The 288,358-nt window shown below is 42.3% G+C and overlaps 6 protein-coding genes, 3 long non-coding RNA genes and 1 pseudogene across 17 annotated transcripts; 3 read left to right on the forward strand and 7 right to left on the reverse strand.

The window, feature by feature from the left end:
* Window positions 1-27,465: 27,465 nt before the first annotated feature.
* LOC137465525 (uncharacterized) lies at window positions 27,466-34,904 on the reverse strand. 8 transcript variants are annotated; one of them, XR_010994676.1, is made up of 5 exons: window positions 34,828-34,904; window positions 34,626-34,723; window positions 33,528-33,725; window positions 29,655-29,760; window positions 27,466-29,204 (listed from the first exon to the last, which is right to left on the reverse strand). It is a non-coding gene; the product is annotated as an uncharacterized lncRNA (long non-coding RNA). The 8 variants fall into 8 exon arrangements; XR_010994679.1 differs by lacking the exons at window positions 27,466-29,204; window positions 29,655-29,760 and adding exons at window positions 30,406-30,522; window positions 31,597-31,741; XR_010994675.1 differs by lacking the exon at window positions 27,466-29,204 and having other exon boundaries at window positions 29,348-29,760; window positions 33,528-33,606.
* Window positions 34,905-36,240: 1,336 nt separating this feature from the next.
* On the forward strand, window positions 36,241-43,271 carry XPA (XPA, DNA damage recognition and repair factor). Its single transcript, XM_068176908.1, has 6 exons — window positions 36,241-36,521; window positions 36,864-36,995; window positions 39,086-39,191; window positions 40,763-40,928; window positions 41,565-41,682; window positions 43,045-43,271. The coding sequence occupies exons 1-6, from the start codon at window positions 36,338-36,340 to the stop codon at window positions 43,191-43,193; spliced, it is 855 nt and encodes a 284-aa protein (XP_068033009.1). The 5' UTR covers window positions 36,241-36,337; the 3' UTR covers window positions 43,194-43,271.
* On the reverse strand, window positions 37,291-38,278 carry LOC137465128 (uncharacterized). Its single transcript, XR_010994564.1, has 2 exons — window positions 37,873-38,278; window positions 37,291-37,779 (listed from the first exon to the last, which is right to left on the reverse strand). It is a non-coding gene; the product is annotated as an uncharacterized lncRNA (long non-coding RNA).
* A 5,042-nt stretch (window positions 43,272-48,313) lies between the features above and the next one.
* On the reverse strand, window positions 48,314-122,471 carry NCBP1 (nuclear cap binding protein subunit 1). Of its 2 annotated transcripts, XM_068176491.1 has the most exons (23): window positions 77,453-77,612; window positions 77,252-77,337; window positions 76,433-76,533; window positions 75,213-75,369; window positions 74,064-74,171; window positions 73,416-73,537; window positions 72,853-72,922; window positions 71,980-72,195; window positions 71,317-71,414; window positions 70,037-70,100; window positions 67,756-67,866; window positions 67,277-67,341; window positions 66,474-66,536; window positions 65,088-65,162; window positions 64,369-64,472; window positions 63,409-63,531; window positions 62,140-62,242; window positions 60,710-60,803; window positions 58,101-58,204; window positions 57,326-57,440; window positions 52,149-52,292; window positions 51,620-51,733; window positions 48,314-50,743 (listed from the first exon to the last, which is right to left on the reverse strand). In XM_068176491.1, the coding sequence occupies exons 1-23, from the start codon at window positions 77,484-77,486 to the stop codon at window positions 50,630-50,632; spliced, it is 2,385 nt and encodes a 794-aa protein (XP_068032592.1). In that variant the 5' UTR covers window positions 77,487-77,612; the 3' UTR covers window positions 48,314-50,629. The 2 variants fall into 2 exon arrangements, with proteins under 2 accessions (XP_068032592.1, XP_068032593.1); XM_068176492.1 differs by lacking the exons at window positions 77,252-77,337; window positions 77,453-77,612 and adding an exon at window positions 122,432-122,471 and having other exon boundaries at window positions 76,433-76,535.
* Window positions 77,695-92,044, forward strand: TSTD2 (thiosulfate sulfurtransferase like domain containing 2). The gene is made up of 9 exons (XM_068176494.1): window positions 77,695-77,855; window positions 77,941-78,263; window positions 79,128-79,236; window positions 80,886-81,011; window positions 82,912-83,017; window positions 84,301-84,419; window positions 85,035-85,193; window positions 86,116-86,254; window positions 87,589-92,044. The coding sequence occupies exons 1-9, from the start codon at window positions 77,754-77,756 to the stop codon at window positions 87,846-87,848; spliced, it is 1,443 nt and encodes a 480-aa protein (XP_068032595.1). The 5' UTR covers window positions 77,695-77,753; the 3' UTR covers window positions 87,849-92,044.
* TMOD1 (tropomodulin 1) lies at window positions 91,494-107,460 on the reverse strand. Its single transcript, XM_068176496.1, has 9 exons — window positions 107,297-107,460; window positions 105,310-105,466; window positions 101,823-101,942; window positions 98,847-98,936; window positions 98,272-98,402; window positions 96,589-96,696; window positions 94,921-95,064; window positions 94,334-94,478; window positions 91,494-92,453 (listed from the first exon to the last, which is right to left on the reverse strand). The coding sequence occupies exons 1-9, from the start codon at window positions 107,414-107,416 to the stop codon at window positions 92,389-92,391; spliced, it is 1,080 nt and encodes a 359-aa protein (XP_068032597.1). The 5' UTR covers window positions 107,417-107,460; the 3' UTR covers window positions 91,494-92,388.
* A 789-nt stretch (window positions 122,472-123,260) lies between the features above and the next one.
* On the reverse strand, window positions 123,261-165,575 carry TDRD7 (tudor domain containing 7). Its single transcript, XM_068176503.1, has 16 exons — window positions 165,360-165,575; window positions 157,952-158,093; window positions 156,654-156,867; window positions 151,610-151,695; window positions 150,233-150,450; window positions 135,910-136,490; window positions 133,358-133,544; window positions 131,713-131,824; window positions 130,715-130,917; window positions 130,438-130,572; window positions 128,989-129,072; window positions 128,692-128,826; window positions 128,261-128,371; window positions 126,336-126,826; window positions 125,859-126,019; window positions 123,261-123,732 (listed from the first exon to the last, which is right to left on the reverse strand). Exons 1-16 carry the CDS (start codon window positions 165,564-165,566, stop codon window positions 123,512-123,514), a joined length of 3,288 nt encoding a protein of 1,095 aa, XP_068032604.1. The 5' UTR covers window positions 165,567-165,575; the 3' UTR covers window positions 123,261-123,511.
* An 18,150-nt stretch (window positions 165,576-183,725) lies between these two features.
* Window positions 183,726-271,252, reverse strand: DGKQ (diacylglycerol kinase theta). Its single transcript, XM_068175978.1, has 24 exons — window positions 271,160-271,252; window positions 270,964-271,123; window positions 248,433-248,512; window positions 239,722-239,821; window positions 234,980-235,065; window positions 234,161-234,286; window positions 232,535-232,688; window positions 228,034-228,102; window positions 220,385-220,485; window positions 218,690-218,913; window positions 217,756-217,846; window positions 215,601-215,655; window positions 214,404-214,465; window positions 213,990-214,140; window positions 213,110-213,148; window positions 211,349-211,464; window positions 203,510-203,661; window positions 202,021-202,169; window positions 201,281-201,462; window positions 199,705-199,805; window positions 195,372-195,518; window positions 194,091-194,202; window positions 192,676-192,828; window positions 183,726-191,678 (listed from the first exon to the last, which is right to left on the reverse strand). The coding sequence occupies exons 1-24, from the start codon at window positions 271,226-271,228 to the stop codon at window positions 191,508-191,510; spliced, it is 2,850 nt and encodes a 949-aa protein (XP_068032079.1). The 5' UTR covers window positions 271,229-271,252; the 3' UTR covers window positions 183,726-191,507.
* A 6,330-nt stretch (window positions 271,253-277,582) lies between these two features.
* LOC137464544 (uncharacterized) lies at window positions 277,583-280,031 on the forward strand. Its single transcript, XR_010994278.1, has 2 exons — window positions 277,583-277,781; window positions 279,506-280,031. It is a non-coding gene; the product is annotated as an uncharacterized lncRNA (long non-coding RNA).
* Window positions 280,032-282,114: 2,083 nt separating this feature from the next.
* On the reverse strand, window positions 282,115-283,340 carry LOC137465365 (Golgi to ER traffic protein 4 homolog; annotated as a pseudogene).
* Between the last annotated feature and the right edge of the window lie 5,018 nt (window positions 283,341-288,358).

Below are 288,358 nucleotides of genomic sequence, written 5' to 3' on the forward strand. Positions count from 1 at the left end.
CCGTGGGTGCAAACTCCCTAAATTTAAAAACCTGAAAAAGTGAAACCATCTGTTTGATACAGATTTTGTAGCAGCAAGGATTACTCTGTGTGTGTGTGTCACTATGCTGGGAGAGCTGACAAAAAGAAACTGGCAGCAAATCTGCGGTGACCAGCCAGAGCAGCAGCCTGGGATAAGACAACATCCATCCCTGAGGACTCTGGGCAAACAGGTGAGGAGACCTTGGAGTTACTACACTTCAGGAGACGACTTGTTACTCATTGTGTCCTGTCTCTCTGTTGTTCACTTCCTTTGTCTCTTGTGGGACATGGTGCCATAAAAACTTTTGAGTTTAATATCCCTGAGACTGATGCCAGCATGACATTGATAGTCCTAAAGTCTGATTTTTGTTGGTGTTGTTGTGAGCAAGAGATGCCAGCTGCTGGGTGCTCCAGACACCCTAGCAAGGCACTGGGCTAGGACAGACTCTGCTGCAAGAGAGCATGTTGTGGGCCTCCTTGGAACTTCTTCAGATGCCCATTCTCCTCCAGTGTTGTATCACCCATGTCTACTGCCCCCAGGAAACCACAAAATGATCCTCAAACTCCTTCTCTCCAGTTTCTGTCTCATGGGGCTGAGATTACAACATGTTTCAACTTAACATCCTGCAACTTTGCTGGCTTCCCTCCCAAGGAAAAGGTGTGGAACAGACATTTAGAGAGGTCTAGGAAAGGCTCAGGCAGAGGGGGAGCAATCCATCTCTTTGTTGAGAGGGAAGTTCCTCTCAAAAACGGTAAATCCTTTGTTAAAAGATTATAAGCTTCAGGTGTGGGTTTTTTGTTAAAAATAGTTGAAGTTTTGTGCAGAATTTGTTAAAGACCATTTATAGTTGGAAAACAAATGTTTAAAGACTAATTAAAATAAAAAAGAGGTCTTCCACTGAAGCTCAAATTCAGCTTTCCACACTCATGGGGAGCCACTTCCCAGTGGACTGGGCTAGCTGCAACTAGGTACTGCCAGATGACATCCCAATGGTGCTGTGCTCTGCAGTTTCACTGGGATGGCTCACACACAATTCTGCGTGGGGGGATCCTTGCCTGAGCTGTTCCTCCAGCTTGCTGATGACTCACAGACATGAAAGACAAAATTGAGAAATATGCTGCCAGTGACAGCCCTTGTTACCTCCAGACCATGTCTCTAAGGCTCCAGAGCCTACCTTGATTATCCCAGCCATGCCTGATCTCTCACTTGTCTGTTCACTTCCATCCTTCCAAAGATGTACAGCAATGCCATCACTGGCTAAAGCCTTATCTTTTTCCCATCTGGGTTTCTCTTCCAGGAAAAAGGATTGTACCCAGTTCCTTCTTGAGGTGGCAAGGAAAGCCAGGCCCCTCTGCTAGTGCCTCACACACCACATAAGCCCAGGAGGAGGCCATCTCTGCTCTGAAGCAGTCTTTGGGCTCAAGGCCTTATTAAATAGTAGAGGAACAGAAGCACACACCTACCACAATCTTTCATATTCAGCCAGTTAGCTTCGACAATAGCTTCTACCTGTGCTCTCTACAGCAGAGAAAACCTGCCTAGGTCTCCTGATTTTTATTCCATATGCAGCCTGTAGTGCAGCATCCTGCTGCAAGCTCAGTGGATCATTTCCAAGTCAATGGAAACTTCCAGCTGAGCTACTTTCAGCTACTTCGCTGCTGCCTTTCCTGCTCTCCAGAAGCCCTTATTTCTCTGTGTTCTTCATGCCTCTTCTCACCTGCACAGAGCATGGTGAAATCACCAGCAGCTGAGAACTAAGGCTGTTTTGGCTGCTGTGTAACGGCTGTTCCTCCAAAGATCAGTGATGTGACAGGCTTTGCTATATAGAAATCAAACACCACTAACATACATGACATAATTTTTTAACATATGGCCATGAGACACCGGTGGTGAAAGGTTTAGCTTTGCTTTCTGAGGCCTTTGTAACAGTCATCAGGGGATGACAGGAAGGACAGCAAAGGAGGAGTGTGTGGCACTTCCCCTCTCAACAGGAGGCATGTACATACCTACATCCCTACATCTCCCCAAGGTCCAGCCTCTATCTTCTTACAGGACCCTGTGTCACATATTGTTGCTGCTCATAGGATGGAGAGATGCGTCAGAAGGATTGCTTTGGGGTTCCTTGAAGAATTGCAGGAAAGTTTACATCTGGTGGTCTTAAGCCCAAAGCAGTGCTGACGAAAGCTAGGTCATGTTGCCCAGGGCCTGTCTGGGGAATCTCCGAGGACAGAGATCTCACAACCTCTATGGTGCCTATCCCAGACCTGCATTACTCTCATAAAAAGAGTTTTTTTTCCATATATTAAACGAGACTTTTCCCTGTTGCAACCTGTGCCTATTGTCTTCTGTTTTTTCCCTGTGGACCTTAAAAATAGTTCATGTCTCTCTCTCCCGTGTAACCCTGTGGGACAATGGACTGGATGACAGCAGCTTAGTACCCGCTTGACCTTGTCCTCTCCAGGCTGAACAAGCCCAGCACCCTTCTCTTCCATCATGAGTCACTCAAGTGCAAAAAGAATTGCGTATGACCACTTTCAACAAGAAAGTGAACTACCCTAAGTAGCCCAGACACCCAGCCAACATCCCACCATCAAGATCAATGGAAATATGCTGCAGAGAAGTGGTAATCTCCTGAAAAAGCCCACTTAAACTCCCTGTAGATCTTTTTGGTCTTTTATTTCTGTACTTCTCAAACTGCTCTTGCTGGTGCTTAGCTCTGAAGAGACACACTGCTCTCAGGGCAACAGGCTGCATTACCATCCTAAGAACACTGTCTCCAGCAGATCCTCTTTCCACTCTCCACTTGTGTGAGCTGTTGAGTGGTTAAGTGTGGATTCAAGCCTCCTTGTCATAGCTGGCTAAGCAGGCATTTCACTGACGACACCGGGTGCATCGTGCTGGAGAGGTGAAGGCCCTTGAGTCGACTGGCGTGGGGGAGCACACAGACCTCGGGGACTTCTCTTTTCCACTGTGCTTGACTACAAAATGTGCTGTGGCCTTAATCACACACAGCTTTTGTCTGTGACACAGTAGATATAATGTGAGACACAGCCTTTTCTGAAACACAGAAGGTCTGTTAAGACTGTTTATCTGCAGCTACTTCTCCAGGATGAGCCACGAAGTATACCCTAGTTAGTGAATAGGAGGATTTAGCTGGTTTCGGTGCTTGAGAGTAACTAATTTCTGCTGAAATCACTGGAAACCCTCCTGCTACATAGATCAGGCCTCCAAAGGCCATGGTTCTCCATGCTAACATGCTATAACCAATTATCCTGATGCATCCTAGCAGCCTAGATAGCAGGCTGCAAAAGACTGCATGCCAAAAAATTCCAAGTAGCTACTGATGCCAGTTTCATGTCCAAAAGCTGCCAGACAAATCAGTGGAAAACCTGAGAAAGACTTTTTCATGTAAAAATCTTGCCTCTCTTAACACTTTTATATGCAGGCCATATTTTGTCTTGCTTGATTGTCCAAGGAAAGAAAAGCACTGAACATTCAGTGAGTAGATGTGAAAAATGGGATTTGGGGGGTGCTTGAATAAAACTGAATAGGGAGGCAGACATGCTCTGCAGTGTGTTGTGGATGCCAGAGGCAGTTGCTGCAGGTTTCTTACATATGCTGCAGAGAAGGTAATGCAGGACTGCAATGCATTACAGAGGGACAAAGCTCTTCTGGCATCTCTTTCCCAGGCTCTGTCCTCTTTTTTTTTTTTTTTTTTTTTTTTTCATTTTGTGACTGCAGGAAAGAAACTTTCTTTGAGAAGGTCTTGAAAACTCAGAAACATGGATCTTTCTTAACTTTCCTGTTAAATATTTACTGTCCCAGACAGAAAATGCTTCATTCATCATCTGAATGCCCCCATCTGGAAAAGAGTTACAGAACCTCAGAGACCTTTCAGCAAACAAACTCCTTCTCATTACTGGCTCTGTGGGCATGACTGCTCTCAGAAAACCTGAAAGTCGAGCTGCTCCAGAGTGCTGCCCATACATGTTTACCTTGTACTCCAGCTTCCCTCTTCAGACTAAATCAGGTACTTTTTGTCTGGTCTGCCTAAACAAGTACAGCCAAGGAACAAATGCTGGAGCATTCCTGGGGGTTCAGCCAGGCTAGCCCCGGGTTTCTGACATTCATTTCTGTATGATTCCTGTAAAGTCCAGGTTAACCAGAAACACCTGCATGCTCCTCAGCACCACACAGAGATATCAGAAATGCTTGTATATATGTCTTTTTTATGTGTATTTGACCTTATTCCTACACCTTGCTTCAGGCTTGTTCTCTCACATGAAGTACAGCTGACATCTGCAAAAAACTACTTTTTAACCCAAGGTCGGACTGTGGGCTACCCTGCCTAGGGAAGCAGACATTTTAGGCCTTGAACTTGAGCTGCCAGTTTCTGAGAGGCCATGGGGCTAAGCTGGAAATTGCAAAGGTGACCACGAAGGGCATGCCATTTCCACTGCAGCCTGGACTGGTCCTGTCAGAGCTTCACAGGAAGGAGCACAACCCCACAGTGTTCCTCAGGTCACCATCCCCTGAGCATAACAGGCTGAAAGATGCTGCATTCAGCAGGAATAAATAACTTTGCGTTGTGCTGGGTGGAGGACATGACTACAGTGTGATGAGAATATTTAAAATATTGAATGCACTTGAAATCAGTGCAATGGGCTAAAACCACCCGCACCACAACTCATGAATTTGTGAGCAGTGAGTGTGCTGTGTGTTAACAGTTTCAGTGACTTTTCAAAAACTGAAATCCAACTGTTTTTCTCTCTCACCAATTCAGTGTATTTCATTCCTCAGATATTAAGTTGTACTGACATATTTCAGAGAATCACAGAGAGAGCCTGTGTATACTTCTCAAATGATAATGTGAATTCATACCTGATATGATTACTGTGGTGTTGGCTGGCTGGAGTAATCTTTGGGAAAGATCTGGCCTACAGATTTTGGAGCACTGCTCAACAGATTTTGCAGCATTGCTCAACAGTTAACATCTGGAGCTTGTACCTATACTGGAAAGCAAATGGCATTACTGCAAGCAAATAATCATTTGCCTAAGCCAGACAGGTTTCTGTGCAGCTGATCAGTACTTGGAGCCACAGCATCATGACTTCCATGGTCAATGCCTATTAGAAGAAATACATGCAAGAGCATTTTGTAAGTAAAAAGAAAAAAGAGGATGGGGGTGGGGGGATGGGGTGGGGGGATGGGGGTGGAGAGTGATGAAGCCAAACTAATAAAGGAGAGAGTGGGACATGTAACAGAGAAGTAGCATGCTTTATTTACACATTTGTTCAGTACTGACAGGGCTGGGGTCAGACAAAGGTACTGCAAAAGTGCCAGGATGAAATCCTGCCTCTAAGTATCATTCTTTAACCTGTCCAGAGGTCCATCACTAGTTGACCACAAGGTTCTGCCCTGCCCACACTCCTGCTGCTTAATGTCTTGCATGGCAAAGAGCACCTCCTTCCCATGTGGGCTCCTGCTGTTCCCTCTTTCATATGAGAGAGGACATGAGCCATCACTGCAGGGACCAATTCTAGTCTGTATGAACAGACTGGTGCATACACCCATAGAAGCATTAGAGTATCATCAGAAAAACCTTTGTGTTCTCAGGGTGGCCACAATTCCTGAATACACATCAGGGGTGGAAGCAGACATCATCTGTTGGCAGACTGAAGAGAGATCAGTGCAAGGCCACAGAAATGGTGGGTGGGTCTGGTGCGCCTGATGCAAAGAGGAAGGATGGAAGGAATCAGGCTTTGTTGGCATGGAGAAGGAATGTCTCAGGGAAGCCCTAATTGTAGATGTTCACTGACTTACAGACAGTTACCAACCTTCTCTCAGAAGTTCACAGCGATGTCTTGTTTTAAAAAGTCTTGTTTTGACCCTTGTCATAAAGGACAAAAGGCACACATTGTGGCATGGGAAATTCTGTTTGCACATAAGGAATAAAACAACAGTGGTGCAGCCCTGGGACAGGGCCAAAAGTTGGGATCCAGCAGTGGGATGTCCACTGCCGGACATGTTCAAAATTTAGTTGGTCAAGGTGCTGACCAAGCTGACTTTTTTTTTGAAGGCAGTTGAGCTTGGAAAGGGCAATGGGAGCAAAGATCTTTAGATGTGCCTCCCCACCTGAATGTTTCCATGATTCTATGTGCACAGCCTGCAGCTCCCAGTCATGTGTTAATCATGCCTTAAAAAATAATTTCTGAGTAATCCTGAGGATTATTTATGTGACCCTGGGGCTCACTCATGTGAGCACCAAGTGTAGGACTTGCTCTTAATTGAAGATCTAAATATACATCAGCAGACCAACAGGATTACTCAGTCTGGAGCAATGTCTGTCAAATTGGTATGTGTGCTTTCAATTCATTCATTTCAGATGTTGCTCTGATGTAGCATTTTCTGCAACATTGTGTAGCCACATAGAAGAGTTTTCCTTGTCTTCCTGGTAGGAAGGAAGGTCAGGTCTACTTTCAATGTGTGTTTCAGGTTTGTTTCATGTCAGGTTAGAGAAGTGCTACAAATCAAGTTTTACATCATTGACTCCCTGTTGATCTGTATTATCAAAATGTCTGCATGGATAAAGAGGAATCCCTAGGTCACCTTTATTGGTGCTTAGTGATTTCTTGGGAGTGGGTCTTCTCAGCACCTCTGCAACCAGTTTATCTGCCTTAGCTTTTACGGACCAGGAAAGACATTTTAATTTTAAGCAAGCTAGTTTTCTCACTCTTATGCATTCACAGATTTTCCCTTACCCACTCTCACACAGGTGTTCACAGGCACAGAGAGCTCTACACCCAAGCAATCTGGTCAGGATCACTTGGGATGGCACAATGCATGAGGGACATGAGTCTCCTGCAGCCCTTGTTGGGGAACCTCTTGGTAACTTGTTTTTTGGGCAGGTCTTGTGTACTCTCTAGGGTACAGGTGTTGTTACAGGGAGACAGTCTTGCTTCAGCACTCTGTTTTCCTTCAGCATCATTTCTTCTTGGTTTGGGTTTTGTAATGAACAAAGTTCCTGATACTCCTGGGCAGGACCTTCCTAGTTCCCATGGCAACACTGAAACAACTATGAACTCTAGCTGAGTACCAATACTGAAATGTTAATTAGCTAATTGCTCTGTTTGTTTTCTCTAAACTACCTGGAGATCACCTGCCTCCCCCCACCATGCCGACATTCTGGGAATAAAATGCAAATAAGAAAACCCCCTGGGATCATGAGAGTATTTTTAGGGGATAGAGACACCCCTAAATAAAGAACTAAACACATTAGAGGGGGATAGACAAATGCCCTAGCTGAGGAAGAGGGAAACACAACCCCTGATGGACTTTTGTCACCTAAAAGCGACTAGACTAGAGTAGGCTGTGGCAAGTGGAAGTGGAAGAGACAGAGAGCCCTGGTGCTGCCACCAGGGAAGGAGTGGGGACAGCTGTTGTTCAGGACTTCAGCAACAGACTCTGCACGCCATTCCTCCTCACCCTTTGGCCACCGGTTGTGCCACAGGGAAGAAGAAAGGACAGTTGCTGCTCTGGACTTGAGCGACAGACTCTGCACGCCTCCTTCCTTTTGGCCACCTGGGAAAGCTACAACAGCGGGGGCGAGCTCCGTTCGGGCCCCCTGCCCAGCTGATCTTTTTAATAAAGAGCTGAACGTTAATAAAGGCATCAGCCCTGTTCATTTCAGGTCTCATGAGGTATCAGAAAGAGGCAAGGCAGAAGTGTGTTCTGGGCCCTGGCTGCCATCCTAGTGTTGTTGGGGCATACAGTCTCTTGTTTGTAAGTCACCACCTCATCTCAGCACAGGCCTCCTGGGCATGGCATAAGAAACTGCACTCAGTCAAAACAAATTCTCCATTTCAACTTTACCCTGCTACAAGAGTCCTGTGAAATGCAATTAAAGGAGCTCAGAAAAATTCAGATTGGAAGCCATCTTTGGAGGTCCCAGTTCTAACAATCTGCACCAAGCATGGCTGACCACAAAGCTTGATCAGGTTATCTCCAACGATGGAGATCCCACCATCAATTTGGACCACATCCAAGAACGATGGAGATCCCACCATCAATTTGGACCACATCCAAGAACTGGACTGTGCTTGCATGATGATTTAATCTCTGTTTTCTCAAAAATTCTCTTGGATTGAATCCAATTTGGGATGCTGCCTGATCAGAGCCATCAAGCAGTGGAGAGGCACTTTTCTCAACTGGCTTTCAAGGACCACCCAGGCCCTGGTCGGCCACCAAGTTCACAGCTGACATGCCTTGCTCTCCACCAGGATTGCAGCCCTTCTGTCCAGACTGAGGACCTCATTCACTGCTGGGCTTCTCACAGCCATGGGCAGGACACCTCCTTTGCTCAGACTGTGCTCCAGGAGGTTCATGGGTTCATGGCACCCCATTTTTGTAGCCTGTTGAGGCCCCTCTGAAGGGCTGTGTTCCACTCCAGCTGCTCCCCCAGTGTGAAACAATCCCCAGTGCCTTACATCCCCTCTTCTATGTTGTTGCTAAAGATGTTAAAAAATATTGGCCTGGTATTAACCCCTGAGAAATGGCACATGTAGCTGTATGCCAGCTACTTTTTCTGATGGACCCCTGATTTTGAACCCCTGAAAGCCCATCCAGTTTTCCACTCATTTAACAGTTCACCTATGAATTCCATAATTTAATCTGTTTAGCTTCAAAACTAATGATCAAAAACTCCAAAATCACTTTTGTCAGAAGATTTCCCTACCTAAAAAGTTTCTGTGCAGACAGAAACTTTGTTTTTGTCAGTTTGGTGCTGGCCCAGCCTAGGGATCAGCGGTTGGTTTTGTGCCTGCCATCTGAATACCCTATTATTGTGATAAACTACACCCATTCATCATTTAATACTGGCACCAGCAAAATATGTGATTTTTTTCATATATGAAAACTAGAAGGATAATACACCTTTTGTAAACTCCTAGAGTTAGAAAGTTCATGGATTATTGATCAGACAATACAATAGATATTGTGAAGGAAAGAGACTGACAGTGCCCTGTAAACATAATTTTACTAATTAGGAAAAAAAGTAGCATTGATGCTTTTATTATCTTGAGATAAAAAGTGAGTTACTGGAAGGAGTTACAGGCAACAAAGAAACATGGTTTTATCTGCAGGTTGGGTGTGCTTTAATCTGACATCTTGACAATGCTGTATGGTGAGTAATACCTAGAGTATGTCTGCCAAAGCTCTAGAGCCAAAGCATGGAGTCTACCTGTCACTCAAAAAAGGCCCAAATGAATAGCAGGACACTAATCCTTCAGGCACCACATCGCCTGATGCATCTGTTTGCTACAGTAGGGAGGAGATGATGCTTCCTTTCAGATTACCACAGGTGTGGAGCTCCCACACACAGAGAAAAACACACCGCTGCTAAAGCTTTCTGACAATGGAAAGTAACATGCTTAAACTCTCAGAACACATGTAATTCACTGTTTCAGAACTAGAACTTACCTTTCTCAGGATGACCCCATACCTCCATGCATTTCGAAGTTTGCTTTGCTGTGATGAAGTATTAAGTGAAAAGCTTAGACATTGTTTCTCTGCATACTTCCCTAAACCTTACCTGTTTTTATAGAGAAAATGCATTTAACTGACAAATCCTATGAATACTGTGATTAGCTTATGTAACTAGTGTACATTATTATTAGACCTGAACCAATAAACCCCTTTTCCAAACCATATATATGAAAACATTTATTTTTACTTTCCAGGAAATGTATCTGGAATTGTTTTTACACCACAATAAAAGTTAAGAGGAGATGCTACCTCTGTATTTGGCCTTTTCTGTAAGTCATTATTGTGGTCATACTGAGCAGGAAGTAATACTTACCCTCTCAATCAGTATTTAAAAAAATCCTTTACAGAAGTTCATGACAACACCCAGCATCACCTTCCTCCTGAAGGGGTCGTTCAGCTGGGCTTTTTCTATCAGCTTCTCACTTCAATCACCTTTATTTCCTTAACTAGCTCTGAGCACTCTGTGAGCTACGTGAATAGCTTGGAATCTCTGCTAGTAGATAAAGGCTGTGGATTTCAACTATTTTAAAAAGACAAATACATCTAATTGTATCTAGAATTACACCATTGCAAACTAAACAACGAAAACAAGCACTGTCTTTGAGAACTTTCTTAGTTATGTCACTTTAGACACAATCTATCAGTTTTGCAGCTGAGAAAAGAAGCAGATTTTTGAAGAAGTGTTTACAGGTGAGTAAAATGAAACAATTGGCTCAGTCACTGCATGGGTACAATAGATTTCAAACCCATTAGATAGCAAAAGGGAAGTTTTTTGCTACAATTGTTCTTAGAGGAAAAAAAAAGAAAAAAAGGTAATTTTAGTGCAGGATCAACTTTTGAACTCTGCTTTTTCCGTTGCTTGGGATGGCAGGACCTGGATATGTTTCGGTCATTTACTTGTTGTTTTGTGTAGGAGAGATGGAAAGAGGTGCCTTTCCAGAGTGTTCAGGCCCATATTTTAAATTGAGTCCTTTTTCCTACCAAATCAATTAAGTGTATATGCTATCACAGTGCAAAACATTTCAGTGAAAAAGACGAGGCAGGAACATTGCACCTGCCATCAGGAGGAGCCTCCCTGATTTGCTTTCCTCCCTAGTGAACCCACATTTCAGGAGTACAAAAAGTTGGAATTCTGCTTTTGGGGTCATTTACCTCCTGCTGGTTCAGCTGCAGGAGGTATGAGAGGTGCAAAGCTGAGGGTCATCGGCAGACACAGACCTTGAGTGGCTTACCCCTACTAAACCAAAAGACCTCTCTGTTGAATACTTATTTAGTAGATCAGTGACAACAGGGTACAGAGGCTTTACTGGTTAGAAGCCACCTTTGGAACCCCACCCTGAAACCAGAAGCGTGCCATATGCAAGCAGAAAATACCCAGCTTACCCAGCTTAGCACGAAGCTGCCATATCCTGCTTTAGCTTTCAGAGTGATTTAAGGTGGAGCTCATGCGGAGTGACTGTGATGTTGCATCTCCAGGTGATAGCTGCCCTGCTGATGAAATGCAGCATCAGCACCTAAAAGCTGTGGCAGCAGTCTGTTGGGCAGTAGAAAGAAAAAATAATCCCTGCTACTCAGTGCTACTCAGCCTTCAGGAACAAGAAACACAGCATTGCCTGGAGAGAGCTGCAGCTGCAAATGCATCTCTCAGCTGCAAAGCAGATAGGCTTTATGCCTGCCTTCCAGGAACCAACCAACATCCTGTGTATCATGTCTGGATGAAGCTTTTACTTGTTTCTCTGTTCTGGCCTCCAAGCTCATCCCTGTGCCTGTGTTTGGCAACTGCAGCAGAGCTTGGTACTGTGGGCAGCACCTGGAGACAGTGCTGAGCCATGCATAGGGAGAAGTGGGAGGGTAAGGGGGGAGAGGCAGTGGCTCCCTGCAAGCTCCCTCTAACAGGGACACCATCAGCTCTCCTGTCCAAGACGGGATGTAAAAACTCGCTCAATTATTGCCTCTTGCAGATTGGTGTCTGCACGTGGACTGTGATAACTTTTGGGTTTACATTAAATTTATCACACGCAACAGGTTTAATTGTTGCACTTGGAATATGTCTTCTGCTTATCTCTGGAAGCATTCCTCCTCTCCTCGCCCCACCCTCCCCTTCATTTTGAAGACCTAAGTTTCAAGTTCACACCTATCAGTATTAAAAAAATAGCAGGACATGTCCTATCATGTCCTGGACACTCTAAGCCAAAAAATGAGGGAGCTGCACCCTTTTCCCCTCATTTAGATTCTTTTATGTGCACTTAAAATGTTCACATAAAGTTTTATCACACCCAAACCATTTCCGAAGCAATGAGCAGTCACATTTACTATTAGAATTTTGAAGGCCTATAATTCCAGGGTAATTTTACCACTCCCTCTGACAGTCCTTTGTATTTCTGATACTATATGTGTCTCATAAACAGAACAGTTCAGAACATATCAATCACATTATCAGCACAGAGAGGATTACTTAGAAAGGCACTTAGAATTTGCCCTGCACTCCTGGCAAGTCTAACATAGCAGGTAGCCAGCCCATCTCACTGTGTGATAGGATCAACAATGGAAAAAGTGTTAGTACATTTCTGGTGTTCATATAACGCAATCCTCCTATAAAGAAATGCATAAAATAGATACTTAAGTTGGATATGTATTTTAAAAAACTCACAACATTACCTCAGAGTACTTAAACCCACCCATTCTTTCTGTAAACTTCAAAGTTCAAGCTGAAATAGTATTTTCCCTTGAGCATCTTCAGGACAGTATGCTAGTCTGGTTTGTGAGCCCAGAAGTTTTACTAGTCCATGTTTATTTTCTGCCAGAGTAATGTTTTATTTTGGCATATTGTGGACCATTACTTACAATGGCTTCATAGCTTTGAGGCTCAGCACTTCTGGAAAGCCTGTTTTCAGTGTGTACATACACACTGAGGATCTCAAGCACCAGGGAATTCAATCCTTTCTCAATTTTGTAACCACAGTGCAAAACAGCCAGTTGAGCTTTAACTCCAGGAGATAGAGTTGTAACCAAACACATGGAATTTGGGTTTTGCCTGCCTAGTTATCTCCTCAGACATGTAAATGTGAGCACTTTCACAACAATGAAATAGGCTGAGACACAAAAAAGTCATAAAGACCAGTGTGATAATGGGATAGTTAAAGTCAGGAGAAAAGCATTACATTCCTCTCTATATACATGCAAATTTTAATTCAAAACTTATGGGGAGTATTTTCTTAGAACATGCCTACAATATTGCTAGACACAAGTCATACCCCAGAGACAGAGGCATGTTCCTGGATTGGGAAGTCATCTTCAGGTCCTGAAGAGCCTACAAGGTTCATCTAATTATCATCAGGTTATTATCATCAGAGAACTATGGCAAAAAGGCATGAGAAAATATATTTCTTGTCTGTGTAGCCTACATAATCTTCAGGAAAAAGCCTTAAAGATTTTTGATGTTGATCTGGAAAGTCCATCCAAATAGCAGCAAGGTCTTCCTTGATGTGCAGAATCCAATATGCAAAAGTCAGAGCAAGAAGTACCAAAGGACAGTTCATGATTCCCTTTCACCTTTCGCAGTAAGAGATCAGGGTTGCAGGTCAGCCCATTTCTGCTGAACATTTGTGAACCTTTTGCACTGGGTCATCATCAGTGCTTTTCCACTCCCTCCCAGTGGGATTTCTGCACCTCAGGAAGGATAGGGATGACCTTGATGGTTACACCTGGAGTCTGACTGCAGTCAGGATCACTTGCAAATCATGCCTTCCCACATGCCCCCCTGCATGCTGCTGGTGCATCTCATGAGCTGAGTAAGTCTCAGTGAGGCTTAGTCCAATTAAGCAGCCATCAACCAAGATGTGTTCCAGCACTGGGGACGTGCAGGGTGTGCTGCCATGAGCTCTTGGAATCTTATAGTCTTTCTTCTTAATCCTGTACTTTTCTAAAAGACATACTTCCATGGACATAGGAGTACATAAGGATTTCAGCTTTCAACTAGTGGTAGGGAAAATATGACATTTGAACCCAAAGATTTATAGGAAAATTAATTTAAACTTCAGGTCCTGTCTTGAACACCTAGTGGCATTCCATGATAGAGTGACTCCATTGATTCCATCAGTGGACAAGGGAAGAGCTATAAAAAACATTAATCAGGACTTCTATAAAACCTTTGACACGGTTCCCCACAACATCCTTATCTTTAAATTGGAGAGAGATGGATTTAATGGGTGGACTGCTAGATACTTGAGAAAGTGGTTGGACTGTCATATTGAGAGAGTAGTGGCCAAAACCTCAGAGTCCCAGTGGACATCAGTGACAGGTGGTGTCCTTCACAGGTCTGTACTGGGACTAGTGTTATTTAATACCTTCATTAATGACATAGACAAAGGGGTTGAGTGCACCCTCATCAAGTTTGCAGATGACACCAAGCTTAGTGGTGTAACTGACATTCCTGAAGGACAGGATGCCATCCAGAGGCATCTGGACAAGCTCGAGAAGAGGCTTATAGAAATCTCATGAGGTTTAACATGGCCAAGTTCAGGGTGCTGCACCTGGGTCAGGACAACCCCCAGCAGCAGCACAGGCTGGGGATGAACAGGGGGAGAGCAGCCCTGTGAGAAGGCCTTGGGGGTGCTGGTGGGTGAGAGGCTGGACATGACCCAGCCATGGGCACTCCCAGCCCAGAAAGCCAAACGTGTCCTGGGCTGCATCCAAAGCAGCGTGGGCAGCAGAGGAGGGAGGGGATTCTGTCCCTCTGCTCTGCTCTGGTGAGAGCCCACCTGGAACCCTGCATCCAGCTCTGGGGTCCCAGCACAGGAAGGGCAAGGAATTGCTGGGGTGAGTCTAGAGGAGGGACATCAAGTCAATCAGCTGAAGCACCTCTCTTATGAGCAATAACTGAGAGAATAGTTTATTCAGTCTAGAAAAGAAAAGACTTTGCAGTGACCTAATTGCAGCTTTCCAGCACCTAAAGAGCCTACATGAGAGCTGGAGAGGGACTTTTTACAAGGACATCTAGTGACAGGACAAGGGATAATGGCTTCAAACTGAGAGAGAGATTTAGATTAGTTTTTAGGAAGAAATCTTTGCTATGATGGTGGTGAGGAAACAGGTTACCCAGAGAAGTTATGGGTGCCTCATCTCTAGAAGTGTTCAAGACCACTTTGGATGAAGCTCTGAGCAACTTGGTTTAGTGGAAGGTGTTCTTGACCATGATAGGGGGATTAGAACTAGATGATCTTTGAAGTCCCTTCCAACCCAAACCTTTCTATGATTCTGTGATTATTTATTAAAAATTCACTGTTACAGGATAATACCTTGCCTTTCAATTTGCTACTGCTTCACAGAAGGAAATATGGGGCATAATGTCACAGTCAGATATGGCTGTGCATGTATTACATTACAAAGCAAAGACACCCATCTAATTTAACAAGTGATTACATGTAAGTACTCACTCTTCTGGGAAACTGCATTTTTGTGGAGTTCATCCTAGATGCCTTTGCTTTATTTGTGAAGCCTGCTTATACATGAATGAACTACCCCAAACACACAAACACAGCTTGACATGACCATCTTCAGGGCATCTGATGTGTTCCTGGCATTCAGAGATATAAGGCACTGCCAAAGAACAAGGAAGCAAAAGAATCAGCTTGTTACATATCCTCAATAGATAAGGTCCTGGGATTTCAGCCATTCCTGAAAATCATTTAATGAGAATGGGTGAGTGATCTGCTATTCTGACTACTCAAAAGCTTGAAAATAACCAAGAAGTCATTGATTTCCAAAAGATTAAAATAAAGCAGCTCCTAAACTCTGTCTCCTTTGTGCAATCCTGAAAAAACTTGGATGCAAGAAAATATGCATCAACTTTAATACTAAAGAATTCAGCAAGATCACTTCTAATCACCTCTGGGGAAATGCAAACTTGCTTTGCTGTATACAGAATTTAGTCAGCTAGCAGCTTACAGGAGCACCTTCTGGTTTTAGAGTGATGAGTCAAATCTCTTTGTTATTTCTGTTAGAATAGAAATTATTTTCTGCATTTAAAAAAAATCTTATGGTAGATGGAGAGAAGCAAGGGACTTGATCCTTTATTTGGTTTATTTTTTATTTTATTCATGGTAAGATCTCACTTCTCAGAGACTGATGAATCTTCTGGGACCCTGTCTCTTCCTTGCCTGATACCACTGTAAAAACAGGCAACAGGTGAATTGAAAGCTGTATATATATGTGTATATATATATATATATATATATGTATATATGTATATATTTTTTTTCCAGGTAAACTGAAAGCTGTATAAGAAGGCAAGTCTCCCATTTGAAGGTTTTAACCTCCTACAACAACCTGGCTGTCACAATGGAATGAAGCAGAAAGACCATCTTTGCTCATAGATTGAAGAGGCACCTATGCTAGTGTAAAACCTATGCTGTAAACAAAGTCCCTGACTCTGGTACAGCATCTGCTGTTTTAAAAGAGGGCTGACTACACCACTGCTCCTGCTGCTCCTCATGCAGCCTCAAGCTGTATTTCTCTGAGGAAAACCAACTGAAAGCTTGGAGCAGACTTCAGTGTGCTACTGTGCCTTTTAAGAGTCAGTCAAATTTAACTGCAAATAAAACCAGTGGGGAACAGAAAAAGTAGGTACAGCTATTTGTTCCCCACAAGCTTTCCTAAACAAGTCTAAAATTGTCTGTAAGGCAAGCCTTGCCCCATCTTTCTGAAACCAGTCACTAAATATGCTTGTCAAAATTACTTGCATCCTGTTCTGTAAATAAATGCCAGTTAGCAAATGCAAAAACATAGAGTGAAACAATGTAAATATCAAATAATACAAAGTCTTTAAGAAACGTTTCTAACCACAGGGAGAATGGCAATATGTCAGGCATATCGTACTTTCACAGAGGATTTCTAAAAAACAGTATTAGTTCATGAGTGTAAGACAGAATATATGAACAGGGCATGAAATATAGCCCTTTGCAGATAGAGGCTCATAGAGAGCACTCAAAATTCATACAGCAAACAGCAAGAGCTCTGAGCCAGTGTCCTGTCATGGTATAGGAACATACTCCAGCGTTCCTGCGTGCCCTGCTAGATTTCAGCAGCAGAAGGCACACACTGTGAACATGTGCCATCACCTCCCGCACAGCTCCCGGACCCAGCAGCAAAAGATGACATCAGCACACATCTTAAAGACTGCCTAGCACAAAGTATACCCAAACCCTGCAGAGAGGGGCTCAGCACATCTGGAATTTCAAAGAAAAGTTCTGGGTTCCCCAAGAAATGGGAGATACTGATAAACTGAGGAGTTCAAACAGAGGATCACAAAGATATCCCAGGGATGGGAGTGCACGACATTATGGGAAGAAGTGGAGGAAACTGATCTTCAGCCTGATGTAAAGGCTACAGTAGGATCAATTTTTAGTCAGCCATTGCTCACTTGAGCAAGAGGTATCTCTTCTCTAAAGCAACATGAGGAGATGGTGAGACAACAGGCATGAGCTGCAATGGGCAAAATTCTAGCTGTATATAAGAAAAGAATTCTTTCCATCACTGATGCAGACAAGGCCCAGAGAAGAGGTGATGGGACCTCTGTCCTGGGAGATATTCTAGAGTTGACAGGACAAGGCAACCTGACCTAGCTTTAGTAAGGTCATGCTTTGATCAGGGGGTGGGACTAGGGACCTCATTATGATCCTCTTCTAATCTAAATTTTTCCGCTCTTTTTATGACCCTCAGGTGTGGATTTTACAGTTGTTTGATTTGGGGACAAAGCATTTCTGAACTTCATAGCCTTTGGAGTAATTGAAAGAGGGCCTATTTTGCATGTCTGTGAACTCGGCAGGGGTCTGCTGTGAGGCTTTTAGAGCCAGAACTTAATGAAATTTTGGACATGAGATACAAGTTTAAAAGACCCCACTTTTTCTACTGACAGCACTAAAAAAACTAAGTTTTTTGCCCTCTGCTTTTCTTTTGCTAGCTCCAGTCCCTATTTTCTGTGGTGGCCCTTTGCATCTTGATCTGCCACCACACACAGAAGAGCCTGTCCTGATCCTCCCTGGCAGCAGGCTCAGCCAAGACACAGATGCAGACCCTGGCGCTGCCTCCCACCCCAGTGTTCCCTGTCCCAGATGTTCTGTAGTGGGACAGGACTGAGGTGCACCACAGTGGTGTGGGGCAATGCCATTCTCCCCTGGCCCCTCTACAGTCTCCTCACTGCGAGGGGGGCATTAATGAACCTGGCCTTTGGAGCCACTGGGCTGCCTAGGGAGTAACAGTGTCCGGGAAAGTTGCAGAGACCTTATCTCTGCCTTATCTCTTGGTCCACACCTCCACCCAGGCCTTACCCTTTCCCTTCCCTCAACCCCACTCACTCACATTTCTGAGCCCTGTTGCAGCTGAGGCACCTGCCTGTGCTCTTTTCAAAAAGAAGAGGCCACTTATCTTTTGGTTTGTTACATGTGTTAACCCACTTAACAGCACTGCTGAAAGGGGACCAAAAATGAAAGGTTGGAAGGGAAATATCTCTTGCACTAATTTGTAACTAAATTATTTCAACTAAAACATCAGGCACTTGCTAGTCTCACTCTTCATTGTTTAACGTGAAGCAAAGAGTAGGAATAAGCTGGTAGGACCCAGTGCAGAAAGCTTATGGGCAGAGCCACTGGCCAGAATGATTTGGTTTCATAGGTGTGTTTCTTTGACTTGAAATATTATTATTATTATACTCTAAATGGGTTGACAATGCAAACATGCACAATTGCTTCACAGGCAGCCAGTATGGATGCTGAAAGCAAAGTCCCTTTGCCCATCCCTTCTACAGACAGCTACTGCCTTCCCACAATACTCCCAGTACAGAGCCTGTCTAACATGTTATTTCGCATGAAGAGTCCAGCCAAATGAACTATGAAACAATGAGACAGGCAAAAATGAAGCAAGTACAAACCATGCCCACAGCAGCAATCAGACAGGTTGGGAACTGTTTGCTCCTCCTTCACAGATGCTGTGATGAAGACCTGGCTGCACCACTGTGGCAGAAGGACTCTCATGAATGTTTTTCTCACCAGGAGCAAAGAGCAGAATATCAAAGAAATAAACAGCCTCCCTTGCCCTTTTTCTTCCTTGCTGACCCAAAGTCCCTTTCTCTTTAGTTTCCAGCTCCATTCTCTTTGCTGGACACTGCTAAAGAGGATCTGTGCCTTCCCAAGCAGCCCACCATAGGCCTGTCCTGCACCGTGCCATTCCTTAAATCTAAAGGGTTGTTGGGGTTGCCCACAGACTGGCCTGTTTTCACTATCAATAACTTATTCTTAGATTTCCTGCATATTCCCAAGAGCTGGGCTACATGGCAGAAGAGCCGAAGCTGTCTGGGAGCTGGATTGTTTGTGTGGCAAGTCTTACATCTACAGAAGGCACCACAGCTGTCTTTACCTGGGCAAGGGCATGAAGCCTGCAGACTTCTTTCCCTTTGGTGGCTAAAGCCCCTGTGATGCAAAGCAGATTGGGAGGTAGCAGGGATAGAGACTCTCAGCCAACTCCAAGGGTATAGCCCTAGAAGATGCACCCCAGCAGGTCGTGCTGTTGCAGTGTTAGCAACACACTGGTGTAGGTCTGCTTCCCACAGCCTGGCAGGAACCTGTCTTAGTTGCTGGCTTCAGGGTACCCCTCCTAACAACCTCTCACCTAAATATGTATAGACACTCACACCACATGTTTTGACAGGGTTGCTGCTTAGGGGCAGGTTCAGTCACTGGAAGGAAGGGCAGTGCCCAAGGGCTAGGAATTCAGGTAGTCTGGTGGGACACCTGTGTGATTGGGACCTTATGTGTGATTGAAATGGGTCTGACTTTGAAGGGATATAGGTGAGGATTGTTCTGATCCAAAGGCGCTCCCAGGCATGGGTATTGTCTGGGAGTGTCTGAGCCAAAGCAGTGGCAAACACGGGGAGTGGACACTGCACAGAAGCAATGGTGGTGGTATAGTAAGGCCAGAACCCAGGTCCTGCACTGCCCCACACTACAGTGTAAAACACCCGTACCCTGCAAAGTCAGTCTGATTGTCCCTTCCTCCACCCCAGCAATCTTCACAGACTGAAAACCTGGCAGAACTGCTACTACACATGGTCAGATACATACACAGCTGCAGAGGTGGCATGAATACTATCTCCTTGCGCCAGTCAGCTTTCCTCCAGCTCTGAGAGTCTGGGCGCCATCTACCCCAGTGTTTCATCTCGCAGCATGTGTTTCAATTGTTGAAAGGAGAAGCAGCTTTGTCCTGCCACGACTTTGAGAGAAGGTTAATCTCCAACGATTCAGTGATTAAGAAAACAACTTGATTCCCCCAGTGGGCATGCATTTGCTACAAGGAATAACAAGGGAGCACAAAACCTCTGTCCATCCTTTGTGTTTGTTAAAACACTTCCTTTGATATGCAGCCACTGGAAGAAGCTCTCATATGTAGAGAATCCCCTGCAGGATTGGGGGAAAGTTAAAGGAAAGCACAGAGCTTGTATTTAAGAGAAGTTTTGGGTCAGGAAGAAAAACTGGGGGATGGGCAGGGACAGGTATTGGGGATTTAAGGCCAAAGCAGCATACCTGCAAGTCTTCTCTTATCACAGGTGATGCATATCTATTCCACTACAGAATTGCCCTATTGTTGTGTGTGTACCTAAAGTGTCACCATAATGGCTGTACCTTGAATTGTGGGGGTAACTCCTGGGAAAAGACACCAGAGAAAATGGTTTGAGAAAACGATTTACATAAAAATTTGCCCTTTGCTGCTTTCTGGGCTATTTTTAAAGCAGAGTTTTTCCTTGCCAGCAGTAGTTTGAAGGAGAAATTATTCTAACAAAAAGAGAGGATAATTCTGTAAAAAGTACAGGACATCTTACTAGCATAACATTCCTAGTAGAAAATAAAAGACTACTGCATCTGTTCTCCTTCTGCCCCCCTAAGTGCCCATGGCTTACTTTAGGACAGACAGGTCTGCACAAAGAGCAGCTCTTGCCTTGAGTGCCACAAGCCTCACACAATAAGCTTCTGAATTCTGGGCTGTGCCAGGAAAAATGGGGGCTGACTCCTAGTCAAGTCCAAAACAATGTATTTACAAATATTTAAGAAATGCTGAAAGCAGATAGAAAATCCTGTCAGCCTTCACCCGTCTAAAAGCTGAGTGCTTTTCAGCCTGAGCTGAATTTTAACACTCTTCACCAAACATTGTGTCCCCCCTCAGTGATTTCCTTTGCAGAAGGCAACTCAGAAAATAAAATAGCTCCATTTCTTTCAGGGATGTCTGAGAAGCCATTTTCTAACAGTAAAACTGAAAGATTCAGCTGTTTTAATAGCTGTGGTATTACCTTAACCTGAATTGCTTTCAGGGCTTGAGAATTCTGCTGTGACCCTCACACATGAAACTGCTTGCACAGGGAATGACTCCAGTGTTTGTTACCTGCTGTGGGGCCTCCAGGGTCCATTGCAAGCTGCTGCAAGAACTCTCTTCTCCTGCCAGATGTTTCTGTAGCAGCCTTCACTTCATGGGTCACATCACTTCTAAAGGGCCTCTTCTACTTTCCAGTCTTCCTAGTCCCACTGTAGAGTAGCTCTCATAGGTGCCCCTGCCTTAGGGGCCACCACTGAAATGCCCTGAATTGTCTCCCCTCCCAATGGCAAATGAGTGAGTTTTCAGAAGCCACCTTCAGCAGTACCTCTTGACCATTTTAAGCAAGAAAGAAAAGAGGGAAATTAAAGAAAAGGTGCGTTTTTTTTGTCAAAAGTGCTCTCATAGTACAATTTCTCCTCCTTGGGGCAGGGGGAGGGTATCTGTTTCCAAGTGCACCTCGGCAGGCAGAAAATCAGGCAACATGTAAATGGTCACAACACCACTGGGACCTTCACTGAAGATGCCTAAAGGACCATGGCCTGGACAAAGGATAAGCTGACAGTGGTGCTGGTAAAGTCTTTTCCAGGTCATCATTTTTCTCTACATCACTGAGAAGTCTTCAGACAACAAGAGAAAACATTACATAAATAATCAGCATGCAGTTCTCTCCTCCTTGCTAAACGTATCTAAACACACTTTTAAATCTCTTCTTTCACATGCCTCTCACAATGCCAATGGAGTAATATTTAACCTTTATCTCCCTGACTCAGAAAGGAGATGGAAGAACCAGAAAAGGACAGAAATATATTGGGAGGATAATGAGAAGTAAGAAACAGCCAACTGTATCAAGACATGCTTGTCTAGAAGAGATGACTAGCATGAAAGCAGATCCCCTCAGCACTGAGAGGCAAGGAGAAGGTCAACAGCCAGTAAGTACTCGTGTGTCTCTCAGTACAAGAATAAAGAGGCAACAAATGAAACCAGCAGACGGCAGCTTCACATCCAGCCAAAGGATTAATTTTTTCTTACCACACACAATCCAGCTGTGTGACCCATTATTGCTAATTATTGTAGACCCAATGGTCTTGCCTGGATTTAAAACCCACAAGATAAAATCACAGAAAGAGATGGACAAAGTAATAGGAAAAGACAAAATCCACCAAAGCAAATATTGCTGTGATAAGGAGGATCCAGAAAACAGTAAGGAAGAACATGAGAACCTCTCCTGGGGCAGCCAGCCACGGTGAACCATTCACTGAGAATTACACTCAGCTGGATTGTGTATCTAGCTAGCCTGCTGGTTTAATTTGTTTCCTCTTTATTCTTGTTTCCCCACTTTATCCCTGTGCATTATTAATTATTGCCGTGGCAATGGTAACTTCCAATCAGCACAATGCCTTGTGCCTTCTAAGGAAAATGTGCCCTGCCTTCATATCACCTGCTGACAGCTCCTGACTGGAGGCTAACTTACTCTTGATTGTGTTAAAGAGATGTTCTTGGCTCAGTCAATTCTGCAAAACATATTTTGATTAGCATGGAAAGGAGACATCTGAGGAGGGGCCTAGTTACATCCTCCCACTGCCTGTAGGGCATTACAGGGAAGGTAAATCCAGACTCTTTTCAGACGTGACCAGTCACAGCATAGAAGGCCCTGCAGAAGGGACACAACTTGCAAAAGGGTTTGGATGTGAGGAGAAAACTTTCCTTGAGAGAAGTACAGCCCTGGGACAAGCTGCAGAAAGGTGGTGGGAATCTCTGTCCTTGAAAGGACCAAGCACTCATGCAGATGAGGGCCTGAGCTCCCTGACCTAGTGTAAGCCTTGTAACGAGCCCTGCTGGGCACTTAGGCTTGTATTTGAACACTTCCAAAAGATGTCTCCTGACACAAATCTCTGTCAGATTTTGGGAACCATATTCCATACAGCATCACCAGCCTTGCAAGACAGAATTGATCATCCAAGCTTAATTAAAAACATAGGTGCTATTGACAGGGCAACAACATTCTCCATGTGTGATCGTGACAGCAATTCACAGACTTCATGGGTGGTTCAGTGCTTGGCCATCACCTCCATGACTCACACAGAACCTCTTCACTGCTGTCTGCCCTGCAGTACGGGAAAGGATCTGCACAAGGGAGGAGCTGTACCTGGCACATATGCTGAAGTACCATCACAGACAGTTTTCTGACTGCCTCATTGAAGAATTGTGTGTAGTAGTGATTCTCACAAATGTCACAGGGGTTGCCTTGTCCATGGTAAGGGCAGGAAGCCATCAAAAATCATCCGTGTGTTACTGCATGTAGCAGCCTTCATGTGTTGGCCTCTGGGGAATACTTTAAAGTTTTAAAGAAAACAGAAGCCATCTCTCTTGTGTCTAATTAAACAAAAGCATCACTACCAGTTCTCCCCAAGCTCAGTGACATATTATGCCAGGTACAGGTACACCAGACTGTACAGCACCATTTCCGCTGCCCGGAGGAACTGTGGCCCAGACAACAGGCCTGTTGTCCTACATGGAATCAGGTGGACAGTGGACAGAAAATCGTTCACTTTACCCCTAAGGGAGAGAAACAGGCAATGCCTGTGATTCAGCCCTTCCTAAGACACAAATCCAAATAATTTGTAGCAGACTCCCATGGACTCTGTGTAACAATCCCATGGACAGTTTAAAAGACCAGCTTTGATGAGAAGCCTGGATTTTTGCATGGCTGCAAGAAGTGAGCAAATTCATCACTTTAGAGAGATGCTTGTTGGAGCTAACAAAAGAGGTATGGTATTCTCATAAGACTCAGATCTGCAGCTTAGCTGAATCTCTTCATAAAATCTCCTCTACCTTCTCAGTAATAACAACAATATTACTTTTCCACCTCTCTTTCTCCCCCTTCTGTCTGTAATTTGCTCTTCCTGGTGGAAGGGAAAAGAAGTGTAAATTATTGCAACACTGACAAGTCCTGAACAGCGTCTTCTGTCACTACCAGTAAACCTTAGGAAGTAGAACAGACCTCTGACAGGACTTAGAGGAATGTGGAGATGCCATCCATGTGCTTCTTTACCAACTGAAAACTGTAAGCATGAAAGCAATTCAAAGCATGTCTGTCTTTTTCTGTCTTTCTTTTTTCCCCAGTTTCTGGCACATCTCAGGTATTTACTAAACAAATTCACAATTCTTTAACAATGAATGTACTGAGATGGGCCAAATCTAACTACTCAAGCATGCACACGAAGGTACATTTGCTGTGTCCTTTTGCAATAAAGCAACTCAAATCACATGCTCTTCCTGTGCAGCTGGAGGGCCCAGAAGTAATTCAAACTGATCTAGCAATGTGTAGATTGCAGCCTCACAATGGTGGTCAAATGTTGTTATCTTGTGAAAGATTCTTTACATGGTTGTGGCTGGAGACAAAATGCCTCAAGCAGAAATCTGACACAGGATTTTTTCACCCTCAATCAGACTATTGGTTGGGAATAATAACATAATAATCACTAACACTTTTTTATATGGCTCCTGTATTTCTACCAGATGATGTCTCAACGCATTCATGTTGCGCAGCAGTTCCACAGTGAGCACTATATACACACCCTGGGTTTACTGAGCACATACAGGAAGATTTTACATGTGTGCCAAGAACACACAGGACTGTCTGAGCAGAAGCAGCTGACCCACAGGAATCATGAACCAAGGTTTTGCAGCTTCTAGGTAATTTTAGATTCACTGGTTGTACAAGAAAAAATAGGTCTGCATATGTCATGGTTGCCTTTCAGGGTGCATGCATATTGACTGTGCCTTCAGAGATTATTGCTGCATTACACAGCACTACTCTTCCAACAGTCTACCAGACACTCACAAATCCTGGGAAAAAAAACAGCCCAGAATCTGGTTTTTGGCCCGCACAAAATTTTTGCATGGGAAAAGGAGACTTGATCAGGGATCCTGGTTCCACAGACACTCTCCATATACTGAGGTCTCCAAAAAGGCTACACTTTAAATTCATATTAAACTCATCCTGGGTGGTTGTCTGTGTCTCCTCATAAGCTGGACTACATACTGCCAATCAACTGAGCTGCTGTATGAAGAGAGACAAATGACACATGACAATCTACCATGGAGCCACTTTCCCTAGAAGATCATAGAAGGTTGTGGTGTCTCCCTCACTGGAGATACTCAAGAACTGTGCAGATGCAATCCTGTGCCATGTGTTCTGGGATGATCCTGCCTGAGCAGGGACCAGACAAGGTTGCTCCCTTGCAACTTGACCCATTCTGTGGTTCTGTGATTTTAATGTAAGGATTTCAAGTGCTTTAGGGTCCTGTGAGCCAGCAGGAGGATACCCAGTTAAGGCTCTGTTTAACTGATTGGTTCTTTGCTTCTGACAGGTATCCAGAGATTTTTACTACAACAGTGCCCCTAATCTTTTATGTGGTCTTGTACCATCTTGCCAGCAGCTGTCTTCACTGGTGGTGTCAGATACTCCCAACACAGAGGTCACTGAAGAGATATCACTGGCAGCTGGAGAACACTGAATTATGTGCCCATGACTTCTACAAGTCTTCTGTGCTGACAAAGTTACAGAAGGATACACCTTACAAAGTTTTTTTTTTACATAAAGGTTACACTGTTTTCCCTGTGGTACGCACAGAAAGGATGCATTTTGATCATCTGTTTGCCTACCTTTTTAAATGTCAGTAGGAAGGTCTGGGAAACATGCTTCAACAAACAAGAGCAAAACTAGACATAAAGTACTGATCTGGATGAATGAATGGACATTTTGGGTAGCATCAGGTCAGCAGAGCCATCTCTAATGTGGCAGAGTGACTCTGCGCTGACTATCCCTAACCCAGCCATGGCCATAGGCACAGAACAGCTCCCAGGCCAGGTACCCTGACGCTGCTGGAAGCCCCCTGGTAAGGATGGGACAGAGCCTGCACTGCATTGCCATGCTGGGTGGCAGTTCTAAAGCACAGAGAAGCCATGGACTTCTGACTCCAGAGTGACATAGCTATGGTTTGGGTTAATTCAGCAGTGCAGCAGCTTTCACCTCAGTTGCTGTTCTCTCAGGGCTGACTCCTTTCAGTTTTATAGAAATAGAGGAAAGAACTAGCCAGAAGCTGGCTGTCTCATTCAAAACTGCACAGTGTGACTTACAGCAGGAGTAAGCCTCATCAGTTTCAACTTCTACAGAGGCAAAAATCTCTTCTTTTAGTCTTGATCTTTTGTCAGCAGCATGAACACACAGAAAACTCAACATTGCTGCCATGATTTGAATCTATTGTTCTATGAAGGCAGATTCAGAGGAACAGGTTTTAAAAAGAAAAAGAAAGAAAGAAAAGAAAAAAAAAAAGAGAGAAAGGAAACAACCCAAAGGTCTGTCAATTGTGCAAAACGCACGCCTGCACTGCAAGGTGGGTGGTCTGCTTGGAAGTTGTTAGAGTTTCAGCACAAACTGCCACAAAAAGATTAGTGATGTGTGCGTAAATACAGCAATCTGATGGCCGCATTTGAAACGCAGTGGCTTACCTGTGTGTTGAATGATGTTTAATACAAGTACTCCACTAACTGGCCGTCAAGTGGGAAGTGCCATTTCATCGAAAGTGGCACTCTAACATCGCATCCACTCTCTGTCAGAAATTTAAGTGGCATTTTAAAACAGAGATGAATACGCTCTTATTTCCCACACACAGAAACAGATGCATAAAGCTCACAAAAAGTTATATATTCTGGGAGTGGAAAACGAGGTGTCTTTCAAGACCGAGCAGCAAGTTAATTGTCCACCTTTAATGACTGAATTACTAACAAGATGTAAAACAAATCAAGCCCATTTTCAGTAGGTCGTTCAGTGCACAAACCTGGCTGAAGTATTTGCAGTACCAAACATGGAAATTCCTTTTCTTTTTTGGAAAACAACTGGACATCACGAAAATGTCTTTTCGCTTGGAAATTGACTTTTGTATCAAACACAAAACGTTTTACTATATACTTTGTAGGTGTGAGAGTTGTAACTAAAGTAAACAAAAATTCTCGCTGTTCTTACAGCTGTGTTAATGAAAAAAACACACATGAAAGGGAAGCTTAAGATCCTGTCTGGTTTAGCTAAAAGTTAGAGGAAAGTGTATTTAGGTGGGGTTTATATGAACAAGCATTATGGCTGGTTTCAAATAACTTAGGTAGATTCCACTTATGACTTATTCACTTGATTTTTTTTTGTTTTGTTTTGTTTTGTTTTGTTTTGTTTTTTTTTTTGGTTAAAATTAGTCGTCCCATTGGCTCTGAGAATTGAAGTCCAACAGCATTCACGGAACAATAATTAAGAGCACCCTCTTGTGGTCATTATTATGGATGTTAGTTAAACCTTTTATGGTAAGCTGTTAATGTATCTGCCCTCTCATGCCAACACGGTACCCAGAAAGTTTATTAAAATATGCACATGAATGTGCTGTACATTATTTTTTCTATATCCGCCCAAGAGATGCAGCTGCAAGGTTTTATCTTGCTTATTCACCAAAAGTTGTATGCTTTTTAATAAAAATATTTTAACATTTCAGCAGCTTAGAGCACAGTAATTCCTTTATTTGTAATTTTCAAAACTGGCAAGGAAACCCTCAGAAAGGATACAAAAAATTATAGAGCAGTAACTTTGGTCTCCATTCCAGAGAACTTAGCAAAAACTATAACAGAGGATGGAATTAACATACAGCTGCATGAAGACAATCTGTTGAGAAGGAAGCAATGTGGCTACTGTAAAAGTGAATCATGATTGACTGATCTTTACAGAACTCTTGAAGTTCTCTGAAGCAATCATGGAACATGTAGACTTTCCATTTAATCATAATTTTTCTCAAGATGCCTAAGTATGAAATTTACTCGAATACATAAATTAATGTCTGATAACCATTAAACATAAAACACAGTCAGAATGAAAGTACTAGGTGGGAATATTTGAGCATATTATGGCAGCTCCAGTCAAGTTAGCTTTGGTTAGACTATATGAGAACTATGGCATATGAAACTGTCAAAGGTAAGGGACAGATGGAAATAGTCTTTACGGAAGCAGATTAGGAAGAGTATTTTGAATCTCAAGTAGCCAGCAATCATGCTTCGTCTGCATTTAATTTCCAAGCACACCCCCTAGACATGGACTACACCTCAAGAATTTGCCGTATAATATTAGTATCATACTGGTCTTCATTTAATCATTATGTTGTATGATTAAATTAGTAACAAAAGTTCTTGCTACCTGCTACCATGACAGCATACTATTTACTGAGTGAGTCCTCTGGAATTTGCCACATAAACATATGAGTCAAGAGAACTGATGTACCATATGAGGAAATTTGCAACCAGGGCTCTGCCTCAGTTAAGACAATTTTATGTTGTAATAGGAGATTACTGCAATGTGCAGTTCTGAGCAATCACTTTGGGGAAAGTAAGAAAGAGCAAGGAAGCAAGTTTCACGGTATGAAGTCAATTAACAGAATGATGAAACAAACAAAGAAAGTATTCAAATTATCAGTGTATTAGAGAAGAAACAGAGGTTGTGCTACACAGCACTAAAATGTTCCATTTTCTTCCAAGAAGATCATTTCTATGGACACCAGGAGGCACACACTCAGAAAATAAAGGCATTGGGATTGTGCATCCTAATACTTTTGAATGTATCATGAGAAATTGCATTGCTCAGAGAAGAGACAGGGTGGCTAGTACAGACAAACAGTCCAAGACCATGGATGTTTGGGGTGATTTGTACAGGCACTTTCAGATTTTGGTAGACACCAAGGTAAAAGTTAATGAATCTGTGAAATGTTCCTGAGACTTCATCAACTCTGCTTTTCTTGCTTTCTCAGAAAAGTGAAGGAACAAAAAAAAAAGTTGAAACTCATAAAAATATCTCAAACATAAACTAGAAAAATGTGCAACATTCAGAAGAAAAAATGCACCCCCAAAACCAGAAAAAGAAGAAGTTAAAAATGGGACTTGAGGAAGATCCAAACCGTGACAGAGGAAAATCCAAGCTGGTTGAGTTTAACCATGTTGACACACCACAGTGAGACCTAGAGCAGCTGCAGACTCATGAACAAGTAACATATCCCTCCTGGCATGGGCCTGTTCCAGTGGTACATCAGTTGCAGTGGCTGGCAGCTGAGTGTGTCAGGTCTTCAGTCAGGGAATTGTCAGGTGCTAGACAGGATGCTTTCCTAGACATGTGAGGATGCCTCCACTCAGCAGTGAAGAATTTCATTGCCTCCACATTCAAAGAGGATGCTGAAAACTGGAAACTGTGACCACTGCTGTAAAGAAAATTTATAGCAATTTCAATTTACAAAAAGCAATTTACAAAAATTTCAATTTACAGCAAATACAGAAAATTTGCTCTCTGAGCAAAAATCAAGAAGGTGCAGTCTCTGGTGCACCAGAAGTGACATGCAACAGAAGTGTCATGTCACTAGGTCATTAACTACATTCCAAAATCACTTAACTAGATTCCAGATCTAGTCAGGAAGAGAAAAATCTCTTTTTATCCCCCCTCTCTCTCTTATTTTTCATCACAAACGACTTCCCATGCTCTAGGCATATCATGGTCTTTCAAGGAAAACAAAAAAGAGGGTTACAGTAAATGGCAAAGCTCAGTGTACCTATGCTACAAAGAGAACAAATTCTAAAAAAGTTTAATTTGCACAGCTTAGCCAGAAACATTTGGATAAAGTGGAAGTAACATAGGAAGGTAGTATATGCTAAACCTGTAAGAAATGAGTGAGTGGCATAATGAATGCTTTTTATATTCTTTCACTCATAAACAGTTTCAATTTAATCAGAGGTACTAAAACCTTTGGAATCCTTTCTTCCCTGTAGCAAGAGAGAAATCAGTTAACATCACATGTTAAATTGCTATGGTCACTGCTCCTCTTTCTCACAAGACAAAGCCAAGTTTTCACACTGAGAGGGGAAAAAAGCAATAAAAACTTAGACAACAAAATCAACCCGCTGAATTAATCCAGGTAGCAAGACCCTGATCAGAAACTATTTTCTGATCATGTTGAGAAGATACATTCAGATTATGTTCAGGATTCAAATTCTGCAGATGGCACAGTCCCTCAGAAGCACCTCTCACTGGTCATGCACTCCTAGGGGGCTCAAGCCATGTGTTGGCTCCATATTTTTCTCACAGGTAGGTTGGTGTGAACCTAGAATGCACAGTCACTAAGATCAATTCCACATTATCCTTCTCTCATGCTTCAATGAGCTGAAATGGTCACAGCTCCTGGTAGTGTCTGTCCTGAAAAGCAAGACTGGGGCCTGGAGGCACATACGGACAGCACAGTGAGATGAATTTATCATGTGTTTGCAGCTAACATTGGGAAAACACACTGGAGAGAGAGATCTGATCAAACCTGTGGACAATGGCATCAAAATATTTTGCAGAGATTTGCAAGGATCAGAAAAGACACATCTTGGTTAAACCCAAGTCATGTCCCATGGGACCCATGTCCCAACTGGGACATGATTTTCTTGCTACAGCAGAATTTGTTAGCTGTTTTATGGTCTTCCATTCCAGGCACTCTGCACACAGGAACAAGTCAATCTGACTTGGAGAAATAGTAAAAAAATCTCTTTATATTATGGCTTGGGAAAAAAAAAGGTATAATACACTGCACAATATAAAGTGGAAATTTTTAAGAATTTTAAGCACTTACATTCCCCATCTCCTTAAATACTTCAGCAAGGCCTGAATTTTGAACTTCTCTCCTGAAAACTCAGTCTTTCGTCATCAGTACCACTAAAGCTCATGTCTTTGAGACCATTATAGTAGATGATGTACCTATTTTCTGTCTCAGAAATGCCCAAGATGCTCTTAATAGAACAAAAAAAGTGACTAAAGCATTCAGCAAAGTCTCTTGATGTTTCTGAGTTGCAACAGGAAAGGTTCTTGCATGGATTAAATAACTATCCATATAGAAATACTAGGAGGGAGAATAAATCTGTAAATACAGAGATCCCTTTTACATCATATGTGGCTATTCCTTGCACACTTGGGAAAAAGGCCCCAAAACCTGAATAGCTCAACTTTATGACAGCTCAGACAGGTCCTCAAACCCATTTCTATAAAATCTTCTCTGCCAGCCACTGGTGGAGCAAGAAAAATATCCTAATATCTTAGTTTCAGAAAAAAATACATGTTTTCCTACAGTATTTTTGTCCTTTGTATTGAAGATATCAAATCACCAAAGACTGCCATACCACAGTTACAGAATTTGTTTGCTGTTTTTCTACAGTTTCCCACTCTTTATGTGCATGGAAGAGAAAGATGGCTTTTTCTGGTAAGATACTGGAAGAGGATTTCTCTTTCTGGATTGCCAATCAATAGCAAAAGTGTGCAATCAGCTTTGTAGCAATCTCTGAGATAGGAAACAGCATTTTTTCATCATGTGGTGATCAACACTTTCCTATTCACAGATATGAAATGAACATTTTCTATTGCTATTAAAAGCCAACATATTAAAGTCCTATTCAGGAATAGAACAGAAAATTCTTGTACAATGCTAGCAAATAAAAGATATTTACTTTGTAATTTCAAATTCTGTCATCTCCTGTAATGAGAAAATCATAACAAACTTGCATTAAGATCTCCTGTCAGAGAACAATGCCAATTTTTGTCTCTAAAGCACTTTGATTCTTGCCTACCTGTTTGTTTCAGATGTGTTGCTTAGGCATTCAACACGTTATATGTTTACTCCACTACCTTTCTCTTCAACCAAGATTGCATACATCAATTGGAGTATGATAAATGGAGCGTGAAGACAGGCCACATTACTATGAAAATCCTCTCCTACGGGTAGTGAGCAAAGGAGAAAATCTCAGAGAGATGCCAAACCTAATTTACTCTGCATGTCCCATTCTGTCCAACAGGATGATTCAGTGTGTATCCCTGATCCATGAGCTATGGCATAGGTGAATTCAGAAAGAAAACATACAAATCCAAGCAGGTACACTATCTGGTTTTAACAAGTTCACTTTACTTTTCACCAAGAAGCCAACAATATATCTCTATTTATTTATTAAACATAAGAAAGAGGTGTATCAATCTAAAACACAATGGAAAAAATCACAAAAGGCATAGTTTTTTTTTTGCCCTACGTTCCTGAGGATGCAATTGAACTGTTCTCTCCCATTCAAAAAGCATCTGAATTCACTGGACAAAATCCAAAGCCTTAGTCATGCTCAGAGGCAGCAGCCCAACAATATGTGTGTATTGGCCAGTCAGCTTCTGGCTACTGAATTCGAATGTGTCTAAAATTGATGCTACCACATGAACCGTCAAACAGAGGGAGAGGGATAGGTGGGAGGGGAGCAAAGAGATTTTTGTCCACAGCTGCTCCTTCAAAAGACAAACTCCTTGAAAAAGTAAGACTTAGGTCTGTTTCTCATGGAACTAGTATTTTCTGCTAAGGAAGGACAAAAGGATGGTTTAGTTGTAGGTATGCAACTGCAATGCAGTTGTCCTCAAAGATTTTGAGGACACGGAGAAAGAAGTATATCATGAGGCAAAATAGAAATACATGCCCAGCAGCTGTTTCATAATACATAAATAGAAATACATGCCCATAGCTGCTTCCTGGTCTAGATGAAGAGCGAATTTGGTTAGAAAGACGCCATTGCACAGGCTTATTGCCATCATGTGGCTCAGTGTGATCCTCCACGAATACAGAGGAAGAGGTATACTGGCTCGGATGAAGAACTCTTTCAGTCCAACATCCTGTTTCCACCACAGGCCACAGGCAAACGTCAAAGGAAGAGGAAAAGCAAGGCAAATATATGATATCTCCTCTGCAACACTCCCACAGCTACCAACTGCTTTCAGCTCAGGGAATTTCCTGAGCGTGAGGGGGTGTTCGTTCATTAACTCTCAGCACAGTCCTTTTCCAAATACTTGGTCCATCTTCCCTGCACCCTAGAGAAACAGCCTGTATTCAGCATGCCATTCAGAAAGGCACTGAACGAAGAACCATCTCCTCTTGCTTATTTAGACTTGGGCTCCTGCTACTGCAAATCTGATGGTTTGTACTCAGAAAGTCAGCAGGCATCCACCCTCTACAAGTTACATAGGATGTGATGGGCCTCATGCATCCTTCCTCTTTGGTGAGAACTCCAAACCTCTATTGCCCCTTTCAAGGGACACAAAGTCAGACAGCCGATCATCCTTGTTATTCTTTTCTAGTTCCAGCATTTTCTTTCTAAGAAGCAGGAAACAAAACAGGGAACAGTACTCATGGTGCAAACTCACCACAGATTTCTGGAGTGCCATAAATGTGTTCCTGGTTTTGTTCTCTGTTTCTTTTCTTGAAATGTGCCTTTCTTTTCCAAACACAAAGATGGCATTCATGCAGGGCATACATACTTAAATCTCACTACTAAGTGGCAGCAACTAACTCAGGTATTCCTACCTTTTATGTAAAGATATGACTAGTTATGACATGACCTTGCATTTATCTACTCTGCATTTAATCTACTTTTTCACTGCCTAATCACCCACAATTCCTTACAGATGACCCTCACCCCCTGCTAACTTAAAAAGGTTTTGCACAATCACCAAACATTCTTGTCTTGCTGCTCACTGTTTCCTCCATGGGAGTGATGAATTGTGAAACACTTCAAGCTGCCTCCTTGCACTCAAATCCTCACTGATGATGGTCTCTGTGGCTATGAAATAATGCACATCTGTGCTTGACAATTAATGACAGCCTACCTTCTAATACATGGTTACCTGCAGCCAAGGAATACTTGATACTACTTGGCATACAGAACCTGAAAATCTGTTTAAAACACAGATACCGTTATAATTATTATCTCATGTGCACGCATTAAGCCACATGCGTTTAATATTAAGCACAAATATTACTGCATGACCAGAGCAATGCATATGGGATAGTTTTTAGCTCCTTGCTGATATACAACTATTACAACAATTACAACTATACAACTATTAGTTTTATTACCTTCTCTTGGCGATGAAAATTAGGAGTATTGTATTTGAATCATTCTGGTCAGAAGCAGAACTGGGAAGAATATTCTGCTTTGATTGCCCTGTCAGACTGCCTCTGAGAAAAAGAAAAAGCCAAACATCTCTGGTACATACTTCTAAAACAGTTTTACTTCATAATTAACACTTGCATAGATAGTTGTGGACCACAGCCAATTTTATTTGAACGCCTGAATTTGCTTTTGTTTATGTATTCTGATTTCCTTTTAATCCTAATTCCAGTTTGGTTGCATAACAATAATGTCCTTTTGCCCTTAAAACCCTTACACAGGGTCTCAAATTTGACTTTGCTTTAAGGCAGCTTTGGTTTATGAATGAAACAGAACTATTGCTACCCCACAAGCACAACTCAGTTCACTCCTCCCTAAATGTCTGCTCCTACAAAATAAGGAAGAAGAGACACCAGAATAGCATAAGGAATCCAAACATAGGTGTGTTTGCTTTTCCAGCAAACATTTCCATTTCCAAGGCATCTAGTAAACACTTTTCCTCTATATTTTTTAATTTCACTTGTTTCTGCTGTGTTTATTACTCTGTTTGGAACTCGACTGTCAGTAAGTCAGTCCAAACAAGGGAGTAATGAGGTTGGAGAAACGTATGTTCATACTGTATAACTGCATAAACTGCTTCCTGTACGCTGGGATTAAGATTTGCATTTTCATCTATTAAATACCTTGCGTTCTAGATCCTTCTCTCTGACTGTAAAACGTATTTGGACATCTCCACTGTGGCACTTTTCCAACTTTATACAAACACTGGAAAGCAATCTTGCTGAAAGCAGACGGTTTAGTATGACTTGGTTATTAATTTTTAAGGAAGAGGTTCTGTGATCTGCGACAAGAGAAGTATTTTAATTGACAGGAGGAGCTACCTACCACTCATGCAAGTATTAGAACCACTTAAAATGTCTTAATCTGCATTTCTGTACCTATGTGTATATGTATATATATATGGAGATTTTATTTATATGTATATATATATATATATATATATATATATGGAGATACATATAAATTTCCCAGAAGCAGGATGTTCTTTTCTCAGCGTTCATAGCACACTCTGCTGGCTGTTGTCGAAAGTTAATGCCAAGCGAGGACGACAAGCTAAAAAGAAATAAAATGTTTTAGGACATAGGAGAAACACAATCCATGCAGGTAATTACCGCGGGCATTTGAACGGAGAGGCACAAGGGACGACGTATTCTGGGATCAGCAAGGAAAGGTTGGCAGGAAACTAGTTTAGTTTCACGGAAGAGAGCAAGCTTTTTTTTTTTTTTTTTTTTTTTTTTCTTTTTTTGGTGGGGGGTGTATAAGGGGGAGGGAAGGAAGGCTTCTCCCTGTGTTGAGGTCATCCCGTTTCAGCATGGAGGCAGGGAGCACGCATCTGTGCCAGTGCCTCCATTTCCGTTCCTTCAAGGACAGGGCAGGCGCTGCCTGACGGGCGGGCGAGGATCACTGGCTGCTCGGCATTAAGTGGCTTTATATGAAAGTGGCTTAGAGCCACATTTGCATGACAAAGCCATTTGCGCGTCCCTCGTCAGTAAGGGAGGCTGCAGCCTCCATTTCTCCTCCCTTGCGTGGAACACGCGAAACCATTAAGGGCAGGACGGGGATATTGTTAGGAAAGCGCACGCTGCCCGTGCCGAGCGCGGCTGGCACCGCGGCGGGCTGCGCACAGCAGGAGCAGGGCGTGGGGCGAGTGCTCCAGCCGTTTTCAGAGCAGAAAACGTGGCCGCGGCCGTTTCCGGCCGGGAACTAGCCTCGCGCCGAGTTGTGGCGGGGCCGGGCCGGGCGGACAAAAGGGGCATTGCTGGGTGACGCTGCTGAGGAATTCCTGCCGGGCGGGGCGGGATTTATGGCTTTTTTTTTTTTTTTTTTTCCACGGGGCCGCTCGGGCCCTAGGCGGGGGACGGTGCGGAAAGCGCAGGGTCATCGTCGGCTCCCCTCCCCCAGTCCGTCCCCTCCCCGGTCCCGCGGTCCCGGTCCCGGTCCCGGTCCCGGCACAGCCGCCCCCCCCCCCCCCCCCAGCCGACACCGGCCCCCACCCCGGCCCGCGCGCGCCCCCCGCCCCCCACCGCCGCTCGCCACGCGGGCCGCGGGCCCCGCCCCGCCGCAGCCGCGCGCGCCCCCCCTTCCCCTCCCCCCCTCGCGCGCCCTCCCGGCGCGCCCCGCGCGGCGGCGGCGGGGCGGGGCCCCCGCCCTGGCGGCCCGCGAGGAGGGGCGGGGCGGCAGCTGCGCGCCTGCGCGGGCGGCCTCGCCCCTTCTGTGGCCACCCCCGCCCCCCGTCCTGCGCAGGCGCAGTGCGGCGGCGGCTCGGCGAGGGGAAGGGCGAGAGCGGCTGCCGGAGCGGGGGGGACCACGGGGCTCCGTCGCTCCCGCCGCCGCCATGGCGGGCGCGGCCCCGGCCCCGGCCCCGGCCCACGAGCAAGACCACGAGCAGGGGGTTTCGGCAGCGGCGGGCGAGCGGCCGCACCTCTCAGCGGCGGCGCTGGCGAAGATCGAACGGAACCGGCAGCGGGCGCTGGCACTGCGGCAGGCGCGGCTGGCGGCCCGGCCCTACCCTGCCGCAGGTCGGATGGCGGCGGCGGCGGAACGGGCGAGTCCCCGCGCCCTTTTTTTCTCTTTCTTAGGGGGGAGGTTTCGAGAGGGGAAAGACGTGGGGAAAGAGGGGCGCCGCCGGCCGTGAGGCGGCGGGGGCGGCGGGGGGGGTGCGGGGGGGGGTGCGGTAGGGTGGCTGGAACGGGGTGGGGGTGGGGGGGAGAATCCGCCGCGGCGCGCGAGGGGCCCCCCTCCCCCCACATGTGTGGGGGAGGGGGGGCTCTCGCACGCGCGGCGCGGTGGGGGCGGCCGCGCGCGCCCCCTGCCGCCGGCGGCGCTTTAACGCAGCGCCCGCCTCGTTTGTGCTCCCGCAGGCGGCGGCGCGCGGGCGCGGGCCCGGGCCCTCCCCAAGGTCGTGGACACGGGAGGGGGATTCTTCCTGGAGGAGGAGGAGGAGAACGAGAAGGAAGAGCGCGGCGCCGGCGAGAAGATCGTGCACCCACCCGGTAATTGAGAAAAAAAAAAAAAAAAAAATGTAGAGAGCAGCGGGGGTTCGGCGGGGAGGCGGCGGGAGGAGGCGGCGCCGCGTGCGCGGGGCTGGCGGGGGAGGGCAGGAAGGCGCGGGGGCGACAGTGAGCCGGCTTCGGCCGCGCCAGCGGGGCGGGATGGATGGGCGCCTTTTTTTTTTTCCCGGGCTTTTTTACTCTCCTTTCTTACCCTCTTTTTCTTTCTTTTTTTTCCTTTTTTTTTCCTTTTTTTTTTCCTTTTTTTTTTTTTTTTTTTTTTTTTTTACGTTGCCACCCCTTTTCCTCCTTCACACGTTTTTCTGGATGTGCTCGATTAGTGGCGCGTCCGATTCTTTTCAGCATTAAATCGGCTATAGCAAATGCGCGGTAATTAAAAATGAAGAATTTTAAGCCGCGGAAGTGGGACACAGCCAGTGCCCTTGGGTATAGCACATTTTAATTTTTTTTTTCTCCCCATAACCATTATTTTCATTATTTCTTTCGGGGAATTTAAATTTTAAGACCGACATGACGGTAAATTTTCGCGGCTTCGTCGGTTGTGGAAATTTTGGGATATATGTGGTTTGTGCCAAGACCGGAGCACTGCTGCAGTGCCGGCTTTTATCGTTATAAAACGTGCTGGCGCCAAGTTACTGATCGTTCGGTGGAGGATTTCAGCACATTGCCTTGCGATATTCTCCCCCCCAAAAAAAGCAAATGGAGAAGTAAGGGTCCCAGAATAGATCGACTTTCTTCTCTGGGATTGTCTTTGTCTTGCTTTGTTCTGCGTGAATCAGCTGCGGGGCTGTTGGTGCAGTGTATCTCTTTGTTAGAAATCAGCACCAGATTTCATTAACAGTGTAAACAATTAGCAGACCCGCTTCTTTTGATGGGCTAATGTTTTAACAATAAATTAATGGAGATCTGGGATGCCTTTACACTGGGCGTATTTTTTGCTGTGTAATTCATAACGTCATTGTCTTAATAAAATGTCTTCGTGTTCGGGAGCACTGCCTTAAATGATGGAATGTGATGTAAGAGTATGAAATGACTGTGAAGTACTGAGCATCCGGCTGTCGCTAGTAGGACTGAATTTACATAAAATGTCGCCTTTGCTGGATCGGATCTGCTATAAATGCAAACGCAATTAAAATATATGGTGCTGCATGTTAACCATTAATCTTCTGCTTCAGGTGTTCATGAAATTTTACAGCACTGCCTTGCTTTCAGATTTCAAAACTGTATGGAAATGTTAATTTTCTGATAGAATTCCAATGTTACCGTTCAAGCAATGTTCCTTATAGCTGTTGTTCCCCGAATCGGTGTTTCTTGGTGTCCTGTGGAACATAAAAGCAGATGATGATGACGCTGGAGGTGATCCACCCGTTGAGGATGCGGCCAGAAGCAGTGGCTGGCGCTGAGATGAGTCTGGGCTTGGAGCAGTGCTGAGAGGGCTTGGGGAGAGGATTGTAGTGGAGCTCCATCCCCATTCCACTCCTAGCAGCTCTCTGGCCATCCACCTCCGTTTCTGCCAGCTGGAACGGACAAGAACCTTGCCAACTGCCCCAGGCTTCCACTGAGCTCGTTTAGGGAGAGGCAGGTGTGGCTGAGCTAGGGAGAAAACTGGAGCAGAGCTGAGAGAACTATGATGCCAGCCCAGCTCCTGTAGTTTCCTGCTCTAGTCACCCTCTTCAAACTGAATCCCTTCTTTGCTTCCTCCTGTTTCTGCCCGCCTGTCCTGTATAAATCAGGGCATATTTTGGGAGGGTCAGAACAGAGAAAGTGGAAGAAGATTTGAAGCTCTTTGTGGGAGGAATGTGGAGAATTTTTTTTAACAATGGCTAAGTTAAATATACATTTAAATGTTAAAGTACTTAATGATGAACTTACAGTGAGAAAATATTACAACAGACATGGAATTGTATGGTAATGGATTTGAATTTGTACTGTATTGTTCTGAAAAGCTTTGATAGAGTGAAACTAGTTTGTAATGTCCTTATGTGAATTCTAGTAAAATTGCCTGTAATACCAAATTCTAGATGCTTGTTTTTATCATTGTAGTCCCTTTAAAAAATATTTCTTTCCATTAGCACCCGTACTAGAATTTGACTATCTCATCTGTGGAGACTGTGGCAAAGAATTCATGGACTCCTACCTTATGCAGCACTTTGATTGGGCAACATGTGATAATTGCAGGTATTATAAATAATCAGGAGGGAGAAACACTATTTTACATAAAGATTGCTGTCTGTAGTTCAGTGAGTTACAGTCGTTTAAAGAGACTGTGAGCAGAGAGACATATTTCAGTAACTTTTAAAAAATGTAAATGAAAGTTGACTGATACCCTGTGCAAGTTCCTTTATGGATTGAATCACAGATTGTCTCATAAGCCTGCCTTAGGATAGGGGACATCAGTGGATTTTCATACAACATTATGGAAATAAGATGTCATGAGAGCAGTTGGTGTGTTTGTCAGTGTGAAAATTTATGTCTGGCTGCAGACTAGAGCCATTTGAAAACATGATGCAACACAAATACCCACTCTCTAAAATGGAGCAGGGGTTAGGAGAGTGTTTGTGGTCCCGGTGTTTTAACTCAAGTGAAGTTGGTACTTTGGTCAGCATGGGCGTGCTGGAAGCACAGCAGCCAAAGGGCAGAGCCCCCATGGGAGGTTACTGGTTGGCCTGCAAGGTAAGCAGGAGTTTGACCTTGAGAAGAGAGCAAGCTCTTATCTTTTAATGCAGAAAATGCTCCAAAAGCCATCAAGATAACAAGGGAAATGAAACTGCTGCAGCAGCCGGCTGCCCGTGTAAGAATGAATTGGGTGAATGAAAACCAGTTTGTTCTGGGAGCCTACCCATTTACAGCAGGGAGTGGTTAGGGGTGTGCACGTGGTGTAGGCAATTTGCAGTCATATTGGAAGCAAAGTTCTGTTTCAGAAGTTACAGTGGGCAGAAAAGGATGTTAAGGACAGGACTTGGAGCCTGTGGAGTCTTAGGTCTAAGCTCTTGTAGCTGATAGCTGGAGTGTCCTTGGTGCATTAGCTGTAACTGAACTTTGAATTTTAGTAAAGCTACATTTACAACAGTACTTCCTTGATGGCCGTTAGCATTTAGTATTTGGCAGATAGTTTGGCTCAAGAGATTCAAGTTGTACTTCAGTCAGGATTGCGTAAATGTAATTTTTTCCATTAACTCATAAATGCTGCTGTGGTTACAGAGTTTTTCATCTATCTGGTAAAGGCTGCAGAGCCTTTATTTTATGGTTTTTCTGCCTACTATCTTGCATTATAGAAAGAAGTGGTCTGTGTTGCTAATCAGATTCTGAGATCTAGAAGCATATGAAATGTGTTCTCAGGTGGTCTGACCTGTCTCACATTACACATTCTTTCTGCCTTGACCATGTGAGGCTCATACTTCTGTCCTCTTGGATTGCATCTGAGTTAGGTGAATACCTGAAATTATTCTTATCAATTTTAAGTTTCAGGTAGTTCCTCTTGTAAGAAAATAGAAGAAAAGCCTTTCTAGAAGAGCTGGCTTCTCAGTCTGTGTTGGCTGAAATGGGGGGAATTTTTAAACACTCAATTTCAGTAAATCTTCTCTGGAGTTTAGCTAGGTTGTTGGAATCCATAGTTATTTGCATGCATAAAAAACTGAGGGTATTAGGGCTACCTGTATTTCAGGAATGTTAGAAGGGATGGGGACTTAGATGTTAATAACTTGTGGTTTTAGGGTGTAGCTTTCTCATCATTATTTTACATCTTGCAGAGATGTTGAAGATAAACATAAGCTTATTACAAGGACAGAAGCAAAAGAAGAGTATCTGCTTAAAGACTGTGACTTAGACAAGAGGGAACCAGTGCTCAGATTCATTGTGAAGAAAAACCCTCATAATTCACGATGGGGTGAAATGAAACTTTATTTAAAACTACAGGTATAGAAACTTATTCTGTTTCAGACCTTTTTTTACCTTCATACAGCTTTGGTTGTCACTTGGTACCTGAATGGTTTTGTCAAAGCTAAGTATGTTATGTGTAGCTTGTTATAGTTAAATGGTTGCAGTTGAAGTTGTGAAAATGTCTGGTTTTGAGTGCATTTTAAAGATGTTAATTGAGCAGAACTTTAGTGGGTTGCACAATTGCAAGTCACAAAGCACATGGCCCTTCAGTTTTACTCTGAAGTGCATGGGGCAGCTGCAGCTGTGTGTGGCTCTCTGTAGCTGTGTTCACAGCTTTGCCTGCAGAGGCAGGAGGAAAGGCAAGTGGATTTCCCAGGGCTCTTGTCATTTCTTGTTTGGTACTTCATGGGAATCGTACTGCTGTAGTAAAATATGGGCAAAATTAGAGTTTGGTTTAAGTTTTCCTAAGTTACACCCAGCTGATATTAATAACCAGTGTTGCCTCTTCTTGTGGAAGAAGTGTAGTCTTTTGAGTCAAGAGCAGAGACAGGTGGGAAGTAGTGGAAGATTGGTTAGTTTGTGCATGTAGAGAAAAATTAAAATTGTAAGTTAGAATAGTTCACTTTTATCGTTTCAGGAAAAAAAAAAAAGGCATTTATGTCCATCCTGTAGGTAATCAAGCGTTCACTTGAAGTCTGGGGTAGCGAAGAAGCATTGCAAGAAGCAAAAGCGCTCCGGCGTGATAGTAGAGAGAAGATGAAACAGAAGAAGTTTGACAAGAAAGTTAAAGGTAAAACATTAAAATTACACACTTCAGTACCTAAAAGGAAAGTACAGTTCTGTTTAAACCTCTGTATACATCTGAATAAATTACTAAGAAAATATTCAGTGTGGTAAAACTGAGGTTTTCAAGACTGAGGGTGAGCCTGGAGCAGTCTAGTGTGATCTCATAGCTGTCTATTTTGGGCAGTGTTCAACTGTAGGACTTGAGGTCCCTTCCAGCTTGAATTCCCCTGTTGTTCTGTGGACATGATGTGACAGAAATCAATTAGAATGGTTCATTATAGTGTTTTTCAAATTTTGGGGTATGACCCAGAATGTGCCATGGGTTGCTTTTGATACTTTTGACTTGTGGAAGACAGGGAATTTTGTGGCAGTGGGTTATCCTTTTGTGATAGCCTTCAGGTGGAATGACTGTAATGAAAATGGGTTTTCCTGTTGTTCACAGTATTCCTAGGGGCTGTCTTTACTGCAAATTGCTCTATGGGTTTCTTCTCTGATAAATTAGTATTTAGAGGAGTATTTGATGGGTGGGAACCTTTTGTACCACCTATAGCATCCATGCTTTGCTTGGGGGTAGTGTTTAGAAGGGCAGAAAGCTCAAGTTGGCTGTACTAGGGTTGTCTGAAGGAGGCAGAACTTGGGACTGCACAAATAACCCCTGTCTGGGCCATTGATGTTGTGCACACAGAAGGACTGGCAGCAGACTGTAGCCAAGGTGCCAGAGTTCAGTGCAAGTACAGGCCTTAATGTGACAAAGTTTGCAGCCTGAATGGCTTGGCTCAAAATGTGACCACATTTTGCTGTTCAGTATTCTTGCCATCTGCTTGCAACATCCGGATAATACCTTGGGCCCTTGCTGCCAGCTTGTGCGCTCTAGAGAACCCGCAGATTTCACTGCGGATGCTGCAGAGGCAACTCGTATTATTGGGCATAAAGCTTAAAGAATGCCAAGTCATTTGGGAGGCTTACTGTGACCTGAATGAAAAAGACTCTTTCTTGGCCATATAAAATAAATGAGGTGTTCTATAAAAACATTTCCTTTATGTTCCACCGACCCCTTTTGGATACCTTTGAATGGCTTTGTGTCAAAAGGCAGCAAGCAATACATCCTTAGTCCAGATGGAAAATCTTTGCCTATGAGTTCCTGTGACAGTCTAGTTCTTGGCCTTTAAAATATGCAAACAAGGTGAGGATTGCAAGGCAAGTCAGAGCTTGCTCTTGCAAGAGCAGATTCTTTCCCAGGCCTTGTGGAAGACAGGCAGCAAGCATATTGTCATCTGTAGGCCTCAGGAAGCTGGTTAGCTTGAGTTTTATTGAACACTATTTAAGATTATTAAAATCTTAAAATTTTCTTGTATTTTTTTACCAGAACTCCGCCGTGCCGTGAGGAGTAGCTTGTGGAAGAAAGAATCCAGTATCCATGAACATGAATATGGACCAGAAGAAAATATTGATGAAGATACCTATAAAAAGACATGCACTGTATGTGGCCATGAATTAACTTACGAGAAGATGTAGTGTTAACCTATTTTTAAATTTTACTTTGTTTTTAACTGTATTTTGTATTAAAGTCAAATAAATGCTAATTATGAACAAGCTGTTGCCAATTCTATGAAGCATTGTATTTTTCAGTTGCAAGAAGCTCTGTGAAGAACACTATGCTTTGACCTTTAAGCTAGATCTGAGGATAGAATATAGCAACAGTTCAACAATTTGTATCTTCTTGGTCAAAAGATAAGTTTGTATCATTGTACTTGATACACTGATAAAATCAAGGTGAACTTCCCAGAGCTTTTCTGCATCCATCAGGAGGAAGGCTCCTTATCTTTTCTAACTGTTGTCTGGTTTTCAGTTACTGGTTATGGGCAGGCAGAGGGCTGATAGAGCACCACTTCTGGTGGTGAGAGGCCATATAATGAGGCAGGTTCTCCTTTCACTCAGATACACAACTCCCTAAAGGAGAATTCTCTTTTAAAAGGAAAGCTGCCTGCTTCTTTGGGAGGTTCTGACATATCTCTACTGTATTTTGCAGGATAGATCCTTAGGTGTATTCTATACATCTTTTTTTTTCTTTTTTTTTCTTGCCAATTTTTGAAGCAGAGACCAAGAAAAGGGTCAAGACCTGTCCTTGGGGCAAGAGTGAAGTAGCATTCCATGGTAGAGATCTTTTTAATGCACTTGAATGATGTTTGCTTTCAGTAGAGTGAATTTACTTAAAAGTTAAAATTTTAAATTCTCATTCTTGCAGCTGTTGGGGGATGCATGTGGCAAATACTGAAGTGAAGGAACATGTTCTGAAGTAAAGGCTCATGTGTGGCTCTACATTTATTTACCATTGTAAATATGGCAGATTCCAGGGAAGTTTCTGGAGACTTCCTTTGTGAACCTTGGACACTGTAGCTGTGCAGAACTGAAATTTTTGAGTAGGAAAACCATGACATATTTGCCAGTATGGAAATGTGGTGGGCTGACTTCCATGGCTGGAGAGGTACAATGATGGTCATAAACTCTTCAGATGGGACAGGCGGGCAGTGAGGTGGCTCTGTACATTAGGGAGAGTTTTGACTGTACAGAGCTCAAGAGCAGTGATGATAAGGTTGAGTGCCAGTGGGTAAAGATCAGGGAAAGGCCAATGTAGCAGACATCCCAGCGGGAGTTACAGGGTATTACAAACCACCCAGACAGGATAAAGGGGCAAATGAAATGTTCTATAAGAAGCTGGCTGGTGTTTCACAACCACTAGCCCTTGCTATTGTGGGAGATTTTAATTTGTGGGATGTCTGCTGAAAACATTAGCAGGGGAGAGGCGGCAGTCTTAAGAGGTTCCTGGAGTGTTCAAAGACAAAGGACAGCTGGCAAGTGAGCTGTTGAAGTAGCCAGGAGGGGCGTAACCCAGACTGGGAAGTTACACCATACACAGGGGTGGGTGGGCAAGAAGGGGGTCCTTTCCAGTCACGGTAACATCAGGTTTCATGGGGTGGACATTTGCATGTGAATTGATCATCTTTCCTGTGCACCATGTTAATATCAATATTGATACTGTTCGTTTCTTACCTCACTGCTGTTTCCAGTAAATTGTTCTTATATCAATCCTTGACCTTTTGTGCCTCTAATTCTCATCTATTTCCTACTGGGAGGAGTTGAGCAAGTTGTGCATGGTTTGGAGAGTTTCAGTAGAAATGCTAAATTGGGGAACACCATTCCTAAACTACAACATGAGCATATCAGGGGCAGTGGCCTCATAGACCTGCTGTTTATGAACAGAGAAGGGCTGGTGGAAGATGTGGTTGGAGGCTGTCTTGGGCACAGTGACCGTGAAATTATATAGAGTTTTCACCCCTTGGTAAGTAAGGAACAGGGTCAACAAAACCTCTGCCTTGGCTTTCTGGAGAGTGAGCCTATTCAGAACACTGGTTTGTTCAGAGAGTCCCTTGGAAAACAATCCTTAATAACAAAGGTGTCCCATGGAGACTGGCCATGCTCTAAAGAGGAAATCTTGAAAGGCAGAGGAGCAGACTGTCCCTATGTGCCGGATGATGAGCCATCGTGGACGAAGACCAGCCTGGTCTTCCTGTTCCTCCTGGCTGAACAAGATGCTCTAACTTGAGGAAAAGAGGTTATGACCCTTGAAAGAAGGGACAGACAAGTCAAGAAGGGTACAAGGATGATGGTAGGACATGTAGTGAGAAAATTATAAAGGTGAAAGCTCAGCTGGAACTCAATCTGGCCACCACTGTGAAATATAAAGTGTTTTTATAAATACTTTAACAAAAGGAGGGTCCGGGAGAATCTCCAGTGGTTATTGGATGTGTGGGAGGACATTGCCATTAAGGACAAGGAAAAGGTTGAGGTACTTGGGTTCTTTGCCTCAGCCTTTAACAGAAAGACCAGTTATCCTCAGAGCAGCCAGACCCTGAGCTGGTCTGGTTCAGGGATAGGGAGCAGCACTGACCTCCTGTAATCCAAAAGGAAGTAGTTAGTGACCTGTTAGTGAACCATTAGACCCAAGTCCATGGGCCCAGATGGGATTCACCCAAGGGCACTGAGAGAGCTGGCAGGAGAGCTCCCTAAGCTACTCTGCATTGTCCTGGATAACCAGAGAGGTCTGGGTTGACTGGGTTAGCCATTGTGATGCTCATCTAACAAGAAGGGATGGAAGGAGGATCCAGGGAACTACAGGCCTGTCAGCCTCTGTAGTAGGATGGAATAGATCATCATGAGCGTGATCACACAGCATATGCAGGAAAACCAGGGGATTGGGCCCAGCTAACAGTTTTGGAAAAGGCAAAGGTTGGTCTCACCTGACCAACGTGATGTCCTTTTATGACCAGGTGATCTCCCCAGAGGGTGAGGGAAAGGCTGTGGATGTTGTCTGCCTAGAGCTGAGCAAGGCCTTTGACACCATCTCCCACAGCACACGCCTGGAAAAGCTGGCAGCCCACGGCTTGGACAGGAGCACTCTTTGCTGGGTTAGAAACTGGCTGTACAGTCAGGCCCGGAGAATGGAGGTGAATGGTGTCACATCCAACCAGGGGCTGGTCACTAGTGGTGTTCCTCAGGAATTAGTATTTGGCCCAATCCTGTTAAAAATCTTTATTGATGATCTGTATGAGATCGACTGTACTCAGCATAATTCACTGATGACAGCAACCTGTGTGGGAATGTTGACCTGCTGGAGGGCAGGAAGGCTCTGCAGAGGGATCTGGACAGGCTGGATCAATGGGCCAAGGGCAAAGGTGTGAGGTTCAATAAGGCCAAGTGTCAGGTCCTGCCCTTGGGTTGCAATAACCCTGTGCAGGCTGTAAAGAGGCCCAGTGGAAAAGAGCCTACAGCATCCGTCTGGGAGTGTGCCCAGGTGTCCAAGAAGGTCAATGGCATCCTGGCCTGTATCAGCAATAGTGTGACCGACCAGCCTGGCACTGGTGATGCCACACCTTGAGATTTGTGTCCTGTTCAGGGCCCCAATTCAGGAAGAACATTGAGGTGCTGGAGTATTCCCAGAGATGATAGAGCTGGTGAAGAGCCCAGGAGCAGCTGAGGGAACAGGGCTTGTTCAGCCTGGAGAAAAGGAGGCTCAGGGGAGACCTTACCCTCTCTGCAACTCTCTGAAAGGGGGCTGTAGCCAGTTGAGGGTCACTCTCTCCTCCCAGGCAGCCAGTGACAGGACAAGAGTGTAGCGAGTGCGGGTCTCCAGGACGGTTTGGATGGATGAGAGATCTCTGAAGTCAGGTCTTAGAAAATGTGGTTTATTAAAAGGGGGAAAGGCCCTGCTTGGAGTTGCCAGGCGCAACTCGTGGCAGGCCCAGGGAGAGAGGGAGGGTTCCAGGTGAGGGTCCCAGGGGAATATCCAAGAGAGCGTCCGGTCCCTCGGGCACACCTTATCAGGGGGCTTCAAGGTGGGCTGGAACAGGACTTGGGCCAATGGGGTCACAGATACCTGATACTTCAGGGGAGGGTCACAGGTGTGGGATGAACCATACATTGGGGGTGAGACAGAGCATTCTATGTGACCTTTGGACCTATCTGCAGGTAAAGGGCATTGTTTAATCAGAAAGGGGGGATTGCTTTCAGCCTGGCTATACTATTGTTTTCTAGTTATTCAGTAGTCAAGGTTTGTTATTTCAAATCTAGTTCTCATCTCAATGTCTGTATTTTCCAAATCTTTTGCCAGGCAATCATATTTATAAGGTTTTCCTATTTCATCTTCCCCAACACAAGAGGATATGTGGCCTCAAGCTGCACCAGGGGAGGCTTAGGTCAGACATCAGGAACATTTCTTTACAGAAGGGGTGACTGGATATTGGAATAGGCTTCCCAGGGAGGTGGTGGAGTCACCATGCCTGGAAGTGTTCAAAGAAAGACTGGATACTGCCGTGCCATGGTCTAGCTGACATGGTGATGTTGGATAAGTTAGATTTGATGACCTCAGAGGTCTTTTCCAACTTATTTACTCTGTGGTTTTGTTAGAGGAGACAAGGTGCCTTGGAAGGGCACATGATGCTTCCAAAAATAGGTTGTCACTTTTTCAATGTTCTCCTCTGCAGCTATGCAGTAACCTGCCTGCCCACCAAGCAGAGGATTTAAGGCCTTGCAAGACTTAAGAACGTGGCATGGGGACTTGGCTAGAGGAAGGAGGGCGGTCCCAGCAGTGCTTTTGGAGGTAGTCCTCCTGGTCATGGTTTCACAACTCAATGCTGTCTTGGGTTCCTGAACTCCTCTCCAGGGCAGATGGGGGTGGGGGGGGTCACTGACTACTACCCTTCTGTGGGCATGCTGCAGCATCCGCCTCACCCCACACCCTCCTGACCCCCTGCAGCAGCACTTCCCCTTCCCAGAGGACAAGAGGTGGCAATGGAGAGGGAAAATTTCTACATCAGCAGCTCCTTGCACCTAGCAGCACATATGCTTGCCTTTCATGGCTGCAGGTAGGGGAGCATGTTAGACCAGCTGTAGTTCAAGGAAGTGAAGGCTTGTGTGTTAAGTTGAGGTACCAGCACTGCAAAACCAAACTGCCAGGGTACCAGTGCTGGGAAACAAAACTACTTCACACCCCTCTGCATTTAACACCAGCATAACCCAGCATGACTACTTTGCTTCAGTAACCCCCAAAGAGATTGGACAAACACTCTCAGCAGCAACCTGCTTCACCTTAATTTATTTTTGTCTTTATCTGTGCATTTTTTTCCAACCACACCACATTTCTACAGCATCTTTACACTATCCACCACTTCATATTTCAGCAGCTCCAAGTTTCTCCAGTTAGCTGCTGGTATCACTACATAAGCGTTTCACTCTTTCCTACAGATCCAGCCAATTTCCTAGTCAAGTCAGGTGTACACCATTAGACCTAAAAGAAGGTGAAGGTGTTCAACAGACTCAAGAAATGCAATGAAATACCATGCTCAGAGCTTGGCATGATTAGACGTTCAATCAATTTTTAAAAAAACATTCCTATTTGGTTTTAAAACACAGGATTACACTCAAGCATTTGCAACTGTATCCCCAGCATTAGTATTTGTCAAGGCTCAAAGAAAGTTACAGGTTTGCAAGTTCTAACTGCATTACCAGTTCTACAGAAGTCACATTTATAGTCAGAACCTTCACCATTAGTTAGTATCAGAACTTACACTGACCCAAGCCAGTGAAAAAACTATTAAACTCCAATTAAAACCTTTAAAGTATTAAATGTTTCCTAAAAATAAAAAAACTACAGGAAACCCTATTTGATTACCAAGAACATTAACATAGATCTGAAGCATAAGTCCGTGCATGACTGAAAATCCTTGCATAAAGCAAATTTACAACAAATAACAATACACCCTGAAAGAATGGTGGAGGTGGGAAATCAGTCAAGTCAGAAAGGGCAAGCAGAAAAAGAAGTAACAGATCTAAGTCTATGAGGATATACAGGGTTGCTACAGGCCATACACAAAAATCAGATGAACAGTCAAAGCAAAATGTTCAATTTTTTACCCTCCTTGCTTAGGAGGTCACTGGTCAATTTACAGATAAAATGTATTTCTAGGTATAATACCCAAAAAAATAATTTGTACAGGAACAAAATTACTCAAAGCATGTAATTTCCCAAGCTAAAACTAAACAGCACTGGGCATGAAATTCTTTAAAACATTCACCTGCAAAATGAAGAGACCAACTTGGAAGCCCCCTGCACACTGACAGACCTGAGCACCTAAGGCAGCATCTCTGCTGTTCACCGCTGCTCACTGTGGTACAGAACACTCTGGTTTGGCCCTTATGTACCTCATGTTACTGGCTTAACTCAAAACTAAGCCTGCTCTACTTTCAGTTGTGTTCTCAGTCTAAGCCTCCTCTAATGTATCACTTAATTCGGCATTAAAAAACTTCCTGAAGACATGGGTGCAACGTGTTGCTGTCACGTTTTAAAGGGAGGGAAGCGTAGCAGATGCAACAGTTGTTGCCAAGCCAGATGAGGCAAGAGCACTTGGTTCATCCACTGTCACTAGGCAGAAAGACTTCTGACATCCTGCAGGTCCAGCCCAGTGCAAATGTGACAGTCAAATGAGTTACAGGCTGAAAGAAAAAAATAAGCTCAGCACTGTCTCGAACATCTGGGGCTGGAGCTCCCAACACACAGGTAAGGTTTGCAGCATGGAAGTCAGAAGTTTGTTCCACTCCAACTCTTGCTTACTGTCTCTATCAGTGAAGACTGCTACCAAGAGCAGTTCATGTTTTCTTGACCACAATGCAAAAAGAATTGCATTCTTCAGAAGTGGTCCACGAAGTTTATCTATTGTTTATAGATACTGTAAGAAGACACTAGACAATACATTTAAAAACATATTTCAATTGTATTTTATGTTCTTTTAAACTGTGAAAATCTATCTGGCTTGATAATAAAACAAATTTGTAAGCTTTATGCTACTTTCAAAATGTGTTTCACATGCCCAAAGTTAAGACAGTTTTCCTATATCATATACTAGAGAATTTATCCCACCGCTCACAGAGAAGGTGCTTCCCCTTTCATACTCACAAAACACTAGTAATTGATCCTCATTTCTGCAACTGATTTAAGGGACAAGCAGAGGTAACAAATTCAATTGCTTGGGGTTGGCTTTTTTTGTTGTGAGGTAAGGAATATTTTGGGGGGAGGAGTGTGCCTGATTTTTATTTTTATATAGGCAAGAGGGGAGAAATAAAGTTACTATAATGAAGAGAAGAGTGAAACTGAATTAAAAGACAACAAAAATAATTAAAACTTCACAAATATCCCCTATTAGTTATATCTTTTAAGGCTTACAATGCTTACAGTTTGGTTTTTTTTTTTTTAGAACACTCTATTGTTTTATATAGGAGCACATGAAAGCCAGTTTTAGTAAAAAAAAATTCTTCCATCCCCATGTTAAGTTTTGCCATTAAAAAAACCCCTAAATTTCACTGAAGTCCTTCAGACAAGACTGTCCATGGATGATCCCTCAGGCCTGCAGAGCACAGAACTGCTGAAACACAGCCAGAATGTGGTGGTCCAGTTCAGCTGTAAACAGGAGGTTCTCTAGTGTCACCATGTACTGCTGGATTATCTGGTGGTGCTGACAGATAAAAAACCAAAAACAAACCATATATGTTTACTGTTTTTACATTTATATCAGAATAGGCAGAGAAGTCAAGATATGTAAGAACCACAAATGTTCTCATCTGAATTGTTTAGCACAATTAACTTCCACAACATAGCAGCCATGGATAAGAAAAACAATCTAGAGGCACTGCTGACTGCAAGAATGAAGTCTGCGCTGAAATCCTGCCTCGTGCTTCCTGTAACTCTTCACTCGTGGATCCTGAGTTGTGTGCAGGACACAATGGTACTGCAGGTATCTTAGGAGAATCATGGTATTTCCTTTCCTCTGAAGACACATCTACTACCAGGGAAGAACTCATCCCAAGGGAGAATTACACCACTCCATTCTTCAACACATCTTGTGCTTACACATGTATAACCTCTGGTTACTAATCACTTTCACCCAGCCACCTGTGCTTATTAACTGATTTAATACAGAGCCAAATATTCAAAAATCATGTTTAATAGATACTTACGCACCTCACTAAAAGGAATCCTGCAATATTTTAATTCACCTGTTTATAACATGTCTATTTTAGCATTCTTGTTTGTTCACAACTTTGCCCTTACTAAAAACACACAGTTAAGTGGAAGTCAGTGAAATTCATAACCACATCTTGAAATATTTTTGCAGTATGCTTACAGTGAGGATATTCTCCACTCAGGATCAGTCACTCCACCAGACTGTGGCAGAGATTTGGCCAGAGCCAGAGAGTTGTGACCCACACCAGCCACTGAGGAAAATGTGCTGCTGCCACCTGCTGCTACTCTCGTGGAGTCTGAGCCCTCAGCTTTCCTAATTAAGCACGGCCCTGCCAACACCCTTCCAAAACTGAGAAATTAAACTTACCTGCAGGAAGATCTGCTGCAACCTCTCTATACAGCTCTTGTACCAGGGTGTAAATACATCAATTCCACCAGTCTCGCAGCGCACTAAGTGCTCCGTTAACAACATAATGAAACGCTGCAGCAGAGGAGAAAAACACCAAACTTATTCAGGCTCATCAAATTAAAGAAGAATTCTAACCTAAGGTGAGAGGATCTGGGTGTCAGAAGCTTTGAACAGCACTGTGAGAATAATTATTTTGCTTGGCAAATACTAAATTTAGTATGAAAATAAACCAGTTACCATCTAGTTGTTCAGGAAATTGTGTGCTAGCAGAACTCCTCTCCTTCTAAGCACTTGAAACTCATCAGATGCTGCTCCAAACCAGTTTTTGCAGAGGAATCATCTGGATTGACTCTAACCCATGGTAAAGTCATCAACCCCTTCCCATATTCTTATTCCAAGAAAATGCCTGAGATAGTAGTGATGCTGAAGGCTTGTAAATCAAGTAACTTCAAAACCTAAACCGAGAAGAGACTTTGACCATTGTTACCTGGAATATAACAAGAAAGAGATTCTTCTGCTCACTCTGGGCTGACTCTACTTTTTCCTGCAAGCGTTCTATCTGCTCTTCCAGTGGTCCATCTTCCCGATCAGTGCTTCGGTCATCATCGTCATCATCATCATCACTGTCTCGCTGTAAATGACAACAACACAGGACTTAACCAATAATTTGGCAGGTGTGGATATCATTTAATACCCTCCAGTTCCACATGTGAAAAAGTCTGCAGGAAAACTGAAGACCAGCACACAATTCTGGATAAAAACTCAGAAGGAAAAATGCTAATATGGGAAAGCCCTGAAAAAAAATTATTACCAAGATTTCAGAGAAACTATAGCAAGCATAGAGATTCATCAGAATTAAGACGTTTTCCTCCAGGAAGGTGTTGTGGCTGACAGCCCAGTTGAGGTGCCCCTACACCAGGGCATGCAGCATGGGCAACAAACAGGAGGAGCTGGAAGCCACTGTGCTGCTGGATAGTTATGACTTTGTTGTCACTCCTGAAACTCAGTGGGATGGATCCTATGACTGGAGTGTGACAAACAACTGCCACAGGCTGTTCAGAAGGGGCATGAGAATAAGAGACAGAGAGTTTCTACATCAAGAGTTGGATCCAGTGTAAAGAGTCTCTGAAGACTAGCCATGAGCAAGTGTGGAGCTGGTGGGGGACAATCCCAGCTGAGGCAGCAAAGGGAGCCTTTGGTCGGTGTCTGTGACTGGCTCTCGACCAAGCAGAGACTGCTGACGGGGCCTTTTTGCTCCAGCTGCAGGACGCACCGTGCTCACGGCTCTGGTGCTGCTGGGGGATTTCAAACACCCCTGCACATACTGGAAAAGTATCTGTAGGCAATCCTTGAGATTCCTGGAATGCATGGAAGATAAATTGCTGACCCAGGAAACAGACAGCCCTACAACAGGGGAGGTGTCACTGGATCTGTTGGTCACCAGCACAAGGGGGCTAATGGGGAATGTCAAGCTAGGAGGCAGTGATCATGCCTTGGTGCAATTCACAGTCCTGAGGGATATGGGTCAGGAAAGGAATCAAGAGAGGCCCCTGAACTTTAGGAAAGCAGACTTTCAGCTTTTCAGGGACACAGTCAATGAGACTGCCTGGGAGACTGCCCTCAGGGACAAAGGAGAAGAACAGAGCTGACAAGTCTCCACAAGAGAGCAAGAGCTTGCAATTCCCAGGCGCAAGGAATCAGACAAGGAAGGCAGGAGACTGACATGGCTCAGCAGGACACTGCTCAGCTGGTCAAAAACGAAAGAAGCAAATGCAGAAGCAGTGGCAACAACAACATGTAACCTGGGAAGAGCATAGTAGGGGTGGGGTGGGGAATGCCAAGGCAAAGCTGGAACTGAACCTGACAAGGGACACAAAGAACAACAGGAAGGTATGCAAGCCAGAAAAGGGAAGTCAAAGAAGGTGTGTCCCCTGATAGACAATGCTGGTACACTGAGAAGAAGGCTGAGGAACTCAAGTTTCTTCAAAAGAACTTCTTTTGCTGCTGTCTTTCGGTGGTAACCGCTCTTCCCATATGTCTTGAGTGGACAAACAACAGGATGGGGACTGGGGGAGCAAAGTCTCTCCCACACTAGGTAAAAATCAGGTTCATGGCCACCTGAAGAAACTAAAAGTCTATGGGAGCCAATGAGATGCATCCTAGAATCCTGAGGCAACCAGCTGATGTAGTTGCCAAACCACTGTCCATGACATTTGGAAAGTTGTGGCTGTCAGGTGAAGTCCCAGGTGACTGGAAAAGGGAAAACATTGTACCCATCTTTAAAAAGGGCAGAAAGGAGGACCCCTGGAACAACTGACCTGTGAGCATCACCTCTGTGCCTGGGAAGATCATGAAACAGATCCTGCTGGAAGCTGTGCTAAGGCACATGGAGGACAGGGAGGTGATTTGGGACAGCCAGCATGGCTTTATCAAGGGCAAGTCCTGCCTGACCAACCTGCAGGCCTTCTATGATGGAGTGACGCCACTAGTGGACAAGGGAAGGGCAGCAGATGTCATTTATCAGGACTTTGACATGGTCCTCCACAACATCCTTCTCTCTGAATTAGAGAGAGATGGATTTGATGGGTGAACTGTTACATGGATAAGAAATTGGTGGCATCCAGGGGGTAGTGGTCAACAAATAAGAGTCCCAGTCAGTGGGACATCAGTGACCAGTGGTATTGCCCAGGGGTCTGTACTGGGACCAGTGTTATCTTGATTAATGACAGACAAAGGGGTTGAGTGCACCCTCATCAAGTTTGCAGATGACACCAAACTGAGTGGGGCTGCCGACACTTCTGAAGCACAAGATGCCATCCAGAGGGACCTGGACAAGCTCAAAAAGGGGTCCACAGGAATCCCATGAGTTCAAGGTGTTGCACCTGGGTCAGGACAACCCCCAGCAGCAGCACAGGCTGGGGATGAACAGGGGGAGAGCAGCCCTGTGAGAAGGCCTTGGGGGTGCTGGTGGGTGAGAGGCTGGACATGACCCAGCCATGGGCACTCCCAGCCCAGAAAGCCAAACGTGTCCTGGGCTGCATCCAAAGCAGCGTGGGCAGCAGGGGAGGGAGGGGATTCTGCCCCTCTGCTCTGCTCTGGTGAGAGCCCACCTGGAACCCTGCATCCAGCTCTGGGGTCCCAGCACAGGAAGGGCAAGGAATTGCTGGAGTGAGTCCAGAGGAGGGACACCAAGATGATCAGAGGGATGAAGCATCTCTCTTACAAGGGAAAGGCTGAGAGAATTGGGTTTGTTCAGCCTGGAGCAGAGCAGGCTCTGAGGTGATCTAATTGCAGCTTTCCTTCAGCAGTATCTGAAGGAAGCCTCCAAGAAAGAGGGAGTAATTACAAGAGCATGCAGTGGTAGAACAAAGATGAATGGCCTTAAACTGAAAGACAGTAGGTTTAGATAAGAAATAGGGAAGAAATCTTTTACTGTGAGAGTGGTAAGGCACTGGAACAGGTTGCCCAGAGAAGCTGAGGATGCCCCATCCCTGAGACTGTTCAAGGCCAGACTGGATGGAGCTCTGAGCAAGCTGGTCTAATGGAAGGTGTCCCTGCCCATGGCATGCGCTTAAAACTAGGTGATCTTTGAGGTCCCTTCCAACCCAGGCGATTCTATGATTTCATGGTTTATTTAAGGGAAAGACAGTGAAAGGTAATACGCCTGCTAACTTTATCATGAGTTCTGAAATCTCAGTGCTTTAAAAAATAATGCACCTGGCGCAAATTCTCTCTTGCACTTGGTGCAAGAACTCATATGAATCCAGCTGGTTAGCGCAACAGGAAGGCTGAAGACTGGAGCAAGTGTTTTGAAGTGGGGACTCCCTATATTCATGATCAAAAAGGCTACTCTCAAGACTAGAAAGGTTCAGCACAGAAACTGATCTATTTAACTAGGAACATGGCAAGCTTCACTGCATCAAAAACAACACAACACCACCACCACCCAAAAAATACACCTAAGAACCAGCTCAGGTGATTAAGTCTTAAACAAGACTACAAGGCATATAGGAGGAAAGACAGGATCTGATGGATTATGGTAAATTCAAACACAAGACACTGCTTTAGTATCATATAGTTGTTTCTGTGCAATTACATAAATAAATTACGAGATCAAAACTTTAAATATCTATAAAAGAAGCATGTGTAACTTGGGATACATGTGTTAACTCACCTACAGCACAGGAAATGAAGTTCACAACCACAAGACAGGTATAGCTCTGAATCAGTATAAAAAATGAAAACTTACCAGAGTAACTGAGAATTTAATTTTATTCTCTCTATAGGAACTTGCCTTTTTCCCATCTATAGAGATTTTCTGAACTCAAAACACTGAAGGACCAAGACAAAGCATGCAAGCCTTGGACTCATTCCATGGTAAGGGAACAGCCTTCATGCTGGGGAAATCAAAACTTGATGGCATACTTTCTCTAAAAGGAATGGTCATGCAGCAGAGCAACAGCCTGCAGAACTACTCACTGTTGCATACAAATGTTCCTCCCTGGCACAATACTCATTTAAAGTACTAAGGAATAAAGAGCTGCAGCAAGAGACAAGGACAGAAATTAAAACACTGGTATATTTAGAGATGCCTCACAGTAAGATCAATGACTGCACCTAAGTCTTCCATAATCACAGGCATTTATTAACTGCTCATCAATGTAGACTGAGGAGTCAAGCAGGATGGCTGCTGCTGTGAGTGAAGGAAACAAGATGAAGGGGCTGAGATGAACCAACACTGGCAAGCCGAGAGTTATTAGTGATCTCTCAACAGAAGCTTCTGGACAAATGACTGACTTGAACTTCCTTCAAAAAACACCAGCAAGCTCTGTGTTACCTTTTGACACTCAACTCATTCAAAATGTTGGAGCTAGTTAAGGGTTTTATGCAGGTAAACAAAAGTACAGACCTCAAAGAAACACAGAAATTCTCTCTTGCTTTCTGCAATTCAGCATATTTATAAACTGACTTAATTCTGTCATAACTAAGTACTGCATTCAGCCAAGCTTCCTCAGGCCCTATCTTTTCCAGCTGCCACAGAAGAAGACACTCCATTTTACTGGCCCACTTGAGACAACAGAACACAACAGCAGCTGCTTCCTCATCAGTTTGCTGTATTTAATAATGCAAGATCATGCAACCGTATTCAGGAAAATAAGCTGGAAGAAAGAAGTGCCATGCCAGTGTCAGAATCCAGCAGCATCCATCAGAAGAACAGTAACAGCCAACTTCTTAATCGCAAATAGCTGTTTCTGTGCACTTCTGCATGGAAGCCACAAGAGCACTCTTTAACATAACTTACTATGAATAATTTGTAACTGTTCTTACTATTTTCTAATAAGGTAACTGGAATCCAGATTAGAAGGCAAGTGGAAGACATGTTCATATTGGAAGAGAAACTTGCGAGAGAGAACTTGAACAGATCAAATACATATGCACTCCCTTAGAAGATTTTATTAAATTCTTAAATTACAGCTAGGACCAAGAACATGCATCTGATTTTTGATGTCTTAGTGATACAGCTGATACAGCTAACCACATCTCTGCAGACATGCTTCCTGAAGAACCATATGTTTTCAGTCCTTCCCAAAACCAACTGTGTGTCTGTACATCAGCATGCAGGCTTGTATAACTCGGTTTAAAATTTACAAACAAATTACTCACTCTTTTGTGCTGCCTGGCCAATCTTGCTTTGGTCTCCTCCAGTTCTTTGTGAATCTTCAGGACATGCTTATTCATCTTACGAATTGTGGAATGTAAGATCTCCCAGATATAAAACCTAGGAAAGACACACAGCTCAAAACACCACATTACACACTACTTGAGTATAGGAAACTAAATGTAGTTTCTTAACAGAAAAATATAAGTGGGAGAATTAAATAATTTACATATCATTTAAGGAGACATCTACCAGAGTGAACAAACACTCAGCATACAGGAAAACATACTTTTAACACAAGAAATCTTAACAATCAGTTCTTGCCTATTTGTTGCAGTACACTTCAGAGTCAGAATTTTATTTCATGTACACACTGCAAGAGTATTAACATCAAACTTAACTCCTCAGATTGAACAGTTATTCCGATCTCAATCTGCAATGCACCAGTGGTGGTACAGGTTACATACCAACCCCAAGGGCCAAGACCGTGCCCAGCCAGCAGCAATACAACACACAGTGACAGACTGTCTAGGAACAGCTCCACTTCAGCAGGCTTAGACACTACTAGCAAAACAACATGCTAGCAGCAATATTGCACTGTCATACCAACATTCATACCTCAACTCAGAAAGAAAAACATTTAAGTATGTATTTTGTAGAAAGGGCAAAAGCCTAATTGTACCTTAATCCACTACTGAGTTTTCAAAGACTGAACTATGTACTGGCAAGTTAAAGTAGAAAATCAAAGACAAATAACAACCCAAACAAAGTTCTTGTTACCTGGTAAAATCATGTGCCAGCTCTGAAGAAAAGATCCAGTTTGCTACTGCAGCACAGTCAACAATTTGCGTTCGAATCATCTTGTCCACGAGCACAGCAATCATCTGTATTTTGTGAAAGACAATACACACAAAATCTGTGTAAAATATTCCATCCTCAGAAAAAAACAGAGATGATTCGATGCAACTCTACATCAGTCATATTACTGACTAATTTCAAATACTTTAACAAACTGGGTAGTCTAGCTAAAACATTTCAAATGAGGGGATCTGTATAAATTCCATAAAGCATTCTAACTTTGTTAACAACCACACCTACTTCTGAAAGTATCACTCCTTGTTAGCACACATACTCCCATACAAAAGCAAAAAATACAAAAATCCGAGTTGGAACTGAAGCTATGAGAGACACGAGCGCTAGTATTTGACATCAAAGTACTCCAACCAGAGCACATATACCTGTCAGATCACCATAATGAAGGAGCAGCTGTTAGCCTACTCTCCTTGAACTGCAACAGCCCTCAAACATGACAGTAAACTTTTCTCTACAGGGCCCATTAACTTCAGGACAGAACGAGCGAGCATCATGGAGTCAGTGGAAAGGCTTACTTGCTACAGGCACTGCCATGATTCTGAGGGAGTTGCAAGCCATCTAGCAGACAACGGCAGAGAAGAGTTACTGACTAAAGAAGATGCAAGCAGTTCAGTAAAAAGGGCGTATCTTAGTTACTCATGTGATTGAATGCCACAGTATCAAAGAACCATAGCCTGCACTGTATTTATCCTTACAACCACCCGTTGTCATATGAGGAAATGTAACAAAGCTCCTTTTAAGGAAGGAAAATTAAAATAACTGAATGAATCATACGGAGGACTCAGCACTCAGCTTTCAAGTCCTAGGATAGTATCCTATGGTCTATTTATCTTTCTGCATTGCCAGGAGGGATTTCTGATTACTTAGCCTGGTCTTCCAAAAACACACATCTAGGATTTTGAGAAAATATTTCATCTCAATGTTAAAGTTTCTCTTTATGAAGTCACCACCACCAGCCTACTTTAAAGTCCAGGGACTACTGACTCTTGCTTTTAATCACCTGCAGCACAGACCACTCATCAGTGCTTTAAGCATATAAGCATTGTTGGTCTGAAACAAATCAAAGGATGTTCCCATGACATAGGAGTAGGGTGAACAGCCTGAAAACAGACTCTGGACAAGCACCCTGCTGTGAAGGCACCATTCCTTCTGTGTGACAAGGAGGTTGAGGACTTGGGAATAAGAAAAAAGCGCTTGATCAGAAGCAAAGAACACTGAACTGCAGTAAAAGCAAGAGAAGAAAAGTTCCATGATTACGAAGAACAACCAACAGACTTTCCTAAGTTTTGCACTTGAGATTTTTGAAAGGGATCTTGATTTACTATTAAAAAATTAACATGACTATTTAGTCTGGGTTTGAAACCTCCATCTCAGTTTGGTAATGCTGTGATACAAAGGAATGAAGAGGAAGGTGATACAGATATTACACTGCAGGAATGAAATTTATTCTGATCTAGTTAAATGGCAGCAAAAAGTAGGTCAGACTGTAAATGTCAGATTTTCAAGGTCAGTAAACTGGATAATAAGTAAAAAATATATTTTTTTTAAATCCTCCTTTTATGATGTTTTTAAGAGTGGTAACAGCTTGCATAGGTATCTTCTAGGTGCTCATTTTTTCCACTAGAGAATGGACCACAGGTCTAGTAGCAGATGCAAGGATTACTCCTTGTTTGTAGTGGCATCACTTAATATAGTCTGGCCTGTGCAACTGAGAGGTACAGTTCACTTTCCAGCACAGAAATCCACTTTCCAGCAACACAAACAAACCAGTAAGGAATACACGAAGTAACTAACGCAGGCAAAATCAGCCCGAGTTCCTCATTGATTTCTATTCACAGAAAAATGACAGCTGAGGTAAAACACAATTGCTGTGAAGGAACTGAACAGCTTAAACAACTGAAACATCTTTTGTAGGTCTTTTAGGGTGTTACCTCCTCTGGCTCGAGAGTGAACATTATCACAGCACTGTCAGACTGATCTGTTCTGAACAGCCTCTACTGCAGCTCTGCTCACCCTGCCCACACACAACAGTGACTCCAGCATGAGCTCTGTGGAATAACTGGACAGCTTCCACTAACAACTGATGGGGAAAAAAAAAAAAGCCTAAAATCCCTAGGCTTCCACATTTCTAGGATTGTGGCCTGTTTTAGATATGAGATATAAATCTTACGTAAATTTACATATTTATGTTGTTTTCCAACTTTGAATAAAACCACGATTTCAGCAAAAGTTATTCTCTTGTTCAACAACCAGCATACTATGAATCTGAGTCTTAATGACAGTCCTTGCCCTTTCACAGTGAACTCTTGAGAAAGAAGCAGCACCACTGATGGTATATATTTTATGTCCAGGCTTCATTTCAGTAATAGCAACACTAAATATAACCTAAACTTTCCTTAGAATGACAATAGACAAGTTCTTTTTAAATTATATAAAACAAACACTACATTTATTTATTCACATATGACCTCTGTGAGCTGAAACTCACAAAGATCCTTGACATTCCAGCTTCTTACCTGTGGATGATTCTTCCAAACCTCATACACAACTCTCAGAACATGGAGCTTCCCCTCATCACTTTCAGCAAGTGTTTTGAAGACTTCATGAAACCTTTTAATAGAAGTAAGTAGTCAATGGATAGGCTGGGACCAGGTCAAAAGAGCAGCAGATATAAGACAAGTGGTTTAGATTGACCAAAAGAAAATAACGTGACTATCTACAGCATTTCTTAAACAACTGGAAAATATTCCCTGGAAAATATTACCATCCTGAGCTAAAACAGTCTAAAAAGAAATGGTATCTCCTAACAGCAACTTACATGCTAGTGGTGAACCTACTTCCTGAAGCTAGGCTACATTTCTCAGGCTCTCAAAAGCAGGAGGCACTTTTCTGCTTCGTGTGCTTCTCTATACACAGCTGAAACAAAATTTGCTGCCTTTTTAGCCTCAGACCTTCCTCTTAACGTGTTTCTCCAACTTAGGATAAGTGTCTGAAGTGCCTCTTTTCCAAGGAGAGGCTGCAAAAAGCATCTATTTCAGCAGTTACTCTGACTGCTACACTGCATTCATAGCCCACCTTATTGTAATATAACTATAAAGCATAAGAGGCTCTTCTTGATCTCTTGGCTGCCACTGCTGTTGTGCAGCAGAGCAAATACCATGGTCTAAGTATTTGAATCACCCTGCCTCTTTTACTCCTGGCTGCAGGTTACTACCTGCAGCTTCTTATCAACATTGCCTCTGTAGAGCATCCAGGTGCATGATTTTGTACTAGTTTTATCTGTCTTTAGGGACAGATAGAAAAACAACTCATTAAGATGCATGTGACTACCTTTCATGTAACAAAACCACTTAAAATTAACTCCAAAACACAAAGGATTAAAAATGGCATTCTAATTTTCTAAAAATGGTGCAATAAATTCTTTGGAGTTCCAGCATATCTTTAAGGGATGAACTCTACGGTCTTTTAGGTTGGATTTTACTCTGCTTTGGTAGACAGAAGAAATGAACAGCAGACTGTTTTGAAGTTTCATGTTTTTTCTTTCCTTTTTTTAAATACAAATATAATTGTCCTATATTCATATTCATAGTACAAGATATTGTGATGGCAGCTACTCATTCATTGAAATGCAGGGAGAATCCCTTTTTCTTTGCCATAATCAGCAAATAAGCAATACAAAAATGAAATAATTTTCCAAACCTTCCATCACATGACTGCAATGTATACATAGCTGTTAATTCCATTCATAATGTATAATACATCTATATGTATAATCTAGGATTTACACTACCATTTCTTCAGTAAGCAATGTCATTAGCTCTCCTAGTCATATTGCTTTGTGGAGTACCAACACTGCTGAAGCTTGCACTCCACTTTTTATCATGCATTTCACTGTCAGAATTAAACTGTTCTGTGAGCCCCAAAATAATGCACATATTAAACTTACTTTGCCAGGGCACTGAAGGAGTGGCTAAAAGATTTTGCAGCTAGATGGAGCAGAGTCTGAACAAAGACTTCTATTTTCAGAGGGTTGAAAGTAAATCCTTCACCTGCAAGTTATTTGAAGTTGACACTAATAAATACTTCAAGTAAAGCATGTAAGCTACTTATACAGCTGTAGAAGTACCTTATGGTTTTAGCTCATTTCACAAGAGTTCCATCAACAGAGTTCAGCAGGGCTGAGCAAGGAGCTAGTAAAGTCTCCCACAAAATGTACAGTCAAAGGCTCCAATTTTGCCATGGAGAAGATGTGCAGAAAGCCTCTTCACAAACATGGAATTTTATCAGAGACACAGCCACCCCACCAACATGTGACAGCACTGATGGCAGTACAGAAAGACAGCAAAGGAAACTGCAGCTGTGCACCAAAATGAGGGCCTGGGAAGGGGTGTGGGTGAGGAGGGGGGAAGGTAAGGGTTATTAACATAGAGAGGCCAACCATTTAGGATACAGGAGAAAGGTCTACCAAGCATGTACAGCAAATATGGCACTATGGTGACTGGTGTCAGGTGCCCTCCTGCAGCTGAAGACAGGCAGAAGGAAGAGCATTAATTAGTGGGTAATGCCCAAAGCAAATCAGGAAACATGACAGTGGATCCAAGGGAAAAAAAAATCCACCATATCACGATTGCTCTCTGCCTGTGTAGCTGAACCCTTGTAAAGACTACAAAAATAATGAAGCACTTCCCACTGTTTAGGTAACTTCTAACTCTCTCTCACACCACTCACTCCATAAAACACTCAGGCTTTAGGAATGAGTGCTGCCTGTGGCTGCAAAGCTAATGGGAATATGAGTAGTCCCACCATGAGTTTTCATCTGTGGAACATGCCAGCCAGCAGGCTGGCTGTATAATGTGTTGTGGGACTGCCCTGAGGGGAGGGAAGCTCTTAGGGCAGAAGCACTGAAATTAAGAACTGCCCTTGCAGCTGAAAGCAAAGGGGATGTTAAATTCTTTTATTCCATCAATAATTGCAAGAAAATCCACCTCAAGCACCAGGTCATCTCTATTAGGAAAAACAGGCAGGCCTCTGCACGTAAGATTTTAACAAAAAAACTAGCAGTGGTGTATTTACTGCTAAATTGAAAACAACTACTAGAAGGAAAAGCATACAGGTCTGTGAACCTGTGTGAACACATTCAGCTCCAAAGCACAGCAGATAAGTCTACACACAGAATAAATGACAGCCTGGTAAAGCCTAACAGCTTGTGTCTTACCATCATCATCATCCTGGTTTGGATTAGGTACGTCTTTTAAAATGCTGAAGATTTCATCATTGCTGGCCTTATTTTTAATTGCAATTGTTAAACAGAGTGCCACAGTATATCCAGGAAGAGACCCTGAACAAAAACAAAAAGAGGTCAAAAATATGGAAAGGAAGGTAAATGAGCACTTTTAACACGAGTCTGCCCTGCAGAGAAACAAGTACCCTTCCTAGCTACACCTAAAACTTGGTGTTTCCAATATCACTGTCAACCTCAATATGCCATAAAATTGATCAACACATTTTCCGCTCTTCATGTTATATTCAAAATTTGGCGTAGAACTTTCAGACCTGAGCTCAGGCAATCGCGTATCTCACTAAATCTCTACTTCAGTTTCCACCAAAAACACAATACTTCCTTGTTTTTCCTCACCGTATCTTTGATGATGATACTTTTATGCTTAGGACTGTATTTACACTGAGCAATAAAAGGAATAATAAGGTCCCTCTCTACCTCAGTCTTTATGGTACCTGTTCCTTTTATATGCTCATTAAATCAAGTTTACTGGTAAAATATTCTAGTGCTTCATGAAGTTCAAAAAATAATTTCTCATTATCACTTCAGATGCTGATTTCCATGGTATTGTGCTCAAACAGGTGAAATAGATGAATGGTCCAATTTTAGACCTCTGGAAAATAATACTGCACAAGACCACAGCCACATCAGCAATAGTAGCTTGATGTATCTGGATTTTCTTTACTTTTTAAGTAGCAGACAAGATTTTATTAGAGACACCCAGGCTTAATACATGTTAATTTCTCATGTGAAGCATATTTACCCATACAAAAATCATGTATATTTATTTGATTTGTATTCTTTTTCATGAAGACAACTCATATTACAGTCAATCTAGTGTGCTCCCTTGCTCTGAAATACTTCTTCAACTTGACCACTAGTAATTTTAATACTTACTATTGCTCTCATCTCCGTATTTGTAAATGCACACTGGATTAGCAGGACTGAGGACAGAAAAACTTGCAGGAACAATGTCTATTATTCGTTGATGGTAGGAGAGTCTGGAAATAACAAGTTTCACAGCAGTAGAATTAAAAAGGGAGTAACACCACAACTAATGACTCCTTTATAATGTTTTTTCTGTATTTAATATCCATAGAACAAGATTCAGGATGCCTATACAACAGAATGGTCGTTTCTGCTGGTAGTAAGAGGTAATAATCTAAACTTACTATATATGTTTTCAATTTTAACTCTGTGAAGCTAGAGCTCCATCTTCATACAATTAATTTGCCTTGTGAAAAAGCTGCCTGGTAAGAAATTTTATGCAAAAACCTGCAATGTGCTGCAGAAAGCTAGTAAGATGTCAGTATTCAAAGCAGGAAAAATATTAAACCAGACACCTTCATTTTACTTTCCAGGTTCATTTCACCCCCACAAAGACTTAATTTGCTATCAGATGCAGGTGTCTGCATCACCTGTTTCTCCCTCTCTTTAAAGCAGTGTCCTACAGCAGGTAAACCAGATTAAAAAGCATACAAACAATAGACTCATCTTTTACCTGAAAATTAATTGTAAGAACAGATGTGCCCAAGACAAGAGTCAAGTTAAAAGGACTCTGACAGTATTCATATGAAACTTTGCCTAGAATACAACTACGGAAAGATCTTGCTTACCTCATACACTTTTCCAAAACTTCTCTCACAAATTTGGGTTTGGGTTTTTCAAGGTCCTGAGTAAGACAATCTGACCTATTAGAGGACAGAATACAACGGATTTTAGCAAAAGCATTTAGTCTTTTTAGTCTCTTTTTGGCTTGGTCTGATAGTACAATACAATCAGAGTCTGAAGACAATGAGGTTGCTGGACCATTGGAGTGTAGGCAATTTTAAGCCATTGAGATAAGTTAATCGCTACTTCCTTATTGGCATTGCTGGAATCTCATCTCTGTGTGATAAATTTTCAAGTAACCTCCCTTCCTCCATCACATTAAAAATAATTTGTGGCTATGGTTAGCTGGCTTTCCCTTTCCTTAGGAAAGGAACCTTGAGTGATTTCATAGTCTGTTTCTCCCTCAGCTCTTCTGGCTGATTTCAAATGCAATGCAGGTAAAGAAAAGCCTGAAATACAGTTACTTGCAAGATTTGTGAAAAATGGCACCTTGTGAGAGAGATCCACAGAAGCACTGCCATCAAGGAACATCCAGGCAAACTAAAATTACCTCTTTGAAGACTGTTGCCTGGTCAGTCAACATGGATGCATGCCAGGATAGACACCAGGCACTCAACTCCACAAGAGGACAGCGCAAGAAACTTAAGTAAAGCCAAAGAACCCTATCAGAAGGGTCAACCCCCCTCCACAAGGACTCTCAGGCAGATCACCTACAGAAAGCAGGTACAGTCACAGGCTGTGGAAACTACTCCATGGAGGACTTGTGTCTCAAGGGAATCTCCCTTGCTACATGGGTGCCTGGAATGGAAATCTCGGGGAACCTGTGCTCAGACATGAATGGGTTCCAGAGAACTCCTACTAGAGAAGCAGATTCAAAATATGGCAGAGTAAGAACAGATGGCAGGGCAAGCTCTGATGGAACTTCAGGCACTAGGATTTGGCAGGTGGGAAAAAGACCACAAGGTCTCAAGAATAAAAGTTATAATGAAAGGTTTACGGTGGGGCAGGGAGCAAAACAACAGAATGAGTTCAGGATACAAAGAGTAAGCATAACCATTGAAGTAAAGGTATGAGGCGACATTTTGGAAAATTTGTGAGCAACTGACAGAAAGTGCAGGACAAATTACAGGGATCACATTTCTGCTTTCCCTCTTTAAGGAATGCATAGACTGGCTTGAGATATACCACAAACTTCACCAGGGACAATACAGTGATTAAAGAGATTACCAAAATAATCTACTACTGAGTGCTCGTAGACAGATAACAAAAGGTCTCTGACAAGCTAGGGGAAAGCCATTAACAGGGCCACCATACTGTAACACTTTCTGGATGTGTTTGAAATGTTAAGGTTTTAGCAATATCAGGTTTGAATACAAAGGATAGGAACTTACCAGTCTTCCCAGCTCCAACGGAACTGAAAGTTGCTCAAGTGGTGTGAAAACCAGTTAATAAATCTTAATTAAAGGGAAAAAAAAAAAGCTCTGTTAAATGTGAGAAGTGCAGGAAAACTTTCAGTTGAGCTTTTCTTATAAATGCATTCTACTTTTCCAAGACGAGCCTAAAGTCTTTGAGCTATTACAGCATTAAACAGGCATTTATGTTGACAGATACAAAAGACTCAGTTTGGAGAGTCATAAGGAAGATTTTATGGACAAATAGCCTGTCATGCATTTCACATGAAGAGATGAAATATTTAACTACCAATTAAAACGTAAACTTATTGTGAATACACGACTTTCACATTTTTATTGAGTCACTAAACACTCTCCTACTCAATGCAGACTTCACTGAAAGGCTAAAAGCACCACCATTCTCCTCCTCTGGGTGGCACACATACCATTAATTTCTCTTCCAAATCACATCCCCGACCACCAGGGAGCAGGCACAATGTGTAGCAGACTTCTACACAACCATGAACAGTTCTGAACACAGAAAAGCTGTCACTGATCTTAACTGTCCTGCATAGACAGCTGGACTTGTGGCCTGCAGGGGGACATTCCTGGGAGGAGAGGCAAGCAGTAAATCCTCTCCACCTTCTCTGTAGATCACTCAAAGCCAGAGCTCACAAAACATTTTGAATAACATGGCATTAGGTAGCTCTAACAAAGCTTTCTGAGTACTCTTTCCACAGCCTCTGTTTTCTTCTCCACTGGGTATCGAGGAATGTTTTCCACCATGTCCAAAACATATTTACCTGTCCACACATGTTGTATTCATTGTGTCCAAACGCATGTAGAGCATTTCGGTGGCTTGTGCAAGCTTAAAGTTTCTTATTAAGGTTTATGAAAAAGAAGTAGGGTAAGTCAGATGTTTTCCCTTCCAGTTTTTAATAGAATGTCATCAACTTTCTGTACTGGAAGCTCCCTGAGCCTACTGCAAAATCAGGTAAATCAAGTAAATCCGCAGCAGAAAAAGCAAATAATATTGTGAGTTCCACCCTCTAATCCCAACCTGTTCTTCCATTACGGCAACAAGACTGCTGACTTCTTCCAGAAGGACAGAATTCACATCATGCAACAAGCAATGCAAGTGTTACAGGAAAAGTTTCCTGCAGACACTGAAATATTAATACTGTAAAATATTAATAGTATTTATTACTGTCCCATCAGTGACAGAACAAACAAAATAAAGAATGCATTTCATAAATGCTCCCCAGGAGCACAGAAAGGATACAACTTGTGGTAAGGAGCCCGGCTGAAGTTTGCACAGCTCAATCAGCAGCGTTGTGTACATGACTTCAATATGCGGTGGAGACGGCAGTTGAAACAACTCTGCAAATATTACCTATGGGAGAGGAGATCACAGAATAAGAGCACAGTCCTATGTGAACTGCACAACTCTCAGCTTCTCAATAGTGACCATCAATCTTAAATAATTACATATCCCAGACAACCCATATTTTTCTATCAAATGCACATTCCAGAAAAAAGAGAGAGAACCAATAAGAGGCAGTAGTAACACAACATTGTACTAATACAGTCCACTCGAACGGCTCTTATCATTTCGTACAACACCAGCATTATACATCTATTATGTCTAATAAACATAGCATGTATCTGTAGAAATGGGCATAGTTATAATATGCCCTAATGCAGTGATACCATATGATCTGAGAAATACAGAAATAATCTGATCTTGTTGAGTAGTAAATAATGAAGCCTAAGCATTTAGTATGAAAAGAATATTTGCATTAAAATTACATTTTTATCTTTTCCATTGTGCCCTCTTTTCTGCTATATAAAACCATATATCAATAAAGTCACAACTTTAAACTAAGAATTACAACGAGCATTTCATACAACAAAAACATATGCTCACTACCCCTTGGAAAAACCCTTCTAAGAAATATGAAAATAACCTTGCAGTCAGCTTTTGTGTTTTTATTTTAAAGTTTGCCTATAATAACAGCATGTCAACCTCTGAGTGCTAGAAAAAAAATCATTACTGTACAACATCCACCTCTGAGTTTTTGCTTGTTTTGTATTCCACTCTCAGCTAAATTTAACTTACATCAAAGGAGTCGGGAAACTTTGATTCATTATGGTTGATCAGTTTCCTCTTTAAATTTCTGAATAAAGCTTAAAGGAACTTTTTTTTTTTTGAAAAGTTTTACTTGTATAAGAAATCCACACCATTTACAGATTTCAAAAACATCACATGAAAACACATCGGCTGGGACTTTTTTTTCCTAAGGAAGGACTCGAATGCATGAAGAGACTGTATGATGCTGGGGAACCTTTCTGTGTCAGCATAATTTGGACATTTTGTTCAGACAGATATAGCCAAAAAGTAGGGAGAACTCTGTTGGGCAGAAGATGGGCATTTTTCAAGATAAGAAATAACAACTGGACAATCAGTTGCATTCTGAAACTTAGTGAAATTTCACAAGAAAAAGGGGAAATTTTTACAGTGTTAGTCATAGAATTTGTACACTTTTAATTTTTTAATCACTCTTTACAGCACTTCAAGATACTGGAGGTAAAATCACTGCATATACTTCAATGTTAAGGCATAAAATTATTCCTAATTTTAACACCGTTTAACATAATAAATTTAATACTGTCCTGAATTCAGAGTTAAAAAAGAACAGAGATGACCAAAACTCATGCAATTTCACAGCAATCAGAATATTTGGCATTTTGGTGGCAAAAGGAATTCTCAATCCCACTTCAAGATCAATATTCTACTTGGGATTATTTCTTGTCCTAATTAGCTCTGAAAATCATACTTCTAATTACTTCTTCATAAAGCCTTTATACAACAAGTTGCTTTTACTCTACTCTGTTAATTCCTCTGAATTTTTGATGAAAATTAGTGAATAAGGCTCTGCAACTTGAAAACACTTTTTTATTAAGGCAGTAAAAGAAGATCTGTCCTGCTTTGCTGGTACATGTAACAGTTATCTAGAATTCTCTAATAAGGAGAATGTCCCAGAGGAAACATGTTGCTACTTCACTAAAAGTTCTTTTCAGGGCTAGTAGGACAAAACAATTCAGAAGATCCAAACATAAAATCATGCAGAATGGCTCAGTCTAACTGGAAATCATCAAGACAAAAGCCCCCTGCATCATGCAGGGTCACCTAGAGCAGGTTGCTTAGGGCTGTGTCCTGCCAAGTTTTGAACTTCTGCAACTCTTCCAGTGCTCAATCACCTTTGCATTAAAAACAGATTTTTCTTATATTTAAATTGAGTTCCTTGAATTTCAATTTGTGTTCATTTCCTCTTGTATTTAAGTTTAAAATGGAATGCACCAAGTTAAAATGACAACAAAAGCACAAGACTATCACTGAACTGTACACAACCTGCTCATTTAAAATCTGCTTGTTTAATTCAACAAAATTCTGGTTGATTCCCAAATCAAACTGTAATTTAAGGAACCTATAATGGAACTACCAGGGATGTGTTACTCATGAAATAATGGAGCACCAAAGAGGTGATCTATAAAATCCATACCTCCACGATATGGTAGTTCAAAGGGATCTTGTTATTTCCCGGATAGCTCAACAGCTGTGCAGCACTGTAAAACCACAGACACATTAAATTCAAACGTAACACAGCAAATGTGATATAATAATCAAGCAAGAGAATTACAGAAAATAAAACCAGCATAATTCAATAATCCTTCCAAAATCTGTTATTCAACCCTCAGAGCACTGAAGAAAAGAAATAGCACAAGGACTCACTATCCTGCTACCCACAATGGTTTAGCACAGAAAGTCACAGTGATCAGTAATCGTGGCACATGTACATGAAAAGGGAAAAAATATCCCGAACAATTAAAAGTTCAGAATGACTTGAAAGCACAATTAAGTTAATGGTTTATATAAGACACTCATGTTTCAAATGCCTTATCTTTTAATCAGGTCATTATCACCTATCATTTGCACAAAGCAAACCACTACCTCTGGCAAAGCTCTCCTGGTCTTTCACTTTCTTCTGAAAATTAATGAAGACTATCCCAGTAATGGCAACAACACCAAATTTCTAGTTTCTGCTGGATCAAACGGCTGCAACCTGCAGCTACAATGCAAAACTTTATCACATGTCATCACCAAAAACATTATTTCTGCCCATTTCATGCATATTATTCAGTGTTTGCTAGTTTTCAAACAGAAGTGTGACAGCTGTGGCAAACCATCTTGGTTATCAATTACCCACATCAGATACTATTTGGGCAGAAATGAAGAGAAGTGCCCTGACTGCCTCCTGGCACAGCTGAATTGAAACTGATGGAATCTGGCCCTGCAGTGACTCCCCAGAGTGAGCTCAATTATGTCTAGCATGCGATTCCCACAGGAAGCACAACAAGGAGGTGTCCGTAAACACCAATGCTCAGTCAGCTGCAGACGAACCAGCTCCATGCTCATTGCCCCAGCTAATCAGCATTCCAGGAAGAACAACACAGCCACATTTTCCAGAGCGGTCTCATGAGGAATGAGGTGTGTCTGCATATTTTTGCAGCACATGCCTTATTACCAAGGGATTCCCTTCCCAAGAAACCTCTGCCCTCTGCATTATGCAGACTCTCTGTTATCTGGATGTTACGGATACACAGTATTCCGGGCAACACTTTCAGCACAGATAAATGTAGTAAATAAACTTTCACCACCAGCTTCAGGAAACACCTGATGTAGAGCTCTTGCCTAACCAGTGCAGAACATATCTCCGCTGGCACCAAAGCCAAGGTAGCATTTAAAAAGTGCCACAGCCCCCCAGAACTAAGCTCCTCCTACCAAGTCTTTCTCTCTTTCCAGTGAGATTTGATGATGCAGTGGAGGTTCTCCTCTATTACAAATCTCTCAACAGAGTGGCTGCCAGGCATGACAGGACCCTGGTAAAAGAAAGTGAACACTCATGAAGATCACTGCTAATGCAGTGGCACCACAGGCAACAAGCTTTCTTAGATACATTTACAGGTAGAAAAAAGTAGTCCAACGTCCACATAAACACCATGAGGTCTCAACTGCCCTATATCCTTCAGGTCTGAAAAGCTGGTATGACACATTTACACACAAACCTGAGTCACCCATGTTTAAAACAAAATGAATAGTGGGACTCATTAAAAGAAGATAAAAGAACAAAATTAGAGAACATGATACTAAGTTCACAGAGGATCTGCTTCTTCCTTTGCTTTGTGGAATCACTGGGGGAAAAAAAAACAAACCAGTTAAGCTAGACTAGAATAAAGCCACAGAGTTGGAAGACTACACACTCATGATCTTATCAATGCAAAAACCAGAGGCCAGTAAGTGAAGGTAAAAGGCAGCAGACTCAGTTTTGCTGCTGGCCTTCCAACCACTCACTGTCCTGGGAGAGAGGACATCATGTTTTCACCAATATTGCCCCAGGAACCTAACTGTGAAATACACTCACCATTCCCCACAGCAATCACGTACCTCAGGGTCATCCGTGTAGTCAAACATCCTAAAAATAACCCTTGGCATCGGGTATACAGAATCTTCAGTGTGAGGTGGGGGTGTGAAGGGAGGCAGATTGTGTTGCAGCGCCTCACAGAGAACGCTGTCAAAAGCCAAGTAGGGCCGCAGGATATGCCGCTCCTGCCAACGGTCTTTTTTCAATTTCTGAATCTGAGACCAAAGGCAGTCTAAATACTGAAGGGAAAGATGAGAAACATTAGATCTGCTGAATCTCTGAACAAAAAGGGCAGTTTTCTGATCTATTTGAAATGTATAAACTCCATACTACACCCAGAAAAAACTAAAGCTTCTTAAACTGCTGATTCAGTAAACCAACAAATAATTTAAGAACTATAAGTGCCAGAACTATTCCTAAGTCCATACAGTTTTGCTTCAGTAAAATTTAACCCCTGGCAATTTTTTAAATTACCAGGCAGCAACAGGCACCTCAGGAGCTCCAGAGACATTACAGTAGTGAACAGTCACTACTCTTTGGTGGTATTAAATCATAATATCCCAGCATGCTCAGTTTCACACAAGAAGTCCTTTTAACATGAAGCCCTGTAACCTGAAGTTCAAAATCAAACACAACAATTTACTTCATAACTTTTCCTCAGAGGCTTCCAGCAAACAACAGAATCCTCTCCTTCTTACTCAACTCAACCTCTTATTTCAGCCCAATACTTGGAAAAGAGCTCCCCACACAGAACTTGTTGGAAGCAATGGCAAACAGCAGACAAATCAAAGCATTCATACTCTTAGAGATGCCTTCTAATTTCATCATAAAAGAACACCTTAGTAAAAAAATATTTTTCCAGCTTTCTGAAGGAATGAAGTGTAAAGTCTAATCACCTCTTCCTGTGGATGTGGTTTGTCAGCAGTCCACACTTGCAGCATGGGTACATGAATCTTCTGGCGGCGTCTGTTTAAACAGGAGAGAATATGTGACCTTTAACAGACTAATTCAGGGCAGCAGTTTTGTTTCTATTGTGAGTGTGCTACTACTCATTCTCTTCAGCTGATGAAGACTACAGTGGATAAAAATCAGGCTTGTGATACTTAAAATATCTCCATTATCGTATCTTGACAACATTAACTTGAAGCACCTAGACAGTAAGCAAGGACACTGCACAGCACCAATGCAACAATCTATCTGTATTAACAGCACACTCACAACTCTAGCTGCTTCAGCATGAGCAGAACAATACCTTAAACATACTCTAGAACTAGACAAGACTGTAAAACTTTTCCAATTCAAAAAGCTCTCCACCTACTGCATTTTTAGGGCTTTGTTCCCCCCACAAAATGGTTCACATCTAAAACTTTGGAATACTTTAAAGTGAGCAATAATCAACACTATTACTTCACACTTAAATAGATACCAAAGAGAGTGTTTCTAACCAGTTACAACTTACTTCAGATAACTTTCTGCCTGAGACAAGAGACGATCCATTTCAGCATCCTTCTTCTCATATAACTCCTTTCCAACCCAAGGCAAAGATGACAGAAAAGCAAACATATACCAGTCACATCGCACCTATAGGAAGATAATATACCAAAACCTGAGTATACCAGTAAGCTTCAGCAGATTTTGTACACACACATTTTAATTTAAAACATCAGCAAGTTGTTTTGGGGGAATGTAAAGACCAGCAGTTGCAGACTGGATAGGCAAGGCACGAGAAAAAATATTCATGCTTGAAAAGTATAATTTTTCACTTGAACTGTGTTAGGCAGATTTTAAAAATGGGATAAATGGCATCACTTTCAAAGTTCTCCCAGATATTGTCAGTACAGCAGGAAAGCTAGGCACACTCTGCAATTGCCAGAGTAAGGTAAAATAAATTCAATTCGGCCACTTCACTATAAAGGACCATACTTTCTTACTGTACACATATTTCCCAATTGTCACAGGCTCGCTCTACTAATGCTCAGGAAACTGTATGTGCCAATCCATTTAGGTTGCTCTCCCTAAACCCTCCCTCTTCTAAACTTAAGGACAGAACAAACAGTACAGACAAATTGTGAAACAGGCCTAGGGAGTCTACAGATTTTTTGCTTACTTGGGGTACATCCTCCTCCTGTGTCACACTCACAAAGTTCTCAAACATAGCTACCATTGAAGGTGCAGCTATTACATGGCAATTCACAAGATCGGACAGAAAACGTACCTAAAGAAGAGAAAAAAAAAAGTTCTAAATGAATACTTTTTAAACTGGCAGCACAAGAACAAATAAAATTACTGAAATTATCAAAACAAACCACCAATGAAAGCATAATACTCATTCATTACCACAAAGGCTGAAATATTGCACACTGTACAGACTCACCTTGCAATGACAAGCATCATATGTGCTGCCTAACATATTGTTCACTAAAATGTCCTTAATCCCTCCCACTGCAATAACATCGTAAGGATAACACTCCTAATTAAGGAATGGTGGGAAACATGCGAACTGAACTAGAGAAAACCGTTGTACTTCTCTCTATTCTATACAGTATCAGCTAACAAAAACAACAGCAAGTTCTAGCAATAGATCTTATTAGCAAAAGTGTCCTACAGTTGACTGAACATCAGTCTCTTGACTAGAATCTTAATTTTCACCAGTGGGATTCAGAAGGTAAGGAACTTGGCAGTGGGCTTCTAAATCAGACACTGCTGAAGTTCTAATAGCTTACGGCAGACAAAATCTATAAGCAGTAAGGATGGAGCAAATGGTTTCAAAGACAGGCAGCACTTAAACTGACTGTTTGATCATTACCCCTTACCAGAAGAATGAAACCAGCCATCAAAAACAGCTTTTAAGAACTACAGTGTTAATTTTCTTTTCATTTTTTTTCCACAGGAGCCACAAGAATGTCATGTACCTCTGAATAAAAGGAAAGTGCATTGACTTTTTTTCTTATCTTTTACATTTGACTGAAGAACAAGCAGTGAAAAGCACCTCTGTTTAACACATATTTAATTTTTCACTGTGAAAAAGATACCGTTGGAAGTAAATTTTGCAAATGTAATACGACTCCTTGCCCCTGAAAAAGAAAATACTTCTCACATAACACACATTTCCTCTTGGAATATTTACAGTGCACTGCACATTGATGGCAAAAGACACTAAAACACACATTGGAAGGTCCAGCTCTTCTATAACAAAAAGGTGAAAAGAGGAAAGAAAAAAGACATGAAACAAATAGACAAATAAAACTCCACTTACTAAATGCACAGCTTCATTATACATGTTTACTTTCAGGCATTCTTTAAGCTGGCGAATCATGGCTTCCACAAATTCTCCACCAAAATTGTAGTTCCTGGCATTCAGCAAGCCCACCAATGTCGTGTAAACAGTAAGCTTTTCTGGTAGCAGACGTGCGCTGACACAGAAAAAGAAATAATGTTTTAGTTGTTCATTCATCATGTGCCAGTTGGCCACTGCACAGCATCTTAGAATCTGCTTGTTGTAAATTAAACTTGCCTCATGAGGAAATCAGAAAAGACAGCTACTATCACCTTCTAGTACTAAAATATTTGCTTTTCATTTATATCTAATTCCTGAGTATACCAGAGGGTTGGAAAAATACTATTAGTGCAAGAATGAGGAAGTTGTTTTAAGTTCACAATTAATAGTAATGTTATTACGCAGCATAGGGAAGGCCAGGTCCTACTGTAAAAAAGTAATTTACCATTTTTGTAAGCAGGTAAGTATACTATAAGCAGTGTCTTTCTGCGGCCAGGGAAGGAAGCACACTACTTACCTTTTATTAAAAACATTGCTACAAAATAGACTTTAAGTATTCGAAAAGTATTAGCATCGGCTGTATAGTCCGCACCACACCCTTCCTTCGGACTCGTTTTACCTCCGTTAACAGACCCTGCACAACCCCTCCCTCAACACCGCTCAGTGACGCTGACATGGCACCTCTGCTCCTGGACTTTGCTAGGGAGGGCAAAGAGAGCTGGCAGCCATCCGGGAGCCTGGTTTCTGCTCCACCCGCTCCCAGTTCTTCCCCTCTAGCAAGCGTGCTTACAAAGACGTGAGCACGTGACTGCCAGGGAAGAGAAAGCCGCCAGAAAGCATCACAGATGACACAGGTAGCTGTCAGCAGCCACTTTGGTGGTCTCAAGCATTTCGTGTGAAACAGGATTCTGCCCGGCACTGCTGTGTTCCCACAACTACTGCAGAGCAGTTCTAATGTTTCATCTACCTGCTTCAACCCTTTATACACGTTTCAAGTCAAAGCAATGTAAAGAGGAATTTTTCTTGAATTACACCCAATACATAATGAGCTTGTTCCTCTTTTCTTTAGTTTGCAGCAAGGCAAACTCTATGCTATGTCAACAATCAGGAACTAAAGCTATTCATGGCCTTTACCTTAAACACTAAACTTATACACAACGAAAGCACATCCCACATTCCCAGACCTTCTCAATACATACACAGTACACAGTATTCTTAGTATCTTGCTTTTGTAATTTGGCAGATCAGCTTCCAAAACGCCAGCTAGACCCTCCAGGTTGCTCTCCAAAGATGAATTACTCTAAAATGGAAAAAAAAAAGAAAACAAACAAAAAACAAACAAAAAAAAGTTTCATCAACCAGGCAAAACGAACTAGTCCAACTCTCACATGTAAGACAATGACAAGAACATCCTCTCATGTCGCCTCATTTTTCAGGGCAACAATCCGCTTCCATCAGCAGCGAAGATTTGCTCTTGCTTGTATAAGAAGAGTTGCACCTGATCGCCAAGTTCCCCTGCTAGGAACTTCAGCGCTCCCCAGGGATGCAAGATCTAACATCACCTCAGGAGCATTCCGAGCAGCCGAGCATTGATTAACAACGCAGCACGAAGCTGAAAAACACCTTGTTTCTCAGAGCGTCATCATCTATTGTTCTGCCACCCCCTCCTCCATCAGCCCCACTGTCGGGACTGGAAACTTGTGCCGCAGGAAGACCAGTTAATTCTTTCACACCCTTCGCACGTTAGAATTATCAGCACTATCTTTAGATACGAACAGTAACTATCCTCTGGCAGCTTATCGCCGATTGTGAATCACCACGCTACGATTTAAGCACTTACCCGCCACAGCACGTGGCTTAGCAAAAAAAACGGCAACTTTCCATCCATCTCATAAAATAAGCTTTTTTTTTTTTTTGATGGTCGCTACTATAGACGAAGTGCTCCCATACCGCGCACGGGAAGGGGAGAGGGAGAAGGGAGACAGGACTTTAATTCCCCGAGCCGCCGGCCCACCTACCTTCTCCCCCACCCTGCAGATGAGCGACTCGAGCCTCTCCTCAATTTCCGACGGCTCGGACGTCCTCCGCCTCTTGTGGGGCTGCCCTGCTCCAACAACACACCGAGCACATCGTTACCGACGCCGCAGAAACCCTGCCGCTCCTCCATCCCGCCCATCCACCCTCCCTGTCGGGCCACCTCGAGGGGACGCGGGGCTCACCATCGCTGTCGTCGCTGTGCCGCCGCCGCGACATGGCAAGGAGCGGCGGAGAGGAGCAGTCGGGAGGAGCGGTGACGAGCGGTGACGAGCTGCGAGGAGCGGTGACGAGCTCCGGGAAGCACTGGGCCGAGACACCTCGCGCGGGCCCAGCAAGAGCGCAGCTTCCCCGCCCGCGGCCGCGCTATTTCCGGGGCGGGTGCGGCCCGTCCCGCCCACTTCCCCGAGGAACGCGAGCCTTTCCGGGGCAGGGACAAAGAGAGAGGGAGGAGGAGAGCGGGCGCTTCCCGGAGGAGCGGTGGAGATGGTGCCGGGCGAGGCGACGCCGCCCGGGCCGGGCTCGCCGCGGGGCAGCGCCGAGGGGGCCGCGGCGGACAGGAAGCAGCGCGCGGCCGCCCGCAGGAAGGTGGGTCGGTGCCGGGCGCGGGGCCCGGGCCCGGGCCGGGCAGCGCCGTGACCTCGGTAACGCGGGCGCTTACGGTGTGTTCCAGGCCTTTTCCCTGTTCGTCAAAGCCAAGGAGGTGCCAGCCGCGTCGCGGTGTCCCGGTGGCGGAGAGAGCGTGCGGTGGCGGTGCTGCCGGCAGGCGTTCGAGGAGCTGCCCGGCATCCACAGGCACGTGGCGCTGCACCACTCCGCAGACGTCGGGCGGCAGGTGGGGCTCGGTGCGGGGCCGGCAGAGGCCGCAGGCGGCCCCGCGGGCGGCCCGGCCCCGGCGGGCAGCGCGGTCCGGCCGAGCGGGCGCTCCTGCAGCAGTCCGGAGATATCCTGGGCGCTGCCGGACACGAGCCACGTCAGCCACGATGATCTGACGAGGTAAGGAATCTCCTCGCCGCTCGGAAGCTCCGGGACTGGGGTATTCCGCTTTACATGATCGTCTGCTAATGGTAGTTCTTATGAGAAGTACTTTTCAAGTTGCACTTCTAAGGTATAGGTAGAGTCTTCCCTAGTGTTCTTCTAGATCTTCAGATTCTTTGGGTAGCCTTTATATAAAGAATTAGATCCCTTGCAGTTTTTAATGGTGGTTTGAACTGTCATCCTGTGCCGTTAAAGCAGGTCTGTATGTGTGCTGTTTGATCCTTCTGTAAGGAAGGACCACAACAGAGAAGAGCAGAACATCAGGATATGCTCTGCACAGGTTCCTTTCTGCTGTTCGTTCAGGTTCCTGAAGGGCTCATTTAGTTATGAAGAAGGTTCACAAAAACACTTCTGACTGTGACAGAGTTCAGCTTGTGCTGCACAGAATGTGGGAATGTGCAATCTCACAAAAAACTTAGGATTTTAAATTTAGACAGCTCAAGTGCTTGAGTTTTCAAGTGCCATTTTGGTAAAGTGAGCCAAATGGCTTACTTGTGTGCACAAAAGCCAGCAATGCTTGTGTTCTGTGTGTGGGGAGAGCATATGGTAGGCCACTGGAAGTGAGAGTACAAAGTTCACTTTGTAACTAGTCCTGAGGATTAGAAATGTGGGAACTCTTTTTGGTTAACGTTCATTCTGTTTGAAATAAATCAAACCCAGTAGTGCTAATCCCTCCAAAGTTTGTTTGAGGTTTTTTTTTTTCCTCTACACATTTGCCAAAAGAAAATTGTCTGCTTTTTGAATGGTTACTGCTAATAGTATAATTTTGTTCTTTCTTAACATTCTTTTTCTATTTGCTTACCTTTGCCATGCTGTGGACAGCCAGGTGGGAGACGTACTTCTCTATTACTGTTACTGTGAGGTGAGAGATCCAGAGAAACTCTGTGCTTGGCAAAAGGCTTTGTGTCAGCATCTACATCTCACTGGCAAGGTAAGGTTTGAAGCAATGGTTCTATTATTAAGGAAAAAGCCCCACATCTTTATTTAGTGCAGGATGATGGGTTATGTGGAGAACCACGTGTGTTTTGCACCAGAAAGTGCTAGTCTGTTATGATCCCATTAAGAGAGGCACTCTGACTTGGTAAGGTATCTTTTAGAATTCTGTTTAAGAGATGTCACAACCAAGAAAATAAAATACAGATAATCTTAAATCCCTTTTAATGCAGGGAACCCTGGGTTGTGTGGCATTGAGTGAGCCTCACAGGCAGCACACTGTGCACACCCTGTCTTTGCAAGGGTTACCCCACTTCCATCAGTTTTACACATGGAAACAGGAAAGTGAGTCTTTTTATCACTCCTGCCATCAACCAGAAAGGATATTTTCATGAGAAATTTGCGATGCATTTTTCTATACAGGCAAGGAGATGAAAGTGACTTAATCACCGGTGTCAGCAGAGAGCTGCGTGCAGGTGTCTCAGTTAGCACTAGCAGGCTGGGTGTCTCCTGTGGCTGAAGGACACATGCAGCACAATGCAGCCTGAGGGCCAGGGTGGAGGGATAGCATTGGTCTGGGCCTGCTCCACTCACTGATCACCTGTACCCTCCCTCCTCAGTGCACAGTGGGCTTCCATGCACAGTGGCTACACCAAGCTGTAAGCCATACTGTTGGGAATTAGGTGAGAGAGCAGCCAACACCTTAGACCACACCATAATTTAGCAGTTCTCTTTCCTGCACAGTCTGTTACCTTCATTCCTGGCAGGCTAGATTAACAACGTGAGTTGCTTGTGTAGCTGGCCTCTGGATGCTGTGGGAGAAGGTGAATTTTAGTCTCATAAAGTTGGGGTTACCAGGCTATCTGTGGGGAGAAGGAGGGCAACGTGGAGCAGGAGGCTCCTTTTATCTGTGACTTGTCTTCCTAAATAGCTTCTTGCTCTCTGCCAGTGGTACATCAACACAGGCCTGGGGGTGAAGTGTTGTCATAGATTCATTTCTTTTTCTGCTCAGCTGTCTTCCCTGGTAGTTGGTGTTTTGCTCAAGTTTCTTTTATTTTTTTTTTCCATCTCGTCTCCAAGACAGGTACAGCATTTACCTTCCCAATCAGTTGTTTTTTTCCTTGCTTCTTATATTCAGTCTTTCCCCCTTCCCCCCACCCCCCACTTCAGAGCTTTTGTTCATTTGTCAGTGCTGGAGATAAAATGACTCATCCAAAAATTAATATTAGATACGATGTTATGCATATTCACATTTTCTTTTTTAGCTGTGTGAGTCATGCAGCACAAGCCTATTGTTCTTTATGAGGCAACTTCCAGTGGGAATTCTAATGCTGACTGCAGGATTTGCAGACAGCAATTTCTCTGTTTATACAGCGTTTCTCTGCTTATTGAATGGATTTCTCTGACTGTCCTGGTGGGATTCTTTTAAAATGGCTGAGAAATGGTTACTGGATTGTTGAGGCTTTTTTTCCTGTTTGTTGTCTTTATGTTCAACTTCAGACTAACCATATTTTCCTTCCTTATTCAGTAGTCTCTTTTCTGAACATACTCCTGTGCCTGCCCTTTGTCACCCAGTCATATTTTGCCAATTTCACTGTGATCTCTTGCTGTAACTAAGGCTCAGCCCCATCTTCTCTTTCCTTCTAGGTACGAGTTGCTTCAGAAGGGATCAATGGGACAGTTGGTGGAAGCAAAGTAGCTACCAGTCTTTACATTAAAGTTATGCTTTCCCAGCCTCTGTTCAAAAACATTTTGTGTCAAGAAGATTTCAAGGTATAAAAAAAAATAATTACATAGATATTGTTAATGCAAGTAATTTAATTTTCAAGAAATAAGTAGATTCCTTCTTGACAGTATTATTTCTGCTGTAACAGTTCTGCTCCTCCACCACTTACCTAAGTCAGTGGATCTTAACCGTACTGAAAATCTTTGCTGGTTTTTACCACAATTGGGAGTTTCCATGGGCAGTGATAGTCGCTGCTACAAGGCTTGGCAGCTATGGGTGCAGCTGCAAAGCCCCCGAATACAGGTGAGTGAGGGAGTGTGCCTAAGCCCCACCATTCTGCAGCAAGCATTTACTGCAGACTGAGCAGGTATCATGATATACACTTAGCCCAGCAAAGTGTTTGCACACTGTCCTCTTCACCCTGCTTTGACTGGAAGCAGTACTACTGGTTTAGGTTCATGCAGGTTTTGGTGTCCATATAGGTGCACTGTCAGTTCCATGGGTTGAGTATCTTCCAGAGAAAACACACAGGGACTGTCAAGAGGTTTCTTCCTACTCCACTTAGTGCCTGGCTGGAGCATACGTACTGATTGGTGTCGTCACATGATGAGGGCAACAGTGGCTGGTGCAATATATGGCATTCTGGTAGGCTTTGGCTGCCAACCACTCTAAGTTCTGGTTTCTCTGCAAGGAAGGAAAGCTGCTGCTTAAGCAGCAGCTCTTCTCCACACAGTTTTTTTTTGCAGGGAGTGCTATTATTTTTTCATAAGCAGCTAGATCAAAGGAGTTAGAAACTTGTGAAACTCAAATTCCATGCTGAGCTGCAGTGATGATTCAGTCTTATCTTTATAAGTGTCTGTTATGCTTGGCTGAATTTCAAGAGTAGTTGTTTTAGTTACAGTCATATGTAGATACAAAAAAAAAAAAAAGCAGGGATGGAATTTTAACCTTGACCTTGGCAAAACCTTCAACTTTGCATTATCTCTCTGGGCGTCAGTGTTCATGCATTAGTAGAATATAGTGTTTGCTGTCTCACAGTTCCTCCTGAATGTTGTATGCCCAAGTGAGTGAGGCTTTCAGGTGGCTGTGCCATGAAGATATGGGATAGAGGAGTGAGAACCGTGCTTGGGTTCTCATACCCAGTGGCCACTACACTTTCTGCAGCCTGATTTCCATAATAGTTGGAACACTGCTGCACAGCACTGCACTTTTCTTTGAGTGTTTATATACTTGATGATGCCTAAGCCATGTTTGAGGCTCAGCCCTGCAAAAATTCTCACTCCCTGTAGCCTGCAATGAGGGTGCCTACTGAAAAAGGGCTTACCAGGACTTCTGAAGGGGAAATCCCATGATTCAGTTTGAGGGGAGGAAGAGGTGCCAGCCTCCAGTTTTAACAAATCTTGTGCCTGGCTGACCTCCCATACATCTCTGTCACATGCATGAACACTGCAGTTCCTATGACACACATCACAACTGGAGGCACAGCTGTGCTTGTGTCCAGTGCCAGAGGGATGCAGAGAACTGCAGGGCCTACATAGAGAACTGCAGGGCCTACATGTGGCAACATGATCCACTACTGGAGGACATTATTTAACATTCCTTTCAAGATCAGCATGCTTTTGTAGGGGCCTCAACTTTCTCACGATAAGTGCTAGTAACATATTGCTGACTAAGGTTTGGTCTACATCCCTTCACTTCCAACCAAATCCTGTCTGTCTCACCTGCAGTCATTGTGCCTAAGACACCCATCTTCCAGGTTGTGTTAGGGGTCCACTGCTTAAACTTCAGGATTTAGAGTGTGGAGTTCAGCAAGAAAGGCATTTCTTTCCCTCAGCCACAAAGATATTTTCATTTTCTAATGATCTGTAGAATTAAAGTGAGTGGGTAATTTTAATTTTGACACCAGGCAAATTTTGGTGAATTGTTTTTTTATGTTTGATTTCCTAGAGCAGCGCAGGAGGAGCTCACTGTTTCCCAGACCTTCGAGTTGGAGTATTCAAAGAAATTGTACCTATGGGCATTGATCCAAAGATAGTGTCTTATAAGGAAACTGGTAAGTTTATGAAAAGAAAAATGAAAAAGAAAGCCTCTCACCCAAGTGAGAGGTGAGTGAAGAGTAAAATCCTTCATCAAAAATACTTCCCTTTGCACAATGGCCAGGACACAGGAGAAATAGATACAGAAATTGATATCTTACTGGTAGTCAAAAGCTACTGGTGCAGAGAATTTGCTGGCCTAGATTTTGGCTAGCCAAGTGTATAGCTGCCTCAGAAAACTTCAGAATTAACTTCAGGTTTTGTGGGAGAGTTCAGATGACATGGAGAAGTTACCTTGTGGAGGAGGGACTGCTGACTTGGCTTCACTTGTTTTGGAGCCAACAGCCATGCTCCTGCCTTTTGCACTAAACAGATCCAAGTTCTGCATGAACTCCATCTGACTGCATTTGTTTTGTGCTAACTGTAGCTGCTTAGTGTGGATTACACCAGATAAGGTGTTCCTGGCTGTGGATTTGCTTTAAGGATGCTTACACAGGTGGTAAGCAGGAGCACAGCGAATAGCAATTAACCGAGCAGCTTTGGGCTTATTTTTCCACCAAGAGGTTTTGTTGGTCCCAAACTTCTACAGCATCTTTTTGTGAATTTGGAAGAGGATTATTTATTGTTCCCATTTTTTGGTAGTTCGTGGGCTATATGTTTGGCTATTTCTTTCCTTTTTTGCCCTTTTTCCTCCTCTTTTATAGCATTTATGGAGATGATTCCTATTGCTCTGGCAGGTTACTTGTACGGATATTTTTTAATAAAGTAAAGGATACTGCTGGTGGAGCTTTTTAGTTTTTCAACAGATTAAGAGTTCTCAACCCTGAAAATTGAGAGACTTTTTGTAAATTGAACTTGTACTGAAAGTAATACATATTTATGGAAATTTTCTATTGTTATCAAGAAGAGTTTATTTTAAAAAATTGTATTTTTGCACCTCCAAGTTTAATGACATGAGCAAAGAGAAGTGGCACAAGTCACTCCCTCCTCTACAGCTGTAAGAGTAGCCCAGGGGATGCAACAAAGATCATAGAGATAGGTATCTGTCTGCTGCTTCTTCCGTTGTATGGAAGAGTGCTGTGTTTTCTTTCATTTGCTAGTAGAAAGCCAAACAAGGATAAACTTGGCTGATTGAGTTGGAATGAAATGTCTGTGAACAATCACAAAAAAGTTTTGTTTGGAAATCTGAGAAGAATCTGGATCAGTGATGTCATTCGTGACATTGTTTCATAGCTCTACTTCTCACTTTTTTTTTTCTTTTTTTTTTTTTTTTGTTTTGTTTTGTTTTGTTTTGTTAAAGGAATCCATTTATCCCCTCAGGAATTTCATAGAGAAGTAGAACAGTATTTGTCTCAGGTCACTCAAGGACAAAGCGATACCATCTTGCTGGACTGTAGGAACTTCTATGAAAGTAAAATAGTAAGTGCTGCTTGCCTGCTTCTGCAGCTGCTGGGGTGAAGTATTTACAATTGTGAGGGTGTAACCTTACTGTTAGAAGAGACTACATACTCCAGGTTGACTACAATGTGTACAGAGTGCAGTTTAGTAATGAATGTTAGACACAAGCAGTAGAGGACCTGCCCAGCAACTCAGGATGGAGCCTGCCCAGCCAAGTGCTTATACAGTGTGGGGCAGTTAGAAAATAAAGAGGTCCATACAACATGAGCGTGAATGTTCAAAACAGCATAATTTGTAGGGATGTTTTTTAGCAATTTTTGTCTTGTCCCATCTGTCAAAACGAAAGGGGCATCCTGCTGTCACAACTACCACCCCTCAGGCACTGTTGCAGTTGGTCCTCTCTGACAGTTTGGCTTTGCTCTCTCTTTTTTCGATGAGGAGACTTGCTGTATCCAGAATCCTCCTACAGATTTTAACATATGTTTTGATGCATAAATGCAGCTGAGAAGCTGCCTAAAACAGCTGCAGTGAGCTGAATATTCCAGCCCAAAGGTTTGTTACTTCCTCTAGTTTAGGCACAGACCGTACCAGTAACAGTACTTGTAACCAGTTGTGTGCTATTTGTTGTAATTGCAGGGACATTTCCAGGGCTGTCTGGCTCCAGATATCAGGAAGTTCAGCTATTTTCCAAGCTACATAGATGAAAACCTGGAGCTTTTTAAAGACAAGCGTGTCCTAATGTACTGCACAGGAGGGATTCGTTGTGAAAGAGGCTCTGCTTACCTCAGGAGCAAGGTAAGATGTCATTCTGAGGGCACAAGTGTCGAGGAGTTGAGGCTACTTTAAGGGCACCTGTCTTTTTTTCTTGCTGGTGAATTCTTACCATGCACAAACTGCAGAATGCTTAGGTGGGGAGATAAATGCCTCTGACATGTGCTTGTCTCACACTGTCTGTCAAGGACCTGGTAGTTGAGTGTGGCTCAGTATGACCTGCGTGGACTAGTTTTACAGCAGTGAAAATAATTACATAACCCATTTACTGAGAAGGGATATTTGTAGGACTGTTTTAGGAGGGCTTGAAAATACTCTGCAGTGTTTCCACAGACTGCCTAGGTTAAGCTCTGTGGTTATTACTGCACGTCTTGAGCATCTCACGGCGGTGAAAATTAGCCAGTCAGTGCTTTTCCCAGAACTAAATCCAGCACAGTGCGTTGTTCTTATTGTGTTCTGAAATTTCCATCCCACTCTTCTCCTGGATCCTTCTCTCAAGGATCAAGGGAACAGAACACAAAGGTTCTCTAGAGATTTAAACCTTGAGGTTCTTTTTTCCACTGTATCAATGCGAACCCTGCAAAATTCTGCTCCTACTAACTGTTAACTAAACAAATACTGAATAACAAGCAGCAGTTCATGGAGATGCAAAAGCATTTGATCTGTGATGCAGCAAACCTTCCTCAGGTGAGGAGGTTACCAGCTTCTTCTGAATGTAACATTAAATGAAGTTGGGTTCATTCCAGCAAGCCAGCATTGTGGAGCTGCCCAGTAGTCCCTGGTGGCACTGCCTAGAGTTGTGGCTGCACTTGGTGCCATCTGATGGTCACTGAAAGGCTGCTGCTTTTCACTGACCCCTGGAATTTACAGCATTTGCTTTGGGAACTCTGGCACACCACCACTGCTGTGGTCTCCTTCAGCTTTTCTGCTAATATGCTTTAAACAGGCAGTGTGCAGAGAGGTTTACCAGCTAAAAGGTGGAATTCACAAGTACCTAGAAGAGTTTCCAGATGGATTCTACAGGGGGAAGCTGTTTGTATTTGATGATCGTTACGCCATTTGTTCCAATGAAGATATCATCTCAGGTAGGACTAGATAATGTAAGTGCAGAAGGCTGGGAACCTATTGCAATAATTTCCAGAGGTGTGCAGGATAGGGACAGCCAAACTGGCCTGTGTAGTTCTTCCTCATACTTGGTTTGATCTCATAGTGCTGTCATTTCTCATGATGACTATCAACACTATATGTAAACGTGTACATGTGCTTTAACATGTAAAACAGAAATGAGAGGAAAGGGGGTCACTCACTAAAACTGGAGCAGTAGAAGGAAGTATCCCCTGCAGAACAGCTTTGTTATGAGCTATCTGCACCTATGGAGACATGTCCAGCACTACAGCTGTTGTTACCACCTGGATGCCCACAGTGCTGAGCAGACTGTGGTTGGCCAAGTGACCAAAGTCTTAAACAGTTCTCCTGCTCCAGCAGTCCTCTGCTCCAGCAGTCTCATGTAATATCAAAAAACACTTCCAGGTACTAGGAGAGTAGTGGCACTATGCTCTGCAGCACTTTGTTATTTTCATGCTTAAGAAATTGTACATCCAATGGAATTTCAGGAGCCTCTAGCTGAAATTGTTAAGAACATTGTGTGATCTTCTAGCTGGGTTTGCTCTTCAATTACTGCAAATTAAGTAATCTCCTATTTTGCTGTCAGTTGCCAGATAAAAGCAGCTGGAATTTGGCTCTAGCTCTTTTTTTAAAGAAGCAGTGCTATTTTTTCTCTGACTTGGTAGCTTTTCAAGCAAAACTTCCCAGTTCTCCTCTGCATTTACTCTATACATCTTGAAGGGACCTGACTTGGTATGGAAACAGAACATACTCTGGATACATCACAGCCATCCCTATGGAAGTTTGAAGGGGAAGTGCTGTGATATGCACCTTCTTGGTACAGCTAAAACTGGGCTGTAGCTTTCAGTTAAAGAGTTAAAACCCGTGATGTTCTGGAAGGGCTCTACTAGGACTGCAAATGTCTGCACAAGCCATTGTTTGTAGATAGAAGGAAGTTCCATGGCATCGCCTTCGTCAGCAGGTGACATTCCTGCTTACTGGCTTAGTTGCCACCTGCATGTCCTTCTTCTTCTCTTGTCAGTAAGAATCTTTATATCGGTCTATTCAGAACTAGAGAAAGCACCAGTGAGCTACTCTCCTCTTTTCCAGAGGGAAAACTGTCTTAAGTATGTCAAAAAAGATGTTCTAAAATGAACTAGATTCTAGAAGATCAAGCTAAACAGGAATTAAAAACCTACAAGACAATAGCCATTTAAATGAGAGCTGGCAGCCCCATGGTGCCTTGGCAAGCCCTCTGCAAGGGAACAGCCAGAGCAGTATGGGTCTTAACTTTTTCTTTTCCTCCTCCCTCCAGCATGCAGATACTGTGGGGTGCTGTGGGACCAGTATAAACTTTGTTCCAGTCAGCACTGCCGGCAGCTTGTCCTGACATGTCCAGGTTGTTGCAACAAAGGTCTTACAGCTTGCTGTCCTGTTTGTCAAGAGAAGGAGCTCAAGGTGACTTCAAGGGCTTCAGGAGAGATACTTAAGGAGGAATGTGAATGTACAAGGAGACGGCCAAGGGTACCAATTGAACATGTCTCACCAAGGATGCTGGACACAGGAAAAGATTAAGCTGTTTAATTGGTTAATCTGGCATGTGTTCATGTAAAGGGCTTCTGTAACCAGATCTCTATCTGTTAATCAGTTAGGTTTGGAAATTACGAAGATATGTCGGCTTGGAAAGTCGTGTTCATATGCTGCCTTTAAACATAGAATATGCCCTGAAAACCATCCATTACTTGCCTGTAAATTACCAGAGTGCCCGATCCATCACCAGCACTACAGGATTCCTCTCTATGGGTGCAGTCTTGTAGTGTGGCCTTTACCATGGGGATTTTGAAGCAGAGTATCTGCAATGTGACAGAGCTGTTCACAATTCAAAAAAAAAACTGAAGGAATTCAAGAACAATTCAATTTTTTTCTTCCTGCATGGAGATCAACCTGTCTGACCTCTCCAAGGATCATGCATCGGCTTCAATAGCTTGTAGTAAGGTGTGCAAACAGCCGATTTATTCATTTGGTGTGGGTATGTGACCAGGTTAGATCCTGAAGATATATTCCACATGCACGCCATCAACCTGCATCTCTTGTTTTATAGCAGTGAAAAGCAAGGCAAAGTTACCTGAAATTACTGGCTTAACTCTCCTGTAAAACTGGCTGAAGGCAGCATAAGGAGCTGGAGCAAAGTCCCAGAGATACTGTTTGCCTAGCCATACTTATGTGACTTGTAGGATGAAAGCAACCCCAATCTTCTTTCCAGTGCTCAGTCTCCCTGGGAACTGTTTTTTCCCCTCGGCTTGTCAGTGTATGGAATAGGCAGGGCTCAGCTCTGCTTGCACAAAAAAACCGTGCTTGAAGCTTGTTGAAACAAGCACACAAAGAGGGGAGCACAGAGACTGTCAAAATACCAGCATCATGGCACTGGAAGTGGTGCGTGTGTGCATAAGTGTCAGCCACAGCTATGAGGAGAATGCAAGATCCTTTATCCAGGTTAAATAATTCAAGTTCTGGGAAGCATTTGTGCTTTTTAAACATGAGTTGAGTTTTTAAAAAGCTGCAAGATGTTTATGCAATTTCCAGCACTTGTTAGTGGAGAAATTGTCTTTGAAGTGACCTACAGCAGATGAGCTTAAAATACTGCTCCACATGCTGTATTGTGTGCCTGATGGTATAGAATGTACAGAAAGGATTTATTAATAGTGTGGAAGATGTGTCGACTGAAAAATGTCTTTGAAATTTACTGTCATTCTGGGAACTAAACAGTAAGTCATTAGGACATCAAAGTCACTAGGTTTGGGGTTTTTTACTGGAAAATCCTTTAAAAGCAAGAAAATAGTGACAGGGCTGTATTATTTTCATATAGATTGTACCTTTCTCCCATGGTGCTATTAATTCAGCAAGGCCCCATTCTTGGCTTGACTAGGAAATTAAATACATGGGCACTGGTTCCATTGAAGCCATGACAAACGTTTCTTCTTGCTTCCAGTATTGCTACCATGAAATCGACGGTTCACCAGCTGTCCTCACAACAATTCCATTAACGAGGAAAAACCCTGGAGCTTAGGAGTATTTTCTTTGGGAATCTTTCTAGGATAGTATTTAGTAGTAAATCTGTGAACAACCCATCCTTGAGAAGAAATTAGAAAATTCCCATCAATAGACACCTTCAGCAGGAGTCTGAGCAGTGCCAATGTCTCCCTGGCTTCCCAGTCCCTGCTGGCTGGTTAACCTCTGTGGTTTTGAGGACTGGAGTTTTTGTGAAGAAACATGCAAGCTCTACTTGTGGGTCTGGTCTAAAGCACTGACGGGGAGTGCCCCATGATCTTCCTGTCTTAGGCTAAAAAGAACATAATTTTGTAATTCAGTCTATCAGCAGGTCTGGAACACTGTAATAAATCTGTAATGCTGTTTCTGTATCACTTATCAGTACAGGATGGCAACAACTATATTTAATATGTAAATTTCTGAAATATCTATGATAAATAATCTTTAGTGCTTCCATTATAATTTTTTAAGCACTGCACAAATACACTTCACATACTATGCTGGAGGTGCTTAATTCTGCAGAGATAAACACTGAAACTAGCTGGTCTGCTACATTGTAGACCTGGCTACAAGGTACAATTCTCCTGAGAGCTCCTTGCAGCTGAAGATTCTACCTCAAAGGCAGAGGGGAGCCATGAGGCCTCTTCAGGTCCTTGCTGCACTAAGGTAAGGGAGGAGAAGGATTTGAGATGTACGGACAGAGTCCCAAAAAAAACATGTTCTCTCTGCTGCAGAGAGCAGAGAAGGGGATAAGAAACCATTTTAGCCTGCTTCTTGCAAGTTAGCCCATAAGGGGCTCTCTGTCCTGTTTTCTGGGTTTGTTTTGTCAGATTATTACAAATAAGGACATGTCATGTGAAAAGCTATGTGGTGGCATCCAGACATCTCAGTGGTAATGCATGAAAGAAGGCACATGTGCTTCCGGAGAGGGAAGAGTTTTCAGCAGGATAGGCTGTTGACTGCCAGATGCTACAGTAACCAGATGACTTTTCCTCCCTTTTCCTGGAGAGCTGGGCATTTGCAAACAGGGATACATTTGCTCCTAAGTATCACAATTTTGTAGCTCCGTTGCTGCACAGCTTACAGCCTTTCACCACGCAGCCTGATGCCTCAGCACTGCCTGTCTCTCCTGTACCACCCTCAGCTGTCAGATGAATCCTGCAACAAAACAACTCTGTGAGGATCAGCCAAGGACCCTGGATGATCCTGATAGCTTAAGATCCTTTGGGCTGCAAGGTTAATGTGGATGCTGCTACAGTGAAACAGTTCTTACATTTTTTTGTTACGGGCTGTAGTAGTACCTGTGTAGTAGTGCTCCCTGGTCTGCAGATGAATCTCCTTGCATGTCTGTGCTTCTTAGTACAACCAGGGCTTTCCAGGATAAGATTAATTTATGTTCTGAAACTAAGGGAAGAGCTGAGCCTAAGTCATGCAAATCCAAGTAGATGGCTCAGCTGAAAGTGTGTGGCTCTAATTTGATGATTTAGCCGGTCATTTCAAAGTCTTCACAGTGCACATAGAAGGAAGTACTTTTTAAGTCTGCCAAGTTTTTTCATTTTCATATGTTTTCCAAGTATTTTTATTCCACATTCATTTTCTGATACAGAACTTGCACAGTGGAGGAAGCAAGCTATGGTGAAGCATTTTATATGACACCACAGGCACATTTATTAAGATTTGGAGAGCAGCAAGTATGTTTCCCACATTGCTGAATAGTGTTCCTCTGCTTCACTGGTCAGAGCTAAATCATCACTGGTGATTGGGCACAAGCTCTGGAGAAATCTCTGACTTTTGCCAGAATGTATGTAAAAGGCTGAAAAACTTCACTCTTTAACAGACATTTAAAGGCAGATTTCTAGCAAGAGATTTTCTACGATGTGTCATCTGCCCAAGATTAAGGTTTCAGTACAGCAGTGCTTCTTCCATGGAGACTTCTGAGACTGAGCAGGATCCCACCCACATTAACAGTGGGAATCTTGGATGTGCTGGGTCCAGTCTACTGCAGGTCTGGGAGATCCACAAGCCTGTGGGGAATTCCTCCCAGGCTGGATGATGAGTGTACACTGATAAAAAGCTGTGAGACTGTACACAGTGTAAATTCAGATTTGGGGTATTTCTCTTCACAGCTTTTTTAGTGCACAACATTTATTCTTGCATTTATGTGGACATAAGGGACAGCGGTAAGAGAAATAATTCATAGCAGAACAAAATTTAGTTAATGGACATGGTCATCTAGACAAAACAGCAAAGGGAGAGAATTTTACCTGTCTTCAGTGACTACATGGACAAATGCTTTTAACACCAGGAGACTGAAAGGAGTGGGGAGTAGAAGAGAAGGTTCTCATTTGCCAATTAGTTTGGCCATCTCTGGGGGTTAGGGTTTGCATCACACCTCTAAGAATGCCATTTTCTTCACACATGCATGGGATTGAAGGCTATTCACCCATCTAAACCACTTGATTTTTGAGACTTTTATATTTAGTGGCCTTAAATTCCATTTAATCGGGGGTGGAGATCAGTTTTTTTGTAAGAAACATTGGGATGCCTTTGACGCAGCATCTCAAATGATTCAGCAAATGTTGGCAAAAAATTGTGACTCACAGTTATTGAAATTAGCCATGTTTCCAGATGATAGAAGTGCTTGTTAAATTAGTTACTCCTCTGTAGTTACTTGAGATCAACTTTGAAAAATAAAATAAAGTATTTTTTTAATACTTCTATAATTTATGTGAAACAGTTCTATCTTTCATTCATGCATACCACATCCTAACTATGAAACACTGTGCAGGAATTTTATAGAAAAATTAATCCCCTTTAACACTGGATTGTACTCTAAATTGAGGTTGCATAAAATTGACACATTGGCTTGAATAGTTTCCAACTCTACAGAAAACATCAACAGTCCTACTGGATAAAATCTTCATAAAAACTACAGCCACTATTTAATTTCAACTGTTAGTGCATAAAACAGAACAGAGGCACCACAAATACTCTGTCAAGGCACTTATTGCCTTTAGATATCCACAGTGTAGCACAGATCACTGGGAATGACCTCCATAGCCAGGAACTACACTCCAGTTCTGCACTTGGGAAAAATAGGCCCATTCACCTCTGCAAGTCTTCTCTTCCTCACTGAAAAAGAATAGAAAGAGGAGTCAGTCATGGCAACAGGATAATGTGGATGGCAGGTTTGCCTTAACAGCTGTAGAAAGGAGCTGAAAGATGTACTTTCTGCCAGGAAAGAAACAGGATAGCATCAGCTTTTGAATTCCTGCCTTAAGCAGCAGGCACAGCCTTACACAGTAAAATCAAGGAAGATGAGGTTTTTCTCCCTATGCATTTTTAAGGCCAGCAGCTACTTTCAGCCTTACCTCCCCTATTCTGTAGTTAATTATATATCACAGTTTGTCTTTGTAATTGGACTTTGGCCAGTTCATCATCTGACTGATGGAGAGACAGCAGGAAACAGATGTCAGAGTTTTTCCTTTGCTAGTTTTTCAAATTAAAAATCTGCATTTTCAAAAAAAAAAAATCTCTCCTAAGCAATTGTGCTCCAGTCCTCTGATCATGGTTAACATAGCCAAAACAGTTTCATATCTAGACTTAAAAGTTGATTTATACCTCCTGACACCTACACTCGTGACTTCCCAAGAAAGGTGTGGGAAAAAAAAAAACAGAACAAAAATGTATAAAGAGGATGCAGAAGTTAGCTGATGAAGATAAACATAAAAGCCTTCACAGTCGGTTCACTGAGAGCATCTTAGCGAACAGAAGGTATGGGACCAAAACCATGTTCTGGTAGTATCAGCTGACAGGCAAGAACAACTGGAGTGGAGCACAAGCAGAGAGCTATTGCTGATAGGGAGGAAAAGAACGGGTTTTTTTACTTATACATTGTCCAGGTGTAGAGCTGAGATGCTATTGCCAGAGACCATCCAGACCGATGAATATGAGCTGCAAACAAGAACCAAATCAGACAAAAAATGCAGATCTTAGTGGCCAAGGAGGCAAAATACACAACTCTTACATGGAAGGCAGGTTGAGAATTTGTCATCTTAACAGCAGGAACAATCAAAATACTAGATTGTAAATCTTCAAGCTGATTACTTTTCATGCCAGGTGCTGCAGAGTCATTAAAAATCATGCTCTGTTCCAAAGGACAGAAAATAGCAAGTGTTTCCCAGTGCAGTGCTTGAGTGACCAGGTACTGAGTATTTTGTGTGAGCCTTGAAGAGCTGGCACACAGCTTGGCTGCACTTCTTAGGAGCAGAGTACCAGCTGAAGCAAGATTGTTTTTTTCCATTTGTTTTTAAAACACAACAAATGTATCATCTGCCTAGATATGACAGCTGCTGAGTATAGTGTGGTGAGTGTGTTAGCTGCATTCAGCACTGCTCTGCTGGCCTGGTTTCCTGTGCTCTACAGCAGCTTGTAGCCAAGCAATGGAAAGGCTCTGTCATGTACTTTGGCTGAAATGGCAGTTTGCACACTTGCCCACATTTTGTTTCACAAGCACGTCTAATCACTTCATTGAGGGTATACGGGTAACTCAAAGCAATGTGGTTTCCCACATATCCCTAGAAGCAGTTCCAGTTTGTTTTGCTGAGGAGGATGGGCCAAATCTTAACTTCTGTCAAAGTTCAAGTCTACTATTTTTCATCTCCTTGTTAAAGTGGGAATGAAGCTGGAGGAAGACAAGCAGTTGGCAGGAATCACAAATGCTCGAAGCTCGTAGCCCATGTGCCACATGCTGTATCACAAGCTCTACTGAACCACATCAGCAACTCTTGCTCTTTCCCAACAATACCCACTGTTACTGCAAAAAAAACACTGCCTGGCTGACAATTGGTGAAGGCTGCCTTCCTCCTTGAGGGGTAAAGCATCATCAGGCCCTTCAAGAGGCACATTCTAATTCATACACATCTTTAACATGAGCAGTTCTGCCCTAATCCCACTAGGAATTGCCCACAGGACCCTCCCATGTTTCCTAGCTTTCAGCCAGCCTGACTCACCCAGGTCATTGTTACTCATCATGGCATTGGAGGCACGAAGCCGAGGACCTTGCTGAGTGAAATGGTACCCGAACTTCAGTAGGGAGGTGTTCTTTTCCAATATATTTGCGATTTCCATTTCTACTTTGTTGCCCAAGGGCTGACTCTGGGAAACAGAAAACAGAAAAGCAAGCTGTTCAGGTTAGAGCGTGATTCAGAGCAAGCACTTAGAGGGAAGGGGTGGAGATTGCAGATCTTTCTCTGGACTTGGGTCCATTTCTGACTTGGAGCTGGTAAAACAAACCGCTGGCTTGTTCCTATACACGTGCTACAACTGAGAGGCTCTAACTCCTCCAGCAGACATTCCCACAAGTCCTTTTACCCAAAGACTTTATTTCTTGGACAGATTAGCAGCTAATGGACATCTGGAGAAACCAGGATTTTGGTCTGTCAGTCAGATGTCTCTGAGTTGCCCATAGCTCAGCTGCTTCAAGCTCTGGGTTTCTCAGAGAGCTGCGCTTGCCCCAGCCTCTGTATCACTGTGCGCTCGGCTCCCCACACGCAGGCCACATTCACCTGACCAGAGCTGTCACCCACACTTGCTTTACCTGGTTGTCAATGCGCAGCTCCACAAGCGATGTGTTCCCCTCAAGTGCTTCAACGATAGCCAGGATCCCCGACCCAGAAATGAAGTTTGACTCCACATTCAGGCTCTTCAGTGTGCTATTGACCTTCAACATTTCTGCCAGGGCCTGTGGACAGAGGTGGGCAGGAAGAGCTGGCAGTCAGACAGGCAGGGGCAGAGCACCACAGGACAGCAGGGCTTCAGCTCCCCTCACCTCCAGAGTACTCCTGGAGGATCCCACATGCTGCGCAATTTCACTGCCACCAGGTGAAGTGCTCTTTGTGGATTGAAGGGGGTTCCTTGCTGCTGCAGGGGGATTCTTGAACATGAGCATGCTGGAGGCCACAGCAAAACCTCACATGGACAAACACCCCAAAAGGTGATAGTCCACACTGCAACTGCCCTGTGACAGCTTCATCTGTCCCTCCTCTAAAGCCAGCATGGCATGACAAGGATGCTGACCAGCATTGGCCCTGCCTCCATTCTGATGAGTCTCTGCCTGCACTGCACAGGGTTGAGATGCTTCCCATCAAAACATGCAGAGAGAGGAGCATCTGTCTTGAACAACAAGGCCTCTCCACATCCAAGGTGTCCTCCCAAGCAGCATCACAACCATATTAATAATTTTTTGCCTCCCTTAGTGGGTATGCTCGTAACACCCCAGACCTGATCAGATCACATCACTTCAGATAAATTGCAAGGAAGGATCCACATACGTCATGAAGCAAAAGGACCAGAAGGTGATGCCCACATGGCAGGGCTGACCAGCATCCACAGCACTTAGGCCCGCAGCTCCCCTAGCCCAGCACAGCACCCCTCAAGCTCTGACACAGCACCTGCCCTGCCTGCACAGGCTTTCTCCCCAGTCCAGACTGCCTGAAGTAATTTAAAAGCAGTACTTGCCCTCCAGAAAGTTTCTTTTTCTAGCAGGAAACTAGTGTGCATGTGTGTGTGTGTGTCTGCGTGTGCACACGCGCGTGTGTGTGTGTAGGTAGGCTGGGGTAACCTGGGTGACTAAGAGCAAAAACTGACTACAATGGTGCTGGAGAAGGATGCAAAGATGTAGCCTGGAAGGCAGTGCGAAGGCCACGCAGAATGACTGGCTCCTCTCTGTGTCCCCACTGATACTTAAGATCACTCACAGCAGCCAGAAAGACCCATTATCACCTACAGAGGCCACACATTAGGAGGTGCAGAGTCCCGCTTCTGCACACATCTGCACAAAGATCCTATGAGAGACAGCTGAAACAGACGTGTGTGAGGGGAGCAGCAGGTGTGCACACCTTTGCACCAACAGAAACAAATCTCCAGAGACAGAGACAAACTGCTTTTAGAAGATGCCACTAGGACATCAGTTGTTGCCTCACGCTCCTTTTCCAGGAAATCCTAGAGGACAAATACAAGACTGCATGGATTGAAGGACTGCACCCTGAAACCTCCACAGATGAAAAATGAAGTGAGGGAACCAAAGCCTGTCTGTTGCTGGCTTCCACTAGAGCTCCTGAAACTGAAGCACCAGCAAACAGCCAGAGGTGTGGAATGTGCCAAACGCAACACAGGGTGCTGAAGCAGTCAGTCAATAATGATGAAAATATCTTGCCTGGGAACAGCTCCTGTCACAACAATGGGACGATGAGCTCACAGTACTTACAAAAGCAACAGGATCGTTGCTCCGGGTCCCGACTATGCTGAACTTCTTCACGTATGTGTTGTTTTTCAGTGCTTCCGCAAAAGCTTTTAGAGTTGGTATGGGAATATTCTGTGACAAGAAATGCAGAAATCATGTGTTACGCCATCATCTGTTTGCAATGAATATGCAATACATGTAAAAGATACTTTTAAATTCTCATCAAGGTCAAATCCCCAAATGCACTGAAGTAATTCGGGAAAGGGTTGAAAAATGTTTTTACAAGTTCTCTTGATATAACGAGCATGTCTAAGGAGCATGGCAATGTCTTCTTCCTATTTTGTGCTCTGCTGAAAGCTCACTGCCTTGATTTGAAGCCACATTTCTCCTCTTTAGTTGCCCAGGATCTCAGCTACCTAGGAACATAGGCATTGTGGGGATGTTTGTAACCAGGATCCGTGAGCCTACAAAGCACTGCTCCTGTGCTCTCAGATATCAATGGCAGCACTGAGAAACATTCATATCATGTTCAGAAAATTTCCACCTACAGGAACTGATCCAGAAAGGCCTGAAACGATCTCCTTGTGACACAAATCACAGACACCTCTGACTGCTTTATAAAACATCTTACAGGCTAACATTTGCCATGCTATGTCTCAGTCCAGAAAAAAAATCTATTATCCTTTTTCTGAGTTCCTTCAAGATCAGTATTTTTCACTTATGAAGAACTTTAGATACCTTTTCAGATGTTCAAATTTTCACCTAAAATTTTAAGTGGCATCCTCACCTTGGACTTCTTGCTACACCATTTGGATCCCACCATGTGGAATCATCTATACTCAAAGTCATCTTCAGAGCCATAACACAGCACCCAGCAGTATAGAATCTCCACTGTCACTCCCCAGTTCTCCAATCCCCATCCCAAAGTCATCAGATCAACACACAAAAATAGTGCCTGCCTGCCCAATCCTCAGCCTTGTGTCCTCAAGGGACAGGGTCACTAGCCTGAATCAAATACATTAAAGTAAAAATATTTCTGTTTTAGAAAGGTGTGGGTAGCACAGCAAAAACGTCTTTGATGTGCACATGCAGTTAACCGTGTTCTTGCTGATTAGCTATGTCATCATTTAACAGACCCCATAAAATAGCAACTGTATTTTTTAGTGTATGTATGTGTCCCAAAGGCAACATAAGAAGTGGTGCTATGTCCTGACTTGCTTTCTACAAGAAGTAAAAGAGTCCACAGAAGGGATGGGTGGGTGATAGACAGAGTCACCTGCAAGAAGGGTGACTTCTACATATTTTTATGGCAAGTATCTGGATTATGAAACCTTTTTCCTCCCTCCATCTTATAATATACATCAATATTCCCTCCACTAAATATGCTTGTCCAAATCATTAAAGCAACCTAAAATGGCTTTAACCAGACAGCCAGTTTTGGGTCTCCCTAGACTATCCTCGACACACCCCCATTTTTCCAGGCACTTAGAAGAATCCTCCTGCTACCAACCCCCAGCCTTTGTCCCACAGCAGGTAACAATCCATTCTGCTGCCCACAATGGAGATGGGAAGCACTGGTGTTTCTTGTCTGGCTACAGTCAGTGTTATGATACTGCTCTGTGCAGCAAAACAGACTCAGTGTCTACTTTCTGTGTGTAAGATACTGAGTCTTGTAACTAAAAGAGAAGGGTAGAAAGGAGCAAATACCATAATATTGTTAAGGTTGACTTCCTCAAGGTCAGGATCATTGCTTTGTATTCGTTTCAGAGTTTCCTCCACATCTGTTGAGTTTGGCTCCTCATCAGGAACTGGTTTGTACTGTGTGGGCTTAATCACACCTGCAAGTGAAAAGCAAGATGTGAAAATGAAAGCACTTTAAGTAGCACTATCTTTTCCTTGAGTGTTTTCCTCCTCTTCCAGAAGTGGAGAGAGGGAAGCATGACCTGACAAGCAGCCATGAGATGAGAAGCCAGTGGGGCCACCCAGCACAGAACAGCCAGTGCCTGCTGCTATGTGCTGTTAAGGTCCAAGTCTGGGTGACAGAAGGCCCACTGCCTGCACGGGGCTGTCCCTTGGGCTGCACTGGCTCCCAGATTGCACCAGGGAGGTGACTGAGATGCCACTGCCTGGCACACGGCAAGGATGCACCAGAGATGGCCCCAGAAATCACAGGCTGCTCTGACATGCACAGCTCTAACCTTCAGTCTAAAAATAATTATCACTTTGCCTCTGCTAGCAGCTTCAAAGCCGAATACTGCAGCCTGCTAAAATAAATCACTTACTGTTGAGGCCTTCTTTGTTCACGATGGTGCTGCTCCCCAGTGCCTCATAGTACTGCTGGTTACTCATCAAGGTGTGCATGCCCAGGATGGCTGCAGAAACAGGAGAACAGGAGAACACGACTTATTGTAGGCTCCAGAGCCACAAAAACACAGCACGCTACCTTTCCCTGTGCAAGCATAGAAAAACATACAAAGGGAGGACAAAGCCTCCCAGCTGACATAAACACACAACAGTGCTCCCTTGTGTGCTCCAGTGTGCTCCTTTGTTTATTCCAGTGTAGCCTGAGCCATAGGAATAGAGGAACATCATCTTGTGGACAGCAAACAAATGTTCACAGCTTGCCAGTAGCCTACCTGACTCAGCATCACATGAAAATAATGAGGAGAAGACAGTAAAAAACTAAAAAAAAAAAAGTCGTTGGTAGGCAAAAGTGGCCCAGTCCAGCAGAAGCCTGCACATCCTCATCACCCTTGCTCACTGGGCATGTGCTACACAATTCCACTGCCCAGATTTGGAGAAGAGCTCTGCCCCACATGGAGCCAAACTGACCCCAAGGCAGCAAGGAGGTGACTGATACCTGAAGCATAGCAATGCACATTGTGTTTTCACTCAACAGCAAGCTGGAGTGGTGCACTTAGTACATTTGGAAGGTGGCATTGTGAGAAGCTAAAGCTCTGCTGGCTTGGTCAAAATGTAGAGAGTGGTGGTATGAATGCCATTCAAATGCTGTAAGAGCCCAAAGGCCAAACTCAACCAGTTTGTGTCTCTCAGACTCAAGACTGCAAAGCCAATATGCAAATGCAAATTGAACCATATCTGCGAGGGCTGGTAAACTTCCTGGCATCTGCAAATGACCTATAAGAAATCAGTGGCTTAGGAACTTTTGGGTAAAAAGTTTGTTTCTAAAAGTAACCCTGCTATGTGCAAAAATATCAAGTTTGAAAATAAACCGATTTTTGAATCAACAACTGTTTTTTAAATAGCTGTATGACTTTTTAAAGAAAACTGCAGACACATGAATACTTGTTGAAACAGACACATCTAAACAAGTCTTGATCTCTGGATAGGCACAGTTGTGAAAATAATAAATTTCTCCCCAAAATCCAAGCATGCTACCACAAAGCCACTTCTTAGATTTGGTTGGCACCAGTCTGTCACCATGTTCTGTTGTTTTGGCCAAGCAGGGCTGGAATTTGCAGGAGAAAAGTATCCTTTAAGTCTAGCACAAAAATAGGATCTGTTATGGTGATAGCTCATTGTGACTCAATGTCTGGGTTGCACAGGCTGGACAGCCAGAAGCAAAGTGTCTCAGTGAACTTCCCCATGGCCACCAGCACGTTCCCAACTGGATCTCACAGAGCCAAGCAGTCTCCACCTGAAAGTCTGAGTGAGGTTGGGCACTTCAAGTTTGCTTTTTTGTATTTTAGCTGGCCCTTTTCTCTGTCATTTTCTTGTAGATGGAATCTTCAGGGGTGCAACACAGGTTGGAAAAGTATTTGCAGGCTCAGCATTTTGGTAACACAGATAGTCCCCAAATTACAGCTTATTTGGACAATGAAATCTCTCCAGCAGCCAGGAGTGTGAGTATCTGGACTGCAGAGAGAGGCAAGCATCTGCTGTCATGACCACTCATTTTGGGGGCTCAAGTTTGTGTTGGTAGACAAGAGGGACCCACTCTTTCTAAGTCTGGTGCTTATGGTGTATTCTCCAAACTCAGGCAGAATGAAACTACCCCACTTCCTCACCTGACCAAAGGCATGGGAGCCCTTCCAGGGCTACTGGGAGCCACCCTCCTGGCCTTGCCAAGGAAGGGATCCAACACATCACAGCTCACTATGATCCCTGCTAAATTGGCAGGAGCAAAATTAGCTCCTGCTAAATGAATCATGCTTAAGCAGAAAGGAGCAGGCAGGAGCAAGGCTGTCACTGTCAATATTGAGATTTCAGCACAGTTTGTATCACATCAGTACTTCTGCTCCCACTTAAGTGTATTCTCCCAGCAACTGTAGAACAAGCTGCCCTAAAGAGCATTTCTGTGGGACAGTAATTGCTGCACCATTCTGGACCTTAGAAAGGCAGATTTTATAGGACAGGGCTTTACAGGACTCAAGGATCAACAGCAGAAAAGCAAAATCCAGAGATGCAACGCTTGGCCAGGGTATATATGTTTGGGGGCCTTAATGCAGAAACACATTTCTAAGCCCAAAGATGGTATTATTATGTAGAAGGCATCTAGTTGGTGTAGTTATTCTACAGACTTTGTAAGTGTTACACACTTCCAGCAAGAAGGATACTGCTAAGGAGTATGGAAACCTGAAGGAGACAAAACTGGAAGAGGCCAGTATCACTGAAATATTCACTGACTGCTGGACAAGCAGAGCACCTGTGAGCTTTGTAAGGCATCATGGGGTGTCCATGTGCTCCTTTGGCCAAGGCATGCCCTCTCCCAAGCACAGAGCTAAGTCCACAGAGCAACATACCAATACTGTTATCTGACTGTCTGACCACACAAATAACAAGAAATCCACCACTTAAAATGTGTTGAAAAAGCTCCTTAACAACACCAGGCCTGAGTGTCCACTGAAAGACTTCTATAACCTGGCAGATCCTTTAACAGGTTGCACTAGAAATCCTGGGTCTGCTTGACTGTTTCCTAAGATTTGGTTTGAAGAAAGCTGTGCTCTTGAATGTACAGGCTGGATTATCAACAGTCAGTGGTAGAGACAAAGGAAGAGATCAAACCACACACTGTTCCATAGATAAACCCTTCTTCTTCCTCCTCAGCTTTAGTCCACACTCTTAATTAAATCACATAGGCTTAGAGTAACTTTTTTCAACAAATAAATAAATTCTGTCAGAACTGACAGCATTTAGAAAAACAGCAAAAAATGCAATAGCTCATTTCCCACAAAAGAACAAAGTAACCCCTAGAAGCTGAACGACTTTCACCCCCGATTACTGTGAAATTATTTTACCAGCAATGTCACAGAGCTCTGCATCAGAGGCATTAGCAAGGGCTTCCTCCAGTTCCGGCTCCAGAGTCACACTTTCCAAAACGGGATCCATCGGCTTCTGCTTGGGAATCCAGGCTTTTCCTATAAATGCAAAATGAGGTCACTCTCAGTATAAGCTACAGCACCCAGCTCACAGTCAGCCTTGCAGATGCATTTCCATGCTGTGAGATTTGACAAGTAGAAAGGACAAAAGGGGCACACGAGAAAAATCAGAAGAGAAACTGAATCCCTTTCCATCAGCTTGGTCTGAGTCCTGCTGTGATGTGAAGGGAGAGGCACCTGCCCAACATGGGCAGCTGCAGAGCTCAGCCCTTCCAGCAGTGTGGCATCCATGGAAACTCAGCAGCACACTGGTACAGGATCATGGCTGTTCATAGCCCAGCACTCAGAAAGCCATGCACAGCCTGACCCTGCAGGTCCTCAGTTCTTTGAAGGCTGCACAAAAGGGGTGAAGGTTTGCCAGTTCTCAAGAGAGGCCTGTACCCAGCACTGTGCAGGATCAGTGCTGCCACTGAGACACCTCTTGCTGTTGTGCATATTGGCAAGGCAGATAGCACATTAGTCAAAAGAGGGTGGAAAGGAGGTGGTGGAGAGCTCTGGGAGCAAGTAGAGACAACACTTCAGTGAATGCATGGGATGCAAGGAGGAGCAGGCTTAGGGCAGCTGGTCTAGCTCAACCCTATTGCAAAGAGCATGCCAGATGGAGACCCCTGTGCTTTATCTCTCTGGACAGTAAAAAGGCCAAAAAACAGACCTATTCCCTACAATTCAAAAGTGCAAATCCACAGGTCCAGCCAGTAATGCAAACTTGTCATCTTAGCTGCTTGCTCATGGCCTTTTCCTAAGGGGGATGCCCACATGGACAAGAGGCTGGAGCTTTGAACACAGTGGGCTCCCTGCCAGTCCCCCATCCTATTGCCTGTGGCAATCACTGGGCAAGGCACAACACTTTCTCTGCCAGGGCTGGCTGCATCCCAGAAGGCATGGGGCAGTGGACAGGGCTGATGGCCCTGCACAGCTACTCCCAGCTCCTTACTGCTTGTGCTGCAATGGGCAGCAGATCCTTTTCAGAGGCAGGATGGGTCAGGTCTGGGATTTCACAACACGGCATCCACCTGTGACAGCCCAAAGGAAAAGAGAGAGGCTTGCGATGTTTTAGCACTCCACAGCAGGGAGCAGTCTGGTGGGAGCAGTCTGGTGGGTAAATCCAGCATTGCTGGGACAGGGGTAGGAGGGCTCTGGGAACATTTTGGAGCAGTTCTCTCCCCTAAAATAGTCCAGGATCACTGCATAGATAGCGACTGCAAAAGGCCTGGCCTAGTATGCCAGCCAGGACTATTTATGTCACCTCTCTGAAACCAGAGTCAGCAGCACCAAAAGGGAGAAACAATCCTGCTGCTCAGGGATATAGAGAAAGGGGCTAAATTTAGCCTCAAGGAAGAAGCAACTGCACCTCAGGGTCTCCTGTGACAAAATGGAGGCTGCCATAAACAGCATTTTGCTCCTATCCTCTGCCTGCACGCTGCTGCTCTGACAGAGAGAGCAGAAATCTGCCTCTTGGGACACAGCTGCTCTTGCAAAAATAGGCAGACTGTCATGTGCCTGCACAGCCAGGCACCTTCTGGGTACTCAGCAGCAAAATATCTGCCCTGGCTTGGTATGGAGATCTGGAACCCCCATCCCACCAGATGCATGGCTGGGCAAACTGTATGTACCTTCTGGTGTGTGCAACACCAGCAGGGAACAAGAGAAACAGGGCAAACTTAATTCTGCTGTCATGCAGTAACTCCTTCTGACACTTCAGTGATACTAGAATTTCTAGAGTTTAGTTCTAGTTTAATTTTAATTACGTAATTTCAGTCAATTTCTAAGTTTTAATCACAGTCGTGCTTTGTTACAAGATGGAACTGTAAATTAAACGGCACATGCATGATGATGACAATGCATGACATTTTATGTCACAGTCTGTCTGCATACCTCAGCTCCCACCATACCCAGCAGCACGGCCACGGACAGCACCTCCCATGGCCAACTAGTAAATCACCCTCCAAACCGCAAATGTGGTGATTTATTTACAGCTTCATCACAGCTGTGAATATGTAATTTACTGTCTCTGGCTCCAGTCAATGTAAGAAGTTTCTTCTCTCAACAGCATGTTACAAATGAAAATATGTTTAATACATTTGAGATCACAACAGACTGAAGTATGACGCTGCAGACTCAAGATGTTTGAAATACCTCTGTCTCCTGCAGAACACGGCTTCTGCCTTCTAGGCTAAGCAACACTGGACTGGGGCACATCTGAAAGGTATCAAACCAGTCTTCCTGACAGTACTCCATTTCCTCATTTGCTTCTCTCAAAGAGTATTACTTTTTTTTTTTTTTTTTTTTTTTAATCTGAAAATACCGCCTCAGCTTTTATTAAATGAACAGATTTTATACAAGTTTTTTTTTTTTAAGAGGGTCATGTGGGTCAGTAAGGAGGCACCTTTCAGAAAGACCTCAGTTGGGAAACATGTCCATATGCCCATATTTTCATGCTCTTTTTTTTCGTAATGGACAACCATTAGCATGAACAGCACACAACTAGATCTTCTGCTGCAGGGAGATCACAGTACAGAGGGAGACACAACAGGTGAGAAAAGCTGCTGAGAAGCTCCTGGAATGCAGAGGCAAGGATTGACCAGACCATGTCCCATATCAGATGATATTTGGAGTTCTAAAAGGAACAGGAAAGTCACTTGGATAATGGGTCATATATGAGGAGAACAGCAAAACATATATGAGGAGAACAGCCAGAAGGAGAGGAAAAGAAAAGAGGCAAAGGAAAACCCCTGCTCACAGGCCTCAGGGCCATGCAGAGCAGGAGCACAGCAGCCGCTGCAGGGTATGGTCCAGGAAGACGCAAACAAGCAACCTGCAGGAGACTGGGAAATAAGTCTGGGGCTGTCAAGAAATGATGAAAACTAGATGGGAACTGCTGGGCCTCATCACAGCTGCAGAGAGCTGTGAAGTTTCTTTATGGTGAGAAGCTCACAAGTCAAAATGAGTGTGAAAGGGAACAGTGAAACATGGAGCTTAACATGAGGACCTCACAGGAGAAGAGGGCAAGGAAGAACAAGAGAGGACAGAAGATGATTTCTTTCCCAGAACCTGATACAGATGCAGTGGTACAGGGATGGGAGAAGGCTGCGCAGTGGTACAACTTCTGTCCAGCATTTAACAACATATCAGATGGTACCCAAATCAGCCAGCACAGGGACCTCTTGGACATGCCTCAGTTTATCAGCCAGCCTGGGCTCGGGCTAGGCAGCAGGGAGAATAAATTCGCCACCCCAGTAGTGTCAAAAAGAAGTTTTATTGACACAGGTCAGACATAACTCTTCTGCTGTGTACCCACTATGCCTTCATTGTGATGCACCCAGCATGATGCAAAGGATGACCATACCTCTCTTTTCGCCCGTGAAAGGAACCAAGTCTTCTCTGTCTTTAATGTCCTTTGCCTGCTTTTCTAGGTGGGCCATGAGTTCCTCCCTTTTGAATGGGCCAGTTGGTGGCTTTTGCGTCTGATCCCGCTGCCTGAGCCCTGCTGGCAACAGTGCATTCTAGACATGGAGGTGAGAAACACAGGTTATCTCTGCAGGCCACAACCCCATCCATCAAACACTCTCCCCTCATTCCACCACTCTTCTTCCACAGTGTTGGACAATTTGCTTCTCCTTGTGTCAAAGGTTATTTTTGTCCAGCCCCACTGATTCCCACATCATCCAAGATATGTGATGCTCCTTCCCCACTTCAGTTTCAAATGCTGCCCAGTAGATGTTTCTCTACAACATCAGCTCCAGCCCCTTCCTTCTGGAAGCTCTCACTCATCTTCCCCCCACTACATGAGTCTGTCCAAGTGCCCACAATGCCCCATGTGTCCCAACTAGAATCAGTTCAGTTAAATCTCATGATCTTTCACAGAGCAGATCAGAGAGTTGTGGTGGTCTCTTCTGTCTTTCAGGATTCATCACAAAACTACAGAGAGGGTCTCACAGGGAAGATCAGATGGTTGCAGAGCAAAACCCCTGTGGACCCCAGCTTTTTTTCAAGCTGCCTTCTTATTCAGTCTTATTCAGTCACGTAAGCCTCCACAGGAAGTTGCTTTGTGCTTGACACATGGCACGTAAACACCTGCTTATATTTAAATATAGAACAGCCTTAATGCAGTAAGTAAGACTATTCCCAGATTTGACACTAAGCATGTTCTTTAAAGCTTTACTGGATGGAAGTCAACATTTTCTTTTTAAGACATCCAAGGTGATGCTGAACAACACACTGATTTTTCCATGCCTGTCTGATGAAAGTAGTTCATTATAATTTATATCTTTATCAGTTAAAAGCCTGGGAAGGAAAATTACTAGTAGGAAGCAGTTAGACCCAGGCAACCCTGAGGGGCAAGAGAAGCATGTGAATTGCCTAAGCAGGGAGGCACAGGAGATAGTTTGCTTCCACAGGTTTTGTGTTGTGCGAGGCAACTATGCAATCTTCAAGCAGACTACACCTGTACTGACAGATGCCCATAATTATTTTACCTTCATCTTTCACAGAATGCTGCCTGACTGTGTCTTCTGGGGTAGCTGTAACCAGCCCATCAGCCCATACGCTTAATCCCAGGAGCCAGTTTGCCAGCTCTCAAATGTTTTCCTGCATTACAATTAAAAATACTGATGATGCAATCTACAGCACCCATCATTTACTCCAGAAACACTAACTGCATGTTGCAGGAACAATTTCTCACTTGGCAGTGCCCAAGCTCCTCAAGTAACATTGCTGTAAGCCAGAGGCCAGCCAGTTGGCTCTGCACATCCCCTGCAACAGGACAGTGCTGGCTCCAAAAACTTTTCCCCAGCTTGGCACCAGCAGACCCCATGTTTGTGTATGTGCAGCTCCTGCTGATGCTAGGAGGTTGCTAAAAATAACTGCCCCACTTTGCAAAACTCTGGGGTTTGAATTTCTGCCTAAATGGGGGAAAATACAGGCCATTTGAAGTTTGCTACAAAAAATCCAAACCCGAAACACCAAAAAAACCCCAGAAAACCCTCAAACCAAACAACTTGCAAAGCATTCCCTCCAAGGTGGCCTGCTCAGAAACAGAGATCCATTTTCCACAGGATTACTGCACTGCACCAGCACTGGCTCATATTGCTGCTGCAAGTCACAGTTGCTCATCACATTGGGAAAAGGGCAGGAAAACAGAAACAAAGATACACATGTAGATTGTGCTTCCAATGACAAAGAATTCTTCTGTGTATCTGCAGCCAGTCTCTTCCACTCTTGCTCCAAGTACAGGCTCTGCAAAGTATCCCACTGAAATACAGATTATGAATGCAGCCCACTCCCCCACAATTACTAAGATGCACGACCTAAGGTCTCGATTAAAAATTACTTACATCAGGATCCAGCTCTTCCAGTTCATTCTCTAACTTCCTAAGCTCCTCCTCTGTCAGAGATCCAAGGATCTGATCTTCATCTAGGTCTCGGTATTTTTCTAGCTCCTTTCTGTAAGACATCTTAGAGGAGTCTCGTGGATCTCACTATTATGCTGTAACAGAACCTGATATGAAAAAAAGAAGCGTTAACACTGAACACATGAAGCATAATGCTGCAGCCTGCCTGGCTGGGGAGCACTGAACACCCCAGAGCTGGAGATTTATGCGTAAAGCATAGCTGATTTCAAAAGACTGCTCAGGCCCCCCCTTTCATATCCCATACACACATAATCACCACATTATGATGTGAGAGCGGCGCAGCTCTGGTGGCACATTGCCCCACCATGGATTTACGGGACAGGACTGAGGAAGTTCTTGGTACAGGACCCTGGCTAGGGATGTCTTTCTGCAGGCAGTGCTAGATATTAATGAAGCATCCTAGGCATTTATTTCTTTGAAGGACAATAAAACATAAGTCATGAAGTATACAGCTCTCATGTCCTTACAAGTCCCCAATAACACCACCCTGCACATGGCACTCCAGATAACATTGTTACCAGATAGGAAAATAGATTTGTAGCACCGAGTACCTCTGAGCCCTGAAAACCTCCACGAGGCTACAGTGCGTGGCACTTCTTCCCATGTTTTAAAGCCACAAGGAGATCAGGAAGTATTATCCACTCAGGTTCAGGAGGCTGCCAGTTAAATGTGGTATTTAGTGACCCACCTTTGCTGAGACAACACATGTTTACACTGCTGCCAGCTAAGCAGCTGACCTGTGTGCCACTGCACGTTCTAAACCAATCCTTCAAGAAGAGAAGTGAACGGTCTATCTGGATTATCCCTGCTGACCCCAAGGTTTGGCACATGTCTCCTAATATAATGTGCCATACACAATCATACGCATGTAACTAGATCTCTGCAAGCAAAACGACTGCAGAGAAAAAGGTCAATGTGTTTAAAATATGCAGGTGGGTTAAAAGTACACTCAGTATAACACACAAAAGCATATCCAACTCTGCTCTTTTGCTGACAGTCTCCTTCTGCTCCACAGCACTGCCTGTACATTTATATTTTTTTGGCTCTGTTTTTGCAGAGAATACCAAGTCCTAGATAATTTAAAGTGACTTTTCTTAAAGTGTTGCTATTCTTTTGAGTGACATTTACATTAAAAATAACAGCAAGGCTTGTGTATTTTTTAGGGAGCCAAACATCTTTTGAGTTTCTATAAATGGTCTCTTTTCAGCTCCTGTGGAACATCAGAACCCTACCCTGAATCACATCTTTCTAGCTTTGCTTGTCCCCTCAGGACAGATTATGCTCTTATGATCACTCTTCATTAGTGGAGAAGTTTCTTTATACAAGTTACAACACAGCTGCTGTTCCAGATAGGAAAATTATCTTTAGCTCGGTCACAAAAGGGCACAGTAATGCACACATGCTTGCTCAACAGCAAGCCCTTAAATTTAGAAGCTGTCATCTTGTCAGACGTTTGGTTCCCCACTAGTGTGATGGCAATTCCTGCATCATTCACATTCCTGCCACTCGCCACTTAGGAGGTGAAGTGTGAGGAGATGGTGCATTCTTGATGGGAGAAATGGCTCCTGAATCTCCCTCAGCTGGGAACTGAAAGGGTGAAAATCAGTTTTTCGTTGGGTTGGTTTGCTCCAAGGAGCAGCCATCAACCTGTAGCACCGGAGCCAAGGGCAGCCAAGAAGGTGGAGAGGAAGCAGGAGCAGTGGGGCTCAGTGAGTGAGGGAGGTGGAAGGAACCCCACAGTCTCGTGCTTCACCAGCGCCCTGCAGCTCTCGGTGAAGGGCTCCCTGTGCTGCAGGGCTGGCGGGCAGCAACCACACACCAGCCAGCCTACGAGCCATGTCCAGCAGCTCAGCCCCTGCAAGCCTGCCCTTCCTGCAGGCACAAAGAAGGGCAGAGCCTTTACTGCAGTTACCCATGAACACTGAGGTGGGAGATCCTAGAAAAGCAGCCTGGGCTTGGATCTGGATATGTGCTGTGCTACTGTGGCCTTAGATTCCAGTGCGTGAGCCACAACTAGCCTGGATTTCATATGCCATATGTAGTTTTCACCATTCTGCCGTGGAAGGAGCTGGAGCTAGGAACAAGCAGAAAGGCAGAGAATAACCCAACCCAGGCTGCTAAATTCCCTATAATGGCTTAAAATACCCACACCTGCCACACACATGGCAATATCTGTCTTGGCTACATGAGGACAACTATTCTCAGAGGCAGCCACAGACCCTTCCCAGGAACGCAGGAAAGACTGCAAGCAGGGGCCTGCCTGGGACCAGAGTGCAGCCCTGCAGGGTGACCTTGTTGCCTCCCTCCAGAAGGACAGAGATGTCAGCACCGAGACACAGGACAGACATAGCACGTCAGTGCACACAGGCAACGCTTCTGGAAAACGCCTCAGGTTTCAAAGCGTCTTGCAGAGATATGAAGCCGAGGCTGCATATAGCAGAGGCCCTGAGGGTTGAAGACAGGTGCAGAGCCTGCTGAAACGCAGCTGAGAACCCTGTTGGGAGAATTTAATTTGCTACATACCCCAAAGAGAAATGTCGGGGGGCACAGTGCCCTCCCAGACTTGCTGGTGTAGCCGGACAGTGCTGGCACCTCACACATCTCCCACAGAGAGCACACTGAGAGGACTGCTCATCAGGAGCACCAGCCTTGCCCCTGGCAGCAGGACATTCTGTACTGCTCCCCTGCCTGCAGAGCCAGCCGTTCAGCATCGTGTCCTCCAGCACAGCCTCCAGGACCAGTACGTTCACTGTCACTCCCTTATCTCCACATCCCAGGCCTCTTCTACCCTATCTTGCTAATGAGTGCTGGGAGAAAAAAGCAAACCAGCCCATGTGCTGTAAATGGAAGAGAGCTTTTAACTGCCAGTGATAAGAAAGCAGGTAAATTCTGCCTAAGCGTTATTGTTTTCGTTTACACAGAGTACTGAAACACCCACCAGCACAAACAGTTTTCCCTGATTTCTGCCAGAGTACAAGCATGGTTTAACACAGGTCCCGCCTTCACTGAGCTCAAACTAAACCACAACGTCCTTCAGCACAACTTGAGTTCTCACTCTTTTTCATTAACCCTATCACTCTTCATTCAATCAACTAAGGAAGTATCACAAAAGAAGGAAAGTGTAATATACATATACTGCACAGAACTGACACTGTTGCAACTTTAAGTCCTCAAAACATTTAAATTCATATAGATTACAAAGATAGCAAAATATTAGGTCTCTTTGTAGTACTTTGTGTACTTATCAGTCACACAGGAAGACAGCCCAAGCACTTGTACTTGATAAATCTGAGCAGCACACAGGTTGGAATGCACAACGATCATTAAAATTGTTAAAGGAGAAAAATTGAATTGGCTGGGAGATAATAAAAGGTCATCTACAGGAAAGGCTGTTCTCACCATGACTATGGGAAAACAAAACCAAACAAAACAAAACAACATTGCTGATCACGAGGGAGATAGAACAGTTTCTTTCTGAAGGGTTCAAAAGTGCTGAGCAAACAAATGGATGCTGAAAATAAGTGAAAATGAAAAGCATCCTGTACAGCACTGGAAATAATCCTTTCACAGTGCTTTGCAGTGGTACAGCCCCCTGCAGCACCATGACCTTTTTGGGGTGCTGAAACCCGAGAGCAGCACAGACGTCTTCACAGGGAAGCAGTGGAAATCCATCCGGGAAAGCAGCCCACGTGGGCCCACGGTTTCACCACCAGCTGAGGGCAGGCATCAGTACTTGGTTGTGCTCTTCAGGTGGGCGAGCAGGGAGGGCAGGAGCAGGGCAGCAATGGGCTTGGGCTACAGCAGGCTCCTCGGGAAAGCTGTGGAGCAGCACCCATGCTGCCAAGTCAAAAGGTCTGCTGGATTATCCCCCCGTGATCTGACAGCCCCAGGAAAAAGAACAAATGCAGAGAGGAAGAACTGGGTAAAGTGACAGGAACAACAGCAAGACAAATTTCAAGAAAATACAAAAATGTCACAGTGGAAGCCAGGGGTGCTGTGTCAGGCATGCCGTGTGACACATCTGGCACATGCTGTGTGACATATGGCACACACTGTGCCGGGCAGCCCAGCGCTTCCCCGCACAACCTCACAGTATGCCAACACCAGGACTGCACAGAAAGCACTTCCTTCATGAAAATGCAGGGAGAAAGAGTAACTAAGCTCAGCAAAGGTGCAGGGCTTTCCAGGGTTAAATTCTGTTATCAGCCCAAGTCAACCCTGGCTCCAGGGGTCTGTGCAGGGCTGCAGCATGCAGCTCCATGCCCAGGGCTCGGCACGTGGGAGGGTTTGGGTCATCCCTGGCCACCGCCACACCAAACAACCACCAAGGCAGAGTACAGGAATTCTGTGTACTCTGCCACACAACAAGAGCCATGCCCCAAAAAAATCAACATTTTTGCCCCAGACAACCCTCAAATCTACCAAAAAACCTTTTCTGTGCTCTGAAATGTGAAAGCAGACCCTGGGGCTTGGGTTTTGGGATGAGGAGGTAGCCAAGCATGACCAGCATAGTTATTGATGATTCTTGAAAAAACTGCCAAGATTAAAGACAGAAGTCTTTTCAGGATGAAAGCTGTATTTAAGGAGCAGTGAAGGTGGGAATTCATATAATGAGGGATGGCTTGAAAACTGTTCCTGTTTGACTCACACAGAATTTTGATATATGAGTTTGTTTTTTTTTTTACATCTTAAGTATAAATCTAAGTCAAAGTTCAGAGCTATTATTTTTGAATATAAAAATAACAAACCAATATCAACCAATATCCCCTCTATAGTTGCTACAATTACCTTTATTTTTTTTTTCTTTGACTTGCAGCATAATTTAAAAGATAAATGCCAGGGTCTGGTTTTTTTTTGTTTTTTTTTTTTTTTTTTTTTGTTTTTTTTTTTTTTTTTTTATGGAGGAGCTATGCATACCTCAAGTGACCATTTCCTATAAATTCAAGAGAAACTAGGTATTTCTGTGCATACACTTAAATCTTAGTGAGTCACCCAGCTGTAGATCCAAGATGCATGCTGTGCAGATGAGAGGAACAAATCACCTCCAGCTCCTTCTAAGTAAAAACTATCTTCTTATGTGGTCAGTCCTCTGACAAACCTTAAAGCCAGTAGCAAACCTTAACGAAATCTCATGCAGGACTCAGACCCTTATTTCTTGGGATGCTGCACATGTGTGCAGAGGGTCTGTCAGCCTTAGAGATCTTCTCTGGCTGACAGTCAGGAAATGAAGGAGAGCTGGGGTACTTGCACAGGAGTATAAGACAAGGCAGCGGGTACTAGAAGCACTCGGACAAGGGGTAGATGTTACACATGTAGTGCTGGAGCAGGCACAGTGGAGATGTAGAGATGAAGGAGATCAATCCATCAAAAAGTGAGTCTCTGCTGATTCTCCCTCCCTGGGACAACTTTCAAACCCTGAGCTTGCATCCCAACATAATTGGGTGCTGATGACTCCATGGCCAACTCTGCTTTTTGAGTCACTGGGCAACCAAACATAACCAGCTTCCTGCAGTTTCAAGAACCGACCAACAAATTACAGCCAGATCCAGCAGCAACAAAGAGAAATATGCACATCAGCTCCTATTGAGACCACATCTAAAAATGTGAATCTATGTGAATTGTGCAAAACCCAGTAGGAAATCAGAGCAGAGGAGGAGTTGGATCCATCCCCAGTGTCTTCACACAGCCATACACAACAGAAGTCTTCACTGGTGGGTGCTTGTGACCACGATTTACCCTGCTCACAAGGGAGTCAGCGCAGCTGTGCTAGTACAGGTGTGTCTCCTCCCAGCACAGAGGTACAAACATCACACCTCGGCCCCACAGTCCCTTCTCTCACAGACACAACCAGAACCCAGTAGTGGCTTTGCAAGTGACTACATGCCCTGCACTTGAGGTACAGACATTCAAAGGTTTACTCCACTTCAAATTAACATAGTTCTCCTTAAAATGAAAGGAAGATAAATGCCTAAGACCAGTCCTTTAAGGTAATGGCCTCCTGCACATTTCTGTAGATCCCTTTTCAAGCAGATCTTATTTTCTAGTCAGAGAGGAAAGCATCATTTTAACAAGCCATAAACATACACCCAGGCTGCAACACCAAGCACTGCTGGCCTGCCTGGGCTCTGCACCTCCACCTTGAATGTATATGATGCTGAAAACTCCTTAAAGCTACAAAAGCCTTTCGATAGACTCTGCTCTGGGCTGGGAGTCCAAGCTCCATTACAAAGTGTCTAGCCAGGAGACCCAAAGGCGACCCTCTGCTTAGCACCACTGAGCGTGCAGCTGGGTGTTGCATGCAATTTAATGTCCTCTAGTAGAAAACAGGTCTTTCCAAGCTGAACGAGCAAATGAAATTTGACTTATTCACCCTGGAGAGAGGAAGGCTGCAGAGGAACCCAGCTACAGTCAGTCATATGCTGCCTAAAGGGAAATGATTTTTTAAAGAAGAAAAACCACACATTTGTGTCCTGGATGAGAAGGGTGGACAGAGAAAAGACAGGGAATGCTCCAGAAGCTCTGCCATGTCAGATGTAGAAAGCAGAGCACACATTGTCATTGCTCCAGGCTAGTCAGCCATCAACATGAAAGACTGAGGCACTCTCAGCCTCTCTGCAAGAGGCTCATGCGTAAGAAAATCCAACAGCCAATCTGCTGTCCCTTCAGGAAACTGAAACTTCTCCAAGGAAGATCTAGGTTTCCTCCCAATTAGCAGCTGTTAATCAAAGACATCCTGAAATACATATTTGAAAGGAAACATCTGGAAGAAGGCATTTTGGGTCTATCAAAGCACATGACTTCTGACTCTTGAAGTGACATACCAGCCATGCAGAACATGTAACACTATCTGGAGTTATCGTCATCACCCAAACCCCTGCAGCAGTGAAGTTTAATAGGCCATAGGCAAGACTTACTGATGATGCAGCTTCATTCCCATGGATATCCTCATGTCAGAGCTGACATTCCCATCCTTGACAGCTCCACAACAAACATCTTGTTGTCTGAGGTCATACACACACTAGGGAAGGTTCCTTGCACTCAAGCTAAGTAACCTCTCCCTTTATCCACTAGTGCTGAGGAAAATCTCTTGCACTCTCCTCAATCTTCTCAGCTCACCCAACTCCTCACCCAATATCCAGAAACTGTCTGTGTCTCCTGGGTCTCCTCTTGTCAATACTCCTGCAGCCTGCAAGCCACACAGCTCAGTACTGGCGCTCACCAAGTGGTCTTTCTCATCAGCAAATGGCCTGGATGTTTGGTGACCAGGCCAAGATCTACCAAAGCCCAAACACAAAGAATTCCAGCTGTATCTCCCCCATTTTACATATTTTTAAGACACACACTTGTAAACACAGTTATGTGTTCTCCTATTTGGGGTGAGATTCTCTCATGCACCTGGCATGCACTCAGTTGCTTAATTACTAATCCCTGTGAAAAGCATGTGGGTACACTTGAGTCATTAGTGACACTCTGCACTCAGTTCCTGCTCTGTAACTTGAACCCTTCCACTTGGAAGTTTCACAGCCAGCACAATCTCCCCTGGAAAGTGATCCTGGGTTTCTTGCCTGAGTTTCTCTTAGTCCTCAGATGGACACCCCTGTTTCTGTGGCACACTCTGGTTTTGCAGGGAACCTGATGGGTGCATTGTGAACACAGGAGCAGAAAGGCTCCTGTCTTGCACTGAGCAGTGCCTCAGATCCTCAGACAGGCAATGACCATGTCCTGTAAAAGAGCCTTGCCAGACTGCCAGAGCCAAAGCACAGCATGCTGTTAGCAACACATGAATGTCTGCACATCCCAATCCCACCCTACTGCTAGTGTGGCTGAAGCACAGGGAATGGCAGTGAAATGCCCCACCAAGGTGCAGCTAATCAGCCCCAGACAGACTGATGCTTGATTAACACCGAAGCAAAATGAGCACTGTTCCAGCAGCAGTGAGTATGGCAGTGTACACTGTGCACCAAATCTGAACAAGGCACTTAACAGAGGTGAGACCCTCACACCATCATGCAAGGCCTGCAGAAACAAAGAAACCAGCTCCAGCTGGGGAGCTACCAAACTGCACAGAGCCTGAATGGGGGAGAGCTCTGGGGGAGCACCACTGCAACCTTGCTTCCAAGCTTCTCCTCAGGCTGCTGCCAGCCAGAGTGTCCTGGGATGTACAGACTTTGATCTGACCCAGGATAACCTCTGTTACGTGTTTATCTCATTCACCATGAACAAATAGGAAGAATTCCCTCCCAGGAGGGTGATGCAGCCCTAAGGCAAGCCTTCAGGGAGGGGGGTCTCCATCTTTGGGGATTTGCAGACACAGGCCATGTGAAGCCAGAACCTCCCTATGTGAGGAGAGGTCTGCTGTGAGCTGGGGATGGGCTAGAGAGCCACTGAGCCTCCCTTAGTGCTGCATCCACGCGACCAAGAACACAGGGGCATTTAGCGCCATGGTGTCAGGGAACACAGCCTTCTGTCCTGTTTCTTCCAAGAGCCTGGTAATTTTACCAAGTGAAGACATTTTGTCTACAGGTCTCTGCCTGAACAGAGGAGTGAAGACAGTCTTCCTAGCTCATGATGTGCAAATGACTGTCAGCTATAGATGAAAAAAATCAGAAGGCAGATTCAGTTTCCTTGCCCCTAGCTGTGCTTTCACAAAAACTCCACACACCTGAAAAACAGTGAAGCAGCACACAGCAAAGTACAACAATTCATCTGCAAACGCTACATTTAGTAGCACATTGCTCTGGGGAATAGGAGCTAAGCATTTGGCAACAGAGGACTGGTGCTTCTTACAGAAGGTTGATTCATTTAAAGATAAATCAAATGGTCCTTTGGGTGAATGAAAGTAAAACTTGGGCAAAGAAAATCAGTAATGAGATAGACTAGACTGTTTCCATATCTGTTTGGATTTCTCAAATACAGTAAGGGGGTGGGGGGGAAGCAACATATTTCCAATATTATGCAAATCCACAGTATCTGGGGAAAAGGCAGCGGACCATCACAGCTGAGAAATGTGGGGAGAAGAGCAAGATGAGTCAGGCTGGAAAACAATGCAGTGCTGAAGGAGGGGTGGGGGAAGAGCCCTGCCAGGGGGAAAACAGACTTTGAAATGTGAAGCAGTGAGCCTGTGATGCAGTGTTCTTGTTGGAATACTCAGCCATGTGCACTTTAGGGCAACAGGTACAGAGGCTGTCAAGAGACAGCACTGCAAAAGGCATTTGGCTTTGGGCACTGCAGTGCGAGCAAAATGGTGTTTGGCTTTCATGTTGTAGCCCAGCTCCTCCTTTCAAGAGAGCAAAAGAGCTCACTACTATAACCTGAAGGAGGAGTTGCATGCCCAAAAAGCTTGTGCAGTACTTGATCTATCAGATAGTCTGAGAAAAGGTGCCACCTCTCAGCACAAATCTTGATGAGAAATGAGGAAGTCACTCTTGGCTGCTGCATAATCTGGCAGGTCACACATGAGAAAGGGATTAAAAAAAAAATCAAAACACTTAAAAACAACTTCAATCACATGGCTGAACACCCTTGTGGCTCAAGGCCCAACATCCAAGGAAAGATGTAAAGCAACTAGAAAGGACCGCCACATAAGGGGAGAGCAGCTGGCTCTGAAGGGAGGCAGAGAGCAATGGATTGCGCCCAACAAACCATCCATGACTATTTAAAAAGCAGAGGGCAACAGATGAGCACACGAGTAAGGGCAGAAGCTGTGTCCATCTAAGTGAAGAAAGGTTATCTTTGGGATAGGCTTTTCAAGGCAGTGACTATTTCAAGATGGAGAAAGTAGGGCCAACGCAAATGCAACACACGGCCTCAAGGAACCTTTCCCCCTGCTAATTTCCACTTTTCCCTTATAAAAGCAGCACAGCTTTCTAGAGATTCATTATCTGGAAAACCATCTCCTAGAAGAGTTCCCTGGATTACAAACGCAAGTAAAAACAGTAAAAAATACCTCTCGGCGCCCTCTGTAACCCGCTCAGCGCCGTGCAGAGCCCTCTCCTCTCACCGTGCCAGCACGCACCCCTGATCCCCGCCGGGATTTGCCGCGGGCACGCGTGAGCGCCTCCGGCTGCCATCCATCCCAGCGTCTCCGCGCGGGCCTCCGCCTGCCCGCCGAGGGGCACGGCCGCCCCGAGCCCGGGGACTCCGCCTGCCCGCCGAGGGGCACGGCCGCCCCGAGCCCGGGGACTCCGCCTGCCCGCCGAGGGGCACGGCCGCCCCGAGCCCGAGGATCCCCGGCTACCGCAGCGCCCGCCGCCGGCTCCGCGCATCCCAGCGCAGCGCTCCCACCTCCGGGCACGGCTCCCGGCAGGCAGGCAAGTGTGCTGGCAGGCAGGCAGGGAGGGCGACCCAGCACCCAAGCAGTCTCCTGTCCTGCGCGCTGCCTAGACCGCAGCGGCTGCCGCTATTTCTGTCGAGCCGGGGACGCCCGGTGCCGGCCAAATATTCTGCCCGGTACGGGCCGGGCCCGCTACCCCTTCGCTCGCTTACCGCACCCGTGCGCCGCGCCGTGCGGAGCCGAGCCCCGGCGGCTCGTCCTGGCCGCGCCGGCTCCGCCGCTGCCGAGGGCGGGGGTCCGGCCCGGCCGCGGCCCCGGCCCGGCCGTCACTCAGCGGGGGCCGGCCCTGCCGCCCCTCCCGGCCGAGAACAGCTGCGCCCGGCCCGGCCCCCGCCCCGGGCCCCGGTTTGGTCGGTCCTTACCCTCCGCCCGCACTCGGGATGGCAAGCGCGCTCCGTCCATCCCCAGGGCAGCTGTGAGGCGCTACGCAGGGTGGCAGCAAGAGCAGCATTTGTTTCCAGAGGGTCTTTCCTGCTTTTTGACGAGTCAGACACTCTGGAGCTTGCCTTTTGTCCCGTGGCAACGTCCTTCAGAGTGCCGAGCCAGATGCTTCGGTAAACTGCCTTTTTGGGAAACTCCACAAGATATACACGCATCTTCTTGGGGATCCAGAACACTGTACGGCACCCTGAGACTGCGGCTGGCAAAACTCCTTCCCAGGAGGAGTGGTGCAGCACTGGAACACGGGGAGCAGGGAGGCCTCAAGGCTCAGCCAGACCAAGTCATGGCCACCCAGGCCTCTGACTAGATGGCCCCACTACCAGCACTGCTGGGGACCTGTAGCTGCAGTCATGGGCACTTTAATAAAAGCTACTTCCCTCAAATGCCATCTGCATCAATGCACCTACTAATCCCGTGCCTTACTTTACTCCCTGTCAGTTTGCCCCATACATCCAGTGACAGCCACTAGAGCTGCTCCAAGTCTGCAGTCAGCTCAGGAGAGCTGCCTTCCAGTCTTGTGGTATCAAGTTTTAACATCGCTGCCAAATCTCCTTTCCCCTGTGTCACCTTTGAGTCACCTAAAAAAATCATTAAAGCCCCATGGATTTGTCCTTTAATGATTTTTTTAACAAATCTCCCACAGAGTGTCAGCCCCAAGCTCCTCTTTAGCTCTGCTGTCTGGTCTCCACCAGCAGCCACAAGCCAAAGGTGGAGAGGTTTACCAGAGGTGGCCAGTCCATGTGAATGCTTCTCCAGCCCCATACTTCCCAGACCTAGTGATGACCTTCATCTGAAAATGTCCCCAGTTGCCATGAGATGGTATTTGGCTTTTTTTTTTTTTTGCATGACCTGTCTCGCACTGAAATTCCATGTCCTGTGGCATTTGGAAGAAGATCTGCAGTTAGCTCAGAAAATACTGCTCCCAGCTAGGACAAAGGAAGAATACAAATGGGGGCTGTGCCAAGCACTGGACTCAGCACATGTCTCGTTGAGGTGAGCAGGCCCAAGTCACTGGCATCATCCCAGCTGCTGGCAGGAGAGAAGAGGGCGCTTAGAACCACCCAATTCACCCAAATGCCTGTTTCTTCAGGCTAAAGAACCCTGACAGGTACCAGATCAGACAAACCTGGATGCCAGTTTCCCTGGTACCTGTTTACCAAGTGCCTTTCTCCAGGGCGTGCAAGGCAGGAGAAGCTCAGGAAGTGATCCCCTGGCACCACTGAACTTCCTTACATGCCCACAATGGTTTTGCACTCAGAGATACATTTGATCCACTGTTTTTTTAATCCCATCTGGCTGCTGTAAGATGTAGCTTTGTGGGCACCAGAACCTCATCTGTGGTGTCTTGGACCCCTTAGAATGCACTCAGCCTGTCTCCATCAGGCAAGATACGGACCCAGCTTCTCAGCACAGTTGTTTTCAGTGCATCAGTGGTAGTTCTTTCTTAGCAGTTTGCCGTGACCCACTGTGGTAAGGAATGCTGCAGGTAATGTACACTGTAGCACTTTTCACAAGACACCAAGTTTCACTAACCCAAACTACACCACTGCTCTTGAGGAAGTGGCTTGGCATGCTTGAAGCATGCCTTCTCAGGCCATGAGCTCCTCTTGCCCTAGCCAAGCTCTAACTTCACAGAGCAGGGCAATTCTCCTGCTTAAGAATTCCAGTCCAACTTGAAAACATCAGCAAAGAACAAAAGAACACAACAGGGAGCTTTCAGGGATGTTTTGTTCATTGCATGATTTTTCTTCACTCTTCTTGTCTAACACAGACAGCACATGAGAATCCAGGCTCTCAAAGGTTTGCCTGATGCACAACTGTGATGACAAAGGAGGAGTGTAGCGCAAACACAGAGACAAAAGATCCTTGCAACAAAAGTCTTCCCAAATGAGGAAAGAGGAGTCCAGGACTGGAAACCCTAGAGATAGGAATTCATTTTGAGATGACAAAGAGGGTTCTCATGTTTCTCTGACAAAACAAGAATTCCTCAAAATGAGCTGGAGTGAACGCACTGGGAGATGAACATGGGTAAACTTAAACTTTGTCAATTTAACAAAATACAGCTGAGATTGAATAAACAGAGAAGAGGAGGTGTGCAAGTGCTTATTGTTCACATCCTTGGGTAAGTAAGAAACCTGCTTTGTTTGTTTGCTTTAGTTATTACAACATCATCTGTTTTCTCTAGGTAATCAAGGATTATTGTTCATTTTTTAAAATTCACAATGATCCACAAAACATGTTTAACAAAGCTGCATTCCCTTTTTCTGGTTGTAAAGTTACCCTGGGTGGGGTCCCAAGAATTAGACATTCTAAATCCACATTCCAAGGGATGATCAGCTGGGCTTCTACAGATACATCCAACATGGTTTTGGCATCTATAGTGAAACTGGAGTTCCAGTGAATTCCCTGGCTGTGCCCCTTTCTTCCCGCAACTAAAGCTTTTACATGCCTTGTTTCATCTACATATAAAAATAGTAATCAGTGAAAACTTCAGAAAGTGTTCCCCTCCTTAGCCTTCTTCCATCCAGACAAACTGCAAATCCTACTATTTAAACCAGACTTTCTAGGCATTGTTGTTGCTTTCATCTGGATTCTCTGTAATTAATCCACATCTTTCCTGGAGGACAGTGCCCAGAACTGCATGGAGGGTTCCAGTGGAGGCCTTTCTAATTCCTGTCAGAACGGAAAGTAACTCCACCACCTGCCTGATTCAGACATGGGCTGTGGACGCAGCCCTAGTGAAGTGCCATGCACTCATGAAAACAGAAAAACCATTCACAACCACCCTGCAACACTGACTGCTGAAAAACTGAAGAACTACGCAGCATTCTGTGTGCATTAACAGCTTCCACAAAGCAGGCATGTATAGTACCTCCTGGGGACAGGAGACTAATTATTATGCTATTTCATGGCTTGGAAACTTCAGCAATCTCAAAGTGTTCAATACTGTGTATGCCCAACATGCTCTGCACAATTTTCAAAGGAGAGCATGAAATGTTTCAAAGAGCACTCACAGGTCAATTAGCAAATGTCTAACAGGGTCTTACATGGGGTAAAAGAGCAACACTACAAGCAGGTGTAAAATAGTTCTGCACAAGGAGAGAGCAGTACCTGTACTTTAATGGACTAGCAGTGGAGCTGCTGAAGGCAGGGGTGGTACTGTATCCTGGGAATGAAGCTGGAGAGACACGTCAGTGCAGCCCCTCTGGATACAGGATATGACCACAACACAGCATGTCAGTAACTTTGGGATGTGTGTACACTCCCATGCATGCACAAGACAATTCACCATGTGAAACAGCGGTGCCCATGGGTTTGCTGTCTTTTAGACTGCAGTCTGTTTTACCAACATACAAAGCAGCTTTTGTGAACTCCAGCACTGAGCTGCACAAATGCGTGGGACTGTAGGAGTGTGTCCTTGCTTCTGACCTGGAACAGCCAAGGAGAGGGTGAGGCATATTTCAGAAGGGGCAGACAAGCTTGGAAATCATCTTGAGTCTCTTGAACATCTGCCAGGGTCTGTCCTCTAATACTACAAGTGAAGAGTCACAAACTCTGCCTCATCAGTACAGAGACGCAAATAAACTTCTGACAAAGAGCAGATCCTCAAGCCTTAAAGGATGCAAAAACAGCCCAGGTATTTCTCATGAAAATTTAAAATAGTTCCAGCAAAATGCTCTATTGCCATGAAAATGGCTTGTAGCCATTAGCCTACAGAATTGTGAAGGTGAGATATTAGTCACATAGGAAATCTCTCTTCAGGAGCTCAGGGGAGTGCTTGTCATTCTATTGTCCTACATCATTGAAATTTTCTGACTCAGAACCCATCCTACACAGAGGGAAATTTGCATTGAAGTTTATCTTACAGTAGTTCATCACCACATGGCTTCCTTCACTTGCATTCTTCACCTTCTCTGCCATGGTAGCTGAAGAAGTTGATTAATATGGAAAACTAATTACTATCTTCATTGTTAATACTACCTCTCTCTCAAGTACACTTAAAAGTCTCAGCCTCAGCACAATTAAATATGGAGAGGACCATGTTAAGTAGCAATTTGCATTAGACTAGCAGTTTGCTGGTTTATCACTGCCCACTCTAATCATAAGGGCTCTGGTATACCCAGTGTACATCCAGAGAGACATGCACCAGACTTCCAAGAGGACTCCTTGCTGCTTAGCCCAGACCTTCTCCAGACCACCACCAGAATCAGACTAAGGGAGTGCAAATATAAGTCCTACATGCTGAAACAGCTTATTTACTCAGACTATTTGTATGCATTTTCTCTCTCCCACCCTACTATTACACATGCACAGCACCTTTCAGTCTTGTTTCCCTTTCTGTCCAGTCTCCTGTACTCCTGCAAACAGCATTATAGCAGAATTTCTTAGCTTGGCTTGTGTACTACTAGAAATACTACACAGCCGTGCACAGCAGAAAAAATCCCATTGCTGGCATTCGTTGTGTAAAGCTTTAATATTGTGTTTAACAATCTCAAGGGACTATGGCAAGCAAATTTAAATTGAGACAGCAGACTATGAAATATAATCATGTCTACACCTCCTCTAAATATTTCTAAGACCAAAAATAAAGTAGGTTCTAAAGTAGGCTGAAAATACTGTCTTCAGAGGACTTTAAGCATCCATCTGCATGCTTAAAGGACACTGCCTTCTCCTGTCTCCAGGGAGCGGAAGTCCTCTGAAGATTCTCAGAAGTATACATGAAAACAAGCTATCAAAAACGAGGGAAAGGAATGCTTTGAATTTAGCAGCTGGTCAGAGGGCTGGGGTGAGGAGAGGAGAAGAGAATTCAGGAATTCTCTGCTTTGAATTTAGCAGTGCTAAAGAACACTAAAGAACACTTTACTGCTAAAGAACAGCAAACAGAGCAGTGAGTCTGAGAATGCTCCACTCCACAAATGCAGTATGCCAAACAAGGCACTATTCACAGCTTACCAAGTTAAGGAAAAGGGAAAAGCTCAACAATAATGCACATCTCTGACAATAAATTCAGAAATAAAAAACATTGGTTAAAGGAAGGACTACCCTGTAATAACTCTGAGTAATAGCTATGAGATAAAAATCCTTCCAAAATTAGGGAATGATCACAAGAACAAAATTGAACATTGTTTTATTGATAAATAACTTTTAAAATAACTTAACTCAAATATTCTAGCATTACAATGGTAAACAACATGAAAATTTTCAGGAAGTCAACTGAAGTCAACAGAATCCAAACTTGTTAAACAAACACAGATTTTTCAATTTTATCCCCATTATGTCTTCAAGGCCATATAGTAGTTATATTTCTCTTTAAAGCCTGTTACTTATTTTATTGCTAAGCTGCTACATTGCAGAAGTGATGATTAATCACCCTTTGAAAATTCCACAGGACTTTGAGACACAAAATCATGAATCCATGTATCAATATGTGGAAGAGATGTGTCCACAAGAAAAGTCACTATTTTTCGATCCCAAGAGTTAGTGCTGTCATTAACTGCCTGTATCTGTGCCACAAAAGGTTTCTTCTCTACAAGATTCCGAAACACTATTGATGCTTCTTCTGACCACTGCTGGTTTTTCACTCCTAGGACAAATGTAAAGCAAAACAGAAGGTCATTTATAGACTAGAACAAGTTTAAAAGTAGTGGTGTGAGGTTAAAATCTTGAGAAAAGAGATTTTAAAGTACTAATGAATGCAACTTAAATCTAGAAAAGAAACACAAGCTCACTCATCTCCCACACAAACAAGCTTAATTATTACACGGACTAGGACTTTTTTTTTTTTTTTTTGGAAGTCTAAATGCGTTTGCAGAAGTGAAAGGCAAATGCACCGACTGACTCACTGAGCAATTCAGAGGATATTAACTGCCTTGCACGACCAGGGCTTATCAGCAACCATGACAAAAAGGAAACTAAAGATCCTTTCAAAACAAACTTTCTTTATCTTCAGCCTGAGGTTGCTGACATTACTTGGCCTTGCTTTAGATTTTCTTAATCTCAAAGCAGCATCAGGTACTAAAACACCTGCCAAAACACCAAGTCCCAAACAAGACATACAGAAGGCAGATAAAAAGAGAAAATATGCCTAAATGCCTCACAACTGCTCTTACTTTTTTCAGAGTAGTATCCCACAAAGTCAAGGCTGCAGGAACCTAAACGAGTTCCTGCATATGGCTGCAATCCACCTAGAAATAAGTGGCTCCTGCAGACTTGGGATTCAGTTCCCCAGACCACTGCTGGCGTACAACATCTAGACACAGGGGCTCAAATATCATGCTGGAATACCCAAAAGCCACTTTATGGATAACAGAAGCAGAACAGCAAAATTACAATACTTTGCTTTTACTATTAGCAGCAGCTTGTCACTGACAGGACAACACAGAACACAGCTGCCTGAAGATTCCAAAAGGAATTAAAAGTCAATAGTTAATCGACACTTAAGAAAGAGTAATTAATGCTAGGAAAGCATTATGCAAATTGAATGCAAATGGAATTTTACAAAGAAACAGATCAGCGACTAAGAGGCATGAGACACAAAAACAGAGGGAAAAAAGTAGAAGAATAGCAGGACAATAGTTACTGATCTACCAGGCTCAGCTGGCCTGCTTTGACAATATGAAACATCTCAAAGGCAATTTAGCTAGCTACATGGGAGACTCAGTGAAGCAGGAAAGCTTGATGACTTGCAGGCTTGCTGAGCAGGATACTCCAGAAGACAGACACAGCTAGAAATCAGCCACATTACAGCACTGCACGCTGAGGACCCCAGCCTGTCAGTAGCACATCCATCACAAATCACTAGTTTAAAGCTACCCTCAAGGTCACACTGAGGTTACGCAGGAAAGCAAATCCACAGAAGGCAAAGGGCACTAACTGTCACCTGTCACTTCCAACAAGCATATTCTGTGACTGAAATCTAGAGCAGTGCTAACAAAACAGCATCAGAAAGCAGCAGCTGACTAAGATGAGATGTATACATATGAACACAACACAGAAATAAAGAAAAAATTTTGAAACTAAAGAAAAGACAGCAAGGAGAGATCAAGTTTTATTTCTGAAATTCTCTCAGATGTATGCACATTCTCTGTGCACCATATTCTCAAGGAAATTATCTTATGTAAGCTTATTGAAAGCCCCCTCATGGAGTTCTTTGCTTGTTTGAGAAAACGAATATATTTCAGGCAACTCTGGATTCGAAATATGCACTGGAGAACTGTAGATTACAATAGGGTCAATATATATCTTAAAAAAATCCCCTAGAAATTCAGCATCTAGGTTCCTAAATATAAACTATGATAATCAGAACATTAGGTTCTTACCAACAGATACATCCTAACTTTCATACTTGGTAATTGGTTATGTTGAAGTATCCAAAAAACATTAAGTTTTTATTTCCTTGAGTCTTTTGCACAGTAGATATCACACACATTAAATGATACATTTTATGACCATGAAAAGCAGCTGCTGGGAAAGTTTCAGCATTCTTCATTCTCAAAGATGGTACCTTAAAGTGCTCCATTAAATTAAACAAACTAAAATAATTATACAGAATCATCACTGCCCATGCCAAGAATAAAAGCGGCACATAAACATGTAGAAAAAACCCAATAACATAACCTTTGACTTTTTTCCATTTTACATTTCTGTTCATCTAATATGCCCATTGATGTAAGACTTCAACAAAAACAACTGCAAATGCTTGATACCTACCTGCAAGCTGAGCTGTGATAGCTTGGAAAGGTAATCTTCTGAACGTATCCAGGAGCGGCTGTACTTTCCCTATGCTGACAAACTCATGTTTGCCATAGTCCAGCTCATACACTGACAAAAACCCATTTCTAAGAATCCCTTTTATTATGACTCTGTACCACCTAAAAGGGAGGAGAACAAGAACAGACCATTTGAATTCATATTCAAAGCACCAGAAAAATAATGTACAACCAAAAGATCTTAACCAACATGTCTCAGACTTCCCAAATCTGGATTTAGCTGAATAAAAGTCAACTATCCCAGCTGCAATCTGGAAGCAGGAAGAGACTGCAATCTCATTCACTCCCTTAATCTCTCAGATATCATTGGACATCTGCTACGTTGTTAACAATGCAGAGTAAGCAAAGCTAGGCTTGCCTAGCTTAGCAGAGTTAAGCTTGCTTTCAAAGATTTTAAGTAATTTAAGTATCTACTTACTCATCTCCAATTTTAGCTGCATACAGCTTATTTTTTTCAATGGACACAGGTTCCTCTTCTGCCCTGCTGTAGTACAAGATCATTTCTTCCATTAGGGCATACAGATTGTTAAGTTCATTCCAAGGCTGGACAACGAAATGACCAGGATGGCAGGCCACCGAGACGTAGACATCCATGAGGTCACCAGGCTTTGGCAAGGGTAGAGGAGGTGGCATCTCGATGGTGCACACTGCACTGCTGGGTTCTCTGCCTGAATCAGGAAAACTCTTCTCCAGCTTCCCACCAGGTAACTGTAGAGCCGGAACAGCATCACCTACAACTTTTGTGAAGCTAGTCCCACTGGGTGTCACACTCAAGAAAACATCTTTCTGATGCTTCCACAAGTCTGCATTTTTGATCTGTGTATTGATGCTACGATCCATGTCTGGGAAATTCTCTGGAGCAAACAAGTAAATATGTGCAATTCCTTTTGAAGCATCCTGTTTAATCACCTTGGAATACAAAATACCATTTAACAACCAGTTAGTTGTGCCTATTAAAGGCACATCTGATTTTGTGCAGAAGACTAAATCAGTAACAGTTCACTGCATTTATGCACAGAAACATTTTCAGTGTTCTCCCAAAGATATTAAAGAAGCTGTGGGTAATAAGCTGTTCACAGCAGATAAAAACATAAAAAGCACCTGCAGCAATTCCACTAACTTAAACCAAACACAAAACTTCAATTTTGTTCCAACAGGTTCAATCACAGTACTGTGTGTAGAATTCTTGTTTTCAGAAGAACAGTAGCCAGTAGCCCGTGTCCACACAGATCTAAACAACTTATTAAATAATAACACCTAATCCTTTAAACTATCTTCCTGTCATTGTGGGAATTGAGGCCTGCTAAATTAGATGAAAAAAAAAAGAAAAAAGCTTCCAGGTTTCTCTCACATGTAATTTTCAAGCACTGACATAATAATATTTCCTATTTACCATCAGATATACTAACATTATTAATAGTAAAGCACTTAAATTTTAATTTGACAAAGTATGAAACATTCCTTTAATGATGCTTCTGTTGATGTTCCTAACCAGGAATAAAAACTTTCTGCAATTAAAGCATGCATCTGCTGTCTATTATTTAATACAGCAAAAATTAGCACCAAATTCAAACTCTTTTGGAAGAACTCTTCCAGAAAAGCCAGGTGCAATAGGTGTAAGTCTCAGAATAGAGATCTAGACTAAAGCAAGCAAGAAGGTTATGGAAAGCTATAAAGCACATTTTCCAAGTGTTTGACAGTAGCTGGTATCAAAAGGTTAAGAAAAAATTATCTTTGTTTAGTGTGTAGTTATAATAGATTTCCTTTAGCAGGTTATTTTCAGTTAGTTAAACTAGCTAGGATATGTTGCAAATGGAAATAATTTTATCTCAAAGATAAGAGAAATTCTAATTATATAAACCATATACTAAAATAAAGTCAGTTAGAAAAAGCAAACAAAAAATAAAACTGCTTCCAAAGACTAGAAGGAGAAAAAGCTTTGCTCACAAGAGGCATAAAAGTAACTTAAGATTAACTCAGAAGTTGTGTATTTTTATGTGCTGAAACATGACAACTGCATTTCTTTCTTATCAGTGGCAAAATAACTCTAGCTGCATATTTGGACTTGGACAGCAAAATGTGAACAACTGCTGTGAAAATTGCTAAATTCACAGCAGAGGGGAAAAGAGAAGATTCTAACAGGCCTAAGCAAATAAGTTTTATAACAAATTTGCTAAGAAAAGAGTTTTGAATAAAATTTATGTCCTCTAGCTGGTTACAAACTTTTACACTTCTGTGACAAAAACCGATTTGATGAGTTGTTAAGCTTTTGAAGTTGTTCTTCCCATGCTCTTTCCACACGCCTATGTGATTTCAGGTCTCATAGGCATTTTGACTACTTACCTTCATGCTAAATTCAGGACAATTTATTACAGCATCTCTTAGCCACAGTACAGCATCTGGAGTCCACATGCCAGTGTTAGGAGGCAAATCTGCCAGACAGCACTTCAAAGCCTAAGAACAGAATTAAGTATACAAGGTATAATTTATTAATATGAAAACTGGTCCAATTCAGAGAATAATGCTGACAGAGTCAATCATGTATGACAAACAGAAAGAGAAAGAGCAAATCCAGTACCATGACACATACACAACATCCATCAACTCAGAGGACTACACTGTGATTTATCTCAGGCAAAGATACACAATAAAATACACTGCAATGTTGAATGCTGTGAAACAAAACAGAATTTCAGTACATAAACCTTGAAGCAGCAGCACTACAAACACTGCCAAGAGATCGAATACAGGTTAAATTTAACATGTCTTTATACCTGAGGAGGTATTGCAATTACTTCTCTCAGGAATTGTGGTGGGATTTCTTTGAGCTCTGATACTTTTACAGTTGCAACTGTTCCACTATCCATAAATTGCACATCAAGTGCCCGTCTAGTGTGAATAATTTTTATCTGAAAGAAGAAAGCAAGAGCATAATTTTGAGGTTAAAAACCCAACAGTGACACACACATTATAAAATATTTTGTGGAAACGAAACACTCAGAGTGAGTTGACCAAAAAGAAAACACATTTCTATGTGGGCAAATTCTAGCTGCTTTTTGAATAGTTCTTACCTCTACTCGTGCCAATTTTCCTTTGGAAGGAAACAAGCAGATTTTGCCACAGAAAGGTACCAATACATTGAACTCAGAAGTCTGCTACAAATATAAAAACAGAAGTCAAAAAGCACAGAGCTATTACTATCTGGCACTCAACTAACCATTTCAAAAACAACACATGGTATAAACAGTACTGAGAAATAAAAGCTCTTTTTCAAATAAAAAGTATCTTTCCAGCTTTAGAAACACTTCTTATCACATTGGTTTAAGCTTCCCCATTTGGTAAATCTTTTAATTCCAAACTCTGTATTTTACAGGGAAATTGGGAGAACATAAAGTGCCAGGGGTAAAAAGCCACGTTTGGGAACAGACTAGGAATTCACCAATAATTACTTGACTTGAAAAGCAAGAGCAGTTAAGAGCTATGACAGACAAATGAAGAAGCTCCTAGCTTATATTCTAGAACATACAATTTCTTGAGACATATAACAAACCAAATTTACTGCTAACTCAAATGAAAGTCTAATAGGGGTGACAGGCATCATGATAATCCTAAATAAAATAACAAGACAATGGCTATACTATTAAAAGTAGGGAAACTGCATTTGAAGAACAATCAACACCTTACTAGGTTTAAATTCTTGGGCAAAATGAGTTAAGACCCTCCAGATAAGCTGCAAAGCCTGATATTAAAAGAATCTGAAGAACCATCTCTTTCTTTGATAGCAGCAAGAAAGTATCAAGCACTCTCTTCCAAGAATACCAACCCTTCAAACACCTATATGGCTGCCTTCCTTAGTGTCTTTATGTTGCTAAATATTTTAAGTAACTTTTAGGAACTTTAGCAACTTTAGCAAAATATTTATACACTTTCTTTCAGTGTTTAGCTTGCTTGAAATTGAATCCTGATAAATGAAATGCGTTCAGCATAAAATATTTCCAGATGGTTGCACAACAGGTCTAAAGCTCAACTTCTACACCTAAAACACTTTGACAGCATAGTTTCACAAGCCGCAGTTCTAGCAGGACTTCCAAGGATCTGCATTGCATGATTTGATTTAGTCAGGCTCAGGTGAACTACAAAATTGCTTATCTTAATTCTTACAAATTAGATTCTCTTAAAATTTCTTCTCTTTGGCCTAAATTCCCTTGAGTCTAATAAGGATTGTTGCATGTGTCTGTAAATGGCTGGTGGAACATCAGACTTCTCTGCCACACACCTATTTTAAAGCAACTTAAGACTTTTCAAAATGTCTCTAATACATCACTTTGACGTTGAAAAGAAAGACACTTTTCACACTGAAAGGTGCACCCCCAAAAAAACCAAATTAGAAAGAGAACTTTTAGCCTTTTTGAATAGTCTATGGCTACCACAGAAACTTAAACTTATGTGCAAGGAAAATGATTGGTACTCTCTGGAGAAATGCTGCATGACTTCACCACTTCCCTCACCATGGAACTTACCTTGTAAAGAAAGTAGTCTTCTAGTTTCTGCAATATATCAGAAAGTCTAGACAAGCCTTTGGATGGCACTTGACAATACAGGCTCCCATCAGAGGAAACACTAGTTACTCTGACGTTGGTATATAGTGCATCTACCTGCAAGAGTAAGAGTGTGACAAGAAAGGGGGAAAAAAACCCATACAAAATTTAGCAAATTTCTGACTACTGTTTTTTGTCCATCTAAGACCTCAACAGTCAACGATTTTTAATAATTAAGGAGGAAACGGGACAATGGTACCTGTAGGTGCAGTTCAAGGGACTTGTCATACAATGCTTTCACACAAGTAGCATTGATGTTGATATCATCTTCTCCAGAAGTGTCATAGAGAACAAGAAGAGGAGTATCACTCTTTTCCAGTATTTCCACAGCAAATATCCTGAAGCATGTCTGTGATTCCACAGCCTTTACTAGGACAGGATCATCACAGAAGGCTTCCAGTCCTGTAAGACACATCATACCTTTTTGTGTACAGAAGTTCTACTGCACCCCTCCTACTTGCAATCTACTTAATTTCTACCTTTTTATCAAAGAAAGCCATCTCTGGGGGAAGGGCACAATAGAAAAGAAGAAGACCCTCTTCATAAAGAGCTGAGGCAAATGTATAGAAAAAATGGAAAGCATCCAAGTATTAAAAATCAACCAAACAAAAATAAGACAAGCTCATTCACAGCAATTTTGCATATTTAAAATGTAATATTTTTAAAAAGTTAAAAAGGCCTACTAGTTTTAGAAAGGTAAATGAATTTACCTTTCTAATAGCACTAGGATCACTTCAGAATAATAGGCTCATATTTAGAAATATTGCCTAATTTGATCACAATGGATGTACTTCATTTATGGAAAAAAATGTTGTACTAGTGTACATTGCTTCACACAACACGTTTCCTTTACTTTAAATGTTTCCTTTTATTTCTTTAGGCTCATGTATATTAAAGGGACAAAGACATCCATGTTAAGTGCAGAAATAATTAAGCTCCATTACAAAAGTACAGGATAAAATCATCTTCTAAAATCAAGGATTCTCTGTAAAACTCTTCTTCCTTCCTTTTCCTTCTTTCCATGCATACCCATGTCTGCTTAGACTAGCTGAGCTGAACAAAATTTATCAAACACATACAGAACTATTACAAAAAAGGATCAGAATTCCCTGACTCACAGAGGCTTCAATACACAAGCTGTGCCAACAATAAGCATAACATTAAGTATGTGTGCAGTCAGCACTGGCTTTCTCTTACCTGCCAGTTTACATTTTGCAGCTTGAAAAGGAAGTGATCTGAACTGTTTCTGTAGTCTGCACACACTGTTGCTTTCAACAAACTCAGTGAAGCCATGATCAACATAGTATACCTGACAATGGAAAAGGGAATTAAAAGAACGAGATCATGAATATAATTTTAAGCATGCTTTCTTGAGTTTAAGGAGAATGTATTTGGTTGCCACATTCTCTATACACCCGCAGACAAATTACTTTTTGCCAGTTTAGTACCATTAATTTCATGTTTTCAGGGAAAGCCTCCCTCTCAAGATCTCTATAAAACCATCCTCTCCAACTGTTCTAAAGAATCTCAACTCTAAACAGGAACTGTGCTACAAGAATTCACCATATATTATCTCAAACTATGTGAAGAAAGGTAATAAAGTCACAATTTTTATTTACAAAGTTTTCAAATTGGCTATTGTTTTTACAGCATTAAGAGAATAATTTTGATTTAAGCTTGTCTTTACTTTGATATAAATACCACAGTCAATGCAGGAAACTAGAATGGAAACTATTACTGGCAGCAAATAACTGGAGCTAAAGTTTCAGAAAGAAGGCTTTGATGGGACTTCCTACAACTTTTTTTTTTTAATTCTGCCTTGCAAAATATCTGCATAGCAAATATTAAAAAGGAGGCCTGAACATTGTGCCAGAGAATAATCAGCAAAAGCTGCAATAAAGCAGCAGCCTTCTCTGGGCTGATAGCTCTGACTAGGGAGAAATTAGAAGCAAGCATTCCACTAATTTTCTTGCCACTTCTCTAAACCCAAAAGACCTCTCTTGCGCAAGACCAAGTTTTGACACACAACTCCAACTCACATCTGAAAGGTATCATACTAACTTTCAGAAAAAACTCAATTCTAATACATGTGCTATTTCAGTATTTATAAAATGGTTCAACTTTAAAAGTATGTTACGCAAGGCTGAATGACCTAACTGAAGAAAGAAACAAAAATGTTAAGGATGTATCATTAATACTGACTAGAAAAGAAATAACTGAGCAGTTTTAAACTCTTTTTATATTTCTAATATATGTGTTCTAATTTTACCGCAGATGGCAAAAAGAGTCTGTTTGGTATAGGAAAATTTTAACAGAGGAGTTAAATAATGTCAATGGGGTTTAACTAAAATGCATACGACATTAACTCCCAAAACACCAGATCTGCCTGGAAGGAGAAAGTATACCCTTTCTCTTTTTTTTTTTTTCCTTTTCTATTTAGTACATGTTAGAGATATTTAAGTAGAAGACATCAGACAAGATCCAAGATCTAGAAGCAAATGAATGTTGTCCTTCCTTTTCTCTTCCTGTGTCCCCTTCAAACCATTCCTCCTATCAAAGGTACATTTTCAGTACCAAAGTGCTATAGGGCCCAGCTCCTTTTAAAAACAAAACCAAAACTCCCAAACTCAAACTATTCATGGAGAAAATCCTGAAAGACCATTTAATTTTGTCAATCATATAACTTAGACAAGGTCTTAATTTCTCATATACCTGCAACAGAAGTACTTCAGGGCAAGAAAAGAAAGAATACTAGTACAGCATATTTAAGAATTGACTGTGTATCTAAAAACCAAGCTTGTCTCAATTCTTTCTCCAAGTGCCAGAAGAGGTAATTGCTTGCCTTTACTCTGTTGTCTTCTAGAGAAATTATCTGTGCACGCAACCAGGCATCTTCTTCAGCATGTACTGCAACAAGCTGCCCAACACTCAGAGACTGAGCTGGTGACACTGTACTGTTCTGACTGTAATATGCTTTCATTTCATCTTCCATTTGTTCCTGGGCAGAAGAATAATCTTTGCCCACATACCTATAATATTTTACAAACAAACAAACAAACAAAAACACAACAAGAGTTGGGATGCAACTTCAAAAGAGCTGAATAAAAACATAAGAACATTTACATGCATATATGAATAAATTATAAACATTTTCTAAGACATTCATGTCCAAACTCCTCTCTTTTTAGAAAAAAAAGTTACTCTGTCACTAACAAACACCATCGTAATCTGGTTTTCACTAAGGTTGATCCAAACCAAACCATCTAAAGTACATTTTAAAATTAGTTGTTAAACCAAGTGCTGTTTTCTCTCATACTACAGTTATATCTTGATATTTGGCTGCTGACCTAATGGTTCATATTAATGCTGTTTTTGTTACACAGGTCTTCTTAAATTAAGTACAAAAACTTTCTGGAAAATTGAAATGGGAAGTTCCGAATGGGAAGCTTCAGAAACAAGTCAGATTAGAGCAGACAGAAGGAAAACTTACTCACAAATTTGTATTACTAGTTACTGTTTCAGCTTGTTCATAATGATACTATTCAATTCTATCATATAGTTTAGATTATATACCCAGAGATAGTGCAGATATTGTAATACAACATGATATCATAACTCTGTTATAAATATTATGTTAAATCTGACCACATTCCAGGGAACTCTGATTTTCCTTGAAACAGCCTTTTTGTTTCTTTGCCAACATTTGTCTACTTTGTAATGGAGATAAAGTGGGGTGACAGTCACATCTTTTTGACTTAAAGGTTTCTTGAACATTTGATACAATGTTCAAGTATCAATGTATCAAGTTCAATGTATCAATGTATCAATGTTCAAAGTTCAATGTATCAATGTATCAATGTTCAAGTATCAAGTATCAATATGTCTGTTAAGTATCTTTATGTTCTTTGAACATAAAGATACTTAACAGACAGAGTAACTCAACAGAAACCAGAAGAATCCTTCAGAATTGATTGCTTCACTCACTATTTTAGACATTATTTCTTGTGAGAATTCAAGTGCAGTACCTAGTATATCAGCTCTGCCTTCAAACACTCTGTTGTGAATACCTAGTAAATATCTAGGAGTGTTTCTATCATCTCACTTTTATTTTGACTATATTACAGTTCTTTGAGAATTGATCCACGTCTCAAAACAGATATGGCACCAAAACCAGCACCTTTCAGATTTGCCTTCATTTGAACTGCAGGTGAAAGTTTTCAGACAAAAAACTTAGCCACATACCAAGAAAGTAAAGAGATATTGCTCCATCCCTGAGATTGAAATAAGAATCTTGATTTTATTGATCCTGCAAAAATCAACATCAACCAACAGCTGCTACAGAGCTCTTGTGTAAGTCAGCAGAAAGAGGCTGATAGGACATGTAAGAAAAGAAGAGCCCATGCACTGTTTCCTCCCTATAAGTCTACATGAACATTTTCTTGTCATGGTGAAAAACACTAATCCCTTCAGGGCTAGATTCATCATATCAGGATAAATGACCTTGCACATGAAGTACATGGATAACCCTGAGTAATAATTTTTTTTAGGATCAAGAAACCACAAATTATCATCATGTACCTACAAAGAGCTGACAAACTGAGAAACTTCAATATCGTCCATGAAACATGGTTCAAAATTTGGAAACAGCTGCTTTGTAGAGAAATTTTTACATAACCACCCTCAACTCAACAATGTCATATGGTATTTTAATCCATGGTACTCAAAGTATTCATCCCAAATACTTAGTGGAAACATCCTTAAAATAACAGATTAGAAAGCTAAGAACCATAACTCCACATGGACAGTAAGTTATATATTATGCCAGAACTAAAAAGTGTACAGGAAAGTTTTGTAGAGTTAAGTGACATGTGCATAACAGGCCAGAAGTAACAGATGTAATGTAACAATCCACTTCTTACACTGTCCCCTTAGACCAGACTGATTAGGAACCAAACCAACAAACACTAGTAGTTTTTTGCTGGATGAAAGCTCATCATTCCATAAGTGGAATCTGAGTGCACTCAAGTCATGCCTAGTTAGTGTAAGTTATAGAAGCAAAAAGTATTTTAATAAGCACAGTAGTAGTATCTGAATACTGTTTAGTGTTCTATTGGGATTATTTTATATAGTCTTCCAATGGCAAATTAAATCTGCCTTGATTCTCAGACAAGCTAAAGCTAATGCTAAAAGTGATTGGTTCAGGACAGAAGAAGTTTCAGAAAATTTACATTTAAACACACAAACAAAAGTATTTTTAATTTTCATTGGCAAAATAAGTAAATAATAAAGTCCTGAAACCTCCGGTTCATCTATTTTTTTCTGGCAGCCTGCACAATATGAACATGTGGATTTATAAACAAAGCAAAAAAGGTAGATTCCAAAATACAAACTTGCCTAATAAGGACCTCATTAGTGTTTTTCAATTCTAACACCATGATGGACACAGATCCTTCTGACGGAATAATCAGAGAAGGAACAGTTATGTTTTCTAGGTACTGGTCCTTGGATTCTTCATACTGCTGTTCAGCTGTGGCCTTCACACCATCATGCCTCTTGACTTTCTCAGTGACATTCAGATTTTCATCAATGCATCTCTGGGGTTTAGCATAGAGGATCGCCTTTCTGGGGACTTCAGATACATAGTCCACAACACACACATCTGACAGTAACTCTAGATTATTTAGAATGTCTTCTGGAAATTTTACTTGGTAAGTGTCTTGGTACACTTTGGGAAGTGCGTGAGCCCAAAGACCATTGGAATACTTCAGCAAGATGCCAACAACTTTTGCCTTGAAGTCGCTATTGAGTGATGCAGGTGTGGTCTCCATATTTGGTTTTAACAAAGGGTCTGCTTTTGTTGAAGTAACATTCTGAGATGCCTTTTCTTGCTCAGCATCCCTTTTTGCAGCCGGTGGTATTTTTTTAGCAGGATAAAGAAGTCCATCAAATTTATCACCTCTGTGTATCAACTCCACCTTGGAAAACAAAAAAGAGAGTCAATAATCAGTTGCACCTCTAACAATAAATCGTTTTGCAAATTACACTTTTATAACATGCATTTTATACAGACTTTGAAGAGAACATCCACAGGGAGCTAAGCTTGATGCAGTTAGTACAGGTTAGCATTTCCTGTAATGATTCCTCCTCTGTTTTGAAGGGTTCCAAACACATATGAGTACATCAGTAATAGGCAAATATCTAATCTATGCAATATAACTGGGACTTGCTTCCAAAGAAGTACAGTCTCTCTTTCCTCCTAGCAAGACCAGAAGATGGTGACACCCTTCACAAATTTACATCTTTTCACGTTAACCTCCCCAGTCTTCCCCACAGACAAGCAAATCATAAACAAAAGTTTCTCTCAGTTTTCTGAGGTAAAGGAGATTTGATTCTATACTTCAAAAACAAGAGGACGCTTGCCAGTCAGTGCTGTCAGGCAGGCTATCTGCTGTCATGCTCAGGGAATTAGTTTTCTTTACAAAAGTTCTGAAATCAAGGAAGAAATTTCTGGTTCATAATAAAATTGATTAGACCCTTTTAAATCATGTCCCCAGCCTCCTTCAGAACCAGATATTTTGCCAGTCCCTACATATCCACCCTTTGCTACAAGCATATCACATAGTCTGAAATCACAACATTGAAGGTACTGTTTGAGAACTGTAGCCACAAACTCACAATAAAATTCTGCTTCCTAAAGCTTTGCAGTTTCAATCTAGATTGATCTAACTATAGCTTAGCAGGAATCTATGTAAAATTGAGATAACAAAAGGTCTTAGTGTTTTCACATTGGTCCCAAAGGAAGAAAAATAAAGCAAGTTACTAAGGTAGCTCCACTTTGAAGTTCCTTTGTCAGAGGAAACAACTCTAATCAAAGTAACTTTCAAAAGCAGATCAATGAAAAAACAAGAAGCAACTGAATTACTTGCTACTACTCGGGGTAGCATTCACCTCCACCCTATTAATGTCCACTCCCATCAGAACTTCATAAACCTTGCCCAAATAATTATTTACAGCTCTGACCTAGCAACATACAATCAAAGCATAATGAACAATCAAAGAAATTAAAAAGTTTCAGGTATTTTACAGAAAAAGAATAACACATATCACTCATTATCAAGATAACATTAGCAAGAAACAAATGCTGAGTTACAATACATTGAAAAAGAATCAAATGGCCTTTGTTGTGTGTAGAACAATGTATTTTGTCCCATGTATACTACATCACACTTAACCCAAATTGCCACATGATCTGAGTTAAGAGTCAGGAAATGAAAAGCATTTCCATACACTTGCTCTGCATTACATTGCCTAGGCTAGTGCCAAAACAATCTGTGAAAAGGTTATTGGGAAGAGGTCTTGGCCAACTTCCATGAACACTAGCATGACACAAAGGAAATAATTTTCACAGATATAAAAAAAATATCAACCATGTTAGAGAACCTTCACGCATTCCTGGTAGCATGCCTAAATTAGTCTCTATCAGTGAAAAACCAAAATGGAGATACTTTCTGCAAGAATAACACATAAGAAAGCAAAGTTCTTGGGCATCTCTGCTACTCAGCTTGATAGACAATAAACATGTCTGGCAGTAAAACCTAGAAGGATCAAGTTGCTTTCAATGACTTCTGACATAGAACACCTGTATTTGTACCCTCTGATATGAGGAATCTTACAGCGTCCTTTCCACTACAAGAGAAGAAAGGAGTTCAGTTAAAAATAGAAACAAACAAGAAACTTATCAAAGCCTTGTGAAGGCTTTGATAATGGTCAGGAGACCTAAGTATATCAAGTCATACAGACAAAACAATCAGATAATGACAACCTAGAGAGGAATTGATAAGGATGTCCCATGTGTCCATGGACAAGGCTGAGGAATTCATTTACATGACCAGCCAAGGAAACATTTAGCTCCAGAAAATACTTAACATTGTCAAGAGAACAATTTGTTTGAGAACGCTGTGTTGGAACATATGGCAGTTCATCCTGGAAGAAGCTGGATGCAGAGGTCTACCTTCATGTATCCCTTCTCTTGGCTACTGCTCTTTAAATATAGCTGCAACAGAGCTGAATAAATTTTTTCTGACAGGAATATAAACCCTTACACTCTAAAGCCCAGCAGCAGACCGAGGAGAGAAGATCCTCAGAGATCTTTAAGCCTCTTAACTCCAATAATAGCTCTGCGGTGTTCTAGACACTGAAGTTCAGTTTTGAAGAGGCTGTATATGCTAACTGTGCAAACCATTTAGAGACAGCAAAATGTTATTTTCAATAAATTGTTTCAGATTGCTTCAGTGTAAATAAGCACAGGTTGGCATCACTAGAATCACAGAAACATAGAATATCCTGAGTGAGAAGAAACCCACAAGAATCACTGAGTCCAAATTCTGGCCCTGCTCAGGACATCTCCAGGAATCACATCACCTTCAAGGCCACAGAAACTTTTAATAACAAGCAAATGGCTTCACTTGTGAGCATCACTTCAAAACAGCCCCCTTTCTTAAGCACAAATGTCTCAACCAAGTTTCCTATTGAGTTTACAGATTTGCCTTCAAGGTACTTCCCATTAGTATGGCTACCAGCCCAGCTCTGCAAGCACATTATTATAGTGGGAAGTACTGAGAAACCCTTGAAAGACAACGCAGTCGTTCGTCACAGCCAGCACAGGTTCATGAAGATAAAGTCCTGCTTGTCAAACTTAGTTTCATTTCATGACAAGACAACCCACCCAGCTGATCCAGTGGATATAATCTTTTTGGGTTTCAGCAAAGCTTTCCATACTGGCTCTCACTGTTTCTCCTTCTGGACAAAACATCCAGCCCACAGCTGGATGGTACGCATCATGGGATGGGTGAGCAACTAGCTTATGGGTCAGGTGCAAAGGGTTACAGTAAATGAGGTGACATCAGACTGGTGGCCTGTCACTGGTGAGGTTCCACAGGGCTCCATCCTCAGCCCTGTGCTCTTCAACAGCTTCATAAATGACCTGGATGCTTAGTAACCCTGGGAAGGAGTACTAAGCAAGTTCACAGAAGATAAAAAATTGGGAGGAGCTGTTGACTCCCTCACAGGCAGGGAGGACTTGCAGACTGACCATGATCAATTAGAGGGCTGGGCAAACACTAACAGTATGAAGTTTAATGAGGAGAAGTGTTGGATTGTGCACTTAGGATGAGGCAGCCCTGGATGTGTGTATAGACGGGGGACAAGAGACGGGAGAGCAGCACCACGGAATGGGACCTGGGGGTCCTGGTCAGTGGCAAGCTGAACTTGAGTCAGCAGTGCCCTGGCAACCAGGAGGGCCACTCATGTCCTGGGGGGGCATCAGGCACAGCATCACAGCCAGGCAAGGGAGGGATTGTCCTACTCTGCTCTGCACTGGGGTGGCCTCACCTCGATTGCTGGGGGAAGTTCAGTGTGACACAATGGAAAAAAGACATTGAGCTGTTAGAGACCATCCAGAGAAGGACAACAAGGTAGAAAAGAGCCTTAGGTAAAGGCCGTATGAGGAGTGGCTGAGGTCATGTGGTCTGTTCAGCCGGGAGAAAAAGAAATTGAGGTGCACTTACAACTTCCTTGAGGGAAGGGGAAGAGGAGCAGTAGGCATTGATCTCTTCTCTCTGGTGACCAGTGACAGGACCAGAAGGAATGGTCTGAAGTTGTGTCAGGGGAGGTTTATGTTGGCTATCAGGAAAAATCTTTTTCAGCCACAGGGTGGTTTAAGCATGGTACAGGCTCCCCAGGGAAGTGCTCTGACAGACCTCAAAAAGCACTTGGACAACACTCTTAGGCACATAGTGTGATTCTTGGGGATGTCTTGCACAAGGCTAAGAGTTGTATTTAATGATCCTTGTGGGTCCCTTAAAACTCAGAATATTCTGTGATTCTATGACCTTGCCTCTTGTTTGTGCTCCATTACAGAGCACAAAGCAGAGGAAACAGCTGGCAGAATGAATTATCAGGGCAATAGAGAGTGAAGCCGTTCTACACAGGAGAATAATATTTCTTTCCTGGGCTTGAATAACAGAGGCAGCTCTTAAAAATTGAAATCTGGAAACTCAAATAATAAAAGTTCAAATAAAAAAATACTCCCAAGATAAATACTGACACTGCAACTGAGTGAAATGCAAAAGAGCAAATCTCCTTGTTTTGACATACACATATAGCGAGGACAAAGGCAGACATGCTCCTTTATGTATTGGCAGGATAAAAGCTTTGCACATATATGCTTGACAATGTTCAAAAAATCCACTGACCAACATATACAAACTAAAGAAAGTATCCACTTTCCAATGCCAGACTTGCTTAATTGTGTGTAATTGGTAACCTCCTGGAGCATCAACAGTTTCCAAGAAGGAAGTGGAGAAAACACATCCTTGAAATGAGAGTTTCTAGTCAGAGTAAATATCCTTCAGTTTCAATGTTACATTCAAACTAGCATATGCAGTTATTTTTTGCTATTCTTCTGCAAGGTAAGAAAAGAAAACCTGCAAAGGAAGTTAGCATTTAATGTCAGTGACAGAGTCTCATGTTATGTGGCTAACAAGAAGTCTGGCTCCACTATTTTTGGTATCCAACAGGTTTTCAGTCACGGCTCTAAAATACAAATCAGAACTATCACTCTGATTTCACTGAGAAGAATTATTTGGAAGTGTGATGCAGGAGTTCTTTCAGATCTGATTTAAATATGCAACATGGAAGCTAACTACCACATCGTACATACCACAGATTCTACACAGAAACATTTCAGTAACAGGCACCTTAGACAAACACTTCAGTGTGAAGGCAGCTCTCATCTACCTGACCTTCCTCAACAACACATGAAGTTAAACTCCTAGCAAGCTGGAGCTCAAAGCAATGAGGAAGGTATTTCTGGCCTTGATCAGCACTACCTTGCATCTACACACTGGCTGACAGCACTTCTGCTCTGTCACTGGCAGCCACCACAACTTCAGGTCCCACTGGTTTTGCCCAACCCTCGACAGTACAGGTCTCTCCAGGCAATGCTTCTACATTAACATTCAACTTCTCCCTGTTCTTCCAAGTAGCTGCTTCTGAAAGCAATAGAGCTTAAGCTACTGCACTGCTGAAGTATGTGTCCAGAGCAACCAAATCTGGGGAAAAAAACAGACTTGGCCAGTGTTCTTGAAAGGCTGAAGATTCCCACTGCACATAGTGGCATCACTCAGTAAGGAGCTTTTCCTTATAAGGATGTGGAAGCTTCTTACATCATCCAGTTACAGCTAATCCTTGGAATCCACTCCAGCTTTTACAGCTTCTAGTCTGATATGCAATTAATTATTTTGCATTGTAAAACTATGATACCTATCTTCTTACCCTAAGAAACAAAAGACTTGTTTTTAGCCAAGCCTCATGTCAACTGGGAAGATGAAACAGTACTAGAATATGTTGACCAGAAAAGCTATAGCATGTCCCTTGTTAAAAACATGACTGGATACAGACATGGACAGACTGCAGGTGACCCTGCATGAGCATGGAGGTTCCATTAGATAATCAAAAGAGGTCCCTTCCAACCTCAGCGATTCTGTGATTCTGTTTCTGGTAGTAATTTCTTCTGTACTTACCTGAAATGTTTGAATGCAAACCATACTAGGTATGTTTTTGTATTTTCTCTTAAACTAAAGAATCCCTATTGTCAAGATATCCTCTGTTCAGGTTCAGCTCATGTTCAGAGCTGGGATGGTAAGCTCTACAAAGTTCAAGAGTGTCTTTAAATTACCCCCTTGCCCATCCTCTTTGCCCTCCCACTCCATTACCCTGCACATCACAGCGAAGATACTTGTTCTCCGGTTCCTTGTGCTTATGAGACTCTAGCTTCTGAAAATACATAATTACAAAGGAAACTGTGATGCAATAAGACAGCTGAGTCAATCTAACAACTCCATACTGTTGAGGGTTGCCTCTATTCCTCACATCTTTATGCCAGCACTGAGGATCAGCAGACAACTTTGTCAGCAGTTCTTTTTGGTTGTAATGCTCTTTACCTCATAATGCATTGAACTTCTTCTATAAGGTCAGAAAAGGACAAGATTTAACACACAGGAGATGCACAGGTTGCAGGAATAAGGAAAGATGCTGTCAAATGAAGTCTGACATTTGGTGGCTCATTGTGTTGTCTAACCACTCATCACCAGGACTGAGTTTCAGGTATATCGATTTACAGCCTGTTCTAGCACTGTGTTTGGACAGCAAAGTCATTCTGGACCTTCTGTCCTCAACTGGCTCATTTCCACATGTGCTATGACACCATCAGCAAGGCTGACACCAACTGTAGTCTGCTCTGTGCTAAAGTATGTGCAGCACATCTACTTACATTTTAGGTAGAACATGCCTTTTGTTCTCTGAACTCTGTTCTAAATGGCTACTGGCTCTGTGTCTAAACACCAATTTCTTCAATGAACATGGCAAAAGAAAGTTATTGTAATTCAAGAGCTCATCTACTGGAAACAGCTTTTAGGGTTTGCGTAGAACTGTGAGCTTTCATTCATATGTACTACCAGGTGTGATAGCCTGCTGCATTGTCTCCTCCGTGTGCAAAGTACATTAGAGTTGGATTTTTTATTCTTTCAAGTCTGTTTCTCTGTTTAGAAGAATGACTTTTGCTTCACAAAGCTTAACTTGGTATAGAAATTACCTCTCCGAGAGTAAAGACCTGACAAAACCAAAATTTCTCAAGCAATACAACTCTCTACTGTGGCAATCCTTCTCTTTTCTGAGCATACCTGTTTAATTCACTCTGAATGTTACAGTAAAAACTCAGCTGCTTGATGCATTAGTATGTAGTACCTATTTTGTTAAGACATAGTGTACTGCCCAGGACCAGATTCAGAAAACAACAGTCTCAGTCCTTTTTCTGTCAATTTGTTTACCATCTAATCCTGGCATTCTCCCAAGCCTTTAGTTGCACTTTCTGCAAAACGTCCTAGCATATATAAATGTTAAATATGAATCTGAGAACTAAATACAGCTAAAAAAAGTTAAAATAAACAAAGCATCCTACCAGTCAATTAAGCAACATCTCGTTGTCTCATGCAGGTCTCATTCTTATCTAAAAAATTCTCTACCTTTCTGTAGTGATAACCTTCAACTTGTAGTGACTATTACAAAAAAAAAAAAAAAAAAAAGACCAAACCAAAGCCTAAACAACAAACAAATCAAATACCCCCAAAACAGTGAACAAAAAATATGCTAATTTCCCCCTTAATTCCTCCAAATTTTTCCAGTGACATATTTTCAAGACTAACAGACTGTGGGACTTGTCCAACACCTTACCAGATATCCAACAGATTAAGTGAAGAAAACTAAGCTCTCCTTTACCCTGTAAAGCCTCCTCCTCACAGTAAACAGCCAGTAAAATGGTCTCCAGTCTGAGGAGCCTTTTCACACAGCATCAGGCAATATAGTCACTAAAGGTCACTATAGTGACTTATGGTCGCTGAAGAATATGCTCACGTGTTACATATTGTTTAGCTTTATGTTTACAAAAAAGCAGTAAGAAACCTGACTAAGGAATGATAGATTACAGACAAAAAACTGCCCTCTGACAGCTAATAGTTAATCTGATAAGTAGCCAGAGCCTGTAGAGTATTGTATGGAAAAGAACATCTTCGTTCTGGAACTGCTGAAAAGCAAATGTATCTCTTCCAGTACAAGTGGAATTTTAAAATTCAGAATGCTAGTGTTATTTTTCTACCAGCTCCTTCAGAAAACAAGCAGAAAGACTAAGGCAGTCATTACCACAAGACAGCTCCAGAATCAATTGAATATGCATACATCCCTTCATTCTGTCAATTAAAAGGTATCTGCTTGTTATTCATTGTACAAAAATATTGGCTCTAGGATTGGTATTTTCACCAAAACTTTGGGTTTTATAAACATGGAAGAACTTCTGAGGCACAAGGTATGATAGGTTCTGACAGGATCCATCTGTCCTGGTGGATGATGGGCTGTTTGGCTGTTAAGTGACCCACTGTGCCACTCAGATGCTCACAACTTTATGGAACAGGATGAGATTCGCTTGAGAGTACTTAAGGGACCTGGAAGAAGCACTTGCCAAGCTGCTCTCCATCATTTATCATCAGTACTGGATAACCAAGGAGGCTGATGACTGGAGGTTGGCTAATGTGATGCCCACCCACAAGAGGGATTAGAAGGAAGATGTGGAGAACTACAGGCCTGTCAGTCTCACCTTGGTGCTGGCAAAGGCTGTGGAACAGATCATCTTGAGTGTGAACATATAGCACATGCCAGACAACGAAGGGATCAGGGCCAGACAGCATAGATTTGGGGAAAGGCAGGTCTCACCTGACCAACCTGATGTCCTTTTATGACCAGGTGATCTCCCCAGAGGGTGAGGGAAAGGCTGTGGATGTTGTCTACCTAGAGCTGAGCAAGGCCTTTGACACCATCTCCCACAGCACACGCCTGGAAAAGCTGGCAGCCCATGGCTTGGACAGGAGCACTCTTTGCTGGGTTAGAAACTGGCTGTACAGTCAGGCCCGGAGAATGGAGGTGAATGGTGTCACATCCAGCCAGGGGCTGGTCACTAGTGGTGTTCCTCAGGAATTAGTATTTGGCCCAATCCTGTTAAAAATCTTTATTGATGATCTGTATGAGATCGACTGTACTCAGCATAATTCACTGATGACAGCAACCTGTGTGGGAATGTTGACCTGCTGGAGGGCAGGAAGGCTCTGCAGAGGGATCTGGACAGGCTGGATCAATGGGCCAAGGGCAAAGGTGTGAGGTTCAATAAGGCCAAGTGTCAGGTCCTGCCCTTGGGTCAAAACTCCATGCAGTGCTACAGGCTGGGGTAGAATGCCTGGAAAGCTGCCCAGCAAAAAGAGGGATGCTTGTTAATAGCACCTGGTGGACAAGAAGGCCAATTGTATCCTGGCCTGTATCAGCAATAGTGTGGCCAGCAGGACCAGGGCAGTGATTGTCCCTCAATATTCAACACTGGTGAGGGCACACCTCAAGTTGTGTGTCCAGTTCTGGGCCCCTCATGATGAGAAATACATTTAGATGATGGAGCAAGTCCAGAGAAGGGTGAAGGAGCAGGTGAAGGATTGGAGCTGGAGAAGGTAAATCCTATGAGGAGTGGCTGAAAGAGCAGATGTTGTTCAGCCTGAGGAAGAGGAGGCTCAGGGGTGACTTTATCACTCTCTGCAACTCCCTCTGAGGAGGCTGTAGCCAGGCGGGAGTCCATCTCTTCTCCCCGGCAACCAGTGGCAGGACAAGAGGACACAGACTCAAGCTGCACCAGGGGCAGGGTTCAGGTTGGAGATTAAGAGGAATTTCTTCACTGAAAAGAAGGTCAGGCAATGCACAGAATGCCAAGGGAGGTGGTCAAGTCACCATCCTTGGAGATATTCAATAAATGACTGGACTGACAACCAGTGCCATGGCTGACAATGAGGTGTTTGGCTGAGAGTTGGACTTGATCTTGGAGCACATCTGAAATACTTGTTGAACGCAAACACACACAGTATGAGAAACAAACAGGATAAACAACAAACACTGGTTAGTTCCCAGAACTATGACTTCTTTGGTGTCAGCAAGACTTAGTGGAACAAGTGCCACACCTGACATGCTGGGATGGAGGGCTGCAGGCTCTTCAGGAAGGATGGGCAGGACAGGCAATGTGGAGGAGTTTCACTGTATGAAAAGGGGGGGTTAGACTGCACAGCCCTTACCATTAGCAATGACATGGGTGAGAGACCCTGGTTTCAAAGGAGTGGTGTAGAATCTGCTACCAACAGGCATTTAGGAGAAATCTCTGGGTTGGTATCTTGTTCTTACTGGAGATTGCAACTTCCCAGACCATCTACTGCAAACACTGTACTGCTGTGACATGCAAATCTTGGAAATGCGTGAAGTTTGTAGGAAATAACTTCTGGTCACAAGTACTCAGTGAGTCAACTAGGAAATAAGGCCTCCTAGGCAGAGGACTTTGTCAGGGGAGGTTCAGACTTGATGTTAGGAAGCATTTCTTTACCAAGGGGGTGGTCAAACACTGGAACAGGCTTCTTGGTTGATGGCCTAAGCCTGACAGTGTTCAAAAGATATATGGATAATGCCCTCAATAATAAGTTTTAACTTTTAGTCATTCCTGAAATGGTCAAGCAATTGGACTAGATGATCACTGATAGATTCCTTCCAACTGAAATACTCCTTTTCTATTTGTTTTGCAAATACTTATCACTTGCATTTTTCCATACAAAGTCAATATTTGCATGAAGCTACTATAAATGCCAAGATCTCTTTTTCTCAAGCTTCGAAGTCCACACAGAAAAAACCCCATTTTTTTTAAAATGTAGGGAAAGTCCTTTCTGTCCATGGCTATAATTAAGATTACAATGAAATTTTATGGGTCAGAAACACAGTATGAGGAGGTTACATACCTCTTCAAAGATTCCTGGTCTTTATAACTCTGAACAGCCCTGTATTATTAGCCAGCTGAACTTGTATTTGCATCCTTTTTAACTCACTTGTTACAATTCTGACCAGCATATGCCTAAGTGTTACCCCTGAGGAATCCCACTTCCTGCCTTTCTGAAAGTAAATCATTCCAGGCTTTCTCCATTTCCAGTCTTTAAACCAACTAAACATCCATGCAAGGACATTCCCCAATGTCCCAGGACTGCCTAATTCTATAAAAGTTTTTGTAAAAAAAACCGTGAAAATTCAAGCAAAAGTTTTGAGAAAAGATTTAAGAGGTTAGGCTTCTCTTGCACTGCCATATCTGTATCACCATCACATCATGCCTGAATTACTCACAGAGTTCAAGCAACTGAGGAGAGCTGAGCATGTAAAAGGAAAAAATCCCTTAAACATACATACAATTCAGTAAGGAGATTTATATTTAGACTGCAAAGGGAACCATTTTGTCATGTTGCCAGTACCAAATAAAAATATTATTAATTTTTGGTTGTGACTTACCAAAAAATAAAAGAACTTTTAAATTTACATGCCTACATGCCTCCATGCCTCTCACACCTCTGCTGCAACGCTCTCTCCCCCTCAGTGGTTCAGCTGCCTGCATCCCAAGGATTCAAGGCTGAGCTCAAACACAGTAAAACTATGTAACTTTGGTTTAGAATTGTAAGAAAACAACTAAGTTGTGAGAAAGACTTGTGACAAAAATACGTAGAAGGATAAGAAATTAGACAGAAGTTGCAAGTCTAAAATAGGGATCACTAGCTGCTCAAAGACACATGACCAAGTAATTAGTCAAACAGAAAGGTAAAAATTTCTGATAAAAAAAGGTGAAGGTGGGAGGGTCACTGCCAGGCATCATGTTTATCAAAGCACAAGTGCTGGAGGTGAAAGCAAACAATTCAGCAACACTCTGGATCTGCCCAGAGCTGTTGAAGTAGATTCTTTTCCTGGCTGAGGTCTGTCTAGACAACAAAGACTTCTAAGCATATTTAGTGTCAGCCCCATTGCTCATGAAGGCCGGGCTACAATCTGTGACTGCTAGCCACTACTTGGTAACTTTGTACTTTTGCATTTAGCTGTGCAAAATATATTGCTACAAGTAAGATGCTCAACCAAGGTGAACTAGAGAGGGAAGGTAACAGACAAATGGAGACAAAGGCAGCCTCAGTACCTCCTGCCTGAATGGTGAAGACTGAAAACAAGATCATCAACCTGCAACTTACAGTGATATTTGGAGACTTGAACTCACTAAATAGGAAAAATGTCCATTACCCATGGTTGTGAAAACACGGAAATTACAATTTCCTAGATGAAATTCCTTCCTTTCCAACAGAAGTCTTAGAGATGCAAAGTTATTCAGAAGCAATACTCTCCAAGGCACAGTCCTCATATTAAAAGCTTGGAGACGCTGAAAGTGTAGTAAGTTTGCTGTCTGCTGGTTTGTAACTATGCTACACTGATCAGAATGAGTACAAAGATTGTACAAAAAAATGTTCTTTTTTAAGAAGATAATAAAAGAAACACCAGGCATGTTTTTGAGCCTGGCAGACACTCCCAGTATATGAAACCATGACAGAAATAATTCAGATATAAGATATCTTTACTTTCACTGGCGAGTACAGTCTGTCTTCTGCATTTCAAAGGTTCTACAAAGCTGTACATCTGCAGACAATATGTTTGAACCAGGAACTGATTATATTTAAGAGATATATAGTAGCTTTCATATAAGAAGTCCCAGTTCAAACTTCTCCATGCCTGAGCCATAATTACAATTTTATAAGTCAATAAACTGAGACAGGCTTTAGAAACTCATTAATAGTTCTGTACAATAAGACTGATTGTGCCAAGATAACTTGATAGTTCTGACTGCTTTTGTACTGTGCCCATTGTATTACAATGTTTCCATGGATTTAATCAGTGCTTATTTATGCTTAAATGACTTTATTTGCATGCTAGAATGAAAGAGATAGACCCAACAGATAACAAGCAAATTGATAATGAACACAGAACAAAGATCCTGGATGAACAGGACTGACTGGAACATTAGCTACAAAGAAGACTAAAATTTGCTGCATGAATTAAGCAATTCAAGACATTGCAGCTTGCTCTGTAGATAACACAGGAACCAATCATGAACCATCAAAACAAATTGCTGCTGAGTGCATGCATTTCTAGTATCTGTAGTAAGGTGTTACAAACACATTTTATATATCTGTGAGAATACCAGACATTCATGCAAATGGTGTTCTTCCTGAAAAGCAGTTATTCAACTCAGTTTTTTTTTTTTTTTTGGCATTTAATGCTTTTACATGAGAAAGACTTAGTAGGACATATAAAAATGTACTTCAAGAAGACAAATATTCTTATTACTTCAATACTCTTCTGTGCCACAGTTTGACAGATACCAAAGAAGTTGAAAGTCTTCATTGATATCACTGGCCTGTTAAAGTAAAGCTAAACAAAGCCTTGATGCAAAGTTGCATGACACCATAAATGACCTGTGAATGCAGAAGAGATAGAAGTACAGCAGCTGAAGCCCCTCCACTCTATGGTGATGGCAACTAGTGTCAGACCTCTAAGTGGACACTGAGCCAGATACCAGTTCCTAATAAGAGATGCAATGACACCCTTGTAATCAAGGGGTAACAGCCATCAGAAGGAGGGCAGAAAGGGGCTTAGCTGTAATCTCTCCCCCCAGCATTACCACTCTTCAATTTCATCTAGTATTGCATCATAAACCTAACTTGAACAGCAAAATTCCTTGGTTTAAGATGTGAGAAAGACCTCTGGAAAAGTCTATAGAAAGATAAATGCAGTTAGACCTCAGACTGTTCACAACGGATGTTGGTAGCTTGTAGCTTTAAGAGGAAGTAAACACAATAACAAGGAAAAGCATAAAAACCAATTGGGGAAAATACCCAGACCAAAACCAACAAACATGGCATGGAGATCACCTGTCATCAGCTATTAGAACTGTCAGTACTGGGGTTAGTTAAAGGTGGCAAGTCAGCAACCTCAAGCACCTGCTCCAGAACACCACGAAGGCTGATCTTCCTTGTTCAAAACACTAGTCCAGCCAACAGTGATTTTCTGGGGTTTCTAAAGGCATGGTTACAATTTGGGAGTGGAGTGGTGGGGCTGTGGGGGTTTTTTGTCACTGCTACAGAGCATGAAGGGAAATGCAGGTTCATTTTGGCAAATGTACACTCAGAAATCTATAGGGTACTGGCTTCTTCCATAAAAATGGCTCAATACTTACTGTGCACACCTGAGGCCAGTTCTCAAGCTGATAGAGCACTTCTGTGCTAAGGTCCTCCCAGTACATTTCCCGATATAACTGAGGCATCTTTGACAGTCTGACACCGCTGCTGTACTTGTTCAGCAGCTCCTTAATGCGACTTTGAAGTTCATGGACATCGGCAGCAGAAGAGCCAGGGGCAACAATATGTGTCTCTGCAGTGGAGGTATTCAAGCTATCTGTTAAAAAAATATTGCAGCCTTGAAGTAAACACAGCCCGACAAACAGAAAGACAGATAATTACCTCCGTATTTAAAAACTAAACATGGGAGCTGCCAGCACAGCACCAGCTCTAAAATGCGGCTCTCCTGCCCAGCATGGCTGGTTCAGTCACTTCCTATTGCAAAGAACTATGGAAATCTCAGACATTAAATAACTACCTAAAGATGAATTTTCAATCACTGTAGTTATTTTCATAAGATGTTGCTACATGTTCCTCCTGAAAGGATTCTGGAAGAGGATACGGAACCGTCAGCCCCAGTGCAGTTGAGACAGTGCACTAAGGCAGTATCCCAAGAGAGGCACAAGATAATTTCTTTGTGAGTACAAACACCACAAAGATATTGCACGACAACCAAGAACGTTCTTTTATTTTCACATGGGTGTACAAATCAGACCAATGATTTGCCTTTCAGTCCAAGATATGTCCTGAGGAAAAGTCTCCACCCAGGAGGCAGCTTTTCTCTGCTACTGCATCCAAGGAAGCCCTCCAGTGGAGCAAGGAAAGTGACGACTGCTCAGCTGCTCCGGGCAGTTTCATACATTGTGTGTAGGAACTAGGCAGTCATTATTCCAGGGGGCGGTTCACAGGTTCACATCCCTAGCTCACCTGCTGCCTCATCTCTACTCCTCTTCTCCCTTTGGTGGGGTGTATTTGCTACAAGACCTGAAGCTTCACAAATCAGGCTGACAAGTCTCAAAGAAAGCAACCATCATTTTGCAAGCCCATCAGCTCCACAACTATTAAGCCACGCAGGCAAAAGAGTATTTGCTGGACAGATACATCAGTAATGCTGCTTACTCCTGAAAGCCAGGATTTCATCCTTATACCAGATTCCTACCCCCCTGGTGAAGTTAAGCTTACTCCTCCTGTTTCCAAACTCCTCACACTGGCTTTGTGATTGGCTTTGACACTTACTGCCCAATGTTTTTCCTAGAAGACTGAGAGACAGACAAGCAAACACACATTTCCTCAGCACAATGAAATAAGAGTGAAAATGTTCACTCACAGAACTTGATTCCTCATCCAAACCCATCTTCATTCAAAACAACTACTAAGATGGATTTAAGATGACACCTACTCTGAGTAGTCAACAAATAATTTCTTAATGGGCATACCACTTGACTCTGTGGAAGAGCTTCTGGACAGGTGAACTTGCAACTCCTTTTGAAAACGTGGTGGGACAGTCAGTCTCTTCTCAGATCTAAAATTGGAAAGCAAATTGCTTAGAATCACTCTTCTGTCTCTAAATAACATTCCATTTGCTTTTAAGACTTATACATAAAATAAAATGCATTCCACACATTCCATACACTCCTAGAAGGCTTACTGCACAAGATGAGTAATCACAATGTCCTTGTCAGGAAGTAAGTGCTGTCCTGATCAGCAGTAACAGGACAGATCAACATGTGGTTTCTAGTTTTTACTCATTTTTCTTATTTTTGTGAGAAACAAAACACAGTAAATAGACATTAGCAAAAGGAAAGCATCTAGGAACACACAGGCATTCAAGGTCCTTCTATGGATGTTGTTGGTTACACTGTTTAACAGATTCTTCTCTGAAGATCTCTCCCACTGAAAGCACACAAATATCGTGCTTACAGGTGCTCTTCTGGGGTCCCCCAGAGAGCAGCAGCATTTACTTGGGAATTCAGACACCAAAATGAGCTCCTGACACTGAAGAGGGCACAGTGCAGTGCAGCTCACAAAGACTGGGGGAAAAAGTCAGCTGTGGAGTAATTACATACACTGCAAGCAAAAGGGAATGAGAGTTGGAGAAGGGAATTCAAAGACTAGGCAGCATCTCCCACCATAGCACTGCAGGTTGCTCTGAACCAGGCATCTCCTGACCAGAGCAGATTCTGCGCATGCACTGAGTAGGCTTTGCAGAAGATCTCTGCCCAGGGGCCAGTTCTGGAATTCAGAGAGAACAGTGGAGCAAGCCATAAACCTCAGCAGCTGCAGAAACACCAAAGATGATTTTCACAGCTTCACCTGGACTCTGAGAAGGTAGGACAGTAGTTCAAGTATGATGCTGTGGCTAGTTGCAACAGGAAGTCAAGACCAAGTAGCCCTATGTGTCATTACACTGACTTTTAATCAGAGCATATCCATGAATCAGAAAGAGACATCCCACATTCACATCTCTTCTAAGAAGCATGTTAAAAAGATTTAATATTAATTCATCTCCCCTGCTTTTATGCTGTCTCCCCTGCTTTTATGCTGTCCCTGTTAGATGAACCCATTGCTCCTCCATCAGCTATGGGATATCACTTGTACCAAAGACCATACTTCTGTTCTGAGTCATGTCCCACAGTACTAGCTATGAGGATACGTACTGCCCAGACCAGTAATTTACAAAACAGGAGCACTACAAGCACATTTACGAAACTCAGAAAGTACAAAAGCAAAGCCACCCACACAAAATCAAAACTTACACTCACACCTAGCACTTGCTAGGTATCTGAAAAGCCTGTCTTACAACACTTCATCTGCACTACAGAAAAACCCTCTTACTTTCTGGGCACAGCCCAGATGCCCACACAAAGCAGCAGCAGTCTCTTCTTAGAAGGTGGCTGTGGCTGCCCATGCAGATTCTACGAGAAATCCAGGATCCCACTTTGTACGTGTACCTACCAGTATGGACAACTCTAAGCTGAACAGATACGCAAGATTAAAAATTCCTCTTAATGGAAGCACACTCAAAAGAGACTACCATCTTTGCTACACAGAAATCAAAACAATCCTGTGAAATAGCTCCATGGGTAGTGGAGACTGTCTTGCTACCCCTGCCTGACAACAGGAACCCATAGCTATGTTCTAGTCCTCCACGCCATACACACTTGTATCACCTTAAGCCTCACATCAGGCGACACAAATGACGTGACTGCAGGGTAGGCCAGCCAAAACTGCAGGCAAGTTCCAGTGAGGAACAGGGCAGATATTCCCTGCTTAAGCCATGCCATGTGAACACCTTGGAAAGGAACCTGGAACAGAGGACGGATGACTCCCTTCTGCTGCATGTAAAAGCTCTGAGTATTAAGAGACTTTATGTAGGATCTTCCTGTGCTTTCTGTTGTAGAAACTTTTGGTTCAACAGTTTCCCACAACGTGGTGCTGAATTCAGCTTTGAGCCCAGCCATCACCAGTTTTGAGTGCTGCAATCAGACAAGTATCGTGTGAGGTGCTGCTTGCTCACACAGATCATGACGGTTGTACGTCTCCAACAGTGAGATGGGATATGGCCAGACACTGCCAGGGCCAATAGGCTTCCTTCCAGTTTGCGGGTATGGACAACTCAGCTGCTTGCAAGGTCTCATGTTCCTCAGCTGCTAGAAGCGTGCTCTCAGCAAGAGGTCTCCTAGCCACACCAGCAGCCTGGCCCTTCACAAATGCTTGACCAGCTATGCAGGCCTGCCAAGTCCCCATGCGTAGTTCCAGCTAAGTAGCTAGTCACGTCTCACTGCCACACATCACTGCCTCACAGTGAAGGGGAGCAATGCTCTTCCCTGCCAATTGCCTTACCTTGGTAAGGCCCATGCCACCCCAATCTGCTCTTTGGCCCCTGGACAGTGCTATCTAAGCAGCAAGGCCTGGTGGTGGCAAACAGCAAATGGCTTCTGCTGCTTCAAGCAAGGGGTCACCAAGCACCTGAACCTGTTCTCATCCATGCTGCTGCCTTCCAGCCTCAAGGATCTCTGCAGTTAGCCTTACCAGCAAGGTCTCTCCCCACTTCTGAGGGCCCACAGCAACATAATCAGGATAACCTCAGATTGCTGCTATACAGATAAGCCTCAGACAATTACCTTCAGCATTTCTCTGTTGTCATGTGAGTGTGACAGAATTGGGAAAACAAACAACCTGTTCCCTTTCCACCAAATGCTACACAGGGGCAAGCCCCTGAAACGGTGATCATAAAAATTTCTGCAAAGAATATCACAAAGTGCTACAGAGGTTGGACACAGACTTTGGCAGTCTCAAGAAAACCACCATTTCCAGCCTCATTGAGGAGCTTTACTACATGATACCAGGTGGAGCACCAATACCTGTCAGCATCCAAACAAAGTCTGTCACTGGCAGGACATTGTGTCAAGGCAAGGAACATGCATGTGCCATTGCAGTACAGATGGTCAACAGAAAAGGAGAAAACAGAGATCCCTATGTGCAATCATGACAGCATGGGTGTCCTTTCCTACAATGTGGGTACCTGGAGGTGCAGGGTGGGTAACAGAAAGTCAAAAACTGCACACAGGTAACAGCTCACTCCAAACTGGGAAGTGAGGTAGAAACAGTGTGTCACCCTCAGGTCTTGTCTCAGTCAACCTGAGCTGTGAAGGCTCAGTCACTCTCATAGGCAAGTGCTGACACCCCTGGTGGAATAGAGCCCTCAAGCCTGTACCAGATAACTATGAGGCTGTTGTCAGCCCAGGATTTTTTGGGGATGCTGCTCTTAACTCCACTCACTGCACACTGTTTTTTGAAGTCAGGACCTCCTGGCTCAAAGAAGCTTTCCCTCCTGCAATTCCCAAAGTGCAAGCAACTACAATGGTTCAGGAGATACAAAATGTCCCCAGCAGCAAGGACACATGGATCTTGCCAGCCCTGCTTCAAACTGGCCAAGTTGAAATAAATTAACAAATTAATCCAGTCACATACAACCTCGTATTCAAACGGAATATGAATTGCATCTCCCTGAACTCTCTCTTCACTGTGTACTCAAGCTAACAGGATTAGTATTTGGACTCTTTGCAAAAGCACAGGATGTCCCCTCCCCCAAAAATACATGGCCCAAAGCAGATTTTGCTTGTAGCTTCTCCTACAGCGCAGGGCAGAAATAGACAACAGAAAGAAAGGCAGAAAACTTACCTAAAAGGAGCTCAGGAGAGACTGCCAGAGATGAACAAAGATAATACAAGATGTAGCAGACTACATTAGGAATAGCCAGAAGAGGGGTAACATCTACCTAATTTTATTTCACACATTACAAATCTTTAACTGCTATAAAATACTTCCTGTATTTTCTTACAGTAACTAACTTGGAGAAAACTCTAAGTGCTCTTTTTGCTTTGCCTGAGGCAAAGTGCCTCTGCCTTCTAGAGAAGTGCCACTTAAAAATATGCACTCATCTGCACACACAGAAAAGGGAAGGCCCAAGCACAGCTGCTCCTACATTTCTGAGTCACAGCAGGATGGCTTGGTCCTTCTCTCCTTTGGACAACAGACTGCAAATGGTACATAGAACTCATGCAGGGGAGTGTGGCAGGACGTGCCTGCTTTCTGTGGATCTTCCAGAAAGAGCAGGCACTGCAGCAGGATTAAGCTGTTGTGCTGCTCTGGGCCACTTCACAGCTACGCCACTGTGGAAGTGGCACACCACTGCTGTTTCCATTCAGTGCCAGGCTAACTTCCAACCCAGCCCGGGCTGGAGTCCTCCCCCTGCAGAGGATTACCACCACAATCAGAGCTCCGGTGGACTTAGCACAGCCACAATGAGCAACAGCAAACACTTTCTCGCAACCGTCAGCTGACAGCCCAGGGCAGCCGAAAACAACACAGAAAGAAATGATGGGGCAGCAGCTGACTAAGCCACCCGGATTAGAGAGGCTCAAATGGGGCTGAAAAGCAGCATGTACTGCCAACCCAGCAGAACTGCAGCTCCAGCTCTCATCTCAGTTCACCCAAACATGGTCAGCTGGCCCCTGGCTCCGAGCACGCTGAGAAGGGGCACAAACACTGACGCTGCAACACAGAATTCAGGCAAGAGGGAAAGGGCAGCCACCTGCAGAAAACCGCCACCCTCAACACACACATCACCTGCCCCTACACACAAATCTGCTTCTCATGCTTTCTGTCACACTGGCCAAAACAGCTCCCTCCTGGGCCTAGGCAACATCTCCACACTCCTTTGCTGTGATACTTTGGCCACATTTCTCTCCAGAAAACATGGGAACAGGCAAGAGCACAGGCTAGCTATGGCAGCACCAAGAAAGGCAAAACATCATCTGTCTCCTTCCTGGGTACCATCCCACATTCAGACTTCACTTGCTGCACGGGTAGGGGCTGGATTCCCACTGGATCCCAAAAGGCACTGCTTGCATAGCAGCATCCAAGGGTCCATCACTTAATTTTCCCTCACTTGTGCACACACACACACACACTGACCTGTTGACCACAGTGACATGCTTCTGCATGGGGATTTCTTTAGGTGATCCACTCCCAGCAGCTGAAGGCAAGGCAGATCGGGCACTCTCCACAACAGGTTTCATACCTCCACATGACACTTCTCTGCCTCGGGGCAGGCGAGGAACAGGCCTCTTTCCGCCTTCTTCTGGCATGTTCAAAGACCGGGGCTGTCGCAAAGTTCCTTTGGGCTTTCCTAAAGAGTTTGCAGATGCAGCCATGAGTAGCATTCTTCTCCACCCAGTCTACCTCCACCTCCCCAGGCACCTCCTGTGGCACACTGCCATCCAAAGGGTTTCTTTGCTACTCTGGCTTGTGGGTACCTGAACTCCCACCACACAGCAGAGGTGACCAAGTTACATCCACAGAGGAACACACCAACATTTAGGCCACACTGGGATAATCAAGCTCTTGGTCACTTTACTGTTTACATGTTGGATCAATTTTGGAGGTTTCAAACACTTCCAAGGGGATTGATGTGCAAGACAGTGAATTGACCTGCCTTTATAATCCCTATCATTTAACTGGGATATGAGCCACTAGTTCAGCTTCCCAACTGGCATCCTTGTAGAAAAGCAAGAAGCAGCAAACACTTCATTACAGACAACAGGGGAATACACACAAACTATGAAACCCACTGTTGTTCCAAGCTGCCAATCTGCAAGCAAATGGGTCCTGCCTGGGCTTAATCCTGGGCCAAATTCCACACTCACACAATAGAACACCAGTGAGGAAAACCCAATCCCCATTTTAGGAAAACACTGCTACAGAAGCCTATGCAAAAGGTAAGAGGTAAAAAGAGGCGAAAATGGGCATCAGAACTTTTGTGGCACTGGCATCAACAATAGGAGTCTCTGAAACAGCCACATTTGATGCTACACGTACTCCTTCTCAGTGTGAGGGAATGGTTCAATCCTCCCACCCACAATAGGCCAAGGCCAGCCTTAAAGAACAGGAAGGCTCATTGCCACATTTCTTGCCTGCATCTCAACTGTGTTTCTCGCAAAAACAGGAGCACATGAAAGTGAAGCCAAGCATGCTACAAGGACTTTGTTTTCCAAGATCATTCACACCTTACATACACACCTGAAAAGGGCTTCCTCTCTGATCATGGCTTTCAGATATAAGCACCTTTGTCAAGAACACTCATCCTCCCAAGAACTCTCCACTTGGACGCTGTAACTCGTGGCTGTAGGTGACACACCCTCACAGCCAAGACTTTTGCTGCAGCAGCTGCACAGTTCTTTCATAAAGGCCCTTTAGAGCTGCCTATGGCTTACCTGATAAACTGACTGGAGATGTGTTCTTCAGCCTCATCTGACAGTTCACCTGACGGACTGTTTTCTTCTTGGAACTCCTCTGTCGGGCCACCAGTTGAGCAACTTGTACAGTTTCACTGCAACTAACAGCATGGCAAATGACCTTGTAGGAGCAGGAAGAGGACAGGGGAAAAAGCAGTCAGTGAGACCCATGCCCATTCACAGCCCTCAGAACCACTTGTATCCCTTTCCAAGCCTGTAACTGTTGAATCATGCAGGCCAGCAGGCAATTCAGGAAAGGCTCCCACAGCAGACATGGGTCTTGGAGATCTCACTCACCTTTTGTGAAATCAACAAACCAGACAGCCAGAGCCTTTCCATCACCTTTCCACATTAGGTTGGGCCTTTCTGAGAAACAGCCTGGTTTCTAACTACCATCCCACAGTCCCACAATCTTGCTTTATAACTCTGGGAAGCCATGGGCTTGCAGCCTGTCCTTGTTCCTCCTGCCAAGGCTCACTAGAGGCTCTGGCACCACACTGACTCTTTGGAGCAGGGTTGACTTTGCCACACTTACCAAAGAAACTGCACAACTATCCTGGCTGCACCAATCACAGGCACTGGGCTGGCCTCCAACAACAGCCCAACCTTGGACAAGGCCACAGGTATCCCCCTGCCCAACTTCATGGCCTCTTGCCTCAACATCCAATCACTACAGGCCATCCTGTAGATGGATACAGGAACTTGGCCTTGGCAAGACACTAAACCATGTGCCTAGCATGCACTTTGCCTGAAAAGAAGATGAAAGCCCAAACTTTTGGGCCATTCAACTGCTGCAAAGGCAGCTGGGTGAGTACTCCTCCAGGATTCCATAATGACACAGACAGTTACGCCAAAAGCACTAAGTTAAAAATGGACGTCTGTGGTCTCAGCCATGTTCTGTGGTGGTGGTAGAAGTTGTGAAAGGGCCCCTTCTCAATGGTGCCATGGGGCCAGCACTGCTACCTTGCTAGCTATGGCCCCCAGGGAACATCAGAGTTGGCCATTTTGCACAGGAGCAGGGCAAGAGAAACTCAGAGACTTCACCAGCACCTCTGAAATTTAGTAAACAGCAGCTCCAAAAAGGATCTTTTCTCACAATCAAGACAGGGCAATTAAAGCAGTAAAAGAACAAAAGCAAGAGATTGCCAAGCAGCAACAGCTTCTTCCAGGGATCTTCTCAAGTGTCCCAGGGTGACCCACACAGCCTAGGAAAACCTAGGCAATGGATGATGACACTAGAAACCAGGCAACCCCTCCAGCAGTGCCCTCCAGCTCATCCTTCCCCCTCCTCTTCCTCCTCCTCTGCTGCACACCCAGCACCTTTGCTGGGCTGGCTCAACACAGAGCCACTACAGGAAGGGTCTCTCCTTCTGAGGGAGAGCTCTCCTACTCCAGGGGCTCCTGCTTACAAATCAGATAGTGTGCCTGCTGCACAGTCAGCACTGATAAAAACAGCAATCCCGAAGTGTCACCACTGTAGTGATTAAATGCCTGGAATCACAGAAAAATTAAGGCTGGAAAACATTGCTACAATCCATGTGATACAGCATCTTTGCTCAAAGCAGCATCAACTAGTTCGTCAGGTGGTGGATTATCTTCAAGGACAAAGAACTCTCAACCACTCTGGACAACTTCTTCCATTGTTTAGCCAGGCTAACTGTAAAAAAAGTGGGCAGTTTAATGTTTACATGGGACTGCTTTTATTTCACTCTGCTATCATTGTCTCTTGTCTGTTCACTGAATACCAGTGAGAACTGGAAATGGAACCTGGCTCCATGGTTTTTTTAGTCACTTAAACAGACATAAGGATAAGATTTCCCTGAGCTTTCTCTTTTCCAGCACAAACAATCCCTGCTCTCTGAGCCCTGCATCAGATATGTTACGTTCCAGTCCCTTCATAATCTTCACAATCATTCCATGAACTTGCTTCAGTGTGGCCATGCCTGTCTTGTTCTGGGAATCTTAGAAAAGGATGTGGTTTCACTGCTGCTGAGCAGAGGAGAATTATCACCCCCATCAGAGCACTGACAACTCTTCCCAGTATGCTGTTGGTCTCCCTTGTTACAAATGGCACCCTGCTCACTGTGAACTCTGAACCCACCAGAACTCCAGGGCATTTCTCTGTCAAGCTACTTTTCAGTTGGACAACCCCAAAACTATACAGGAATATGGGGTTTTTCTTCCCCATGTGCAGGACTTGGCATTTCCGTATACTGAACTTCATAGGGTTCCTGATGCTCCATTTCTCTAGCTTCTGGAAATCCCTCTGAACAACAAGCACATTCATCTGCTCTATCAGGTCTCTCCTGTCATCTACAGAGTTTCTGAGGATGACCATCACCTAGGTCATTCATGAACATGTTAGACAGCAGTTCCTCAGCATCTACTCCCAGGGCACACCACTTTTAAGTGGTCTCCCAATAGGTTTTGTGCCACTGTTATGGAAGAAGATACTACAAGCCCTACCAAAATTCAGTTAAACTACATCCAATGCTCTCAACTCAACCAATCATCTCATTTTGGAAGGGTATTTATTTGATAACATATGATTTTCACTTCACAAATCCATACTGACTTGCCTTCTTGTCTTTCAAGTGGCTGGAACAGCTTTCCAGGATTAGACACTCAACAACTTTCCAACAGTTCAACATCATGCTGATATTCCCACCCCTCCCGGTGAAGGGTGGTGCTTTCTTTCAGTCCTCAAGAACCTCCCACAAATTACCATAACCTTTCCATGGTAACTGATACTTGTGAGTGCACTGCAATAAACTCATGGACTTAGGCACGTTCAGTTTTTCCAAATGTTCCCTATCTTAATCCTCCCCAGCAAGGTTAAGACCTCCTTGCCCTGCATTTTCCTCCGCCTATTTCCATAGTATATCTATACCCCTTCCAGCTCACCCAATTTGGCTCCTACCTCCTGTGTGCATGCTTATAATGGTAGATTTAAGTTAGGCACTCCTTCAATCACATGTACCTCCTTCAACCTTGCTTAAGATAGAGACTTTGTCATACAACAGCCTGTACCTGAGTCATAACCCATCTTTGTGAAAGGTGAACCTGAAATCCTTCACTCTTCACCCTTTCACAGATGTCTGTGCAACAATCTGCACTCAACAGTTTGAGCATGGACTTAATAAGGCTTTAGTGAAATGAAACACAGCAAAAGGCTGAAGGTCTTAATTTGCTGTACCTTCTTTCTTCCAGTTTTTCTGTTGTCCCTGTATCCCTGTCCTTGTTTCCTCCCACTGCCTGTACACTTAATCAGCTATTTTAAGGACTTGCTTTGGAACCACTGGCTCAGAACTGGCCGTGCTCTGGGAGCTGTTCTCAAGGGGATAGCACTTTGTCTTGGTCTTCAAATAATGAATAGTAAATGCAGTCTTTCTCAGGTCCGTGTATGTTTGTTTAGGCAGCATCTGTATAATCCTCCCAGGCTGCTTTTCCCTGCTCCCACCTCATGCATGCTTGCATTTATGGCTCAGTTTTGTCAGTGGTCCTGCTCCCTTTGCTTTTTCCCCCCAGCTATTGGAACATACCATTCTTGAAATGAAAGGAAGAGGCAATCCTTGTAAGCTCACTATCTCTCCTGAATCATTCTCTTCAGGACTGTATTCCATGAGTCTTCCAAGCAGATTCCTGAACAGGCCAAAGTCTGCTCTCCCGAAGTCCTGCACTGTTGATTCTAGTCTTTGCTTGGTTTCCCTCCTTTCAGGCTCACAGACACCATCTAGCCACAGACAGGGTTCTTCCCAGCCTTTACATTTGCAGTCGTTCCTTGTTTTCAAGGACTGTGTCCAGCAGAGCACCTCTCTTCACTGATTCATTGCATGTGTCAGGATGTTGGGAGAAGCAGACCCCTGAAACATCCTGTATTGCTCATACTTGGATGTCTTGTCCATACAGCAGGTATGGCAGTGGTCCAAGTCTCTCATGTGGTTGTCAAAAGAAGGCATCATCTGTTTTGTCTACCGCTTCTTCCCATTTAAATTATTTGTAACAGATAGCCACTACATTGCCCATACACTGGTCTGTCCACTACTCATAAGCTCTTCCTGTCTCATCATCTGTCCCAAGACAGAGCTCCTGGCATCCTCGCTGCTCCCAAACTTGGAAGGTCTCACAGGAACTCCTCCTGTTTACCACTGCAACCCATAACTCCTCAGCAGCCAGTCAATCCACAGCAGCATGCTGGTTGTGTGACCTGTTGCAACAACTGCCCCTGACCTCAAATGAGATCACAGCCCTGAACAACAGTAAGATCTCCAGTTTCTTCTGGTTGTAGCCCAAACTGTGGATAGTCATGTACTGGCACTTCAGAGAGGTGCCCATTTGTGCCACTTCCAGAAAAGTGTATGAGAGCCTTCTTCAAAGTCCTAGCTAACAGGACTGGATGCATGGGATGGATCACTTGACCTTTGCTCTCAAGGTCTCAATATAAAGGGTTTTTTTTTTCCCCCTATACAGTTTATCAGAGTTTTATAAATGCACATTTTCACATCTTTGGCATGGGATGGATCACTTGACCTTTGCTCTCAAGGTCTCAATATAAAGGGGTTTTTTTTTCCCCTATACAGTTTATCAGAGTTTTATAAATGCACATTTTCACATCTTTGGTACATTTCAGGTTTTTCCTGTCACTAATGTTCTAAATAATTTTTATTTTGCATTTCTTTCCCTTGTTTCACAGTGACAAAGTTTAACAAAATGGTTTGAATTAAAATGAATTCAGATGTAAAAAGGGATAGGGTATATGAGCAGAACAAAGCAGTCTTCAGATTTCTCATTTTGAAGGGGCTTAACTATTCAAGCAGAAGTCAAAGTTTTCTTTGACGAAAGTGCAACACCACACTTCTCATTAATTAATACAAAGCAAAGCAAAGTAGGGTTCCTTGAAATTATGCAACCACCTGTTACAGGTGCACAGTATTTCAATGAGTCCCCTTGCAGTGCTTTCTGTATACTGAACTTAATTCTCATCTTCTGTGGAAACTGGAGGACATAGCTACTGCATAAAGAAAAAGTAATCAGTTTTAATCTTTCCCACATTTAAGACAGCTAAATTAGTGTTCAGTATCAAGAGGAACAAAGAACAATTTATATAATTTCCTTCCCAAGATAATGTCTGTTCAGCCTCAGTTACCTATCTAATATTCACCTCCCACAAACACTTAAGGCAGCATGTAACATGTGGCATTTCAAGATTAATTTGTATTATTTACTGCCTACCTTATACTATTCCTTTTTGAATGCATTTCTTGTGGTACATCTTAGACAGCTGACCTAGCAGTAAGGAAAGTAATTTTAAGACTATCTAGACTGCAGCCATGATCATTCACTGCTACCAGACCCCTGGATGTGCACGTCTTTGCTGTCCTGCCCCACTGTCCCCAAGGGGTTAAAGGAAGAGGGAAGGGTCTTGACAGACATTTTGGAGGTCAGAGTACTCCAGAGCCATGAAGAGAGACTGGCTGACTGCGTGCCCTTGCAGTGGCCTTGTGTGGACTCTGAGCTATGGTATCAGCCTATACTGAAACTCAAGTATTCTGGAGAGAGGTGAAAGAGAACAGGCTTATAATGACATATAGCCTGTAACAAGAAAGCATATGGGAGCAGTCCCAGGTAGCTAAGCAGCCCACATTGGTACATAATCATGCTCGCTGCTCTCTGCTTAATGTCTGCCATGTCCACACTATGGACAGTGGCAACAGGAGGGTCATCAAACAGCAAGATGGGCTCAGTCTTTGCACTTTTCCTGCCTCTCAGGTGTTCAACAAGTCACTTCCTCTCAGCTGTTTCAGTCATGCAGAACACAGTTAGCACTTCTGAACCAGAGTGAGTCCTCCTCAAGAACCTCAAGACCCCTGACTTTTGCCTTTTTCACCTCCTAAAGCCACATTTCACTCTCTTGTAACAGCTGCCGCAAAGAATTCACTGCCCCCTGTGCTATCCAAGAGTTCACAAGGCTCTGAGCACCCATCGCATTAGTGGATAAACAAGGCTCTCAAGGGAATGGGAGGATACCAGATTACACCCTGCAAGGCCCTAGTTAGAAACAGATGGCTATCTGCCAGAACCACCACGAGGAAGCACTTAATTGCAGGATCACAAATGTTCCCAGACCTGAGGTACCTGCAATCCTGTTACTAATGTAGCTGCAGCTAAGGCAGGCTTTGGAGAAAAAGAATCCCAAACTTCCTTGTCTGCTGTAGAAGGGCAAATTCTGATGTAAATATGCAGAAAGGGAACCAACCTGTTGCTTAAAAACAGCCACATTTCCAGGTATTAGGACAAAACCCAGGATACCTCTCACTGTATTCTCAACACACAGCTGATGAGGGAGAACTAGTTCTGAGTTCACAGATGCCATCCCGATCCAGCTGAGCAAACAAGGATGCTTGGCCTTAAGTCCTGTCTCTTCAGACCTGCTACGACAGCCATACACTGTGCCAAACATCCACCTAGCTTTTTGCTCTGCCTCAGGCTACAAAGACTTCAGGAACTCAGAACCATAGCTTCAATGAGGGAGCGGCTTCAAGCTTGCCACGCAGATCATCTGCAACTCACACAGCTACACCAGCTATCAAGAGAACACATTCTGACTTCAGACCAGGAAGTCCAGACTATTGGGCAAGGAGGTTTGTGGTCCTAGCAAGCTGCTTCCAAGGTGGTAGCCACCAGGAGATACAGGCTAGTGCAGCAAGAGCAAGGAATAAGGGACAACTCTTCTACTATACCAATCCTCTGATAAGATCTGCTTCTCCTTCTTGATCTGTGTGACAACTCTTTATCCCTTGTACACTTGCCAAGCTGAGGCGCTTGTAAATGTTGCAGCAAGGCACCTCACTTATATGAGCTCTTCATCAGCTCAGCACATATGTGCAGTCCTGTTGCACTGCAATCCATAACAAACAAGAATCCTAAGTCCAAAGCAAGCACTGTCAGGCTTATAAGCAACAGCACCTAAGAGTTTTACTGTAGGAAAAAAATTATGCTAAACCCCACTTGAGAAGAGATGATTAACACACACAAGTTAACCTTCTTTAAGGTCCCAGGACAAGCCACTAGTATCTCCTCCAAAGTCAGAAATGCTGAGATAGGGGCCAGATCTCCACAGTCTCACAAGTGATCTTTCCACACAGAACTCATATTTCCAGGAAAAAGCCCTGCAACTTTACACCTTTTGCATACATAACCTCGGGTCTGGAATGCAGAGGCAGGAAAATAAGGAGGACTTAGTATCTTATGTCACAGCTTCCACCTCTCCCAGAATTAGTGCACCATATGCATGCTACAGAAATCCACAGCACAAAAGGAGGTAAGGCTATGAAACAGAACATTCTGCAAACACAAAAGCCATTTCTGAACAGTAACTGATTCTTACCTCTCCTGTTTTGTTCTCTTCCATTCTGACCACTCCTGGGATACTCTCCAAGTAGCCTTCCAGTGTGTCATATCCTAGATGCCTGAAGGGAATCAACTCATTGGTCAGGGATCTGTATTCACTCTGAAGTTCTGACAAACGTATGCCATTTTTAAAGGCATGAAGAACAGCTCGCAAGGCTTTTGCAACAAGTTCCGGTTCCTGCATCTTCACCTATACCCCTGGCCCCAAAAAAATAAAAAGAAGGGAAAAAAAAATTTTACATACACAGGCTAAAATCACTGGCTTTTACTATTCAAGCTCCCTCCCCCAACAAGCCAGAATACAGCAACTCAGTGGCTCATCTCTGGAGACTGTGATACTTCTGGGTAGAACTGTAGGGCCATGGTAGTGCAAGCCAAGCATACTGTGGTATGTAGCATACAGGGCATGACATTGTCAAAAAGTGCTGACAAAGGAGCGCAGCAGCCATCATGCACAGGTTGGCTCTGCCAGACAATCACGAGAGGCCACATGCACAGAAGAGGGGTGGGTGCTGCTAAGGAATTGATCCACCACAGACAAGTACTGGATACTGTACCTGGGACAGGGCAATTCTGGATGTGTGCATAACTGGGGAAAGAGAGACACTCTGGAAAGTAGGCTGGGGGTCCTGCCAATGGGAAGCTGAACATGAGTCAGCAGTGCCCTGGCATCCAGGAGGGCCACCCATGTCCTGGGGTGCATCAGGCACTGCATCACAGCCAGGCAAGGGAGGGGATTGTCCTGCTGTGCACCAGGGTGGCCTTACCTCAAGTGCTGGCCGTTTTGAGTACCACAGTATAAGCAAAACATTAAGCTGTCAAGAGAGTGTCCAAAGGGGGGAACAAACATGGTGAAGGGCTGTGAGGGGAACCTATATGAGGAGTGGCTGAAGTCACTTGGTCTGTTCAGCCTAGAGAAGAGAAGACTGAGGAGAGACCACATTGCAGTCTACAACTTCCTTGTGAGGGTAAGAGGAGCAGCAGACATTGATATCTACACTCTTGTGATCAGTGACAGGAGCCAAGGTAATGGCCAAAGTGGTGTCAGAGAAGGTTTGGGCTGGATATCAGGAGAAGGTTCTTCATCCAGAGGGTGACTGAGCACTAGAAAAGGCTCCCGACAGAGGTGGTCACAGCACCAGATCTGACAGAGTTCAAGAAGCACTCGGACAATGGTCTAAGGCACATGGTGTGATTTGTTTAGTTTCAAACAGGGTGCAGGGTGAGAAGTTGGATTTTGATGATCCTGTGGGTCATTTTATCCAATTCAGGATATTTTGTGATTTGATGACACCTTACTACCTGAAGAGCTAAAACTTCCACTGAAAGTGAGAGAGGGCACAACCACCACCCCCTGTCACAGCACCCCACACTCAGTGGTGTGGGGGGTCCCTCTAGAGAGACTGGAGCAGCTCCGCGTGCCCCTGAGCCAGCACCTGCACCAATGTCCACGTTGCAACTCCACCACAGAAACAGCATGCATCTGGAGCATGCAACATCTTACCCACAAGCGTACAACTCCTCGACTCCACAGAATCTTCAGAGAGAAAACACAACTTAAGTCCCCAGGCACGTGATCCTCTGACACAGGGATTTTGTTCTGGCCTTCTGTTTTTTCAGCCTGTGTTGCTCATGTCTGGTAGGGCCATGGGATGCCCAGAGCCGGCCCCAGGGATATGCACTGCATGACCATCCCACTGGGCTCTGCCTGGGCATGTAGCCTTCTCAGCCTGGATCGAGGGACAGACCTTGATCCATGTTCGGGGGACGTGATATGGTGCTTGCTGAGGCCGGCCTGGTGGCCACTTAACACAGTTCCACAGCCCTCAGGCACATCCCAGTGCTCTGTGACGCCTCCTGCCCGCTCCCTGAACAGCTCAGTGCTTTTTCTACAGCCACCCAAAGCAGAAGGCCTGAACCTGCTTTTTATCTTTGTGCAATGCATTTCATCCACATCTACAGATTCATTCCATCAGCTCTCAAGAAAGACTGCTTTAGCTACCTCAGGCTTATGATTTTACTATTACAAATGTCTCATTCATATACCTCTAGAAAGGTATATATTTAGTGTATCTAAGTACAAATCTACTATTCTTTCCTTCATACACACAACTCAAACTATCTACCTACCCCATGCATGTGCTGCATATAAATCTATTGATATCTGAGTACTTCCTGGTACAAGGAAGCAGGAGCTGCACCATTGAACAAAATGGCATCTCCCTCCCACAAAATGGTGGCAGAAACCTTCCCGCCAGGACTCTGGCCCAGGAAGTCTGGGCAGTGCAGGAGGCGGTTTCAAGGCCAGAGCTAACCCTACCCAAAGCCCTCCCAGCCCCCCAGCTCACAGGCCTGCACACACTTGGCACTTCTCCAGGAACACCCAGCTATGCTCATGGGATGTTGGGGAGCGCCAGGCACAAGTGCTGCAGGGCAGGCTCTGTGCTCCCAGCTGGGCGTCCTCCTCCCAGGCGCTCGCCCACCGCAGGGACACTCCTGCCACAGGAACCTCCCTGCCACGGCCGTGGACCAAAGCCGCACGGAGCCCTCACACAACCCAGCAACAACCCTTCTTTCAAAGCGTGTGCTGCACGCAGCCTCCAGTCCAACACTGAGCACAGCACACTGGTGCACCTCAAATGCCTCATCCTCGCCCACCCGCAGCTAATGTGCAACATGAGCAGAGCCAGTGCTTCGGGAGAAGGTCACCTCACGCTCCTCAAGACGCTCCAGCTCTAGGCACAGCACACCAAGGCAAGCGACAGCTGCCCATGTACCTGCGTGAGGCTCACTCAAATCTGCAGTGCTGCCACAAGGGGCCCTGTGAAAGGCTGGTCTGCACTGCTCTCTGCAGAAGAGACCCTCTCCTGTCACCACTTCCCTTCCTGGGGAAGTCACCCTGGGCAACAACACACCAAGTCCGAAAGGAAGAGAAATACCATCCCTCAGCACATTTCAGATGCCACCACACACACTTCAGGCTCTCCCTTTCTGCACCCAACTTCATGACGGTCCAGACAAGGGCCAGACAAGGAGGCACAGCATCAAGTCCTTTTCTGCACCCTTCCTTGAACAGTTTCACTTTATACACACTCAGCACTTCACTAACCCAACTGTACCTCTTGCTCTGTACACTTATATTCGCACACAGGTACACCCACGTCCCTGCACCCATACAGACAGCACAGCCAGTACATGTCTTCGCACACACATGGCTCCCTAACCCTGCAATTTCTGCCCTTGCTGCTCTAGCAGGTTTCACTGACTGATTCTGCAACAATCCCTCAGCAACAGCTGCCCTCACAGCTGCCCTCTGCTCAACTACTACAGTGTCTGTAGTGTAGTAGGCACTGCCCAGGAGGAGTAGCACACACTGAACCTGCACATCTCCATACAGCAATGGGCAAATCTACACTGGGCACTTGCATCCTTTTCTCATCCTTTCAGAGACTTTGCTGCTAGTGCACTGAGCTTCAAAGAATCAGAAGACGTGATTGCCACCTGCCAGAAGAAAAAAGACACACGAGGTTCATATCTTCTTTGGAGCCACTCAATTTCAAATGACGTCATGTGCCACAGAAATCTCTTAGTGACGTAAAGTACTGATCATACAAAAAAATCCCAAACACTCAAGCATTAAGAATTACAGCAAAAAATGCAGTTCTGTCTACAACTGTGTTTCAAGCCACATTCATTTTAGAGACATGAAAAAGACAATGAGAAAATTTTTGTGACCTTTTTGTCTGCTGTCTCTTTTAAATAATAGACACAGTTTCTTATTCAGCTAACATGGCTCTTGAAAGTTCTCTTACCTAAACCCGCTGAGTTTATCTTTCTACTCAGGTAAAATTAACAGTATATGCACTACATCCAAGGAGTATGCACTTTCATCCAAGGATGAAAAAAAATTTAAAATAACTTGGAATGGCAGTTTAAAAAGTTGATTCAAAATTAAAGATTTCACTAAAAGAAGAGACTGAGGATCACGGGGGAATGACATCATGTCAATATAATACATGTTAGTTGTATACCAATACAACAGTCAAATTATATCAGAAATAGCAACCAGCATATTATAAAGTCCATCTCCCCAGACTACATTGTGAAGAGCAGTCACGAGGACAAGTTAAACGAGGTGACAGGTACTGGCGTACAAAGGTTAAACCGAATCCAGCCTCAACCCACACCTTACAGTCTTCCCATTCCTAGTGTCAGCAACTACACAGACTTGCAAGGCAGTAATGCTGACAACACAGATACATTAACAGAAACCTACACAGCAGCTCACAGTAGCTTCCGAAGCTTTTTAAAAATCGTTTTTGAGTTAAGCTGCTTTAACATTAGGTCATTCAGCAGTTAGGACATTTTCCCGGCGGTTCACTGCCTCCAGACAGCAGGACACTTCACTGGAAACAGAACCCGAGCCGCCTCGTCATCACTAAGTCAGTACACATCGCTCAAACCACCTCTTCCAGCACCCGAACCGAAACTTCCTTCAGAACGCTCACAAGGGATGATCATTAGCCAGGCTAACGAAAAGAGGAAATGCGGACAGCTCTCCCGCAGGGAGGAGTGCACTCCCTGGTAGCTTCGCTTTCCGCAGACTACAAACACTCCCCTGGGGAACACACATCTCCGAAGGTAGAAAGCATCCACTAACCCGCTGAAGACGGGACACTTTCTCAGTCACCGCGCAGACACTGAGGAACGGCCTCCCGCTGGCTGGCAGCGCCCGTCCCTCTGCTGGCATCCTGCCTTTCCCCTCAGACCGCGAGAACTTACGCCCGGCGGGGCTCCACGCCTTTCTTTCCACTTCCTCCACCCGGGACTCTCGGGCACCGGCCAAAGCCTCTTCGGGCCGCCGCCGCCGCCGGCCGGGCCGGAGCCGTCGCCTCCCTGCGTGGGGCCGGGGACTGAAGGGCTGCGCGGCCGCTCTCCGCGCCACCGCCCAAGCGGCCCGGGCCGCCCCGCCCGGCCCAACCGCCGCCTCCGCCCCGCCTGCTGCGGCGCGGGCGCCTGCGCAGCACCGTGTGGTGCCGCTGCGGCAAGGGCCACGCGTGCCCTCAGCCGCGGGAGCCGGGCGGGAGCCGCGCTGGGCTCGGCCGGGGCTGGCGTGCGGCCGCGCCCGTGCCGCCTCAGGCCGCCGTGTCGTCTGCCCACGGAACCAGTGAAGTCTCAGTCCTGTCACAAGGCAGCAGCCAAAGTCGCCTCCCAAAGGGAGCGGCTGAGGAATAACAGCTCCTTCAGAGCGTCAGAGTGTCTTCTGCAGAGAATCATAGAACGTTAAGGGGTTAGAAAGGACCTTAATGATCATCTAGTCCCGAGTCTCTCTGCCATGGGCCGGGATACCTTCCACTAAAATAAGTTGCTCAAGGCCTTATCCAGCCTGGCCTTGAACACTGCCAGGGTTGGGGCATCCACAGCCTCCCTGGGCAGTTTGTTCCAGTGTCTCACCACCTTCACAGCAAAAGACTTCCTCTCACTATCTAACCTAAATTTCCCCTCTTTCAGTGAGTACCTGATTATCCTTGTCCTGCCACTACAGTTCCTGACAGTGCCTTTTTGGCTCTCTTATACAATCCTTCAGATACTGGCTGCAATGAGATTTCCACACAACTTTGTCTTCTCTGGATTGGACAGCCCTCAGCTTTCTGAGCCTGTCTTCATAGGGAAAGTGCTCCAGTCCTTTCAGCAGCTTTGTGGACCTCCTCTGGACTTGTTCCAATAGCTGCATGTCTTTCTTAGGTTGGGGGCACCAGGACTCTGTGCAGTACTCCTGCAGATCTTTAATTAATTCACTTAAATGCCTCAATTTCAGAGTACCAAAACCCACTGAATTTAGTTCTGCAGCTGGAGCTCTCTCTTGTCACCTTATACAAAAACCACTCCACAGGTGCATGTTCCATCAAGGAGTTGCTGGTGGGTTCCTGCCTGCACTGCCATGGGGTTGCAGCCCTTCTCAGGAGAACTGTGCTTGCCAAGCCCATATCCAGGTTGCTGCCAATCTCCGGGTGGTGTGCATCTGCATAGGCACCTTGGGCAATACTGCCTTCTTGAAAGCTGCAGACCCACAGCTTCAGCTTTCGCTGTATTCTCCAGCGTTCCAAGCACATGGCTGATTTGCTCCCCACGTAAGTGGTTACTAGTGATGGAAAGCCCCTCAGCGTCCTGTATCAAGGGACCCTGCCACCCAGCATGTTGCTCACAACAGCAATCCTCTGTCTGTAGATGGTCACTTCTGAGAGCAAGACTGGAAGTAGCATCAGGCCAAGCTGCGTGGTCACTGAAATAGTGGATGTGTGCCAAAGCCAGAGGTTGGCCCCACAGAGAGGCACATGCCAGGACAGAGGGGGAGCAGCCGAAACTCACAGGGTTCAGCAAGGGGCCTGCAAGGGGCTCTCACCTTCTGCTATGACTGCTACGGCCTCCAGAGACTGCTTGCCGCCAGAGTCCAGTATCCTCTGACAAAGCATTTTTAGAAAATCCATATGGAGGATCCAATGTTTAATACAAAGTTTACTCATTTGAGGCTATTTTAATTTGCAAGGGCTTTCCATTTAGTAGGGTGATACAGCAGTTACAGTAAACATGCATATTAAATTTTGCAGACTGCAATTCTTATTGCAGAATCACAGCACAGCTGTGAATCTCCTAAGCAGCCTCTAGATATGCGTATTGTTACAACACTGTCTTTAACTGCTAGGAGGGGATATGTGTGCTGCAGCCAGCTTAGGGCTGAAGCACTCTCTTTAAAGGTTCTTTGTTCATAGCTTTTTGACATTTTTGTACTTAATTGTGCTAAATCTAGCTGTCACAGCTAAAAAAAATAAAACAAGGCTGTAGGACAAGAAAAGTTTGTACAGAGCAAGCTTCACAGCCCACAGCCCGAGGCCTTGTAAACAATACCTATACCACTGCCCAAAACACTATCCTCAGCCTTGAAAAGCAGGTCTTACTTTTTTTTTTTTTTTTACTTTTCCTTCTCTTGGTCTAATGTGGCCATAATTTTATACAGAGAATTGTTGGATGCACTTATTGTATGTCAAATGAAATATCTGCAGCATTAACACAATGATGTAGTAAGAGAAATAGGGGCCAGGTGTGAAGGCCTTGAGAAGCAAGAAGCATAGAGAATACAGGTATGAAGTGTGACAAGATGGTGTCACAGAAAGTGCAGGAAAAACAGAAACTCTTCAACAACACGTTTTCAGGGTTAGAGAATCAAGGCATTACTTTATTCTGCCCAGGATGTTTTTCCAACCAGGATGTGCACCAGAAATTATTTCATCCACACATGCCTGGATTGTGCAGTGAAAATCATTCCATCACACATAGTTTTTACCAGATTTTTCACATATTTATACATTAAACCCCAAAGAAATTCACATTCATTGCTCTTAAATGATGCAATTCTTAGGATTCTATTTCCTATTGGCTACTGATCACCTTTCATTGCTAATTGCATCTTCATTCTTAATTTCTCTTAACAATCTTTTCCCAGCCCAGGTGTCTCCAACTGCATTAGAAATGGTAATGTTCATTAATGTTTGTTAATGGTTGTTAATACTTATGGTTTATCTCCTGCGTATCTTCTGGCTACTCGGAATCCATAGTTGTTAAGATCATAAAGATGCCCCTGGGGAACAGGATCTTTTTGAATGGAAACTTCAATTCCCTTCCTCTTGGGCAAAGGCAAACAAATCCCTTACCAATGTTACATTAAAAAAAATTAAAAGTTGTATAATTTCCAGCAATTGCACAAAGGTTTAGGGCAGGGTTTGGTTTGAAAAGGCTGCTGTTGGCTCTCAGCCAGTCTGAGCAGGTGAATGGACATGTTCACCCAGGGCAGTTTCCTGCAGGCTTGCATTTCTGGGACTGAGACAAAATTCTAGACCAAACAAGTTTCACAACAAAGACCTCACATAGCTTGGTAATCAGATACACCACCAGTAACAGGTCCGATTGCAATTTTGTGCTGTGAGAAAGGCACATGACACAGCTGTGAGAGCAACTTCTTCTCACAGAGCCCCAAGTACACCGTGGTTATGGTTTGTTGGACTGCACAGGATGAAAACCTGCACCTGCCAGCCAGATATCCAAAACTGCTGTGAGTGACAGTGCAGGGCTAGTCCCCTCATTTCCTTTGATGCAGCAGCAACCATATAAACCTAACAACCTCAGGATAGAGTGATAGGTAGGCAGACAAAGGAGAAGAGGCTCTTGAATGCTTTTTAACATCAAAGTTTTAAATCCAAGATGAGACTGTAGAGCAATTTCTGAGAGAAATGGGTCACGATCTAGATGTTTGTGATTATATGTTTAGAGTGAAGGTTGACCTACCCCAGCCTAGGCCTCAGATGTGGGCCTCGGAGGCCTGGAAGCCAGTGGCACAGTTAAGAATAAGTTTGTGGTGCAGTCAGAAATTATGTTAAGGTATAACACAGTGTACTGAGCTATCTAGGTGTGAATTAATATAGATCTGCAGTGTGAAACTTTAGCCACCTTAAGACAGGAACAAACAATGTTTGCTTGCCAACGAGAGTGTGCTCACGATTGTAAACTATCTGGAAGTGTATAAAAACTGCTGTCTGTAAACAATAAAGGGAGAGCATCGGATTAACCACATTGGTTTGGCTCTGCGTTTGTTCCTGTCCAGCCACCCTTTTATTATTAATCCCTGTTTCATGAGACTTCTGCATTTCTGTGGCTCATGAAATTTCCACAATGAGTTTCCAATGAAGTCTGTCCCTTGATCCAGGCTGAGAAGGCTACATGCCCAGGCAGAGCCCAGTGGGATGGTCATGTAGTGCATATCCCTGGGGCCGGCTCTGGGCATCCCATGGCCCTACCAGACATGAGCAACACAGGCTGAAAAAACAGAAGGCCAGAACAAAATCCCTGTGTCAGAGGATCACGTGCCTGGGCATAATGAGGAAAAGACTTTAAGAGACTCCTCCAAAAGTCTACGTGTCATTCTTTATAGTTAGGTCATCTTTGCAGATTAAACACAGGAAACTCAGCATGCCATGAAGTCTGCCTGTTACTGCAAGGCCCATAAGGACCAGAACTCCTGAGGAAAAGGCAAGCGGATCATTATGAGCATTGGGGTGATGCAGAGCTTTTCAGCCATCATCGTGGTGCATGTGGCTGTGATGGGTTGGATAGATGCAGAACTGCTGAGCAAGGCAAAAGGGCTGCATGGCAGACTACTGTGGTCTACACAGGGCAAAGTCACACCAAGCCACATTCTTTTGTTGGAGGTTGAGCTTCATGTTCCCATGCCCATCCTCTTCCTGTCCATCTTCTGAGGTGATTTTCAGGCAAATGATAGTCTCAGATTTCTCAAGGTCTATTCCAACCCATCCATGGAAACACATACTAAAGGACTCTGCCCTGGCAACATAATGAACAGGGCTGGTGAGTGTAGATGTGCATTGGCATTGGCTGATCACAGTTGGGACTGCTTCTGGATGTGTTGAGTACCCCTTTGGAACATGGAGGAAGAAGAAGGGATTTTTTGCCACCATACGGTCATATTGCATATGTGCTGTGTGCCTGATTGAGTTAAATCACACACAAAACTGCCTGTTCAAGCTCTGACACTGCTGGATTGCTGTTTTTATCAGTGCTGACTGTGCAGCAGGCACACTATCTGATTTGTAAGCAGGAGCCCCTGGAGTAGGAGAGCTCTCCCTCAGAAGGAGAGACCCTTCCTGTAGTGGCTCTGTGTTGAGCCAGCCCAGCAAAGGTGCTGGGTGTGCAGCAGAGGAGGAGGAAGAGGAGGGGGAAGGATGAGCTGGAGGGCACTGCTGGAGGGGTTGCCTGGTTTCTAGTGTCATCATCCATTGCCTAGGTTTTCCTAGGCTGTGTGGGTCACCCTGGGACACTTGAGAAGATCCCTGGAAGAAGCTGTTGCTGCTTGGCAATCTCTTGCTTTTGTTCTTTTACTGCTTTAATTGCCCTGTCTTGATTGTGAGAAAAGATCCTTTTTGGAGCTGCTGTTTACTAAATTTCAGAGGTGCTGAAATTTAGAGAAATTCCAGTGGTGAAATCCCTGAGTTTCTCTTGCCCTGCTCCTGTGCAAAATGGCCAACTCTGATGTTCCTTGGGGGCCATAGCTAGCAAGGTAGCAGTGCTGCTCATGGACGGCTGCTTTTCAGGCTGTGCCACCACCTTATAGGTAGAGCTGAATTTTGCAGAGTATCATCAAGTGTGCAGTTCTGCACAGTAAAGGCTGTGTCTTTCACCTGTGGGTTACCTGAGATGTAACCTCTTGTGAGATCTTCCAGGTGCATGGCTATTCTGGGACTGTATGGAGAGATGGGTCTCTTTAAGTGCTGCAATATGGTGGTGGAGATTGTGGTTTGTGAATACCTGGGTGCAAGCCACAGTGCTGTAGCACAGAGACCCACAACTGGTCTGTGGGTCTGTACCCCAGGATAGACCCTTTATCTTTTTGGATACTGTCATAGCTACTCTGACAGGTGATGTGTGTGTTGAGGGTGGTGGTTTTCTGCAGGTGGCTGCCCTTTCCCTCTTGCCTGAATTCTGTGTTGCAGCGTCAGTGTTTGTGCCCCTTCTCAGTGTGCTCGGAGCCAGGGGCCAGCTGACCGTGTTTGGGTGAACTGAGATGAGAGCTGGAGCTGCAGTTCTGCTGGGTTGGCAGTACATGCTGCTTTTCAGCCCCATTTGAGCCTCTCTAATCCGGGTGGCTTAGTCAGCTGCTGCCCCATCATTTCTTTCTGTGTTGTTTTCGGCTGCCCTGGGCTGTCAGCTGACGGTTGCGAGAAAGTGTTTGCTGTTGCTCATTGTGGCTGTGCTAAGTCCACCGGAGCTCTGATTGTGGTGGTAATCCTCTGCAGGGGGAGGACTCCAGCCCGGGCTGGGTTGGAAGTTAGCCTGGCACTGAATGGAAACAGCAGTGGTGTGCCACTTCCACAGTGGCGTAGCTGTGAAGTGGCCCAGAGCAGCACAACAGCTTAATCCTGCTGCAGTGCCTGCTCTTTCTGGAAGATCCACAGAAAGCAGGCACGTCCTGTCACACTCCCCTGCATGAATCTCATGTGCCTTGGGGTCTGGGTGCTAGAGGGGGAGAGGAAGATGTCCTTGGAGCACTCATGGGAGCAGCAGCCATCCCCAGATTTTGTGCCTGAGAGCACAGTGTTCTGTTGACAGCCCATAAACTTCCTGCTGCTTCTCCCGAAAGGGCCCTTTGCTGTGGCTGTGCTTTCCTGGGTGTGCTTTTTGGACAGTTCCCCAGATGGTGCTGACACAGTGCGCAGGTGCCCCAGGAGGAAGAGGCAGCCTTGGGGCTGCAGTGTGGATCTGCTGGCTCTTTGCTCGGGGCTAGGGCTCTTCCAGGGGTAGGAGACACTCCTTGTGTGTGGACTGTGGCTGTAGCAGCAGCTGTTTGGACTTGTCCAGACAGCAACTTGGAGCAGCTGGGAGGTGGGTGGTGATGGCAGTAGATCCAGAGGTTGTGAAGCCAAGGTGGGCATGAGGAGATAGGTGTCAGGAATAGGGAGGAAGCCAGAGGAACTGGCAACAACTGGTAGCAGCTGTGTGAAGAGTGGAAACCTGGAGGTAGGGGCTGGGGAAGAAAGATGTGCTGAGTGCAGCAGGTGAGGGAGTGAGACCAGTGCCCCAACAGGAGCAGGGAGACTCGAGATGGGTCTCTCTGTATGCACCACAGCTTGGAATGTCATGAGAGTGAACTGAGATAACCCGTTTTGTGGTCCTGAGCAAGCAGGGCGGAGCTGCAGTGGAGAAACCTGTCGCCAGCTCTGTGCTCTGTTTTGTTGAAGATACTATTGTACAGTGGACAGAAGGACTAAGCCATCCAGCTGTGCACGACAGATTTGTTCTGCAGTTCCTTGATGCTGCACCCCTGATCTTGGGTGGACAGGTGATGCTGGTATTGCCAGCTAACCCTGACCCATCACCTCGGCCACCATGTGGCTGTTCCCCGCCTCTAGTCCTTGGGCTTGGCTGCGGGTGGTGGTTTCGCCACTGGCAGGGACCTCTCCTTTCACTGGCCCTGGCCGAACAGGCACCCAGAAAGGTCCTCGTTGAGTTGGAGAGGTGAACAAGAAAGAGAGGGGCTCTCTATCTGTAGTTTCCAAGCTGCTGTTTATTTCTTCCCCAAAGACAGTGAAAACAGGTGGTACACTGGAACAAACAAGAAAGGAGCAGGAGCAGGAGCAGAAGAGCACAGGAGTAAGAGATAACACAAGCTTATAAAGGGGAGCTGACTCTGGGATGGAGCCAGTCTTACAACCAATAGCTAGTGAGTAGGGTGGAGCATGAGGAGGGACTTAATTCTCATCCAACCAATAGGGTAGGAGATGGGAGGAGAGTGTACATAAAATACCAATGGGATAAGCAGAATAACATAATTGACATCGAAGCTTCTAGATAAAAAAGCATGGCAAACAATGGTAGACAAGCTGCAGGGGCAGGGTTTGGAGTATAGACAGAGAAGGGTCTGGAAATAGGGGAGGGTATAAGGATGATAGGAAAAAAGGGGTGCACAGAACATAAGGTGAAACCATTCCTACAGACAAAATGGGGTACATGGAACAAACCATTTCCAACCTAGAAAAATACAATAATGAATTAGTCAATTAAAGGCAAACATCACACTACCACAGTTCCTTCCATGTCAGGTCCCCCTTAAGCCATCCAGTCTGGGACCTAGTCTTCAGTCCATACAGACTCTGCCCCTCAAAATTTGCTGTGCTCATACATGCAGGGCCTGGCCCTTGGGCTCTCTAGGGCTTTGCTCTCCACCTGCATCGAAGACAAGACACCTGGTGTCTGTCTGGGGTTGTGCCATTACAGTGCACCACCATGCCACCATGCAGAGTATTGTGGGGCCTGGCCTTTAGCCATGCTGGGCCATGAATTTCAGGCTCTTAGTTGACAGGACAGTTGTCACACTGTTTCCTGAGAGGAGGCAGGACTTTGCCATCAAGGCTGCCCAACTATCAGCACCCCTGGAGCTGGCCCTGGAGCAGTGTTTGGCTTTGTTCTACACTGCTGAATGCTGTGGCTTGGCCCCCATGCTGTCAAATGTCATGGCTCCCCCGTGGCTGTGTGAAACATTGTTTCCCCATGTCTTGGTTTAACCCCATCTGGCCACCAAGCACCACACACAGCCACTCACTCACTGCCCCACCAGTGGGACTGGGGAGAGAACCTGAAGAGCAAAACCTAGAAGACTCTTGGTTTGAGATATAGATATATAATATCTATATAGATATTATATATCTATATCTATATCTATATCTATATAATATATATAGATATAATATATATAGATATAATATATATTATATATAATATATATAGAAAGTATAATATAGAAAACAAAACCAAATTTAAAAACCACATAAGCAAAAAACCCCCAAAGAATTAATTCACCACTTCCCATGGGCAGGCAGCTCTTCAGTCATCTCCAGGTACCCTCTCCCACCTCATGGTGACTTGGGGACACAAATGCCATCACTCCAAACGTCTCTTTCTTCCTCCTTCTTGCACCCAGATTTAAATAATGAGCATGATGTCAAATGGTCTGGAATATCCCTTTGGCCAGTTCAACCTCCCATGTACCTCCAACTTTCTCCCCAGTGTGGTAGTACAAAAAGCAGAAAAGGCTGTGACTCTGTGTAAGCCCTGCTCAAGAATAACTAAATCATCTCTGTATTATCAACCCTTTGTGCAGCACAAACCCAAAACACAGCTCCTTTCCAGCCACTGTGAAAAAATCCACTCCATCCCAGTAGAAACCAGCCCACCCCAGCTCAGCTCAAGCCAAGCCACTGAGGCTGGCTGCCGGGCCATGCTTTGGGCTGCTCTGTGTCCCTTTGCTGGCAAATTTCAGAGAGCTAAACTCCTGACAACTTTCCCCCCACAGGCGCCTGGGTCCCTTGTGCCCTTCCTGTGGTGGGCCACTCCCAGGGCACAGCTTGCCAATGCTTCCCCAGCACGTGCCCCCTTCCGGGGGGCAGTAGCACCTGCAGAGCAGCACCCCACACCTTTCTGCTGCTCCTCCCAGCAGTGCTGCCTGCTGCTTCATGGGCTGGACCACCTCACTGCCCAGCAAGACCCAGCAAGACCTGCTGGCAACACAGTCCTTAGCAACACTGGGAGAGCAGTCTTAGAAACCTATGCCCTCAATGCTGCATCATTTGTTTTCTTCCCCAAACTGATTATAATTTTAGAGGAGGATTACTTAAAGAAAGATGGAACAAAATTTTAAAAATCTTTTAAAATCCATGGACTAAATAGTTAAAGCATAAACATCTTTGCATAACTACAGCACACTGTTTCTCTTAAAATAATTTTTAAACCACAGCAATAGCACATCCAGTGTCCGAGCAGTTCCTGAAAGCCTTTCCAAAGTCGGGGCGTGTTCTGCTATCCTCAGTCAGAAAGCAAGAGGGCAGCAACCTCCAGTTTAACAGTGAGTTAACTGGCTAGGAGAATCATGAAGTGGTCCGTGCCCAGCAGCAAATGTCTGCATTTGTGTTAAAAAGGAATTGCCAGAACTAAAGTCCCTGTTTTAGTAGCATGGTACTTTCTTGACACTGCTTCATTTTTGTGCCAAGACTCATAAAACTTGTCACACACCTAGAAGGATATTTATAATCAACAGAAACTCAAGCAGCTCCCTCTAACAGGCAGATAAAACTGAGATCTTGGACCGGTTTTAGCAGAATGCAGGTTAAAGTTTATGACCAGAACTGCTGACACACCACAGTTACAAACTTTAGAAGACTGGAAAAAAATCCTCAAAATATTCACTTGTAACCCAAAGAAGCCTTAAAAAAAGGTGTTAAATGTTTCTAGAGGAAAACAAATTTGACAAGCCAGTGTAGACAACAGTTATACAAGAGTGACGACAGGTCCTGTGGCTGGAATGGCTGATGAGGAGTTAGGAAGAGGAGGTGCTGGCAGGGGCCAAAGACTGGGAAGCTGAAGTTGGAGAGTGCAAAAGAAAAATGTGCCACCCAGTCAACTGAAGCAGTCTGCTTTCCTTTAATAGTTCTGATGGAGTGCCTTCAATTCTGGCATGTCCTAGATGAGTATCATTTCCGCACCTTTGTTGAAGACATTCTGAGACTGTCAGATGGCGATCTCAGCTACCCCGAGTTTTTTCTGGACTGGAGATGTTGCGGGTTGCCTGTGGGGACTGTGCCTTATGATATTGAGAGTCAGTCATAGAAGACTTGCTATCAGCACTACTCCATGTTTTGCTGGGGAGGCTGCTGCATCAGAGGACACCAAGCCATTCCTGTGTGCCAGAAAAATATGGGAGCAGGACGTTCAATGCAAGGCTGTGTAGTGGCCATATGACTGGATTAATTTGTTTCCACTTAAGCAGTTTGAAGAAGGGTTGGCAAGATCGACATGTCCTTGCTGCTGGGAATGTTTTGTGCCTTCTGAGCTGCTTGTGCTTTGGAAATTGCAGAAGAGAAAGCTTCTTTGAGCCAGGAGGTACTGACCTCAAAACAGTGTGCAAGTGAGTGGAATTGTGAGCAAGATCCCCAGAAATCCTGGACTGACAGCAGTCTCATAGTTATCTGGCACAGACTCGAGGGCACTGGTCCAGCAGAGGTCCCAGTGCTTGCCTGTTAGAGTGGCTAATTGTGGTAAACGATCACTGATTAACAGCACAAGGAAGCCCTGAAAGTGACCGAGCTTTCCTCTTCCTCATTTTCTGGTGTGGAGTGAGGTGTTGTCTGTGTGCAATCTCACTATGTGCGTTTTCTGATGCCTTCCCTGCCCCCGTCTCTGCCCCCAATTACAAGGGCCCTGCACTGTCACCAGGCTTCTGGTCAGAGCACTTGTTTCTGCAGACTCTGTGCCTCATCTGTGCTGGCTGTTCTACCTCTCTAACCTGTCTATAACCATTGTGTTGCTCTTGGTTTTCCAATCCCTCCCTCTTTCCGTGATTCCCTAGTAGACTTTTAGGCTGAATTTCTTGGTTTCCAGAAGCTGAAAGCCAGGTCCTGGGTAGACCAATATAGTTTGGTGCCAGCTACAAGAGAATTCTGGGAAAATTGTGAGGGACAGAGATTCATTCTGGAGTGAATGCTGAGCCATATTAGTTGATGAGGAGACAAGGTTTGACCCATTTCTATTACTCATGTTATATGTAACAGGTATAATTCGTGCCATTTTTTTGCATGATATATATATATAATATTAAATAGTTGTTAGAATGTACCCTTTGGCATTAGAAGCCCCCCCCCCTTCTCAGGCAAAATTAGGTGTGTGTTGAAACCTGATTTACAAGCAAGGGGATGTGGCTCGCCAGGAGATGGGCCTTATCCAAGGCGATATGGAGACACCCAGGCACTGATCATCCTGTGAACAACCCGAGATGGACATCAGGAACATCCCCCCGGGCCGATACATGTGAATACTCTGTTCCCGTAAATGTCATCAAGAGTTTCCACGACACCGGACTTAGAATTGTTCTGCCTTGTCACCGGACTTAAAATTGTTCTGCCTTGTCACCGAGAAGGAAATCTCATCAACTTATGGGATTTTGAATGAAACAAAGGACTGAATGCCGAAATCCTGGCCTCAGGCAAAATTTTCCCTATAAAAATCGCTTGTACCAGGATGGTAGTGTGGGGGCATAGAGTGAAACCTCTGCTGAGGCTGATCTCTGTGTCTTGCACCCAGCGCCGATCCCAGGCTCGGCACTGTCCTTTTCCGTGTGGCTGGCTAAGTTAGATCTCTATTGCTAAAATAAATTCTTTTTATTTTTTAAATTTGGCTGGATCATTTTTCATTTATAACACTCATGTCAAGGCTGCTTGCCTGTAGGTGGGCACCTGCACAGGCACTGCTCTGTCTACATGGATTTATTTTCAAGATGCTGACGCCACCACCACTGCGTGTTCCAGCATTTTGTTATTCAGCCCCAGCAGGAGGGACCACAGGTGCTACTGATCACAGGTTCACAACAAGAAAGGATCTGGTTTAGGGCCCAAAGCTGTCATCTGATTATCAATTTGATGTGCAAAATGATTCCATTAGTCCTTAAATTTAATTTCCATGTGACTTCATTATTTACCTAAAATGTGGGGGTTTTTTGTTTTGTTTTTTGTTTTTTTTAGCTGTGCTTCAAAGAGTATTGTCTAACTGGTAGCTAAGTCCACACTGAAGTTAAACTGGGATTTAACATTGTCCAACCCATCTTTCCCATTCTCATACACCAGTTCCCCTTGATGAGAAAGTGGTATAGCCAGATTGCAAGGCATAACCCTGTGTGGGCAGGGAGGGACTGCTGGCAGTTGTCTATTCCTCTTGCTGTTCTCTCAGCCCAGAGGGCAGGGGTAAAATTAATTTCAGGTTTGGATGTTTTGTGGTTTGTTTTTTTTTTTTTTTCTTTTCTCTGAATGAAAGTCAGTGTCTTGTTTGCTTCCTCTCTTTTCCCAGAACTGTAGCCCCAAACCGAGTTTTTCCATATATGGATTTAAATGTAATTGTAGCTGCATCAGAGCTTGTTGATTTGAAGTCCAGCAAAGAACAGTAAGGTTTTTCCAGAGGTTTTGAGACATAACCAAGGCCTCTTCAGTTCGCCAGTCAATTGTTGAACAGAGCAGGGACATCCAATCGCCCATTGACAGAGACAAAGTTACTGCAGCAGGTACCCCCAAGTGGAGGTGTCCAGCTGAGTGACCCCCACCCGCCCCCAGCCATGAAAGGCAGGCCTTAACTTCCAAGGAGGGGTGAGCTGTCCACCCACAGTGGGGCAGAGTTTCCACCTGGGCCTAGCTCACTGGACAGCCCTTCCACTTGTCCCAGCTGAGTCCCTCCAAGCCAAGGTCCATGAGGTCTGGCTCTTAAGTTGTGCAGGCCAGGTCCACCACTGCTCACCTGAGCCAAGCAGAAGGCTATGTGTGGGCCTGTTATCCACAACCTGAAAAACAGGTCATGTGTTTCTATAGAAGGGCAAACAGGGCAAGGAATTGTACAAAAATACCTTGGGAAATCCAGATCATCATTAAAGTAAGTTTGTGTACTAATTAAAGTAAACTGTGGTGCTATCACAGAAAGACTTTATCAATTACAGTGCTAACCACAGAAATAAGGATTCTAGAAGTGCTTGAATGTTGCAGGGATCAAACTTAGAATGTCATCTCACAAATTAAAACATTTGAAATCACACTGTTAGAGCACTGCCACCCTTTCACAGGGCACAACCCAACCTCAAACAGCAAGGCTACAGAATTCCTATAAAAGCAGTGCCAGCTGAGATAAAGTATGTTTGTTTCTGCAGAAGTGTATTCCGCTATTTTTAAAGCATAACTACTCCACAAGCATCCAGGGTAGAAGAGATGTTGTATTTGTTCACAGCAAATTCTAGTTACAGATCTCTGGAACTTGTAAATAATACTTAGAATACAATATTTCATATTGGTGCAAAATGTACAGTCAAACACAAAACACGTATTGCAAAATATACACAGAATTGTTCTAAGAACAGAACCCAAGGATGAACAGATGTTTAAATATAAGAGAAAAGTCCATTTTATAAATTAGTTTTAAAAAAAACTATTAGTACACTAGGTATGTTTTTTGTAGGCAAGTTACCACAATATAGTGACATGTCTCATTTGCAAGGCAGACATTGAGAAACAAGTTACATCATTAAAAGCTTGTTTTTGAGACCAATCCACAAGTAAATGTGTGATAACACATTACTGGTTTGAGACACAGTGTGGAAACTGTTTTCAACAACTTTAATGCTTATACTTAGGCTGCTTTTTTTTTTTTTTTTCCTCAGAATTAGGCAGATGCACAAAGAATAAGCACTAGACAATAACTTGTCAGCTTACATTAGTTTATTGGGTCAGGATTATTTATTACTGATGTATTAGAACATTCACAAGAAATGCTATGAGACACCTTAAGAGTATCTTGATAATAAAACAGCATTCATACAACCGTGTAAATTGGATTATTTTAATAACTAGAGGTGAAAAACAGTTATTTAAGCAATAGTTAAGTTATAGTTTGAGAAGAATTAAGATGTCATCAGTCATTTTTAATTAGGAAAGACACTGAAATCTACAGTGAATTACAAACTCTAATGCTTTGCATTCAAAGCACAGATGTTGTCTTCCAATATTCAGAACTTGTAGCTTCAAATATTGATTGCTGCTAGCTACACCATTGCTAACTAAACTATCACAGAGATAACTTGCTTTGGGCATGTTGGAATGCTGGAGTTATACAGCTATTGCTATGCTACAGATCCCCAAATTTTGCTTTAAAATAGCAGTGAAGGCTTTATAAGCACCCAAAATTACACAATAAATACTCAGTAATACTTCAAGCACCTCTTGCTACCCAATTTGGCAAGATAAGCAGCACTAAGAAATAGATGCCAAGGTGAGACAAGGTATTAGCAATTTGACTTGGGCATTCTTGATTTGTGTCTCCCTGCCTTCAGAAAGCAAAAGAGCTTTTGTGGCACACAGTGATGGTGAGAGACGGGACTGTAAGTGCCAGACAGTCACCAGACTTACAACCTTTCTGCAGTCAAGTACAAGGGCAAGCTCTCTGCTCTTCAACCTGCAGTGATCTGTAGGGGGAGAAGTTCTGCCTTGTATGGCTGATGTTTATATGGGGAGTTGCTGCCAGAGGTGTAATAGGGGATATGCACAATATAAATGAAACCATATCTTATGAAATCAGGTTGTCCCCTAAAAAACACACTTGACCAGTGCAGAGTGACATGCTAAATGGGTATGCTGCCAGGAGAGCTCAGAGGGAGCTCTGAGCTACAACCAGCAACACTGCCTTATTAAAAAATACTTTGCTTTGGGATAGATCTTTAATATCTACAAATGTTTATTTCAAGACTTCCTCTTTTTCAGCATTGATCTGCTATAAAACCTTCTCATCAATTATCTTCACAAAAAATAAAGTCATTCTTTCAGAAAACATTTTCAATATAACACACTTGTATCAGTACAAATTTTGTCCTGTGAGTCCATGGCAGAGAAGCCATAACCCACACTGAAATCTCTCCAAAGCAACATAACCAGGACCCTAAAACCGGAAGGCAACTATTCCATTAATTACCACGGCAAGCAGAAACAGTGCTTCCAAAACACACAAAGAGTGCACCGATTCAGTGGACATGTATGGGTTTACAATCAATAGTCTCTGTCCTGTAAACATTGAAACTGCCACTCTAACTGCAGGTTAAGGTTAGTAATTTGCATTCATTTCACTGCACTCCACACATACAATGCCTACACTGCTAAAAAAGAAACCACAACAAAACAAAACCATTAAATAGCCATTCCAAACCATTCCAAAAAGGAATGAAGGCTTTGGGCTGGATGTCTCCTGAAACTAAGTGTCAAATCAGTAAATGTTGACATTATAAATAAAACTTGAATATTATTTTATGCATTATAGAAACAGTCTAGTAAAACCTAAAACTTAGAATAGCAGCAAATTTGCTCACAAACATACACAAACGTTCAGTCAGTCAGCTATAAATACATTCTGCAATGTGAGAAGCCATCTCTATCCCCAAGCAGGCTTTCAAGGAGAACACAGTGTTAGACATGGATGGGGATCAGGAACACTGCAGCCAGAGAAACTCCTAAACAATTGTATTCCACAAACTTGTTCCCATTGTTATCTGAAAGTGCATCTTTGTGTCTGTAGAATCATCCCCATATTTACAAAAAAAAGTACAAACATTGCAATTTTGCCACACCCTAAGCCTATCTAACCTGTATTTTCTGTTAAGTGCGAAAAGCATAATGAAGTTATACATATTCTGACGCATACAAGATCGAAGCCTGAAAATGAGGCAACGTTGTCACCAGTGAATCCAAGGTAATTCAGTAGTTGCCATATTTTTGCTGCACAGCTGTTAGATGGCTAAAGTAGAAGCTGAAGTAGAAATTAAAGAATAGTCTAAGCCAAAGTCACAGAGCAGCATTCAGAGCAGGAACTCCATTCTGCCACTCTCCACACACATTCACCAGCACATGCTCATACCTTCATTACCAGTTTTGGTACAGAACTAGGCCCAAAGGGCAGGAGGGCAGCCTGGCAGAAAGAGGAAGATGTACAGTCAATTTGAAGGTGGTAAGGAAGACTTATGGGGTGCAGACTGAAAAAGTATCTACTGCCAGTACACAACTCCAATGAGCCCCCAGTGCTGATGCTGGAATATGGACTGGAGACTATGCAAGACAGAGCATACCTACAGCTGGTACATTATTAAATACATATGCAACCAAATCTGTTGTGTCTTCAACGTAAGCCCCTTCTAAGTGTCGCAATAGCTCCTCTTACCTTCTTCCCACAAAAAGAGGTTTCATTTGATAATGACGTTTATATGCCAACAGACTGCTACAGAATCCCATGCATGCATAAATGCTGAGCAATTTGAAACAGCTGACATTCAGATCAAGTACACTATTTGCTCTAAAGACATGAAATCAATACAATATTTGTAAGAGGGTAACTGTGAAGATTAATAACAATTGTCTGTAACAGTTCATTTAGTTTTGTTCCTTAGGTAAGTCTTGCAGTGACAGCTTCTTCCTAGTTTTTAAAATGCTACAATAGCCACTGCCACTGGTTTTAGACACACAGATACTAAACTAAAATCTAGAAACAGCAAGCAAGGCTCAATATGCATACATGCAGAAACTGTACTCTAAACACAGTTGTGCTTTCACTATATTGCCATCATGTCTTGTTGGAAAGTACAAGTCCTGCCTCATGTCCAAAATTGGTGAAAGAAAGATCCAGAAGTGAGTGCTATCAGAATGCTGTAATAGGGCAAAAGCTGTAATTAGGCACTGTGGAAGGAAATATAATAAGGCATTTTCTTAAAGGGTGTGTGCACATGTATGTACATACATGTATGCACACATATATAAACAAAAGGTTTTTGGCAAAATAACCCTTTCATCTAAAACTCAATGCAGTGAAAACGCCAGCAATTTAAACTGTACAAATCAAGGGTAAAAGCCATGGGGGAAAAAAAGCAGCAAATTTTCTGAAGTAGCACCCGTATCTCAGGGATGAGCTTTTGAATTTTGGTTCTACTAATTCAAGGCAGAGGTAATGCATTTATCCATGAAAATAGATTTTAACCAACTGACCGCCTGCACTAATCTGCAGCACTGTGGTATTTGAAAGGAACCAGAATTTCAGGACATTTCTCTTCCCAATTCTGGCAATGCCTAAGTAGGACACTAGTAAAAGGTCAGGAGAGTGTACTTCAGCAGGAGAGATGCTAGTTGTGCTGTTTGTGCCTGCCATGGTTACCTTGCCATGGTTTATAGGCAAGGTAAAAAAGCAGTGGAGAGAAGATGAAGGAGTGTGCTCACGATAGCAAAGAGCCTGCATCTCTTCACTGTCCACAGTTACAGCTCCTGGTCCTGTGTCCCTGATGTAACTTAACACTTGTCTTGACAGAACTGAGCCTCTTTCCCAGCACTTTTGTTGCTGCATTATTTGAAGTACTTGGCCATGTGACCACTAGGCTCTCACACGATACTACTCAAATAGTCAGTATGGAGAATCATCTATCTGCCCACTGTCACATAAATTATACTGCATTTTTATGTTCAGTGGAAAGGCTAAGTCTAAATGTTTCATATTAACTGCAAAGAATTATCCCCTCCCTTCATACTGGCCTTGCGTACCATGGAAGAAAATACTCAGGCCTTCTCAGACACCATATTCAATGAAAATGTGAGAAAAAAATATACACACATAAACATATATTCTTGATATAATGGCCTTCACAGAATCTGAAACTAGAACATCTTAATAGAGGGGTTAATTGAGTGGGTTTCTCCATTTAAAAGCTTTACAGGGGGTTTCCTATCTCAATTGAATCTGTTTTGTCATCAAAACACATTAAGCATCATCTTTTGATGCACAGAGGCCTTATATATTAAGTGTTTTTCTTAAGCTATGTTTTCATTCCAGTGTGGCAATCATCTGGTCAAATACATGGAAGTTGGTTTCTGGGAAAAAAAGAAAAGGGAACAAAACTCAAAGCCTTCTTGCCCTCCACCAGGACGCCCTCTGGAAGCTGGGAAGAGATTACACTCATACTTCAGAGTCACTTTGCTACCACGATGCTATCCCAAAACAGGCTTTTACAGAGTTCCAGGGATGGGAAATCTCCACAAAGAATAAGCCACAGCAAGGGGTCCTCTGATTAAAATATTGTGACCTGTGAGTTTCATGTTATTTCAGACAACAGATACAGAACAAAAGGAGAGACAAACAGGTCCTTCACAAGCCGAGAAGCTGAAACACTGTAAGCTACATGATGCAGGATTATATATGCCTAGAAAAATAGTAAGACAGCCTTATTTATTTGGGCTGCAGAAGACAGTCAGTACCAGAAATCTTAAAATTTATGCATGTTTTCTGTAACAAAAAGCCCAGCTTCCATTCCTGAGTCAGTAACTGGAAAGTAGACCATGCATTCTTTCTGCTGTCCCAATGGTACAAAGCAGTTTCTCTCTCTTTCTGGACAATTATGAAGGAGCACCCTGTTCCAGATTTCCCCTCTAATTTGTGAGCTTCATTTCGAGAGTGCACATCCTGAAATACAATATTTGATCCTCCCCACTTGTAATGCTGGTACCAGGATGCCAGAAGAGGTCCAGCTGACCCCTCATGCCCAGGTTCTAAAGAATACACCCCTGTCTGATGCAATCCCCTCTGACTGCCCCCCTGAACTGTTATGCTAGCTCAGTCTTGGGGGACGGCCGAGGAGCAGAGCTTCAGAAGCCAGGAGAGAGAGGCTCAGTTTCCATGTGTTTATTTTCTGGGGAGAAGGAGGAAAAAGAGACGGAACAATGGCGGAGTGGGTTTTTATCTAGGTTCTGGGGGGTTGGGGCCATCTGGCCTCTGGCCAATAGAATCCCTCTAGGGTTTAAGGGTCATTCTAACATTCCTATCTGTGGGGGTCTGCTGCAGGGTGATACCATTCCCTAAAGAACTGCAACACCTGTCTTTGATGATCAGGAAGAGAAGGCTTTTAGCTCTGTAGTATCCAAACTATTTCCTTCATAGCATGAGTCCAGTTTTCATGTTGAATGAAGTTGTAGTCCACATTGTGGGACATGAAGAACATCCCCAAATTTAAATTAATAATTTAAACAATTAAGAAAAGGTTTCACTGAAAACAGAAGTCATTTCTCCAACTGCGTCTCTACCAGAAAACTGAGAAGGAATCACTAGATTAAAAGGAGAAGCCTCAGGCATCTGCCATTTTTCCATAGCTGTTTTGTCTCTCTTTATAGCTTTAGCTGCATCATTCTGTTGCTATAGATGACATTCACACCCTTGTTCACCACGACTAGAAAGTAGAAAGCACATGTAATGGTCAGCTGTTGCTGAAGCTGTCACAGTGCTAGGAGTACAGACTCATCAACAAGACCCAGGAAGAACTGCCTCAGCATGTAACTGGTTCCATCACAAAACAGCTTTTGCATATTTCCAAGTTACACTTAAGTCCCCTGAAGCAGCCAGAGATGTTTTTCTAGACACACTGGCAAGAGGAATGCTCCTAAGGCTAACACTCAAGTGATGAATTCATGCCACCCACAGCTGAAATAGTTATTACTGTGCAACAGAGGACAAGTAAATCCACCATATGGCTAAGTGGGCTCTAGCCAACATGGCTTAAGCAGCTCCAAGCAGTAGATGCATAGAAGTGGTAAAGTCTTGCAGGCCCCACCCCCCACCCACAAGTGGCTCACAGAGCCCTTTTTGTATGATGTTGACCCAAAAGTGAAAGGTTCAGTTCCTGGGGAGCCGTGGTGAGATGAGACAGCAGAGATATGAGTAAAGAACAACATGACTATAGCCATGGATAGCAGATCTGGATGGTGTATGGCAGGACCAGCATGGCTGCTCCAGCACCAGTCTCCAGCACAAAGCTGTAAAAGTACTGGATCGCCACAGCTTCAGCAGATGGGTAAACACAGAGAGGTGGTCTTGGCCTCACAGAAACTAATGGAGAAACAGCCTCTGAAGAGGCTCATCCAAGTGAGAAAAGACAGTCACTGTGTCCCTGGGCCCACACTTAGTAACACCCACAAAGACTTGAGATTAACGAGGTAAGTGAATTTTCATGACGACTCTTACATTCCCAGTTATTTGAAGCCTAGATGCTAAGGCTCCTCAGTAAAGCTATGCTGTACATCAGTTCAGCTCTAACAGATGACTGTGCTAACTTACATAATTGAACACTAAGTGGTACTTCTTTTAACCTAATTAATGATGATTCTTGAGCTTGCTGTTATATATCAGTCCAAATTCATGAAAATGAAACAACACAAGTAAAGTCAAGACAAAAGAGTCTGGTGTCAAAAATAATGGTTTCAGTGATAAAAAAGAATTGGTATAACATACTACTGCCTTGGGTATTCTTGTTCCTTTTTTATTTTGAGAGCTGTAGCTGATGGAATTCAAATGCCTTTTAAAACTGGCTTTGGCTGAATAATGAGAAACCAAACTACAGTTGAAAAATTGCTTTACAGGCTGTTTCCCCTTCATTCATGCTGCCTAAATACTGTTGAAGTAAATGCTCTGAAATATTTTGACCCAACTGTTCTAGCACTTTCTCTCTTCCCAGTGCATGGGATCCTTTTACAGAAATAATCTCTCCTGTGTTTTGTCTTTTTCTCTTTACACTTGTACTGTTTCAGCTGTGCTATTTGGACTGATCTAAGGAGCTCTCAGCGGCTCATGTTTTTGCCTTTTTTCTAGTTAGGATGTTATAGTGAGCGTTAATTTAAAGGAACACATTTTCAGTTATAGAACAAATAAAAAATATCTATGGAATGATTTTCTTTAAGAATGAACTGGGAGGAGGGAAGGATTTTTTGTGAAGGCAAATGCAGAAATCTCAGCATCTTGGAATCCATGTTTGGCTGGGAAACAGCTTACAGAAAAGCAACCCCAAGTAAACATTTCAGATGAGACAAGTGGTACATAATAGTTATTTGTGACAATGAGGTACTATCTTTGAAAGACAAAGAAGAACCCAGTACTATCAAAATGTAATGAAAGGCACACTCATAGGCAACACTCTTCATGACTTGTCTGCGCTCGGTTTTACTGGACCAGGGTGGTATCTACCATAGGCATGAACACAGGTCTCCCCTTTGCGTCCTCCTTCAGAGACTGACGTGCTATCCACTTTCATCTCTTTCAGGCTTCCAGTTTTTTTCTGCTTCTGCTTGGATTTTTTCAACATATGGACCTAAAATTGAAAAATTTTAAAGATGGTGAGTATTAAAATACCTGTAGTCATCTATTAGCTGATCTAAGGCAATGAACTAATAACCAAGAAAAAAGCTGAACTGCAACTGTACATACATATCTATATATACCCATATATAGAGATAGCTAGTCAGTAAACTGGTAGAAGAAGAAGAAAAAAATTTTCTCACTGAAGGACAAGTTAGGTTTGCTCTCTCTCTTTCCCTCCCACTTCTTCTCATAAAAAGAACAGAGTTTTAATATATCCTGAAACTTTGAGATATGACCTTCTCTTTCACTTACTTCTCCTCAGCAAGGGCAATTGTTCTGGTAGCCCTCCCAGTACAGCTACATATTCTTTGAGGTTGCCTATAGCAGCATATGTCTGTAAGTTGAAAAGACATCCCGAAAGTAGCAGGCAAATGTGCAGACTGGTGTGCACCACAGTCACCCACTGCAAAATGTTTATTTCACAATTTCAAAGTCAATAGAGAAGTTAAATTCTTAGGGAGCTGATGCTGTCTTTTACATACACATTGAGATAATCAAGAAAAAACAGACACTGATTACCCAAGTCTTTTTCACAGGCCTGGCTCCTCTCTTATTAATTTCTTTCCTTTGCTACTGCTGTCTGACAGACCTTCCCTTCTCCAGCAGACTGATTCCTACCTTGCACACTGCATTACTACCATGGCCTTTATAACTGCACTGCTTCAAGAAAAGCAACACTGCCTGCAGACCTCAATACAGAGGAAAAATTGGATCACTAGGCCAAAGCTCAGGGACTATTTTTTTAAAACACGAGCCTCATCTGAGCCACTGTCAGATGAGGTTTAAGAGCTCTTAAACTGTCCTCTTTAGAAATTGCTGTGTCAGTTACCACACAGTGCTAAGCAGCTCCCTTAGGGTTAAGCATGAGAATACAGACAAGCAAGATAATACGTAACATTCAGTGCAGGGACAAAGTCAAATTGCTAAGAGAAACCTACACCCAGTACCTTTGGTCCTGCAGCAGAAATTATAATCTGGCCAGGGGCCTGAATCCAGGGCTCTCCATCAACTTGAACTGGAATTGGCTTTAGGAGTGTTACACGGAAATATGAGCCTTGAGCTATGCGGATTCCTGATCGAAAACCACCTTGGACTTGACCCTGTTAGGGAATAAAAACCAGGATATCAATTACTCCAACTAACAATAAGTACAAATACTAGCTGCAATTAAACTGGGTGGATATTATTTTATTCTCACCTGACATTTTAAGATTTAGCTAAAAAACTGCTTATCCAAAACTAGGGTGCCTTTACTGCCCCAGCATTAATTATTTCAGCTAGACCAGGAAGGAGAACTCCCCTGCAGGCGGTGAGAGGCAAAACAACTCCCAAAGCAAAGCTGTACACAAAGGTTGTCCAAGGAGCATACACTCACCAAGGTCTTGTTTGCTTTTGCTTCCCCCTCCGCAATACAGTAAATACTTCTAAAAACACCTAACTATACACATAGACTTCGGCACATGTGAAATTCCTAAGTCTAAAAGCAGTTTATTAATCAGAGAGAGTTCTTCCAAACTCAACTCCAAATGTGGGAGTAAAAACCTTAATATCACAAATCCAAAGCACAGGTTTGTTAACATTTGTACTACAAAGCTGCTTCTACTTTCACAAAAGATTTAAGAATCTCTACCAAAACAACTCTTTAGTGTATTTTAGAAGATCTAAATTACAAAATAAAGTTGACCAACAACAAAGATAGAGCTCCACGAAATTTAAGCACCCACCTTTCCATTTTTGGTGGTTTTATGGATTAGTTATCTCTAGTTACCTGACCTCATATACTTTTTTAGCAGCAGATTGCTTTATATAGTGGTAAGATAAGACAAAAATAACCTACCATCTCACAGGACTGCGTTACTAATAGCAAACCATTGTAAAAATACATAATACATGAAAGAATTAAAAAAGAATTGCATAAGTTGAGTCATAATATTTTTTGCAGAACAGCATATCACCTGCTTGATGTAGCATTCAAATCAAGAGCAGCAAGTATCGCATTCTCAGTGACATATGTTAGAAAGCCTGTGGCAGATAATTATAAAGCAACTGGTCTTGATGGAATCTCCACTGTGGTTGTGATGAGGTACAACAAGACTTTTCACAAATACACTAGGTGAAGGGTGCATGTTTTTGTAATATTAGAATAACATCTTTTCATCCCATGAACTGTTCCATTTGGACACTGTGATACCTGTTATGAGAAAGCTAGTGCATTCCATAATACATCTCAATTCCTATTATTTCTTCTTACCCAGCCTTAACAAATAGGCATAATTGCACTTGCAATGCACTGTTTGTCACATAAATAAGCCTGTCCCACAAAATGTATGTTTCTTCTGTGCTTACTGGGATGCCAACTCACCATGTGAACAACGCCAGTCACTCCAACCACTTCTAGCAGGCCGTCATCGATACGTGGCTTCTCAAAGCGGTTGTCACTTTCAGACCCCCAGAGGTCGGCCCCAGAGCCCCAGCTGTGTGGAGAGCACACCAGTGACCATCTGTGGTCTGCCCTCAGGCATGCTCCCTGGTGCCCTGCTAAAGGCTGGTTTCTCAGGCTTCAAAAGCTACACACTCTGCTCCCCCACCAGCTGGAGGGAGCAGTTTTCCTGCATTGTAAAAGCCTGAACTCTTTTTCTAAAATCTGTAAGAATTTATATCAGATCTTTTAGTAGTAAAAGGAGCAAAGTAAATAGTTTCAGTTGGAAAGAAAAGGTGTAAAGAGGAAGAAGTTAACTCTGTAGAGTTTTAGTTTCCTGGGAAATACAGGTTACCGCTAAACTAACCCTTAATTTTCAAGATTAAAGAACTTAACATAGCTCTTAATGGTCTTGACAATATTCATGGAAGTTACTGAAGAGAAACTAAAGCTAAAACAATTACCAAGATTTCATTCTTTTACCTGGCCAAAAGCACCTGTAGTTAGGCAGATATTCATGTGCTTCAGTCCTCTGAAATGCTTCTGACAATTTAAACCATGCTGCTTTTTGTGCAGTACTGACCCTTCCCACTCAAATCACTTGCTGATTGTTTTGGCCCCATGAACTACTCATCACTTAACTGGCATCTTTTTTTCTTCACAGCTCTCATGTGCAATGTATATTTGTGTACATGTAAAAAGGAGTATTTGAATAAAACATTTTCAGACTGAAATGCAAAGAAATACAGGTTGTTTAAGACAAGATGGTACTTGGAAAAATAATACTATGGCAGCACTAATTACCTACTCGTTTTGTGCAAACAAAAAACCTGCCTCTATCAACATTACATCTAAGGAAGCCAGATCTCCTGTGGAATTATACAACAGTTACTCTAGCTCCCTGCAGGTGTCAAGAAAGCACACACAGGTATCTGAACTGTGGTCTTCCATGGCTACCCAGGTAGCATCACACACTCCATGTATATTAACCAGTTGCCTGTGGGACTTGGGCAGTGTTCAACAGTTGAAATCCATCTGGCCTTCACTGCAGGAATTGCTTAGGTACCCTGTCCCCAGCATGTCAGAAAGTGTGTGCAGGTCGATTGTCATCGATCCTGTTACCTGTTACCTAACCATTTGGCATTTGATGCTCAAATACCAAGCAGCAATTCTACATGCACAGTCCAGCATGCACCCACAAGGGATTCTTCCACTTCTTTTTACCTGGGTATATTAATAAAGATGAGTCCTTCTATACTTGGTAACTCCACCTCATGCTGGTCCACTTGCAGCTTTATGTCCTTGTGAAGGTTCCTAGTGTGACTTATCTTCTGCAGCCCAACTTTCACGTAAACTCCCTTGTTGTGAAACCTAGGAGCAAGACAGGGATCTTGCAACTAAAACGTAAGGCCAAGCATAGCACTCTTCCCTGTATGTATACCACTAATGTCCTCCAGCAGGTATATTTAAAGAGTTTTTAAAATAAAACCCATGTCAAATTCTTCTAGCTTTACCGCATAAAAACAAAGCATAAACCATGAATTGCTGCTTTACATACCTTTAATTAAGGGATGATTCTGCTGTTGAGGCATGTGCAGATTGTGCAATTTTATAACAGAAAAATTGTCCCTTCTTGAAGCATTGCCTGAATACAATGCCTCTTTGAAATGCAAACTCCTGGACTGGAAGATTACATTTTTGATTAAGACTTACTTAAGAGGTCATCATGACCAATTTTAAATTGTTTTTTCAAGCAATGCTACAATATCTATGGCAAAAAAAAAAGAATATCTTTGCTTTACACATTCCTAATTAATTTGAAATATACTTAGATGCAGAAACTTAAAATAGGCTTAGTAATCTCAACTTGTGACAGAGCTCCAACATATCTAATTTTAGAATAAAATAGATGAGGAAGATTTTTATGGCATCCATAGAAATGGCAAAATATTTTAAGAATAATATAAACAAAAGATAGTTAAACACACAGGCTATTTTCTTCTATAATGGAAACCTTTGGATACATGGCCTTCAGGGCAACCTTAAAATAAAAAGCATAAATTTCCATTACTTTACCCTACTAGTACATGGGTGTCATTGGAATTCAACTCTGCAAAATCTCTCTAGAATTACGTCCAAATACTGTAGACATTGAAGTGGTGAAGATAGCCAATGCAGGTTACAGCCAAATCTTCAGACAGAGACTTTTCAGACTTTTCAGTCATCTTAAATTATTACATTGGGAATGATTAGTCCTATGTCCTAACAGCTTAAAATAGCACCAAATTAAAGGTACCTCATGTAACGCCATTTAATATACACTTCTGCTCCATGAAAGATGTGTCTATGCTAAGACAGCTTTTGTCTAATTTGGATACAACTGAAAAATACTGGAATATCAGTAGGAAACACAAAACTTCCAATATCCCCAAGAAATATTAATTTTTGTTGCATGAAGAAGGAAGCCTTCAGAAACTGAAAGAATACTTCACAGTGCCCTAACTGCAGAACGGCTGTATATCTCTGTAAAATAAGTCTAAAGTTGCATTAAATGGCACAAAATATTCTCCCAAACCTTGCATTTGCAAACAGGAAACTGCTTGCCACGGCAATCTCCTGCCATTTTGGATGGTACAAGCAAGATGTGATCTCTTCTGTAGTATGCTATCCTAAAGACTGCTCCAGGATCCCCTGGGAATGACTTGGATGAAGAGCCAGATGCCTCCTCAGCAAGTTCACTGATAACACAAAGCTGGGAGGAGTGGTTGATACCCCAGAGAGCTCTGCAGCCGTTCAGAGAGACCTTGACAGGCTGGAGAGATGGGCAGAGAGAAACAATCTGAAATTCAACAAAGAGCAAAGGGAGAGTCCTACACCTAGGAGAAATAATCCCATGAACCAGCACAGGCTGGGGGCAATCTGCTGGAAGGCAGCTCTGAGGAGAAGAACCTGGGGGTCCTGGTGAACCATAAGCTGTCCATGTCCATGTGTCCTGGGGGCCAAGAGGCCAATTGGATCCTGGGTGTATTAGGAAGTGCATCACCTGAAGGTCAAGGGAGGTGATCCTACTCCTCTCCTCAGCCCTGGTCACATACATCTTCAGTCTGTGCCCAGTTTTGGGCTCCTCAGTACAAGAGAGACATGAAGCTCCTGTAGTGGGTCCAGTGGAGGGCCACAAAGATTATTAAGGGACTGGAGAATCTCTTTAACCAGGAAAGGCTGAGGGAGTTGGGCCTGTTCAGCCTCGAGAAGAAAGGGAACCCTATCAATGTCTATAAGTATCTGAAGGGACAGTGTCAAGAGGATGGAGCCAGGCAGCAAGCAAGGACAAGAGGCAATGGGCAGAAACTGATGCACAGAAGTTCAACCTGAACATGAGGAACGATTTCTTTACTGTGTGGGTAACTGAACACTGGAACAGATTGTACAGACAGGGTGTGGAGTTTCCCTCACTGGAGATATTCAAGAAGCATACGGAATGCAATCCTGTGCCAAGTGCTCTGGGATAACCCTGCTTGAGCAGGGAGGTGGGATAAGATGACCACTGTAATCTCTTCCAATCTGACCCACTCTGTGATTCCATGAATGAAGGAAGATCCCCTGTAATTAAATTTTACACTGTGAAAAAAACTCATATAGTTTGGCATTCACCAATGCAAACCAGCACTGTCACAATATACACTATTTTTATCTGCCCTGCAATGCAAGATCAGCGCTGAATTCCTGCAGGGGTGTTATCACTGCACTTTGAGCTGTTAGCTAAAGTTAAGCATTCCAGAGCATAAAAAGAGACTCTACTGAGTGAGGCCAGAGAGCACACAGCTTTTGGGACATTTATCAGTTTAAGGTCTTGCTTCAGATGAGCACTCAAGCTCGTATTTCTTCCAAGGACTACCTGCAATTTCTGTTGCCACAGCCTAAAACTTCCTGTTCTGCGCTCAAGAGTTCACCTGCCAGCAGCTGCTGCATCTTGCATTAAGTAGATACTATCTTTAGTTAATTTACAAGAAATAATTAAAAAAACAAGCTAATATTACTTACAAGAGCGTGCACTTGCTTATGATGGGGAAGCATAAATTCAACTATTTTAGCAGTCATTTTCACAGGCAGTCAAAGGTAAATATCATGTGTCAGCACTGTTAGCATGAACAAGCTTTTGGCTTCCGCAAAAACACACCTCAGTATCAATTAATTATTTCATGTTTCCTTTTCAGGAGTATATAGCCCTTTAGATTTCGGGAAAAAAATTAATTATCTTCTTTCCCACAAGTCCTTCAAGTCACCCTGCAAGAATGATGCCAAGACATTGTCCACTGCACTATGGATGCTGCACACTGGGAAATAACTGAGATGAAGATGACAGGGATGAAAAGCACACAGGGCAATAGCAATCAAAGTATATCCCTTATATGCAGTGGCAATAAGAAGAGGATGCATATTTCGAAATGCTGCAGCTTTGCAAATATGGGGTAGTATATTTTGAAGAAAGAATGAACATAACTTGTACATTATATGAACCGCACAAGTCCATCTAGAAAAGTTTCACCTACTAGAACGGGCACTGCTACACACAAACTTATTGCCTGATTTTCTACCTATGATGCTTTCAGTCTAGAATATTAAAAATGCAAACCAGTGGCTAACAGCAACTTATGTACCAGGAGCCACCTATATTTACATCAACTGTATAAGTCAGTTTTTAAGAAAAGCACCATGAGCAATGCCTGTAATGATAGGCAGAACACTACAAGATAGGTCGGATTACACATCATTGCACTCATAACTGGTCAGGGAATATTTTTAATAGTTACAGTTTGAACACTGCATAGTTGTAACTGGCTGTAACTCTGGCAACCAAGAGACAATTTAGAAGGCATTTAACCACAAATGTACGGGAAAGCAAACAAAACCAGTTTCTGTAAGGAATTACTGATTAATTACAGGGACATGATTTGTTTTGCTCATCAATTTCAGGAATTATGGGAAGAAGAAAAAGTCCCATTACTGGTTGATGTGCATGCCAGAGAGGAGGAAGGTCTCTGTCAACATATGTTTAATAACATGGTTGTAGATTGAGATACATAGAGTTTTTTATCCTTAATACCAGCATGCAGGCATTGGAACACCACTAGGCAAAACTGGAAAAGGTACTGTAGAAGTTGTGAATACTTCTGAACAGTGCTTATTGCTCATGTAGCAGCACTACCCCCACTCTTGCTAAAGGCTTTAAGATATTTCCACTATCTCAAAATTTCACTGAACTCAACAAAGCAGTTATTGGCAACTAACAACACTGAATAACAATGACATGGCTTCCAAAAACTGCTTTGGTGCTCTCTCGGTAGAGGAAAAAAAACCCCAAACCATACCCAAACCAACAAAACACAGGAATTTTGTGTCTCTGACGTCCCGGCTAGCTTAATTCTTCCTTGTCTCAGCTCTGCCACAAGCAATATTAGTGGATACCTGTAGCATTTAAGATTATAATTTCTACTGTAAATTAGAAGTAGTGCAATACCAGAGAATTGACCTTCATACCTTGTTTCCTCAGGATTACCTGCTATTGAATTTCCCTGGTTCTTCTTCTCTAGCATGATGAAAGTCCAAGCTCAGCTCTGCATCAATGCCAAGACCACAGTAATTATTCATCTGTACAATCTGACCAAAAGGAAAAAAAAAAGGTATCATTTCCTGCTTACATTTGTAAATGAAAAATGAAGACCTTCCAAAGTTTTTCAACAAAAGCAAGTTTTGCAGATGATTCTCCCAAGTCACTTGCATCTTGACAGATTCTGGAAAACATTTTCCAGAAACACTTCACTAAAAATAAAGCTGCATGGACAACTGTTGACATGCTTAGTCATTATTTCCAAAGTATCAGAAACTTCAAAATTTAATATTTTAATTAAAAGTAACAAGCATAATAAGGCAGAAATAAAAACAAATACAGAAATAAAACCAACTCAACCTCTCAAAGCAATTCTATGCAATAACTTCACAAGCTGCTGAACACTAATGCCACTATTATTTTTGGCATCAGCCATGGATTTATATTACATAATTGGGAAGACACTCGTACTTACTTTGGAAGGTGACCAGCTTACACCAGATGAATGGACAACTTGACTTCACCTACTCAGCTGCATTTTAACTAGCTCCCTATATACCAACCTCAAGTTTCTACAGATTTTGACCATTTCTTCCATTAAATCTTTCTTTGCATGCCAGTTCATTCTGTAACTCTTTTATCCTCGGCCTTACTCTCTCATCCTTCACCTTTAAAAAGCAGATGGGAAAAAAAGCCCCTGTCTCCACCAAGAGAAAAATAGCTGGATCCTGACCATCTTAAATTCTCCAATTGACTCATAATGCCTAGGATTTTCCAGTGACCAGACTAAAATCTTGGACAATTGCTACCATTGTTATGATTTCCTACTTTTTTTTTTTTTTTTGCAAGCTTCTTGTCCAATTTCTTCCTTTCATCTGAAAAGAGACTGAACCAGGATTCACATAGAGCTCCAAAATCACCATCTACAATCAACATTTTTATTTTCCTAAACAGAAACAAGCTCATATGAACCAAGTGACAGTGACTTTCACTCAAAAAAAATGCAAATAACAGATGACACATACACAGACACGCAATAGCAGTAAGATGATGGAAGGATTTACTTCCTGTATATGCTAGCAACTCCTAGTAATTTCTTAAACTGTGAAAGAAAATACGAGAGTACTTCTTGGGGAAGGGAGTGTTTTTTGGTGGACACCCCAGTTTTACAAGTGTTTTGGAAAGTGTTTTGGCATTTCTTCCAAAGCCTTTTTCTTATTTGAGAAATAAATTTCTTTCCAGCTGAAGCAAATAGGAATGCTATCGCCATGTGAATATTTTCATTAATCCTCTATCAGATGCTTTTTGCTAAATAGCTACAAAAGATGCTCTGCAGTCAACCAGCCCTGCCAGAACTGAAACACTAGGTCCAGACGTATGCTGTATTCACTAGGAAACAGCCCAGTAAGTCCCAAGCACAAAGACAAGTGAGCAGTAAAATTAAACGATGTTAATACCCATCCTATTTGTGATTTTCACTAGAGCAACAGTTCTAAGAATCACACCTAAATGGTGCTCAGCTCACCTTGGGAGGCTCAGGTTCCGCAATGCCATTTTCTGCACCTTCAGCTGGCTCTTCTGCATCCAAAAGGATAGTCCAGCGATCCATAAGAACATCATCCGCCTCATCCACAGAAATCAAAATGGAGTATGGGTCCTCCCCACTGTAGCCAGCTCCCCAGCGCAAGACCCTCCCCAAGTCATTACCTGGGCAACAGTGAAGAACATCAAAACGTGATCGTGTTTCATAATCAGTGCATCAGCCTTGTTTTACAAATCACACTGCACTAAGGTGCTCCAATCAAGTCACAGAATTCATTTGTTTGGAAGGAAGAGCTAACTAGCAGAAAAAAAAAAAATCTAAGCTGTGTTGTGTCTGCACATGTGCTTACCACTGCATACAGACACTGGAGTGTTTCCACAAAATGTGGTAGAAAAACCTATTGTGGAGTTGAGACACCAGGGGGCAACTGATTTTGCTGTCTTACAGCAAAGGCTGATGCACCTGTGGTTGTCAGGAGGAGGGTATTTTCCTGCCCACTCACCTACACACATATCAACACTCCTGCTGCTTGTCTCTCCTGGTGCTGTTTTTCTGAAAGCATGACTGACATTTTCTTGAAAAGGTAATACTGTGATATACTTCCCAGCACCAGCCAGAACTGAATCTCATGGCATCTTAGCTGAGATCCTTGTCAGACAAATAAAGATAAAACTTTCCAGAGGGCTTCTCTGCTCAGCTTCTGTTCTTACTGTGATTCTCACCTGTTCCTAAAGGTAAGATGGCAACTGAAGGCTCTGAGCACACCAGCTTGTGCCTGATCTCTTCGAGGGCACCAAGGACCCAGCCAACGGTGCCGTCCCCTCCACACACCAGCACTCGGAAGGAGGGGACTTTGGAGAACGTGTGAAACCTCCATTGTGAAGCAAAGCACAGGGGAAAAGAAAAGTTACAATGGAATACAGGAAATGCAAAGTCCCAATATACTATTTAAAATAACACAGTATTATTGATTTCTGCCCATGCCCCTCTACCGTCAGTTTCTGGATCAAATTCAACAAAGTGAATGGAAAAATATGAAGTTGTAGATAAAGGTGATTTTAGAAAGAGTGAAAAACCATATTCCTTTATGATTCTTCACAGACAGAACTAAATGGTTAATCACTTCCTTTTTCAAGGGCACAGAGACCTAACTAGTCATAATTTCAATGTGAACATCTGTAACTCTCTAAATCCTAGAGGAGATGTTGATTATGGGTGGTGTTTTTGTACTTAGTCATAGGTATCACAGTACATTTTCTTCTTCATAGTACTGTTTTCCTTGTGATGCTTACCTTTTGTGGCTTTTCATCCTTCATACCAACATATCATGCAAAAGAATTGTTATTTCCCATTGCACAAGAAGCAATAAATAAGTGGGAACATTTTGCCATAAAGCTACAGAAAGATTCCAAAGCCAAAACAAATTAAACTGCTTACTGAAGTTGCAGCTTGAAGTGCATTAAGGAGAAAAGAGAATTATACAGTTCTGACAGAAAAATTAGTTTGTGTAGCTTGTTTATCTTGTCTCCAACATAAGCTGCATTTTTCCCACAAAGCTTTTGTTCTGAAGATCTTACCATGACAAGTTTGTTATTAAAGTAGTAGTGAAGGAATGAGGAATAGGCTACAACCATCACTTTGTTTTATGAAGCTGTAACAAAGTGGGGTTCATTAAATCAAGTCATCAGTTCCTGTCTTCCTACAAGCACATTATGTTCTGTTCCTTGTAGAAATGTTGCAGCTGTGATCAGGCAAACCCTGTTAATTCTGCAACTGTGGCCAAGTTTCAAGAGTCAAAATAGAAAATTTTATTGTACTTTCCTGGTAGTTCCCATGAAACATCAACAGAAATCAAAGCAAAATCCACCCTCATCAGGAAATGTTATATTTCTCTTTCCATCTCCATTCAATTATAAAATCTATTTATTTTCAATAATTTTTAAATATGTGCTACTGTAAAGTGCATATATCACTCTCCCAGGGCCAGACTGACAGAAGTGTATATATCAGGAACTACTCTATTCTCTTTTCTTTAGACAATCCCAAAGTTTAAATATATTCTCATAATAAGAAGTCAGAAGGAAATGATCCACTGTCCTGATCTTCAGGCACAGAACAGAAACAATTTAGATCTTCAAAATAAGTGAATCTAGTCTACCCTTTAAACAAAACAATGTGAATTAAAAAAAAAATTTAAACATGATGACTTACCCAGGCAGTGGGCCCCCATTGGTAAGCTCAAAGACTTGATGTGGGTTTAACAACTTTCTAAAACTGTACAGCAGATCCCGACCTTTTAGACCACCACTTTTTGGATTCACAAATACAAGAAGTGGGCAACAATTCTGTGGTATCTTGGAAGCCTGGAAGAAAACAAGAAAAAGGATAAGTCAATGCCATGAAAAGGCAGGAAAATTCTGCATCTCAGAAATATTATCTGATGCTTCCTTGATGCCTACGAAAAAAATCCAGATTCTATAAATAAAAAGATTCAATGTCCAGCAATGGACAGGTTAGCTGCTGATCTTGCTTCCCTAGGAATTGAATGCTCCTTAACCAACTTCAAGTCCACATTTGAGTCTGACATTAGAAACAAAGGCATTTTAGGTAGCCGTTCCTATGCATTTTCAGTAAATAGTCTGGCCAAAAAACAGTGTGAGGGATAAGAGTTCTGTATAATTAAAACAGTTTCCTTGAAAAGCGAGGACTTCTCCTCAAGCCAACTAAAAAACTTTCTTTAGTTTTGTGGTTGTCTTAGCATGCATGCCAATTTACAAGGACAAAGCATTTAAAAATGAAGATGTTTGGGGCAGACAGTGGTGTACCTCTCCCTATGAAATTAAAAGCTGAAAGCTTCTTTTAAAAATATATAAGCTAAGCTTTTTCATCATGAGGATTTACTCAGGGGTGCCAATATCTTACGACCTACTGAAGCTGCTGCTGAAAGGACTCTCAAAGCCTCCAGAAACTGCAAAGGAAGCCACTGGACATGGCAGAGGTGTGATTTCCTGGGGCACTCCATGGACTGCATAGGAACAATATCTGCAGCTTCACTGGAGGTCAAAACTTCCAGCCAACAGATGCACCTTGGGACTTGTGTTCAACCAGCCTGTCCACCCATGAGTTCTGTAAAATGATTTCTAAGTAGTTCTAGAAAGATTAGAAATCATCAGCACACCTTTCATCCATCCTGCCACATGGCTGGGGTGCAGGTACATGTCAGAAAAGTCCACTGGACATTTCAACAACTGCACCTCTAAACAGAAGTGGTTTGCCACGGTCCCTAAGTTGTGATAATTGTTATTTACAAATTGGACAGCATTCAGGGAACAGCAATTTGTCACGCAGCTGACCGGATGGATTCAGGGAACAGAACAACAGTGCTAAATATAAGTCAATTTAGACAAGAATGATTCAGGGGTTGGTGAGGCAGCAGCATGACTGCAGCATGCAGGCATGTGGACAGATACCAACAGCTACAGACGGGAGGAGGAGGCACCCAGAGAGCCTTTCAGCTGCTGCCTGTGAGCAACCACCAGAGACCATGATCTGAGGCGAACAACAGAGAAATCGGGTCAAATTTATGAGTTATATTTGTGGGGATGAAAAATGGAGTCCAACATTGAGATACCCCAGACCTGCGACCTGATTTAAGCACTTTACAAGAAAATCACTGTTTGTGTCTTAACAGTACTTGAGAGATTTCTTCTAACTTTCTGTTCTTAGAAGAGCTGGGTGCTAATCCTCTGCAAGTCACACCCTGCCAGATGTGTCAACATGCTGACAAACACATAAAAATCCTTCTCTTCTAACACTACTTGCATGAGAAATGCACTCTGCCATCCAGTGTGACTTGTCTCTTGATAAAGAGAAAACCTTGAGAAGAGGAACACTAAGCAGGTATAAAGGCTGGTCAAGTAGGCACACACTGACCCCTTCTTTCCTCATCTGTCAGATTCTAGAAGACATTCAGTTTGAAAATATATCTGTTTTCTTGAAAAATAAATGAGCCAAACAAGGGAGGACAATCAGCCCAAAATCCCTCAATGTTTTGTTTTACTGGAAAGGTTCCACTGCAGAAAAAACAAGTAGGTTGATGATAAAGAGGCTGAAAGCTGTGCACACAGCTCTCTCCAAAGGAACTACCTTCATGCTAGACTGACAACTGAAGTTAAAACACCTTTGGCCTCTACATTCAGGCCTTATTGGAAAGGGGGAAGCAATTACTCAAAGCATGCTCATCATGTAACAAGGGTAATATATTCATTTATGTTAAGCACATGGAAAGGAAATTTGTAGGCAGCAAAGGAAGTCTATGGAACATAATGCATGCCACTGTCACAAAAGGGATTCCTTGGGTATTAAGTCAACAGCAAGGATCCATACATCCCAAAGAGACAAGTGGATTTCGTCCCCTTGAGCCATTGAAGCATTATTGGAAGAGTAAGCAGAGCTCTGGTGTTTTTAGAAGTAAAGGCCATCTTGTTATTCTATCACTTCCTGCATCATCATCTGCCATATCCTACTTAGAATAGCTCTTTGATAATCACAAAATCATCAAGGTTGGAAGACAACTTTAGGATCATCAAGTCCAACCACCGACCCAGCACTGCCACTGTAACACCAAAACCACTCAACAACATCACCAGCACCAAATCCAGATACCTCTTAAACACCTGCAGGAATGGTGACATCCCTGGGCAATCTTTTCCACTGCCTGACCACCCTGACAGTGATAATTTTTTTTTTTTTTCTAATATCTAATCTGAAACTCCCATGTCTCAGACTAAGGCCATATCTTCTTGTCCCCTCACTGCAGGCACGGCAGGAGAGACTGACTCCCACCTCACTACACCCTCCTTTCAGGGAGTTTTAGAGAGCAGTGGGGTCAGCCCTGAGCCTCCTCTTCTGGAGACTAAACAACCCCAGCTCCCTCAGCCAGTTCTCATAAGACATGTTTTCTGGTCCTTTTGTGAGCCTTGTTCCCTTCTCTGGACAACCCCAGCACATCAATGTCCTTTTTGAAGTGAGAGGCCCAGAACTGGACACAGAACTCAAGGTATGGCCTCACTAGTGCTGGGTACAGGGGAACAATCCCTGTCCTGGTCCTGCTGGGCACACTATTGCTGATACAGGCTAGGATGTCAAGAAGGCCACCTGGGCACACTCTTGACTCATGTTCAGCCAGATGTTGACCAGCATCCCCAGCATCCCCTTTTGTGCTGGGATGCTTTCCAGCCACTCTGCCCAGCCTGTAGTGCTGCATGGGATTAAATCCCATGAGCAAGAGAAGACAGAGCAGCTCTGAAAGGAAACATCACTTCCCATGGGGTAACTGTGCACATTGCTCCCTTCCAGCACTCCTTGTCCAGCTTTTACTCTGCCCTACCCTTTCTGCTGTCCACTTCCCATTTGTTCCTCTTCAGAGCTTTTTAAATACATAAATTTATCTCTAGCCATTTCAATTTTCTGAACAATACCAGCAACCTGAAATCTCAGGATTGGTATAATGCCTGGGAACTTGTGGGGTTTAAAAAGGGGGTTAACAGGATAATAAAAAGAAAAAAAAATTAAGTTCTGCAGTTCAAAGTAACAAAAACTTTTTCAAAGAAGAATAACAGCAAAGAAACCAGCCCAGATCTGGAGCCTAACAAATACCTTACTTGAATGTAACAAGAACATTTGATTATCTTCTGTTTTTCAGGAAATCAGTTTCTAAAAATACTGGTTTGGGACATTTAGAAGTGACATGCTGAACACATGTTTTATATTACTTGCTTTTAGAGATGCATTCTAATGCACTGGGTTTAAAACCAAGTAACTGAAATAATTCAAAAGCAACATAAGGGAATCACAACTATTTCTGAGACACGGTACACTCTAAGGCATTCAAAAGGACAGCTGTGTTTTATAAAGTTGTCTGAGATCTTACCCAGTAACATAAATTCTTGCAAATATATATTTACAGTTTCTACTGTAAATTGCCAATGGTATTTCTTATCAAGTGTCAATACTGTACCTAAAAACCCCCAAACCAGTTAAATATACACCCTGAATGCTACTAAGATTTACAAGCAGCTAAAGCGAATGCCTGGAACTAATAAAAAATCTGTAGTTAGTGTAAAGTGAATAGTCCTACTACTCAAACCCATAGTTGTAAAGTTAACTAAGAATGTGAATTCCTAACTATACCCATTTAGATGCAGCTATTCAGAATCAAAAGATGATTTCAAGAAAGTGCTTGTCCTTACAGTGAACTTGCTTCCCATCACAACTCTTCATTAAGCTTAAAGGAGTAAGAAACACTGCTACATCCACAGATAAAGGCCAGCTTCTAAGAAGACAATTATTTCTTGGTAAGAATTAAAAACTCTTGACAGTTTGTACAGTAGAGCAGGATGCTGTGCTTTCTCAAGAGCACACTCTTTGTTACAATTACAGACAGTCACAAGGGTAGCATTCTATAGCGGCACAATTTTTAAAAGCTCCTTAATAAAGCCCCACTGGGGACAGAGGAGTGAGTTTGTTACTGGGCAGAAGAGAGTATGTGACTCACAGCCCGAGGACTCCCTTCCCCCTTTAGCTCTAGCTTCAGTGCTGTGCTTAAGGAGTGAAATCTGAAGAAGGGTTTTGTGTTGGCTGCAATTCAGGAAGGAATTTATTGCTCCTTTCTTACAGACAGCTGAAGGAGGCTGCGTGACTTAGACACTCTGACATTCACTGTGAATTGCTTAATTTGTCAGGAGTAGCACAACACCATTTTAAACTGGGGCAAGATGTTTATTATCCATGCTAATCCCCTTTCCATTGACTGTTCTGTGTAATCACATCTCACAACAAAGCAGAACAAGGCATTCTGTGTCACCAGCCCTACCAGTTGTCACCAGACAACCACAGCACATCTTCCTGGGTGGTGGGCTGTCTCCAGGAACTGCAGATATCTCTGACAAGTAGAATTCAACATTTGCAAATGGCTGTCAGCAGCATGTTCCACGTCAGGACTCACAATGCCCCAAGCACAAAATTTTCTCCACCCTGGCCAGAAAGGACCCATTACCTGATGAGAAATTATGTGCAAGGTATTGCAACACTACTGGAGGAGCAGCTGGGCCAACCCCCAAGCCTTTTCTTTATTTTTTGGCATATTGCAGAAATCACAGAATCACAGAATCATAAAAGTTGGAAAAAGACCTGTAACATCATCAATTCCAACCTTTGACTGAATTCCACTTGTTGACTAAACCACAGCACAAAGTGCCATGTCCAGTCATTTCTTGAACACCTCCAGGGATTGGTGACCCCACCACTTCCCAGGGCAGTCCATTCCAATCCTTGAAAACCCTTCCAGCAAAGGGTGAAAAAGGTGACAACCCTTTCAGAAGGGTGAAAAGCAACCACTTATGTTTTGGCTAAAATGCTCATTTAACTATGATGCTTTTAAGTTGTAAATATTTGTGTGAGGATTTAGTAGAATGAATGAAATGGAAAGTTTCATCTATTTGGGAATCTTCTACATATTTTCTTGCTACTCTTAATGAATCTAAACACAGTATATCAGAGGGCACTCCACTAGTAAAAGGCATTTGTGATAAAGCCACAAAAACCTGTGGTGATTTTGGCCTCATACAAATGTCTGCCGACCTCCTTGCTTGCCTGTGCTGCAAAAGAAGTTCTGTTAAATTAGTTCTGAATTGAAAGATTTAGTCCTGCAATGTCTTTCACCTTGACTTGATACCAAAGAGTGAAAACAAACTGTCCCCGCAGTTCCTTACACACAGCAGCTAAATAGCTTTATAACACAGCGCACTTATTTTATCACATTCCACTGAAGAATTTTCATTTATTTGAATATTGTGAAATGAAAAATGTTTGATTAAATTCCTAAACACCTGAAACAGCAGAGCAGATCAACATATCTAATAACACTAACTGCTTGACTTTCTAATAAGTAGCTTATGCAAACTGATTCTGAGCTCAGATTACTCAGTCATGGTAGTTAGAGGGTGAATTGCTTTGGGTAGACCTGAGCATGCCAGACTAGAATCATGCTTCCCCCTTAGACAGTATGTCAGACACTGAGAAAGCAAATTTCAACTCAGAAAAATAAAACTAGCAACCTACTAACCACCAATACTTCTGTGCTTTTACCAATTTTTAAGAAGGGATATTTTGGTTTTGTTTTTTTGTTGGTTGGGTATTTCTTTAATTTAACTGGCAATTTGAAAAAATCATTAGCCCTTCATTCCCAATTTCTTTGTATTTTACTCACAAAAGAAATGTCAAACATGGTGTAAACTTAGTATTGTGTCAGTTCCTGTGTATTTCCTGGTACTGTATTTAAATTATCACACATATAAACCAAAGACTAATATTACCATAGGCTAAAAAGATAGCCTGGGTTGGAAAGTACTGCAGGAGGTCATCTAATCCAACTGCTACCCAAAGTAAAGACTGTGATCAAGCATTAGTCTGCTCTGGGTAATTAGTGAATGGCATAAGCTGGGTGGATAATCATACAAAAAACAACACCTGAAGTATCATTTAAATTAACTCTTGAATCCTTTCAGTGATATGACCAAATATAAACAACACATGCTGAAATGGAAACAAAATATTTGTGCTGGTGTACAGTCCCTCTCTCCTGCTTACATATTAGAAATTAATCCCTAGCAATCCCCTAAACTGGGGTTTCTAAAAACTATCTTGCATCAGATAAGAGATAGCAATGTTCACATTTTCCTGGCATCAAGTTCTCTTCAAACATATCCAGTGTCAGAAAGACCAACATATGTAATCAATAGAGTGGAGTATGTTCAACTTCACACCGCAGACAACAAAAATAGGCTAAAATACATTAGCCTAAAATACCCCAGAAACAAGCATCCAAAAGTTTATCCTGCTTTATGTTTCTCACAACAGGCACTCTGAAACCTAGTTTCTACAAGGGGGCCTTGATTTCTAAGGAATTCACAAAATGCAATCCCTATGCATGCACAAGAAAAAGGCTCTCAGGTTTTTACAAGGGGGTGTAACTTTTGATTTTGCCAGTTGCATGTGAGCACTACCACTAGTATCTACTCATATGAAAACCATAATTTTGCCTTCAGAAAGTCTTGACAAGTTTAGGACTAATTTTTATAGAGTGAAAGCAGGTATGTGAGTAAGCAACTATGGCCATTGAACTATATAAAGTTGTTTCATAATTCCCACTAATAATGTAATTTTTTTACCTTCTGTGACATTCCAAGAAGTCAAACCAAGACTTACACTTTGCTTGCCATAATGCAGTTCCAGAAAGATAATAACTGCAAGATACTTTCTGCTGAGCTGTTGTGTAACTATGGTAACATTCTCTTTTGGACAGAACCTACATAATCCTGGTTAAAAATATCACTTCACTCAGTTATTCATTTTTCTCTTCTCACATTGACTCACTTTACTAACATGAAATCTATTATTAAACAAACTGATTCACATGAAAGTGATTAGTAACAACAAGAATAAATCAGAATCAGGCATGAATTTGTGAAAGGACTCTTGCACTAAGTCTTTGAGAAGACTATGTTCTTCTGAGATCCTCAAGGGTTAAACAAAGTCAAACTACCTCTGCTACAAAATCGAGGAAATGAAGATAATATCACTGAGAAAATAAGCAGAAGTGTTTTACCTCACACTTAGTGAGGAAACACATTTAGCTCCCATACCAAAGTTTTGTAAGCATTTTAAGACATTATCAACTGAAACTCCACTTAACATTTTGATCATTGAAAGAAACAAAGAGAAAAAAAATTGTTTTCCTCCCCTTTATAGTTGCACAGTTAGGCAACTGTAGATTGACAATTGAACAATAACAGGACAAATGACTTAACTCACTGAATATATCATATACATGAAGTACAGGCTCTGAAATTGGTTGGTTTTTGTGTCACTCTATTTATAGTATGGCCTATTTGAATAAAACATATTTTCATTTAGTTCTAGCAGAAAGAGTTTTAAGGCATCTGTTTTTTTCTTTTAAAGACAATTTTTAAATTCGAACCTGTCTCTTACCACAACTGCAGGAATCACCACAGCATTCAGAGGCTTGTCATTGACAACAGTATCTTTAACTAGCATATATATTCTTTCAGCTTCAGAAAAACATGAAATTTGGAGTACAACAGCACCTGTAAAGAGGCATCAGAACTACTTTTTATATTTTCTATTATTAGAAAATAGGTCTCATATTACAGCAAAGGTTTACTCAGTTTACTGAGGACATTATTCAGCAAAACTTATTCTGCAGTCCTTTGTTATCAGTTGAATTGTGTAGTTATGTTTTTAAACCTCCCTTCCTACCCTCAGATTTTTGGTAAAGCAAAGCAACTTGAAGACAAGAACTGCAGCACAGAACTAATGCATATTTAAAGATTTCCTTTGAGCTTCAGGGGTAGGGCCTATTTGCATTCTCTTTATCATTACCAACATTCTGTTCTCATCATGCATAAGTGACAGAGGTATCAGGTTTCATTTTGTATCCAATTATTAAAAATCCATTAGTTCTGTTCATTAACAGTAAGAATTACTGCAAGCAAATATTTGGGCTGATACTCAAGTTTAGATCTTTATGTTGGCTTAGGTTCTGAATGGAGAAGTTAGGGAAGAAGGGAAGACAAAATAGAAAAGACAAAATAAATACTGACAAGTTAGTGTAAAGTAAGATATTTGGTGAGGAGGAACACAGGGCAGAATAAAACAAAAATGTAAAATGGACAGTATATGAGATGTAGGCTGGTAACATAACCTGGCTGCAGCAAAATGGGAGAGTCAGGCAGTTATGAAAACCACAAAAATACAAACATAAGAAGAAAGTGGCAATAAAAATCACATACAAGCAGAAACATCTAAAAAGCACATGCATGTAAATTTGGTTTAATGATACTGTGACATGGGACAAGTATCACAAAACCAAGTAATCACCACTGACAAATATGGATAGGAGAAGGTACATCAGAAAGCTTTACAGCTTTTCCTATGCAAAGATCAAAATCAATCAGTATCAATTAGTCACGTGGAGGCAGCAAATAACCCAAAGGAAGCACACATCAGTCTTCAAAACCATGCTATAGAAAGACCCATTTAACAGACATGTGGAAGTTAAGCCTGGCAAAGGATGTGAAACATCTCAACTATAGACACCTAAACATACAGAAGAGAAAATTCCACACTTTACATTTTTACCAAATGCAGATCTCCACCTGACCACTGCACTAAAGCTGCCCAGAGCCACTGCTGCTTCAGCTGTCAGAAGCCTCATGGCTTCTCCGACCTTGCTGAAATAAAGTTCATACAGCAAAAGCAAAGAAACAGCTCAAAGGATGAACACATTTATTTTCTTCAGTTTTCGGCCATTGAACTCTAGCTCTTAACATTGCTAGGAAACAGTGACTATGAAACAGTCCCACTGAGTCCAAAAGCAGTACCATATTTTAGTATTCTCGAAGTCAAAAAGACTAAAAATCCTTCACTTGAAGGATTTTTAACAGTTCTGTGGTGTTAGATTATTCAGTTGAAGTGCAACTTCAAAACTCATTTTTATGATGAAATATTACCGCCTTCTGGTACACAAAGCATGCAGCCAACCTTTTATCTTTTTTTAATAAGGTAACACTAATCCACTGCTCTTCATAAATACAATATGTTGCATTTTATCTGAACAGCTTTTTACTTATGCAGTAAGGCATAAGCTTACTCTGAGCTTCCAGCCTCTAGTATTAGACTGCAGTTTTGAACATAGACACTGTTTGCAAGACTAAAAATTTTAATGCTTACCTTGTGCTTGATAAACATGACTCACAGATACTACATTTGCTGCAAAGGGTAAAAATATAAACACATGAAACCTTGGGTACATTTAGAGTAAATATTTAAAGTATTTAAAAAAGTTACATAAATATAATATAAATAAGTATTAAAAGTTATACAAATACAGGGAGAACCTCCAACTAACACTTTTCCTCACGTGTTTACTTTGCAAGTAAGAACAGCTAAACTGATTTTCATAAAAGGTGACTAAGAATTCTTTCTGGTATTTCAAGTTTAATTCCTCTTGAAGTGACATAAAAGATTGGGAAAAATGCTTTGTTTCCTGCAACAAAAAGCATGACACATTCCCGACACATTTTATAGAAAGTATTGGTTGAAGGAGCATTATGAAAATTCAATTACACTTCTTTGAAAAAGAAAATTAAAATCTTTTCCCTGAGTGTCTGTCCATATGTGTGTGCACACACTGCTCATACTGCTCCATGATGGGGCACAGAGCTCATGACTAACATGGAGAACAGCCCAGACAAAAAGTGTCAGAGGTTAAAAAAGGCAAGGGATATTCTGCACACAGTTTAAGGTATGTATAATTCTTCTAAAAAGTGATGCCTTTTCACACAAACGTACAAAAAAAAAAAAAAAAGGTGTAGTCACTTATAACTAGAGTAACGTAATAATTATTCTGTAAATAATAAGCTGTCACATCTCTCCTGCAACTGTGCGCATGTTAAAATTATTTTAAAAGCCCACATGACAGTAAAAGGCAGAATGATTTTTTTAAAATCAGGTCAGAAAAAGTTAGAATTCTAAGAAAAAGGAGCTATTGATGCTACTAAATTTTGTTCTGTACAAGTTAATGTGTCTGAAAATGTACTTGTTTACTTACTTTTGATAGCTAATTCTTCCTTGAGAATATTTGTGTATTCTTCAGGGGAAAGCTGAGGTGGAAGGCCACCAACAAATAAATTTACTTGTACAATGGATTTACTGTTTTCCACAATGTAAAATCTTGTTTGATTCATCTGACGTATTGAAGTCTACAAAAATAAAGGAAAATAAATGATATGACGTTTGGCAAAAAGATATTGTGAGGCAAAATCCAAAATAGTTCTGCACTTAGCAATCATGTCCTCTATGCCTAGAGGACATCAGAAACAGAAACAAACTTCAGTTCAAGCACTTAGCTTCTCTACCCTTGAGCCTGCTTAGTGGGTAACCAATGACTCACTTTTTCTGTAAGAAAGGGGACTTGTACTCGCTAAAAAACAACAAAAAAATCATGTTTCTTTTTCAGATTTACCTTTCTTATGTCCTTGAGTCTGTTAAGAATCAGTTCCTGATTGTCCAAGACCATGCGCTGAACTGGAGAGGGCAAGAACGTTAATCATGTTAGAAAGCATATAAACTATTATCAGGCTAAATTACACAAAACCAAAAAGAATAAAAATTAAGGAAAAAGTACAGCTCTCTATACAACTAATTTTCTCATAAAGGACCATGCAGATGTGAGCTACGTCTTATCCAACAATAAAAACACATAGGTATATGGAACAGTCTGACTCTTTCCACAGTTCTTAAATACCACTCTCATTTAAAAAAAGGCAGAAATAGCCTGAACCCACTTAAATGACAAGCAGTACTTTGGTAATAATCTACCAGTTTGACAGAAGTCTTTCAAATTATATTTCCTAACAAGTACAAAAATAACCAACTTCTGTGTTTTATCAAAACATTAAAACAATTCTAACAATTTTCATTGAATGTAAGGTTGCAAATGATGCTTTAAAACAGAGCACCAGAGACCAACAAAGGTTATGACATTCACAAAGCGGCAATAACCTTATGAAACAACTTCACAATAATGCTTGCAAATAAAGCAAAGCATCAAGACAGTATTTGAACTACCAAGACATTTATTCAGCTGTGGTCAGCATTAGATTATTTCAAGGTCTTTATTTCTCCAAGCAACCTTACAAATACTAAAGCACAAAGGGATGTCAACTTGGAGCACACCAGCCCAGCTCCTGCAGGATCACAAAACACTTAAGCAGTGCTAGGACTGTAGATTTCTGTTCTTCCTAACACACAAACATATTTCTTGGATTGTCTTAGGACTCTTACTCTTCTTCAGGGATTGCATCAGTAGGAAAGAAGACAGATGAAAGAAGCTATTTGAACTTTAGGATTAATATTTAATAAATAGCTGCAATTAAGAAAATTATGTCAGTTAAACATAGCTCCCCAAAACAGGGCAAAAGTGTCAATACCCACCAGAAACCACAAATGAGCTTTTATGTAATAATGAAGGGGAACTTATTCCCGCTTGACACACAGGACTGAAAAGAATCAGCATGACTTCTGATTAACTATTTCAACATCACCATGAAGTTTATTTCCATTTGTGTTTTTTATTGTAGAAAATGAACTGTGACTGTTAGAATGGGGGAAAAAACCCACAGAGATCAGATGTGTCTTTGGCCAATGCTCCTTCACTTACCTTGCTTACTGCCCATAAGCACTTCCACCAATTTGAAATTCTGGAGGCACTCCGTCTGTCAAAAGATATAGCATGTAAATGCAGCTTCTGACTGACATAATTTTGCCATTATTGTGTGTTATATCCTGTCCATGGTGTATAAAATAGCATGGAAAATGAAACATTTTTTATAATTTAAATATTTTTAAAGATGTTCTTCCTCCAACCAACTCCTTCCAAGACAGGAATAATCTTCATTTTACACACACATAGCATCATGCTCCCATGTTCCTAAAAACATTGGCATTCTCACAGCCACATTGTGAAGGGACCCCTGTACAGCACGGTTAATCCAATTCCTGCTTCAGCGATGAGCAGCTAGCTCATTTGGAATACTTCCTGAGTGTCCTTCCAGAGAAAGCATGCAGGACTGGAAATGAGCCTGCTCTTGGAGAAGATTGCCCAGGAACCAACTTGGCAAAAGCAGGCTGACCATTCCCCATTCCTGGGACACTCCAGGCACTGATGGAACAAAACCCTCTTCATGTGTGCCACAGTGTCTTCTCCAAGCTATTGACTCAAGTCCCTTGCAGCTGGACCAGAACAGCTGGCACAACCAAGAACTGTACCATTTACAACGATGACTGAAACCCTGCAAACATTACATTCAGGATTGAAGGACATTCAGGAGGAAGGGTTTTAAATGTTGGCCTTGAGACTCAAGAGACAAATGATCTTGCTTTATGTGTCATGAATGGAGGTGTTAAGAGTCTCAACTCCCTATATGTGCTTTGCCTGATACTTGATGGAAGCAATTTGCAGCACAGGCAAATTCTGGATATTAAAAAGAGATTTCCTGTATGTGCATGTTTATACAGAGAAACAAGTAGAGCATTTAAAAATTACCACTACTGAAGAAATTGCAATTGAGCCAAAGAATCAGGTCTCTTACAGCATACATCTAGCTGCCCAAATACAAAGGTGTGAAGACCTTTCCCTAACAGAATTTCCATCTCTACTGTTTGACAGTTGCTTTTTTCAGATGAGACAAAACATTGGACATGGTTGTTCCTATTTTTGTTAAAAGGCCCACAGCACTTGAGGAAATGGACAGATAACAAATCCTGGAAGTATCCTGTAGCCAAAAATAGCTGCATGCTTTACACAGCTGGATACACCTAGACAGATCATGATTATCACTTATTGCAGAGAACTAGTCACATGCATATTCTTATGTACCCCGTAAATAACCACAAAGGGCAGCAGTCACCCTCTGTGAGCATGGCTGTGCCCTGGGGCAGTGGAACTGTGCTGATTTGCTGGTGTGCTCACAGGCCCCAGGTGCTGACTAAAATGTGCACACTACAGCTTTGTGTCTCCACAATGGGGAGGTTGTGCCTGCCAATGGCTTGGCATGCTAGCAAAGTCTACTAACATGTTTCCTGGAAGTCATGCTGTTTTGGCACCAACCCTAAGAAGGACAGACAGATTGAAAAGATATTATCTTCAAAGGAAAGCACATGCATCTACAAGACTACAAGATGTATCTAAATTTTTCCAGTGATGTGGAAAGTAATCCAGACAGTAAAGAATGTGGGTACCATTGCAGCCTTGAGTCCTTCCTTGCATCTCTTGGGGGCTACAGAGATGCTGCTTGCTACTGTAGGAAGAAAATTTCTGCAGTGCTCTTTAATGTTTTTATATATTGTCTGGATGAAGAAATCAAATGCACTGTGAGTTTCCTGATGATACTAAGCTAGGAGGAGCTGTGGACACCCTTAAAGGTAGGAGACCCTTATGTGGATGTGCTAGAGAGCTAGGCAATCATCAACCATATGAAATTTCTAACAAGAGCTACTGCCAGATTCTCAACCTGGGACGAGGTAATCCTGGTTAAAAATACAAACTGGTGGATGAGAGCTGGAGAGCAGCCCTGTGGAATAAGATCTTACAGACTGGGTCAATGGCAAGTTGAATATGAGTCAGCTGTGCCCACCTTCCCTGAAGATTGTGTTAAACATTTAGCAACATGCCAATCACAAAAGATCATCTACCAAATGCTAAAAACATCTACAATAATTGCGAATTAAGGGACTGTAATTTTTCTGAAGACAAAAATATATACTTTCAGGGTCACTCAGGAGGTATATGGATGTGCTTAAGATCTTTCACTTACCTGCCTTCCAAGTAATGGAAGCACTTCTTTTATCACAGTCTGCACAGTGCTATCCTTATTTACTCGTAGAGAAACATATGCCATTCCCACTCTAAGGAGAAAAATATTATTTTAGGATCTATCCTGTGTGTACCTTTTTAAACTAAGTATAGAATTTTCTCAAATACATTTGCATTAGTTGAAGAAAGTTGTTCACTGAGGCTCATGGCAGATGTGGTACCAGTGCCACAGACAAGAAAACACTTTCATCTCAAGTAACTGATAATTACAATTGTAGCACTACAGATTAGCTTCTTCCTAATCACAAAGAAAACCTGCAACTCCTTGATAAAACTTGTAAATGCAGTTGCAACAGCAAAATGAACACGTGGTTAAATTTTTCCCACAAGTCTTCAGAAATTAGTAGGTCCAGACCATTTTGTTTCCACTACTAAATATGCTTAAAGTTTATACTGTCTCAGAGGTAAAATTGTATCATTGTTGGGTTTTTTTTTTTGTTTTGTTGGTTTTTTTTTAAATATAATTTTTTCTTCCTCATTTCACATGGGAAGTTGCACTGCAGTTCTTCCTACTTCACATTTCTTCAAAAAAATCCACCAGTTTTTCAAGTGACGTGTATGTCATCATTTGTTTACAGATGTAGTAAATGTAAAGTTGCATCTTTCTAGCCAAACACATGATAACAGAACTGCACAAGTTGCCCAGTATGTTCCACGTATGTAAAGAAACCCAAGGGCTTCCAGGCATGGAAATGAATATTATACACACTGCCCATTCAGAAAAATGAACAGAAGAATCCTGAAATACAGAGAAAGAAACTGCACTCTCTCTTAAGAGTTCTGCAGCTTCAATAACTAAAGCAAACAGGTCTAGACCACAGAGGACAAATGTAGCCAAGCAGAATAATCTTGTGATCAGGAAGGAAAATACTCACTTCAGCCAGGCAGGATAAATTCTGATCACTTCTTTGTCCTTTGGTTTGGCTCTGATGATCCAAGCTTCAGGAACAGATTCTCGGAATACTGAGCCCAAGTTGCTGTCCTCTGCAGCATCATTCCTGTTGATAACATCATCAGAGAGCAGCACCTGCTGTGTAAAGGTCTGAAGTTCATACTCCTGCTGGTCATCATTTATGTAGTACGCCCTTAAAGCAGCCTCCTAAAAAACAGCAAGATAAATTAACATTTACTTGAAAAGACACCATTAATACCTATACAGCCATAGACATTATAAATACCTTATTTATGAAATGAACCTTCAATGCATGTTCTAACCTCAGAGCAGTGGATACACCGCAATGGCAAAAAAAATCAAAATGAGTGAAGTTTTGAAAACAAATTTCAGTGAACATGAAAAAAGAAAGCTTGAGATATCCATGTATTTGAACATAATCCACAGTATTTTTGGCAAGTAATAGTAATTTTAAGACAAAATGTAAAAATCCAGGTCCAAAAAATCTACATTCCTACATGTAAAATTTAGTCCACAAGGAAAATGGTAAATTACACTAAATTGATCTAACTCTGCCTACTCAGTCTTCTTGCAATAAGGGATGCCAAAAATTAGTAAGCTTCTCAGCCACAAAGCTGCCCTGAACCCAAAAACCTGTGAAGAGGAAAGGGAAGGGCTGTCTTTGCAAGATGCACACAGAAATTTTACATCCATAATGGGCCCATGCCTGCAGCACCTCTGCTAACACAGATGCTGTGGTCAATACAGCTCACTTGTAAGAACTTGTTTTCCTCTTCTCTGATATTAAAAGTGCCAGTCTGGTAAAATGTGCTTGAAAGGCAAGTAGCAGTCCTAAATAAAAGTGTTTTCAGTCCTGTACATAGTTTTTCTTAAAGATCTTTGACATGCAGACCACTACAAACCCTTTGCAAAACTCCTGTTGATTTTGAGCACAGCATCAAAATAAAAATCCTAATGATCTTTAGATTTATATTGTCAAAATTCTGATGTAATACATTCTTCAGACTTCTTTGCCAAGTCTGTATGACTCTGAGACCTCACCATGCACAATTTTATTGTGAACAACCCTATTACCCCTCTGGAATTTCTCTCTCACAGCATGGACTCTCTGCCTAGCCCAGTAAATAAAAGATCTATATAGCACACTTGATTTAGTACTAAGTAATTTTTCCATCCCAGATGGAACACTGGAAAAGCTAGAGTGGGGCTAGTATGTGATCAATAATTGATTATTTTCACAGCCAAGGGATGGAGATAACTGTAACAAGTTTTAGTATTCAAAGCTGATTAACTCAAGTGCAATATTGGTGGCTGTCCAGGATAAACACAAAACCTCTACTACAGAAAAGGTGCTGGTTCTCCTGCATTGCATGTATCAGTAAAATCAGGCTTCAGACTAACACCAGGAAGCAGAACGACTGCTTAACATGTGATATTATGGTCACCATTATGCTACAGATATGTAAGCCACCGTTTCCTCAGATGCTCTAAAATAGGAGTACTAGCAAAAGAAGTCAAATTACGTTGAAGTATACTGGCCCATTCAGAGATTTTTGTTGTTGTTGTTGAGTTATATTTCTAAAACTTAGCTTTTTACTATTGTAATATGAAATTACATGAATCACACTGTAAAATTGACCCTCACTGGGTATCTTACCACAACTTCTTCATTTTTTGCAATTCTTGGAACTGAAATTAGTCGAAATTGATTGCGTTTCACTGCGTCATTCCCATCAAATATCTTCAGTGTTTGTTTACCTGAATGGAAACAATTGTATTTCATTAACATACACCTTGAATCAGAAAGCTAACTGAATAGGAAGGGTATAATATAACTACTAAAAACCTGCTTTTAACCCACTGAAATGTTTCTTCATGGGAACATTCTTTGTCATAGGACAAGCTTTGAGGATGAATATTTTAAATTTTGTTTTTTTATTGTTCATTTAAAACAAGGGTACATTCAGAGAGGAAAGAGGGATGAGTAATCACAGTTTTATCCTGGCTTTTGATATAACTGTAACAACCAGACAGTGTATGTTATCGCTTCTTCATCCTCAGCATTCAAGACTGCGTTTATTATTGACAAGTTGAACAACTTGAAGACAAAATGCCACCCCCTTCAGGATAGCTCCCAAAGCACTGTCAATTGTTAGAATGTGCTTCCAAAAAAAGTCCTTAAAATAGCTGGTTAAGTGTACAGGCAGTGGGAGGAAACAAGGACAGAGATACAGGGACAACAGAAAAACTGGAAGAAAGAAGGTACAGCAAATTAAGACCCTCAGCCTTTTGCTGTGTTTCATTTCACTAAAGCCTTATTAAGTCCATGCTCAAACTGTTGAGTGCAGATTGTTGCACAGACATCTGCGAAAGGGTGAAGAGTGAAGGATTTCAGGTTCACCTTTCACAAAGATGGGTTATGACTCAGGTACAGGCTGTTGTATGACAAAGTCTCTATCTTAAGCAACATTTTTAAGAGGAATAGCAAAGCACAACTAAATTCTCATAGAACAGGCAAGTTTTGAGAGGTTTTGGAACAATTAATATTACCACTGCATTACATGTGTCTTTACTGCCTCCAGAAAGGAAACCAAGTTAATCAATCCAGACCAAAAAGGAGATTTCATTAAGACAGACCTTGTGTCTTCTCCCGATCACATCTTTAAGAAGATGAGCTGCTCAGTTTTGCAGGTTCTTGCAGGTTCTCCCCAGAGCTGATGCTTTACAGCGTCAGACGTAAGTATTTCTCACTGACAGAATATGCCCTTTTTATTGCAATATTGGACTGAACTTTAACAGAAGTCACCCACTGTACAACTCAGTGTTACAGTTTGATCTCACAATAAATCTGTACACCTGCATTCATCATCAAGTAGCACAATCACCAGAAGCTATCACTTGCAATTCTTCAAATGTTAGAAATATTAAGTGAAAGCCACATATACCAGCTGTGATGCTCACACAACTGATAAATCATGAAGCCTGTTAATGCACATTGTAAAGGAGATATGTTACATGCTGGAGCCTATTTCCATGCTTCCCTTACAGCTTGGAAGTACTTTGTAGTACTGAATAAAATACAAAGAGCTTTTTGCTCTCAAATAATATCAGCTTTTAGATTCAATGAAGCACAGTAGCAAATTGCCATTTACAAAGAAGGATTAAAAAGGAGAACTGGATCTGGAGGAAGAAAACCACCAAACCACCTCTAACTGATGACTGATAAAAAGCAAGCAAGAATCCAGGCAGAAATGTGCATCAATGGGTATCTCAGTGCTGTAGGGGCATATTATGAGGAAAGGCTGCAGTGTATAACTACTCAGCAAGGACACTTCAGTGCTAGCTTTCTTGAACCACCTGAAACTAATCCACCTATTTCTCCTTCAGTGTATGTTCTCCAACTTTAATCAAAAGCAGACACCACAGAACTAAAGGAATCTAAAGGACTGACTAAAGGATTATCACTTATATGTGAAAGCAGTCTTTTAAAAATGAGATTCTAACCCTGGAAGAAAAATCATGATACCTTAATTCTCATTATCTTTACTTCTCCTTATTCTGAAATGTGATAGATATGTTTGGACTTCTTTTTCAGTGTAGACTTGCCCACTTCTTAAGAATATTCCTTCATTACCAATTCCACTGGTAATGGTACAATGCATGTGCAAGGATGTTCTCATTACATAACATGAAGGCCTCATTGCACAGCAAAGCAGTCCCCAGTACAGCCTCCCATCCTACTGTAAAGTCATTCTAGTCTCTCCTGGAACAAAACAGGCTACATTGACTGGTCTAGTGGCAGGTGTCCTTACCCATTCCAGGGTGGTTGGGGCTAGATGATCTTTGAGGTCCCTTCTAACTCAAACCATTCTATGATTGTATTATGATATTCAAAACCTTACTGAACATGACAACTGCTCTGAGTGACCTTGCTTGAGCAGGAGGCTGCTTAGATAACCTCCATACTGCCTCCAACCTCAGCCATGCTGTGACTCTTTGGAGGGAAGCCTGTATAACACATGATTTATAAAGAAAAACAGATGGAAACAGACAAAAATAAAATCACAGAATTATAAAATAGTTTGGGTTGTAAGTGGCCTTCAAGGATCATAGAGTACAAGAATCCTGACAGAGACATCTTTCACTAGATCAGATTGCTCAGAACCACACCCAACCTGGTATGATCATTGTGACTTTTCAATTCTTTTTGTTGATATGAAAAGTAGTATCACCGTGGATTTTCAGTTTTCAAATTATCATAGTAGTTGTATCTGTTGTCAATTTCTTTTCAGTCACAACATAAGGAAGATATAAATATCATCAACTCTTACTTTGGAAGTACCCTTGAAACTCACCAACCATTGCATTGAAGCTTTAGCACACATCAGAAAGTGACCTACTCCTTTAAATTCTGCTAGATCTGTGCCAGAATGAGTGGAATTCTTTCAGACACAGATTTCTGTCAGTGATCTCCATGGTAACTAAGGCATAGACAAATGTTAACTAAAAGACACTGTGTTCTGGGTGACCTTCTTTAGAGCTAACATAACTTGAGAAAACAAGTGAACACTGGTTTCTGACAGCACAGCTGATGTTCTGAGTATGAACTTTCATAGCACTATCAAAATCTCTGCTGTTTTCTCTAGCAATCCAGAAAGTAGACACCCATCTGAGAATAAAAACATTCATCCAAGTTCTAGTACTTGTTTTCATTTGCTGTGCCGTTGTAGTCTGCTCTTATGAGATACTAGTTGATCTAAGAGAATCCCTAGCAATTGTAACTGGATAATATTTTATGAGCTCTCCATGTCTTAAGAACAGTCAAAGAACAGTTGGATTGACTCTCAAAATAAATTAGTTTACAAGAACAATCTACAGACTGGTAGTAATGTCCTAAGCTTAAGCATATTTCTTAGATAAATAAACATAATGCTGCTAATCTGGTATCCATCACAAAAAACCTCCTCAACTTTATCAGTAAAAAAATCACATTTTATTTTGTCACTGTCATCCTCACAGGGAACACTTTTACTGCAACCCAGCGAAAAATGGCTTGCTTGCACACGAGCTTCTGGAAGCACATTAACAAATGAAAAAACAGTTACATACTGCAATAAGTCATCCAGAAATACATTTCTCCACTGAGTCAAGAGCACATCCAACACATATAAGTTAAGGTGTGTCTTATGCCAGTCTGATTTGTCTAACTATCCTTGGCAAGAAGTCAACTATAACCACTTCTGAAATTAGGTAAAGCTCTTCCTTCTACCTATTCAAAATTTTAAATATTAGAAAATGATCCAGTTACAGAAGTGAATTCTACATACCCCTACTTACTGTGTACATATATATATATGCATATGTATATATGTGTATATATATATATATATAAAACCCCTTACTAATATGAAACAGATGCACTTATCGAATTGTGGTATTTAAAGGAGTTACTGCCTGTTTTGTAATACTGGCACCTCACTTCTAAATGTCTTTTATCTTTTCCTGTTGGATCAGAGTACACAGTATCAGGGCTTTCTCCTGAAAAACATATTATTTTTTTCTTACCATGGGATACTGAGCTGATAATAACCTGTTATTCATGCTTATTCTTTCAAAAGGGAAAGTAACTACAAAAGGTTAACTCCAGCCATAAGTTACCGAAGTGTGGAATTTGATTTCAGAAGCTAAGATATCAAGTTTTCCTGGGAAAAGGATAAAACAGCATTGGGTTAAGTCCAAAGTTCATGTTCCCTTTGACTTCCAAATCCCCACAGACAGGACATGGCTTCTGAAAAGACTTACATGTGGCTTGTGACTGAGACAGGAAAATGAGGTCCTGAATAATTTTGTCACTTAAGAAAGCTAAGGGCCTTTACTGAGCGTATTTGTGAAAATTACTCTGAAAAGACTAAATTCTAGAAACACAGCTTACCAAGAACCACTCTTCCTGAAACAACCTGTATTATTTACATGCTTTATGCTCTCCTTCTCTACTGCTACTTCATACTACAACAGTGGGGACTATCAAATTCTGGTTTATTTCAGTATTAGGATTCATAACCTAGACAATGGCATTTATGTAAGAATGATGTATTTTTTCTTTTACTGCCCTTGAAGAGAGCCTTTCAGAATCCCAGATTCCTTTCTCCCACCCTTCCATCCCTTCCTTTTCTTTTCTTCCTTCTTTCTTTCTTTCCCTAGCTCTTTCTCTTCCAAGAGAGCCCTTTGCAGGTGTGTGCCTTCTCTGAATTTGTTTTCTTGAGCAGCTGAAACTCCCCTAGTTTCAAGACAATTTTGAAGCACAAATCTGTGTTAACACCTGTCCGTCCATTCTGGTAGCCACCTCTTAACCCTTCTTCTCTTTGTTTTTAGAGCCTTTCCAACCACCTGCTGAGGAACATGTGACATATTTAGTTAATGTAAGCAGTTACAGAAGAACACAATGGCCGTTTTATGAAAGCTTAAAGTTTTCTTAAGTATCTTTATGGGAAAAATTCCTCCTTGTATGCTGTCCTTGCTTCTTCTGGAAAGCAGTTTGTTCCTGCTTGCAGAATTACAGTGGAGGTCTCCTCTGCACTGTCAGCTGGTTTGGGACAAGACATAAGCAAATTCTAAGCCAACGACTTGGGTCTATCTAATACAAAGCCATTTCATCTGTTACTCAGCAGATGAACAGCAACCTGAGCAAGGCAAAACAGAGGCTGTGGAAGGACATGCTGTGAAACACCTGTTTGCTGACAGCACTGCAGCTCCTATTTCTCTGGTAGACAAATTCCTCTAACACCTCCTCCAGAATGGGTTTTCATTGATGGCTGAATTTTTTCCCACAGAAGACAGACACATGCTGAATCAGACAGTTCACTTGCAGCCAGTGAGTGCTGAGAGACTCCCACAGGGCAGAGAGTCCTTTGCCAAACCCACCTCTATGTCTGTTAAATCAACTCAGAAATGGTGTGGTTGTTTTTATGTTAATTTTATGCTTTTGGTTTCAGTATCTTGGTAGGCTAAATATAGTGGTTGATTTAACACATTTAAGCTACCAATATTAAGACTTAGACCTTCTAACTTTACATTTCCCTCAACAAGCCCATTATAATAGCAAAGTAACAAAAATGAATGTAGACTACTAATTCACATCTTCTTCCAATACTAAACTACAAGTTTTGGTATCCTTTTCTATTGGCTTCTCTCCTGCAGAAAAGGCGTGTCTTTGCCTATCAATATTATTCAATCTGTTCTGACTTGTTTTCATTCTTTTTAGAAAGACATACCCCTAAAACACAGAGAGCTGGAATTAAGAAAAGCTAAATATTCTGGAATGTAATTGAGTTCAGACACTCTTGAGGGAAAGCATGGTAACATCCCAAAAGACATGGCAGATGTACTGAGTCAACACACAGAAGCAGTGAGCAGCTCCTTCTTGACCAAATGGTCAAGAATACAAATGGTCTTGATACAAATGGTGTTATCCCGAGACAGGTGAAAGTGGTACAACCCCCTACAACCGTGTCATTGTCATATTAAGTTCAGCAGCTTATGACTCCCCACACACAGAGGGGCACAACAACACAACAGCTGGCAGGTAAACCTCAATAACTTTACCAGGTAGGTTATCAGAGAAGCCATGTCCTGAGCTGACCCGACATTATCAATCCCATCATCTGGGGGTGGAACACACCAGAGGAGTCAACAGGGTAAGTTGTGCAGGACACCTCACTGACCCAGGAGGTCGCTCAGCTTGCAGGGGTATATGAGATACATGTGAAAAGCATTCTGGGATGGTACAAGGGTTGTTAGGGGAACTTTAGGAGAGGAATCAAAGCAAGAGATCAAAATCATTTGGGGAATAAGTAGTATGAGAAAATAGAAGGATAAGGAGACAAGGAAGCTGGTCACATTTAAAGAAGCTGCTGGTTGGTACTGCCTGGCCGTGCCCTGGACTGCATCACCACAGTCTGTTCTGTTCTACCAGTAAATGCTATTTCTGACTCTTTTTGTGAGTGTGGTTTTATCTGAGCTTTCTAAATCACAGCAAAGTTGCTGGACTCTACACTCCAAAGTTTTGTGAAAATGCATTACAAGAAAGCAATTTTTTATGCCATTGCTCTTTTTAAAACACAACTAATGATACGGCTGCTTTCCCCAGTCCAGAGATGACCTGAACAAATGACATATTAAAGCTTGTATCCTGCCCTGAATTTTCATATCTTTTTTCTTCTTTTGGGAAGGCTAAACTAAAGCTGAACTGGTGTCTACAAATGCTTCCAATGAATCCAGCTAAAATATCAGGATACATAATTTGCTCTTTTTAACACTCATAAGGGAAATAGATTTAATTTTTGAAATGTAGAAGCCTCAAGTGACTCAAGCACTTAAGTCACTTAAAACACTGGAAAAAGTCAAAGTTCTTTAGGCAAACTGCAATTAGAGCGTTTTCCCATAATAAGGAAGTATGGCTGTGGATCATAACTTAAAGTCTCTCAGAAACTAAGAAAGTGAAACAAGAGGATCCTTGAGATCTCTTCTATAACTCATTTAACTACTTATTGAGCTGATTTTTTAAAAATTCCAAATAGCATTTGCACAATCAGCCTCTTAATTTTGCAAGAGCTTCAGGATTATAAAAAATAGTATTTATTGATTTGAAATATCCTTTTTTACAATAATCCATGCAGCTCCACTAGGTAACATGTACCATGTTGTTCTACTTACTAATATGGATATAGGAGTGGAAAGCTCTTAAATTGCAGTTTTACCTCATCTTCTAAAAAGCAAGAATTTGGTTGTTACCAACCCCAGAAAACTCCACATGCTTAAAAATTTAACTGCATATAAAGCAGTCAGTCCAGCTCAATCCTGTTTACTGCAACATGCCCAAGCCAAAAAAAAAAAAAAATTCACCCGATGTCCTCAGCAACATTTGGATCCAGCAAACTTAGAAGTAAAAGGTTCTGAAAAGACATTCCTGTCTGCCCTTTAAATTTGTAGCTTATCTATGAATTATTAGCACCATGTTTTCTTTCTTCAATTACCAAGTTAAGAGAAATTACCCATTTGTCAAGATAATGAACAGATTGCCACTTATGTCAACACACCAATGGAAAATACCAAGGAGATTATTTGTAAGGCCCTGGATAAATGTGTCAGACCAAAACTTTGGACCTGAAATTAAAACCTAACATTAGAAAAATAACCATTTAATATAATTTTGTCATAAGGCAATACAAGTTAAGATTTTATGAATGAAGTTTATTATATGAATAAAGAAATGAGTGACTATTCATCCCTTACTAAAATTTTGCTTACTTGAATCGGTTGAAATTTGTATATCTTTTGTTGATCCTTGTGTTGACCCATCAACATCATCATCTTCATCTGTAAAAGACAGACATTTTAAGAAAGGATTTTTGTTAATTTGAATGGAAGGGAGAAGGTGTTTGTCATTTAAGAACAGTTTCCATCAAACAAGCTAACACAAAAGGAACCAGTCAGAAAAGCACACTTTCTTTTTTAACTACTTTATAATTATAATTCATAGCATTAAAACAGCATTGCAAAAACAAATCTGCATTGTCATGTAGCTACAGTAAAGGCATACATGAGATCCTTATACTATTGGCTTTAATACTGTAACTACTGCATTTCATTCTTTTCTGAAGTCATGATGTTTGACTGTCACCAAAGTATGGAAAACAAAGTTACTGACACCCAAAGAGAAAGAAATTGCTGCTCTCCAGAAGACGACTTTGACAGTAAGCTCATCACTCTCACTAAAGCTAGGAGCTAACATGTCAGAAAATAATCCACCCCTGTAAAACCCTACCTAAAATATTAAAAAAGATTGAAATAAATGCTGTGAACATTTTGCATTTACTTCTGGTCAGAACATCCTCACTGCGTTCTTACTCCTGACACTCAGGGCCATACAAGACCAGTGCAAATCCAAACATGATCAATATTCCTTCTCTGAGGGTAGCAGTAGAGTGCAATGCAAGTACTCATCAAATAACTGTATTCACACTCACACCCACTGAAAATCCCAGTCAGTCCTGACTGGGATGCAGGCAAAGCTCCCAAAAGATGTAAGCCAGACAACACCTTTGTAAAACTATGCCTTGCAGCTGAGGGAGAAAGCAGGAAAACAAACAACAAAACAAGAAAGAAAGTATAAAATAAAACAAGTAAAGGCAGATCTTCAGAGCAAAAGAGGTACTGGGGAAGTCAAAATCTTAAAGCAGAAGAACTTTCCAAGAAGCAGAATCATAGCGTGTCAAGAAGGGTACTAGGCAATAGTCCTAAACTTGACACCAGGTAACTCACTGAATATTTGGGTAATGCTTCAAGTGTCTACAACAAAGACCCCCAATAATGCTTTTAAGTTGTGGCTTTTAAAATATCAAATGAGTGTTGAGATATTTTCCCTGTTATAGCTGACAGAAACAGATCAAGTTTCAAAACTGAGAGAAATTTAGACAATATGGTCTTGAAACAACCCAAAATGAGAGAAAGCTGAATGCCTTCTTGAATTTCACTCCAGACAATTAAGTTTAAAAAGTAAAAAGAAAAAGTAGTAAATATAACAATAGGAAATGACTGCTCCTGATTGCTCCCAACCCTCTTCTTTCTCAGTTTAGGTGAGAAGAAGCTGACTATTTTTATTACACTTTCTCCTTCAGTCTGAACAGTAGGAAAATCTACACCAACAGCATCCTGAAACTGTTCCAGTGAAGTTCAATGACTTCTTTGAAATTTGTTATGATAGGAATAATTTGGAGGAAGGGGCTCCACACTGCTCTACCATTGCATCTCCTGGTAGCTCAAGAGTTTAAAAAAAGCCTCTTCCAGCACAGAGATGTTTGCTGAATGTTGGTGATGAAGCTTAGCATTTACACCGTGGCAAAAGCTACTTCAGACAAATAGTACCCAGCAGGTCAGCGATGATGGCTGTGCTCATTCACTGCATGGGACAAGTCATCTGGCACTTCACAACCACCAGCTTGGGAAGAGCTATGCCTGCAGCAGGCCACTCATCCAGGCAACTGCCAACACTTCTTTGTACCTCAGACTGGTCTTTTCACAATCTTATGAGTGATGTCTTTTGTCAGCTGTGGCAACAGAGGAGCATTCTCTGTGCATGCCATGTCAGGAGAACTTCTTAATAAGCCTGCGATCACAGAGAAGTGCTAGTTATCCTTCATCAAAGGAGTTCCTTGCTCCCATGAAACACCCCTAACATGCACACAATCTTTAGCAAGATCTGCCATCCAGCGTCTACGCTTTTCTCCTGGAAAAGCAGCAGCAACTCCTGGGGCAGCCATCCTGAGCTGCTTCATTGTCAGAGCAGCATCAAACACATCCTAAGAGAGTATCCTAAGAGAGTATCAGGGAGCTGCTGGATTAATGACATATCTTGGTAACTTTCAGCACATACCAGGAGCTAGTGGGGAAAATGAAGGTCTGTTCTGTGAACATGGGTAACAAGAAGGACGAAAGGGCTAGAGCACTGAGCTTCGTCAACACAGGATGATGTGGGATTTAGTTCAAGACAATTCTTGGCTCTGCCTTTGAGGAAGAATTTGGGCAAAGAAAAAGAGCATATAGCAATATGGTATCCAGTGCTTTTGGCAGTAACCTGCAGACACCTGATCTTCAGCAGATGACTGAGAATGGCAAACATCCAGCAACAGGTTCTGAAGAAAGGCTCAATAGGATGTGGATGGTGTAAAAGGAGTCACGTGGAGACACCAGACTAGTATCTGAACATTCAGCATGTAGGTGCTAAACCAAGATGCAAAAAAGCACTGTCAACTACGAAAACACAGAACAAAACACTTTTTGCACAGCAGAGTGCAAGGAAGATGCTGCATCAGAAATATTACTCACCACGCCTTGTGCTGAGCCACAGCTGTGGCTCACTGACCAAGAAAAAAAGAAAGATGTCAACTGCTGAGGCAGCTGTCAAGGTCACAGGAATGCAACAGATCTGCAGCAGGAGGAAAGGGGAGCATCCCCATGGCTCTGGCACTGCTCCCCTGGGTATCAGCAGCCCCTCCATCCTGGGAGGCTGCTGCCCATTGGATGATGGGGAGCTAAGCCCAAGGGGCAGAAATTCTCACAGGCCACAGGAAAGAGAACCTGTGTTAGAAATTAGATTTTACAGGGTGTTGCTATACTATACCTCTGTGACACGAAGGCTAAGGACTATAAAAATGCATTCTGGCTTTCCAAACAAGGTGAGTTTTATTCAATTTGATTTTTCCCCCCCTTCATATCACAATAAAGCACTGGAAATGGTCCAAATTAAATTAGTGACTATTTCTCCATCCCTATGTATCTGCTTCTGACCACAAGCTGGATTCTCTCAATTCAAAGGATCAGACAAACTTTTCCATTAAAGCAATGCAAAAAAGCCATTCTTACTTTAAAAAACCTCGACTATGCATAACATGAAATAACACACATAGAATGTAGCATAAGTGTTGAAAGAGAAAACCTTTTCTTCCATCTCTTAAAATATTGTAAGAACAGACTAGAAGGTGTAGCTAAAATTGTGTAGCTTGGATTCTTTCACTTAAGGTGCACGATGTTCAATTCTATTAAGAGGTGATTTAAAAATAAAACTACATGAAAGTTAAGTCTGACATATTAAAAGAACACGCCACTGTTGAAGAGAGAAACTTAGTTAACATCAGAAAAGTCAAACCGAAAACTCTATTTTAAAGGTTTGTGATTAACTTCTCTTAGTTATAATAATCAACTTTATCTTCACTTAAACCCTTGGGACACTTGTGAAATACCTAACAATAGAACTGAATCAAAGTTCACAGTGAGTCCTGCAGCAAAATGAAGCTCATCCAGACTCTGTGTTTTGGTTACTTCTTATGTCGGAAGCATTAGGAACTTCATGATTTTCAAGTGGGTGCTGTACTACATCTTGTACCACTAGCAAGCAAATTCATTAAAAAGAAAAAAACACTCACTGAAAAAAATCCAGTCCACAAAAGCAACCTAACTCCTCCTCTCTGCCTTTGACAGGTCACTGGACTGTGTCTGGGTTGCGTAGACCTCAGGTCACGCAGTTCACGCAGTAGCAGGACTTCTGCTACAGCTTCTGCACACAGAACACAGGGGTCTTGCTCATGATCAGCTCTCCTCACCAAAATCAAACCTGAGTTCAGAGCAGAAAGTTCAAGAGCAATCTTCCAGGTTGAGAAAAGAGCAGCTGCAAATATTTAACTTTCATGAGCTGTATTTTGTCTACCTTTTATTTCCTTTCCTATTCCATTCAAGCACCAAAAGAAAGGTTTTACAGGTGCGTAATAATCAAAATACAAATAAAAAAATACTTCCATGTACCTCAGGCTTAAAAAAAATCTTGTTCCTGAAGAGCTGTTAAAAATTCACTCTAGATGGCAGCAGAACATTACCCTGCCCAGACATATGGTATTGTTTCAGCACAGAAATCTTAAAAAGGACAGATGCTTAATCCAAGAGACAAAAGTATCTGTACACATGATATAAGAAATGTTTCCAGCAATGATAACACTAACACCACAGATTTTATCATTTTATGTTTTCACTTACTTTGTTTCAAGGATAGTGCATGAACTGCCCTGCACCAGTAAACAGAAGTTTCTGCACTCTGCACAGTATCCATTAAAAAATCTCTAACCTCTCCCAGAAATAGCAAGAAGTTACAGTATTGCCACAAAAGCCAATAAAAATTAGCAATAATATACTCAATTGAATGATGACTCTAGGTTAAATACACTCATCAATTAGTTGCATTCAACTTTGAAATTTTTACCTGATTCTGTTTGTAAATTTTCCGATATCCGAAAACAATGCAATTTGCTGAAGTTGCGAGAAAACAATTGAACACAGCTTGGAGGAAGAATCATATTCCTTAATCTTCCAAAGGTACATTCTGGTGGGACAATTACACAGCAAGCAGCATGAGCCTATAAACAACAGCATCCATTAAGAACTTGTGATACACATTGAAAGTAAATTTATTCATAACAAACTATGACTGAAGCTGTATAATTCAGGTTAGGAATTATATAGACCTTTTTAAAATCACCTTCATTAAATGAATGGCCCATCTGCCACTCTAGATTTTTATTTGTTTAATTCAGGTTTTGTGTTGCCAATAATGGGAAATCTTAATATGTCAAGAAACTTTCAAGAATCATGAATCTGTTCTACTAAAAACAAAAGCTTTTTATACAGCTACGTGGAGAATTTTAAAGTTTTGTTCTCAAACTCTGATATTCCACTCTATGTGGGGGAAATATATTTACTGGGGGAAATGGAAAAGGTGCACAGGTTATACTGAAAGGCTTGAGAAGAGCTGTATCCTCTTATGTAGCTGTACCCACTTGCAGATTCTGAGATAAGACTGTTTTCAGTTTTATTCCAAAAGGTGATTGGGTGGTTTCTGCCTTTATACTATTGCAAATAGTAAATTTGTAGTAAATAAAGGCACAAAAATAAATTGTGCCTTTATTGAAAGCACATACCTTTGTAAGTAGGGCCACATAGCATATTACATTTCTTAGATTGTTCTCAAATACAGTCCCTCCCACCTCAGAAATTATGTCACAGATTAAAATACAAACCCCACAATATTAAAAAAAATATAAAATCATTGAAATCATACCTGAAATATTGAATAACCTCTAGAGTTTTATTTTAAATTATTACCACATGGAGTACCTCATCTAGCCTTAAGTAGCAAATTAATGATTTTTTACATATACTTTCAGTTTCCACCTCATCTGGTGCTACTTTCACTTCCATCATGTTTTAATATGAGGTGGCATTAAGTGAATAGACTAATTGTTATCTGCACCACACACAGTTTATCAGTGTGTGAAAAGCTGTGGTTTCCAGAATTATAACTGAAGGGTACCATCAGCTTGCACAGGAAACAAACACGTGTCATTGAATGGAAAAACACAGAAACTGATATTGATAGCTTAAAAAAACCCCAACCACACAGGCTAAGACCTAGTCTATACTGAAATAATAGTAAAATATTAGAATGCTAAGTCTTTAACCTTGCAGAATTCATGATTTTGAAAGAAATTCTGATTTAACACAGAAAGTGTCTGCAGGCTTCTAACGACAGATCTATAATGATTAGGCCCTGTTAAATTCCATTGGATTTACACAAAGCTTCACTGTGACTTTGAGAGTTGTTCATTAAAATTACTATGAGGAGGATTTAAAAAAATCAGATTTCCCATCTAACACATAATATATATATATATATTCAAATAATTAACTATATAGATTAAGTGTATTTATAAAGTGTATACAAAACATATTTATACAGTGTGCAAATAAATTATGTTTATATCAAGTGTTCAAATAAGCATGTGCCCATATATATGTGGTTCCCACAAATACAAGAAGCAGCACAACATACCAGGATGCCACACCATTCACATCTCATGCCAGAGAGCACCTCAGAAGACCCACAGGTTTTTTTGCAAAATTCACAACGAGCACTTGAAGAAAGGTTTCCCTCCCTCCAGTGGTGGTGGTAAGTATCCTGAGGGAACACATCACAACTTGGCATTACATGAATTTTCAATACATGCATTTTCAATAAAACTTTAAAATCAGCAATTCAAATAGCTCCGAGGAAACAGCAACAGATACCAGGGCATTAAGTTTTTCTCAAGATAAATACGAATCTTTAACAATCTAACATTTCACTAAAAAAATAAGTTTTATCAAACTATAAAAAATTTATCACCGTGTTTTTCCTTCACAGTCCACTAAAAAAATTATTTAAAAAAAACATCCTACAATGTCAGTATTCTGTATCTACTGTGCTGTGAGAAGATTAGAAAACAGGCAGTTTTGCCTCAGTCAGACTGCAGGACCTATGAGGATAAGAGAACACTTGCCAGGGATGCAATGCAGCCAACAGCTCAACATACAGAAAAGTTTCTTTTGCAAAGAAACTTTTATGTAAGATACTTGATTTTTTTTTTATTTGGAGGTTATACAAATTCCATAGATCTCTCAGCAAGAGTTCAAAAGCATTGTGAATATATCAGCATTTAAGTTCATCTGACTCTTTGTAGTATATTCTGAAGTCACATGTGTCCTTTGCCTGCCAATAAGCAACTAAAATGCTTTGATAACTTGTAGCATGTGAAACTAAAGACCAAGACTGCTCCTTCTCTAGTCCACAAAACGCATGACCACCTTCTGCTGCAGAGGCATCTGCACTTACATGGTCCAGGTGTCCATCTTGGTGACATTGCCGGCAGTCACTGCAAGCAAACAGGATACAGTCTGTGTGCACATGTAGCTCACAAACTAAAAGCACAAAAACAAGAAAGCTTCTTTAGGCTGGAAACCCCAAGGTTTTTCTGCATCTCCTTCTGACCTCCCTTCAGTACTCCTCCACTACCCTTTTCACACCATACTTTCTCTTGTTCGTGCTCTTTACATTCAGCAAAAGTAGACAATAAAGAAGTTTACCAGCATTGTTTTGTGTGTCCTCCACTTCCTCTGTGTTAAAAAGATGCAGCAAATATAAAGGAAAGGCTGAGCTAATTTTACTCATAAGCAGCACTTGTCATATTTCCTCCAATTACAGAAAGTTAAAGAGTGTACAACTGCTTGGCTTTGTCTCGTAGCTTCACAGAAACTGCTGCCTACTCCGACATACCTGTGCCTGAAGGCTATTTTGATTTGATCACCATATATAAGGTAAATCACTATTTCATTGTAAAAAAAAAAGAAATAATTTTTTCAGAGCACTCTCCTAAGTAAGGTTAACATTGCCTTCCAAAAGATTGTAGGTGCTGTAGGTGGAAGAAGTTTGAGTGAACCCTGTAAATGTTTAGGCAAGTTTTGGTTTTAAAATATCTTCATTATTTAAAAGCTGACTTGAAATACCAGATGTGTAGGAAAATAATCTGCAGTTATGCTACAAAGGATGAGTTACAAAAAAAACCCCACAAAACAAAACCTAATAGATCTCAATATCTAGCTTCATCATTTCAAGAGTTAGGAGGGTTCTCTGTGGGCCTCAGAGACAGAGAAGGATAGAAAAGATCCTTCTGTAGCTGCTTTGTAAACACTTGTATTGCTCTGGGAAGGCATCTGACTTTTCATCAAGTAAATGAAAGTAAGAGACTAGCATCAAATTTTTCAAATACTTTTTCAGTACCAGTCAAACAAGTTATTTCTCCAAGCATATCACAAAAATATGAGAACTGTAACCTGAAGATTGGAAGATAGCAACTGTACACATTAGCACATTATCTGAAAGTATCTTGAAAGCAACTTATTAATTTACATAGAGAATAATACCCAATTTGAAATCTCTTTGGAGTCTTCCAGAGCAGAATTAACACTGTGTTATTCTAACCCCAGAGAAGACAATCTCCCATCACACCAAAGGAAAGACTCATGACTAAGACAACCACAAACACACGGAGCATGGGGAGCTCCGTGTGTTTGTGGTTGTCTTAGTCTTAGTCTTCACAGCACTCAAGAACTTCTCTCTGAGCTGTGGCACAGTCCCTCCTCCACTCACATTTCTCCCTTTTCATAGATGTAACAGGAAAATTTTCCATTTTTGTCAGGTCAGCTAACCAGGCAAACTAGATGCTTGCAGTCATACTCTTGCCAATGTGCAAAGTGTCCATAGACAATGTTGCAACTTCAAGGAATTTACAGAAGCATTGGGGGTTTTATTGTTAATTCTGCCAATACAGACATGCTCAGCCCTTTACTATACTTTGTAAGAACACAGAGGGGCTTTTACCCTTGGTTTAATTCACATCTGCTGCTTCTAGCACCAGTCCTTGCCCAGAATTGGTAAGAAAGATGTTTACATAAATGGCAGGACTGTCCTAGGTAGTTAATCCCTTAAACTGACTATCCTGGTGTAGGAAAGAGGATGGTTTTGAATGTAAAGATCAAATTAGAGGTCCTACAAAAAGAAATTTCATCTTTATCAGCTATTCCATAATTTGCATAATTCTTTAATTTATAACAGAATGAAAATCTTCTGTTCAAGCTAGTTATTAAAGTCCTTTATGATTGCCAAAAAACACAACCTGATTAATTTCAGATACATAAACTTGAGAGAAGAGCCTTTAAAATGTTAACTGCCTCCTTCTCCATTAAATCTGCTGCTCCTGCTCAGTGCTTATTAAGGAACTTTTGTAAAGAATTCAGAACCAAAAAAATGTTTGGATTACTCAGATTTCTATTTTTTACTTTCCATCCCTTCTTCCTGGAAATAAAAGGAAGAGCAACTCTCACCATCATGAGTCTGGGTTCAACTGACACCAGTGAAATCTGGTAGCAAAATAGCTGTCCAAAACAATCAGTAACTTTCAGCAGAATTTGGAGTCAATCTATTGTCATTTTTACCAATGCCATGTATGTATTTATTTCACCATGGATTAATACACATGCATGCTCATTTCTGAGAACAGGTCTCCTACTGTGCACCCACAAGATTTATGTGAGTGAAACCTTTTACTTCCTTTCAAGAAAGTTTATTCTATTTTAATATATAAACAATGCAAATCAAGTGATTAAAATTATTTTACAAGTACATTTAATGATGTCGACAATTTCTTTAGAAAAGATAACTCCATCTTAACCCTTATTTTTATCTTAATTGTAAAGAGTCCAGGAAAAGTTCTTAATTTTAGTATCAGACATGAACATCATAAACAAGACTAGATTTGCAGTATTAAGCTAAATCATTAGACATAAACAAAACAAAAAAAAAGGAAGAAAGTTCCTTTCAGAATATCTCCATCTGAATTTAAAAGTTCTACAGCTTAAAACACTAGACTTCTAAAACAAATTCTACAAGCATTTTTGAAGAATGAAGGAAGAATCTTGTGCATTTTATGAACTTTAGCTGCCCTTTTTAAGATACGTTTTAAAAAATTAGCAGAGAAACAAATTGTAGACTTACTGGTATTCAGAAAATGGGCACAGAACAAGTCACACCACACAAAATAGTAATACTGTAAAATCAGTGTGAGGAAAACAATTCAGAATCTTCAATGAACCATAAAAAAAATTCTGTGCATCTGTTATACCTAACTATAACATGTGATTTCATGCGCTTCATGTTTACAAACACTTAAATATCATGTTTACAAACACTTAAATAGAAACATCTGGAAAAAATACTCCTTTGCATTTGTGTGCTGGATTTGGTTGGGGTAGAGTTAATTTTTTTCACAGTGGATACAATGGGGCGGTGTTTTGGGTTTGTGTTGCACACAGGGTTGATAATACAGAGATGTTTTAATTATTCTTGAGCAGGGCTTACACAGAGCCACGGCCTTTTCTGCTTTTTGTACTGCCACACTGGGGAGGAAGCTGGGGGAGGTCGAGAGGAGACACAGCCAGGACAGGTGACCCAAACTGGCCAAAGGGATATTCCAGATCATCTGACATCCTGCTCAGTATTTAAAGCTGGGCACTCGAAGGAGGAATGGGGAACATTTGGAGCGATGGCATTTGTCCTCCCAAGTCACTGTGAGGTGTGAGGGGCCCCTGCTGTCCTGGAGATGCAAAACACCTGCCTACCCATGGGAAGCTGGGAATGACTTCTTCATTTTCCTCTGCTTGTGTGTGTGTGGGTTTTGCTTTCCATATAATACTGTCTTCCAATTCTCTCCCTGATCCCACTGGTGGGGCAGGTAGCGAGTGGCTGTGTGTGGTGCTTGGCAGCTGGCTGGGGTTAAACCACAAAAAACGGATACAACGCAAATGCAGTAGAATAGAGTAAGAATATGAAAGCAAAATTTAGAAAGCTTTAACTAAATTGGATCACTAAACTAAAGCGATTTGCAATAGTTAAGAGGGTATAACTAGTGACAACTATTTTCTTTTCATATTTCTGTTTATCTAATGGCACACAGGTTCTGAGTCTTACTAAGACAGAACACTAGAAAATTCTCTGTGCTATCTCTAGCTCACAGAACATCCTACCAAACCATCCCAGCCACACAGTGACTATACTAAGTGACACATTCCCACTAGTCAGAAGAACAGTTTGGCTCCATTATGCAACTCAACAGACAAAGCAGAAGCAGAAACAGAAACACTGAGCCATTTTACAGCTAAATGCCGTGATCAGAGGATTGCTTCCCCTACACATAAACATAGAAAAGCCATATTTAATAAGACATTAGCAAAACAGTGATTTTGGAAGCAACTCAATTCCCTGAAAATTCATTTTTCATTCATTAGACTTTTTAAAAAATAGTTCAGAAGTACTATTCCTGTAAAACAGTTAATTCTATTTAAACTCACAACTCAACTGAACAACTAATAGACATTTAAGACAAGGGAGAATTGAAGAGCTGTCCTACGTCAAAATCAGTCATGTACTCATGCCAACATGTATTTCAAATAAAAAATCTGGTATTTGGGTGATTTCTTTAATTACTGTTTTTTCAGAGAATCCATGTCAGAACACTCAGAGCAGTACTATTTTGAAAAATAATATTTTCAAAAATCTTTCCATTGAAGGTACCTCATCCTCATTACAAGTAACAGATATATGAGACTAGTAACACAGGAAATTCTACATTCTTTTCTAGAAATAAGAATACCTGATGATTCTCTGTACTAAAAGTTTCCACTGGAAACAGAAATAAATTACTGCAACAGGACAAGTCTTTTTTTCCCCATAATAGCTCCTCATTCTTTGCCCATCTCAGGCAGGAATTCATTGCACACCACCACAGACTTGCTCAAAGTAAATTGGAACAAAGGTGAAAAGAGCATACAGGTTTGACAGAATTTGCAGTTTATGGAAGGTGATTGATTTATTATTCCTTAGTTTGAAGTACATCTTCCCACAACCAGTGAATGGATAATAAACAAACCAAAAATTTCTCAAGCACTTGAGATATGCAGTGTAAGGAAACTGTAGGTTACTGGGTGGCACACAGATGGCCGTACAAGTAGGTTTTAAGTTACCTTCACATCGAAATGCAGGTGACTCTAGGGACTTCCTGCACACAGCACAAAACTTTCTTTTGTAATGTCCTGGAGGCCCAAAACAGTGTGCAACTGGAACCTGCCAGCAAAGAATGCATAAGACATCATCAATTTCAGCTTCCAAAGCGTCAGTTAAAATTCATAGAAGCTACTTCATCTTGCAGCAAAAGGGCAGTATATACAATGTAAACTTAACTAAGCACAAGAATAAATAGACAGCTGAAACATCCTTTAAAAATAATCCTACTTAGAAATACATGATAAATACTTAAATGTAACTTTTTTTAATTCTTGGGAAATAATATGTATTGTTTATATTTTTAAACTGATTAGGTTCTTGATGATTCACAACAACATGAATCCAAAGGCTTCCTTTGGGACATACCTGTAATCACAGCTATTCTTCTGAGTATTCTTAATTGAATCAAGGGCAATGAAAGAGTAATTACTGCACAGGTGAAAAAAATACCCTAAAGACATGCACAGGACAACTTTTAACACCTCAGTGCTGCCACCGTTCAGTGCTCTCCACACACCTTTCAGTTCCTATCCGAATACAGCTTGGCCACTGGCTGACCAAAGGGATTGGTTGGTCTCCCCCTGCCTTATCCAAAGCTTCAAAGCCTGAATGGTATCCATCTCCTGAAGTACATCCAGATTGAGGTTCCTCTTGACTGTAGGTTGATAATGATAGACTATGATTTTCTCTTGCAAGAGTTGTCTGTACCAACTGTTTTGGCAATATGTTTCTTATTATTAACTTACCTTAAATTGTTTTTTTCTTGCTTAATTGACTTTATTAATAATTAATTCTTGATTAATAACGAAGATGGGAAGTAATAGTACCAAAGGAACAACAGATGAAGCAAAGTAAAGAAGAAACATACTTAAGCTTCATACCTGTTCTAGAAACGACTCTTCCTACAAGATGCACAGCTCTGCTAAAGTGATGTTCACATTAGAAGGAAAGAAAGTAACTGCATGTTTAAAGTCCCGGAATCCAAATGAGTTCCACAAAAGTTTGCTGTGATTTAGGTATTTAGTATTATGCATTTCACATGCCCTTCTTGCTATAATGAAGCTTTACACATCAAGTTTATCTTGTGGTTGTATTTCTGGTAAAAGCTGACACAGTATTATTTAGGTTTCAAAAGAAATTAATAATTCCCAGTAAAACTTTGGAAATAATTACTTCAGACACATGTAGTCACAGATAGCAACTTTTCCTCTCAGATATACTGGTAAAAAGTCCTTCAAGGTTATTCATCAGAATATGAATTTTTCTCCTTGTATATTGAGGTTTTCCTGAGAACTATTAGCAGCAAATCTGACACATACTGTGAACACAGAATTTGATGACCCAAGGAGTTGCTTCCAGTTATAAAAAAACAAATCCCACAAGAATTTTCTGTCTCAGAAAGTATAGGGACAGTTACATCAAACAATCCTGTAATTCAAGCATGAACAATGAAAGAAGTGAGATAAAGTTTTGCCAGATGCAACATAAGGAGAAAAGAACAATGCTGAAAGTTTAATCAAGAAAAATCAGTAACCCCCAAACTGCAAAGCATTTGGTTCCTCCAGTGCTCCTCATAATTAAGCTTTGGGAGAAAAAAGAGGATAAAGAGAGGAATGAAATATGCTTGCGTTACCAAACATGAACAGGACAGTGCACAGTAGCTGACCACTGAAACAGTCACCAGCTCACTACCCCAGCAGACTGTGAGGAATCCTTGGTCCCTGACTGATCAGGAAGCTGCCCATTCAGATCCCACGCTCCCCACCAAGCAGGGCTGAGAGCCAGCCCACAAAAGAGACACCATATCAGTATCGCACATACGATACATAACAGCATTGCATCCAAAAGCTTCAAGTTTTAACTTGATGTACAAGTTGGGGATTTAAAAATACAGCCAAAGCATTCTTTTCAGGTCCATAGCCTACTCCCAGCAGCCCAAACTGAAATTTCATTCTCTGCAGCCCTCCATTTCTGACAAAGTTCACAGCTGGCTTACATATTTTTTTTTTAATCAGAATACTCAAGCCATATAATGTATGTTTACAAAAAGAATATATATCCTTAGGGGGGTAAATTATCCTGGAAAGCCAAAGAAGCTTTAATCAAACTGTCCCAGATTAAGTTTAAGGCTCATCATCCCTACCCACCCTGCTACTTCTTCAAGAGAAGGAAGAAACAAACCTCTCTTGTACAGTCACATGCAAGTTACTTGGGCTCAGCTGCTGTGGAGGTAAAGTGCCAAAGCTGCAGCTCACTCTAGCTGCTCCAAAAAAAAAAGTTTGCTAGGAGAAGACCACTTGAACAAAATTCATCCTGCATAATGAATTCATATGCAGAAAGTTGGTAAAAAATGACTATGTGAGTACAACCCAACCCAGACACTGCAACTGCAAGGAGTACTGAAAAGCCCTGGTGGGATTTCTTCAGGCAAGCTTTTCTGCACATCCTAACCTGTCTTCAGGTTTCAAGTGTCATCTTTAAGTGCCCTACCTCTGCCACAGTCTCAAGGACCATACAGCCACCCAAGGCAGAAGAACTACATGTTTCTCCCAACATATTTTGGTTGCTGAACAAGTTCTAAGCACCTAATATAGACATATATTGAAAAAATATTTGAAACTCAGACTAGAAAAGCCAGTGAGACACCATGAAAGAATACAGAACATTAAATGTTATTGCCTAGTTTATATCCACCTCCATAAGTACAGCAAAGTACAGAAGCATAAGGTGGCCTACAGAGAAAATGTTAATAATTTATGAGAGTTTAAAACTGCTTTTCCAATCCATCTACTTAAATTACCTTATGAAGACCATGAAAATCGATTTCCACAGAAAAATACAGAAAATTTCTTCTAGTAATACCATTAAAGCACATCTAAGTGCCCTTACAGTATTGATCAGAAGCATATCAACAGAAAGTATAATGGTAACACTCCAGTATGATCTCCAGAATGACTCTGCACTCACGGGCAAGATACTCCTAGTTCCTATTCTATTTCCTGCCATCTGTTAAGGAATGCAACGCATTAGACAATGTAATACATATCTGTAAATGCTCTTATCAGCCTGTAATAAAATTTGATCCTATCTAAGATATATCTATCTACCTAAGATTCTAATTCCTTTAGTGCAATCTGTGCAAGTGCACAGCAGTTCTGCATCAACCAAAAAGAACAGCAACAAACTGCTTTTAAAATCCACATTGGAAGAAAAACAAAGGATAGAATTGCTTTCTTTTGATAGTATCTTTTAAAATGGTACCTCATCCTGAAATATCACAGGGTATCAAGCATGTAACCAACAATATGTCATTAATTCAAGTACTCTTCCACTAAGGTGGAGTCACTTTATACAGAGTGGCCCAGCTACCTTCCAGACCCTCTGATTTGTGCAGAGTCAGGCCAGACTGTCTTACTGGTCTGCATCCTTCAGGATGCCTCAGCAGCAGGGGAGAAAATACAGCTCCAGGAAGGCCTGTTTTTCACCCAGCAGCAGCTTGTTTTCTACCAGCTCAGGCAGAAGAAAGCTTTATCTTGAATCATGAGGCAAAGACTTCCAGGTGCAAAGGGCAATGAGAGAAATACAGATATACCAAAAGCCAATGTGGTAGCTGCTGTCTTGGGCAGTTTTTAAAATGAACTCCCTACTAAAAACTTTTCCTAGGCCTATGTCTAGATATTATTTTGCCCATGCATGTCCTTCTCCATCACACCAGGGTGACTTGCACTTGGCATGACTTTGTAAAAAATACCAGAGAGATTAAGAAAACAGGGTGGCAGGACCTAAGGTAGTGTGGGGCTGAACAGCTTCCAAGAAAGGGTAGACAGAAAGTAGGATTCTAAAACTCTCAACAACAGCCTCCAAGGGTTGAGTAAAAGGAATTTAACTTAAGATCACTAGCTTGCAGCTCAAAAACACTGCTCCGTTTTAAGGATAAGCACAAGCAGCTTGGAAGCAACCATCTTCATCAGACACCCAAAAGGGCTGTCACATGGGGTCATTCTCAGAGACTGCTCTCAACATAAGACCAAAAAAAAAATCCTGATAAAAATTAAAATGGTGTTTCTGAAACAAAAACATGTATGGATGTTTAAGTGTAGAAGCACTTCCCTATTTAGTTTCTAATGTTCACTCCAACACCGTAAACCTTTGCTCTAGGGAGGTAGATAGGGTAACACACCTCACTCCACCCCATGACTGTTCTGTCCAGGCCTAGACTATACCCTCTCTGAGAGAAGACAACAACTTTGTGATTCAACTTTTGCCTAATTGACATCTTTTCAATTGCTTCCTTATTACTCAGTAATAAAAAAAAAAAAACAAAACAAAAACAAAAAAAAAAAAACCACCACACTTTGATTTGTTTTAAACCCCTTATTTAGCAGCAAAATATTTCTGCAACTTGAATACACTGTGTGCTCTGGAATGTCCTCTATTGCTCTGGCATTTTAGGGACAATGCCTATCAACTACTCTTCACTTGTGTCCAAACTAACGCTCTTGCTCTGAGCACTTGATTTATTGGCTGGTGTTTAAAGGCAATGTAAGTATGCATTCCATATGGTAGGTCTAAAATGAAGTAAGAATACAAAATTAAATGGTGTCTCAACACATAATAGGACAGGAGAGACAAAATCAGATACTTAATTATCAAAAATTTAATTGGGGCTAACGCAAGAGAATGATGCACACATCTATACGCTATCCCACTACATCCACAATTATTTTTCTTCATCCTGCATACCTCTGTGACAGGACATTTGGCCTTATACACTCCAAGGTCTCAAGGACCCTTTGCAATGGATAATGCATCCCATGCTATTTCAAACCAGAATGATATGATACTTCTACTCAAAAGTAAGACTTGTGTAAAAGCTTTCCACTGCAATTGAGTTGCTTGGCCTAGTATTTTTTGTACTTTAAAAAAAAATACATGCAAAAGTCACTCACTCCTTGGTATTATTGCTACAGAGGAAATCAATGTCCATGTCCTCTTATCAAGACAAAGATTAAGAATTAAAACAAACACAGTGCCATCCCATAATGTTTCTGAAACTGAAGAGTTACTGATACAGCTGCAGAGCTCATCTTGGAGTTCAGATCGTTCCAGGAGAGCATAATAAAGTCTCCTGAGCTTACAAACTAGGAGGAGCTAGCCCTTCCTTCCCTTATGCTCTGAGGTTCCCCTTCAGGGAGAAAAGGGAGAAAACCTTGATGCAGTGCCAAGATTACCAGCAAGCAGTTTTAACCCTCATTTGGATTCTAAATTATACCATGTGACTGTCTCCAAGCAACTGCTTTGCTGAAGCAACACAAGCATAGGTCAAGTGCTGGAGAGCTGAGAGAGGGACCTTTTTGACAGAAGGTGGTCAGTGCTACCCAGCAAGGGCCCAGGTAAAATCACAATCACAGAACAGCTTGGGCTGGAAGGGAACCTTTAGAGGTCACCTAGTCCAAATTTCCATGCAGTGAGCAAGAACACCTTCAACTAGACCAGGTTGCTCAGAGCCCTGTCCAACCTGGTCTTGAAGACATCCAGGGATGGGGCATCTACCACGTCTCTGAGCAACATCTGACAGTACTTCACCACCCTTATTGTAAAAATGTTTTCCTTAAATCTAGTCAGAATGCATCCCCTTTTAGTTTAAAACCATTACCCCTCATCCCATTGCTTTGGGCCCCCCCAGAAAGATCTTCTACTTTCAGATTATTGTTACTGACCCAAATAACCACGCTGCACATAGCTGAACCCAGTATCCAGAGGGAGAAACTCCGGTCAGCGGACAATTACAAGAGCAGAGACCCCTGCAAGCACCACAGCCTTCCCATTCCTTACCCCAGCCCATGAATGCAGCAGCTTTCCTTACAAAGGAAAGTTTTATTTTTAGCACAAAAAGATTCAGAAGCTGATAACCTAGATTAACATTTTTCCATTCTAGACAACCTGGCTTTAAGAATAACAGCACACAACAAAGTCTCGTGAGGACACTTCAAAGCCTTCTTAAAATGGAAATGTTTAGAAACCATTAGGGCAATGCACCAACACACCAACAAGGAAAAATAAGCATAGCAAATGCTGAACATCACTAAACCATTTTTCATATGGTCTCATTTCAATTTAGTTTTCCAAGAACAGTTATATAGAAAATACACACACACTTCTTAGAAGCTGTAATACAGCTTCAATTCCAACCTAACAAGGGAAAAAAAAACTTCACATTTCACCCCCAAAAACGTTTTGGTTTTACTGTTATTTTGTTTTGTGTTGGCGTTTAGGTGTGGATTATTTTTTGTCCTCCCTTTCTCCCCCCTTTTTTTTTTAAATGTGTACTGTAAAGTAGGTAAATACTTAATGGAATGTAGGAAAGAAAGAGCTTGAATTTGAAAAAGTTGCTGAGACCTTACTATTGGAACAAATCATATGCCCTGCAAACTTTTCAGAAGACTGATCCATGAAGGCTTGTTTAGAAACATCATGACCTGGATCCACTCTGGAATACTAAATGCAGGTGATAATGATTTACAATAGAGAAAAAAATTCATAGGTCAGCCTTAGGAATGATCTGAGACTGGATGCAGTTGTGGCATGCTTGTGACTCTGTGGGCCTTTACTTGACCCTGGGAAGGAAACCCTACTGTCAGGAATAAAAGTTTCCACCAAACATCTGCTGAAAAATTATTCTCTGATGGGTTGACTTAGTATCAAATGACATACATTCTGATGAGCTTTAACAATTGCCCTCTTCTCTAGATGAAATCCAGGCAAGTAAAAAAAAAAAGTCTCATTTCTGTAATATACTGAATATTGACATAGCTGAAAGAACTATCAGAAAAAAATCCCACCAGTGTTCCCTCCTACGTCAGACCTTTTAATAAATAAATAATCTGAAAGGAGAGATTAAGAAAATAAATTTTCCACAAATTGTATAAATGGCTGTCATTTGTTTTTCACTCCGTTATATTTTTTATGCAAATGCCAAGTCTGGTATTTGCTTTGACAGAGCCTGCATGCAAAACGATGTCTCCCATATGGCAGCCTTCACTTGTACAGCTGATCAGAATTAATGCAACTTGGATGACCACGTCAAGGAGGACATGACTGTCCAGAACGAACAGTACAATCCAGAGTTTTCAAAATAAAATCATTACAGCTCAAGACAGAAAACACAGAAGACTCCTTGAGCTAAACACAACAATGCTGAACTGCAAACAGTTTCAAAGACTGACAACACCACCAAATAACTATCCTTGCTGTGCAGTATAATTTGTGTTTATCGTTTACAGATAAATCGCAAGATAAAAATTTTGGGGCAGATAGATGACAGGGGCTGACACGAGAGAAAAAATTTACACTGACGTCTACAGCTGATGCAAATGGGAACATTAGTAAGTTTAAATGGAGGATTTTTACCATATAAAAGCAAAGGAACAAATACTATTTTGAACAATAAAATAAATTTAGAGCAAATCCACAAAAGAAGCAGTCATAAATATTTACAACAACCACACTCTGATTTAAATTACTATTTTCCAGCTGGATTTTTTCCATCCCCCTGAAGGCCCATGTAGATACCTATATCATCTGATTCACTGTTCCTTTTGCTACAATGACAGACTGCCAACATACTGAAAAAGCAGAAGATGCTAATTCTTAGTAAAAGCACTTCTCACTACCTACATGGCCCTTTACCATGGGTTCCAAGACTTACAGCAGTATTTCTTGCTGTTTCACTGGAAAATTATAAAAATTATCAGACACGTCTCAAGATGAAAGGTATGTAAGGAAATAGGAAAAGCAAAAAAGAGAAAAAGCAAAGCTTTGCGTTAGTACAGCCTAGCAGTTTTATCATGTAGACAAAGCATATTGAAGAAAGACAAATGGATAATTTCTCTTGTGGATAATCTCTCTCATATGTTTCAAATTGCATATTGTTTTTAAAATTCCACATCTAACCCCCTACACAGGCTTCCACAACAAAAAGGAACTGGTAAAATGTTTTACGACACAAAGGGAATCAGCTCCCCTTCACAGGTCTACACAATGGATTCCCATAAATGTGCATTGAGTCAGCAAGGTCTGTAATGAACATGACTGTTTTTATAGCCATGTCTCATTCGACTTTTGCCTGTGGCTCCTTAAGGTATTTGTAGTGTTTTACTACTTCTCTAATAAATTTCTCATGTCCTTGTCCCCTTCCATTCCTCTTATGTCATCCTTTCCCAAGTGGATAATACACTTCGTTTTCTCTTCAGTTTAGCTTCTTAGTACCTTAGTCGCATCCTATTATATTCTGTAAAGTTGATTCATGTTTCACACCCTTTGAATCAATCTCTTGCACATAAAGTCTTGTGGGAGAAGGTCACAAGCCATCTGAAAGCAAGTTCTTTATTGCGAAACTTCCAGGTAATGACACACAGTAAGAACGCCTAGTAAGATTTAAAGAATGCAAATAACTAGTCTTGAAAGACAGAGTATCTACAGCTGCTTATAGCAGACTCTTCAAAGGAAGTGTAGCTTTGCCTGTGAGCAGCTATAAAAGCTTTAGTGATGACTAAAACAATTTTTGCATTATGATATGAAAAAAAACCACTGCTGTATGGCACCATGTTCATTAGTGATAAATGTGCGGTATTACCCCAAGACAGAGACAAGCCAGTGTCTCTTTACTCACCCTTACAAGGCTGGGAGCAATACATGAGCATGGTATCTTGACATTCTTGAGGCACTTTTCGTGAGACATGAAGTTGCAAACTGGAAATAAAATAAGAACCATGAGCAACTCTTCACAAGCAAGGGACTTTAAGAAACACAATCAAACCAAACCAAAAATGGAATCAAATACAATTAGGAATACATCGTTTTAAACACATTTGCTATCCCCTAGGTCTGAGAACGTACACAACTCTCACACCCCGAGCAGTCCATGAACTCCCAGTTATTTTGCTGCTAAGATGCTGGCAATGGAAAAGGAAGGACAGTTTATCGCAGAACAGTACAAGCCTACCACAAGCCAGGTCCTCCCACACTGTCTCCATCCATGATCATCCAAATGAGTTCTTAAATTTCAGAAAAAGTTTTAAACAGTCCAAAACAGCTTTTTGATGTAGCCAAAGTAGAAGGATGTTTGCAAGTGAATTATTCTACAAGCTAGCGCATGTGACATAAATGTGAGAAAACAAAGCATTGTTACAAACTGAGTGTAATGGCAGAAGGTCGCCAATTACAGGCAGCTTTGAATGTCAAGAGTAAATATTTCTTTTATTACAGGTTTATAATTCCATCCAAGCTCCACAAAGCATACTTTCAAGCATGACAGTGTTTTAAAAGATCATTTCTCATGGAGGGGATATTTTCCACAGCTTCTTACCATGAATTTGCATTACATTAAGCTGTGTGAAGAAAACAAGGGATTCATTACTTCATTCCCACCACCTCTGATTAATTAGGAACTAATAAGCCATGCAGCTATGGATTTAGAGTCCTCTTTCTTTCAGAAATACTCTCCACCAGTTCAAGCATGAAGCCTTGTGCAGATGCTCAGCTCCTGACCTCTTGAGTGGAAGCTCAGACCTCTCCCAGTGCCAGAGCAGAAGATCACTTGCCAGCAGCAACTGTTGCTGTACACAGAGGGTTTTCCCCTCCCTGCTTTTCCTACATTTCACAAGTATCTGACAACACCCCAAGTGCTTAAAACTTCTCATCTGCAGTCCAATGTTGCCATTGACTGTATGCACTAGTGCCACCAGAAGCAGTCAGTTTCCTCTCCTCCCCTTTCTCCAGCTCATTGACTTTTGATTGCACACTTCTTCTTCCAGGCCAACTGAAGCATTAAAATCCAGGTCCACTTCTCTAAACAGCTTATTGCCAGCCCATCCAAAGTAAATTTTCCTTCTGATAGCACCAAAAGGATGACACCTTTCCTCTTGGCACTCATCTTAATATGAGCAGTAAGCACTTTTTTTTTTCATTAATCTACAAGTCAGAAAATAAGCACTGCAAGACACTACTGTGTTCAAATGTGTTATTCATCATCCATGGTTGAACCTGGAATGATGACTGTACTGATGAAATAAAGTGGGAAGGAGCAGAACCAAATTTTCTGCTGGGTGCTATGAAGTGTTATGCATGTCTCTAAGGTTTATGGTGGTTTTCAACCAAATAGGGCAGATCAGGGAAGGAAACAGTCAAAGAAAGGATGATAAAATGGATTCTTGCAGCTGCAAATGCAGTTGCTCAACGGATTTGGAGGTAATCTCTATGATGGGGAGGAGCACACAGCCTTTCAGTGCAGAGGAGACCAAAGAAAGCAAAGTCATTGTCCAGGCAGTGATGATGATGAAAGATGCATCTCCTGCTCCAGAAAACAGGTAAGAGTCCACACAGAGAACTGGTGAATCCTCACTGCTGATGTGTTGAATCTCAACATGGACACAGTGTTAATATAATAATAACATAATTAAACTTGCTCCTTCTTTAGGTGTCAGCAGTATTTCTACTAATGCTCTTAGGAGGGTCACCTGTTTGTGGTCAGAGCAGGTCTGTAGAAGCTACAAGAGAAAAGGGTCAAAGGCCACCTGCCCATTACCATCTAGAGTCTGAAGTTTGCCACTCATACCCTGAAGACATCTACGTCAGCCATTTGTTCAGGTGACCCTGTCACTATCTCAGAGTGGTGCCCAAAGTTTATCTGACCTAGCTTGGTGAGGGGAAATGCCTTCTGAAGGCAGAAGTGCCGTGACAAAGGTTCTCATGGCTCAGACCTATGAAAAGCAGAGAATGAAGCTTCAAATATAAACAGGCAGTTGTCAAGAACTTCATAAAGAGGTGAGAGCTAGCCAAGGAAGAACCAGCAGTGACTAATGAAATTCAGTGAAATGACACGGTTTTCCTACATTTTTCTAGTTCAGAAGCAGGCTGGCTAGAAAAGAAAGCAGAGAGCGTGGTGGTGCAGACTGATCACAAGAATTTTATGACCTGCAAGATGCAGCAGGCAACTGAAGTCTGCAAGACCACCCTCTCTAAGTGGCTATTATATTTAAGTGCACACAAACTCAATGCACAAGTCAACTGAGCCCTACCCAAACACCTCAGGGAATTCAGACAGCCAGCTGATGGAAGAGATGCTCCTCTCATGGACCTTGAGAGATGTTTTCTACTTATTTAGACAACTCAAGTCAGTACACACTACCACAATTTTCTCTTTGCACTGACAAACCCAGAAAAACACTGTCCTCCATAAAGACAGTAACATATGTTACTGGATAAGGAAACATCTCATGACACAGAAAAGCATACGAAGTCAGCAACTTCAGAGAAGCAGTAAAACCAAACAGTGAATGAATGCTTCAGACAAGGAGCAAAATAGGAAGGTGAATAAAGGTTTTAATTGTTTGAATGCATACAGAAGAAGACAACACAGAAAATAATTAGTTTCCTAAAATGTCAGCCAGAAAATTGAAGCATTTGCAAATAATCCAATTAAGGAATATCAGGAGACAAATAGCAGGAGATAAGCAGTGCCCAAACATAGAAGGTAACATTCTCAGTGAAAGATTTTCACACGTTTTTCAGGAGCTACTCACACAACTCCTCCTCTGCTTGTCACATTCCTCAGGGGGTGAAATTACCCCTACAAGTCACCAATTTGTTTTTATTTCACACATTCCACACAAAAAGAAATAAAACCAAAATGGCAAAATGGTAGCAAACTGAAGCATAACAATATTGGGGGGGGGGGGAGGAAGTGGCAGAATCCTACATTCATATCAATAGTCCTAGAGAGGCTTAATTAAGTCATAAGTTCTGACAGCTAGGAGAGGTTTTGTTAGTTTTAGGAGGTGACCTTTCATTTGGAAAAACAAGCCAGAAGACACTGTGTGTGAAGTTTCAGTAGATGAAATGCAAAATTCTGAGGAAAAAGCATTTAAAGGAAGAGGGCAGGGAGATCTTGTTAAAGGATGAAGATTTCTTGATCTACACAAACTCAATGATGAGCTACAAGCAGACATATCTATGGGCTGTAAGTCAAAAGAAAGCCATTCAATTGTATCTTCCAGACACTAAAAAACATTTACTTAAAGATTTAGGGGGCTTCATCTGGACTCTCCAAGCATTTGGTCAGGCATACTGCACCAACCATATTTCACAAGTTTACCTTGAGGCCTTATGCTATTCAATTATAAATAACATCCTTCTTGTGGAAAATTAGGTATTGCCAATGGTCAACAAGAAGCCACTTGGCCATTGGGCATCACAGTGCTGCTCTTGTCCACATGGAGCAGAAGAGATGGCTTTACAGTAGGCTCTGCCCATAAGCCATCACTTCCTGGGCCACTTTTCCTACCACATTCTGTTTGACTCGGTGTTTTAATAAAGGCCATGTGTACATAGGGCAACTCATGGAAGGTACAGTCAGCACCTTTCCAACATACACTTGAACAGAAACAGAAAACATCTCTCTCCAGGCTTCCCCAGCAAGGCAGGTCATAAAAGCTGGGAATCACTGTAACTCATGAAATGTGTATCACTTCTTAGAAAAACGATGGTTATTTATATCCTTCAATATGTCACACTTTTTCTACATAAGCATTTTTCTCTCTGTCCTCAAGACAGACTTCAAAGCAGAATCCAAACCTAGGAATAAGATAACAGTGAATTATGCCCTGTAGGGACTATGTAATGGTGTCCCATGCAAATGATGAGAATTCTGGGTGAGAATTGCTCATGAAATATCAGACATAACACGCAAACTTTTCTCCCTTTTGAAAAGACCATTCAGTCCAGAGAAAAAGCCTAGAAGGTGTTAAAAATTACTTTTGTTTCTTCTTTGGGAAAATACTCACCATAATTCAGTTCTGGTGTTTTCAAACAGAAATTTATTTATATTTTTGTATTTTAACATGTTAGGTTTTATTTAATTTTTTCTTTTGTCTTTAACACTGAAGTCTAACTGCATTTGCTAAACATTTTTATAAGTAGAATTATCAAATTGCTCTCCAAGGAGGATAAATGTTTTCATTTTTTTTTGACAATAGATTTTTAATTTCTGAAAAAATGTAAGTGCAATGCATTAAAGAACAAACATAGCTTACTAATGTGAATACAAATACAACTAAATTAAGTGCAGTAATTCTCTGAGGTATCTTGTTAAATGTAAGACTTGGAAGAAGTTCCTGTCTTGGAGAGTTTACTAGAACGAACGGCCTGATATATGTAGGAGTATTACATAAATGGAAAATCTCTACAGTCCTCTACAAAAAGCTCTATAAATGTACATAGATTACATGAAAGAATTACAAGGGGACTAAAATAAAATAGAGAAAGGAAAATGTCATGTTCAAGATCTAATGCTGCATCAGACACCTACAGACTCAGCAGCAGCTCAGCCATTACACAGAGAGAACTAGCAAGCTGATTTTATGCTGTGGTACAGAGGTGGCTTTTCTGCCACTCCACCCCAGTCTTTTCCGAATAATGCCTAGAATTCAAGTTGCCTTTCTTGTGGACATTTACACAACGGGCACATATTTCCCTGGATACACCATTACAAGTCTAAGATCCTTTCCTGCCTATCTGTAAAAGCTGACTAAAGACTCAGCAGCTTGTAAGAGAACTTCTCCTCCCCTTCATATCCATCACTTTACATTCAACCACCCCAAGCAATAAAATGATAGACTGAAATATACTTCTGTAATCCTCAGCAGCTGGTGTCAGCGTGAGCTCTTATCTCACTACTCGACTTTGTAGAGGAGGTTGTGGACTGTTAATGGAAGAGTTGTGTAGCACAATGCCCCACACTGCCACAAATCCATGTGCAGCCTTGACTGAGTTCATTGCTTCCCTCTATCACTTTTGTCTGACACCCAGACCCAGGCATGCAGTGTGGTTTTATTTTAGCATTTCACACACTGTGAATGCCAACTTTCAGTTCCAGTGGGAGCCTCCCATGCACAATATCTTTGTTTATATCTGTCTTCTACTAAGATGCTCAGAAAAGCAAGGCTAAGAAAAGGCTGTGGTTATGGTTACCAGCTGGCTCTGGCATTAGACTTGGATGGCCAGGGGAATGGTGTTTGTATCTTCCTAAGCACATGAAAATTTTATAGGATGGAATAAAATAAAGTTTCTACCAGATGAAATATTTGAACAATTTGTGTTTTTTCAACAACAGGTGTCTAAAAGTATTATAGATTATCTCTATCTAAATACACAATCTTTAAAAAGTTATTAAAAAAAAAAGTTCAAGCAACAGATGTAGAAACATAGACAAAGTCCTCATCATGTATCTAAAGTGTAACTTAGCTCCTACTCTGAAGTGTGTCTCTGCACTCACAAGTAAACTTCCACACCCCAAGTACCTCTTTCCTCCTTTTTCATATGACAGCCTTCAGCCCTTTATTGTATTTCCCACATCAAATGAAACTCATCTGTAGTCACGTCCTTCTTTTTTCATCTGAACAAGTCCCAGCAGCTGCAAGAAGCAATGTTTTCTGCCAGTCAAAGACTGATAGAGTCCATGTCCCTTAATACTTCCCACCACACATTTCCAGACTTAGCTGTCATGAGACTGCATCAAGCCACAACTGGACCAGACTGTGATGGACACAAAAGGGTACACAAGGGGTCCAGAAGGTGTAGATGAGAAGTCTGGCTTCCCACAGGTGGCAAAAGGACATGTACCTTGCGGTAGCTTTGGCCAGAGCCTGCATTGATAGCAGATGGCTCCAAAAGCCAACAGTGCCATGGCTGCAAACTCCAGGGTGACAAGCACCAAGACTAGGATTTAGTTTTTGTTTCCCAGAAAACTGCTGGGATTCAGTGGACCTCTTGTAAAGGTGACAGCAAAGGCATTTTTTACCTTACCACTCACCTGGTGCAACAGAGCAGCAACCTCTCCAACAAACGACATTTGGCAGCAGTTTCCTCGGGGCAGAAGGATGTGCAGTGCAGTTTCAAGCCTTGTGCTTCACAGCAAGCATGGCTGTGTTTTAAATGCAACAGATACTACAGAGAGAATAATGGCTCTTACCATTTACTCCATAGGGATAATTCATTCCAGCAGAGACCACTGAAATTATTTTCAATACTTCCAGTAATTTTCAGTAGCTCCAGTAAAAAGAGCATTACTGTTAAGAGTGCACTTACAGCTACATCTGACTACACAGCCTGTAGAGTTAGGGTCAGATTCTCACATGCTGTAAATCAGCATGACTACTTTCAGTTTGCTAAAACACACCAATTTACCAAAGTCAAAGATTTTTAACTTCAAGTCAATGCACCAGATTATAAATTTGACCATGTAGCATACATCTTGTTTTTATCAAAATGAAATAATGAATTAAAAGGTAAAACATTACCAAGCTTTCCATAAAGCTTAGTGCTTTGAACAGACAGCCATCAGTACTTCTAGCAATATAAATATTTCTCTTAAACAGATGCAATTATTACAAATCTTTGTTCCATACGTCACCAACTTACATAAGGCATTCAAAAATCCAGAGTAAGAGGAAGTATTTGAATTTGCCTACACTACAGCCTTTCATGTAGTTATTCTCACCCCTCTCCTCAGTGAAAAAACAAAACCTCAAACAAAACAAGATAGTGCTCAGCAACTGAAAAAACAGCTTTTTTTAAGAGCACTGTCAGTCACTGCTAGAATATGAGAAAACAAGATGTTCTTTTACTGTCCCTCTTATTCAGGAAGGAGATGTAAATATTTGTTCAGTCCAGCCAATATCCCCAGGGTTGCCCTGAAACACAGTAGAGCTCTCTGCTTTCTGGTGGGTCAGCAAACCAAACTGCTTTACTCCAGAACCTGGAAGGGCTTCCAAAATTCCCAATTTGTTTGCCATGATTCACAGAGATGCCGTAACTTCCACCTTGGTTCTGCCAGGATGCATAGTCATGAAATTGCTGCACTGGCTTATGCAAAGAAGCTGTTGAGGAGTGCTTGGGGAAGGAAGATGGGTACAGAGGTGCTTAACATGGAAGATTCAGTTTGCCCCAATTAGTTAATAAAAGTGCCCCATGCACACAAAGGCAAAGATGGCCACTGCAGGAGGCACAGCTACTGCTGCATGCTTAAAAGACAGAAGTAGGAAGGACAACTGCCTGCAGTCGGACAGAGGAAAACAAACAAGAAATCTAGTGAAGCCAGGGAGTAAACCAAAGCTTCAAAGTTGTTATGCAAGACAACAATAACAGTCTCTACTTTCCAAACAATGAATCAGTGGGACTTAAAGGGCATATCAGCACCAAGACAATTCAGCCTAAGTCAATCTAACTCTTTCAAAACAAAGTTTTATTTTGGTCAAAACTAAGTAGGTTATTTCCTCTGCTCTGCCTGCTCTTCCATAGCATGTGCCTGACATAACAGAAGCCAAAATACAGGTTTAATCTGCCTCTCTCCTTCAGGGGCTTTATCACTTCCTTCTGGAATTGTTTTTGGTGTGCAAGCAGGCTTATTTTGTTCAGCAGGACTGCCTTTGCGTTCACTGAAGACATCCATTGACAGTTAAAAGACAATAGCTTTCAGAAAATGCCCACTGGCTAATTAGTCACAGATTGGAGAAAAATATTTTATTTTTTCTATCACAGTGTTCTTAAATTATATCAAAAACACCAGACTGTTTATCCAGACAGGATCATTCAAGCTGGTGGAGGAGTCACTATTTTCAGGAGTAACTTAAAAGCAACATTTAACCATAAGTTTGTGGGACTCAACTTTTACATTTCTTACACAGCTTTGAGCTACTTTTCCATTGTAGCAATTTGGCAACATAGACACATTTAGCTTTTCATTTACAACTGTGACCACAGGCCAGTCTGAATACTGTGAATATTCAATGAAAGGAATGCTGGATGCAGTACATGGACTTCACCAGCTTATTTCCCAATTCAGCAGAAACATGCAAAGACCTGTACGCAATATTGGTGTGCTCTCTCAGACAAAAAACACAGCCTAGTTTAAGCTTAGAATTCTGTTGTGCAATGCTTGCTAAATGTCACCAGGAAAGCTGTCATAGAAGCTTTGGTCTTCCCAAAACATTTCAAACAATGGTGAGAGAGGAATGGAAAAATCTCTGAAATCTTTAAGAAGTCAAGCATTAAAAAGACCCTCCTTTCTCACTGTGGTGAGAAACTTCAGGTTTTTGCTTGTCTTAAAGTTCAATGACACCATAATGTAAATACTCTTCAGAAAATCCAAAAGAAATTAAAACCTTCTTAATGTTTTCCAGATACCTACTGAATATCGTTATAGATCACTTGTATTTTACAGCTCTCTTCTCTCTCCAGGATTCTCTGGTCTTGTCAACTAACCAGTCGTATATGCTTCTGCTTTAAATGGAGATACCAGTATACACCCTGTCTGATAAAAATGCAGTTTGCCTCCACACAATGTAAATTGCCTTGCACTTTATATTCCCAGAATTATCTGCATGTGAACACCTCCTCTTTATAGGTACAGATACTCCAAAGAAGTGGTTTTGTAGTATCTGACCTCTATAATTTCAAGACAGCACATCTGAATTCCTATTCATTTGTATTTCAAATATGTTGGTAGAAAATAAGAAAGTAACAAGACAAGTTTTCACTTGTCTAAACAAGCTATTTATTAAGAAAACAGTCAGATAAGTTTGGTGATATACTTGAACTGTCAATCATTTGGTTATAGTAGATTTGCTTGAATTGTAGTAGCCTCACAAAGCACCTGGGCCACATAAGCACTTCTCACTCTCTCATCCCTGAAGCCTACAAAACGGTATCTTGCTCCTCCATCCTCCTGGTACTGTAAAACGAGTATTGACAAATTAACTAAAGGAACCTCACTTGCCAAAACAGAGCTCTCCATCCTCCCACCTCCTGGCTCCTGAAACCTCAGAGCAGGTTTCTTAGATCCTGCTAAGCAGGAAAAGCCAGAGCACCAACAGCTGGAGACAAAGGCAGCTACACTGTGTGCTCAGTCCCACCAACGCTTTGCATTTCAAGGAGAAAACTGCACAGAGAAGTTATACCACAGTAGCAAAAGCAGCCATCTCCATTTGGTCAAGAGGCTTTTCTAAGTCCACAGCCATCAGAAAATCTAGACACCCTACCAGCTATGGCTATACACAGAAGAGGGGTCTATCCACTCCACTTAAGATGCTGCAGTCCAGTCTCTTTCCACTCTGTACAGTATGGCCGACTGAATATAGGCTGAGGTGTGAACAGAAAGAGAGCCACACTGCTGAGAAGCACTTGGGGATGTTGGTGGATAAAAAAAACTGAGAAAGCAGGTGATTCTTAACTTTCACAGTGCTCTCATGAGACCCTCCATGGAACAGTGCACCCAGCTGTGAGATCCTGAGCACAGGAAAGAATGGATACATATGAACAGGTCTTAAAGAAGGGACACAGAAAATATCAGATGACTGGAGCACTGATGCAGGGACTAATAATTAAAGGGTGGCTGGACAGGAACATATGCAGATCCAAAACAATGTGGTTAATCCGACGCTCTCCCTTTATTGTTTACAGACAGTAGTTTTTATACACTTCCAGATAGTTTACAATCGTGAGCACACTCTCATTGGCAAGCAAACATTGTTTGTTCCTGTCTTAAGGTGGCTAAAGTTTCACACTGCAGACCTATACTAATTCACACCTAGATAGCTCAGTACACTGTGTTATACCTTAACATAATTTCTGACTGTGCCACAAACTTATTCTTAACTGTGCCGCTGGCTTCCAGGCCTCCAAGGCCCACATCTGAGGCCTAGGCTGGGGTAGCTCAACCTTCACTCTAAACATATAATCACAAACATCTAGATCGTGACCCATTTCTCTCAGAAATTGCTCTACAGAGCACCTCTCCTATGAGAGGCTGAGAGACTTGAGATTGTTCAGCCTGGAAAGTAGAGGCTCCAGGGCGAGTCTTAGTACCACTTTTTAACACTTAAATGGGGCATATAAGAAAGACAGCAGGGCCCATTGCAATAGGGCAAGAGGTAATACTTTTAAACTAGAAGAGGGTAGATTGGAACTGGGTGTAAGGAAGAAATTTGGTATGATGGGGTGCTGAAACACTGGCACAGGTTGTCTAAAGAGCTGGTATATGCCTCATCTCTGGGAACATTCAAGGTCAGGTTGAAGAGGGTTTTGAGCAACCTGACCTAGTTGAGAATGTTATTGTGTGGGATGTGTGGGAGTGAACAGGTCCCCAGTATTAAGAGTGTTTTCTTCTTCAAAAAGATGGAAGATGACTAGTCTCATACTTGCATTCACACCTAGAAGGCATTAACACCTTCTCTTTTCTTGAAGATTAGGCCAAAGATAGGACAGTGCTGTGGGACAAGGGGCTGGTCCACTGATGGTAAACAAAAAAATCTCCAAGAAGGCTACAACATCGGGGGAAAGTTCAGCAACTCATCTCCTGACAATTCCAAAAAAGGAGATCCTTCAGAGGAAGCGGCCTTCCACTAACAATGTGATGTTGCACAGGGAGCCTGGAGGGACACAGATTTTGCCACCAACAATACAACAGCAATAGACCATTGGCTGTGACTTCTCCCAGCAGGCTCCCAATCATATGGGCTATCAGCAGTCTTCGGGGATGCTGAAGGCAGGAGCCCAAAAATAAATTGTCTCTGAACCACAGAAATCTGTCTGAGGGCAAACAATTGAGCACTTGAGCAGCTCTTTTGTACAGGCAAAAGGATGAAGGTTGCCCACACAAGCCAGATGCAAGACCATGTAACACAGTTGTGGCTTTTTCCCAGGTTTTCCAGACTGCAGCCTTTACACAGCTGGAAAGGGTCAAGCCAGTTTGAAGGCTGACAGAAAAATTCCTGATCACACTCCCTGCACATGCAGCAAAAGGCTATAGATCCTAACAACCTTCAAAGAAGAAGGTCCTCCAATGACACCCAACCCATGGCAAGATGCCATGGCGATAAGAAAATCAAGTACCAGATACCGCTATAAGAATCTTGAAAACCATTCAGCATTCAGAAATTTCTCCTGACTCTGTCTTAAGCTGGTGCCTTTTATGTCTTTTGCTGCAGACTGCCCCTGCAATCAACTGAACCCCAGTGGCTGGAGCAGAGATGGGCCATCTTGGCAGCATGTGCAAATAAAATTGGACAGAAGGGGCAGAGAAACATGAAATGGTTAAAACCAGAAGAACAGGGAAGATCCAGATGGACCACAGAACCACCTACTGCAGGGCATGCACACCATTTACACCAGTGTAAATGCTTACCTCCCTGCAGCTGTTTTCTGCAACAGCTTCTCCAAGTCACTGTTTTCAGGGTGATGCCTTACAAAGAGAAACTTTGTCAATTGTTTATCAGCACTGTCCAGCTGACTTACAGCTAGTGGTCAAAACAAAGAGCTACAGCTTACAGCATTCAGAACAGCACAACAAAAATTACACAGAAGACTGATCCAGCCCTTAATTTAAAGGAAAATGCACTAAAACAATTTCACATTTACTGCAAGCATCCTCACAACAAAAACCTCATCACAGAATTGTTAGTGCTGAAAGGGATCTTGAAGATCATGTAGTTTCAATTCATCCTGCCATTCATCACACCAGGTTGCTCAGCATACCATTCAGCCTGACCTTGAACATCTTCACGTATGAGGCATTCACAGTTTCTCTGTGCCACCTGTTCCAGCCTCTGGTCAAAGAAATTCTTCCTAACATCTAATCCAAAGATGCTCTATTTCAGTTTAAAATCACTGTCTGTTTTCCTGTCACTATCTGGCCATATAAAAAGTCCCTCTTCCTCCTTTATATAACCTCCTCTTAAGCTACTGAAAGCCGCCTCTTCTCCAGCCTGAAAAGCCCAAGCTTTCAGTCTGTCTTTATTGCAGAGGTACTCCATCCTTCCAATCATCTTCATGACCCTCCTCTAGACACACTTTAAGAGGTCCATGTCTTTCTTGTGCTGAGGATCCCAAGCTGGATGTGGTGTTCCAGGTGGAGTCTGACAGGGGCAGAGTAAAGGAACAGAATCACCTACCTTGACTGCTGGCCACACTGCTTTGGATGAAGCCCAGGGTGTTATTGGTTCTGGTATTGCCAGCTCGAGTCCAGCTTTTAATCCATGACAACTTCAATTCTTTCATGACAGCGCTGCTGTCAAATGACTTCTTCTCCCAGTCTGTACTTATGTCTGGGATTGCCCCTAGCCAGTTGCAGCACCTTGCCCTTAGACTTGATGACTTCATGCCTAGGCAGCCTGAATGAACACTTCAAGATTCCAGCCCTCACGCATGTGGTCCCCTGCACCACCATCACTTGTTACCCAGTACAGTACAAATAAATCCACACACTGCCATGTCAGTGCCATCCTCCCCAATAACAACACAGATGTCACCTGTTAAAAAACATTCTGCTACATTATACATACCCATGCAGAAATGCCTCCATACACATAAAAGGGAAATAACAGTAGCATATCTCCAACTTCAAAAAAGAAGAATTTGAGTTACACTTAAATAAACAGGGTGGATCTTAGCTGAACTTAATGCACAGTCGGACTTCATAAGCTGTGACGGAATTTTGGCAGAAAAATGTGATATGGACACAGTTGCCTGGACACTCTTACAGTACCCAAAAACTTGGAGACATTCTCAACATTACACGCTACAGACCAATGTGCAATACACACCAGTTCTGCACCTACGGGGCATATCACCAGTGACACACACAGTAAACCCCACATTTATCCCATGCACACAGGGACTCAGCGAGTTAGCTCTATGCTCTTAGCAGTGGGGGAAACCGAGAGTTCCCTCCAAAACACACATAAAATGTTGATAGGACCAAGGAGAGCCAGGCAGCATTTCGCTGCCAAGTCTTTTCCACTCAGTGATATAACTGGTTTGCGATCCCTTTTCTGCCTCTTAAAAACTGAACACAGAACATAAAAATATAATAAAAAGTCCTGAAGATACTAGAAGAAAAATCACTGCTAAGCTTAGTTGCAGTAGCACCCACAAACCTCCACAGCACAGTTACAATTTTTCAAGGAAAGCTGGATACATTTAAAATGTAGGTCCCACTATTAATCCACATAAACCCACAATAAATTTTCTTCCACTTTTAATTTGGGTAATCTCTGGATTATCTAAGGCATCTCAATACTTCCTAGCAACACAAAACAAGGAAAAAAACCAAGATACCCCAGAGCTGCCATGGCAACCTTTACTTGTCATTCCTATAGGGCTTCATTTCCAAGTTGCATCACACTCCTGAATTAAAGCACCAGTCTCTTTCAGATATCTAAGATCATGCAAAATTCATAGAAGATGAGTGTTTATATCTATATGGACATCAGAAGCCTGCAGTACAAATTATATATACCACTAGCGAATATACCAGAACATCCAAAATAAAATAACTCTGTTCATGAACACTAAAACTCAAAATCTCTTTCTGAAAAGCCATAAATCTTTCCCAAAGAAGGACCAAATTACATCAAGGCTCATGCATTTGTTTCATTTTAGTGTTGTTTGGTGTGGTCTTCTCAATTGATTAGACAAAGTTCTTGTAGCACTCGATTGTAATTTACTATTTAGCATAATTAGCTATTTTTGCACATGAATTATCAACACACACTGAAAGGTTCTTAAAGTTTCCCCGGACATTATATTTAAGAAAAAACTTACACTGAACAAAAGCAAAAGTGAGAAAGCAAAACCAAAAAAATGTAATATATCTCCATTATCGTATGGGTTTACTTTTAAATAATCTATTAATTTCATCTGAAGAAAAAGTGCTTGAACGTGAAATACAATAACATCAAGAAATCTTTATTCATTAGCCAAGCAGGAACTACTCTGGAAAGAAATATAATAGGAACAAAACAACAGAGGTCACAACCAAAATGGACACAATGATATTTGGCTGTTTTGAAGAGTATTTTTAACATGCTAGTATTTTTACCTTCTACTTTAGCCTGTTTTTTAAAAAAGGCTTTGGCAACCAAGGCCTAAAATTCCCAGCTGCTGTTAGTTAATTTCTTCACAACAGAAAATATGAGCATGTAAGTCTGTACTTGATTTCTGCACAGAAATTGAAAAAGGAATCTTTTAAGTTCTTCTTGTTTAAGGTTATATCTTTTTTTTCACCCCTCCTCATCTCAGATCACGTGTTCGGTTTCTCACTCAGCATCTTCTGTTGACAGAATTAAGTCTGCCTAGCATCCGGAAAGAGAGTTGGAGCATCAAACATAATTGCAATTGAAAACCATTTTCAACCCCTTCTAGGACAAAGGGATTGTGAATCCTTTTTGAAAGGGCTGCTATTTACTACCACGGACAACTGTCAGCAGTGAGGGCAGACACTGCTCACATGCACACCTGCGACACACCACTGCTCCAGTACTGTACTATGCCACTGGGACATCCAACAGCATCCACCCAAAATCTGGGCAACAACTTGCAAAAGTGTCTTGAAAGTTTTGAATTATGTGAATATTTGTGAATATCCACAATTCTTTAAATCAGCTTTTCCAGTACTCTGTATTGTTACTGTTTTGAGAAGAGGTTGAATGTGAAAAAGCAGTTTCTCCTAGGTTGTTGCTTAGCCCACATATTTGTTTTAATTCTAAGGGATTCTTTTCATAGCAGATACATTCCAGGATTGCTAGTCCTAATCAGTTTCCCATGCAAATTTGTATGTGTGATGCTTTACACTCTGCCATCCTGACTAGATTCTGAAGAAAATGTGTCATCTCACAAAAAGCCTTTTTTTTTTCTGAAATAAAGTATTCACAATCTCAAATGCAATCAGTTTTTTGACTTTATGTTCAGAGCCTTCCCTCATGCCATCTTCATGCTTAGGGGAATCTTACCAATTTCCTTGTATTCATGATTCCAGGCAAAGATCCTAACCACCTAATGGTTTCAGTGCTGAGGAAGTATTTTTGTTTAAACCACTTAAGAAACTGGTTAGTGGATTATTTCTTACATTCACTGATTAACAAGGTGTACCAGTTATTATTTTCACATTCTGCAGAGAAAGTATTGCACAAAAAGGAAAGACTAATTTCCTGAATTATAGCATGAAAAACCAAGACGCCAAAAAGTGACACAAGCTGCCAAGCAGAAAGAAAAGCAATGAGGAACTGAATTTTTTTCTGTGCATGCTTGCACTCAAACTAGATGTTGTATTTTCTAGCCACCATACCCTAAGATTACCCTTCAGAACAACACAATGCTCCTATTTTAACACCTGAAGTTCAAATTATTCAATAATTCAATAATCTCTTACAAGAAAATCTGTTTACCTAAATATTCAGAATGTCTCTAGCAGTATTGTGTATGGAAAACCTTCAGGCATGGATTAAATTGTGATCAAATACAGCATTGTCCATTCTGCTAGTTGTTCTAGATCTTAAACAATGTTATTTTTACAACAGTAAGTGCCATGACAATTATATCACACAAATAGTATTTAAAAAGAAGCCAATCACGTGAGTGATACCAGCACATTGCATTAATAATCCTAAACATATTTCCAAGTAAGCTCGTTCCACTGATATTCAATCTTACGGAGGAAAGAAATCAACAAATTCATATAAATATATGTGAATATATATGTATGAATATACACATAGTCCCACCTCCATTCTTCTAGAGGCAAGCAAATAAAAATACTGAAATAAGAACAGGAAGTGAAATGAGGGTTTGACTGTACTCTACTGAATAACAAACTTCCACAAGTGAGACAACAGTAGGCAACATTAAGAAAGAATACTGTGGTAGTACGCTTAGGAAAACAAAAAGAAGTGTGCTTCCAACATGTTCCTTATCACACTGTGATATACACAGGTTAGGTTTTGCTCTCCCTACCTGGAAGTGTTTCCTAACAGGCTTCCCCCAAACTGAAAGTTACCATCAAATAAACAGGCTGGAGGAGGGGGAAATGCAAATAGAACAGGAGCTGATCAGCATGTATTATTCAATCATTTAGAAAAGGGTATATACTATACACACAATCTGCTATTTCCCCACTGGAGCTGAGTCAAATTAAACAAATTCAAGTAACTTAGTCACCTGTTTTCTGTAAGTGTTGCAAAAGCAGTTTCACCAAAGATACTTTCAAGAGCCAGCTCAGGATAGATCTGAGCAACAAGTAGCCCAGAAGGATGTAAGTTTGATCTAATGAAATTCAGAGTTAGAAACACCTCTGGAAGAAACAAGTGATGTAACCAAAAAGTAAAGGTCATCTGGGTACAGCATGGTTCAATGAAAATTCAGAGCTGCCACCTGAGAAGGCTGCCCCAAAATCTGGAAGAGAATCGGCTTTCTATGGATTCTAAGAAGCAAAGCAATATTATGGACAAGTTATAAACAGCATGTAATCAAAAAAGGAGAAAACAGACCAGCAAAGGCACCATGCCCAGAGGGAACCCACCAAAAGAAAAAAAGAGGCGAAGCTTATTATCCTTGTATTTATAATAGCAAGTATGAGTGGTGCTGATGGGTGGAATCAACAGAAACATTTGAACATTTGTTACAAACTGAACAAAGGAGAATGAAAACTAAGCACCTTGCATGCCATTACCCCTGGCAGTAAATGTAGGAGGCCCCACCTTGAGTTACAATTACAACTAGGTAATTAATGTCCATTGAACATAGCAGTGTCCCTGCAGTAAAGCAATTTTTAGACCCTTAGCACAGGACTGCAAGAACTATGGTCTGTGGGAAACTTACCAGAAAAAGACTGAAAAAATTTGTGCAAGATTAAAAGGAGCCCAAGGTACTAACTACCCTCGAAGATAGCTGAGAAAACACCTGAACATATTATGTCTGCTAAATGATCATCTAGAAAGAGAACATGCAGAGCACCAGCTGCAGCAACTTCACACCATGATGGGTTGATGAGCACCTTCCTCCGTGCTTTTGTCACTGCTCAACGAGTCAGACTGAGGCAGTAACACAGATGATATATGAAAGTGCTGTGCAACACTTGGTATTGGATTACAGGCTTTAGCACTTTCTGCACTAAGTTATTTACTACCTAATTAAGTTTCTGGACTGAAATCTGAGCTAATGATATCAACACAAACTATAGCTTCCAGCTACAAAAGCTTTGTGCATTCTCACAAAGCACCCTGTCCTTTTCTCTGCATCACTGATGGTGACAGTGATATTTTCCTTTGAGGCACTGTCAGAAGGAGGCAAGGAAAAGAAAAGAATGAATTCTCTTCAGTATAAAATGGATTATCCTTCAAATATAGGTAGTAAATTGCATTTTTCAATGTGTCAGTCAATGCTCCAAACATTTTTCTCAACATGTATATCAGCTGAACTGAGCCAAGTTTCTGTGTGAGGTTTTATTTTGTGGAATTTTTTGGGGGGGGATTGTTGTTTTTTTTTTTTTTTTCCTTTTTTGACCATCTTTGTTTGCTCCATCTAAGTTTTAAATGCAGTAAAGTCACATTCAGTCAAATATCTCAGCACCAAACACCTTGTTGTTGCACAGAAAGGCCCCACCACCAGCAAGAAAACCACTGAAGAATAAAGGCAGTAAAGTCTTGAAAACGCAAACTGATTGAAGGATAGAAGCAAAATTGTATTGTGGTAATGCATCAAAAGCAAGTGAAGCTCGTCACAAGAAGGAAGAATATGTTTTTCCTTTTGAACTGCAAGCATTAAGACTCTTGGAGCAATCTCATATATCACTCACTTCCTTCAAAACAGATCTGAATGAAAACTGTAGGTCAAGGATGTTTCATGTGTCTGTCGCAACAACAGAACTAGAAAGGATGAGAGTCCAAGGAGACTGCCCCTTGTCCCCTTATTCCCTGCTACTACTTCCATATCTCAACAAACTCCCAGCTTTAACACACCTTCCCTATCTGATGCTATTTTCTTAGTACAGTTCTTAAAACTAATAGACTACATACAAAATTTGTCCAAAATATGCATCTGAAGACTGCTGCAAATGTTGTCTGAACATCTCCAGGCTCTCCTAAATCAAGAAGGAACAACGGGGATTGTCCTTATCTGGGACATGCCCATAATAAATCACAGCAGCTTTCTGGCTGTCTTGCCAAATCTGAGATTTTTTGGCATAAATATAACTCAGATCCACCGTTTACATTTTATTCTGGAAAAGCTGATGTTGTCAGCCAACATCTAAATCAGATTAAGAGAAACAAAGCTTTAGGCACCATGGAATAAGTTTGGATGGTCTGCTTAGAAGCCTAAAAAAAAAAATTTAACTCATCCTTTCCCCTCCCCACCAAAATCTCCTCAACTCCTCCCACAAAAACAGAAAATAAAGGTGTTGTTTCCCCAAAATATTATTTGACTTAGAGACTTCATATCAAGAGAGGTGCCTTATCTGCTCAAATACATATCAAGAAGTCCATGACTGCAGCTTCTCATAAATATTCTAATGGAATACATAGATATAAAAAACATAAAATGGTTTAACAATTGTAAATTTTCTATCAAACTTGCTTATTACTTACATCACCTATATTTTATCCTTGGCCAAAATAAACCAAACTGACTTTACATTATAAAGTTTTATGGAACTAGAAAGATTTGTAGCAGTTTTTTGGTGTTGTTGTTGTTGATTGTTGATTTTTGAACTGTTTTATGTAAAATAAAAGCACTGTGAAAAGAAATGTATTTATTGGTGGCTGAAACTAATACCAAACTCCAGTATAAAATATCTGCTAGCTACCTTTTAGTGTATGAAATTGGTCCTTCTGTGAACTACCAGTAAGAGCCGTCTTTACACTTCTTATACAGACTTCATGTATCTAGTATTTTTAATTTTTAAGATGCATACACACATGCAGAAAACCTCAGTCATTTACACTGCCTCTTCTTTGGCAAGCCAGAGGAAATTTAAACCCACTCAAACCTGAAATGACCATGCTTAGGAAAGCAAGAACAATATAAGAGAGCAGTTTTCCATGGTACAACTCAAGCTTCACTTATTCTGTCACACACACACTTATCACAGGAAGTCACAGGTACAAATAGCAAAGTGGTAAGAAAAACAGTTCTTTACAAAAGGTTTACAGAAAACAGATTTGTCAGGGTGGGGAGGACATGTGAATAAACCACAAATGCAAGCCTGGTTGACTGATCTTACATAAATATGTGCACAGAAGCTTAATACAGTGACATCTTCAGTCCCAGCTGGACACCTATTCCTCATAGGAAGAGCACTGCATTCCCTATAAAATTCACTTGTAAAAATATCTTGCCAATCTAAGCAAGAGAGCTGCAATTCTCCTCTGGAGTACCTCCAATCCCATACAAAGCGCTGGTGACAGTGGTCTGGCCCCCCCATACTGGAGTGAGAAACAGTATCTTACTTTTAAACAATCAAAAAAGACACAGGAAGGACACTGTGCCTTTTATGGAGAGCATCAGAGCATCTCTTCCATGTGCTTTTTGGAATTCCCAGAGAAAACCTAAGAACCACCTTGGCCTCCACTATGAGAATGTTTTGAGAATACATTCTATTTTCTTGTACTTTTGCTACACAGCTAGGTAAGCCACATGGGCACGTGCCATTCTACTGAGTAGTTGATAAGTTTACAGAAAAACCCCACAAACTTGTCATTCACACATAGAAGATTCCATTTTCCAAGAGTCTAAAGTTCAATCACAATTAAAACACAAAACCAGGTGATTTAGGCCATACAGCTACTCAAACTAATGACACATAAGAGGTGGGCTTTTTTGGTTTGTTTCTTCTTTTTTTTTCTTCCTTTCCTTTCAATAACTGGAGGAGTCACACCATGAGCATGCTCTGTTCCCTTCAAAGATTGGAAGCTTTCTGTTTTGGAAATAACCAGTTTCAGGTAATATCAACACAAGCAGCATCAGGAGACTGAACAAGTGAACCTACAGGTCTGGATGAGCAACCACTGCAAATCCACTTAGAAAAAGGCCCCTTGACGCCTTCGTGTTGAAGCCTGTAGGTGGTTCATCAAACCAAGTTCAAAGACAGCTGCAATTACACCTGCAAACCTAGGTTCTCTGCAGAGAAGAAAAAGGAGGTAGCAATTATTACCATGTTTTTCAAGTCTACAGCAAACATTTCCTTCTCTAATAGCTGGGTGGGTTACTTTTTTGCTTTAACAGCCTGGCACTCCTTCTATCACTTTCTAAAGTGCAATGATCAAACTCCATTAGTCAAGGTAAATGTGACAAGGAGGTAACTATTAAATGGAATTTACTTAAAATACTCCTTAAGAAATCATATTAGCATTCATTAAATAACTTAGAACTTGACAACAGCAGACACATGAGCAAATGACCCATCAGGTGGTTTTGAGATTTGTTGTTTAGCAGCAAGTTGCTGGAAAGACAAACATGACTCTAAGTATAGCTGGTTGAAAACAGATGATAGGACAAAAAACAAACAAAAAGACCCAAGCAAACAAAAAAAACCCCAGTTCTTATTCTTCACCAAGTGGAGACAATGATGTGCCAGGTGCCATTACAGGGTTTTCCTACGCACTCTGAGCAGAGGATGTTAGAGCTAATGAAAACTGAGAGCATTTCTCTTCTCTTGTACTACCGCTCACAGAGGTGACTTGTTTGGAGTGGAGTTTTCAGAGGTAGTTTTAAAAGAGATATTTTAACCATGCAGCTTGGAAGTGCCCCATCAGCACATGGTCATTAGACAGTGGTACTAAGGATGCTTATCCAGAATTCTGCTGGAAAAGCCAAAGGGGAAGAACAGTTCCAGAACACCAACTGCAGTGGAAAACTAGGAAAAAATCCTAAATGTAACTTGCAGGAATACACTACCTTTAAGTATGTTATATGTGAGTGGATAAAAAAAAAGTGAGACATTCAGGACATTCTGGTCCTTTCACATTTTGCTAGCATTACCTGTTAGCATTATCAAAACTATTCAGATCTTTAAATCTGGACAAACTGGCACCTGAATGCCCAGTTTCATGACTCAAAAAATTTGCCATTTTTTAAGTCTGTGTTAGAGAGACAACAGAAGACTGGCTTTGTGCATTTTCACAATGAAAGAAATTACCATGTGAGCTTGGGATTTTTTTGCTTATTAGGATAAGCAATGACCTTATGCTACACAGACAGAACATTTGTCTCAGAAAACTTCTAAGCAAATATAAAACCATCCTTGCAAGACTTGGTTTGCACCACACAGGAACATGACTTCCACCCAACTTAATCGAGCACTCTCTTTACCCCTGGCAATGACAAAAGGCAGGAGCTATTTCAAGAACTGCAGGTTACTTGCTCTACACCTACAGCCTTGTTTGACACCCACCCAAACAATGTGGCTCTTGTACAACCTGACTCTTTGGACCTGGCCTGGGAGCTGCAACCCAAGCCAGCTGGACTGCATATGCTCATGAAGACATCATGTTTTGTGCTGTTTTGTTGCGTTTTTTGTTGTTGGTAGTGGTGTGTTTGTTTTCCTTTAAAGAGGGAAATAAAGAGCCACTCTTTTTGCTATGACACCACTGGATTTTGCTGCATCAGAAAAAGTTATAATTTTTATCCATTCCAAGAACCTCAACTGCTGCGTAGTCCAGCAAGGAAATCTAGCAATTCTTTCTCCCCTTCCTGGCATCAGCCAAGGTTTAAAAGGTTCAAACTCCACACAGGTCTCAGATTTTCCATGAGATCAGGCATTTCAGCAGGTAAGGGTACACTTGAGATGGATCCACTGTGAGCTGCTGGGGTGCTTGGTGGCTCACAGTGTATCATTCCCAGGATAGGCTGGGGCATTGCTGGATCACAGCACACACTGGTGTCACCACACCAGAGTGGGCAGCGACACATCTCTGATTTTACATTATTTTTGTTAGGAATTATTATTAGAATTTTGTCCTGTAATTTAAAATAGGAGCACAATTTTCAGCACTACTGTAGTTTTCAGCCTTGATTTTTGCAATTTACGACTGTTATTATTAGACTATTACTAGAATTTCGATTACTACCATTAGACACTTCTTTTCGTGATGGAATGCATTGTTTTTATTACTGTATTTCAGTACTGCGCTTTAGTATTATGGTTTTGCACTAGATTTTAAAATTAGATTTTAGTACTATAGTTTGTTAACACTAATTATGAATGGAGTTTTTTATCAGTAGTGGGTTTAGGCAATTTTTCCTTCCCCCCCCCCCCTCGTCCCGGACGCGTCCCCGGCAGGTCCCGCACGCCCGCCGCCGCCCCGGCAGCCCCTTACCCTCGCACTGGTAGCCGGCCAGCCCCCAGATGAAGTCGGTGCAGTAGTGGCAGAAGGTGGGCTTGGTCAGGGTCACCCTGCGGAACGCGTGGCCCGGCGGGCTACTGCCCCCCGCCGCCGCGCGGCCCCGCCCGCCCAGCACCGGGCTGGAGGCCGGGCTGCTGCCGCCGCCGCCGCCGCCGCCGCTGCCGCCGCCGCCGCCGCCGCTGCCGCCGCCGCCGCCGCCGCCGCCGCCGCCGCGCAGCGAGCGCGCCCCGTCCGCCATTCCCGCCGGACGCCGCTCCGCGCCGGCCGCCGCTCGCTCGCCCGCGCTTCCGCCCCGGGGCGGCGGCGGGGGCGGCGCCCGGGCAGCGCCGGCGGGCGGCGCGCGCTGCCCCCTGCCGGCCGCGCCCTCAGCGCCGCGCCCGGCCTGTCCTTCCACACCTCGGGCCCGGCCTGTCCTTCCACACCTCGGGCCCGGCCTGTCCTTCCACACCTCGGGCCCGGCCTCCGAGCGCGCGTTCCGCGGAGAAGCACCGCCTAGAGTCCGCCCCAAAGCTCTCCCGGCGTAGCCAGAGAGTGGGCTCTCTCTGCGGTCTCTAGCTGCTTCTGGGAAGAGGCCGATCCCCACCTGGCCACAAGCTCCTCTCACGGAGTTGTAGAGATTGATAATGTCACCCCTGAGCCTACTTTTCCCCGGCTGAGCAGCCACAGGTCCCTCGGCCGCTCCTTGGAAGACTTCTTCTCCGGCCCCTTTGCCATCTTCGTTGCCCTTCTCTGGTCTGGAGGTAAGACCTACAATTTCTTGCCATGACATTAATCTGGAAGGTTTTGGTATCCTGTAGTCATACCATTTTAGAGCACACAAAGCTCCGCCTCAAGAAGATTTATGATGTTGCATTGGCAGAAGAAAATTATTTGCAATAGGTTTTGCCTTCTACACTCAACATGTCTGACTTCATGAGAAAAGATAAGGGTTTCTTCCAAGTCTCTCTCCTCCATAACACAGGGCTTTTTTGTCCTTTGTTCACTTAACATTCTTGTTGCGAGTTTGGGAAGTGTTTACCCACCTGGATATTTCCATGATGCTAGTCTCTGGAATGCCTGTTTCTTTGACTTATTACGTTGAGTAACCTATTATGGATGGAGTAGGTTGGGACAAGAAAGGAGGCTATCACTTTGGATTTTGTGTATATAGATGTATGCTGTCTGCATTTCAACTTGCCTTGATCTCAGCTTTGTATTGAGAATCTCCACTGATCTGTTCAAAACAACAGCCAGGTTCCTCCATTAAGCAATGAGAGACAACAAAGGGTAGTTAAAATTTTTGTTCTTGGCTGTGATTTATCTGTATTTTGGTGAGGGGTGTAATAAGATGGTGTAATAAACCTCTTGAGTAATAAATCCTTGTCCTGTAGACCAAGAGTGAAGTTCTAAATTTGTGGGAGTCTTCTAGTTTCTACTACTCTTACTTTGTGTCTCCTTTCTGTGTTGTGAATATGAAAGTAATTACGATCAGAAGGACTTGACCTTCTCAAGGGGAAACAGTAGAAATAATTAAGAGACCAAAGAAAGCATAATATGACATTTTATCATGGTAGAAAGAGTGCATAAATAAGCTTTGAAATACTTCTAATAAATAAGCTTTGAAATACTTCTAATTGCTTCTACAAACATGATTTAGAAAACATATCTAAGATACTACAGAGCTGTATGAAGCCCCAGACATACAGGAGGATAGGGAAGAGGGAAGCAGTGTGAAACCCCTGTGTTTGAAGATGTGTGCCTGCTGAAGGCAATAAATCAGCCAAAGCACATAATGATAGGTCCTATCTTCCACAAACTCATTCTTGCCTCAATCTTCTTAAAAATCATAGCACAAGGCCTCTTGGAACACAGTTCTGGGCTCATGGGGAAGAAGACAGAGAGGAACAGCCAATATTGGATTTGGCAATGGTCAGTGGTGCCCAACCTACTTGTTTGCTTTCCATGACAAATGTGTAGATCTTTGAAGGAGAGAACACTAGTGTAACCTTGACTTCAGCAAGGTTTATGACTTGTCTCCAACAATATTCTTGTATCCAAAGTGGAACATTATGGTTCCACATGGGTGGACAACTAGATGGGTAAAAAACAAGTTGGATGGTTGAGCTCAGCAGGTAGGGGTTAATGGGTCATACTTGAACTTTGCTTGGAGGCCCATAATGGAAGGAGTGTTACAGGGGTCTCTCCTGGGCCTTGGGCATTGAGCATTTATCAAGATCATGAGAAGGTGACAGCAGTATTGTCAAGGGATGTCAAGTTCACACATGATACCACGCTGCAGGAACAGTCATTACACTGCCATCTAGAGGGACCTGAACAGACAGGAGAAATTAATCCTATCATAGAATCAAAGGGTTGGTTTGGGTTGGAAGGAACCTAAACTCTTCTGCTGTGTGCAGGGACACCTTTCATTAGACCAATTTGCTCAAAGTCCCATCCAGCCTGAACACATCCAGGGCTGGGGCATCCCCAGCATCTCTGGGTGAGTTTTTCCAGTGCCTCATTACTGTCACAGAATATAATTTTTTCGTAACATCCAATCTAAACCTACTCTCTTTCAGTTTGAAGCCGTTTCCTCCTTCTGCCAATACACACCTTTATTTATTCTTACAGTCCCTAGAGAGGAACTTTAAGAAATCCCTCTCCAGCTCTCTTGTAAGCTCCCCTCTGGTACTGCAAGGCTACAATTAGGTGCCTTCTCTTCTCCAGGCTGGACAATCCCAATTCTCTCTGCCTTTCCTTATAGGGGGGATGCTCCCTCCCTCTAATCATCTTGGTGTCCCTCCTCTGGACTCACTCCAGCAGGTCCATGACCTTCCTGTGCTGGGACCCCAGAGCTGGATGCAGGGTTCCAGGTGGGCACTCACCAGAGCAGAGCAGAGGGGCAGAATCCCCTCCCTCCCCTGCTGCCCACGCTGCTTTGGATGCAGCCCAGGACAGGTTTGGCTTTCTGGGCTGGGAGTGCCCATGGCTGGGTCATGTCCAGCCTCTCACCCACCAGCACCCCCAAGGCCTTCTCACAGGGCTGCTCTCCCCCTGTTCATCCCCAGCCTGTGCTGCTGCTGGGGGTTGTCCTGACCCAGGTGCAGCACCTTGAACTTGGTCTTGTTGATCCTCATGACATTTCCATAGACCCACTTCTTGAGCTTGTACAGGTGCTTCTGGTTGGCATCCTGTCTTTCAGGAATGTCAACGTCAGCATTTGTCCTGGTGTCTTCTGCAAATTAGGTGAGGGTGCACTTCATCTATGAAATAACACTGGTCCCAATACAGACCTCTGAGGGATACCACAGCTTACTGATGTCCATTGGAACTCTGAGCTGTTGACCACTACCCCTGGATGCCACCAATTTCTTATCCATGTAACAGTTCACCCATCGAATCCATCTCTCTCTAATTCAGAGAGAAGGATGTTGTGGAGGACCATGTCAAAGTCCTGATAAATGACATCTGCTGCCCTTCCCTTGTCCACTAGTGGCGTCACTCCATCATAGAAGGCCTGCAGGTTGGTCAGGCAGGACTTGCCCTTGGTAAAGCCATGCTGGCTGTCCCAAATCACCTCCCTGTCCTCCATGTGCCTTAGCACAGCTTCCAGCAGGATCTGTTTCATGATCTTCCCAGGCACAGAGGTGATGCTCACAGGTCAGTTGTTCCAGAGGTCCTCCATTCTGCCCTTTTTAAAGATGGGTACAAGGTTTTCCCTTTTCCAGTCACCTGGGACTTCACCTGACAGCCACAACTTTCCAAATGTCACGGACAGTGGTTTGGCAACTACATCAGCTGGTTGCCTCAGGACTCTAGGATGCATCTCATTGGCTCCCGTAGATTTTTAAGTATGTTCAAGTTCTTCAGGTGGCCATGAACCTGATTTTTACCTAGTGTGGGAGAGACTTTGCTCCCCCAGTCCCCATCCTGCTGTTTGTCCACTCAAGAGATGTGGAAAGAGGGGTTACCATTGAAGACTGTGGCAAAAGAAGTTGTTGAGTACCTCAGCTTTCGTCTCAGTCATTGTTACCATCATTGTCTGTCAGGGAACACACCTTCTTTGACCTCCAAATGAGCAGACAGGCTGCAGGGTAGCACTGCAGAAAAGGTCCTGGGTGTCCTGGTTGTCAATGAGCCAGCTGGAGACAACCAGGATCAACAGCATCCTGTGCTGTCCAGGAGCACAGCTAGTCAGCTGAGAGAAGGGATTATTACTGTCTCCCCAGCACTACAATATTAGACTACTGCGTTCAGTTTTGACCTCCATGAAGGAAGAGCATAACAAGCTACTGGAGCAAGTTCAGTGGCGAACCACGAGAGTGGTTAGGGATTGGTGCACTTGTCCTGTGCAGAGAAGGCTGAGGGAGCAGGACTTACTCTGCCTGAAGAAGAGACAGTTACCAGGAGATCTCATAGCACCCCAGTAGTACTGACACAGAGGTTTTAATGAGGATGGACCAAGGTTCTTTACAGGAATGCACACTGTGAGGACAAAAGACAAATGTCAGAACTTCAAACTAGGTGTTCAGGCTGGATTCAGGTGTTAAAAGTAGTCAAGCAGAGGAGCAGGTTAAGTGACGTTCCATTGACCTGTCCTGCCTTTCTTTTCAACCTAGCCTGTAGCCTGTCTTCTTTAAATGTGGGGTTTTTTTTTTTTTTTTAATTGATCTAATAGTTCTTCTCTTAAGAGTCAGAGGCCCAAGATTTGGAAAGCTGAAACTCATGTAAACAAGTGTTTTCTACAATCTGGGCAACTTATAATCATATCAGAATTTGACTGTTTCAAAAGCCTGAGGAAGTAATCAATTAATATTTTTATAAAAAGGTGAAAATGCATTCAATTAACAAATAATTACATACACTACTGAATCACTTATTCAGGGCAGGTAATTACAAGGTTTCTTTGATAGAAGACTGAAGAATGGTAGTTTTTATGATTGAGATATAAATGCAGTGTGAGATTTTGGCTATTTTTTAACAACTGACTCTCCAAATAAATACTTATAAGCTGTAACACAGGGGCAAGAACTAAGTTGTTGTGCTTTAACTTCCCATTTTATCTGTGAGCAATCTGTATAACCAGTCAAAACAACCTAAACCTTCATATTTTTTTAAATAAAGAAGTGCCTCACAGATAAAAACAAACAAAATTCTTTGAGCATCCATTGTCTTTGTTTTGACAAAACTAGTAAGACAAGATTAGGAAAAAAATGTAAGGCCTCTGAAAAGAAGATTTACTTCTTTTTACATCCTGATAAACATTTTGTGGCACTTTGGATTCTATAACTTCATTAAGCTCAAGTTATGCAACTTCTGGGCAGGCAGTACAGGAGACTCATCGTTTTTACAAGTTTCTTGGCTTTGTAGAGGTGTATTCGATAAATGGAGCAAATTTTGCACCTTGGATCTTCCGAACCTTTTGTAACCTTCTTGTACACTTTATATCTAGGGAGAAAACATACTGGGACAGATAGAAAACTTTTGATATAACTGAGAAATGAAAGTTCTGATACATCATTCCAAATTTATGTACAAGATTAAATAAGTTTAATGTGGTGTCAATATGTTTTTATCCTTAAGGAACATAGTTAATTATACCAGAGCTCTCTTGACTCTCAGTATGATGAAATTCAGTTGCTCAGTTCTTTCATGAAGCAATTTATTTGTAAGCAAGCTTCAAAAAACCTGAAAATAAATAATCATGTCAGGTCCAGGTGAGATCCAGAGGATTTTGTAAGACTGTATAAATATGGAAGTAGTGGATGAAAAGCAGATGGAGCTGTGCTGTTTTTTAATGGTCTGTCCTGGCCTTCCCATTTCCTGGTTTCTCAGAGAGCTACGAACAATTTCATCCATCCACTCACATGACAGGAGTGAGAGTCATTAGCTTCCCAAATGCTGGAGAATCTTGCTAAATTTCTGTTTCTATAGAATGTGTTCTTTACATGTTGGGGAAGTATGGAAGTGTGAAATCCAATGGTACCTATCCCATAGAGCCATAAGCAAAAGTGTTTCTAGATTACTGAAATCTTCTATATTGTTGACTTCTGTTTTCTGAATTCCCTTAATTGCTGCAAGTAATTGGAAGAGAGGAATGACACAAACCATATGTGGTGGTTGAAAAGGAAAGTTTAAAATAAATTGTGGCTTCTAGGAACCAAGAACTTAAAGCACAGGACTTGCTTTGAATGTGCCCCCCTGTTGGCAACCAGTAGGGAAGAAGAGCTATGGGGGGTTGGATTCATTTGGTTTAAACTAGCACATCAATATTTGGAAATTGAGGGATAATGCTGTTTTGGCTCATGAAAGGAAGTGGCTCATGAAGTATCACATTCCTAAGCAAGAGAGGTTTCAGATTTGCAGTTTTTTCACCTCTCCAAGTTGGTGATATCTGAATCAAAAGTAAATCCTGATGTTCATTTAAATAGGATACCTTTCTTTTTTTCCCAAAATCTCACAGCTGAAGAGACAATAAAAGTATTAGATCATGTTTATGTACTCTTTGTCTTGCAATGGAAAACAAAAGAGAAATTCAATTTCTTATATCTACACTACAAAAAAAGTAAAAGAAAAAAAAGGGTAATTACCTAGCACATAATTAGTATTTTTTTTTTTTTGCTTCATAATAGCTCTACAGTTACTTCCTGAAAAAAAGTCTTTACAAAAACTATTCTAATCACACTAGAAATAAATCAAGTGCTGACTTGTTAGTTAAAAGCACCAACAGCCCCTGAGTATGAGAAGCAAAAGCCCTGCTATGGAAAGCCAACAAATTTCTGGATCAGTTCCAAGTTATGCAGTAAGATATGGTATGTCTTTCAACTTTTTATTTGATTGCCAGATTAACTGTACCTTTTCAAATAAAGGTTATTATAAGGAACACATTAGACTGCATAATCTAAACCAAATTATATATCAAATATATGCACACTTTTCACAAGGTACAGTGTTGCGGTGTGCCTTCATGGTTTACCCCAGAACCCCGGTTTCTCCCCTGAAGTTGTCCTCTCAGGTGTGTCAATCACTCCTCCTTTCCCCACCCTGATCCCTGTTGAGCACTGTCTGTCACTCCTGGAATTCCAGAAGGGCGTCGAGTGATTGGGCAGATTCAAAAGATGCCCTCCACCCCCGGGGGGGCATTGGGCCATCCAGGTGTCCTTTGTCCCCTGAGACCTCCTCCCTGGTACCTGGTCGGTGGGCTCCCTATCCCTTCCCCCCTCCCCTCCCCCAGGTAAAAGAGAGGGGAGCCACGCGGTCTGGGGAGTACTGATGGAGCAGTGACAGGATTCAGAGTTCTGCTTGGAGCTGTTGCTACATTCAGAGGCCTGTGGGCCAGAATAAAAGCTCTGGATTAAACCCTCCATCAGAACCCACTCCTTTCTTTCACCATAGTCTTAAAGGATTCTCCGACAGCGGGAAACCTGAGGAGCGGACCCTCGGCGAGAGGAGGCTCCATCCCGCTGCCACCTGAGCTCCAGCATGCCTGGACTTGTCTCCACACGCCCAGCTGCAACATCCAGCTATCCAAAGGTGTCTCTGGGGTGAAACACCATAGATGCCGCCATTTGGGCCAGCACCAGAGGCCAGACAAGCCAGGGAACATCCCGTTCTCGATATTGGTACCACCAATAGTACAGAGACTTAGAAGAAAATCCTTCATTTCAAATTCATTCATCTCTTGGGGGGAAAAAACCCTACAGAGATCCCATCAAGTAAACATCTTTATTTCACCAAAATCATTATAGTCAGCAGTAGTAAGTATTTAATGAAAAGGTAGATACATTTATCACAAGCAGGCATAACTGCAGACCTCATATTTTATTTTAGCATTTACACTCCTTACTATCTCAAGAATTTCTCTAGTTCTGCTAACAAAACAGAGACTTAGTAAATAATAAGCCATATCAGAGCTGAAAGTAAAGAAAACTGTAGCAACGTAGCAAAGTCAAAAGGTTGAAATTTAAGGCCCAGCCAGCAAATGTGATGATATGACAGGCAAGTTATTTGTGCTTCAAATACACTGGTTTTAATAATTAATAGCTTATTTCCAAGTCTTAAGTTTTAGAACAAACAACTTCCTGACAGAGTACATAAAGGATTTGCTCAGAGTTAATGAATCACTTCTCTGGGAGAAACACACCAACCAATCAACCAAAAAAACAGCTAGGGTTTATTTTTTTATTGTAAAGGATTGCCAGTTTAACTTCTTTAGTCATGTTTTGTCTCTGGACCTAGGGAACATGAAAGCAATTCTTATGAATAGAGTAGTTTAATGCATTCGGAAATGAAAAATATGCAGAAACACCCATATATGGAATAACAGATTGCTGTTAAGGTTTAGTAAGAGTTGTGCACTCTGAAAATAAAATATCCAAGTCTTGTTGTTAAAACCACATTGCAATTTCTGATTCTACACTCTAATAATGCATCAGAAACCCAGTATATTAAACACCCTTTTTTAATGTATGTGTATATGTGTAAATATATAGCATTATTTATTTCTATGCCTGACAGTACCTACAGTTGCCTACAGGATAGATCTACTCCTTCACCAGCAAGAATGTAAAGAAATACCATGTATACTAGACTCCAGAGACGTGCTCATGCATGAGATTCTCCTTTGGCTGTGTCACTGGTGCCCACATGGATTACAGGCGGTTGTGGTCTGAGGACTTGACAAAAGCACCCCAGATCAAAGGCCCTGACAAGCAGCAAACCTTCTGAGACAGAGAGGTCAGCAAAAGTAAAGTCTTCAGCCACCATGACTTTCTCTGTCTTTGAGGGGCTCAGATGTCTTTCCCGACCAAGCTTGTTTCTGGTTTTTTGTTTTCAGAGTATTGCACCTGAGTGCCTTCAGTTCATACATACATGATGAAAAGGAGTCATTCTCCTGTTGCCAGGAGTCACAGGCTCCCAACATTTCCACCGTGGGAGTCTCAACTTTCCCACCTTGTGAGTCCAAACCTACTACAGAGTACAGCATAGCCTTTTAGCTGTCCCAACTATTAAGCAGCTGTTGAAGATAAATTTTTAAAATAAGACATCACTGTGGAGTTAAAGGAGTTTGTTGATGATTAAATAATTATAAAATCATAATTAAACAATTAATGAATGATAATTAAATAGTAATGTAATTAAATACAGCCCACTGCTGTACAGGAGAGTTCAATGGCCTCAGGGTGGGGCTACAGATGTCTACACTGTAATGTGGTTGATTTGTAGTTAACTTGCCTTGGTGCAGGAGTACAGCCACAGCAGTTTTAGTTTTGGCTAGTCCTGCTCAGGGTGGTTCTGTTAGGTCCTGATAAGTTGTTGTGTAGACTCCTTGGTTACTGAGAAGTCAATGGCCTGGCACAGTTCTCTGGGTGTGCACAGCAGGGCTAACTGGCGGTGATGCCTGAACCTAAATGCTGTTCACTCAGCCAGAGTCCTGCACCCATCACTGCTGCACAGGGCTCCAGCACTTACCTCTGCACAGGCACCTCCTTGGAGGGATCCTGTTGCCTGCTTGCTCATCCTCCCTGGTGCTATGTGGTCTGCTGCCTTTTCCTATAGCTTCTGTACCAAACAGCTCTTTACCTGAGTCCTGCACCTCAGCCAGACCTCAACCTCCTCATTATCACCCTGGAAAGAGGCACCTGGCACTCCATATTACCCTACACCTGCAGGCCCCCCTGTGTTCTCTTGGAGCAGCATCTGGGCTGGTGCTAAGGGGCATGCTATCATGCTAGCTCAAGCACAATCTTCAGCAGTTCTTTGGTGTCCCCTGTAATGGGAGTGCTGTGCTAAAGCCAGCTGCCCCTCACCAGTGGATCACTGCTCTCCTCTGGTACAGATGAACAGAAGTAAACACCCCCTGACCAGGAAAGCATTGACTTGGAACTGCTGTGTTCCACAATAAGGAAAACAGAAGGAGAGGCAGCAATGTATCTCTATCTGTGAAAAATAAATGGGTCTGTTATGTGCCAAGGCCCCATTTGCTGTCCCTGGTTACCACTACATTTCCTTCTTCTTTTCACTAACAGTTTGTAACTAAAATGGGTTGTGTTGAGTGCAGTCCATGGTTGATTAAGGGAAAGATAATTCATGAGAAGGCTGCTGCAAGCACTGGTTTTGTAGGTGTGTATTTCATTGAATAATGTGGAATAGGAGAGGACTCTGTAGCTCAGAGCAGGGGCAACCTTACAGTTAGATCCAAGTTTGGTATTAAAACAGTTCCCCACATTCTCCCAGCAGGACTGTTGATTTGCTTTATCACCTTGTTATGCAGATGAAACTTTACAATATGTAACTCAGTTCAAGATTTCAGAAAGAATGTGAGTTTTCCAATCCATGCTGCAAGTAAAACAATTAAAAACTGGCTTGTGTTCTCTGCATAACTGGATAGGACCACCAGGCAGTCATTCATAGAAATTTTCAAGGTGTGCAGGGCAGCTGATAGCTTGGGCAACAGTGTGACATTTCAGAGGGTCAGCCTGGGAAGGAAAAGTGGCAATGACCCTTATTATTGCAGAATTGATGTCCTTAAATTCCCCATGGGCCAAAAGAAATGAGCATCCAGCTTAAAAATGGGCCTACCACTAAGTTAACAGTGATCCTACACCTGTGTTTTACAATATGGGAACAGGCACCCGCACCTCCAGCATCAAAGCTGTGATGGGCCTGGAGAGAAGCTGAAAGCTCATCCCAAATCCAGGGACCCACCTACAGGCTGGTTACAGGACAAAATAGCCATGAATCATGCAGATTCCTGTAGGTGTCGAAGAAGGGACTACAAGTGACCTCGCCCCTGGTAAATCACAGTTGTACTAATTAAACAGCCTTGCCCTTAGTAGGTCACAGCTGTGACTAATAAAGGTAAGTGTGATAAAAGGGGTAGGTTGGCTGATCAGGGAGAGCTTTGAGGTAGCGGAGCCTTGAGGAAGAGGGGCAGGCAGCATGAAGAGTATACATGTTACTCATGGCAGTGGAAGCAAGTTCTTGTATCAATGTCTCTTGGATGTGCATCTCAAATTATGCTTCTTGGTTTGTCTCTCAGTACTTTTGGCCCCAGCACTGCAAATCAATTGCTCCCCCTGCCTTTCAAGATCTTCCTTGGAAGACGGTAGAAGGCAAGGAAGCTTTCTCAGAACAGAGATGGTATTGGGTAGGCCATGAAGCACTAGCCCTATGTTTATGCTTTATTGAAAGACTGTGCAAAAGGGAACACTGCATCAGAAACTGCAGACTGTGTTTAATCAGTCCCAGCTGCTGGATCGGAAACCCACTAGCAACCACTCCAATTAGTTCGTTTGTCTACTTTTTGTTGTTTTCTTTATTTTCTTTTTTTCCTTTTCATAAATAATATAGACTGACAGTATAAACATTCCAGCAACCATTTCTAAAAGACCAGAGGAACCCTTTTAGAAGCCAAGAAACAACTGCAGGATTAAAATTCCAGAAGTGTCTTCAGAATCATCAAATCATCAGATTTACACAGCACCCAATGACAACAACATTCAGTTGAGCTCGATAGGACTGCTGTCTTCCTGACCACCTTCTGTGTCATTATCTTCCCCAGTTACCATCAGACTGTTTAAAAGATTTCCTAACAATCCCCTGTAGGACAAGGTATGCTTGGGTGGAACTCCAGAGAAGAGCTGTCCTATCCTATCTAGGTACTCATTATACAGGGGTCTCTTTTCAGCGAAGGTTGATACTGTTCACACAATACTGTACATACTGTTAGTTTTCCTCCATGATCTGCCAACAACAGAAACAAGAGGAAGTTTAGCAGTGGTTGCACAAAGGGTGGACCCTTCTCTATTGAAGGATGTTTTTACATGTATGTCATAAAAAAACTGATGTGCTGGTCTTATTTTTTAAGCAGAGAAATTGTAGTATTGCCTGAGCTACAAACATGTCCACCTCATTGCGGTATCTGCTGGACAAGGAGTATTCCAGCAGCATATTTGCACAGCCCTGACCATCTGTTGAGTGCAAGAAGTGATACTGAGATTCACTACAGTTTTGCTCTTTCCACAGAGTAATAGCTAGTAACTGGTGTAATTTTGAATGTCCAAGTTTTCCTGGACCATTTTAGTGCTCTGGATATGAAATCCACTCTTTCAGGAGAATTTGGATCCATTAAACTAAACAATTTAGCCAAGTTTTCTAGAAGGTCTTCTGCTACTTTTGCATCTGACTTCTCCAAAGACTCCAAAACCAGCATGGACAGATCAGCAGCGCTGTTTTGCTGGTTATAACTGAAGAACAGTAAACTTCTGAATACATTAGTTCTCTTCTTCTGCATGTTTTCCTTGTGACATATACCTGAAGAAGAGTGTCCAGTACATCTGTGATGGCCTGATGTGATAGCGAGAAGACATGATAAGAAGGAAGGCAGAGATAAGGCAGCCCGAGAGCTGCACAGCCAGGAGCTGCGGCGGAACATGGCCTTTGAGTCATGGGAAGGAACATGGCCTGGAATCGTGGGGAGACAGTGGCCAAAAAAGAGCCACGAGAAATAACGCAGCTGGGAGAAGAGCTGCAGAAGACTGCAGCTGCGATCTGGCATGGTCCTGGGGCAGTGCTATGTTCTCCTGGCTGCTGCTGGGCGTGTGGACGTCCGGCCTGCCAGCCCTGGCCACCCCGGCTCTTTTCCCTGCTACAACCTGGGAAGCGGTGACTAAAGCAGCTTCTGGTGCTGCAGGAGTGGCGACCGAGCTCTGAGAGAAAAAAATCAATATGGTGACCCACACAGTGCTATGAGACACCAAGTTGACTAAGCAGATGCAAGCCAGCCCAAGAAATAGAAACAGAGTAGTTTTATATGCTAGTAAACCATATGTATTGTTTTTAAATATTTGTATCATTGTTAATCTTAAGAATATGTAAATATGTCTATTTGAACATGCTTTTTTAATTAAAAGAAAAGGGGGAAATATAGGTGACCTTGTCCCTGATAAGTCACAGTTGTACTAATTACTAAAGAAGAAGAACAGCCTTGACCTTAATGGGTCACAGCTGTGACTAATAAACATAAGTGTGATAAAAGGGGTGGGTTGGCTGGTCAGGGAGAGCCTTGAGGAAGAGGACCTAGCAGAAGAAGACCTTGAAGAGGCAGAGGAGCGCTGAGAAAGAAGAAATGATCTGGAGAGGCACAAAGAAGAACAAAACAAGGAAGACAATTGCTGCTGCAAAAGATCTGCTGTGAGGTCAGTCTGGGTCTGATGGACTTAGCGACTGACCTGCAGTCATAGATGAGCTAGGTAAAAGCGTGCAGTCAGAGGCAGTAAGGAAATACTTGGAGTGATTTTCCAGCAGGAAATAGCCGGCAATCAGAGTCTGTCAGAGAAGCCAACAGTAGGAGCTTGCTCTAGTCAGAGTCAGAATGGCTAAGATTTAAAGAAGAATAAACCGGGACCCTTTTCATGTTGTTAAATGAGAGTCTGTGTCTTGGCTTATTTCTACCCCTAACAAGAGGTCTGCTGCGACAGATTCCCACCACAGGCCACTGATATTATGGCAATCTAAGCAATAGGGTGTTGAAGTGCATTAGGAATAAAAAAGGTGAATGAGATTTCCCTGATGGAAATGAAGCACTGAGGGCCTGGTAACACTTCATAGGACATTTCATAAAAGATCCCATTGAATAGCTTTCTCTTGGCACAATCACAGCTTTTCATTAAGATCTCTGGTAAATGAGGCAGTTTATTCACTGAAGAGAGATTAACTATAGAGGTACTATTTGCACATAGAGCAGTAGTAGAGGATTTCCCACTCTCACGGCATCTAGATATTGTGCTCAGAAATGGGGTAAAAAAGCCCATCAACCTCTGTCTTCTTTATTATGTTATCCCCTTCTTCTGTGTTTGTGTGTAAAGAATTGAACTACTTGCAAACAGGCAAAAAAGACAACTTTTGTGAGATGTAATTTAGCTCTGTACTCTCACTTTCACTAGCAGTCAGGGTATATCTGTCATGATGCATTTGCTCTCTGCTTTCAGAGGCAGGAAAATATGTCAGGGATGCATCCATCCTGACTGTGCCATATCATAGGTGATCAGATCTGCTCCGTTGAGGAAGATTTGGAAGCAACTAAGTGGAATATTCTTAAATTGTGATTGCTGTTTTTATTCAGCATGTTAATTTGCTGGGGAAAAATTGAGGAATCAAAAAGTGAAGTACTGGTACAAACATCTTGGGAAAAATAGGCAGTATCCAATTTTTCACTGAAAAGTAGTTAAGAACACTTACTCATGTTTAGGCTTAACAATAAGTAAAATCTTACAGAAGAACAGTCTACCATTAGAGTGCAGCAAAGGAATTCCTACTGCTCTTCTTCCTACTGCATCTTTAATGCTCTTTGAGCAAAACATGTATGTATAGGCAGCATAAAATGTGGACCTCTTTTCAAAAAGCATGTTTTCCATTGATTTCCTTTGATTTCTATATGCCTGTTGTTTTTAATAAAGTTCTAGATGTCAGAGCAACTACAAGCAATTACTAGTACAGGGAATGAAAGAGCAGTGCTGCAGTGGATGTCCAAGGCTGTTGTGTTTACCAGTCACCAAATGCATGCAGCAAGCATGTAGTAGGAAACAGGGGCCTCTTAGGTAAGGGTTAGTGACTGTGTACCCAAGTTCTTTAGGCAGGTACAGTGGCAAAATGAAAATTGCTATCTTAGACTAGCCACGTGATAGATGGTAAATTTCCCGGGCTCCAGAGTTTTTCTTCTACCAGCTTTCTGGATTAGTTTAGTCCCCCCTTCATCCTGCTCTATCAGATGAGTAACATGCTCTGTCAGAGTCCTGAGCTCAGTAAAGGAGCGTTAGTGCTACTGCAACACAAACTATGAACAGCACAAGTCCAGGCTTACTGTGTGCAAGGGTATTGTACATTGCCTATACACCAGAAGTTTAAATAACATTTTGAATATGGGTTGTTTTCAGATGAGTATTCACAGGAATCTAGTCTGGGTTAAAGTCCTCTACACCATTCCAGATATGCAGGGAAATACACTGGTGGTCAGCAAAGACTTCTGCATTTACTGCGAGTTATATAATTATTCTTGAAAGGGATAAGAACAATCCTTCCACTTGTATGGTGTGAACAGTTTTTCTTTCCCATGCTGTATACAGCAACTATAAGCTCATCATAGATTATCTACTTTGGAAGAAATTCCCCAAAAGCATTACATCGACTGGTGCTGAAGGTGCAGTGTCGGCAGTGAAGAGTTTTACTTGTCTCAGACAACTTATTCTTTAATTTTGAGTACATGGTTCCATCCTCAAGTCGTTTTTCTTCAGTTCCTGTGGCACAGTCGAACAAATGCTTTTATTCTGCAAGAAAACAGTATTATTCCTTGACAAAACACTTGTGTGAGTTTCTACTTGGGACTAAGAAGAGGATCTAAACTCCCAAGTCAATGCCCTCTCACAGGTAGGAGTGACAATAAGCCTCTGCTAAACCCCGTTTAACCAGTAGATGGCAGAACTTTAATCTTTGTTTTGCTGCTGGAAACAAAGTTCAATAAATGTTACTGCAATTTTCTGAAGACTCATTTAAAAAAGACAGTCAAGGTAGCAGTGCTAAGACCAGAAGAAAATTAAACATATTTATTGAAATATGCCGACCACAGAATTTCCTTTGGAGGATGCACAATCTTCTAATTAAAGAGGGAGATGGAGTAGGCCCTCAGTTCAAAAACCACAATCTGCTATGGTATTTCTGAGAGGTCTTCTGGGAGCTGTCAAACTCTATTTTCAGACTTGTACTCCTGTTGCACACCGACAATTTGAACAGCTTACAACAGTCATGACTAACAGTGAAAGCTCACCATGAACTCCTTAATGAGCCATCAATCATAGTTTCTGTACTCAGGACAAGCTGTAGGCCATAACCTGCAAGCTACCATCTCACCAGTTCTTCTGTTCATTCACAGATGGCTTCCCGGAGTCAGGGGCACTTTTACTGAGTGTTGAACTCATTTGAATATATAAATTCATATTTTTTGTAGAACGTAGTATGTTAAATGACATACCCTTAGGTGCTGCTTATGGGGACACAGCACTCCAGAGCAAACCTCACCAGGTCTTTTTATTATACTACAGAGAGCCAGGAAAAGCAGGACACATGCAGACACTTCTTTTTTTGCTGACAGCTCCAAAGCTCTGGGTCCTCTAGGCTGCCAGCTCAAATTTATTGCCTCCCTTCCAGACCTATCCTAGCCCAGTTTTGAGACTGATTGCAGCAACCCTGTGATTGCAGCAATCCTGTGATTGCTGCAGCCTCAGAGATCAGCTGAGCCTGCATGGAAGATTGCTACACCACTGAAATCTACTGCTGTATGTTAAGGCTTTATTGACTTTATTAAGCTGAAAACAATCTCTTGGCAATTCAAAGCATTTGTAACTTCTTGATAGGAACCGAAAGAGTGAAATATATTGAGAGACACAATAGTGAGGTCAGCAATTGAACAGATATTATGTGCTCTCTGGACTTCTAGGACATCGGTGAATAACCTCAAAGAACACTCCAGAAGGAATCTGATATTAGACCAAGCTTCTTGGAAATGGATTTCAGTAAGACAGAAAGGACAAAGGACTGACACATAGTTCCTTGTCTATTGTGGAATAATTTCATGAAAAACCCTAAAAGCACTCTAGGATGCACATGACTGCAACATGAAAGGCATTGTTATTCCTATTTGCATCAATTTTCACTGCAAGAACAGAAAATAATTTTCTTTAATCCTGATTTAGCACAATGCATGATTGTCCAAGAAAACTGTTGGACATCCTAGAAATCTGATCCTAAACCCAAGAACCCATTTCAGTAAACATCTTTCTACAAACAATGGATTTAATATAGTTCTTACCTCCTGGCAGTCTTGGGAGAAATGCAAACCCACATGTTTTTAGTCATGTGCTAAATAAGACACATTATTGTAAACTCAACCCCAGTGAGAAGAATACTCAAATGCTCGAAACACCAGCAATAACATTCAGACAGCATTGCCAAAAACCCTTGAATGAACAGCTTGTCTTCCAATCCTATGATAGCTTCTGTGTCCTTACAAAGAACCAGTACAAGCTGAAGCAGTTCTGCCTCACTTTCTGGGATACAGAATCTTCCCTTCTACTATCCACATCAGGGGCCTTCCGTCCCCACAGAACAGACAGTACAAACCTTGCAGATATTCACTGGGAAAAGTCTGACCTGATGTATGGATTTCCCATTTCTGTTGCTGACCTGCTATTTTCACTAGTCTTTGCTTTTTGCCCAAGAGATTTTAGGCCAATCAGATTTTGCAGCCATTGCTTTGGTATCTAGGTATGGAGGATTTTATTAATGATTCAAAACTTAGTGATATACATGGCCTTGGAAGTCTGTTCTGTTAGAA

This window comes from Anomalospiza imberbis, chromosome Z (assembly GCF_031753505.1).
Source record: "Anomalospiza imberbis isolate Cuckoo-Finch-1a 21T00152 chromosome Z, ASM3175350v1, whole genome shotgun sequence".
NCBI classification, from domain to species: Eukaryota; Metazoa; Chordata; class Aves; order Passeriformes; family Viduidae; genus Anomalospiza; species Anomalospiza imberbis.

What these genes read in the sequence shown, in the direction of transcription:
- XPA (XM_068176908.1), top strand. Translation starts at nt 36,338, where the DNA reads ATGGCGGGCGCGGCCCCGGCCCCGGCCCCGGCCCACGAGCAAGACCAC. An exon ending in GAAGATCGTGCACCCACCCG is followed by an intron (nt 36,996 to 39,085) that starts GTAATTGAGAAA and finishes TCTTTCCATTAG; the next exon opens with CACCCGTACTAGAATTTGAC. An exon ending in GCAACATGTGATAATTGCAG is followed by an intron (nt 39,192 to 40,762) that starts GTATTATAAATA and finishes TACATCTTGCAG; the next exon opens with AGATGTTGAAGATAAACATA.
- NCBP1 (XM_068176491.1), bottom strand. Translation starts at nt 77,486, where the DNA reads ATGTCGCGGCGGCGGCACAGCGACGACAGCGATG. An exon ending in ATACGGAGATGAGAGCAATA is followed by an intron (nt 63,532 to 64,368) that starts GTAAGTATTAAA and finishes GTTTTTGTTCAG; the next exon opens with GGTCTCTTCCTGGATATACT. An exon ending in AAACCAGGATGATGATGATG is followed by an intron (nt 62,243 to 63,408) that starts GTAAGACACAAG and finishes AATAACTTGCAG; the next exon opens with GTGAAGGATTTACTTTCAAC.
- TSTD2 (XM_068176494.1), top strand. Translation starts at nt 77,754, where the DNA reads ATGGTGCCGGGCGAGGCGACGCCGCCCGGGCCGGGCTCGCCGCGGGGC. An exon ending in TGTGTCAAGAAGATTTCAAG is followed by an intron (nt 81,012 to 82,911) that starts GTATAAAAAAAA and finishes TTGATTTCCTAG; the next exon opens with AGCAGCGCAGGAGGAGCTCA. An exon ending in ACTTCTATGAAAGTAAAATA is followed by an intron (nt 84,420 to 85,034) that starts GTAAGTGCTGCT and finishes TTGTAATTGCAG; the next exon opens with GGACATTTCCAGGGCTGTCT.
- TMOD1 (XM_068176496.1), bottom strand. Translation starts at nt 107,416, where the DNA reads ATGTCTTACAGAAAGGAGCTAGAAAAATACCGAGACCTAGATGAAGAT. An exon ending in GAACAAAGAAGGCCTCAACA is followed by an intron (nt 98,403 to 98,846) that starts GTAAGTGATTTA and finishes TTTCACTTGCAG; the next exon opens with GTGTGATTAAGCCCACACAG. An exon ending in TCAACCTTAACAATATTATG is followed by an intron (nt 96,697 to 98,271) that starts GTATTTGCTCCT and finishes TTCTTGTCACAG; the next exon opens with AATATTCCCATACCAACTCT.
- TDRD7 (XM_068176503.1), bottom strand. Translation starts at nt 165,566, where the DNA reads ATGCAGGAACCGGAACTTGTTGCAAAAGCCTTGCGAGCTGTTCTTCAT. An exon ending in CTCTTCCACAGAGTCAAGTG is followed by an intron (nt 150,451 to 151,609) that starts GTATGCCCATTA and finishes TTTTTTTAACAG; the next exon opens with ATAGCTTGAATACCTCCACT. An exon ending in TATCACAGCTCAGCTTGCAG is followed by an intron (nt 123,733 to 125,858) that starts GTAGGTATCAAG and finishes CATTTGTCCTAG; the next exon opens with GAGTGAAAAACCAGCAGTGG.
- DGKQ (XM_068175978.1), bottom strand. Translation starts at nt 271,228, where the DNA reads ATGGCGGACGGGGCGCGCTCGCTGCGCGGCGGCGGCGGCGGCGGCGGC. An exon ending in GCTTATGGGCAGTAAGCAAG is followed by an intron (nt 214,466 to 215,600) that starts GTAAGTGAAGGA and finishes TGCCCTCTCCAG; the next exon opens with TTCAGCGCATGGTCTTGGAC. An exon ending in TTTCTGCTGCAGGACCAAAG is followed by an intron (nt 191,679 to 192,675) that starts GTACTGGGTGTA and finishes TTTCAATTTTAG; the next exon opens with GTCCATATGTTGAAAAAATC.